Raw genomic sequence first — 263,402 nt, forward strand, 5'->3', positions numbered from 1 at the left:
CAGGGAAGAGGGGGTGTGGCAGAGACTGAGTAGACCGATCAGTGAAGACCAGTAGGAAGACTGGGCACTACCTGTCATGGCCTTGGAAGCCAAGGAGGATTTAGACTGCACCTGAGAGAGGCCTCGGGAAGATGTGGCACTGGGCACGTCCTGGACACTCGGGGATGGTGCAGAGGCAGGTGCAGAGGCCAGACCAGGAGACCGTTCCTGTGGTTTGTTTGGTCATGAACATTTTTTTGACCTGTTTGGAACTGAGGTTGAGATGAACTTTCAGTGGACATCCAGGGGCTGCTTGGCTGTCTTTGTGAACGCCTGCATTGGCCCGTCAGCTCTGGGAAGATTTAGGGTGCCTAATCTGCACCGCTCTGATCTCAAGAACCAGGCCCTCATCCCACAACATTAATCGGACATCTACTACATATGAGGCACCAGGACCCGCGGGCAATAGCACACTCACCCTTGGCACAAAGCTTGCCCCCAATTATGGGATGACCTTTGTTCTGTCCCATTCAGTCCTCACCCTAAACCCTGGTCCTTTAGCCAACTGCACAGTGACCCAAGAACCAGGTGACAAAGCCCCACACGCTCCTCTGTGAGGCCCCTGCAGCTGACCCGTTGTGCCCCAGGCTCCCTGGCTCCAACAAAGGAAGGTGACAGTCAGGGCACTGAGCTCCATAGACCCAGGGTCCAAAGATGAGGGTGCAGCTGGAGCCCCAAAGTCCTGGAACAGAGCCACTGTCAGCCTCCTCTGAGGCCCTATGCGGTGCCCAGAGAGACAGCTCAGGGACAGCAAGCCCAAGTCACACATCTGTGAGATGCCTTTTCTCCAATTTCTGCCACTCTACCTCCTTTCATCTCTACCCCATACCCTGGCTGCTGCTCGGACCTCCTAAATACCCCAGGATAGGGTGAGGCTGCCCCCAATTTCTGCTTCAGTTGAGCTAAGTGGTCCCAAGGATCAGCATTTGGCACAAGGTGAGGCTGCCCAGCACCCACTCTGGCCTCCAGCCTCAGGTCTCACTGCCCGTCTGTTTTTATGGTGACTTGGGAACCCCTCACATGCTTGGAAGTCACGTCCTAGAGTTCCAGGCCACAGCGACCTGATCCAAGGACAGAACATTAGGAATTAGTGTGCCTGCCCTCTGTACCCTTGGACTGTGAAAAGCCCACCATGAGCCCTGCCCCATTCACACAAGGAGTCCAGGCTGTGCTTGGCCAGGCTAGGCTGTGGGTTGGGGCTGACCACATGCCGGAGCAGGCCGGGGGTAGGGAGTGGGGACCTGACCCACAGCCCTGCCTTCTAAAGTGTTGCAGGAGAAGATGCCCATGTCGACCCAGGGTGGTGAGATTACCATCTATCTTTCTGTAGAAAATGTGGGTTGGGGGCACCCTGGTTTAGTCTGGGGTTTGGGGGTTGGATCCTGGCTCTCTGCCCAACCACAGGCCCCAGCTTGGGGCAAGGCTCACCTTGATGCTGAGGAAAGCCAGCTAGGGGACTCGAATGGGCAGCGATGGGCTGAATCCCCAGCCCCCAGAGCTGCCAGAGATTGTCTGGTCCACACCCAGAAGGTGGCCATAAGTGTTGGTCCCCACATGGCCTCCATGAGACCCTAACTGGAGTAAGGGGGCTGGCCACCCTCCAGCCGCTCCGCTGGCCTGGGAGCCTCTGCGGCCGCCACCCCATCGGGGACTGCGGCAGTCCCACCCGGCCAGCAGGGGCGGGGCAGGGACCCGCGCGGCGCGATTGGGGGTGCGCCACGGCCCCCGCCCCTCGTGTGCCCAGGTGGGCACGGACCCGGAGGCAGCTTGCAGCGCCCCCAGGAACAGAACGCCTGCCACACGCGGGGCCCCGCCCGCACAGCCCCAGCCACCTGCTCTGGCCGCCCCCTCCCCACTGGGCATCCCCCCAAAAAAGCGTCCAACGTCCTGGAGGAAGCCTGGCACCCGCCCAAGTGAGAGCAGCCCTGCAAGTGCAGGGACCCCCAGCGCCGCCCAGGCGTCCTCCTCCCCCGCTCGGCGACACTGCGGCAGACGCGCGGGCGGGGCGCACTGAGGGCCGAGCCGGCGGGGGCCGCGGGGCGGGGCGGCGCGGGGCGGGTTGCCATGGCGCCTGGGCGCGCGTAGCCGGACTGCGCGCGGAGCCGGCGCGGCAGACCCGGCGCAGAGGCCGCGGGAGAGCCGGGCGGGGCGGGCAGGGGGCGCCGGCCGGCCGGGAGCACGGGGATAGCGGGGGCCGAGGCCGCGGTGCTACCGGCGCGCTCGCAAGATGCAGGCCATGGACCCGGCCGCAGCGGATTTTTTCGAGGAGGACGGCAAGGACCTAGACTTCTACGACTTCGAGCCGCTCCCCACTTTGCCAGAGGACGAGGTGAGCCCCCAGCCCCACGGCGCGTCCCCCACCTTCCCAGGAGGTGGGGTCCGCGGAGAGCCCCTGGCAAGGATGCCTTCCGCACCTCAGGCCCCTGCCCGTGGGCCAGGTCTTGGCAGTAGGAGGATCCCCAGCTGGTCTTGCTGCCCCCCACCCCCCAATCAGCCTTGAACATTTTCTCCTGGAGGGGGCAGGACCCTGGAACGCCCCGTAGGGCAGACATGGGTGGGCTGGCACTAAAGTTGACACTCTGCGAGGGGTGGGCTCCAATGGTCTGTGCTGGGCATCAGGTGCACATGGGGGGCGCAGGGGGAGTGGTGGAGCACTGTTTCTCTTTGCTGCTGCCCTAGGAGGTCAGCGAGAGGTGCCAGCAAAACCAATCAGATCAGGACTGAGCCGGGGTCAGGGGGTCAGGACTGAGGGCTGTTTCCTGCTGGCAGAGGACAGGGCCCTCACCCAGGTCCCAAGTGAGTCCCCACCCATGGTGCGTGGGGTCTCAGTCACGTGGGATTTCTGGACATGAACCGAGTCAGATGCCTGCAGAGCCAGGCTGCTCCCCACTTGGCTCGGGTTAGTCCCTCTGGTTCTGGCTCCCCCATAGTGTCCCACAGGCTCTGGGCCAAACAGATGAACTCCGTGGTTGTGAACAAGCCAGGCCCCACTGCATGAAGGGGGACCCTAAGGATGCAGCAGCTCCCTGGAAGCCCCTCAGTCTCCCAAGGCTGTGGGGCTTAGGCAAAGGCCCACCCAGTTCTCCAGCAGGCAGACGCCCCAGCCTCTGGGCTTTCCTGCTCCCTGTTGAGGGCCAGCTCCCAGTGGCCCGAAGTATCAGACACCTTCCCTCCACAAGGCTGGTGCTGATAGAGACCCCCCCCCCACGCCCCTCTCTGGGTGAGTCGGACTGGCCAGGCCTCCTGGAGTGGAGAGAGGGTTCATGTTACCACAGCTGCAGTCTCCATGGTCTTCTACCCTCAGCCCCCCCTCCCCAGCCAACCCCCCAGGATCTTGGGCCCACGGGGCTCATTTCTCCCTTCTGGGCAGCAGAGTCTGTCTCAGGAAGCTGCTGTTGGCCAGAGAGACTGCTGAGCCAATGCCCCGGGGTGGTGCTGCCCCCCCCCTCGCCATGGTGACCTGGATTTGGTGAGAGAAGCTGCAGAGAAGAGGGGCGAGGGAATGAGTAAACCTTTGGATGTCTCTGTGACTTTGACGGAAGAAGAAAGGGTGCCCCTGCCCCAGCCTTCACAGCTAGCTCCCTGGAGGACGCATTCCAGTGCATCTGTGGGAACACTCCCCTCCCAAACCCCACAGCAGACACAGAATGAGCCACCCACACTCAGACGGCCTCCTCTGAGCCCAGCACACCGAGCCAGACTGTGGCCAAGTAAACAGGACAAGAGCCAGAATTGGACCCAAAACCGCCACTTGGCCACCGTCTGCCCTCCCACTGCAGCCTGACACTCTCCTGGGAAGTGCCATGGCACAGCTCTGTGCACAATGCCTGGGGTTGGGGGTCCCCACCATCCTGTGACTGAGGCCTCCAGATGAAGTGGGACACCGCTATTGTCTCTCTCTTGAGCATCCAGAAGAAGGTTCAAGGGGTTCTTCCAACTTCTTGCTCCTCTGGAGAGACGGACTGCCTTCGGGTATGCTCACATAGAACAGGAGGCCGGGCCCCGGGGCCCGGGGCCTGGAGCAGACAGTGACCTGTTTCTGAGAGCACACCAGGTCCAGACTTTGCACTCCACACACACTTGGCTGGGTCGGCATGGAAGGTTTTAAATCTACATCAGAGACACGTGACTCTGCCTGCTACAGTGTGATACGTAGTCAGGTGGCACCTGGAAAGCCATCCTGTGCAAGGTGAAAAGGAGCCAGGCTCAGTGTCACCTGGGCAGGCTTGCCAAAGGAGTCTGTCTGGAAATCAGGACGGTGAGGACATGGCCGCCCTGAGGAGGGACAGTGAGCACCAGACACTGGACATATACAAACCTCAGGAGACATAAGAGTTCATCTTTTACAGCACCTGACCGTATGGTGAGGTCAAGAAATAGAGGCCTACAGACCCCCAGGCACCCATGGAATATCCCTCTCCAGGGTCCCACGAGAAAACCCGAATAGCCCATGTTGTTCATGAAAAGATGTGTGACTTCATTCTAACGGGATAGAAAATACTCCGTGAACTCCTCTCCACAAGTGCCAAGCTGGTCAGAGGCCCTCCCTCCTTGATGGGGGCATGAAGGGAACAGTTTGGGGCAAACAACTTGGCATTTGTTGTGAAGCAGAGGATGCCACAGCCTGTGTCATGGCAGTTTCACTCTGATGTGTGCCCCGTGGGTGCAAACGCATGATGGGAGAACTCTGTTGGAAACCCCCGGAGCACATGGTGAGGGGTTAGTGCCACCCCACAAGGCCCTAGAGGTGGCGGTCGGGCCAGCCCCCGGCCACCTGCAGGCAGCACCACGTACACACCACATAGGACCGGGTGTCAGGTTCAGGCATAGCCACCGATCAGGCAGGGTGGTGGGTGGAGGAGAAGAGACACCAGGTGTCGAGAGGCAGGTCGGGCCACTGTCCATCTGGGTCCGTGGGGTGGAAAGTGGACAGGAATTGGACGAAGGCAGGATTGGACAGGAAGATGGCATACCCGTTTTGGCATGGGGAGGAGGGCAGGGTATTTCCTGGTCCCTAGACTGGACTGCCCCGCGTTATAAGGAGCGTTCTATCCTTCCCCAGTTCAGTAAGAGCCTCCCAGCATCTGTGAGCTGAGTACTGGGCTGGCTCAGATGGGACCTTGTCGCTGCCCAGAGTGGCGGTGCCAATGAAGGAGGAACATTCCCACTGTGCCCTGGAGGGTCCGTATGACGTCTATAGGGAATGAGCTCAGAACTACAGGCAGCAGGAGAGCCGAGGAGAGCTTCATGGGGGGGTGCCACTTGGGGGGGACTCTATATGCAAGTAGTAGACCCCCAGCAGGGCACCATGCAGAGCTGCCCAAGCTGGGGGTCTGGTAGCTGGAGGGACCTCTCAGCAGGCCTGGGGACTGTGGACAGACCTTCTCAAGTAGTGACTGGTTTTTGTGTTGGCAGGCCCCATTCCAAGGTTGAAAAATTACTTAGTTATAAGAGAGTACATTTGAAATGTGCAAAATGACCCCTGACTCAGAGTCTGCCTGGGCCGGTGGCCTCTCTGAGGCACAGAAGCCCCTGAATGAGTACTTTGCTGCAGCCGAACAATGGCCCTGGGTGGGAAGCCAGCCCTGCCCAGGGCCCCAGGGACTGGCTGACAAGGGGCTGCCCTGGGGAGTCACCTTCACCTGCCTTCCTTCACCCCCTCCCAGCCAGGATGGGTTGGCTTTGTGTCCGCACAGTTGCAATTGGAGACCACTCTTTCCTGCCCTGCGAAGAACAGGGCTTAGGGGTCCTGGCCTCACCCCTTCGCATGGCCCGCTCAAGCACTGCCTAGTTGAGGGATGGGGAGGGCCAGGGCGCGAGGCCCAGTGAGGTCCAAGTTTCGGGACCCCTCAGTATGTAGGAGACCCCCTCTGGGGGAACTAGCAGCATCTCTGGGCTCTGTCCTGGCCCCTGCTTCAGCTGAATGCCACCTTCCCGTTGCAACAGCCGGGTCTCAGGGGGTCTCAGCCACATGGAAGCAGTGACCAGGCCCTGTAGACGTCGCCTCATAAAATCCCACAGAGAAAGCCTTGATTAGCTGCTCCTACTGTGAATAGGTACAGGGACCCTAGGGCAGGGGCAGGCAGGGCCTGGACCTGAGCAGGAAGTCGAGTGGTAGCCAAGAGATGTCCCTATGGGCACATCTGGCCTAGGTTCCCCCTCAGCAATACACCCAATCACCAGCTACGTGAGCAGGTGTGCCTGCCAGCCATGTGGGCTTACCAGTGGGGGCACGGGGACCCCTCAGGGGGCTGGCACAGGCTCACACCATGGGCTAGCTTCATCTTCTGAAGCACAAACCCACAGACATTTGGTTTGTGTGTCTATGTGTGCCTGTGTGCACATATGTGAGTGTGTGCATGCACGTGTGTGGTGTGTGTGTATGCTCTGTATATGTGCATGTGCTGGTGCATGTGTGGGGGTATGCGTGTGCATGTGTGTTTGCATACATGTGTGCGTGTGCACAGAGCCAGGGCTCCCTTTACCCAGCCTGCAGGCATCACTGAGAGCATTGGGCCCTCCTGAGTCCTGGGGAGGCCCGGGAGAGAGGCTCCACATTCAACCAGATCAGAAGGACCTATTAGCCGTGGTCCTCGGGGACACAACACATAGAGGAGGGAGCTGATTTCTGGGCTCCCCCACGCCCACCGCCCCACGCTGACCCTGTGCTTCTTGTCCTGGTTTCTCTTTTTAAGCCCCAGTCACCCTCCTCACAGGGACACGTTTCTGGACCCAGCTAGGGGCTCTTGGCTCTGGGAGCTGCAGATTCCTGTGGCCACTTCTTGAAGCAGCTTCCCCAAGCTGCCCTTCCCTCACAGAAAGAGCTGGAACGGCCTGCGGAGTGACATCACCGAGCCCCTCCCTGAGCCCAGAAGAGGAGGCAGAGGGTAGCCTGCGCCACAGCCCGGGTGCTGGGCCCGACTCCATCCAGCCCCACTGCCGAACCCGGAGCTTGGCCGGGACGACGCATGGGTCTGCCTGGTTCTCTCTCCTCCTTCCTCAGGTTAAGCCCTTGGTACCCTCTGTGCCTGGTATGGGGTCCTTGCAGAGCAGGAGACGATCTTCAGGCACAGGGGTAGAAAGTGCTCCCTAGGACCCGACCCCTCGTCTGTACTTGAGGGACAGTCGTACAAGCAGAGCAGGGGGCGGGGGTGCACTGAGTCTGTGGAGGGGCCTGGCCTCCCCTCTGCACCGTCCCCCGCCTCTCTCCCACTTCATCCCCCAGCTCAGCCCCTCTCCGTCCTGCTCAGAGGCCATGTGCCCAGGCGCTTTCTGGCCCCACCAGCACAGCTCCTCAGCCAGCTCCCATGTCCACCTGCCCATCCATAGACCAGGTGGTGGACAGACTCAGAGCACATGGATGACCAGGGTGCCAAATGGAAGAGCAGGGAGGCCCTGAGGTCCAAGGTGTCCGCGATGTGTGTGAGACGGAGAGCATGGACTGCTCCCTGTCACTGTGCACGCGTGCTGAGGGGCCCTGCGTACAGATGAGTGTGTTAGTGTGTTAGGTGTGTGTGGGCACATGCTTGTGGGTGACGCACAGCTGAACTCTTGCGGGGTCACAGGAACCCGCTCAGATCTGGAGGGTGACCTGACCGGGGGGGAGGGCCAGGGTCTGGCTGTGTCCTCCATGTGAACAGCCTAGAGCGAGTGTCCAGGCCACTTCACAGCCGGTAGGCCACGTGAGGGTTGTCGCGTGTTCCGTGATTGTGTCTGGGGACCTCGCACATTAGCCTCGTTAATGGCTCGCTGTGCACAGCCGCGTGTCCCTAGGCGCTGACTCCATCCCCAGTTCTGACGTCTCACTCCTCTGCTCACAACCCGAGTCAGCCAGCACCGCTGCACCTCCCGACTGTGTGTGGTGTGCCGTGATCGGTGATGTCTCAGCCTGTGGTGACCTGCCTGTGGGGCTGCAGGAACCAAGGCCCGGCTGCAGGCGTGAACGCCCGCCCGCGATGGCACCTCATCCTCTTACTAAATGCTCTGTGGCTTCTGACATCCAGGAAACAGTGGGATCACTTTCTATTGGTTTAAAAAAAAAAAAAAGCCTCGCCTAAAACCTCTTTCTTGACAAAAATGGATCTGCTTCCCCGGAATGATTCTTGAGGCGGGGGTCCAGGCCTTCCCGGGAAGGAGGCCTGTCCCCACACCTGTGTCAGGGAGGCCTGTTGTTGGCAGGAGAACGTGTCCCTGGCCGACATCCTGTCCCTACGGGACAGCGGCCTCAGCGAGCAGGAAGCCTGGGCCGTGTGCCTGGAATGCTGTCTGTCCATGAGGAGCGTCGTCCACTCGGTCATCTTCCAGACGCTCTGCATCACGCCTGACACCCTAGCCTTCAACACCAGCGGGAACGTGTGCTTCATGGAGCAGCTCAGCGGTGAGGCCCAGGGCGGGCGCAGAGCAGGTGCAGAGCTGACGCAGGGGCCCCTCCCTGAGCCTGGGCAGTCGTGCAGCCCTGGTTGCCGTGGTAACCAGGGGGGACCTCCAGCCCCCAGGGCTGGGCCCTGTTGGTGGGAGCCATCCACCTGGACCCTGACGGCAGTGAGGACCGGCCCAGCGCCTCAGCTGTTCCTGCAGCAAAGGGTCCAGGCCACCCCACCCCAGGGAGGGCCCAGCAGTGGGCCTGGCGCCTTCAACTCTCCAATCTGGGAGGACAGCACCCCTCTGTTGCCCTTTGGGACCCCGTTCCCACACTTGCAGGGAAGGAGGTGCCCTCCCACGGGAGCCAGGACGAGGAGAGGCAGGAGGCGGGATCAGGCCTGGAGAACACAGGGCAGAGGAAGGCACCAGGGGCGGGGTGGCATCTGCTCCTGCTGCAGGGAAGTGTGATCACAGCGTCTCTCTCCCACTTCCCCAGATGACCCCGAGGGCGCCTTTGTCCCCCCAGAATTTGATGTGACCGGAAACACCTTTGAGGTAAGTGACAGCAGGGCAGGGGGTCAGCGGGCTGTGTGCAGGGGAGCCCCCACGCCTCTGCCTTCGGGCACATCCACCCCGTCACTCCCGTGTGGCCCAGGCTCCGTGGCAGCTTGGTGTGTGGACACATGGTTGTCTTTACAGTTGTAAGTGTGTTTGAGAGTGTGAATTTTCTATATTTAACACGTTAAAAGTGCCTCAAATTACGGGTGGTGGCTGCAGGGACTGTCGAGCCTCCGAGCGTCAGCAAATAGTTCATGGTGATCGGCAGCCACACCAACTCATTCTGACGGTTTTATTGGACCTCACGGGTCAGAACCTTCTTCAGGGTCTTCGGTGTGTAGTTCCTATCCCTGGTCCCTGCACAGACTTCTTTTCTTTTTTTTTTTTTTTTTTTTTTTTTTTTTGTATTTTTCTGAAGTCGAAACGGGGAGGCAGTCAGACAGACTCCCGCATGCACCTGACCGGGATCCACCTGGCACGCCCACCAGGGGGCGATGCTCTGCCCATCTGGGGCATCGCTCTGTTGTGACCAGAGCCATTCTAGCGCCTGAGGCAGAGGCCATGGAGCCATCCTCAGCGCCCGGGCCATCTTTGCTCCAATGGAGCCTCGGCTGCAGGAGGGGAAGAGAGAGACAGAGAGGAAGGAGAGAGGGAGGGGTGGAGAAGCAGATGGGCGCTTCTCCTGTGTGCCCTGGCCGGGAATCGAACCCAGGACTCCTGCACGCCAGGCTGACGCTCTACCACTGAGCCAACCAGCCACGACCCAGACTTCTTTATTTTTAATTGCGTTTTCGGTAAGGGAACTGTGCACCAACATGAAGGCCCTGGAAGCAGTTCTGTCCTATGTCCCCCCCACAAACACGCATGCACTCAGTGCCCAGGCTCACAGTGACCAATGTGGACGGCATCCTGCCTCGAGGGACTCAGGGTCTACACAGTCTCCCCCTTGATGTTGGCAGTGGGCTGGGCCCGAGTGGAGGGTGTGGGGCCTGGTGAGGAAATCACAGGGTCCTCATCTGGACCGAAAGGCCGGGAGCCCGCTTGAAGAAAGTGAGGTTGAACTTGACACCTGAAGTATGAGTGGGGTTCACAGGATGGAGACTGGGGGGCTTCTGAGACAGATGGGATGGAATGTGCCACGATGCTGATACTGGTCAGTGTGCAGTGGACAGTGTCATCCAACACACAATGAGACGTATGTTTGCTGAGTTATTTTCAAACTAAAAGATGGACAGACAGATGGATGGGTGGGTGGATAATGGGTAGATGGATGGATGGATAGATGGGTGGACAGGTGGCTGGATAGGTGGACACCACCAGTGTGCCCCGAGGGAAACACGGGACAGCGGACATGGGCAGACACCCTGGCCTTGCTGTGTGTGGTGCAGAATCGGATTTTATTCGGGACCGTGATTTGCCGAGTGCCTCACGGAGGAGCTCACGGCTCAGAGCTCTGGCTGGGTCCTGGGCCCCTCAGGCCCTGCAGGTGGGGCTCTTCCATCCCAAGCATTAGTCTCCCATGGGGCTAATGGCTGGCTGGCTGGGGCAAATAGATGGATGGGCTGGGGGTTCCCAGGTCATCCATGAGAGCCGGGAAGAAGCTTGGGCACAGGGGGAGCGGATGGACGCAGGGGCCATCAACATGGCTCCCCGTGTCCATGGGGGGCTTGAGGAGCAGAGGACACCACTAAGTAGTGTGTGAGGTGGGGACAGGATGGCATTATCAGAGGTGTCGTGTTTGTGAGCCTGACACCTGAGCAGCTTCAGTGGGAAATAAAAGAACTTCAGGGGCTGAAAATAGGATACAGCCCCAAAATAAATAGCTTCTCTCTGTTTGTAACTATGTCAGAGATGGAAAACGTTCCGTTTATAACAGCAGCAACTCAGGAAAGCCCAGAGTAAAGACTGAAGGGGGGGCTGGAAAGGTCAGGTGAGGAGACGGGGCTCAGACCTGAACCCCGGACCTGAGTCCAACCACACACTCCCCAGCTTGACCGACACAGCAGCCCAGCACCCCGTGCGTTTCCAGTGCACAACCACGCTTACACTGCAAACGATTCCCACCAGCCGGGGGTTAATGCCTTGATTTCATCCTCGCTGTTTTCTTGGGTCTTGAGAGTATTTCAGACCCACTGTCTCAGCCACTCTGGGGTATCCAGAGAGACATTATTCACTGTCGTCCCTTGTCCCACCCACAACATGCCAAAAACGGATGCCTCTTGTAACTAGACCTTTGTCCCCTGGACCAACGTCCCCCCACTTCCCACCCCAGCCCCAGGTGGCCTCCCTTCTCCATTGCTCTGATTTTGACTTCTTCAGATCCCACATGGACGGGTGTCACACCGAATCTGTCTTTTTCTGTCTGGCTCACGTCACTTAGCATGATGCCCTCCAGGCCATCCTTCATCCTCAAGGCTGAGTGACGGCCCCTGTGCGCCGATGCCACATGGTCTTTGCCCATTCATCCAAGACTGACACGGAGGTTGTTTCCATGTCTTGGCTACTATGGATAACGCTGCAGTGGACACAGGGGTGCAGATAGCTCTTTGAGGTATAATGATTTCACTTCCTCTGGACACAGACTCAGAAGTGGGATTGCTGGGTCATGTGGCAGTTCAGTTCTGTTCTTAACTTTTGGAGGACTGTCCACACTGTGTTCCACAGTGGCTGCACCAGGCTACATGCCCATCAACAGAGCATGAGGGTTCCCTTTTCCCCAGGTCCTCACCAGCACTTGCTGTTTCTTCTCTTTTTGAAGACAGCATCCTAGTAGGTGTGAGGTGATGTCTCATGTGGTTTGACTTGCATTTCCCGGATGATGAGTGACGTTGAGCATCTTTTCATGTCCCTGGTGGCCATCTGTCTGGTTCTTTGGAAAGATGTCTGTTCAGTTCCTCACTCCATTTTTTCATCAGATTTGGTTTTATTATTATTTTTTTATTTATATTTTAATTTTATTGCTGTTGAGTTGTATGAGTTCTCTATAGTTTTGGGATATTAACCCCCTATGAGATGGGTGGTTGGCAAGTATTTTCTTCCACTCTGTAGGTGGCCTGTTTTGTTGTTTCTCTTGCTGTGCAGATGGCTTTTAGTTTGATGTGGTCCCACTGGTTTGGGTTTTTTTTCTTTTGTTGCTTGTGCCTTTGATGTCTGAAATCGTTGCCAAGACCCATGAAAAGGAGCGTTTCCTGGTGTCTTCTTCTAAACATTTTACAACTCTGGGTCTTTGTTCAAGTCCTGAATCCATTTGTGAGTTCACTTTTGTAAGCTGTATGAGATAGGGTCTAATTTCAGCTTTCCAGCACCATCTATTGAAGAGACTGCCCTTTTCCCATTGTCATTGACTTTCTCGTCAAATACCAGTTTACCTTCGGTGTGTGCTTCCATTACTGGGTTCTCCATTCTGTTCCATCAAGTTCAGTGTCTGTTTTGGGGTTTTTGTTGTTGTTGTTGTTTTGGGGTTTTGTTTTTTTTTTGTATTTTTCTGAAGTTGGAAACGAGGAGGCAGTCAGACAGACTCCTGCATGCGCCCGACCGGGATCCACCCAGCACGCCCACCAGGGGGCGATGCTCTGCCCATCCGGAGCGTTGCTCTGTTGCAACCAGAGCCATTCTAGTGCCTGAGGCAGAGGCCATGGAGCCATCCCCAGCGCCCAGGCCAACTTTGCTCCAATGGAGCCTTGGCTGTGGGAGGGGAAGAGAGAGACAGAGAAGAAGGAGGGGTGGAGAAGCAGATGGGTGCTTCTCCTGTGTGCCCTGGCCGGGAATCGAACCCAGGACTCCTGCACACCAGGCCGACGCTCTACCACTGAGCCAACCGGCCAGGGCCTCAGTGTCTGTTTAGCGCCCACATCACACTGTTTTGAGTACCGCAGCCTTGCAGTATACATTGTATCACACTATTTTGAGTACCGCAACCTTGCAATGTACATTGTATCACACTGTTTTGAGTGCTGCAGCCTTGTAGTATACATTGTAGTTAGAAATAAGGAACGTGGTGGTGCCTCTGGCTTGCTTTGACTATTTAGAGTCGTTTGTGGTTCCCTGTGAATTTTAGGATTTTTTTTCTATTCCTGTGAAAAATGCCATAGGAATTGTGATGGGGGTTGCATTCAATCTGCAGATGGATTTGGGTAGAATGGACATTCTAACAAATTCTGACTCATGAACACAGGATAGCGTACTATTTACCTGTGTCTTCAGTTTCTTTCCTCGCAGTCCTATACTTTTCAGTGGACAGACCGTTCGCCTCCTTGGTTAAATTTATTCCTAGGTATTTTATTGTTTCTGGTGCTTTCTTTGTTTTTCAGTTATTTTATTGTATGCTGATTTTGTTCCCTGAAGTTTTACTGAATTCACTGACTAGTTCTAACAGGTTTCAGTGGTGCCTGAGATTTTCTACATATAAGGTCATGTTGTCTGCGCATACAGACAATTCTACTTCTTCCCTTCTGATTTGGGTCTGTTCTTTTTCTTGCCTAATTTCTCAGCCTAGGACTCCTGAGTGCGAGTGAACTAGGAGGGCGAGCGTGGGCACCTTGCCTTGTTCTGATCATAGACGAAGATCTGTCAGCCTCTCACCTCTGAGGGTGACGTCACAGTCGGGTTTGCTCTCTGCGGACTTTCTCACGTGGAGGTTCGTTCCATTGTTACCCAATTTGCTGAGAGTTTTTCTCGTGAAAGGATGCTGGATATTGTCAGATGCTTTCGTGCATCTACGAGGATGATCGTGTGACTTTTATTTTCATTTTACGTATGTGCTGTGTCACGCTGATTGATTGGCGGATGTTGAACCAGCCTTGTATCCCTGGGGTAAACCCCACTTGACCATGCTATATGATCTTTCTCATGTACTCTCAAATGCGGTTTGTTAATATTTTCTTGAGAATTTCTACATTTATAATCCTCAGGGATATTGGTCTGTTATTTCCTTTTCCTGTAGTGCCGTGTCTGGCTCTGGTGTTGGGGTGATGCTGGCCTCGTCAGTGTTCCTTCCTCCTCCTCTTCCTCCTCCTCCCCCTCCTCCTCCTCCTCCTCTTCTTCTTCTTCTTCTTCTTCTTCTTCTTCTTCTTCTTCTTCTTTTTCTTCTTCTTTGGAAAGAGTTTAAGAAGAGTTAGTATTAATTCCTCTTTAAATAATTGGTAGAATTCACCAAGGAAGCCATCTGGTCCTGGGCTTTTCTTTGTTGAGAGGTTTTGATTACTGATACAGTCCCCTCCCTAGTGCTGGCCTGTTCAGATTGCCTGTGCTCATGGTTCCATCTCACTAGGTTGTACATTTCCAGGAATTTACCTGTTTTTCCTGGGTTGTCTTGTTTGCCATGGTGTCTCCCATGATCCCTTGTATTTCGGCGGTTTCTGTTGTAACATGTCTTCTTTCATTTCTGAGTGTATTTGCCCTCTTTTTTTCCTAGTTAGTCAAGATAAAGGTTCTACAGCCAGAACCAAGGTCTCTCTGCCTCCTACCTGGTGCACAGGTGGGAGAGACTACTGCCAGGTCCCCTGGGGCGGCAGTCGGTCCCACAGCAACCACAAAGGCACTCTGTCCATGGCTGGATGCCACCTCGTTGTCAAAGGGGCTAGGTGCTATCTAGGGACATCCTATTCGACCATCTTGCTAATGTCCTAAGTCTTTTATTTTGTAAGATGTTGGTCCTCCCTAAATTCTGCAACGTTAATGCAGTTAGAATAAAATTGCGACCGTTTTTGGTTTGTTTTTGAATGGGAATGGGGAAAGTGATATATATATATATATATATATATATATATATATATATATATATATATATATATATGTTTTTCATAGGACAAAAGTGAAAATAAAGAGAAACTCTTTGGGAAAAATAAATAAGTGAAGGTTGACTTCTCCTCCCAGTATGAAAATATACTCTGAGCTACTGTAATTAAAATAACATAGTCTGGACGGAGGGAGAGGATACAGACCAGCGCAGCAGCAGGAGGGGGTTATCGGAACCAGGGCCCTGGTGCAGACAGCAACGCGGAGTCTGGGGTGCAGGAAGAGGGGGCCTTTGTTTATGGTGATGGGAGGTCACCCTCCAGGTGCCAAAGTGTCCTGGCACACAGACTTCAAATGGATTACAGCGAGATGGTACAAAGTGTGTGTTACGAGACCCAGAAGAAAGCTGTTCTTACCACCTGAGGGTGAGCAAGGTCCTCCTAGGAGCTGCTAGAGGAAAACATTTTTCTACTTCCCAAATTACACATTAAAGTTTCTGGATGTCAAAAAACAAGTGCAGAGAACATGTGTGACACACAGATGGGGACAGCCCTCTGCTGTGCCTGGAGCAGCCTGAACAGGCAGAGCCCATGAATCCATGAATGGCCGTAAAGAGAGGGAATTAAAATGGGCCACAGAGATCAGACTGGGATGCGGAGGACCAGGTTCGAGACCCCCAAGGTCGCCAGCTTGAGCTCGGGCTCATCTGGTTTGAGCAAAGCTCACCAGTTGGAGCCCAAGGTGATAACTCGGTCTGCTGAAGGCCCGCGGTCAAGGCACATATGAGAAAGCAATCAATGAACACCTAAAGTGTCGCAACGAAAAACTGATGATTGATGCTTCTCATCTCTCTTCATTCCTGTCTGTCTGTCCCTATCTATCCCTCTCTCTGACTCTCTCTCTCTGTCTTTGTAAATAAATAAATAAATAAATAAATAAATAAATAAATAAATAAAATGGGGCGCAGAGATGAACAGGTGTCCTGGTTCCTTCGTGACAGTACAGGTACAGACAACACGAGATAGTAGCCTCCCCTGAGAGACCGCAGTGGGCACGTGCACATGGCCGGCAGGTCCACACCTGCGGATCCTGTCCAGGGAGGGTTATCAGCAGTGAGTCACCAACAGAACCTGGACCCAGCAGTCCCGCAGCTGGGATTGAGCCCCCAGCCACGTGGCATGAGGCATGTGGACCTCCACCAAAGACCCATGAGCATTGGTCACAACAGCAAACGGCACCCTGGGCGTTCAGGGCCCGTGTGGAGGGGATGGAACCCACATTCCTCATTGCTGAGATAGAGAGACAGGTCCAGAGAGCGGGGTCTCGGCCAGGTGACCAGCAAAACCAAACAGTCCTGCAATATCACAGAGAGATGGTCATCCTGGACATGACAGCAGACAGAAAGGTGGGTCTTCAGGGCCTGTGTTGAGGCCGCCCAGGGAGGGGCCCCACCACCAGGACCTCGCCATGTAGTCCTGCTGGGTCTGGCCCCAGAGGGTGTTTGACCATGGACCAGAGTGGGCACCAAGGCTCTGGAGTAGGGTACTAGGCCCAGGAAGGGGGCACTGGGCAGCCAGTGGGGAGCCTGGCCTTTGGTCAGGGCTGGGCCCCCCCTGTGTGTGATATGACCTGCCTCTCAGAGCCACACAGCCCAGGGCCCTCGCCTGCCCCTCCTAGCCTGACTGTGTGGCCCCAGGCAGGTTTCTGTACTTCTCCGAGCTCAGCTTCCTGTTTGTAAAATGGGCACGATAAAGCCCCCACATGCATTGTTCATGCCCAGCCGTGGGGAGACACAGCCACTCTGTGACCCACGGGCCGAGGCCGCCAGTGTGGCTGGTCCTGTGTGTTCTGGCTTCAGAGCACACGTTCTTACATATGCAGAAACTCCCGATTTTCAAAACGAGAGACCTGTCTTTCCTTCTCATGTCCAGTTTCTTAAGACTAGACCAAAAAGGCCCTGGGCAGGTGGCTCAGTTGGTTAGAGCAGCGACCCAATACACCAAGGTTGCAGGTTCGATCCCTAGTCAGGGCACATACAAGAAGCACCCAGTGAATGTGCAATTAGGTGGATTTCTCTCTGTGTGTGTCTATCTCTCCCTTGTTCCCTTCCCCTCTCACTCTTTCTACAATCAATCAATCAGTCAAGAATAGACCTAAAAAAGAAAAAGTGTCTCTGCCCTTTGGAGACAGTATTGTCTGGGAACCCCTGTCTGGTGCCGTGGGGCCAGCACAGGTCCAGACCCGAGAGCCTGGGGCACATGGCTCAGTGCCATGACAGTCACCACAGCAGGGAGGTGGCCGTGAAGAACATGTGTGGTCCCCAAACACACATTCCAGGCCCAGGGAGCAGCCGTGGGGTGACAGGAACACCGGTGCCCCTGGCCCTGACAGCTCCTTGGTGCCGCAGGCTCACATCTACTCCCTGGGGGCCACACTGAAGGCCGCCCTGGAGTATGTGGTGGAGCCCCAGCAGGAGCCCCGCCTGAGCCCTGACCTGGAGGCGCTGCTGGACCAGATGCAGGCAGAGGACCCTGGGGACCGGCCAGACCTTGAGGTAACTCCCGCCGTCCCCTCATCGCACCCCAGAGGCTGAGCCCCGACAGCCTCCATGCGGCCTGACGCCTTGTGGACACGCGCACACTCGCAGATGGACACGCGGGCCTCCTGTCCCCCTGCCCTGCCCCCTGTCCCGCAGGCTCCTCCCTGGGATTTGGTGACATTGTGTGTTGTTTAAATAAGAACTTGGGTTTTTTTACACGTTTTGTGAAGGGGTTTGGCTTGTAGTTCCCGTCTCCTGACTTTGTCATCCCAGACACGTTGCTTTTCTTACAGTTTTATTTTTTCAGTTGACTGTATTGGGGTGACACAGATAACCATCACATGGGCTCCAGGGGCCCAGCCCTGTAGCATAGCTGTACCCCATTGTGTGCTCACCCCCAAGTCACGTTTCCATCCATTGGCATTTATCCCCCCGCCCCCTGGCAGTCAGCACACTGTGGTCCCTGGTGGGAACGCTTTTTTACACTAGCAAATGGGCCTGAGGGTGGGCGGGCTGGCATGTGACACCCAGGTCTGTGCAGAGCATCGTCGCGCTGTGCGAGGAGAAGATGAGGCTGACGTCCTCCTGCCACCTGTGCCGCAGCCTCTCTGCCGTCGGGAGGAGGGTGCTCTCCATCGAGTCCTTCGGCGCCTTCCAAGGTGAGCCTGCCACGCACCCGCGGGCATTCGCATTCGCTCCCGGGCGTGCACATGTTCACACGTGCACACAGTCACGTGCATGCCTGAATGTCCACAAAGGTTAACACTGCTCACACACATGTTCACACGTGCACACGGTCACTCACGTGCATGCATGAATGTCCACAAAGGTTAACACTGCTCACACACATGTTCGCACGTGCACACAGTCACTCACGTGCATGCCTGAATGTCCACAAAGGTTAACACTGCTCACACACATGTTCACACCAGTGCACTCACAAATACACGTGTATGCAAACTCATCATCGCCGGTTTAAACGGCACGCTCATGCACAAGCACCACACACCTGCTCACACACATACACACCATGTACAAAGATGAGCGCACGGACTGTGCAGACAGTGTTGTTAGAGGTGAGAACCGAGGTCAGGCTGAGCAGCCCCTGAGCTCGGGGCTGGGTGCTTGTCGGTCCCGTGAGCGTTTCCGGTCCCCGCTCCACACTGCGTTGGAGGGCACATCCCTTCCCCGCGTAGGAGCCACCGCTGTGGCGTTTGGGTTTCCACGGCTCACGTGGGACCCCCATATCAGGTCACGTTTTGAACAGACGCCAGCACCTGCACTGAGCTGTGCCCGTGGGGGAGGGGCCGTTAGTGCCGCCACCGCGCCAGGCGGCACCGCACAGCTCTGACAGCAGAGGGTCCCCGTGGGAGGGGCTGTGTGTCTACCGTTCCAGGGAGGCGCGTGTGTGGAGGCTGCCCCCAGGGCCAAGGGGCCCCAGCCACAGTTCCTTTCTCCCTGTGGGGCGTCGTCTCACTCATGTCCTCATAATTGGGCATGATGTGCTTTTAGGACGAGATAATTAGACAGGATGCAGGGGCTCCTGTGGGAAGCTGGCCGCCCGGGGAACAGGCAGGCTGTTAATTAGTTGGGATTATGTGATTAACGAGGGTACTCCTGGGCCTGCGCTGAGGGAAGAGGCGGTTGGGAGCCCCGTCCTGGGGGCCCTGTGCTCAGTCTGATGGGTGGGGGCCAGGGTCCTGCAGGAGCCCCTTAGAGGAGGCCATGGGCAGGAGTGTTGCAGGAGTGGCCATCCTGGGCTGGGTCCCTGGCCAGCGGTAGTGACCTGTCCTGTTTTTGCCCAGATATCAGCGAGAGCGCCTGGCGGGGGAGACTTGCTCCAAGATGTGTGGGGCCCAAGAGGCAACCTGGGGACCTCAGCGCTGGCCCAGAGGCTCCACCTGCTCCTCAGGGCCGGCCCCAGACCCCTGCCTATGACCCCATGATCCTACCCTCCAAGCCTCTGCTGTCACCCATGGTGAGAAATGGAGACAGCCACGGCCGGGAGGGGCTGACCCGCCTGACCCTGGACACCCAGGGCCCAGCAGAGAGGGGCCGCCTGAGAAAAGTGCAGACGGTCCCCAGGCTCCTGTCCGAGGGCCCCGAAGCCAGTGCCCTCTGCCTGCCGCTTGCCAGCGTGAAAAACCAGTTGCCCACAGCTGACTTCTCCCCTCCACACCCCAGGAAGGCCCTTCCTGAGGGGAAAAATGGCCTTTCCAGTGTCAAAACCCCACCCATGTCCAGACGGTGCCCAGAGCGGGAAGGGGCTCAAGGTGCAGGTCACAGTGAGGGTGGGGCTGCCAGGGTGCCTGGCCAGGGCCCTGTGGAGGGGCCTCACCTGCCCCATCCTGAGGACTCTCAGGAAGCAGGCCGAGACCCAGGAACCCTGGGGGCCGGTGAGCAGGTGGCAGCAGGAGCTGGGGACCTGGGACGTGCAGCCATGGACCAGGTGGGTGATGCCGTGTTCTGTGTAGCCCATGGGAGGGGTGTCCCAAGCCTGGAACTGCCCACTCATCAGGAGGGAGTGACAGGGGAGTCTGTTAGAACCGTGTTCTGAGAGTTTGGGGTGGACCTGTGGGCACTCTGAGTGGCCCTTTGTGGCCGAGCCCCCTGTCCTGCTTGGCTCCCAGGTGTCTCTCTGAAGCTCTGTGTCCCCATGAGCTCCTGGGGCAAAGCCACCTGGGTGGCCAGTGGCCCAAACCCAGTTATCCCCAGGCCCAGCACCCCACCTGACTGGGTGGCACCAAAACCTTCATTGCCCACAAGGTGTTGCTGACTGAGGACCAGGGGTGCGGTCTGTGGGTTGCATTTTTATTCGTGTCCTGACACACACCCTAGGGTGGCTTATGGGACAGCGTGGTGGCTGTAGACGGAGCCACCTTGCAGGCCCTGTGCTGACACTCTGGGTGTGCACACAGCGCAGCTGCAGTCTTCTTCTGCCAGTTCCCGGGGAGACCCAGGCACCGCGCAGGAAAGCCAGGCGCCTGACCCTCGGCTTACTTGCCTCCCCATCCCGGCCACCCCGCTGAGCAGCGTCCTCTAGTCCATCGTGTGTGGCCAGTGTCAGAACAGACTCGTTTTAGGGCTGAATAACATTCCCTTAGTGGATAGACCATGTTTTCTATGTCCAGCATCCATCCATGGACTCTTCTTCCACCTCTGACCTGTTGTGAGGACGCTGCCATGAACTGGGGTGTGGACACCTGCTCCCACCTGGCTCTCAGGCCTCGGGGTGAACGCCCAGCGTGGGTCTTGGGCCCCGGGGCTGCTCTGTGTGAATGTTTGAGAAGCCCCACACCGCCATCTACCCTGTTCACGGGCCTTGTCCCCACACCCTCCAGCACCTGCTGTCGTGAGGTGCAGACGTCTCCCAGAGGGTGTGACAGCAGTGGGTTATGTGGGAGGCACAGCTGGCCGTGTTTGAAGTGGTTCTCACCCTGTCGCCTCCCCCAGGGCATCTCCCTGCAGGACCTCTTGTCAAAGCTGGGCCGGCCCTTCAAGGAGTACGAGCTGTGGGCCCTGTCCCATGCCTGCCTCAGCGCTCTGCATGCCCACCGCCAGCACCCAGGTGACGCTTGCTCTGAAGTTCCCTGTTCAGCCGTGTGGGCCATTGGGACAGTAGTGTCCACATCATGAGCCGGGGGCACCCCGGGAGGCATCTGCGCTGTACTCAGGACTGAGGGGTCAAGGGACAGTTGCTTAAATGGTGGGCCTTATAGCAGGCAACCTCTCAACAAGGAGACACTGTCCCCAAGGAAGGGCACAATGCCTGAGGGGGATCTGAGATGTTACACTGTAAACATAGAACGTTGTGAGAGGCCCGCAGCTCTCTGTGGTCACAGGGAGGGGCTGCCCTTGAGTCCCGTGGTCCACAGGCCATTGGGGTTCAGTCCGGCCAGGCCCCGAGCCTCTTGCAGGACGCCCACAGGGGCACGGTGTGTGGGCCGTGTCCCCACCACCCTCTTCTTCCTTCAGCTCCTTTTTTCTTTTTCTTCCGGCTTCTTGTGCCCCGGCAGCCACCAGCCAGCCCTGGGGCGGGAGGCGGCTCCAAGGGTCTGTGTGTCCAGCACCCCCTCCCAGCCATCTGCCCAGTGCCTCTGGGAAGGGGAGGAAGCAGAGCCAGCACCCTGGCCCCTTGCTCCATCCAGGAGGGACCGAGTGCCCTGGCGTCACCTGGGTGGCCCAGGGGGCCTTGGAGTGGCGGGTTGCCCAGTCGACAGCACCCTTCCCGGTTTCTGGGGAGCAGGCCCTTGTTGAGCCCTGCCGCCCTGACCTCGCCTTCTGTTGCAGCCTTCTTGTGTCCGGACTCCGTGCTGGTGGCCGAGGACGGGACAGTGCTCTTTGGGCCGCCCCCTGCCGATGGTGCGTACACAGAGTGGGCTCACCCCTCCCCACACTGAGTTCCTGCGTTGACCACGAGGTGGAAAGGAGAGCTCAGCTGGGCTGGGGTTTTCTCTCTTAGGCGCTTCCAACTCATTCTTCCTGGCCCCCGAGGTTGCAGAGCAAAAGCTGGTGACTGAAAAGGTACCCGCCCCCACCCTGTCCCCTCCCGTGGTCTCCTGACTGCCCCACCTTGGTGATGCCACCCACATCTGTCCAGAGAGCCCGAGGGGGAAGGAAGGGACAGGCGTGGGCTCCGGAGGAGGCCCCAACTCCCCCCCCCCCAATGCAGCAGATGCGTCCACGTCCCTGGCTTTGTCTGACCTGGGTAGCCTCCACTGGCAGGAGCCTCCCCAGCTCAGCATGGCTCTGCCGTGTCACCCCATGACGGGACCTCCTGTGGGCACTCCAGGTGATCTGCGCTGGCTGAACTTCCAGGAAATCTGCACTTGTTAAATTGTGCAACGTACAGTTCAATAAACTATATTCAAAACCACAGCAGAGCTCCTGCTTCAGGGAAGGCGGAGGGGATGTCACTCCCTGCTGCCCCAAGGCCACCTAGCGCCCCCAGGCTGTTCCTAAAACAAGCTCTCAGGGGAGGGGAACGAAGCCTCCCTTGGACAGTGCAGCGGGGCAGGCTCTGCACGCTCGTCCCCTCCCCGGGGTGCAGAAATCACCAACAAGAGCCCCAGCTCGTGAGCCGGTGGAGGGAACAGGCTGGCAAAGGCCGGCACACGCCGAGGTGTTTTTCCTCAGAACCTGTGGTCAGCCATTTAGCGGTACAGCCCTGGTTCAGGGAGTTTGTGGCCTCAGATGCCCACGTGGCACCTCCCTTTGTGAGGAGGAGAGAGACAAGAGCCTCCCGTGACACTTGCACGGAAGGCCCAGGACCTGTGGGCACTTGTCAAAGACGCACGTGGGGATGGTGGTGTCGAGGCTCTGCGTGGAGGGGGGGGGCAGCAGAGGCGGCTGTAGCAGATGGAGACCGGCCTGCCAACCACGGCTGGCTCCCTCCTCTCCAGGCCTCCGTGTACTGTGTGGCCGCGGTGCTGTGGACGGCAGCCAAGTTCAGCATCCCCCGAGACCACAAGCTGGCCCTGCCACGCAGGCTCAAGACCCTCCTCCTGGAAATGGCCAGACGCAGTGCCCGGGAGCGGCCGTCTGTGACCGAGGCCATCAAGGTAAGGCCCGGCTGGCACCAGGGCCTGGGCGGGGCCCACAGGGAAGGGGAGCTGGACACAGCTTCTTATTTCCAGGAAAAGTGAGCATTGGGCGGGAGGCACAGGTTTTATTTGTGGAGGGCCCAGCATCCCACACCCTGGTTCCCTTCGCCTCCTCTGAGTCCTCACAGCTCCTCCCTGTCTGGGCTGAGGGCAGGGCTGGGGGCTAGGCCCTGACCCTCTCCTGAGTGCCAAGTGCAAAGGGAGCCCCACTGCTGTGTCCCTGGCAGGGGTCACAGGGCCGTTTAGGAGGAGAAGCCACGTGCAGACAGGGAGGGGTGGCTTTGGGGCTGTGGCCTGGGTGCAAGGCCCTGTCCAGTCTGCTGTGAGAGGGATGGGGCCGGTGGCCACGCCGGCTGCATCTCTGCGTGTCGGACGGGTGGCCTGTCCTTGCTCTCAGGTCTGTGGCAGCCACCTCCTTCAGCGAGGCATGGACAGCAGGAAGATTTTAGCCCATCTAAGGGCATGCACTCATGAGGTGAGATGGTGACTTCCAAGGCTCAGGTGTGAACCCCTTAGCTCGCCCCGGGGTCTCGGGGAGGAGGGTCCCTGTGTCCACTGTTGATTGTATGGATGCAGAGTAGGGAAGGGGTGAATCTGACACTGTTCTTCCTGGCCTTTCCCAGCATCCTGAATGGCTGTCCCACGCCCTGGTCCCTGTCAACCCAGGGAAGGGGTGGGGGCACGCTGGCCCTCTGGGAGCTACATCATTCACATACATTCCTTTGGTGTCCTGGGCAGCTGACCAGGTGGGGCCCCATCAGGGTCCCCCAGACAGCAGACAGGCACCCAGCACCCCCAGGGTCTCAGACAGTGTCTGATCTTCCCATGCCCTAGAAACTACCAAACCTTTCTGTATCAGGACATAAGTGCCCCCTAAGGCTCCTGCTCTGTGAGTCCCTGAGGCTGTAGTGTAGTGTCTACTGTGCGCCCTGGGCCTCCGGGTCACCTTGACCAGGGCCTGTCCTTCTGCCCCAGGTTTACCAGGAGGAAGAGACCATCAGTCTCCAGAACACGTTCTCGGTGGTTGAACTGGCCCCCAGCGCAGCGCCTGCTCCTGGGTCCAGCTTAGGTGGGTCCCCCCAGACCAGCTTGTCCTGCCTCTTGGGCCTGCTGCTGTGCACCAGGGAGTGACGTCACTCCTGGACATCACCAGGAACCCCGGCCGGCCTCTTCCCCTCTCTGCCTCGATCTCTCCTAAACACCCCTTCGCTCGGGCCTCAGCGCCACATTCTCTCCAACGTCACCAGCCGTCAGAGTGGTGACTGCAACCCACCTCCACCCCGCACCCTCCTGCGTCCACAACGCTGACCCCCGGGTTCTTGTCTTGCTCGTGTTGCCTCCACAGAGCCCCCAGGTCCTGCCTGCGGCCAGCCCTCCCTGAGCCGTGCCCCCAGCCCCTTCCCAGCTTCCCTTCTGCTGGGAAGTCCCAGTGTGCTTGGGGACGGGTGGAGGGGTCACCGCACCCCCTCAGGGCTAGAGGGGCCACCTCGGCCTTGACGTGGCGTGGGGTTGTCCCCTAACACCCTATGTCTGTCCCAGGCTTTGTGCAAGTCGCCGACGACACCAGACTCGTAGCCGTGCGGGGTCCCGTGCCCGGCCAGCCCTCCTGCCGCGAGGGGGCCTTGGAGCCGCCCCTGGGCTTCACCTCCCCGGCCACACACTTCACGCCCATCGTCCTCGCACCAGATGCAGGTGCGGCCAGGTGAGTGGCTGGTGTGGCCGGGAGCCGGCAGCGTCCAGGAGCTCCTCCTGATCGCTCTCTCTTGCTCACAGGGACGCACTGGCCGGCTCCACGGGGCCAGCAGGAAACCCAGGGGAGACGAAAGGCAGGCTGGACGGGGACGCTGGTGGGAAGCAGGCACCTGAGGCCCACCCTGCAGCCGCCAGCTCAGAGACACCTGACCAGCTGGCTCCTGGTCCCAGGCCACGGGGCACAGCCCCAGGATCCACCAGAGAGACGGGGCCGGAAGGGTCGGCCCAGGAGATGCCCTGCCCCACAACCCCTACCTCAGCGAAAATACCCCCATCTTCTGCCCCGGCGCCGGCCCCAGACCTGAAGGCACAACAGCCACCCCAGGAACAAGGGCCAGAGGATCGGGTCCCCCCTGGAAACTCGTCCAGAAGCCTCAGACCCCACACCCCAGGGCCCACTGCAGTCCAGCATGGCCCCCGTCACCCGGCCAAGCCCCCAAGGAGCAAGGCCACCAAGGGCCCAGCCCAGGAGCCCCAGAGCCCCACCTCAGTCCCACTCAGCCCCTCCCTGGCTGAGGAGAGTCCAGACAGTCACCCTGAGCGACCCCGGCCGACAGAGCGCAAGCTGTGTCCACCCAGTGTGGACCCCTCACCGATCTCAAAGAGCAGGGCCTGCCCATCTCTGCAGGAGGCCACGCGCCTCATCCAGGAGGAGTTCGCCTTCGACGGCTACCTGGACAATGGGCTGGAGGCTCTGATCATGGGTACCAGGGGCCACCAGGGCTGAGCACTGCCCCAGGACCAGGGAGAGGCGGGGACAGGAGGGAGCCCAGTGCACGGAGCGGGTGGTCGGCATGAGGGGACTTCAGAGTGGGGGCCCCTCTTTGTGGTAACCAAAGTCGCCCTCCTGTCGACCTTCCACAAAGAGCCAGTGGGCAGAGCCGGGCCCCCCCACGGGTCATCTGGCAGTGAAGAGGGTCCCAGAGCCCAGCCACCCTCCCTCCCCATCCCTTGGGACCAGCCTCATTCATGCAGAAAGTGAGGAAACTCCCAAAACTACTCGCCCACATTTTAACTCCCTGATCATTTTTGCAAAACCAGGGGAGTATATTTACGCCCTGAAAGACCTCACCTATGCCACTTTCTGTGGGGCCATATCAGAGAAGTTCTGCGACCTCTACTGGGGGGAGAAGCTGCTGCAGAGCCTTTTCAAAGTGGTGAACGAGAGGACGTCATCCCCCAAGAGGTGAGCTCCCCCTCAGACCCCAGCTCCCCCCGACCTGAGGCAGACGCTCTGTGTCCACTGACCGCTCCCTCCTCCTGCCCGGGCATTCAGTTCCATGACTTCCCCACGGCGGCTGCCCACTGAGGACCCTCTGTGAAGTGGGCGCGTGTCCGGGAGGTGCAGGGCGGGCTGTGGACGGGCTCCCACGTCAGAGCCCCATGCTCACACAGCAGAAGTGCAAGTCGAGGTCTCTAGTAAGAGGGAGGTCTCCCTGGGAAGGCTGTGGCAGAGGGGACCTGCAGTGGGGGGTCTCTGGGAGGGGCACGGAGGCTGCAGGTCCCTGTTCTGCTTGCAGCGTATCGGGGGAGGCTGGGTCACAGTCCGAGGGTGGCGGCCGGGCCAGTGCACCCAGCGGTTGCTCACCGTCCAGCCAACGGCCCCTGCTGCATGGAGCAGGTAGGATGTGAGCAGGGGAGGGGCCCTGTCTATGGCAGGCTCATCCTGACCCTCTCCTTGTGGCTGGGTGATGGCAGGAAAGGGGTCTGTGCTGTGAGGGGTGTTCTCCTTGCCCTGCAGGCAGAGGAGTGGCAAGCAGGAGCGCAGGTGGCCTGGGCGGGGGGGAGGACAGGGGCCCTCACCCCCTCTCACTGCATGCAGACTAGAAATGCCCGAGGGACACGGCACTTGTGCTGACCCGCCCCCACCACCCTGCGGAGGGCCTGGCTCTCTGCAGCATCCGTCTGTGCTCAGACAGTTCAGGTTCCCTCGACTCTCCTGTCTGCTTCGCCCCCACGTGACCACCCTGTTGGTGACTGCCCTGCTGTGAGAGGCCCAGCCCTAGCCCCGGGGCCCCTGGGGCCCCCCTAGAACAGGAGTGGGTGACCAGGCCACCCTGGGGGCTCACATTCCTGAAGGGGGCAGGTAGCCTCTCTGTAAGCAGTTTGCAGAGGGCTGTCAGAATGACCTATGGCTGCTGCCCCCAACTGTTTGTCCTCTGTCCAGGAAAGGACACACTGGCCGCTCACAGCAGCAGAGCCCCCTGCCCGCCCCACTCACTGTCCGACATAGACTCAGACGAGCTGTCCCGTGGCAACTTGGAGGTGGGATTCCGGCCTCAGAAGTCAATCAAAGCCGAGAAGGAGCAGCCAGCTGAGGCCGGAGAGGACCAGCTGCAGGTGGGGGGCCCAGAGCTGGCCGGAGGAACCTCAGATGTGGAGACAGTGGCCCGGCTGGCCAGGCCCGAGGAGGGTGGCCGGGCCGTGAGCCCAGGCCCGGCCGAGTTCCAGAGCTGCAGCCCTGGCTGGAGCAGCGCCTTCTACGAGGCTGACTGCTTCGGCGCCGACGTCCACAACTACGTGAGGGAGCTGGCTGGGCGGAAGGCCGGCAGGGACCCTGACACCTCGAGCCCAGTGAGTGCTGGCTGTCCACTGTAGGGGGGTGGCCAAGCAGGAGTTCTGGGCTCCCAGGTGACAGGGCTGCTCCCTGTGTCCCCCTCCCGGTGCCCAACTCGCCCCCAGGACCCCCACGCAGGCTGGGGCAGCCCGCGCTCGTCTGCACGTGCCCACCACGTTTGGGGAGGCCAGGCCTTCTCTCTCCTTGTCATCGGAGCATGTGGTTGCCAGTCAGTCGGTCAGGTTGGGGCCATGGCTCTGGCCTGGCAGGTGCAGCCGCCAGCCCTCTGGGCCCTCTTTTGTCTCTCAGCATCCCTGTGGGAAACTGCGGTGACAGTGGCTCAGCCTGGGCCCCGGTGACCACCTGGCCTGGACTCCAGGTCTGGGGCCCTGCGTGGTGGACAGGAGAGGACCTTCCTGCTCCTCAGCCCAGTTCAGTCGGCCTCTGCGCGCCGAGTCACAGGAAGTGTGTTTCCACCCCTTAAGCGCCACCCAAGCCTTCCTAGTGTGTCTCTCATCCCCTCTGGCCACTGTTTGAGCCTTGCTTTGTCACTCAGTTTCGGCCAGAATGAGACATGGCCCTGCCTCGGTCCTCACACACGTAGGGTGGGGGCTGTGGTCTTGGGAATCACGCAGTTTCCTCTGGGCTCTGTGGAAGGTGGGACCCCAGCCTGTGCGGACCACTGGGCCAGGAGCCACGCGTGAGGAGGCTCCTGCAGGGCCCTGGTGAGGAGGACGGCCGGGCCCATGTGCACAGTGTCCAGGGCAGGGCAGACGGAGCTCCTGCGACCACACGGAAGCCCAACGTCACTGCGCTGGAGTCTGCAGCCCAGCTGAGGGAGAGGGTGGCTCCCAGCCCCAGACACGGTCTGCTGCCTTCCACTGTGGGGTGGCACGTCCCTGTCCTCGCTGTGCACGTGCACAGAACAGCTTGCTTGGAATGGCTAACATTCTCTCTGGTGGCGGCCTTTCCTGGAAGGAGTGGAAAACAACCAGCTCAGAGCGGCAGAGCCAGCACGGCTGGTGACGCTGTCTCCTTCTGCAGGGGAAGCTGAGGCTGGGGGGGGGGTTGTGGGGCCAAAGTGGGGCGCCTGTGACAGCCGCGGCTCATGACAGCCCAAGACGAGCAGCCTGGGGACCGATGTGGGGCAGGGGCCGACGTCGGAGCATCACAAGGAGTCATGGACAGTGAGCGTGTGCCGTGCGGTAGTGACGAGAGGGGGTGGAGGATAAACCTGTGTGCCTGACTCTGCGTCCACGTGTCCCAGTGCGGTCGGCCGACGGCCCGGGAGCAGCCACGTGCTGGCATCCACCCCTGGCCCAGATCTATCCTCCGACACCGTCCTCCAGCCAGAGGAGCCACGGCTCCAGCTGTGGCCACGGGCCCTGGGTTGCCGCAGGACAAACGCAAGACGCGCTGGAACATGAGACACAGTGATGGGCCCGTCCATCCCAGAGCCACCGAGGAGTTCCCGCGGCCACAGCTGGAGCTGTTCACGCAGCAAATGAAGTGACACGCATTGGATTCTAACCCAGAGCACGAAACAGACATCCAGATGGACACACAGACACAGGTGACCAAGTGGAATCGGGAGAGATAGCCCAGTGACGTTTTACAGCAGGAGAAAAACCCACCCCAGAAAGCAGGTGAGTCCCAGGGACCCCGAGTGACCTAACAGTCATGGAAGAGGACAGAACTTAGAGCTCTCTTCTGATTTGGACGTGCACCACAAAGTTGCTGTCACCACGTTGGAGCGGTGCTGGTGGAGGAGCAGACGTGGACCGCGGGACAGGACAGAGCACCCAAAAAAGAGCCCTCACATCCGTGGCCAAACGACTCCCGACGGGGGCCGAGACCACCCGGTGGGGAAAGGACAGGCTTTGGCAGGTGGAGCCGGGAGAACTGGACGTGCACACTCAGAGGGATGAGGCGGGACCTGTACCTCACACCGTACATGGAAATTAACTAAGAAATCAGAGCCGCAGACGTAAGCTCTGAAACCCTCAGAAGAAAGCACAGGGAAGCTTCCCAACACTAGACGGGCAGAGCGTTCTTGGGTGTGACCACACGCCCAGGCAACAGAAGCAGAAACAAGCAACTCGGACCTCATTGAATTTACAAGCTTTTGGGGACCAAAGGACACTCTATACGGAGTGGAAAGACTCCACAGAGACGTCCGCAAGTCGTCTGCCCACTAAGAGTTTAGAATAGGATATACACCAGCAACTCCTAACACAACAACAACAAAACACACAACCCGGTTAAGAGGAAAGGACGTTTCTCCAAAGAAAACGTACAAACGGCCAAAATGCACATGAAAATGTGCTCTGCTTCAGTCATCAGGGAAAGCAAATTAAAGCCACAAGATACCACTTACTTTCCACAAATTTAAAAAAAAAATTTTTTTTTTTAAGAAAACAAGCCTTGGTGGGGTAGCTTCATTGCTTAGAGCACCGTCTCAATACACCAAAGTCGTGGGTTTGATCCCCGGTCAAGGAACATACAAGAGTCAAAACCACTCAATGCACAACTTAGTGCAAAAAATCAGTGTTTTGGCCCTGACCGTTTAGCTCAGTGGTAGAGCGTTGGCCTGGCGTGCAGAAGTCCCAGGTTCGATTCCCGGCCAGGGCACACAGGAGAAGCGCCCATCTGCTTCTCCACCCCTCCCCCTCTCCTTCCTCTCTGTCTCTCTCTTCCCCTCCCTCAGCCAAGGCCCCATTGGAGCAAAGATGGCCCAGGCGCTGGGGATGGCTCCTTGGCCTCTGCCCCAGGCGCTAGAGTGGCTCTGGTCGCAACAGAGCGACGCCCCGGAGGGGCAGAGCATCGCCCCCTGGTGGGCAGAGCGTCGCCCCCTGGTGGGCATGCCGGGTGGATCCCGGTCAGGCGCATGTGGGAGTCTGTCTGACTGTCTCTCCCCGTTTCCAGCTTCGGAAAAATACACACACACCAAAAAAAATCAGTGTTTCCCTCTCGCTCTCTCCCTCCCTCCATTTTGTCTCTCTCTCTAAAATCAATTAAAAAATAAAATGGAAGGAAACAGTAAGTGCTGGCGAGGACGTGGAGAGACCAGCACCCTGTGCACTGTTTGGGGGGGTGCGTGCCGGGGGTCCCTGAACATGTCTGCCCCCCAGGACACCATGCAGGACCCAACAGAACTGACCGACGGCGGGGACTCAGACCCTTACGCCGCCATGTTCAGAGCAGCGTTATTCACAGCAGCCAACAGCTGCAACAACCCAGGTGCCTCTGTGGGGCGCACAGAGTGTAGTATGTGGTCCATCCGCACACGGACTGCTGTTCAGCCTTCACCTGCTGCAGCCCCTCCAGGTGGGCCTGGAGGATGTTGTTCGGTGACAACAGCAGACACAAGACAAGTTTGTGTGATCCCACTGCCATGAGGTCCCCAGAAGGAGACAGAAGCAGGTGGGGGGGCGCCGGAGCAGGGGAGGGGGTTGTTCAGTGAGGACAGAGTGTTGCTTTGGGAAGAACGTTCTGGGGATGGTGGTGGCGACGGCTACGCAGCCCTGTGCACAACGTGCTGCCTCTGAACTGCATGATGAGACGGGGTCAAAATGGTAAACTTTATGTTTTCTATATTTTATCACAATACAAAAATCTCAAAATAAAAGTATTTTAAATGAGTCGAAGAATAGAAAGTGGGGAGAGAAGCATGACGTGAGACTTGCAGGCGTGGTGCTCATTGAAGCTAAGTACGCAGGCGAGATGGGTCAGATGGTGTCCCAGTGGTCCCCCCGTCCTCCCCTGGGCCCTGAGCCCAGGCGTCCAGCGTCTCCCAGTGTTACCATGCTCTCACGCTGACCCCAACTGGACCAGGAGACAGAAGCCCCGCTGACCTGGGGCCAAATGGTGGGGGCAGGGCTGCCTGCCTCCCTCCCTGACAATTAGGAAGAGGTGGGAAAGGCCAGGTGTGCCCTGCGAGGTCATAGGTCACCATCTGACCTCAGAGGTCCCCTCACTGCAGCAGTCACGTCCTTACGGACAGCTGTGGCAGGTGGTTGAGGGTGCTGCCGTGGGGTCCCTGTGTGGGTGCCTGGTCTGGGCAGATGAGGTCAGTCCTCAACCTGTGTCCTCTTCATGGTGCTGGCCCCTGTGGGGGAACGTGCCCAGTGGTGAGCCTGGGTCACCCCTGCATTTCACATACGTTGTCCTTGAAAGTGGACTGAGGTGAGCTCAGACCGTGCTGGGGCAGCATCTGCTCCCACTGGATCGCGAGCCGGTGGCCGGTCTCCCCTGGGCCTCCTGTCTCTGAAACACCACCCTGGACAAGTCTGCCCCGGGCCCATGCTGGGCCCTGCCATCCCTGCGCTGGTACCTGTGGGGACAGGCTGCAGGGGGGGGCCCAGGGGAACGCTGTGGGGCCGACCAGCACTGACCTCGTTTTTCCCTTTTTCCTGCTCACCTGGGAAGACGTCTCTCCTAGAGCCCGAGTGCAGGCAGGTGAGTGTCCTGGGCCCTCTCGCATCCTGGGGGGTTGGGGGGGGACCGGCCTGTGACCACAGCATCAGGTCCTCCTTGAGAAACTGCATGTCGTCTTCGGGACCTCAGAAAAACCCAAGGAGCACAAAACCAACAGTGGCACATTTCACGTTCGCTGCCCAAAAGCAGGGCTAGGGTGAGACAGGCCCGGGCACTGGGTGGGCAGGGCCTGCAGGCATGCGTTTGCATTACCGACCCAGGCGGCAGCACCTGTCCACCACGCATGCTGACCGGGCCACTGCAGCAGCCGCATCCCTGGTGCCCAGCACTGCGTGCACCTCCCATCCAGCCTGCTCTCAAACAGGCTCTGCCTTCAGAATGTGGGCGAAGGGCCCCACACAGGTCCAGCTCTCTCTCCTTTCTCTGCAATTCCTGTTTCTGCCGACTTCCTTGGCACCCCGATACCCGGCTGCCTCAGGTCCATGAACCGCCCGCGGCTGCAGTGCCTGAACTGGGCCTCGGTCACTTTCATTCAGTTCTCTGACGAAACGATGCTCTTTCTTCTGTGGAAGAGTTCTCCGTCGGTCAGGGAAACACCCGAACTCAGGTGATCTTGTGTTGCACTGGCCAGTTCGCTTGCTGTTCCGTTTCCTGTGCTTCCACCACTGTGGCTGCTAGGGTGATGCCTAGGCCAGTGACTCTTTCTCTGTCATCCCAGGTGCTCTATGCACTTTAATCCTGTAGGTTTATCTTTTTGTGTGTGTGACAGAGATAGAGAGAGGGACAGAGAGAGGGATAGATAGGGACAGACAGGAAGGGAGAGAGATGAGAAACATCAATTCTTTGTTGTGGCTCCTTAGTTGTTCACTGATTGCTTTCTCATATGTACCTTGACCGGGGGGCTACAGCAGACTGAGTGACCCCTTGGTCAAGCCAGCGACCTTGGATTCAAGCTGGTGAGCCTTGCTCAAAACAGATGAGCCCGTGCTCAAGCTGGTGACCTTGGGGTTTTGAACCTCTGCGTCCCAGTCTGATGCTCTATCTGCTGCGCCACCACCTGGTTAGACCTGTAGGTTTATTTTTAAAATCAGTGGAAACAGCCCTTTCCAAAGGCCTGGTCTGCAGTTCAGTAATATGCAAAGTGTTTAAACTTCACACCTAACTTCACCAACTGAGGTTGCAGAGACACCGACCCAGAACAAAACCGCAGGGACTGGTAACCACATCCTAGTGGTCTCTGTGCCCATGGACCCACGCCCGGGGGTGTCCACCTCAGCATCTGGACAGAGGACAAGGGGACGATGAGCTAGACGCACAGGAAGGAGGCGTGTCCTGGAACACAGGGCTCCGGCCATCCTGCTCTGTCCAGGCTGTGGGGACATCAGCCGGGGTCACCAGCACTGTCCTGAGAAAGCTGGAATCACGGACATGTGCATGCCGGATGCTGCAGCCCCTCAGGCCTTGCTCAAGTACCACATGCAGACAGTGAGGACAGGTGAGGACAGGTCCCACTCTGCACACAGCTCCTTGGGGGCACCAGTATTGAGTGGCCTGTGCCATCGGACAGGACTGTCCTCGGTGGAATGTTCCAGATCTGCCAGTCCACAGCATGTCCACTGGCGTGAGTGACTTCTGAGCACTTCAGTGTGGCCCCACGACTGAGGCACAGACATTTTCCTCCGTTCAGCGCTGGAGACGCCACACGTGGCCAGTGGCTTCCACGCTGGAGGTGCAGGCCCTGCACACACAGCCCTCGGGGTTGGCCCCACTGCTGGCACGTGTGCTGGGGGCTGCCAGCTGTCAAGTGGGGGGCCAGACTGGGGCCCAGGCTGAGTGACGTCCCAACCCACACTCTCCTCCAAAACACTGTCCCAGGAAACGAAGTTCCCACGACCCTGAGTGCCCACCTCACGTGGATGTCTCTGTGCAGTCTGTCGCCCTCCGGTGGTTTCCATGGGGATAGACGGCGGCTGTTTCTAGTGTGACAGCCTCCCCCGTGGCCGAGCTGGAGAAGGACCCAGAGTCTCAGGGGACCTGGTCAAACAACGAGATTGGGCAAAGGGACATGGGCACCGTCTGCACCGCCCACCCCCAGATGCCCCGGCCGGGAGGTTCTGACCGACCGCCCAGTGGGGGGCTGTCTACCACCCCATCATTAGAATAGCAAACACGTGAAAGGAGCCGGCCACGGGCAGATAGAACCCCGTCTTCAGTTGGAGGGGACTCTAACATTTAGATGCAAATAGCGCCTGTACCGTGCATTCTGCTGAGTGGGTCAGCGCTGAATTCCATCAACAAAGCAGAGTTGTCACTGGAGGAAGCGGAGGCTGGGAGCTTGCTTGGACTTGAGCTCATTATGTGCCCCAAAGTAAACACTGCGTGCGGCTGCTCTCAGGTGGACACACCTGTCTGGGGTGCGCTCAGGGCCAGCTCGCAGGAGGCAGTTTCCCCAGGAGCCCGAGGGTCCCTGTGCAGGCGCCTCCTGTCCCTCTGTCCTCGCGTCCCAGGGTCCTGCCCCACAGTGTCGGCCACTCCGCCCCATCGTCTTGCAGGAAGGGCTAGACTCACAGTCCCAGCTGAAGACCCACTGGAACTCCAGGGTTTGCTCAACTGGACCCCAGAACCCCTCCCCTCCTTAGTCCTGGGCTCGGAACCCAGAGGCTGTTGGGTGGAGAAGCTGCCCTCTCCCCTTTGAGAGGAGGGTCCGCCTGACCGGGCAGTGGTAAAGTGGATAGAACAGGGGTCGGGAACCTATGGCTTGCGAGCCAGATGTGGCTCTTTTGTTGGCTACATCTGGCTCGCAGACAAATCTTTAATAAAAAAAAGTAGTAACATTAAAAATATAAAACATTCTCATGTATTACAATTCATTCATTTCCTACCACTCATGTTCATGGTTGTGGGTGGCTGGAGCCAATCACAGCTGTCCTCCGGGACGACACCAAATTTTTATTGGATAATGCGTAATGTACACAGGTCGTTGTATGGCTCTCATGGAATTACATTTTAAAATATGTGGCGTTCATGGCTCTCTCAGCCAAAAAGGTTCCCGACCCCTGGGATAGAGCATCGGACTGGGATGTGGAGGACCCAGGTTCGAGACCCCAAGGTCGCCAGCTTGCGCGCGGGCTCATCAGGCTTGAGCAAAAAAAAAAAAAAAAAGCTCACCAGCTTGGACCCAAGGTTGCTGGCTCAAGCAAGGGGTTACTTGGTTCCCGAAGGCCCACGGTCAAGGCACATATGAGAAAGCAATCAATGAACAACTAAGGTGTCGCAACGAAAAACTGATGATTGATGCTTCTCATCTCTCTGCATTCCTGTCTGTCCCTATCGATCCCTCTCTCTGACTCACTCTCTGTCTCTGTAAAAAAAAAAAAAAGAAGAAAAGAGGGTCCGTGTCTGGTTTCTGGCCCTTTCTAAGGCTCCCTGCCCTGAGCTGGGACAGTGGAGACTGGGGGGGGGGGGGATGCCCCTGCCAGGCAATCTTGGGGCTCCTCCCTGGAAGATGGGGACCCTCCTCCTGAAGACAGAATAATTCTCCAGGGAGGAGCCTAGAAGCCGTGACACCTGCAGCCCCCGCTCTGTCCTCGGCTCTCTGGACAGACGCCCCACATGCGCATAGGTGCTCTGGCCCCAGGTCCGCCTTGTGGCGCGTACTCAAGTTTAATGTTAAGGGTGAAGCCACCAGAGTCACACGGGAGGCGCACCTGAGGAAACTGCACTCTCTGCCAGTGGCTGTGCTAAGCGGCTCTAGGAGAGGCGGCCGCGGAGCCGGCAGGGCTGGAAGGAGGGGCGTCTTGTTTCGTGGAGGCAGATTTGCTGGCGAGCAGGGACTCCGAGTGTGGGGTGGGGGCCTTGGTGGGGACTCGCAAGACAGCACATGCCCAGGTGGGGACAGCTGCCACTTGCCGCATGGACCCCTGCCTGTGCCAATCCCTAGGACCTAGGAGGCCTGAAGGAGGCGTGGTCGCAGGGCTCCAATCTCCTCACTATGGATGTGACATTCATAGAACTCTCCAGAAAGTCAGGCCCCCAGAGGATGGGGCAGTTCCCAGGAGGCAAGGACAATTCTGAGCATTGGGAGCTGACCCCACCCCCCTACCCTTGCCATTCTGTCCTGGGGGACTGCAGGGCCTGGAGTGATTAGGGGACAGTTAATAGAGGGTAATAGCCCACCAGCCACCCGATTTCAGGGGCTTCATTCAAGATCAGTGTAACTTCCTTCTTTGCAAAGGCCAATTTACTGCAATAGCCACTCACTCGCTTGTGGGCCTCAGCTCCAGTGTCCCCTGGGGTCACAACAGAGGTAAGCATGTCCAGGGGGCCACACTGGCCCAGCCCTGGGCCCACCAGCTCTACCCCCACCCCTACCCCAGGAACTGGAGCAGCAGCTCATGATGGAGAAGAGAACTTACCGGAAGACCCTCAAGTTCTACCAGAAGCTCTTGCAGAAGGAGAAGCGGAGTAAAGGTGTGGCCGTGGGCGCCCAGGGTCCGTGGTGCCCCATGGCCTGGGGGCCCCAGGCACTGACTTTGCCCTGCCCCCAGGCTCCGAGGTGAAGATGATGCTGTCCAAACTGAAGGGGCAGCTGGAAGAAATGAAGTCCAAGGTGCAGTTCCTCGGACTGGTCAAGAAGTACCTACAGGCGAGTCGCCCTGCATGCCCACGCCCGCTCCCGGTCTGGGTTTCCTAGTTAAAGCCACAAGCTGGGTCACCGCCTGGGGCTCGTGTCCCACACCCCCCTGGTGGCAGCAGGTCTGCCAGACGGCTCTGACCCCCACCCCAGGTCCTATATGCGGAGCGGTGGGGGCTGGAGCCCTGTGCGCTGCCTGTGATCGTGAACATCGCCGCGGCTCCCTGCGACACGCTGGACTTCAGCCCCCTGGATGAGTCCTCATCCCTCATCTTCTACAACGTCAGCAAGCACCCCCGTGGCGGCAGGCAGAGGAAGGCCCGCGTCCTGCAGGCCGGCACACCGCTGGGGCTCATGGCATACCTCTACTCCAGGTGCAGCCGCCATGCCCGGGAGTGGGCTCGTGGGTTCCCCTGGCGCCCCTCAGTCCTCTCAGAGTGAAAGGGAGGGGGACAGATGAGGGGACAGAGGTGGGCAAGTCTCACCTCCCTTGTCTGAGATGGGTTCTCACTGCTTTTATTTAAATAAGATTTTCATTCCCAGCTTGTTGATTGGCGGTAGCTGCCACAGCTCCTTTGCTGAGCTCCTGGGCCGAGTGGCCGTCAGAGCCACCGGCCCCACGAGGCCAAAGTCTGAGGCTCCGAGTATCTGAGTCTCAGGGGTCCCAGCAGGAGCTTTGGAGGAAAGTATGTGATTAACTGCCCAGCGGGCTTTCATGCGGGAGCCTTGGAGACACAGCTGGGTCTTGTCCACATTCTGAGTCAGACACCCCACGACTCCCGTCTGGCCCCCCCGGGACGGCCAGCACGCTGGGCTCGGTGCTCGCAGCAGCATCCGAGCAGCTGCCACTCGGGGAGTCAGTGCCACTCAGACCCACGGTGCTCTCATGACAGCTTGTCCTACAGTGGCTCAGGACCCTCCACCTCTCCATCCCTCTGTCCTAAACGCATTCCATGTCCTGCAAGGGCCCCTCTGTGATACCTGACCCCCAGACACAGGACCTATCGGCAAGTTCTCTTAACCCAATGGCCTGGCCCACACCTAGCAGAAGGCCACCAGTCCAGACAGCGGCAGAGGCCTTGCCCAGGCTTGGCTTGTGGAGGACCATGGGTCCTCTTTGAGCTGGAGGCTGTGGTAACCCTAGAACTGATGGATAGGTGTCTTCAGGGGACTCCAAGGGAGGTTCTCAAGGGAGGACAGCCAGGTGACGGACCACCTGCATCCCCTCCTGCAGCAGCGGGGGAGGCAGCCTTGCCAGGCCCCCTCCCTGTGTTCTCACTCTCAGACTCGGTCACAGACACACATGGTATCACCTGACAGAAGCCTCTTGGGTTGCCCTTGAGGGTGGGGGACACTCACTGGGTGAAGGAGACACCTGCCCAGCTTCACCCCCGTGACGCAGAGCTTTGGGGCACGCGCTATTGCTCTTTCCCAGAGCAGTGATGTCCACCTGGGGGCTGGTGGCCGCGTGCACAGTGTGTGAATTAGCAGGTTCTAGAAGGAGACTAACGGGGGACCTTGAACAGTCATGTGTCCCTCGCAGGCACCCACACTCGCCCTCGCTCACACACACAGTGACCCCAGTAGCAAAGGCTGTGGGAGGAAGGGGGGCACCCCACTTACCTGAAGCACAGGTGAGGTGTGGAGGCCCGTGGGCCAGATCTGACGGACACCTCTGTGCAGCGACGCCTTCCTGGAGGGCTACGTGCAGCAGTTTCTATACACCTTCCGCTACTTCTGCACGCCCCAGGACTTCCTGCACTTCCTCCTCGACCGCATCAGCAGCACCCTGTGCAGGTACGCCCGCTGACGGGCTGCATGCCACAGGGTGGACCCTGGGCCCCCCTCATGGTGCCCCAACGAGGGGGGCTGGAGAAGGTTGAGAAGAGGATGGAGGAGGCGGGGGGGTCACTGCCGAGGAGCCAGCATTGCGAGAGCAGATGGTGGCCCAGCCCCGAGAGCCCACTGGGGGACGGGATAGGAGAAGGCGGAGGGTGAGGACATGGACAGGTGGGAAGTACCAATGGTCCTGCAGCCCACCCACAGCCAAGGGGCTGGGGTGCTGAGGGAAGGGGTGGTGGGCGGTGGGTGGCCGCACTCTGGCTATTCTCTGAGGATAATAGAGCATCGTCTTCACCTCGGAGACTGGGGGCAGGGCAGAGTCAGGGGCCTGGCCAAACAAGCCCCCACCCCACACCCCGTGCACCCTCTCACCAGGCTGGGAGCCCAGCAGCCTCAGCCCATCCTTGTGGGGGAGGGGTTCATGGGACACCTGATCCCCAGCCCAAACCACACGGGGATCCAGGCTCCCACCCTACTGGTTGGTAAGCCCTCTTCCCGTGGCTTCCTGCCCCCTGGCATCCCAGGTGCTGGCTCATGCCCAGGATGGGCACACAGGGTGGGTGCAGGAGAGTCTAGGTCCTGCCCCGTGACGCTGAGACCTGGGCCCCAGTGGTGTGGCAGCTGCTGCCTCTCTCCTGTCCCTGGGTGGGTAGCGTAAGGGCTGAAATACCCCCCTTGAAGGCAGTGCTGCATTCAGACCACACATACACCCCCTTGCTTGGCCGTCTGCCCCCAGAGCCCACCAGGACCCCACCTCGACCTTCACCAAGATCTACAAGCGCAGCCTCTGCCTCCTTCAGGCCTGGGTGGAAGATTGCTACACTGTGGACTTCACCAGGAATGCCAGCCTGCTGGGGAGACTCGAAGACTTCATCTCCTCCAAGGTGACCACTGGGCAGCACTTGGGAGTAGTCGCCACCACCCAGCCCATAGGCACCTGTGACCCCTGTGCTTCTGTCCAGATCCTGCCCCTGGACGGCTCCGCAGAGCACCTGCTGGGCCTCCTGGAGGTGGGAACGGACCGGCGGGCTGAGGGCGCCCCACGTGGCACAGACCTGGAGGACCCCAAGGAGACAGAGGAGGATGCCAGACCCCTCAACGCCCTCTGTAAGAGGCTCTCGGAAGACGGCATCTCCCGCAAGGTGGGGGCCTTTCCCAGGGGAGGGCCTCTCAGGGAAGACGCTGTTCCTGACCCTGAGGACCCAGTGTGCACACAGAGACATGCACACACGTGCGTGCATGCACATGTACACATGCGTGTATGTGCTCGTGTGGGCACTGAGCACACGCATGCCCTGTACATGCACACACGCACACAGGCAGACACAATTGCACACAGGCACATATGCATACATACCCTGTGTGGCCAGACCTGGGACCAGCCCTGTAGGGCTGGCACTTCCTGTCCCCCCTCACTCCAGGCAAGGACAGCAGAGAGGCCTGGCCAAACACTAAGATGACTCACCTTTCTGACCCTTGAGCCCTAGATCCAGGTGGAAGGAAGCGTTGTCAGGAAATACCCTGGGACAAGCATGGGGACTGAGGGACAGCCCCAAACTTCCATGGCTCTGTTCATGGGAACCCACTGAAAAGACCAGGGCGGTGTCCTTGAGCCCACATGATGCAGGTGGGAGGGACGTGTTCTGATTCTAGCTGAGCCAGGCTGAGGGGGCCTGGGCCTGGGCCCTGTCTCCCCCTCTACTCCCGCAGAGCTTCCCCTGGAGGCTGACCCGGGGCAACGGGCTGGCCCTGCCGCACCACAGAGAGCGCCAGTACACCATCGCGTCCGCCCTGCCCAAACCCTGCTTCTTTGAGGACTTCTGCGGCCCCTACACCAAGGCCAGCGAGAAGGGGCCCTACTTCCTGACCGAGTACAGCACCCAGCAACTGTTCACACAGCTGACGCTGCTGCAGCAGGTGAGGACTGGCAGCCTGACGGAGGGCAGGCCCACGCGGCTCACCTGCAGGCTGGGCAGGGTGCTCGGGCACTCACAGGCCCCCGCAGATGTTTGCTGGAGGGACACACAGACACTCAGTGAAGGGAGCTTGGTTGCCAGGTGCACAGGCCAGGGGGAGAGGCCCCCTGACAGGGACCCAGGAGGGGCTTTGGGACACAAGGCCCACTGTGCACCCTCCTGCATCCCAGACACTCCCTCCTCCGGAGAACCAGCAGGCACCCTGTGGACCTCCTGAAGCTGGGCAGATGGAGACCCTTTGTGCCCCCGCACCTGGGGACTCGGGCATCTCTAGGACCCTTTGCTCGGGCCCTGGACTCAGCATCCCCATCCTGGTCCCCCATGTCACTCAGTAGGTGACAGCGACACAGCGCAACCCCAGCAGGGCAGCCTTCGAGTCTCCCAGGGGCTGACCCTACAGCACACAGGGCAGCACCGAGCCTGCCTCAGCAGAGGTGTCCCCAAGCCCCAGGACGGTGCCTCAAGCACGAGGTCCTTGGGGACGGGGCCCTGACCTCCTGTGTCCTTGTCTCCACAGGACTTGTTTCAAAGGTGCCATCCCGTCCACTTCTTAAACTCACGGGCCCTGGGCGTCATGGACACAAGTGCGGCCATCCCAAAGTGAGTGTCCACCCAGGTGTCTGCCGGAGTCCTGGGATGAATGGTTGGTGGGAGCGGCTTCGGGGTCTCACCTAAGTGTCTCTTGGACACTCTTGGCTGAAAGGAGATGCTAGTGTCAGGACTGTCCTCGGAGCGGGACCCTCTGAGTTGCGCTGCTCAGCCCGGCCCCCTGCCCATCCTCGCTGTGACAGTCGACGTGTCTGTTCCAGAGCCAGCTCCTCTGAGTCTCTGTCGGCCAAAACCTGCAGCTTATTTCTGCCCAGTTACGTCCAGGACAAGTACCTGTTACAGCTCTTAAGAAACGCAGATGACGTCAGCACCTGGGTGTCCGCCGAGATCGTGACCAGTCACAACTCCAAGGTTGGTGCCTTCACAGCGCCAAGCCCAGAGCAGGGCAGGGGGTCCAACTGTGGGCAAACAGCCCTCTGTGGGGCTGTCATCATCACCCAGGGTAGAGGGTCCAGAGACCCCACCCCAAGTCACAGCTCTGTCAGCCCTGACCTCAGACATAGTGTCCAGTGGGCACTGCCTATCCCACTCCAGCCTGAATGGTCCTTCACTCTCCTGGGTCGCATATAGGCTCTGGGCCACATGACAAGCATCTGTCCTCCATGGGATCTGCACATGTGTGTCACCCAGACACATGTATGTCTCACACATGCATACACAGTCCTGTACATGCAGTCTACACACAGTCACTGTCACACACACAGTACTCACACACTCAGGGCTCAGAGAATACTACCCTCGGGGCCCCCTCCACAGTCCCGCCTGAGCTGTGGTCTGGGCTGTGAGCTGTGACTCCCCACTGTCCCACTAACCTGACCTCGTCAAGGGTGGGATCGACATGGTCACCATCACATCCTTGCCGGCAGCACATTGTGTGTCCTAAGCCAGCTGTTGGAATCAGTGAAACTCAGGTCCAGCCAAGGTCAGCCTCCCACTTTCCAGGGGCTGGGCCCAGCCTCTGCCTAAGTCCCTGGGGTTGGGCTGGACCAAGAGCATCTCAGCCTGAACTGACCCACCTGCTTCCAGGCCAAGGGGGACAGTCCCCTGCATCGAGGCCCCAGAGACTATCGAGGCCACCGCTGCCCCATCAGATGGCGAAACCAAGATAATGTGCTCACCTGGCATGAACAGCCTCTGCGATCTCTTTTTTCTGAAGCTCCTTTGTGAACCCCCCAAACCCCACAGGGCAACTCCAAGTCCCACTAATAAATTCAGGATTCTGCTTTTTTCACCTGGGGTAGAATTTTCCAGCTTAGAGGTTTGTTAGTGGACAGGCTGACCCACCCTCACTTCTGCCCGGATGTGGGAACAGGGAGCCTGGGCTTCCCAGTCTGTCCTGACCCACAGTGTTGCAAGGTTTATAGCAACACATGCAGCTTTCTCACATCGGGGTCTTTCCTCAGCGGCCTGAGCGGCTGCTCTTTGCAAGGGCCTTCCCAGGGGGTATGAACAAGAAGTCGAGTCCTCGGCCTCCTGGGACATTTCCTAAACCTGAGCCCCCAAAGAAGGCAGAGAGTGTGGGCTCCCCATCCTGCATCAGCAACTGCCTCGCTGACAGGTCAACACAGAGGTCCCGCACCTCTCTGTGTGGTCAGCGTGACAGACCCAGACACACCCAGGCTGTCACCGGCCTGCAAGGGCAGGAACAACATGGACAGGCTCCAACCCTGTCAGCAAAAGACAGAGACAGAGTTGTTCCGAATCGCACTCACCACAACGTGGGGACTGGTGTCGGGTAGAGCCCACAGCATCTCGCCAGGGGACACATTTCTGATGAAACTGTATGTGTGCCTTCAACCAGTGTGCTGGTCACAGCTGACACAGCAGCTGTAATGTCAGCACAACCCAGACTGACATGTGTGGACTCTGATCACAGGAAAGTGTTAGAATTAAAATGTTCAGCCAGAGCATGTAATGAGGTGGTCAGCAAATCTCTCGGGACAACATATTCCGTTCAGATGACAGTCCCGGGGAGTAGGGGTGGAAATACAAGTTCAAGAAGAAACAGGAGCCATGTCAAGTTTCTCATCTTGAGGAAAAGCTTGTCTTTGTGTGTGTGTGTGTGTGTGTGTACCCGAAACAGAGAGAGGGACAGAGAGAAACAGAGAACAGAGAGAGGGACAGAGAGAGGGACAGAGAGAAACAGAGAACAGAGAGAGGGACAGAGAGAAACAGAGAGAGACAGAGAGAAACAGAGAGAGGGACAGAGAGAAACAGAGAGACAGGAAAGGAGAGATGAGAAGCATCAATTCTTTGTTGCAACACCTTAGTTGTTCGGTGATTGCTTTCTCTTATGTGCCTTGACCCGGGGGGCTACAGCAGACCGAGTGACCCCTTGCTCAAACCAGATGAGCCTGCGCTCAAGCTGTGACCTTGAGGTTTCGAACCTGGGTCCTGTGCATCCCAGTCCAACACTCTAGCCACTGCACCACCGCTTGGTCAGGCAACTTGTCTTTTTTAGATGAAAAATGATGAGTTTGAAAGGACAACAGGATTCTTATTTCATAAGTTTGAAGGTTTTGTAACACAGTAGCCGAGGGGGAGAAGTCCACCCGGTCTGTCCTTCCAGCCCAGCTGCCAACACTGTTATGCCTCAGAAAGGGATCAAATCCTGGCACAGGCAACAATGTGGATGAGCCCCGAGGACATGGCGCTGCAGGAAACAGCCAGTCACAAAGGACACCTGCTGCTCCCAGCGTCAGACTCCATGACGATGGCGGGCAAGGGCGGTGCCCTCTGATCGGCGCAGAGTTTTAGCGTCAGAAGCCAGGTCTGGGGCGCAGCCAGGTGAGCAGTTAATTCTACTGAACTGGATTGAAAGTGGTTCAGCGAATACTTTTTATGTTATGTGTTTTGTTAAAAAACAAAGCCAAATGTGATAGGACTGACGTTTGATCTAAGTGTTTGAAATTACACATACTCTGCATCTAAATACACGAAGAAACAAGTGCGATGTCAACTTAGGAAGTGTGAGTGGAGGAATGCTTTTCAAGATCCTTTGGGAGGTGCTCAAGTCAAGCAGCTGGGAGGTCACGATGGTGAATCCATGTGAGTTCCAAATTCCAAGTGCATCAAAATCACCTCAAGGATCAAGCCCAGTGGAAAGGCGTCTGGTTGGGACCTGAAGGTGCTGTGTCCACATGGGGACAGTAGGCAGGGTGAGGCAGCTCTGAACGAGGGGTCTGCTGAACACTCCAGAACCTTCCGGACATCTCTGGAATTGTGAAATGCAAGCGCTGTTCATGGGTCCATGACCTCAGCTCCTCAGGTCTGCTGTGAAACAGTGTGGCCTTAGGAGTGACCTTGCTCATGGGTCTTCCCATCAAATCCAGTGACCTGGCCCTGGCTGGCTAGCTCAGTTGGTCAGAGTTGTCCCCATACCCCAAGGTTGCAGGTTCGATCCTGGTCAGGGCTCATGCAAGAGTCAACCAATGAATGCATCAACCAATGAAAGTGGAACAACAAATGAATGTTTCTCTAAAATCATTAGAGAAATATATTTTAAAAAACAGTGACCTTGCCCCAAGTGGCCATCAAACCACAGAGGAAGCAGTGGGACTGGGTGAGACCACATCTCCGGTCAGGCACTGAACTGCTTGTGCCGTTTGCTCCCAGACGTGGGGCTCCATCTCCCCGGGGTGGCCACCCTTCCTGGTCCTGAAGCTGCATCCCACCCCAAGTCCCACAGGTTTGTCCCAAGTGACGGCACCTGTGAGGCCTGAGGTCAGTGTCCTCGCCCATCTCTGTGCACACTGGACATCAGCCTTTTTTTGTTTGTTTTGTTTTTCAGTCATGCCCATTCTCCTGCCCGGCATCCCTCCCACCACTGGACCTGTGTCCCCTGCTGCCCCGGCACACATAGTGGGCCTGACGCCAGGCCCTGCTCACAGGTCCTAAAACGACCCTTACGCATCCATGGTAACCAGAAGATGCTGACTGCACCTTTTTCCATGTCAGCTGCAGGTGAATCTGCTGTCCAAATTTTTGCTGATTGCAAAATCGTGCTATGAGCAGAGGAACTTTGCAACCGCCATGCAGATCCTGGGTGGCCTGGAGCACCTGGCTGTGAGGCAGTCCCCGGTGAGTCCACGAGGACTGTGGGCCGGGTGGTGCTGACCCCTGCTGTGAGTGCCAGGGGCTGTGGGCTCAGCCCACTGCAGGGTCTTACCTGTGCTCTCATTCTAGGCCTGGAGGATCTTACCCGCAAAGATTGCAGAGGTCATGGAGGAGCTGAAAGCCGTGGAGGTACTCTAGCGTTGCATGAGCTTCTGCCCACCTGGGGCTCCGCCTTAACAGTCCTGTCTGCACAGCTCGGGGGTGGCACCGAGCAGAGCCAGGGTCAGGGCCCAGCACTCACAGCCCCCTCGGAGTCATGCATGGAGCAGCCTGGCTCTGCCCATCGCCCCAGAGAGCCTCTGCCACTAACCTGGGCAAAGGCAGCCAGGAGCTCAGGGCCGCTGGAAGCACGCCTGCTGGGCCAGTGGCACAAGGTACAGGTGCCCAAAGGACCTGAGCCTGGCTGACTGGTTGGCCTCCTTGCTAGCTGGCAAAGTACACAGGCGGCCTCCTGAGATCCTAAAGGAGGGAACGGTGTGGCATTTCCCCCAAACAAGGCAGCAGGAGCAGGTCCCGGGCCAGACTCAGCTCTCTGCAGTGGGAGGGCGGTATGTCCTCGGCTGACACCAGACACAGGGGCATCTGCACTTGGCCAGCCCTAATGGTCGTCTTAGTTGGGCAGTTGGGTCACCTGATTCTTTTCTAGAGCCCATGGGAGAATGAGTTAGGGAAAGAATTTGCCACTCTAGTAGTGAGAGATGTGCAGCTCTCTTGGGGGAGGGTCAGTGTCCATTGGTGGTGTCCAAGAGTAAGACATCTGGACTTTAGACCCTGACTGGGTGGCTCAGTGAGTCAAGCATCGTCCCAGTGCACCCGAGGTGGCAGGTTGACCCCGTCAGGACACATATGCGAAGCAGCCAATGAGTGCACAAATGGAACTAGGTGAAAGGATGAGTTTGTTTCTCTTTCTCAAATCAATGGAAAAATTAAAAAAAAAAAAAACATCTGGACCTTCGATCCCCAATCCAATTATCCAAGGTACATTTGGACAGGTTGTAAGTCCAAGGGCGTTAGTGCCACACTAAGGGGATATGGGTGCAAACCAGATGTGCTGGGCTGAGCCAGCCTCTGGCTGAACGCACGGGACTGACCTCTGGCCTGTCTCCCCCGCCCACACCCCCGGCTGGGCCACCAGGTGTTCCTGAAGAGCGACAGCCTGTGTCTGATGGAAGGGAGGCGCTTCCGGGCCCAACCCACCCTGCCCTCAGCCCGCCTCTTGGCCATGCACATCCAGCAGCTGGAGACTGGGGGCTTCACCATGACCAACGGGGCCCACAGGTGGAGCAAGCTCAGGTGAGGGGCCCACAGGTGGAGAAGCTAGAGAGGGGCCCCAAGGCGCAGCAAGCTCGGGTGAGGGACTTCCTACTCACTCCTGCTTCTCTGAGACCTGGGCCCCCTGATCCTCACTCCACCCTCCCCCAGCCCAGGGTCTCCCCACCCCCACCCCTATGACCTGCAGCCACCTCTTCCACAAACTTAGCCAGCGTGAACCACACTGTGGGCATCCATGGTCTCAAAACATTGCCCCCAGATCACTGCGACTTTCCTGCTGGGAGGTCCAGGCCCACCTCGAACCTCACCTCAGTTGGCACGTGAATGCCCCCCCTGATCAGCAGGTACCACATCTTCCCTCTCTCCCTGCCCCCGCTGTCCCCCTTGGGCCCTGATCCCTAGGGCTGCCTGTGTAGGACCTGTGGTTGGTCCTCAGCCTGCTCCTGCAGTGCCACTGTTCACCTGCCCAGCACAACTGGGGACTCACCTGGGAGGCGCAGAGTGGAGTCTGTTGTAAACACCACCACCAGGACCCCAGCCAAAGAGGACATTGCTCCTTTTTACCTTGATAGAGGCCTTCCAAAGGTCCACCTCCAGCCTCGCCTGCCCTAGAGCTCCAAGACCATGTCTGATGCCACTCTGGACCAGTCTGGTTCCAGGGAGATCTTCACCCCCATGACCTCTGCACCCCGTTCTCTCCCTCTCTTCTCACTGCCCACACAGGCGGGCAGGTGGGGGCTGGTCAGGGCACGCCCCAGCCCCACATCCTCAGGGTCAAGGGTAGATTGCCTGGTTCTGTGAACATGGCCCAGAACCTGGAGCCCAGTGGTTCCAACCCACTATGTGCAAGGCCCCCGTCTAGTCACCGATCTTACAGTAGTGTTTAAGAGACACCACAGTGCACATGTAACGAGATCAGAAAATCCGTGTCAGCAACACGGAGATGAGATGAGACACAGAAGAGGCGGCCACAGTGCAACATGTGGATGTGTGTGCCCGTGATCGTCTCAGCAAGAATGAGGTCATCCTGGACCTGCTGCTCCCTCTCCACCCGCCCCCGGGCATTCCCGCTCCTCAGTGGTGCCCAGGTTGCTGGTCCCTGTTCAGCTGCAGCCCTCTGGGGAAGAACCCTGCTTCATGGCGTGGGCCGTGTCCAGGGTGTGGGCACTCACACAGCGGTGGCTCAGGCTGCCAGCCTTCTGTCATTGGACCCGGCACCGGGGAGTCCTGCGCCTGCACCTCCCCATAACACCCCTTAAGCAACCCCCTTCTACCACCTCCACCCCATTCTCTGACAACAGGTTTTATCCGTGTTGGAATCCTTAGCACCGACCAGGAGACATCATCAATTTTCAGTAAACATCTGTGAAATGAAAAGGGGGTGGACAGACAGATGGATGAATGGACAGGCAACAGGCCTGAGTAATGAATGAGGTTTGGCCTCCTGAGTTTGTATTTGGAGGAGCTCTGGTTCCGAGCATCTAGAAATGCGCTGAGACCGTGCGCCGTGCCACAGAAAGCCACTCCTGTGACCCGTGCAGGCTGACGTCTGTCTGGCTTCTTCCCCCACAGGAACATAGCCAAGGTGGTGAGCCAGGTGCACGCGTTCCAGGAGAACCCCTACACCTTCGCTCCCGACCCCAAGCTACAGTCCTACCTCAAGCAGAGAATCGCCCACTTCAGTGGGGCTGACGTGGCCATCTTAGCCGCGGACAGCCGGGCCAGCTTCCACCAGATTGCCAGTGAGAAGCATTCTCGGAAGATTCAGGACAAGTTACGGAGGATGAAAGCCACGTTCCAGTGAGGGAGGCTCGTGAGTCTGGACGTGAGAGTCCACACCGAGGACAGAGCTGGGGAGAAGGGAGCCCACCAACCTGCTGCCCCAGGCCACACGGCCCTATGGGCACAGCACCCACCCACCGCCTTAGACTAGGGAACCCCAACAGGGCGCCAGGACGGGGGAGTGCAGGGCTCAGACTCTGACCCGGAGTTATTGGGCATCAGTGCAGGTTGGGGTGTTTCTGCTAGAAAATTTAAAAATTAAACCTTAAAATTTTAAATGAAAATAAAATCAGTGAACATCCCAGGATCGGAGAGAAACAGTCCTCACCACTTCTCCAGTGACCCTGCCCACCTCCAAACCCCACACCTACCTGTCCAGACTAAGATTTCAACTCAGTGCCCGCTGAGCTGTTTTCACGGTTCTGGCCTCTGTGTGCCCAGTAACAAAGGACCAAGTCTGACCTCTGACCCCCACGCCAACCGCAGGTTCCAGTGGGTTCTAGACCCTTCCACTGGGGCCTCTGAGGCTTCCTAGTGGCCTGAGCCCCAACCTGTTTCACACTCCCACCCTCCAGAACCACCCCCACTCCCCCAACCACCCTGTCCCAGCAGAGTAGGGTGGGCCAACCCCTCCCAACCAGACCCCCTCTTGCTGGCAAGCACTCACAACTCCGCAGTGGCAGCCCCCCAAGTGCCCACCACCCCCATCACTGAGAACAGCTCCTGGTGGGACAGGCGCGCCCTAGCCAAGGCTCTGCTTCCTCGCAAAGCACAGCACGCAGGACACAACAGCTCCAAAGCAGAGGCAGCCTCAGGGGCCCTGAGCGGTCTCCAATCCATCTGGTGGCCCCTTGGCTATGGCCACTGCTCAACTGCCTCCAGCAGCCATGCATGCCACCCGCCCGCTGCCTCTGGGCTCCCGGCTGAGGCTTTCGGTCACTAGCACTTTGTCTGAACCGACCAGCAGGTGAAGTCTGCTGCCAGACTGGGCTGAGCTCCCCCCAGGGCTGTTTCCACAGGGCAGGTGCAGAGAGCTGCTTGGGAGGGGCAGAGGGGGAGGAGCACCCTCAGGCGGGGCCTGCTGTCACCCCCCCACACACACAGGGAGGCTTCCCCACTGTGGGAGGTCAAACCCTCTGGCACCATCCCAGGCACCCCCGTTCTTATGTTGCAAAATCGCTAGAAGACCCACTATTGCTCTTGAGTTTTAGAGTTAGTGGTTCTTGAGATCCTCCAGCTAGTGGTATTTCTAGGAAAACTATTACTGTGATAAAATGCTGCTTTTTCAGTGTCAAGATGTGTTGTTTTCCCACATAAATTCATTTCGGATACCCAGGTCCTGCTAAAATGGAATACAGGGGACTCAGCACTCCTGGCCATGCAAATGTGGCTTTATTTTATTGGGCTTTTTATTTCTTTAGGCTTTTATATGAGGATTATGTTCTGCCAATCAACTCTTAATATTTTCAGATTTTGAATTTAACAAGATAGTGTTGCAAAGCCTGAATGAAGCAGATCAGTGTCCAGCACAAAATAAACATTCCAATCGTAATGATTTATTCGGGGAACTGATGGGGCTTTTGGCTTACGCACGACGTTTGCATGGCGCCCTCCTGTCGTGTATAGCACAGGTTTCTAAATAAAACCATTTCTACGGAGGCAGCTTCCCTGTGGCTCCTTTCATTTCTCTCCAGAACGGCACCTGCTCTGTGATCGGGGTTGGGGCTCCTCCGTGAGACGATCAGGGTGCTCACAGCCAAGTCCTCCTACAGGGTGGACAAGGACAGGTCAGCCCACTCCTTCCTCACACAGGCCCCACCAGAACGTGCAGGAAACACTTGCCCCTGGAGAAGACTGCAAACCACCCAAAACAGCTGAGTCCCCAACGCCTCCCAGTGCCACCAGCCAAGACTGCTCTGCTACAAACTGCCCAGCCCTGTCCACTCCCACCTGACCAGCCCCATGAGCACACTGTGACCCAGACCGCACCTTAGCTGGCAGGCAGGATAGCGGCTGGTCACTCCCAGAGCACGACCTGGCCAGGACCAGGCTGAACAGAGTCCTGATGGAAGGGTTTAGGACTGAGGGACACCACAAGGAGCGGGGTGGGAAGCCAAGAGATCACAGTGTGGCCTGATCTGTGGTGGCGCAGTGGATAAAGCGTCGACCTGGAAATGCTGAGGTCGCCGGTTCGAAACCCTGGGCTTGCCTGGTCAAGGCACATATGGGAGTTGATGCTTCCAGCTCCTCCCCACCTTCTCTCTGTCTCTCTTCTCTTTCTCCCTCTCTATCTCTCTCTCCTCTCTAAAATTAAAAAAAAAAAAAAAAAAGAGATCACAGTGTTGATGTTGATGTTTTCTGTGAAGAGTTGATGGATCTGTTGGGATATTCCTATATGAATGTCAAAGCTCTCTACCCGATAGGCAGCTCTGGAAGAGTCAAGTTTTGTAAAAGACAACGCCATAGTAAAGTCACATTACTGTGGACAGTAGCTGCCGTGGTTAGGTGGTTTCAGTGCCCATATTATGGGGATTGGTGGTTTGGGTCTTCACCTTTTTTTTTTTTTCAGAGAGAGAGAGAGAGAGTCAGAGAGAGGGATAGACAGACAAGAACGGAGAGAAAAGAGAAGCATCAATCATTAGTTTTTTCACTGCGACACCTTAGTTGTTCATTGATTGCTTTCTCATATGTGCCTTGACCGTGGGGCTACAGCAAATCGAGTAACCCCTTGCTCAAGCTAGCGACCTTGGGTCCAAGCTGGTGAGCTTTGCTCAAACCAGATGAGCCCGCGCTCAATCTGGCGACCTCAGGGTCTCGAACCTGGGTCCTCCACATCCCAGTCCGACGCTCTATCCACTGCACCACCGCCTGGTCAGGCAGGTCTTCACCTTCTTAAAATCACTAAGCTGTGGTCTTTTCCCTCCTGAGACACAAGCAAGGGGCAAGAAAGGTCTCCCTCCACCACACTTATCTAACCAAATCGATGAGAATGAAAGCGACAACCCTGTGGGTCCCCCAGGGAGCCATGCTTCCGGGACACCCAGCAGGTCCCCTCCTGCACTGGAAGGAGCCCAGTCTGTTGCACCCATGCTCTGGAAAAAGCCGCCACCAGACAGATGGTCTGACTGCCCAAGAGGGACCAGCAGACAGGGAGAGCCCAAGGTGGCTGTGGGGGGCTGCATGGAGATGGGGAGATGCCCGGCCAACCAGCCAGCCAGAAGCCACCCAGGCACCAGGACATGCCCCTTGGAGCAGACCAGCGGGACTCTGAATAGCCAGGCCATAGCCTCAGAAACAGTGACCAGGACTGCCAGGCAGGGGCCACCCTCACCTGCCCAGTCACAAGAGAATGAACGAGAGCCCACCTGGCCCTCACCCCCAGCTCTGATCACAGAATCATCAGCATAATCAACCAGTGTGGCCCTCGCCACTGCATGGAGCGGCTGTCACATCTAGTCACTAAAGTTCGAGCTGTGAGGCGCTGACCTATCCCCAGATACGTGGTTCCACTAGAAGAACAAACTCCAGCCGCGACTGGCCAGCTTCCCTTGCAGACCTGTCCTGCTGCGTCCAGATGCTGCTGAGCTGTTTGAAACCAGCGGCTAAGATAAAAGAGAGTGGGAGTCCTGTGGGGTGTGGGACGCTGGGCCTGGAGCCACCACATACCCCAACCTCATCTTCGTCTGCCTCTCTCACCCCTTTGGGGGCTGACCTAAGTAACCACGGGAAAGGTGTTTGCAAGGGAAATGGTCAGGCCAAAGCCAAAAGAGCTGCACGTGGAGACTGCACTCAGTCCATGCATGGCTGCTCACAGGGCCCGAGCTCAGCCAACCCAAAGCTACTCTCCACTCACACAAGGGCTGGCCAACAAGCTGTGGACAGGGAGCCAGGCCTCCCACTGCCAGAGAAAGAAGCTACAGGAAAGTCCGCGAGGAGGTGAGAACGAACCCTGTAGTGCTGTGGCAAGGGGGCCGGCTGGCACAGAGCTACTAACCGGGTGCAGGGACGCGGACAAGCGTACACTCCCAGGCTGTTGCGAGGCTTCTGTTACTGACTGCAGCGTTTGGGTGGATTTCTCCTTGCTGTAGGGCCACCCTGGCACTGTAGGAGGCTTCATAGCACCTTTGGTCTCCATTCATTACATGTCAGCAGCACCTCCCAGGTCCTTACAGCCAACGATGTGGCCAGACATGCCTTGGAGGGGACACCCCCTTAACCCTGAACCACTGGCTTAGAAACAGTGACAACCTTCTACCCAGACCTTGTTTTCCAGATCCCATTCCACAGAAAAAGAACCACAGATATGGTTGAACAGCTGATTGGTGGGGAAAGTGCCCGTGGCCAGCAGCACACTACAGTGTCAGAAGCGAGAAAGTGCTAAAGGCAGTGGGGCATGTCAAAGGACAGAGAACAAGAAGGAAAAAGAGCTGTGAAAAACTCCCAGTGGCCAGTGCTGTGCTACCTGAGCACCTAAACAGTGTCAGACGGTAGGTAACCTAGGTACAAAACAAACGTCCATGAGTCCGCACTGACGTAAACGGGTGCGTGAATGAATAAAACACAGAGTTACAGGAGAACCCCTAACGACACATGCAGACACTCCCTGGATAAAGCCTGGTCACCCCCAAGTATAGGTGGACATGGTGGCTGGCCCCCACTGCAGAGCACAGAAAGGGAGAAAGTGACCTGACAGTGGACAGACCAGGGCACCACTTTAGGGTAATCTGGTAAGCGTCACAAGCCTGCCAATGTCACACCCTGATATTAAGAGCAAGACAAGCACCGAACCAGAAACCCGAACCCAGTCCAACCACCAGACAAACCCAAGCAGAGGGGCATTCCACAAAATACCTAACCAGTGTCCTCAAATTGCCCATGTGGGGACAAGACTGAGGACACACAAGGAAGGTCTCTGGACAGGATGCTGCGGCAGAAAGGGATCCTGGTGAAAACCTGGTATGACCCAAATAAAGTCTGTGGTTTGGTCGATAGGGCTGTGCCAACGTTAAGTTCTCTCTGGCAAACGTACCACAGTGGTGTGCGAAGTTCAAGGCTGAAAAGCTCAGGGACTCCGCGCTGCAAATATAAAATTTTCCCAAACTAAAAGGTTGCAAAAACTATTGTAGCTAGTATATAGAAATTAAGTTGATTTGTGTTTATTGGTCATTCAATGACTTTGCTAAGTTCACTTACTAATTCTGATCATGGTCTTGTACATTATTTTGTAATTTCCACGCACACAATCATACAATCTGCAAATGAAGATGGTTTTACTTGTTCTATTCTAATGTTTCATTTTTCTTGTCTTATTGCTCTGGCTATAATTTCTAGAACAATGTTGAGCAGAAATGGTGATGTTGAGCACCCCGTCTTATTCTTAATTTCAGAGTAATGCTCAAAACTCTATACTGACCATAATTTTAGCCAAAAGTTTTTCTGTGAACTGCATGCGTGTGTGTGTGTGTGTGAATCATAACACTAATTCTGACCGCTGGTCATAGCTCTCCAGCAGCTCCAGCCCACGCCCCGCGATGCGGAAACACTACAGCTGCGAGGGAGGCCGGGCGCAGTGCAGTGACTAGTCCAATCTGCGAACAGCTCGGGGCGCACCAACGGCAGCGAGGAGGGGGGGCGAGGATGCCTTCCGGATAGAACGTTCCAGAGCCGCTCTGCGCAGCGGGGAGAGGACACGCACATGCGTAAGCACCTAACGCGCATCGCTGTGTGAGTTTGCAACTCCATCGGTTTAAAAACTACAACCTCAGTTTTTCGGCGAGTTCCACCTCGTCGGCGGGGCGGAGCTTTGCTCTCGGCACTCGCGGCCTAGGGACCCGGAAAGCTTGTCGGGAAATCGAGGCGCCAAAACAGCCGGGTTGAACTTGGCAAGCGGAGGGGGCGGGGCGGAGCGGGGCGGGGCGGAGGGAGGGCCGCGTAGACTCGGGCCGGCTCCGGCTCCGACGGAGGACGGAAGCGCACAGAGTGCTCAGAGCGCGTGTGGGCGGCCTTGCGGGCTGCGGGCCGGAGCCCAGCGCGTACACCCCCCCCTCCCGGCCCCAAAATGCTGCTCCGGCCCCGGCGGCCACCCCCGCCCGCGCCTCCCGCACCGCTGGCGCAGGCCAGCCCAGACCTCGAGCCGAGGGCAGCGGGGGACGCTCCAGGCACTCCGCCCAGACGGCCCGCCTCGCCTGGCACGCCGATGGTGTCCGAGACCTTTGGGTCGCCAGTGTCCCCAGGATCAGCGCAGCGCACGCCCTGGAGCGTCCATGAGACGGAGCTACTGCTGGGCACACTGCTGCAACCGGCCGTGTGGCGCGCGCTACTGCTGGACCGCCGCCGAGCGCTGCCCATCTACCGGCGCGTGTCGGCCGAGCTGGCCCGCCAGCAGGTGCGGCGCACGCCGGCACAGTGCCGCCGCCGCTACAAGTTCCTCAAAGACAAGCTCCGCGAAGCGCACGACCAGCCGTCGGGACCCTTCGACGCGCAGATCCGCGAGCTCATGGGGCTACTCGGAGACAACGGGCGCAGGCGCGGCCGCCGCCGCTCCCCCGGTCGCCCCCCGCGCGGCCGTCGTCCGGCCCCCGGTTTGCCTGCCGAGCCGGGTAGGTGGAGTGGGGGAGGGGCGCTACGGCGCGGCAATGCTGGGTGGGGAGCCAGAGGACTGGGGGTGGGGGAGCACCAGCGGCCCCCTACCCAACCCCACACCCGCTCCTGCGTTGCAGACACCCCGTCGCTGTCCGCCGCTCGCGATTCCGACGTGGACCCAGCCTGGACGCTAAGATTCAACTCCTCCCCGCCCAAGTCTTCGGAAGCCCCTTGCGCCCCCGGCTCCCCGACGGTGCTTCCCACCTTAACCCCCGCGCCCAGCCGCCCCGAAAACCACGCGCCCCTGCACGTCCCCGGCTCCCCGCCGCCCCTCGATCCCGCCTGGGAAGAGCCCGACTCGCCTCCCGGCAATCCTGAAAACCACGCACCCCCGCAGGCCGCAACCCCATCGCTGAACGCCGCCCTCTTGCAGACCCTGGGGCACCTGGGCGACATTGTGGCCATCTTGGGCCCGTTGCGCGACCAGCTGCTGACCCTGAACCAGCACGTGGAGCAGCTCCGCGGTTCTTTCGACCAGACCGTGTCCCTAGCCGTGGGCTTCATCCTAGGCAGCGCCGCCGCCGAGCGGGGCGTCCTGGGGGACCCACGCCCGTGAGGCCTAGCCTGTGCCGTCCGTTCAGTTGCGCCATGGCCTCCTCGGCCCTGACCCCATCTTACCGCCCTCCCCCCCACTCTTAGGTACGTTCAATAAAGAAGATTGTTTTTCTCGATTTAACCGTGTGAATGCGTGTGGGTGCTGCCTAGGCAGCAAGGGTTTCCTGTAGGTAGGACGAGGTTAAAATGACCTTAGAACCCTAGGGAGGGGCGGGAGGACCCCGGGGACCCTGTGTTGGAGGCGCTGAGCTGAGCTATGATCCGTGGGGATGCCAGTCAGGGCCTTACCTAGGAGACCAGGCTCCGGGGGCGGGGCTGTGGAATCTGAGGTTGGGGTCCTTCAGTTCTCACCAGACTGCCCACCAGCCCGGACCAGCCGTGGCCGGTGAGCACTATCTCCGCCCTCCCTGGGAGTCCTGCTGAGCAGAACAAGGAGAAGGCTGGGCCCTGCCGGGAGAATTGGAAGGAATTGCAAACTAGGCATTCCCAAAGTTCCACCTTCGCGGGGCCAGCCCTGGGCTGCTGGGATGAGCTCTCTGGGAAACGGGAATCCTTAGAGGGACCTGAGACGCAGGAAAGCTGCACACGCCTAGGGAAGGGGCTAGTTTTGACTTGGGGGTCTGAGACTTTTGATATTGGCTAAGGCAGGGACCCCAGCAGTTTTAAGGGTTTTATAAAAAAGTCGCTGGGAGAGTTTTGCAAATTGTAATTAAGAGCCCCACCCTGGACCTGTGGGTCCGGCTGAGGGGACTGGGTGGGGCCAGAGGTACCCCTCCCTGGCGGAGATAGGAAGTAGCCTGAAGCGCCTAGCCAGCATAACAATACGGGGGAGTAGAATGTTGGGAGGGAGGCCTTTCACCAACTTGGGGCTCCTAGGCGACTTGAGCGATTGCCTGGGGCTGCAAAGCTTAAGTGTGGGCTGGGGTTGCAGCCCCTCCCCCAACCCTTTTCAGGAGATACTGGAGAAGAGACCTCAGTTGGTGGGCCCTCAACTAGTAGGGTCCCCTGTTAAGGCAAGCTGAGCTGTGTTGATGGCAGGCCCTGAGAGCTCGGAGGGACCAAACCCACAGAACTGACTCCTAGGGTTACCTCATTTACGACTGGCTGCCTCAGCTCCAGGATGTCCCTGCTGCGGTCCCAAGCATCACCAAGCTGGGGAACCTGTTGTGTGCAGAGTGCTGCTTGCAAACATACCCCCACCCTCCATTCCTGGGAGCTGAATCCCAGCAAACCCACCCACCCCCGGGGTGGAGACCGTGTCATTTGATATGTCTATCACTCAGTGATGATCCTCTCTCTACCCTGGAGAAGAGCTGTTTGAGGCTGATACTAGTTTCAGTTTGGGAAGGTCAAGTTTGGGGGTCGCATGGTGGCACAGCTGCACAATGGTGTGAATGTACTCACTGCTGCTGAACTGCACGCTTGAACATGGATGATGTAGTGAATTGTTTTACCACAATGAAAGAAGGTGTGAACTTGCTAAGAAGCCCCCTTAATGAAATGAAAAGGGGACTTTATGAAGAGTGGCCCTGGGATGCGCTCCCCCAGCCCCTGGGAACCACCATTCCACTTTCTGTCTCTATGCATGTAACTTCTTCTAGGGACCTTGTTTAAGTGGAATCACACAGTATCCTTTTGTGACTGGCTTATTGCACTGAGTATAATGTACTCGAGGTCCATCTGTGTTGTGGCCTGTGTCAGGATTTTCTTCCTTTTTAAGGCAGAATAATACTCCATTGTATGAATGGACCACATTTTTTAAATTGAATTTTATTGAGGTGACACTAGTTCACATAATATTACAGGTTTTAGGTGTCCGATTCTACGGTACATCTCTGTACACTGTGTGTTTACCCCCTAGACCAGTGGTCCCCAACCCCCGAGCTGCAGACCGGTACCAGTGCGTAGGCCATTTGGTACCGGTCCACAGAGTAAGAATAACTAACTTACATTATTTAAGTCTGAACGATGTTTTATTTTTTAAAAATGACCAGATTCCCTCTGTTATATCCGTCTGAGACTCACTCTTGAGGCTTGTCTCGTCGTAAGTTTGACAATTATATTTTAAAATACCACAGTTTTTACGCCGGTCACATAATTTTATTTTGTACATTTATCCATCCCACCCTAAAGGCCGGTCCGTGAAAATATTTTCTGACATTAAACCGGTCCGTGGCCCAAAAAAGGTTGGGGACCACTGCCCTAGACCAGGTTTTCTTTATTCATGCATGGACACTTGGGCGGCTTCTATCTCTTGGCAATTGTGGATAATGCTGCTATGAACATAGGTGCACAAATACCTGTTAAAAACCCTTTCAATTCTTTTGAATATATACCCAGGAGTGGAATTGTTGAATCGTATAGTAGCTGTAGGTGTAACGTTTTGAAAAGACCCCCACTTTTCCACAGCTGCTGACCATTTGAGGTTCCCACCGACAGTGCACAGAGTTACAATCTCTCCACATCCTCATCTTTTTGATAGTGGCCATCCTAGTGGGTGCCATTGGCAGCCTGCTGTGATTCTCACAGTATGTGCAGGTCCAACGCCACATTTGATGACCTGACTCCCATTACTCAATTGCTTGGTGAACCCATCTAGCTAGTGTTTCTTCCAGATGGTGTTGATTCCTAGTGAACTTACCTGCATTCTCTTTCTCTTCTGTGGTGTGCTGAGGTCCCTCAAGTGTGCACATCAACCTGTGTCCCTCACCAGCTCAATGATAAGCAGTGACCATGGGAGGAAGCATCATCAGGGGCTGGCCTTATAAATGTGGCCCGTGAGACTGAGACACTAAATTATTATTTTTGTGTGTGTGACAGAGAGGGACTGACAGGGATAGACAGGAAGGGAAAGAGATGAGAAACATCAATTCTTCATTGCGGCACCTTAGTTGTTCATTGATTGCTTTCTCAATGAACACATTGGTATGTGCCTTGACGAGAGGGGGGGGGTTTGCAGCAGACCGAGTGACCCCTTTCTCAAACCAGAGACCTTGGGCTCAAGCTGGTGAGCCTTGCTCAAACTAGATGAGTGTGCGTCCTCAAGCCGGTGAACTCCGTGTCCCAGTCCGACGCTCCATTCACTGCGCCACCATCTGGGCAGGCTGAGACATTAAATTTTTTTATGAATGTTTATTTATTTTTGTGACAGAGACAGAGAGAGGGACAGATAGGGATAGACAGACAGAAAGGGAGAGAGATGAGAAGCATCAATTCTTCACTGTGGCTCCTTAGTTGTTCATTGACTGCTTTCTCATATGTGCCTTGACTGGGGGGTATAGCAGAGTGAGTAACTCCTTGCTCAAATCAGCGATCTTGGGCTCAAGCTGGTGACCTCGGGGTTTTGAACCTGGATCCTCGAGATCCCAGTCCAACGCTCTGTCCACTGCACCACCGCCTAGTCAGCCTTAAATTTTTAAATGTAAATTTATTTCAATACTGCATATGCCTCAGAGTCCTCACTCAGTCCTTACATAAAATTCTGTTGTTTTGTGTCACCTGTCCTTGGTTTAAGGTCATCTCTTCAGAACACTGCCTTTAAATTTACATTTAATTCAAGTGCCAGATTCCTTTTTCACCAAGGTCAAAGTCCTGGAGCCGGAGACCTTCCAGTTGAGGGTCTGCCTGCGGTGACTACTGTCACCACTGGCCACCTTTGAACGCACGTCGGGCCTTCATCGTTCTATCTCTTCAACACTTTTTAAAATCCCCACATTTCGCCTGACCAGGCGGTGGCGCAGTGGATAGAGCATCAGACTGGGAAGCAGAGGACCCAGGTTCCAGACCCCGAGGTCGCCAGCTTGAGCGCAGGCTCATCTGGTTTGAGCAAAAGCCCACCAGCTTGAACCCAAGATCGCTGGCTCCAGCAAGGGGTTACTCCGTCTGCTGAAGGCCCGCAGTCAAGGCACAATTGAGAAGGCAATCAATGAACAACTAAGGTGCTGCAACGCACAATGAAAAACTAATGATTGATGCTTCTCATCTCTCCGTTCCTATCCCTCTCTCTGACTCACTCTCTGTCTCTGTAAAAAATAAATAAATAAATAAAAATTTAAATCCCACATTTCATTATGGTGTCTTTAACCCACATCATACACACCACTAACTGGTCACTGGCCACGCTGTCATGCTTCTTACCTTCACAGAGGGGCATGTTCTTGGGTGCCTTCTGTGGGTGCAAGGCCAGTGCGGGTCTGAGTGGACGTGCTCACAAGCACTGTGCTGGCAACACCGGCCTGCCTGGGTCCTTCCCACAGCTTTACAGAACACTCATGTGGCTGGGTGGGGGGGGAGGTCAGGTTTGGCCTCCAGCGCCTACCCTGCCTGTGGGAGCGGTGGGTCCCCATCTTTGAGTTTACAGTGGTCCCTTCCCGTTGCACATCTGCCCCGCTTGTCCACCCTCCTGAGAGGGTTAGAGGAAGGAACGACTCACTCCCCACGTGCCCTGCGGCAGCTGCAGAGGAAGCTCTGCCTGGGAGAGGGGCCTGAGAGATCTCCCCCTTGGGCCTGCTAGGAAAAAGGGCCCATCCAAGGACAGGGAGACATAGACAGACAGAAGTGAGCCCGTGCTCCACCGGCAGTTCCTTCCAGCGGAGATGGGGTGGGAGGCTGACTAATCACACCCACCACTTTGGAATCCGGCACCTCCCCACCCCCCACCCCTGGGTGCTCCCTTCCCAGACTCTGACCCAGCTGGGGTGGGCTCCTGCGCACCCCGCCCCCGCACTCACCCCCTTGTTCTTTACACAAAGAGTTGGGGGCCGCAAGGTTAGGGGAGGGGAGGGCTCAGGCAAGGGGCGTGGCGGCGGAGGAGGAGCAGCTGGGCGGGTCCCTGAGCGCGTGGGCGACAACCCGAACAGCCGGACCTCGGACCCGTGCCGGGCGCTGGGCGGAGGCTGCGAGGATGCCCGTAGGGGCGGGGCTGCCAGGCCTCGGAGTGACAGACGGGACTGGGAGCTTGGGGAGCGTGTCGGCCGCAGCTGCGGCGGGGTCACCTGGTCTCTGGAAGGGGGTTCAGGCAGGGAAGCTGTAGGCGAGGGATCCGGGAAAAGGGCACTCTAGGGGGTGCCGATTAGGGAGAAAATCGCCCAGAGTTGAGGGAGGTGCGGGCATGGGGTCAGGAGGCCAAAGTACCCGCCCTAGAAGGTCAGAAACGAGGAAGTGTGACCGCGGCTTTGGGAAGCCGCGGCGCATGCTGACGGCGGACACCTCAGACGAGAGGTTGGGGCCCAGCGCGGTGACTCCCGGCAGGCGTTGCTCTTCTCCAGGGGCCTGTCTGCACATGGGAAGTTATGGGCCGGGGAGGGGGGTTTCCTTTCGCCAGGTTTGTGAGCACCCCCACCCCGACGGTCATGGAGGGTCTCTGCGCACCGCCCGTCGGCTCAGCTGCTGTCCCCAAGCTCCTCGGGGACGCAAGCAAGTGATGCAGACCCTCAGCCTCATCGCATGGACTCTGGTGACCGAACCCGGCCGGTGCAGGGGCCAGAGGAAGCCCTGGGTCAGCGCCGGTCAGTTCCTGCTGTGCGCATGGGGGTCCGGCTCCCACATCCCTGGCCCCTCGCTAACCGGGAGGCGGGGCTGAGGTGTTAATCCCTGGGCGAGCCCCGCGGGCTCTTTGATTCCACTGGCGGGGGTGGGGCGCGGGGTGGTCGTCAGTGCCCGGCCCAGACTGGCGTCGGCGCCCCAGGAGCCCAGGCTGCTGACCCCACAGACGGTCCGAACGGAAGCTCCACCGCTAGCTTGGAGGCCGAACCAGCGGCCGCATTTCATCCCGAGCTCGGGATTGGGGGCTGCGTTCAGGGCCGGAAGGTGGGTTTCTTCTGCCTTGGAAACAAAACACATGCATTTGTCCTGTCACGTGGCGTCCAGGAAACAGGCGCCGTCCGGCCAAGGTAGGGGGACAGGTCCAGGTGAGGTGCAGTCTCCGGACAGAACGTGTGGTCATAGGTGCGACCACTGCGCTAGGGCCACCTTGCTGCATTCGCTGCCTGCCCCAAAGCACCGGCGTCCTGGACGCAGACCTGGCCAGTTCTGGAACGAAGCAACCTTGGGGACAGGGTACTAGTCCCTAAGGCACCTCCTCCCAAAGATCTGGTTCCATAGATCCCCCTAGCCCCAAAAGAGGTAACAGCTGGATCATGACCCTCAGCAGAAGGTGATGACTCTGTTGTCCTTCCTGCTCAGTTCCAGAGGAAGGGGGTGCTCACCCTGAGCCAGTACACCCCTCCTCCTTTGTGTCACCAGAATCCGGAGTCAACTCCTAGGGCACCATACTGAACCCCAGCCGAGGCGTGGGGATGGCTAGGCCCGTTGGGCATCTCTGGACAGCCCCTCCCTGCTCTGTCTGGCCTGCCTTACATTTCTATACAGCCAGACAGCACCCTGTCCTAGAAGCAGGATGCTGCCTCCCCAGACTTGAAGCAACCTCTCTCAATTGCACACCTGTCACCCGCAGCACTGCAGACCCACTGGCACATAGGAGGATGAAACAGGCATAGAGGAGATGGTCTGGCACCCCACAAGACAGGCCCCCAGCAGGGTGGCTGAGGTTGGAGGAGGCCATCCTCTCCTGCAGCCTAGGCCATCCTGGTCGGGGTGAGGAGATGAAAAAATGTAACAAGTCACCATCCCACCCCCTCCCCAGACATCTTGGAGCCAGGAGAGGTGTGAATGGCCTCCTTTGTGCCTCTGAATTGGAGTCAATTAGATGCTACTTATCTAGGGGGGATTTGAGCCATCCATGCAAATCTGCTTCCCACCCACTCTTCCTGAGCTATAAATGCAGCCCAGCCCTGCTAAACCTGAGGCGGCCTTGTGCTCTCAGACAGCCCAGCCGTGCCCTAATTTTGCCTGCTCCACTGTCTCTCCGGAGGATCAGAGTCTGGCCCCCACTGTATGTGGTGCATAGGACCCGCACCCTCTACCCCTCCGCAAATCCTGACTGGCCGCCACTGTCCAGGCGTGCCTCCTTCCTCCAACCTGCGCGGTGGCCAAAAGCCTAACTCCAGCTTTGGCTCTATGGACTGGCTCTCCCAGAGCAGCCTTGAGGGGCCGTTGCACACATCCAGACCTGCTGCCATCTCCAGGGGGAACCTCCCTACCCCAACCAGGATGTCCAGCAGTGAGGAGCTCCATAAGGCCGTGGGCATGGAGGAAGGGAAGCCCTCAGCAGTGTCTCCTCTGCCAGAGACGTCCATTGCTGATAAGTCTCTGGGTATGGGCGGGAGGGGCCCTTCTTTCCCAGACCAGGCTGGGAGCAGAGGATGTTCAAGAGGAGAGAGTGGCCTGACCAGGCGGTGGCGCAGTGGATAGAGCGTTGGAATGGGATGCAGAGGACCCAGGTTCGAGACCCCGAGGTCTCCAGCTTGAGCGCAGGCTCATCTGGTTTGAGCAAAAGCTCACCAGCTTGGACCCAAGGTCGCTGGCTTGAGCAAGGGGTTACTCAGTCTGCTGAGGGCCCGCGGTCAAGGCACATATGAGAAAAGCAATCAATGAACAACTAAGGTCTCGCAATGAAAAACTGATGTTGATGCTTCTCATCTCTCTGTTCCTGTCTGTCTGTCCCTGTCTATCCCTCTCTCTGATTCTCTCTCTGTCCCTGTGTTAAAAAAAGAAAAAAAAAAAAAGGAGAGAGTGTCCAGGTGAGAGGAGAGGCAGCTTTATGGGGGCTGGGGTTCCACCTGAGCCCTCTGGTAAGTGGTCACTTCTCCAAAGCAAAAGCCGATGATGCTCCTCTTCTGCATCTTCCTCCTGGAGGGGCCGGCCCCTGCCTTGTGCACAGGCCTGGCTGCCGGCAGACTGTGTCCAGGAGTCACTATCCATGCCACCACACCATGCTAGCAACTTGATGCATGTGGTTTTCTAGTTGTAATAGTTCTGGACCTACTTCTACAAGAGTCACAGGATCAAAGATAAGTATGTCTTAGAGAGGTGGTCGGCAAACCACGGCTCATGAGCCACATGCAGCTCTTTGGCCCCGTGAGTGTGGCTCTTACACAAAATACCATGTATGGGTGCTACCTCGATAAGGAATGTACCTACCTATATAGTTTTTTTTTTCCTACCTATATAGTTTAAGTTTTAAAAATTTGGCTCTCACCTGACCTGTGGTGGCGCAGTGGATAAAATGTCGACCTGGAAACACTGAGGTCGCCAGTTCGAAACCCTGGGCTTGCCTGGTCATGGTACATATGGGAGTTGATGCTTCCTGCTCCTCCTTTCCGTCTGTCTGTCTGTCTGTCTCTCTCTCTCTAAAATGAATAAATAAAAAATATTTTTAAAAAAAATTGGCTCTCAAAAGAAATTTCAGTTGTTGTACTGTTGATATTTGGCTCTGTTGACTGAGTTTACCGACCATTGTCTTAGAGCAGGGGTCCCCAAACTACAGCCCGCGGGCCGCATGCGGCCCCCTGAGGCCATTTATCCTGCCCGCCGCACTTCTGGAAGGGGCACCTCTTTCATTCATGGTCAGTGAGAGGAGTATAGTTCCCATTGAAATACTGGTCAGTTTGTTGATTTAAATTTACTTGTTCATTATTTTAAATATTGTATTTGTTCCCGTTTTATTTTTTTACTTTAAAATAAGATATGTGAAAAAAAATAAATAAAAATAAATAAATAAAAAATAAAATAAGATATGTGCAGTGTGCATAAGTATTTGTTCATAGTTTTTTTATAGTTGGGCCCTCCAACGGTCTGAGGTACAGTGAACTGGCCCCCTGTGTAAAAAGTTTGGGAACCCCTGTCTTAGAGCATGTGACACTGGCCCAGGTCAGAAGGTGGTTGTGCTCTCTCCCACCCCCAAAGCCAGCCGCCTAGTTTGGCATCTAGACCAGAGGTAGTCAACCTTTTTATACCTACCGCCCACTTTTGTATCTCTGTTAGTAGTAAAATTTTCTAACCACCCACTGGTTCCATAGTAATGGTGATTTATAAAGTGGGGAAGTCACTTTACTTTATAAAATTTATAAAGCAGAGTTACAAGTTAAAGCATATAATAATAATTACTTACCAAGAATCTTTATAAAACAACTTACTATAGTTAAATCTATCTTTTTATTTATACTTTGGGTTGCTCTGCTACCGTCCACCATGAAAGCTGGAATGCCCACTAGGGGGCAGTAGGGACCAGGTTGACTACCACTGCTCTAGACTGTCACTGTTTCCCTGGAACCCTGCAGGTGTGGTTGAGGGGCAGCCTCTCTACTTTGTCACATGTGAGTTCACTGCCTTAGACCCATTCAGCTCGGAGTGGTCGCAGTGGCTCCTGAGCCTTATCTAGGCTTTTGTCATTTGCTAATGACACTTTCTCAGTTTGTCTTTCACTCATTGTGTCTTAGCCATGGCTTCTAGGTTTAAAGCCCTATGTAATTGAAAGTAGAGGTTGATGTTATCTGTAAGTTTTCATTTTTATTTATTTATTTATTTTTACAGAGACAGAGAGAGAGATAGACAGGGACAGACAGGAACAGAGATGAGAAGTATCAATCATTAGTTTTTTGTTGCTCATTGTGACACCTTAGTTGTTCATTGATTGCTTTCTCATATATGCCTTGACTGCGGGCCTTCCGCAGACTGAGTAACCCCTTGCTCAAGCCAGCGACCATGGGGTCATGTCTGTGATCCCGCACTCAAGCTGGCAACCTCGGGGTCTCGAACCTGGGTCCTCAGCATCCCAGTCCAATGCTCTATCCACTGCGCCACCGCCTGGTCAGGCTGTAAGTTTTCTTTTTTTTTTTTTTTTTTTTTTTTTTTTTTTTTTTTTTTTTTTTTTTTCATTTTTCTGAAGCTGGAAACAGGGAGAGACAGTCAGACAGACTCCCGCATGCGCCCGACCGGGATCCACCCGGCACGCCCACCAGGGGCGACGCTCTGCCCACCAGGGGGCGATGCTCTGCCCATCCTGGGCGTCGCCATGTTGCGACCAGAGCCACTCTAGCGCCTGAGGCAGAGGCCACAGAGCCATCCCCAGCGCCCGGGCCATCTTTGCTCCAATGGAGCCTTGGCTGCGGGAGGGGAGGAGAGAGACAGAGAGGAAAGCGCGGCGGAGGGGTGGAGAAGCAAATGGGCGCTTCTCCTGTGTGCCCTGGCCGGAATCGAACCCGGGTCCTCCGCACGCTAGGCCGACGCTCTACCGCTGAGCCAACCGGCCAGGGCAAGTTTTCATTTTTAAAAAAGCTTAATCCTGCCTGACCTGTGGTGGTGCAGTGGATAAAGCGTCGACCTGGAAATGCTGAGGTCGCCAGTTCGAAACCCTGGGCTTGCCTGGTCAAGGCACATATGAAAGTTGATGCTTCCAGCTCCTCCCCCCTTCTCTCTGTCTCTCTCTCCCCTCTCTCCCTCTCTATCTCTTCTCTAAAAATGAATAAAAAATTAAAAAAATAAAATATTTTTTAAAAGTTTAATCCTGCCTGACCAGGCGGTGGCGCAGTGGATAGAGCGTCGGACTGGGATGCGGAAGTACCCAGGTTCGAGACTCCGAGGTCCCGCGCGGGCTCATCTGGCTTGAGCAAAGAGCTCGCCAGCTTGGACCCAAGGTCGCTGGCTCCAGCAAGGGGTTACTCGGTCTGCTGAAGGCCCACGGTCAAGGCACATGTGAGAAAGCAATCAATGAACAACTAAGAAGTCGCAATGCGCAACGAGAAACTGATGATTGATGCTTCTCATCTCTCTCTGTTCCTGTCTGTCTGTCCCTGTCTATCTCTGCCTCTGTGTAAAAAAAAAAAAAAAAAAAAAAAAAGTTTAATCCTTACGGAATAATTTTATACTTTGATGGGGTAAAAATTTTAGTTTATTTTCTACAACCCGTAACCTCCCCCCCCCAAAAAAGACCCATCCAATCACCCTGCAACAGAATTCTTCCTGGCTAATCACACCCTGCACCCCCACTGCTTCTGCAAAGTGCATGTGAGCTCCTCTCGTGGACACTTAAAAAGTGTTCAAACTAATTTTGTAAAATCTGCTTCTCCCAAAACAACCAAATGGCGTATTGGTCAGCCTTGTGTTCAGTGAAGACCATGTGGAGGGAGGAGCTTCACCACACTGGCTAGTCCTACCTCGTCCAGGCTGCTGAGTCCCCCACCTCCTAACTTAGAAGACAGGTTTTCAGACACATCGTTGGTGATGAAAGACAGCCTGGTTCCTAGTGTTGAAGGCTGCTTTCCCGCCCCTCGTATACCTTGATTAAAACGGGCTCCACCCCTCTTTCCTTCTCTCATCTGGTGAACAGGGGTTCCTTTTTTGCAGATGAAAGAAACTGCTTTCTAGAAGAAGGTAGGGCAAGTGGAAGTCGTCCTCTGGAAGGAACTGAGTGCCCTGGAGCAGTGACTGTCAGACTACTCCATCCATAATGAGCTTTCTGCAGTGTCCATGTCCCGTGCTGTCCTGAGCCACAGTCTCCAGACCCTATCGCACACTTGGCTGGGTGGAGGGGTTGTTGCCAACACCAAGTGGAGCAGCGGAACACTGTAGGGTTGTTACAAACAGTGAGGCCGGGGAGGACTGCCTGCCCTTTTTCAGGCCCCAGACGTGTTCATCCCTGTGTTTGCGTCTTCGGCCACAGAGCTTGTGGCACCTGTTGAGTGAGGGGAGTGTGCCCCTTGTGGGCCGATGTCCCTTGTAGCCAAATGGATTCAGTGCACTTCCCATCCTCACCCAGGGTTGAGCAAGGAGGTGGACAGCACGCGGTCTCCCCGTGTCCGGACGGCTTTCACGGAGAAGCAGATCAGCACCTTGGAGAGCTCCTTCCAGCACCGCCGCTACCTGGGTCCGGTGGAGCGCAGGAGACTGGCCCAGAGGATGCACCTGTCCGAGTCACAGGTGAGGCCCAGCCCACCAAGCGGGGCTAGTGTGGTGGCCTGTTCGCCCGTTCTCATCTTCTTTTCCTCACAGATTAAAACCTGGTTTCAGAATCGCCGCATGAAACACAAACGCCAGCTGCAAGATTCACAGCTGAACATCTCCTTCCCTGGAGCTATCTGCACGTCCCTGGCTTTCTGCCCACTGCCCTCTGCCCTGGGCAGCTACCTGCAGCTGCTGCACCCATGGGCATCCCTGCCTGGGCCCTCAGCTCTGGTACAGCCCCTGGCTCCTGGGTCCCCTGCCAAGTGGAACACGCCTCCCTGGCCTTGACGTGGGCCTCGAGCAGCAGACAGCCTCTCGTGTGCTGCCTCCCAGATTCTGGGAACCAGGCACATACGCTGGGCCCAGACTTGTCCAGGGTACCCTGGGGCCTCTGTGTTCCATGGGAGGCTGGGGATACCTTTTGAGGAAGCATAGCAGCCCTGAATCCCACAGCTGGGGCGTGTCAGACACTGAGTCATCCCCCGCACAAGGGGTGTGTACAGAGCATGCCTGGCATCGACCTGGAGGGATGGCCCCATGTCTGTTTATGTCGCACAGATGCCCTGGTATGGGCTGTATGCTGATGCACGGCAGGGGACCCGGACTGTGACCTGCCCAAAATTCTAGAGGGTTTACACTGAAGACAATGTAAAACCGCTCCTTCCCTGGAGGCTGCCAAAGGGTTTGTGATGGCTCAGCCAACAGAACCAGAAGCCAGAGCTGACTTGTTCTGTGCTGGGCTGTTAACATCTGATAAAAGGTCATCTATTTAATCTAAGGTGTTGTAAAAATGGTTTTCCAGTGGAAAAAAAAAAGGTGGGCCCTCTCTCTCCCTGGGCCAGGCACATGTCTCCATCCTCCACCCCCCATCCAGTTTTTGGCACCCAGGCTGTGATGGGGGGGAGGGGGCAGGGAAAGTTGCTTAGCAATGTCAGCCAGTCCAGGCCCCCCATGGACCCCACAAGCCAAGTGGACATGGTGGGCTGGCTGAGCAGGTTCAATTCCTTCGAGTCCTTGGAGTGACCTTGCCCATCCCCAGCTACCATCATTTTTACATTGGACTCTAGGATATTGAACTGTTCTTCCCGATTTCCTAGTAGGAACTCCCGATGCATTTATTTCTCCCTGCCCAGGAAACTGTCGACAAGGACCCCCACCATCTGGGCTGGGATGAGGCATATGACCCACAGGCCGGTCAGGGACCCAGGGGAGTGCTGTGTTTTTCTGGGGCCCAGGAGCCATGCTGCAGCTGGTGTCAGGATAAAATCAGGCAGAGAGCCTTTGGCATCCTGGGTCCAGCCATGGCTGCCAACAGCTGTCTCCACCACAGGGAGCATGGGCATCTGGACCTATGTAGCCAATGCACCAGGTTCTGTAAAAGCGGCTTTCTAATCCTAGGGTCCCGCTGCAGCCTCATGGTCTCCAGCAGACCACAGTCCCAACCCCTGGCAAGGACAACTTGGAAGGAAGGGGGCAGGGTGCTCTGAGCCTAGGGGCTGTGTTCCACCTGACTCCCTGCAGTGCCGGCCTTCCCTCCCCACCCTCCCCCCAGGCCCTGGTCCTTTGAGGGAGGAGCTAGGAGTCCATTCCTATCAGTGAGATTAGGGGAGTGTCCGCCTGGGCAAGGCGCTGGCTGATAAAAACGCTATTTACTCCATTTGCTGGACCGATTGGCATTAGCGATAGAAGCTGACAATTGTGACAATTGCTGGAGTTGAATTCACAGGGCTCCTCTGGCTTTTTCCTCACTGGAAGTTAAGACGCTAGCTTCGGGGTTGGGGGGGGACCAGGCCACAGAGCTGGGGGGTGTCCTCACAGTCAGGTCCCGGCGTTCCGGCCTGCCCATCACCGTCTGCTGCCACCCGTCCCCCGAGAGTGTCCCGCCTCCGGTGACGCTGGTTATCAGGTCATCAGAAGCCATGTCCCCATCTCCCCACCCCTGCCCAGCCATGTGCATGGGAGTCATTTCATTCCTCTAGAGTGTCTTGGATTCCTCCCCCTACAAGACCACTCTTACGTGTGGCCCCCTCCCCCACCAGCACACAAGAGGGAAACACAGCTTTGTTTTAAACTTGTTGAAACAACACACTGAACTGCCCACGACATTAACTTTATTGACATTTCTGGTCAGAACATCAACTCTTGCTCATCACTACAAAAGGGTACTGAAGGTGTAAAGCAGAAACGGCCCAACCAGCCCTGTTGACGGTCATACCACACCCCAGCCCTGGGCAGATTCAGATTCCTCACAGAAGGGCTCTCCGGGGAGCAGAGATCAGGCAGGTCAGGACCTGGACCGTCCTCCCCACACCTCCAGGGCACACAGACGTTTCCCCGGTTCCTGAGGAGAAGGGCAAGGAAGCTCCGTGGGTCCCAGGGCCCCTGGTTCAAGGGAAGTGGAGGCCGGTCAGGACGCAGGAACCGCAGAAGAACCTCGTCGCCCCATTTTCCCATGCCTTACACCTCTTTAGGCCATATCCTCAAAGAAGTATATGCATAGGAAAAAGGAACCATGAGACTGCTCGCAGCTGCTGGGCACCGCGGCACTGTCCTGCAGCGTTGAGGGGGTCCTGTGGGGTCCTACGGGGCGGCTGGAGGATCTGCAGGAGCTTGGCCAGTCCCATGGGTGTGGACTCTTCCAGGCAAGTTGGCAGGGAGGCCGCGAGCCTCCACCTTACCTGGCCAGGCCTCTGATCTCGGGTCCTGGGCAGCCGGCGAGGCGAGCGGAGCCTGGGAGTGCAGGGGAGAGCTGTCTGCTGACCGTGGAGATCTGCAGCTGCCGGCCGCGAGCCCCATTTATGCAAGAGGGAGACCTTGGCGGGGGCTCACAGGGCAGCGGCTGTCACATGTGGTTGCACGACACGCCGGCCAAGGACCTAGCCACCCCCGCACCTGCGAGATCGGGGCACAAAGACCTGCTCTGAGCTGCGTGAGCCCCTGTGGGCTGCTGGCCGGGATCTGGGATGGGGCCAGCTCTGGCCGGCTGCCCTCCTCCGCACTTATCTCCCAATGTGCAGCTGCTTGCGTCAGGGCCGGAAAATGCCCACGGGTGTCCCCCGCCTCCCATCCCGCTTCCAGCTCGAGGACAGCAGCACCCTGCCTCCTGCCTCTTGCCCAGGGCACTGAGCCCCAGGACCGTTCCTCCCCCTAGCCCGCCCAGAGGACCAGGTGGGATCTTCCAGGGACAGCACACCCCTGACCAGTGCTCAGTTCTGTTCCCGGAGCCCCTGGGGGTGTCTGGAGGCCGGGGGCGCTGCAGTCTTGGGAGTGAGCGTTCAGGAGCAGCCTAGGGAGACGGCACCTAGGGGACAGCTGATCAAAGACCCAGCGCTGCCCGCACAGAGAAACCCACAGACACACACCACCCTCTCCCAAGCAGGTGCCCCCGGGGCCTGGGGCGCCAGGCAGGGTAGTTCAGGCCCTGTTCTGTGTGGAAATATAGCTGTGTGTGTGTGTGTGTGTGTGTGTGTGTGTGTGTACAGCAGCCTTTCCAGCTCTTTCCCCACCTGTGGGGAAATTGTATCCATGTTTCCAGTGGGTCTCTGGGTGGACAAAGACAGGCCCCTAGGGTGGAGGCACAGATGGACAAGTGAGAGAAGTCAGGGGTGTCTGGAGAAGTGAGAGTGTTACCATCCATGTCCCATGAACACACTTGGGCCCTCCTGACATGGACCCCATGATGGCCTGGACCCCTGTTTGGGTGTGACTGAAGCTGCAGACCCTGGGCTGAGCGGGACAGCAGGCACTACCCCGCCTGTGCCAGGGGCTTACATGCAGACCATGTCTTCTGGAAGGGACCTGCCTCCCCCAAATGCTGATTGGGACACCAGGCCACTGCACTGTGGTTGATGGGTGTTGGTCAAATAAGTTTGTAAATATGATATATATGTTTGCTCGCTTATAGTTTGCATTGGGTGTGGGGGATAGGCTGTAAGCAGGCAGGGTCGTTATAGCCTAAGGCTTAGTTTTAAGACTAAGCCTTTCCCACCCTTTTAATACTAAGATCTTTTCAAAACTAAGCTTTTCCCCACACCCTTGACTGTTGCATGATGTGGGGTGGTGCACTCTCTTGAGGAATCCCATTATACCTCAGGTAAGTGACTTTATATCAGAGACTTCCTTGTTTGTATATTGGATTAAGAGTTTTGATTTCTACACTATAAAATGGAACAGAGGAGCCTGACCTGTGGTGGCGCAGTGGATAAAGCATCAACCTGGAAATGCTGAGGTCGCCGGTTCGAAACCCTGGGCTTGCCTGGTCAAAGCACATATGGGAGTTGATGCTTCCAGCCTCTCCCCCCTTCTCTCTCTCTGTCTCTCTCTCTCCCTTCTCTAAAAATGAATAAATAAAATTTAAAAAAAAAAAAAAAAAAAAAAAAAAAAAAAAAATGGAACAGAGGAGCCCATGCTGTAAGAGAGCAAAGAAAGGCCACGTGGAGCGGAGGAGAAGCAGCCAAGATGACGGAGTGCTGAAGGAGAAGCCAGTTTGTGCAGAGAGAAGGAGATGGGGAACAGAGATGAGTAAGGCTGGTGAGCTAGAAACCTTTGATTTTAGGAAACTCGGATAAGTCAGTGACTTTGGGAGCCCTGAATGGAAAGGGAAGTGTTTTCCCACTGTGTGTATTTCTTGCCTGCCGGGTGCAAGCTAGGATTAAAGCTAATGGCCCACCAGTTCTTGGCTCCGTTGTTTCATTACCTTCTGTCCAAATCAAATGTGAAACTGCATGGGCCAGGCGGCTGTGATGGTGGCTGTGGCTACTGGCCTTACAATGGGGTAGAAGAGGAGTGAGACTAATGGGTCAGTGAGTCAGAAGCCTCCTGGGCCAGGCAGGACCTCTGGGCTGGATGCCCCCTGAGGCATGGGGATAGGGGACAAAGAGGTGTTCCACATCTTCAGCTGGAGAGGGGCAGGGCCTTGGGGAAGAGCTCAGGCATGCTCACACGTGCTCAGGCACACACTCACACACACTAATACAGTTGTGCAGTCCCACATGCTTGCACACTCACACACTTACATTCCCAGACACTCCTCACACTCACTGAGGCCCTAGATGGGAGGGAGCCATCTACTGAGTCTCAGGCTGATAGTGAAGCCCTCAGTGGGAGGGGGTCAGGCTCCCCTCCTGTCTCCCACTCCACCTCCCTCCTCACAGCTGCCTCAGGGGCTTCTGGAAAAGCATTGTTGCCTTTGGCCTTGGGCGCCTGGGGCCAAAGGTGTGCAGCAGAGACGGCCAGGGGTCCAGAGAATGGCAACAGAGAAAGAGACAGAGAGACAGGGAAGCAGGGGTGGGGGGGATGCTCTGGACTGTCCTGAGACAAAGGTCTCCACATTGTTTTCTCTCTGTTTTGTTTTTGTTTTTTTTTTGTATTTTTCTGAAGCTGGAAATGGGGAGAGACAGTCAGAGAGACTCCCGCATGCCTCAGACCGGGATCCACCCGGCACGCCCACCAGGGGTGATGCTCTGCCCCTCCGGTGCATCGCTCTGTCGTGACCAGAGCCACTCTAGCGCCTGGAGCAGAGGCCATGGAGCCATCCTTAGCACCCAGGGCCAACTTTGCTCCAATGGAGCCTTGGCTGCAGGACGGGAAGAGAGAGACAGAGAGGAAGGAGAGGGGGAGGGGTGGAGAAGCAGATGGACGCTTCTCCTGTGTGCCCTGGCCGGGAATCGAACCCGGGACTTCCGCACGCCAGGCTGACGCTCTACCACTGAGCCAACCGGCCAGGGCCTCCACATTGTTTTCTTAAACTTCTTTTCCTGATTATAAAATCAATGCAGTTGGTTGAAAGTACTTAAAAAAAATTTTTTAAATTTACTTAGAAATTAAATTTAACAGTGTGACATTGATCAATAAGAGTGCATAGGTTTCAGGTGAACATTTCTGTAGCATTTGGACTGTTGACTATGTTGTGTGATAAATCACTTCTAAAATCCTGAGAGGATAAAGACGATGGCAAGCAGTGGAGTCCCCAACCTGCCCTCAAGGGTGTCGCTGCTCCAATCAGGGCCCCTCATTCCTCTGCTGCCTCCTGTCCCTTTGAGGCTGAGGAGCCGAGGGCGTGTCCTGGGGCGAGGTGGCTGGTTCTCCACCAGCGGGGAAAGAGGTCTGGACCCACTGCCTGTGTTTCCTAAGGCCAGACGATGACACGGGAGATGCCGTGTCCAGGAGCCTCCCTCTGGCTGCTGTACAGAGCTGATCAGAGGGAGGAGGTGGCTGTGGGGGACTGGGCACACAGGGAGGGGTTCTAATACCAGCCAGCACCCCGCTGTGGCCCCTGGAGTGACCTCCCCCTCAGGGTCTTTGCTCCCTCACATGCCTGTTTTATGAATCTGGGAGGTGAAGGATGGACTCAGGGGCAGCTTCAGCCCTGGAGAGCTGAAGTCAGGAGGCCTCCAACAGGTGGACGCTGGGGCCACTCACTGCCCCATAAAATACCCCTATATACCTGCCCTACTCCAAGCCCAGTGCTTTGAGTGAAACCCAATGGGGCCACACAGCCTGGCTTCACCTGTCCAGGGACTCAGGCCAGACTATTCCAGGAACAGAGTGGAGCAGGAACGCTGGATAAAGCCCCTTCCCCAAATAATGAGAATGGTCCTGGTGGGTAGACACATGTCAGATTCCAGAAGGCCAGAGGAGGAACAGGACTCTAGTTCACATGAGGTTCTGCCCACCAATCTTGGGGCCTCCAGACAGACCCTCACCCCCAGGAAGCCGGGCCTCTCTGTCTTGGTGCCAGTCACCTGGGGCAGGGGCTCCCTGCTGGATCCATCCAAACCCTGGGCACTGTGGACCCCAAGAGTGGCCCCTGCAATATCAAACATGCCATGCCTGACCCTCCCTTTGCCTATGAGACAGAGTATCCTTGTGGGCCCTGGGAAGACGTGCTTGGCACGGAGCTGCAGTGGACGGGTGATAAGGGGTGGCCTTCAGGACTGCACTCCCTCCCTGCTCCATTCTGGGGGGGGTTACTCCCACAGCCATCCGCTCAGCTCCAGCTGCAGTCACCAGGCCCCCAAGGCAGCCTGCCATTAACCCTTGGTGGATTCTCCAGGCCTATTCCCAGAGTGGCCCACTAGTTTGTGGGACACAGTAACACTAGTTTCTGCACTGGCTCCAGGCTACACCCACTCTGCCCTGCACCCCTGGAGTGCACTGCACCCTGGTTACTGTCCACTGTGCTCTCCACCCCCAGGGGCAGGCCAGGCAGTCACTGGCCAGGCCACAGAGCAGTGGCTGAGGCCTGGATCGGGGCTCAGCAGGGCTGTGCTGTGCAGTCCTCCTCGCCTGGCCTCAGTTTCCCCATCTGTCAACGTAGGTACTGAAAATGGCCAACCTGTTTAGAACCATAAGGTTGAACGTGTGTCTGCCCTGAGACTTGGCAATTCCACCTCAAGTGGAACAGAAGCATTGTCCCCAAACGGACCAGACAGGAAGGTCTTCAGACCAGACAGCTCCCCAAGGCCCACTGTCAGAGGAGTGGATGCCACTCCACCTGGCCGGTTGGTCCCTGTGGTGGAGCACAGCTCAGTGACAAAGAAGACATAGTCATAACAAATTATTATTTATCTGAAATTAGAATTTACATGTCCTGAAAAATTTTTTTTAATTTTATTTATTTATTTTAGAGAGAGGAGACAGGGACAGATAGAGAAGGTAGGGAGGAGCAGGAAGCATCAACTCCCACATGTGCCTTGACCAGGGAAGCCTGGGGTTTCAAACCAGCGACCTCAGTGTTTCGGGTCGACGCTTTTACCCACTGCGCCACCACAGGTCAGGCCGGGTCCTGAATGTTTTTTATTTTATTTTATTTATTTTTTACAGAGACAGAGAGTGAGTCAGAGAGAGGGATAGACAGGGACAGACAGACAGACAGGAACGGAGAGAGATGAAAAGCATCAATCATTAGTTTTTCATTGCATGTTACAACACCTTAGTTGTTCATTGATTGCTTTCTCATATGTGCCTTGACCGTGGGCCCTCAGCAGACCGAGTAACCCTTTGATGGAGCCAGCGACCTTGGGTCAAGCTAGTGGGCTTTTTGCTCAAACCAGATGAGCCTGAGCTCAAGCTGGAGACCTCGGGGTCTTGAACCTGGGTCTTCTGCATCCCAGTCTGATGCTCTATCCACTGCGCCACCGCCTGGTCAGGCTCCTGAATTTTTATTTGCTGAATCTGGAGACAACACAAGCTCAAAAAAGTGAAGTGACAGGAACCAGGTGTGGGCTCAGGACTCAGCTTGTGGGAGGGGACCTGAGGGCAGAGAGAACAGAAAGGTGGCAATCAGACATGCCTGCAGCTCCTGGGTCCACCTGGGCAGGGGGCTTCCTGCGCAAGGGCCTGAGCCGGGGCTGTCTGGGAGGGCAGTGCCACCAGTGTGACGGAGTCAGAGGCTCCTGTGGCCTGAGGTACTCATGGTAAGCTCCTGTGGGTGCTGGGTTCCCCAAGACATATGCTCCAGGTGGGGTTGTTCAGGATGCTGACTGGGCCGGGGCCAGGGCCCAATGGATCTGAGATGCGATGTGATGGGCGTGTGGGAGGTGGGAGGGAAGGCAGAGTTAGGCCTGGGCCCCAGGCAGTCCCTGCCTCTGCGTCAAAGCCTCAAGGCTGGTCTGTGTGACTCCCTGGGAGGGGGGGGGGGGATAATCCTGGCTTCTTGATATTTTCTCTCTCCCTGTCCCTATCAGGAACACTCGCCTGGCCCTGGGAAGTTTCCTCTGCCCTCCAAGGTCGCTGAGCGGACAGCCCTTCCTGGGGCACCCTTGGCCTTTCCAGGAGCCCCCACTTGATGGAAAAATGTAGCCGCTTTGTCTGGGCTACTGACCTGGCAGCCATTCCACACCTGGCCCAGAGTTTGTCACACAGGTGTGCACATCCACTTGCTCACTCCCGTTGGGGCCCAGGCACCAGCCCCCCGCCTTTGCCCCGTGTACCATAGTCCAGGGATCTCTTCCCCATTGAGGAGGGTGGCTGGGCCCCAGATTTGGGGAGGGTCCTGTCACCTACAGCCCCTCATCCCCCAGTACCAGCTGCTGCCTGTGCAGCCCGCCTACAGTCCCTTCGGGTCCTGGGTTGGCTGACCCCCAGGGGATGCTCTCCCTTGGGTCCCCGAGAGTCCCCACAGGTGCTGCAGGCTCTCTGGCCGTGGTCTCAGGAGTCAGCTCAGGATTGGGAATGCCAGAACGAGTTCAGCCTGAGACTGAGAAGCCCTGCCCCCATCAGTGCTGGCTGTGGCCTGTGGGGCCCTGGTCCTCCCTCCCACGCTTTACTGAAGAGGATTCTGGGGCCCAGGTCAGCATGGTGAGCCTAAACTCCCAGGGATAACAGCCAGCCAGGGTCAGAACCAATATCCTCCTGCCTCAAGGGGCCCTTTCTCACTCTCCTAGTCTACAGAGAAACCGCCCGGCCTGGCTGGGCTGGTGGGGGCCACGGGGTGCCGTCTTCCTGGGAAGCCCCAGCCGGGCAGCACACGTGGGCTTGCTGCCACTGATCTGTGTGGGGGATGGGAGGCTGAGTGGACCCAGGATCTAAGGCAGGGGCTGGGCTGGGGCTGCCACCCTGGCTGCCAAGGGCCACGGATAGCACTGAGTCACAGAGAAGAGCATAGGCAGAGCCAGCGCTGGGACAGTGACAGGACGAGAGAGGGTCCTGGGCTGACTGAACACACACGTGTGTATGAGGACCCTTGGGTCTCAAAGGTGGACTTTGAGCTGGGTCCTAAGTGTGGTGGGTGGTAGAGAGGGTACAGGGGCTGTGAGGACTGAGGCTCAGAGGCCGCTGGGCCTAGACTGTGGGTGAGCAGAGTCCCCCTCCTGCCCTCACAGGAGATAGGGTCATTGGGGTGGTGCTGACACTTGTCAAGTCACAAGAGAGGGCTCAGGAGCAGGCAGAGGTCTTGGTCTGATCTGGGTGTGGCTGGGGACCTGGAGGCAGGTGGGTGGAGCCCAGAGAGGGCTCAGCACCCACTGACCATCCTCCTTGCATGGGGTGCACAGAGAGGCAAGGTCACCAGGACTGGGGCTCTGGCGGTAAGGCTGGCGTGCCCGGTGACTGCACTGTGGGGTATCATGCACGCCATAGCCCCTCTCCATCCTGCAGTCCTCACTCACCCTTAACCCCACCCCAGCCTTGCAGCTCCTGCTCTAGAGGGGGTCACGAGAGCCGGTGTCACTTTAACCCACCATGTTGCCTGGGACACTGTGGGGTTAGGGAGGAGACAGAGACCGCTGAGAATGTGGGCTGGTGCCCCCAGTGGTTCTGTTTTTGCCCGGGGGTGTGTGTGTGGTAAAGGTGCCCTGAGGTCGTCGGTCCACACTTGGCCACTTGGTTGATGGCTATCAGAAGTGTTTTCTCTTTTTCACATGAGGGTGTGGGGGCACGTGAGAGGCAGGCACAGCTGACACAGACCAGAGACCAGTGGGGAGGCAGCAGGCTCTCCTGCCCGTGGGAAAGAACGCTTCCTATTTATCCCAATTACAGAAAGCACGTCGCTATTGTGGAAACTGCGAACAATCCAGAGAAGAGATGCCACTTTGCCACCCAAGGGCAGGAACCCTATTACCCATTTTCACTTTCCATCAGCCTGTTTTCCGGCATCCTTCTCCTGACTGTCCACACAGGTGTGTCCTGGCCGCCTCTCCTCTGGGCGCAGGTATGACGCTCCTTGCTGGTCCTCGCCCACCAGGTGCCAAGTGTCTCCCTGCACCCAGGCTGCCTCTGCACGGTTGCCACGATGGCCCTGCTGAGCCTCTCGCTTCCCCAGCACCCTCCAAGGCTCCCGCCCTCCTCCGAGCACCGTCCCCCAACCGTGACCACAACACACACCCACCAGTGAGCCCCCTGACCTCTGGTTCTCTGCCCCAGGCCCTTGGTATTTGTTGTTCCTGTCCAAACCGCCAGCCCCTTATCACAGTCAGTCTTGGGGGACATCCCGGCCCCCCATTTTCCTGCCCCGCTGGGCTCCCCGCCAGGCCACGCTTTCCACTTCTCCATTGTGCCCTTTGCGCTCTCTGCCACTGGAGGGCATGCGCCTCCAGCCAGACTTTATCATTCTGGTCCAGGTGCCGAACCCAGCGAGCAGCAGGGAGGGGGTTCTGTTTCCCTGTCATTGGCTCCACATGGACCGTTTGAAAAGACTTTTCTGCGTCACTGTGTGGTAAGATGCCAGAGAACTGTAAAACTTAGTATTTGGCAACGCCATTTTAAAGAGGAAAAGTCAGGCTTTCTGTCTTGTCCTTTCTTTGGAAAAATGGAGGAAAAAGAATATAGAAGTCTCCTGATTTACAAGGACAACTAGGGTCATTTGGTTTTAAATTCTTTGAAAGGATTAAGATTATCTGAAGAACTCCCTTTCCCTTTCAATAAGAGGCAAAATTTACATACCACCCTACACTGATTTTAGCTCTCCCTCCCTTCCTGGAATCTGAGATTAACAGGTACCTCTAGGCAAAGGAGGAGAGATAGATACTAAAAGGATTTGTGAATGTCTTTGACTGTATTATCTTGAGAGTTTTAACGTTTTCTGTGAATCCCCTAGACAAATATTATAATATTGTTAATGATTGTGTCATGCTGTCATGCCCCCCCAACCTGTATGTAGTCAAAGGTTATATAACCAGCCTCTGAAATATACTTGGTGTGCACGACTTGGGTCTGCAAATGCCCCTTGCCAGCCATATGCAGCAGCATATTTAATAAATCTCCTTTAATAAAACCTTTCAAAATTCAGCTGGACTAGCCTGACCAGGCAGTGGCGCAGTGGATAGAGCATCGGACTGGGATGCCAAGGACCCAGGTTCGAGACCCCGAGGTCACCAGCTTGAGCACAGGCTCATCTGGTTTGAGCAAAGCTCACCAGCTTGGACCCAAGGTTGCTGGCCACTGTCACAGCCACCCGGCCCATGCAGGTTCGCATTGGATTTGGACAGTCGGTAAAGAAACAACGGAGCCAAAAACTGGTGGGCCATCATCTTTAAATTCTAGCTTGCACCCGGCGGGCAAGTAGGGTGCAAGTAAAAACACTGGGCTCCAAAACCCACTCACATTCAGTGCTCACAAAGCTACTGACTTATCCGAGTTTCCTAGAATCAAAGGTTTCTAGCTCACCAGACTTATTCGCCTCTGTTCCTCATCTCCTTCCTTCTCCCTGCACAAACTCTGCACAACCTGCTTCTCACTCAACACTCCGCCATCTTGGCTGCTTCTCCTGGCCTCCTCCACGTGGCCTTTCTCTGCTCTCCTCTCTGCTCTCTCCTCTAATATTAATCACAGGAACCAAGAGAGCAAGCTCCCGTTCTGCCCCCCATTTTATAGTGTATAAATCAAAACCTTTAATCCAATATACAAAATAGAGAAGTCTCTAATACAAAGTCACTTATCAGAGACATGATGGGATTGTACCACCCCACATCAAAAAGGGTGGGAAAGGCTTAATCCCAAAACCAAGCCCCAAGCTACAAGGATTCTGCCTGCCCACAGCCTGCCCCCCAACACACATTAATATCACCTGGGTGACGGCCTCCACGTGGGCAGCACCATCTTTAACAAAGTGAGCATAATATATTTTATCTGCCGAACAGTGTCTTTATGTAACTTTTCAGAATCTGGGGTATAGTACTTTACAACAACTGAAGTCATTGTGCGGGAGTCCCTTGAGGCGGGAGTCCCTTGAGGCGGAAGTCCCTTGAGGCGGAATTCCCTTGAGGCGTGCTCCCAGGACACTGTGCTTGGCCCAGACACTCTGTCGTCACTCAAGAACACATACTGCAAAGTTGAATCAGTTGTTTCAAAATTCATGAAAACCTATGAACTCAGGAGTGGAGTGGAGACCACAAGGGTCCTGTGCTGGTGCCCCCACGCTGGGGCCGCTCCGTCCTCATTCAGGTGGCAGTGGCCTCACAGGTTTGGGCCGAAGTCGAGAAGTGACAGTGGCCAGGCCTCTTGGTTAAAGCTCCAGAGATTGCGTTTTTAAGGTTCAGAAGGTGTGATTTACACACTGGCCACGGGGGGTCACCCGTGGGCCAGCCCATGGTGTGGGTGCGGCCAGGCCCCCCCCTGCCAGGTATTACTAACTGGCCGCCCTGTGGGCACTTTCGCTTCCCCATTACTCAAATGAGGAAGTGGGTTCCAGAGCCCAGAGGCTCCCTTTAGAGCCTGGGTCAGCACAGCGGCCAGGCCACCAGCCGGCACACGCAGCTCATGGGGAGCAGCGGGTTTCTGATCGCCATTCCCGTTCATACTGTGTGCCTCCTAAGGTCCCCTCCAGAATATGTTCACTTGTGAAATATTTTGTTTGGTTTTTTTTTTTTTTTTTTTTTTTTTTTTTCATTTTTCTGAAGCTGGAAACAGGGACAGACAGACTCCCGCATGCGCCCGACCGGGATCCACCCGGCACGCCCACCAGGGGCAACGCTCTGCCCACCAGGGGGCGATGCTCTGCCCATCCTGGGCGTCGCCATATTGCGACCAGAGCCACTCTAGCGCCTGAGGCAGAGGCCACAGAGCCATCCCCAGCGCCCGGGCCATCTTTGCTCCAATGGAGCCTCAGCTGCGGGAGGGGAAGAGAGAGACAGAGAGGAAAGCGCGGCGGAGGGGTGGAGAAGCAAATGGGCGCTTCTCCTATGTGCCCTGGCCGGGAATCGAACCCGGGTCCTCCGCACGCTAGGCCGACGCTCACTTGTGAAATATTTTAACATGTGGAAGGAGACCCGTCCCACAGCTGAAGAAAGACCTTCACTCTCACGCCCATCTGGACTGGGGCTGGGCTTCTCTTCAGCTTCTCAGTTCCCCTCTGCGAGGTTTACAGCAGGAGGAAGTGGGAGTCAGTGATCGGAATCTCTAAAAGGGGAGGGGCTAGTCTGAGCCTGTGGGCAGCAGCTGCATGGGTCTGAGACTCACGTTGCTCAGGGCCTGCCCAGCGGACTTCCTTCCCTACCAGGGGCCCCGGGTGCTGCAGGAGGCGGGGACTCTGTCCAGCAGGTAGACTACTCACAGCTCCACACTCAGACGGAGGCACCCTCACATGTTTGTGCTGCGTTCATCTTTGGACACAGGGACAAAGGTTTTGTCACTGTGGGTCACTTTTGTGGACACTTACTCCATTCTAGCATTTTCCGTGGTACCTACATCACCTAGACTAGAGCAATGGTTTTCAACCGTCAGTTTGTGGGCTGGACCGCCAGAAATTCTGTGCCGGTCCATGAATGAGTTAATCACCCTGATGTATGAAGATTATAGACCCAGTGGTCTTAGCAGGATTTGCTTATGTTTGGGGTGATTTCTGCCTTAGTGATCCTCAAAATAATTCTATTTTCGCTGGTCCCCCAGGGCAAAAATGTTGAAAACCACTGGAATAACAGGGCTCGGCCCTCACTGCCACCCCCTCCGAGGCCGGGGCATGTCTCTGCCTCAACACAGATTCAACATTGAACCAAAGCCTGACTGGGTGGTGCCAGCCCGGGTGATGCCACCCCCTCTGAACAGGACTGGCCTGCTTCCCGATTGTGCACTAAGTTTGCCCTCGAGACCAGGTTCTTTCTAGGGTGATGTGAGAAAGGGCGCTGGCCAGTGACTTGACACGTGACGATAAACACGGTGCCTATTTCACAGTTGCTTCCTCACAGGGGAGTCAGGCTTCTCAGAAGACTGCCAAAACAGGATGTCCCCCTGTGAACGGGACGGCCTGGGCCCAGACTCAATGCCCCCTCCTGGTGGGCTGCCGACCCAGGCTCGGGCTAAGTCCCCGGAAGCTGGCATGGAGCAGGGCGACGGGTGCAGTGCTGCCCGTCCCTGGCCTCCGGGAACCTGTGCTCTGCACCTGCTGCCAGGGCACACTGTCGGCTCCGGCCCCAAACCTGGCCCGGGGACCCAGCGGGCTGGCCCTGCTGGATGGAGGAGGGGACGTGGGAGTCTTCCCCAGGGGCCCTGCTCAGGCAACCCCCCCACTCCCAGCAGCCACCGGGCATTCTGTGCCCTGTCTCAGTTCACCCCTGGAGAGCACACAGCACACATACAATGGCCTCTGCTCAGCCTGTGAGCCCTCCTGCTTCTACATGCATGTGCCTGTGTGTCTATGCATGTCTGGGCCCTGGAGCAGAGGGCAGCAGCCCCTTGAGTTACCATGGAGACTGCAGGGAGGTACAAGCCACTCCTTCCACCTCCTGGCTCTTGGGCTCCCCTAGGCAGGCAGCCAGGTCTGGGGTCTGAAGCTGCCTGGGCCTGTCCTGACTCAGCTCCTGACTCAGCTCCGGGACAGGCACCCCAAGCTATTTCCTGCCCCTCCCCCGGCTGCTAAGACACTGAGCTGTAAGCTGTGGAGCCCCCCTGCTCCCCCGCCCCTGTGCTGGTGCCCCCACGCTGGGGCCGCTCCCTGTCCTCATTCAGGTGGCAGTGACCTCACAGGTTTGGGCTGAAGTGGAGAGGTGACAGTGGCCGGGCTGGGTAGATCCTCCAGTTCCTGAGTCAGGGGCCAGCGGGTGCTGCTGGTGGCCCAGATCTCCAGTCAGCAGGGTCTGGACCCCACCAAGTCCTGTACCCACCCCCTCACTGAGACCAGGTCCATCCCACTGAGGCCCATGGGAGCCTTCCTGACCTGAGTCTCATGGCTAGGCAACAGAACATCTGCCTCCAATCCTCTTACAGAGGGCCTGGCACTCAGTCCTGGGAGCCATGCAGCTCTGACCTGTGCTGTGGGTGCAGGGGCTGCTGTGACTCAAGGAGCACATGGGCTGTGACTCAGCCTGAAACTCAGAGGCTCTGACGGAGCTTGCGGTTCTGAGTCTGACACTGCTTCCTACGACCATGCAGGGGGTCGGAGTGGGTCTCAGCCAAGGAGCATGGGGGCTGGGCAGTAGGGCAGTGGAAGCCACATACAGAACCAGGCCAGCGGTGGCCCCCAGACCCCACTCTGGGTGTAGGAGCAGCAGGGAAGCCTAGATGCCAAGACAGAGAAGCCCCTGCCCGCCCTCCAGCCAACCTCCAGGGTCTGGCAGCATCCAGGGCACACCAACGTACTGCCTGAAGCCCCTATCCCAGGGGTCAGGGGCTGCTTACCTGGCACTTTCCTGCCCACCCTCCAGGTAGGGCCCAGGACAAGCTCCTCTCCAGGCAGCAGGGACACCATGTGGACTTGGAGGGGTCTGTCCTGCAGGTCTAGCTCCACCCTGACCCTCAAAACCCCAGAATAAAGCGGAGTGACCTGTCCATGTCAAGGGATTACAGTGAGGCAATTAGAAGCACTCAGTGAGGGCGGCCAGCAAGCCTGCTGCATTCTACCTACTCTTCACAGCCCCTCAGGCAGAGTGGATCACCAGGGGACACAACTTCCCACGGGCAGGTTCACTCACAGGACTTCAGGTCAGCGGACACAGGACGCTGCCAGCCAGCCAGAGACAATGATAACAAGACCCCTCAAGGCTCACGGCAACCAGACCCAAGTCTTCACCGCCAAGCTGGTTGGGAGTGGGCAGAGCTCAGATGACACAGACAGGAGCCTTTGTGCAGTCCTGAGCGCTCTGGCCTTCACGCTCATGAACTCTGCACTCTGATTCTCCCCAACCCCGGGCCCTTTGTACCAGATGTCCCTCAGCCTGCTGGACAGTGTGTGGCCACATCAGGAAGAACCCTGGCCTGGGAGAGGTCCACATGGGTTCAAGATCAGGGTCTGGTTGATTAGGTCTCTGCGGCCTCTCGGTCACTGTGGCTCATCCCTGCGTCTGGTCAGCTCCCTAATCCACCGGTCCTTCAGCTCCACCAGGTGCTCCAGCCTGACCACCTTCATCTGCAAAACCTTCAGTGAAACACACATCTCTAAAAGACTTCACACCTGGATGCCCTGTCCACCTGCCAGAGTCGGGCCATTTCAGCCCTCAGGCCACAGGGCTGGTGGTCAGACTCAAGGCCATTAAGTGGGACATCCTGGAGAGATATGAACTTGAGGTGTCCATCTCAGGGTGCAGAAAAGGGCCTATTGGACGTGGGTCTGAGGATCGGGGTGATGGCAGAGTACGGTGGCTGCTAGGAAGTCGCTGGCTCTCCTCCCCCTGCTGCCTGTCCCTCTGCAGCCCAGGCAGAGCAGCCGTGTCTGTCACTGCAGCTGGACGGCGTGCCAGCTTCACCGCTAAGGGCAGATGATGCAGTGCAGGACTGCACACTTGAGACCTATATAATTGTTTATTCATTTTAGAGCGGAGAGGGAGAGAGAGAGAGAGAGAGAGAGAGAGAGAGAGAAACGAGGGGAGGAGCTGGAAGCATCAACTCCCATATGTGCCTTGACCAGGCAAACCCAGGGTTTCGAACCGGCAACCTCAGCATTTCCAGGTTGACGCTTTATCCACTGCACCACCACAGGTCAGGAGACCTATATAATTTTATTGGCCAATGTTACCCCAATGAAATCAACTTATTGACTTATTTATTTATTTATTTTTGTATTTTTCTGAAGCTGGAAACCGGGAGGCTGACAGACTCCCGCATGTGCCTGACTGGGATCCACCCGGCATGCCCACCAGGGGGCGATGCTCTGCCCATCTGGGGCGTTGCTCTGTTGTGACCAGAGCCATTCTAGCGCCTGAGGCTGAGGCCACGAAGCCATCCCCAGCGCCCGAGCCATCTCTGCTCCAATGGAGCCTTGGCTGCGGGAGGGGAAGAGAGAGACAGAGGAAGGAGAGGGGGAGGGGTGGAGAAGCAGATGGGCGCTTCTCCTGTGTGCCCTGGTCGGGAATCGAACCCGGGACTTCTGCACGCCAGGCCAACGCTCTACCACTGAGCCAACCGGCCAGGGCCCCAATAAAATCAATTTAAAAAAATCTGCCAATTGATCTAGTTTTCTCAGACAAATGTTTTCATGAAGACTGAGGACCTGCCCTAGCCTCCTCCACCAGGCATGGTGATGTCACGGCCTCCCTTCCTGGATGAACAGACCTGCCACATGCCCACAGGCCAGAGAAGTGAAAGGGGGATCTGAAAAGCTCATCCCCAACACCATGACCAAAGTGAAGTCAACAGCACGGCAGCCCACACTGCAGCTGAGGACTCGCTGCTCCAGGCGCCCAAGGCTGGGAGTCAGTGTCTCAGCACACAGATCCCTGTGAGCCCTGGGCAGCACGGGCCAGCAAGTGCCTGTCCACACCACTTGTATCCTGTCCACACCCCTCCCCAGTGCCCTCTCCAGCAACAAGCCATGGGCTGTCCACTGTGCAGACGCCCGCCTTGCACCCCCCACACACGCCAGGCCCTTGGCTGCTGCCTCAACAACCCCCAGGCCTCTGTCGCGGCACCTGAAATGGCCACACCAGCGACAATCACTAAATGGCAGGTACAGCAGCTTTCCCTCTGGGTGAAACAGTTATAATCCACTCTGTTAGCACATGGCACAAGGGGTTATGACAGACCTACTGAGGCATGTCACATCACTTCCTCTCTGCCCTTCCTCAGCAAAGGCAAACCACACGGTGACATCACTTTCCTGCTTTCTCAAGAAAACAGCTCATCAAGACCACGGCACCTACCCAGGAACCGCTCTGTCATCACAATTCCTACTGACCTCTTCAGCTGAGCTGACCGGTGTGGCCTGCACACCTCCCCTCCCCCACTGTCTCAGGCCAGAAGCTGCAGCCTGTGCTCCCACAAGGTCACCCTTCTCCGGCAGCCAGGAACCTGAGCACTACCTGAACTCAGGACCCCTGTAGACTCTTGGTGAAGGAGCAGAGGGTCAGGCATGTACCCTCAGAACCAGGTGTGCACAAGAGAACCAGGCGTGTGCCCTGCTCTCTGCCTTGGCCCCTACAACCCTGGGTCTGTTGTCCAGCCCATCTGGGTAGTGACATCTGTGACTGTCTGTAGCCCCCGGAACATGGGCCCTGGGGTTTGGTAACTAGGGAGGCCGGCTGGTGTGTTCTTGGAGAGAAGTGCCATACTCTTCTCTGTGCTTCTGGTGTCTTTGGAATAGTCCACAGATGAATTATTTTCTAAATGATCAAACTAAAGGATGTGAGGGCAATCTGGCTGCGATGTCACCCCATTGATCGCCAGGGTAGATTCGGCTGATCTGGCTGGCTAGGCGGGTGTCCCCTTCCTCCCTCACTGTTCCATGTGCATCCCTCCCAAAGCCGTGCGCTCGGTCGAAGAGGACGACCTTCCCCACTAGAGGAGAGGAACGTTTTTCGGTCAAGGGTATACGAGTAGCTGCGCTCCCCTGCTAGAACCTCCAACAACCTTCTCTCTTGTCAGAGACCCCGCCTGCCTCACTTAACGCCATACTCCCCACACGGGGTCTGAGCTGCACAGCACAGAAGGCAGCACCTCCCCACAATGCCTAAAGCCAGGCCCTCTGCTTCCCAGGGGAGTGTGGGCACAGAGAGGCACCCTGGTCCCGTACCTTGACCGTCTCCTGCAGAACAGCCAGTGCCTGCTCCTTTTCCTCTAGCAGCTGCTGCACCCCAGGGTCCGGGTGCACCAGGGCCCACTGCCAGAGCTCCACCTGAAAGGCAAACACTTGGCCCTTCACCTGGCAGCCAGCAGGACAGGATGGCTGGGGTGAAATGAGAGGGTTCAAGAAGAACCCTCTGCACACACAGTGTCCCATCCGAAGGGTCTTCACGCCAGAGGGTACTGGGAACTCGGCAGGCCTGTGAGATAGGCAGACATGCATGGCTCAGGTCCCATCTCAGAGAGGAGCCAGCACACGGAGGGGGCAGAGCCCAGACAGACCATGCTATGTGGGCATGGCCCGACCTAATGCCATCATGAGGTGCAGCCTGGATGCCTCCAAACAGCTTCTGTTTGGAGATGTGTCCATTGAACAACAGCCAGGCCGTGTGGCCCCTGGACAGAAGCCTTGGGCTCCCATGCGGGATGCTGGGGCCCAGGAGGCAATGGAGTCAGGGCACCCTCTTGGGCCCCTTGGAGCAAGGAGCTGCCCTCCTGGAGGCTCGCCAGCCCCAAGGGGCCCTATGTCTTCTGAGCACACCTGCGTTCCCTTGCAGGTGTGTGAACTTGAGGGTACCACACGCCTATCTCTCTGGTGCAGCCCCATACAGGGGCCGTTTCCCACATCAGGGGGTTTAGAGATACTACCAGATTAGGTGGTGGCTGCGAGCCCCACCCACAGTCCATCCACATCAGCACTGGAGACTCCTGGGTCCTGCAAAGATTTCAGAGGTTGGACAGTGAGATGTGGCCCAGCCAGGGCTCACACCTGACCCAGCAGTCAACATGCCTCCCTGCATTTCTCAGTCATGGAGGGGAGGGGTGGGCGGAGGGGGTGGGGCTTGCACCAGTCTGGGAAGGAGCACTGTGACAAGTGAGTTTTCAGGGTCCCAGGCGGCCGGGGGACCAGGGGCTTCATCACCACATATATCTTAGCTTTATTCTCTCATGGCAGATCATGAGACCATGTCCAAACATGACAGACAGTGGGTTCAAGGGCAGTACACATGATTGCACTCACACCGACAGCGGCTCTGGGTGGGTCCTTGTGGGCATTGTCCCCCATCTTTTTCCACAACGTACACAAGATGGGTTCAATGGCCCCGGGTGTGTTGGCCACCACCTTTCGGATATCCGCCTCTGAGACACAGAAACACAGCTTGTGGAAGACTTTCCTGTAAAGGAAGCGGGTTTGAGGGAACAGCCCTCAGAACACTGCACCCTGGCGCTCCTTGGAGGGGAGGCTGGGACAGGGCTCCTGCTTGCCCTGTACCTGGTGGCCATCGCACTTCCAGCAACCCTGTTAAAGTCCTGTTCAGTCAGGCCTGACAATTCCAGCCTGGGTCACCATCTCCCTGATGTGTGTCTCAGGGACACTGCACAGTAGACATCACCTTCCTGCCTGAGCTGCCCTTTGCTCTGAGGAAGTCCTGCTGCTTCACCACCAGTACCCAGAATCTGAGTTCTCACCACCACTGCAGCCGCCGCCCCTGCCTAAACCTCCCCTCACAGCCTCTGAAGTAAGCTTCAACCCTGCAGAGCAGAGCTTCTCAGACCCAGGCTAGGAGTGGGGTCCTCAGCATGGTCTCCAGGGACCCTCAGCAGCTCCAAGTGCCCTCCACAAGCAGCTGTGACCTCTCGGCTCACCACAGGCACTCTGCTCCCCACTGCAGCCCCTGCACACCCACAGGTCACCCCACTTCACTGTTCTGTCACTTACTCAGGAATGCTGCCTCATCCTCCATAGCACTCATCACACCTGACACATCATCCGTTTTCCCTCCAGACTCAGCCCCATGATGAAGGCAGAGGTCATCCACTGCCTGAACCAGAGCCCCACACCCAGAATTATTGCTGAGCAACTGAGAAGGGTGGTCAGCATGGGCTGCACACCATCACGGGCTAGGACTGCTAGTCTCATGAGCGGGCCTCAAGCTGACCAGTGCTGTCCTCAGGTTGATAGTGACATTCTTATGGACAGGAACAGGGACAGTGATGGTGCCAGAGAAGCCTATAGCAAGGAAGCAGCCTGAGAACTTGAGCTGGAGACCAGGTGTGAGGCTGCCTACCCAAAGTAGCTGCCTTTGGGGAGTGAGGAAGAAAAGGAGGGAGGCAGAGAGCCTGCCTGTTGAGAATGCTCCAGTTGCTGAGCTTCTGGTCCATGTTGCAGGTGGGCACATAGTTGTGCAGGTCCACAAGCCGGGGGTGGAAATGTTTCACGATCTCCGCCAGCATCACTGGGTGTGGGGGCGAGGGGAGCACAAGGTGAGCCTGGCCACTGAGCAAGGAACCCCTATTTCCTTCCCAAGGTGAATGAGGAGAGAGCGGAGCCCAGGGGCAGAAGCTGATCGTGGGGGCTATCTGGCCCAGAGGGAAGGTTGTGGGAGTGGGAGGGAACCCCAGGAATATGAGGAGGGAATCGCTGAGTGACCAGGCTTAATGCACAACGTGGCTCTCTCCGCCGCCACCTTCCTCCTCCTGGGGCATCAGTGCCCCCCCCCCTTTTTTTTTTTACAGAGACAGAGAGTCAGAAAGAGAGATAGACAGGGACAGACAGACAGGAACGGAGAGAGATGAGAAGCATTAATTATCAGTTTTTTGTTGCGACACCTTAGTTGTTCATTGCTTTCTCATATATGCCTTGACTGCGGGCCTTCAGGAGACCAAGTAACCCCTTGCTCGAGCCAGTGACCTTGGGTCCAAGCTGGTGAGCTTTATTCAAACCAGATGAGCCCGCACTCAAGCTGGCGACCCCGGGGTCTAGAACCTGGGTCCTCCGCATCCCAGTCCGACGCTCTATCCACTGCGCCACCGCCTGGTCAAGCAGTGTGCTCCCATCTTCCTCCCTCCTTCCGGGGCGCCCCTCATGCCCTGCCCCGGGGACTTGGACGCTTTGCTGGGAGTCCAGGAACTGGGACCCTTCGCGAGACATCGGTCCTTGCACGGCCATCGCGTCTGGCCGGCCACACCCCTGTCCGCCTCGGGCCGCGCCCGGCCTCACCGCCGTCGCTGAAGTCCCGGGCCAGGTGGCGCTTGGGGCGGCTGAGCGGGAGCCCGTCCAGCCAGGAGTAGAGGCGGCGGAGCGCGTCAGGCGACAGCGGCGGGGCAGGGGCTTTCGGACTGACAGAGCCTAGCATCGCTGATGGTTAGGGCGTTGCCAGGAGACGGCGCCGGAAGGGGCGGGTAACAGGGCCGTTGGCGGGAGACGGCACCGGAAGGGGCGGGCTGCAGGGCCATAGCCGGGAGACGGCGCGGAAAGGGGTTGGGTTGTTAGGCGGTAACCGGGAGGAGCCGGAGGACGGACAGAGGCCGTGCGGGTTGAGTGCCACCGCTGGGCAGGGGCACAGGGTTCTGTCCGCTGTGCGGACTGTTCAGTTCAGGGGGCTTATAATGAAGTCTGAGAGCAAAGCAAGTGAAAAGCTGCCGTCCTTTCCAGTGGACATTTTATTTTAACAAGCATTGGACCCTTAAACCTCACAAATTGAATTCCACATTGTTTAGCTTTTGCCAAATTCCATCCAATAAAAATCTTCCCGCACTTAGAAGTCAATCAATAACAGTCGTAAAAACAGGCTTTTCCTGAAATATCAGGGAAGCAGGCTCCGGCGATTGAGGGGCTTGCAGTCTGGGTGCGCTAACCAGAGGTCAGCCACCATCCGCCAGGAGGGCCTGGAGCAGCCAGGGGCGCAGCGGGTGCAGTCGGCCTCCTCAACACGCTGGAGAAGGCCAGTGGCCATTTGGAGACACGCACACACTGGCCACACAGTAGCTGACCCCTCCTCCCCAGCCTGGCATAGTTAAGTGTGGCCATAGTGGGTGACAGGTCAGTAACAGCAGCAGAATCCTGACCGAGAGGTCCTTGTGACCTGGGATGCTGAAACATGACCTTGGCCACAAGGAGGTGGCTCTTTTGCTGGAACTTCTCACAGTGGATCCAGCCAGAGGGACACTGAGGGCTTGGGCAGAGGCTGGCACAGGGCTTTTTCAACATAAACAACAGACAACTTGCAGACAGGTGCACAGATGCCCAGGGCGCTGTGAGCTCTTGCCCATCACCTCCTCTGGACAGGGGGTTTCAGAGCAACCTTTGGGCCAACAACTCCCTTGAAGAAGGAAAAATGAAAGGATAAAACCACTTGCTACAAAAGGACAACTGAATCTTATTTCCTTTTACATTTTTACACATCTTAAAATTTAGATTCTTGGTTCATCCAACAATAAGATGGCCCTATGTGCACACAATACTAACAGTGACAGCTGCAGTGCTCACAGCTGACACTTTATGACAGACTTTCATATTTAGACTAGTAGCTGAAGACAAACTAACAGCCAGTAGAGGCAGCAATTCCTGCAAAGTCCCCTGGCAGAGTATAAAGCAGCGGTTAGAATAAACCTCCAGCTAACAGTTCTTTTTTCAGCTGACAATGTAACCCTCGGGGCAGTGCCCCAGTCAGCTAGCTGTAGGAAGAGAGCTCGCCCCACTCCTCCTGCAAGTGGACACTGCTCTGGTGAGGGGCTCACCTCAGTGGGTCCAGGGTTTGTTCCTCCAGCCCTGGGCTTGACTGGTGGCATCGGGGGTGCACAGGTTGGCTTGACCACCTAGGAAGCAGCAGGCACAGTGACAGTGGATGCCACATAACCGTCCCAGCCAGGGCAGAGCACTGTCTTCCCAGGTGTCTGCTCTGCCCCAGATCAGCCCGTAGGCTTCTCTGCTGAGCTCTCCACAGAAAAATCCCACCCAACACCCTCCCTCTACCCGTGGCCACCTATAGAACGAAACCCAAACCAGTGAGATGTGGTAGCCCAAGGCCCCCACACCACCCCAACTTGACCAATGAAAAGCTTTTTTCTTTTTTTTTTTTTGTATTTTTCTGAAGCTGGAAACGGGGAGAGACAGTCAGACATACTCCCGCATGCGCCCGACCAGGATCCACCCGGCACACCCACCAGGGGCGACGCTCTGCCCACCAGGGGGCGATGCTCTGCTGCGACCAGAGCCACTCTAGCGCCTGGGGCAGAGGCCAAGGAGCCATCCCCAGCACCCAGGCCATCTTTGCTCCAATGGAGCCTTGGCTGCAGGAGGGGAAGAGAGAGACAGAGAGGAAGGAGGGGGGGGTGGAGAAGCAAATGGGTGCTTCTCCTATGTGCCCTGGCAGGGAATCGAACCAGGGTCCCCCACACACCAGGCCGACGCTCTACCGCTGAGCCAACTGGCCAGGGCCTGAAAAGCTTTTAAACTGCCAGAATGTGGGTCTTGAAAGTTCAAAACCAAATATTAACAACTTAAAATTGGCATTTCTTCTCATTTCAGCCTTTCCAGCAGGGGGTTTGGGATGGAGGTGGAAGACTGACCAGGCCTAGCCCAGCCATGGTCAGCCCTGGCTGTATACCTCAGCACCCAGGACACCTAGGTGGGGCCCAGCATTTATAGTTTTCGATAACCCAAAGGCAACCTAATGAGCAGCCAGGCTCCTCAGAGCCTCTTCCTGGCTAACACCTCTTCCTGAGCCAGAAATCTCCCTGCCCCCAATCTGGCTTGTCAAAACCCTTCTTAAGACCATTTCTGCAACTTTCCGTAAGTCTCAAATTAGTTCTAAATAAAAAGGTAAAAAGGAAAGCAATAAAGAATGTCTATTAAGCAAGCACCACAGTAAAACGTTATTGCAGGGCAATCCATGTGGGTCAGTATAAAAAGCAATAGGATTAGCCTCGCCTGTGGTGGCGCAGTGGATAGAATACTGACTTGGGACACTGAGGTCACTGGTTGGAAACCCTGGGTTTGCTGGGTCAAGGCACATACAACAAGCAACCAATGAAAAGCTAGAGTAAAGCAACTACTTCTTGTTTCTAACCCCTGTAAAAAAATCAAGGAATAAAATCTTTACCTATTAAATTTAAAAATAAATAAATGTCAAAGCTCTCCCTGCTTGCCTTGCCTTTAAAAATATCCTTAAAAAAGAAAAAAGTAATAGGAGTCACATCTGGCAAAGTATCTCCAAGAAGCCTCGCATGAGTCAACATCACTGGTGACAGGTGGACACCAGGAGTCTCCACAGGATGCCTGGTGGGCAGAGCCTGCCCCAGGAGGGCAGCCACTAGTTGAGAAAGCCGGGCTCTTTCTGCCGCCCCAGTTTGCCAGAGCAGCTGAGGTAGCTGCTTGCTGGAAGTGTGCTGGTCCAGGGCCGAGGTGGGCCCTGAGCAGGCCCCAGCAATGAGGGGCCCAACAGAGCCAGGCCTTGTGGCCTGCAGAAAGCACTCTAGGGTAAGCCCAAAGTTGGTCAGGCCAGCATGGAGCACCCCACCTCCTCCTGTGGTGTTTGGGTTGTGGGGGAGGTTGGGGGTCCAGCCCAAGAGGAAGGACACAGGCACAGCCAAGGAAGTCTTCTGAGTGGCTGAGTGGCCAGGACCGCTCACCTGTCTGGGCTTCAGCTCTGGTAGGGGCTTGGTGGGAGGAGCAGGTCTGAGCTGGAGGGAGGAGGAACAGTCAGGAGCCCAGACCCCTGGGTTAACGTCCTCCCTGGGCCCGGGTGAACAGCCTTCTGAAAGTTCGGGGTTCCCAGCCTATCAAATCCAGCCTCTGAACCCTCCACCTCCCAGAACCGGATTTTCACCCCTGGATGGCCTGGGTGTGGGCTCCCATTGCCACTCACCTGGGCTGGGGCCTGCTGGGTGTACACAGGAACCGGGAAGGGTGGGCTAGACATGGTGGCCGGAGGCTGCAGGAACAGGGCCGTGAGCCTGGATCACGCCAAGTGGCACCTCCAGGAGCTGTCCCTCCACGGCCCCCCAGCTCAGGACCTGGCATTTCTGCCCCTCCCAGAGGGAGACTGAAGCTCCAGGTGTGTGCATGGGCCAAGCCCAGAGCCTGTATGTGACCTGCACATTCCCTTTCCTTAGCTGTGTGGATGCTGCGTGCTGGGTTGCAGCACAGCGATCTGGACCTCAGAACTGTCCTCATATCTTGCAGAGGCCTCAAGGCTCAGATTCAAGTTCCAATTCTGTCACCAGCTCATGTGGGTCCTCCCACATCCTAAAGCTCCCTTCCTGTCTCTGAACAGGGTGAAGGTGGTGCTGCTCAGGGCCCTGGTGAAGCACCCTGGCTGCAAGGGTGAGGTGCCTGGGGAGCCAAGTGGTGCTTACAGCAGGGGGTGGCCGTTTAGAGGTCACTGTGGAAGCCGTAGGCCTGGGGGGATGGCCATGGTGGATGATATGCACAGCAGGGACCGGCTGTGGGGGGCCCACAGTGGGGGCCGGAGCCGTGCCCTTTGCTACCCTGCTGCCTCCCTCATGGAACACAGGGTTGGAGAGCCCCATGGCCGTCTTGGGTGCCACATTCCTGCTGAGAAAGTAAGATGGGTCAGTGCATCCTGGCCTCAGGATCCAACCCAGAGGACCTCATAGCTGCAGTGCCCACCCCCACCCTCACCCCCACAGTGTGTGCCAGTCACAGCCATTTGAAAAGTAGAGGCAGCCTCATGTGTCTTGTGCTGTGGTTGGCACAGGGTCGAGGTCCTCACAGGGCAGTGGCTGGCAAGCGGGTGGTGTGGGCAGCTTCTCTAAGCCCATGACATTCTGAGTGCTGACACCTATCAAGGTCAGGTGTGCGTGGGGGACAAGGTCCTCCCTTTGGGCTCACCACATCAACAACCTGTCACCAAAACTCATCACCTGTCCCCACCCCAGTCAGAGGCCCCGGGGCCGCAAGTCCTCTTCCTCTAGCAGCAGTGAGGCTGTTTCCCAATAGTGCAAGGGGAGGACATGCTCATTGCAGAGACTGACGTTTTGCAACCCCAGGGCACCCTCACCTCTTTCGGACGCGGCTTCCAGCCTTGCAGTAGATGACCACGCCTGCCAGGATCAGTGCCAGAGCCACCAGGAGCAGCACAGGCACCAGCACCCCTGTCGGAAGGCTCCCGGAGGCTGTGGGGCACAAGAGGCCAGGCGTCAACGGGGTAGTGAGGGCTGGGAGGGTGGCCAGGGGCCTTTCTGGGGCCCCACTCCTGCAGTGAGTGTCCATCTGAGGACCCTTCTCCTATGGGACTGAATAGAATCACAAGCCCCTGTGCAGTGAGAATGCCCAGGACTACAAGTCTGAATCTTTAATGATGTCCCAATGGGGACACATGACTTCCTCCTCACTGCCCAGGTGGTCCTGTTGGACCCTGTCAGGCTGTGCAGTGTGAAGGCCCCGAGGCAGTGTGAAGGACCCTACCTGTGCGCATGTCGGCCACCTGCTCTGTGCAGTGGGGTGGGGCCCAGCCCGGGTTGCAGTGGCACTGCCTCTTGTGGTTGCATACCTGGGGGACAGCCAGGCGTCAGGAATGGGCCCTTAGACCGTCCCTGGGCTGCAGCACCCAGTGCTCACACAGGCATCACCAGGCCCAGCCTAGGCCTGTCAAGGGGTCTGCTATGACCCCTATGACGGACAGGCGGGGCTCATCCATGGGCCTGGCTTCTGCGTCCAGGTGTCCAGGGCTATCACACATGCTGACGGAGCAGCCCCTCACCAAGCCACCAACCCCAGAGGACTTTCTAAGCAGAGCAAGGGCACGGCAGCCACTCTTGCCAGGAGGCTCAGGAGGGTGCTCCAGCCCCTGCTTCAAGCTCTTGGTGGTCGACGTCCCCTCGTCCCTAAATCACAGACACGACACTGCAAGCTGAGCACACTCTCCCGTCTCCGAGCAGGCAGCCCCCGGCCGCACGTCCACAGCACCGTGACCTCCTGCACCAGCTCCTGGTCTCCTCCCTCTGTCCACCTGGGGTCATCCAGGGCACAGCCCACACACCTCCTTCACCCAAAGGCTCACGTACCCCACGGCCATTGCACTTGGCGGAGCAGTTTCTGGATCCATAAACTTGGAGGCTCTGACACTGTCCTTTCCTGCAAACCTGGAAGGCAGGAGGGTCTCATGGGGCAGAGCCTGTCTCAACCCCGGTTCCCCCCATTCTGCCCCAGTAACCAAAGCTGACCCAAAACCTGCAGGTGAGCTTCAAGGGCACAGGCAATGGCCACCACAGCCAGGACTGCCTCATCTGTAGCCCATCTGCTGGCTGGCCAGACCACCACTGCCACCAGGGCCACAGAGGACCAGCCCCAGCCCCACCGTCCTGGTCAACTTGCAGACAGAACGGTCTTCAAACCACGTTAACCGAGAGCAGGCTCTCCAGGTGCCTCCCGTGTGTTGAGTGTCTGTGGACAGGGGTCTATCCACACAGCCCTCCTGTTGCCACTGCCCTGCTTTGGACCACATGAACTTATGTGTGGACACACGTCTGGGAGCTGGGGGTCCAGTGGCCTGACTTCCGCAGGGGCACGCCCAGGTTTGTGTCTGGTTACTCACCCTCTCATCGCCGCACTTGGTGCCTTCGAGCACTTGCTCGTACCCAGAGCCACCATCCAGGAGAAGAGCCTGGCAGGACGCCGAGTAGGAAGTGATGGTGCAGGACTTCCGCTCCGGAGGCTTCTGTCCACCCTCGCAGAACAGGACACCGCACTTGTCCCTGTGGACAGAGGGACGCACCATGGTGCCAGCTCTCCTGCATCTCTTGCTCTGTGCATGCTGTGTGCTTGGGGAAGCCCAGGGAGCGCCAGTGCCCTTGGATGGGCCAGGGGGTCCACTGATGGGGCATCCACACCCCTGGGCACAGTGACCCACCCTCCATGAGGGCAGCATGGTCAGGCCTGGGGATCCTAGAAGGCAGGGTGGACCCCTGTAGACCCCTGGCTCAGGCTGCTACTCCTCTGTGCAGAGGACTTTCTTGGACCACCCTCCTCCCCCATGGGGACATCCCTGGAGTCAGGGGTGTTGGGCTTGGCTGGATGCTCACCCGTCAGAACCCCCATCAGAACCAGAGAGGAAGCGGCTCCTGCAGTCTAGTGTGACGCTGTAGCTATGGCATTTCTCCACGGCAGCCTGTGAGCCTGTAGGCCAGGAGCAGGTCAGCCTCCTGGCTTGGGACCCAAAGCCTCTCTTCAGGCCTGTGGGTCACCCATCACTCATCTCACCTGCCCCCCACAAGTCCTGGCACCTCTGGGCCAGGGTGGGGCAGGCCCCGTTATAGCAGTAGCCTCCATGGCAGGGCGTGCCATTCTCCTGATAGACGTCCTCCGGGCAGGCTGGCTGCTGGCCATCACAGTACTCCTCGAGGTCACAAGCATCCTTCTGGCGGCGGCACAGTTTGCCAGCCGGCAGCACCTGGCCCAGTAGAGCGAAGCTCACTCACATGGAACAGCAGGCCCCAAAAAGGCCCACGTCTGCTGCTTTGTCACTGCCATTCCTGGGGCCTCTTCCCACCCGCTGACCATGGGCCCAGCTGGACTAGGGGCAGGAGGGTGCCCAGGGCCCTAAGCTCACCCTGCAGTCATGGCAGCAGGTGCCATGGGCACACTCGACCCCTTCAGCCAGCTGGCAGGTGGTGGCATTGCAGCAGTGGTTCTGACAGTCCTGGAGATGGGTCAATGCTAAGGATCTGTGCACTGGGCTCCAGAGTGGCCCTGGGGCCCCACCTCCCTGCACGACCACCCTCAGTTGAGCTGGGGCCTTCCCATGGGTCCCTATGGGTGTCAGAGGGCAGGTTCTGATTGTGCCTCTGGGCACACAGGTCACCTGCTGGGTCAGGAATGGACGTCCTAACCTTTGGGATGTAGACCCGGGGCTGGTGCAGGGCAGAGTGTGGCGGCGTTGGGCCCTGTACCTGGGGCTGACCGCAGTCACATTGCTCCCCACGCTCTACAAACCCATTCCCGCACACGGGGCCGCCCACCAGGCGGTCGGGGTCTGGAGTGTTTGCCAGGCAAGTTATACGGGGCTTCCCAACGAACGTCTCCAGGTCGGCCTGGCTGCAGCGGCTGAACAACCTGGGGAATGGGGAGCTGAAAGGAGGGGCGTCTCTCAGAGGGGCAGGCAGCGGGCAGGCCACCTGCACCCCAGGACACCCCACTCTGCAGGCACCCTCAGTCACGCCGCACTGGGGTGGGCCTCACCCAATGCTGGCTGCCATGATGCAGCCGCCACCATCATGTGGCGCAGGACAGAAGCAGCCCGGCACGTCCTCATCGTGGTCCATGCCCAGGTTGTGCCCCATCTCGTGGGCCATGGTGCAAGCCACGCCGATGGGGTTACTGCTATGGTCCTACAGTGACAGGCCATGCTAGCTGGTGCTGCCCACTCAGCCCGGTCACCCTCCTGCCAGCCCTGCTGCCCCAAGCAAAGCAGGCGCCACTTCCTGCTAACTAACACTTCTTAAAACATAAAGCATCACACACGCAACCCCAAGAGGCAGCTGGTCAGGTGTCCATGGGGACAGCTTGGGGGCCAGCAGGCGGACTTGAACCCTGAGTGCCCCCGCATGCGTTCCTACTCAAGCTCCAAGCCTGGCTCCCCACCAAGGCTGGACCCCCTCACCTGGTTCACAGCCCCCGAGTCCAGGGAGCACATGGCGGACACCTTGGCCAGTCCCACGGTAATTCCACTGAAGTCGACCCCACTGGAAGCCAGAGCAGTGTCTGTAGGTGGACAGACTCCCAGGAACAGCCGCGCTCCTGAGGGCCCCCCTTGGCCCCACAGCCCTTCCCAGCGGTGGCTGTTCTCTCTGCCGTCCCCTGCGGCCCACTCACGTGATAAGCTGAGCGTTGTCATGAGGGTACCGCCCCACGAGATGCCGCGCCCTCCAGGCCAGGAAGTTCTCCAGCGTGGTGCTGGCCTGGGGGCTGACCTGAATCCTGTCCTCGTGGTTCCAGATCTCCAGGCCCACCAGGACCACACGGAACTTGAGTTCCTGATAGAGCTGCAGGAAGACAGGAGGGCTTGGGTCCGGCTCCAGGACAGCAAGGCCAGGTGCCTACCCCAGAGAGGGCCAGGCCTGAGCAACAGAGGCATGTCTGCTGAGTGGGACGGGGCTGAGCTGCCTCCTTGCCTGCTGATGGCTCTGCCACCTCACACCTCCCTCTAGGTGCCCCCTCCACCTCGAAAACCAGGGTTTGTCAGGCAGGGTGACACCTGGTCTGGTCTGGGAGGTCCCTGGGGTGAAAATGGGCCCCACCTTGTCCACGTGGTTCACCACCTCCAGCACCCGCCTGCGCACAGCCTCTCTGCTCCCCAGCTTCCGGAACTGTATGACAGCATGCCCCCAGTCAGCAGCCTGTGCAGCCCACCCCCTCCGGCCCACCCGCCTGCCCGTCCTCCCCCCTGCCATGCACCTCTGTGCAGTCAGCAGCCTGTGCAGCCTGCCCCCTCCGGCCCGCCCGCCTGCCCGTCCTCCCCCCTGCCCATGTACCTCTGCACTGTCCGCGACCACGTACAGCTCCACATAGCGGGTCTTCTGGGACACTGGTGAGTTCTGCAAAACAGCAATGAGAACCTGGTCAGTGGCCCCAGCTGCAGCCTTCCTGACCTTGGCCCAGTCTCTATACTGACCATCCCAGGGGGCTCCTGCTCAGCGTTGGGAGGCCCAGACTAAGGATCCATCTCCGCAGCTTCTGGGCAGAGCCAGGCTGACTGGCCATGGACTGCAGGCTGTACCCCCACATTGCTGAGCACACAGAAAGTCTGCAGGGTACACAGGCTGCATGGACAGGGATGAGGCTGGCGGGGCACCCTTACCCGGGGCCTGAAGGCGGCCAAGGTCCGTGGGCCCAGGATACTCTCCAGGCTGGTGTTGCTGACCCCGCAGGTCCCGATCTTCTGCCGCAGGTGCTGTGCTTTGTAGAGTGCGTGCTGTCCCTCCTCACTGCCATCCAGGGGCTCAATCAGGTGGACGGCCGAGCCTGCCCGGAAGAAGCCCCTGTGGGCAGAGTGGAACAGGTGGCTCTAAATCAGTGCCCCACCCTCTGCATGCTGCCCAGATAAGGACATAGCCTGGGAGGACAGGAGGCCCCTGCTCTGCTCTGCTGTGCTCTGGGACGCTCTGGAGACAGTGTCCAGGCCCCCTGGAAGCCTTGCAGGTTGGGAACCCGTAACCTGTAAGATGAGTCCAGACACCCAGGTGCAGAAAGGTGTCTCCAAATATGGCCTCTCTCCTCTCAGCCTCAGTTCACTTCTCTGGACGGTGAGGGTTGTGCTGGGGTCCTGCCATTCTGACCAGCCTTGCCCAGGTCTGGAGCACCTACCTGAGGCCGTCACAGGTGCTGAGGCTGGCGGCAGAGAGCGGGTGCCCCTCCACGTGGCCCTGGTACAAGCAGTGGTCCTGTGGGAGGCAGGCATGAGGCTCTGCAGGGCCTGCTCCCAGAGCCCCCCCGACTCCTGAGAGAGAGCCATCTGGGGCCTACCTGCCTCTGTAGCCGCTCAGTCACCTGGGAGCCATTGGTGGCTGTGTACGTCTCCGTGTAGCCTGAGCCCATCAGGTCCCTAGAAAAGAACAGCTGTGGCACCCACCTCCCCCGTGGAGAAGAAGCTGCCAGGGGACTGGATGCCCGGGACACTGGTGTGTCAGGGGCAGGCCAAAGCCCCTGCTCACCTGTTCTTCCGAAGGTGTAAGGTGAAGGTCTGGCCTCGGGCACTGAGGACGTAACTCACACTCTCTGGGCCCTGAGCCAGGAAAACAGGAGGGGTCCAGGATGAGGGGCCCTGTCCCAGGCAGTGCCCACCTCAAACCTGGGATGGAGCTCAACTGACCAAGCAAACCAAGGCCAGGACCCTCAGCCCAAAAGCCTCTCAGAGGGCCCTGGGAGTAGCTCAGCGTCAGTCCTCAGTTTCTTCATCTGCCCATATGAAGATAATGAAGAGGACACTCCTTCCCCAGGAAGCAAGGGGAGGGGGAATGTAGTCTGACAGGCAGCAAAGGAAGCAGGAGTCTGTGGCCCTTCCAGTCCCAGGTGCCCCCCCCTTCACTCCCCCGTGAAGGCCCCACTCCTCCCTGCCTCTTCTCATGGACAGGATGCACCTTGCCCTCAGGATATAGTGAGGAGCCCTGGATATATATAGAGCCCTGGGGCCCCAGGGCTCTTCTGGACACCAGACACTGAGGTCAGGACAGGGCTGTCCCCCAATACACACGCAGACACATCCATTCACACTGTTACAGTAATATAATGTTATAGTAATTAAATATATAGAAACATATAAAAATATAGAAGATATATAGAAATAAATTAGGATATAATATTAAAAACTATTGAGGCAGGCCTGACCTGTGGTGGCGCAGTGGATAAAGCGTCAACCTGGAAACGCTGAGGTTGCCGGTTCAAAAACCCTGGGCTTGCCTGGTCAAGGCACATATGGGAGTTGATGCTTCCTGCTCCTCCCCCCTTCTCTCTCTCTCTCTCTCCCCTCTCTATAATGAATAAATAAAAAAATCTTAAAAAAAAAATCTCTTAAAAAAAAAAAAACTATTGAGGCAAGTGAATAAGGCTACGCCCTATAAGTGTGTACAGATATGATAGGCAGACTACGCCTTTGTGCAGGGCCCAGTTAGTGTGTGTGTGTGAAGTTATAGATAGATAAAAAGTAGCTTGATGTGACATTTCGGTAGATTAACATAAAAAGGACTCCCTGCGAGGAACTCCCAAAAAGGTGGTTTGAGGTGATCAACCTGTAGACTGAAACCTGTTAGAGGGCAGAGACCAGAAAAGGCACTAAAGTGGAAGGGCCCCCTGCTGCGGTAGTCACCCAGACTCCAACACTGACCGTGAACTGTCTCCTCCACGCCACTCTGAGCTCTGACCAAAGACAGCCGAGAGGAGCACGCCGACGGGGCCCCCTTAAGCTGTGCCCAGGCACGAGAAAGGATCTGTGAGTAATAAACTGCCTGTGTGATTCTTGCAACTAACTTGTGTGTCGGTCGTGTCTTTCCTCTGGTGGCAGTTGGTCTCAGCACTGTTAAGTAAAATCCTCACAGCCACCTCAAGAGTAGTCTCCAAGAGGCTGCCAGCCCTGCTGATAAGCAGGAGTGTCCCACTGCACAGGGAAGTTGAATCAGTGATGCCTGAGGCTCTACTAGGACACACGCGCGCGCGCACACACACACACACACACACACTCTCAATGCACATAACCACGTGGGTTCCAGGAATGACCCCAGGCAGCTCTGGGGAATCCCAGCCAAACCCCAAAACTCTAAGAAAGGTGTGTCACTGCAACTGCACAAGCCTCAGGGAGCCACCCACCTGCTTTAGTCTAAAGAGGAATTTGACTTATCACTGCTGAGTGAAACTGGGGAGTGGCCCAGAGGGGGGGGGCTGCCCACAGGGAGAGGCAGGATGCAGAATGGTGAGGCCCTGTGGAGAAAAGCCAAGCCTGGCTGGAGACATCTCAGGTGGGCAGTGAGTCCCCTCAGGGGCTCACCTGGCTCTCAGCCCCGAGGCTGCCCCCCTGACCCCCTGACAACCGGCTGGGACACATAGGAGCTAAGATCAATCCTTTAACAATTAACCATCGGACTCAGTGTGGCCAGGGAGAAATGAGACCACACCACCACCACCACCTCCACCACCAGGCCAGTTTTGGTCAAGACTCACCAAGCCAGAGGGCAGGGCTCGGCGTACGCGAGGTCCTGGCAGGCGCTGGGGCCACACCACCTCGTACTGCTCTATGTGGGGCAGGAGGGTGCTGGGGGCGACCACTGCAGGAGAGAGGGGCTCAGCAGACATGCAGTGAAGCCACCCTCCTGCCCTGTGAGACGCCTCCCCAGGTGACAGTGTGGTAGCCAGACTGAGATCCGACTTTAAAAGGAGAACAGGACCCCCACCAGGTGGGGTCAGGCAGACCCTGCCCAGAGCTAGCCCTTCCAGGAGCTCACCAGGCTGCTCCCAGACTGTCCCCTCCCCTTGCCCTGGGACTAAGGACACACACAGGCCCTGGGGGGTAGGGTGGGAAGAAGCTGTAGCCCTATCTCAGCTGCCCTGGTAACTGCATCTAGCTGGGGGACTGACTGCCTCCCTGGCCTCTGGAAGCTCCCGTGTCCAATAGCAGACTACGGAGCAGACAGAGCTGGGGTGCCAGAGGTCAGCCACCAGCAGACCCTGGGCTCCTCCTTCAAGGTGTGGGTGAGGCTCTGTGGCCATTATCTTGCAAACCTCTAGGAATGAGAGGCCCTGGGGGGCCAGCCAAGCCCTGCCTGCCCCCCAGTCATTCTTTGGCCACCTCCAGCACAGGACACCTCAGACCCCAGCCCAGGAGGTCCAGAGCGCCAGGGTGGAGCCAGCAGCATATTAGATCCTCCCCAGGCAGGAGGCAGGTCCCCATGCCACTAGAAAGGCCCCCTCAGCTCCAGGCTACTGCTCCTCAGCCCTCCCTTCCCTGCTAGGTTAGAGGTCCCAATAGGAGTGGGCAATCACCCCAAGTCCCGAGGAGGAACTGCTCTGTCCCAAGCCCGACCCTGACTAGGAGCTGGGGACAGCCCAGGCACTGTGTCCCCTCAGCTCCCTTTGCAGGCCTGTTGCCCTCCCGGGGCTCTATCCCCAGTGCCCACCGGGGCCAGCCCGGAGCATGGTGCTCACGCAGGCTGGATGACTGGCCCTGCCAGGACCACAGCTCCCTCTCACCAGGCCAGAGCCCACGCCTAGCACTCACCCTGCAGCCACAGCGCTCCGAGCAGCCAGAGCCCAAGGCAGCTCATGGCCAGGAGGAGATGGTTTGGAGACGTGGAGAGGGGTCTGCGGTTCGAAGACTTGGGGAACAGACGAGGATCTGGGGGTCTGGGATCCGGGGACCTGGGGGTGAATGTGGAGCTGGCAGTCTGGGGTCTGAGGGCACGGATGGGGATCTGGGGACTGGAGGTGTGGGGGGTTAGGAAGCTGGGGAGCTGGGGTCCGAGGGAGCGGTGCGTGCAGGAGTGCGGCTCTATGCTGAGACCAGCCCGCGCTGGACTCCGAGGCTCCCAGTCCCAGCCCCGCCTCGCCCTCACCCACCACCAACCCGCCCTTTGGAAGCTGGAAGGGGCGGGGTCTGGGGCACCTTGGGGAGGGTGCCTGTCCCTCCCTTACATCCTTCCTTCTCGCTGCTCTTTGGTGTTCGGTGGCTAGTTCTGGTCCCCTAGAGGCTGCTGGACTGTGTCCCCTGTCCAGCACATGAAAAGCTTCATAAATCTGGACAGGATTAAGGGAGGTGAACAAACAAATGAGTCCCTCCCTGTGGGGGAAGTGACTGTGGAAGGCTGGGGGGGGTGTCAGCAGGGGTGTATCCCAACTTCCTGGGGAACAGAGAGCTGCAGCACCCTCATCCCACTGGCTCCAGAGGGCTCGCCGAGGAGGGAGCTGCTGAGGTGCCAGTCCACTTCACCTCAGACCCCGTGTGGAGGTCACCTCCCAGGGGGCTTGTCCAGGGTCATCCCAGCCTGGCTCTGGGGGTGCCAACACAGCAGTGGAGGCAGCCTCCCTATTGGCATCTCCCCCTGGTTTCTGCCCTCCCTGTCCTGCTGGGGGGGCCACCCCACTCTGGCCTGACATTAAGGATTCTCCAGATGGGTCCCTCACCTGAGGGTATTGTGGGCTAAGGTGACAGGGAAGCTCTGGCTGCAGCAGCAGTGGGGCAGTGACTGGGCCTGGACCCGGGGGCTGGCTCCCAGGGAGGCTTGTGCTAGCCTGTGGGGCCAGTCCCTGAGCTTACACAAGACTTTGTTATAAAGCCAAGTTAACACCAAGTCCTCTGGCAGTTTTACTCCCATTCCTTAGTCACATGTTCCAAGTTGTTTGACAACAAAAATTCACAAGTTGTACATCTTGTCCAGGCAAAGATAAAAGCCCCATGGCCACACGGCTCCACCATGAGCTGACCAGAGGCCCTGTGCACAGCTCAGCAGCAGAGTTTCATATCAGTAGTCCTCCTACAAAACAGGAACCCCACCCAGCCCAAAGAACAGGTGCTGCTGGACATGTCACCACCTACAGCCTGGAGGTGCAGCTGGGACAGGGACAGGGTGTCTGGGCCTTCGGGCCAGGCAGGAGAGCCCAGCACTGAGAGCCAGAGGGTTCCTCTGCTCAGCCCACATTGCACAACTCCGTGACTAGCAACCTGGGTTGGGAGACAAGTTTGTTTGCTTACAGGTCACACCTGCACAACTGCAGAAGAGGAAGCAGTGTGTGGCTTGCCCAGCCCAGCAAGGCCGCAGCCCAGGCTGAGAGCCACTCACACTGATGCCCTGAGGGGACCCTGCCTGGGAGCCCAGAGGCAGCTTCTAAGTCTCATTCCTTCTTATCTGCCAAGGAGGTCAACTGCAGTAGGTGGTTCAAACTGAATTTCAAAAATAACACCCAAGAGGTACAGCAGTGGCCCAGGGGTATTCACGGCAGTGTCACACCCAGGAGGCAGAAATAGGGAGGGCATATGACTACCAGAGGGGGAGGCCACAGCTCTGGAGTGGACTAGGGGAGGGGCTGCCCCCACCTGAGGGTCATCCTGCTGGGCAGGCCTAAGCGGAAAGAGGCCTCAGCCGCTGCCCCAGGCTGCTGTCCACAGGCATGCCTCCGGACTTGCCTACAAGACAGGGAGCTGCTGCCCCCTAGCGCCAGGAGCAAACCCCAGTGTGCAGGTCTATGGGGTTCTGGTCACCTCCAGGAGCCCAGCCCCGTCCTGCCCCCACCAAACAGCTTGCCAGTTCTCTTGCTATTGCTCAGATGCACTTTGTCTTTATTTGAGGCCAAAAAACAAAACCCCCAAAGCTGCCCTGCTGCACTTGAGTGACCCACAGGTGAGCACAAAGCAGAGATGCCACTTTGGTGGGCGCTGTGGCGAGCCATGCAGGTGACAAGCTGATGCACATGACACTCAGACTCCATACTTGAATGGTGACAGTACATGTGACATTCATATTCCAAGAACATCTGATCAGAAACCTTGAACACATTTATGCACAACAGCACCCCCTGGCCCAGCTGTGGTGGGTGCAGGGCCCCAAGGCCCTCACTGCGCGGTGACGGCAACCCTGGGTGTTGGTGCCGGTGGCCCCCGTGGAAGGGTCACTTGAGGAGCTGCCTTCTGGCTCCTCTCTGCAGACAGGCGCTCCAGGCGCTCCGTGTAGAAGCCATTGAAGTCCAGCCTGTGGAGTGAGAAGGGGACTGGGTTGTTCCTGCAGACGCCAAGGTATGGGGGCACCCACTTTGAGGTGACCATGTGAGACCCCACTTCCTCCCCGTGGGTGAAGGGATGGTTCTGCATCAGGCACAAGGGGTGCTTGAGCCACCAGCACACATGCACACAGACATTCATACATGTGCACACATGCTCGCACATAAGCACACACACTAATACACACATGTGCCCAGCAGCAGTAGCCCATGGGTGCCACAGGCTGGGAACACTTCCAAACCCCTGTGCTCAGGATGCCTGTGGGTGGCACAGGGCAATGAGTGATCCCAACATTCACTGATCCTGAGCCCATCAAACAAGCACCTTCCCAGGACTAGAGCCACTCCCTCCTCAGGGGATGCTGGGAGGTCCCGGGAGCCCAGGACGCTGGCAGACTCTGTGAGGCTGGCAGTCAGGATTCAGAACCTCAAGTCCCAACTGGCTCACAGGCCTACTTCCCCAGTGACCTCCATGCAGGTCTTGCCGCTTCTGAGCGGTCCTCCCTCCCAAGCCCTGCCAGGCCCCATGGCATCCTGCTCGCCCATAGGACCTGCACGCTGGCTGCTCAGAATCACAAGGTGTGCACCCCACACCCTCCAGGGTGCTGATGACATGGGCGGCATGGCAGCCCTAAACACTCAAGCACGGCAGGTGCACTGCATGCTACTGACCCACACTGTTTGCTCCCAGTGACTTCCCAGCAGACACAGTGAAGGCAGGAGCACTGCCAGGGGCACGGCCAAGTACTGGGGGACACACAGCAGAGAACAGGTGTGTGTCATCGCTTCAGAGTGACGCTCAGCAGCAGCATGAGCAGGATAAGAACGAACACCCTCACACCTGGACAGACCTGGCTTCACATTCTTTGTGGAAACCGTGGGCAGGGGAGGGGAGAGAAGGCAGCAGGCAGCCAGTGAGGGAAGCCTGAGCCCCGCAGGCAGGTGGGGACAGGGACGGCAGCCATGCCAGTAGAGTGGCCACACCCACCTGGAGATGACGCTGGCCATGCCGTGCTCACAGTCACTGGTACTGTAAATGCTCAGTCGGGCCAGGAGGTCAAGCAGATGGGCTGAAAAGTTCTTATCAAACTTACTGATGGTGGCCTTGAAGCTGGAGACCAGCTGTGGCGTATCCACATGCTCGGCCAGGTGCTGAAAGACAGAACCCAGTGTGCCTTTACCTTCCTTTTGTATTTTTTCAACAAAAAAGTGGGTTTCAGAAAGTTTTCAAGATAAAAGGTATAGTTAGAGCATCATTAAGCTCCTGAGACCACAGGATGAAGCCGTGATGGGCAGCGGGCACCTCCCCTCCCAGCCACAGGGAGCCAGAGTCCTCGTGCAGCTTAGACCCCAGCCCAGCCCGAGTTTTCTTTGGGCCGCCCCTCAACGAGGGGAACAGACCGGGGGCACTGAGAGCTGGCGCCTGGAGCCACCCCCCACGCCCGCAGGGACACAGCTGCCAGCCCCAGCAGCAGTCTGTCAGTGAGGGTCTCTAACCTGCACCTGCTGCGAACCAGGCCTGGGGGCGTCGCCACAGCTCAGCCTTGAACCACCACCCACTCTGGGCACGAGGCGGCTGGGCTTCAGGCACAGAGTTCAGGGCAGGATGAGATGCCTACGTCCTGTGTTTGGAACCTAGCTTTAAGATGGCTGTCATGTCACCAGAGGAATGCCAGAGATGAAAGCTGGTAGCGGGTATAGTTTTCAGTGTTATAATCCTAACACTCAGATGTCTCGGGAAAACGAAGGGCCCGCTGGACTAGCCCGTGGGGCCACACACCTTCCTGGCGAGCTCCTTCCTCGCCCGCTCCTCCGCCCGCTCGGCCTCGGTGGGCGGCCCCAGCATAGTGCCGTGCTCCAGGGTCAGGCGGCCCAGCTCATCTTCCAGTTTCATGCTCTGTGTGAACCTCTTGGGGGTCAGAAAGAAAACACTTTCGTTACAACCAATTCACTCTCAGTGAAACAGCCCCCTGCAGCCTTGAGGACAGCAGGCATACCCTCAGGGGGCTTGCCCATGTGCCAACATCATTCCCTGTCTGCCTGTCTCAGGGCTCACGTATAATTTTTCTAAAAACACTTGTTTTTTCATGGTGTTTTCTGGTTTGCAAACCAACATGCCTCCCAAATGTATGGGAATCAGATTCACATGCTCCTGCCCCTTTGTTTTCAGCCACCATGTCCTGGGTTGAACCTCTACACTCTTCTGCTGACCACACTGGCTCAGACACCCCCACGCCCTTGAGCCCTGGAGAACCCCCACACCCCCTTCTGCCTCCTGACACTAATTAACTGTACCACAGCTTTGGAGCCACTGCTTGTGACAGGTGCCCAATAAAAACTGAATCAAGTAAGTTTTGACAAAAAAAACACAAGGTGTTCAGAAACAGGTCAGAGACCCTGCAGCCTGTGGTTCCTGCCCAGGGGCAAGCGGGGCTCAGGAGGAACACCCAGTGGCCTTTGCTGGCTGTCAGGAAGACAGAGAGAGGTGGTGTGGGCAGGGCTGCAGCTGGCGCACCTGCATGCAGTTGGTGAACATGACGCACACGGACATGAGCTTGGAGAAGACCTTGAGCAGCTCGGGGTTGGTCAGCATGCAGTCCTTTAGGCAGTTGTCCAGGAAGCTCGTGTGGTACCCCAGCACATCGTCGATGTTGGAGGCCTGCACGGAGTAACCCAGACTGACCACACGTGTGCCCAGCCAGGGCTTCCTGGCATTGCATACTCGTTGTTTCCATTTTAAAAATGATCCTGTGGCCCTGGCCGATTGGCTCAGTGGTGGAGCGTCGGCCTAGCGTACAGAAGTCCCGGGTTCAATTCCCGGTCAGGGCACACAGGAGAAGAGCCCATCTGCCTCTCCACCCCTCCCCCTCTCCTTTCTCTCTGTCTCTCTCTTCCCCTCCTGCAGCCGAGGTTCCATTGGAGCAAAAGATGGCCCAGGCGCTGGGGATGGCTCTTTGGCCTCTGCCCCAGGCGCTAGAGTGGCTCTGGTCGCAACAGAGCGACGCCCCGGAGGGGCAGAGCATTGCCCCCTGGTGGGCAGAGGGTCGCCCCCTGGTGGGCGTGCTGGGTGGATCCCGGTCAGGCGCATGCGGGAGTCTGTCAGACTGTCTCCCCGTTTCCAGCTTCAGAAAAAATACAAAAAAAAAAAAAAAAAAAAAAAAAAAAAAGATCCTGTGATCTATTAGGGGAAAACTACCATGAAAATGAAATAATACTGAACATGCTGTAAAAGGTTCTATTTCCTAAACACAGAAACAGAGAGCAAGAAAACTCTGCCCTTGTCGCTTTCTGCTTCCTGAATTTGGTGACAGTTGAGGTTTCTGGCTGAAAAGCCCAGCATGTGCTGGCGGGGTACTGGGTCAACGCCCAGCCTCGAGGCTCTCAGAGCTCCCACTGAGGGCAAGGTGCCTGTGCGGGAGCAGATACCCACACTACACCACCACCCTTGTCACAAGACAGGACAGTGCGGTGCAGAAGACACAGCTTCTGATGAGGCCGAGAGCAGCTCGCTGATGACTCCCGTCATGCTGACACCCAAAGCAGCACCTTCCTCTCAAAGCCCCTACATTGTGAGACACCTCTGGGTCCTGCAGAGCCTCCTGCACGCTACAGTTCATTACGTCAGAACTCACAGACTTGAGGTTTTTCTCAAGGACGTGCCAGGTGGGCTCCATGACCTCGAACATCATGTAGTACTGAATGTTCTGAACGAAGTTCAGCATCCGCTGTCGCAGGGTGAAGGCGCCGGCAAACCTGCACGAGCAGAGGTCCCAGGAGACGCTGTGGTGCTGGCATCTGCACAGGACCCTCCTGCTCCCCGCCCCCAACCCAGCAGCTGCACCTGCTCTGAGCACCACGCAGGACGCAGTTCCTGAGGCTCAGACACAGGCACAGACCACACCTTGGGCTTAAAAGGGACTGGGTGCCGACCCCACACCATGGCACTGCGTGGGGCACATCCTGGGACACAGACGCACCACTTGGCGGAGTGTAGCGCATGCTGCTTGGCGGCCTTGTTGCTGATCCAGACGCTGCACAGCTGCCGCTCCACGTGCTTGCAGTAGAACATATGCCGGAAAAGCATCTGGTAGCGCGTCAGGGCCTTCCTGCAGAGGGCGAGAGGCCGTGCGGCCCACTGACACCGACATCATAAACCAGACTCCAGCTCCAACCACAGCTGGGCAGTGATGTCACCAACACAGTTCTGCGCCCTGGCCACCAGGCCACACGGCTGCAGAATGAGGTGCTGGGCAGGCACATCTGATCCTCCCCTCTGACCACCTGAAAGCTTCTCTCTGACCTGTGCCCGGAGGACCAATACTCACCTGTTAATGATCAGCGAGAGAGGCCACTTGACCACGTAGTCAAAAGAGAAGGCCTCCAGGCCACTGAGCGAGAGCTCGGTGGGGTCAGCCTGCACCATTGCCTTCTCCTGCTTGGTCTCAATGGCCAGAACCCGCAGAAGCTGCGTGATGAGGTCATGAGGCATCAGGTCGATCTTGGGGAGAGAAATAAAGCAGCATCAAGTGTGGCCCCTCCGTGAAGCGTATTTCCAACCACTGTGCTCTCACCTGAGAGCAGTGTAATACTGCATGGGAGCTGTTCACGAAACAAAGGTCTTAATATGTAAAATACACTATCCTAGAAAAAAGCATCAAGTTGTGACCCCCACTCCACCCCACCGTGCACTTCAGCTAGAAAAGCAAATCCAGGACTGAAGTTCTTCTAAATATGAATTCTAAATCTTGGAGGCTGGCCTAAATAACCAACTACTCAATAAATACTACTTCAAAAATGAAACCACTTTCCATTAAAGTATAAAAAGAAAACTACAAAGGACTTTGTGCAAATGAGGGTTCACAGGGTACATCAGGTAAACCTGAACCCTTGTGCACAGGCACCAGGCCCAGGCAGAGAGGGCACGCCTGGTGAAAGACAACAGTCATTATCATTACAGCAGGACTGTTCCCAACGCCAACTTATTTACTCAAATATTTGTTAAGTGCCAAGCACCTGTCAGGGACAGTGAGAGCTCCCACACACCAACAGAGTGACAGAGAGAAAGAGAAGCACCGGACCTCTCTGGGTCACCCTGCTGCACGGACCAGGCATCCTGCTGTGTCAGCTCTGCAGGCTAACGTATGAGACCCGCCCTGTGCACAAAGGCCTAGCTTTAATCTCGTAACATCACTTAGAGGAGTCTAATCTAAGCACAGAAGCTAACATACACAAAGCAAGAACTGAAGAATTATAAAAGAAACAGTTCTACAATCACAGTGGAGACCTCACTCCCCACTTTCAATAGCGGATGTACCACCTGACAGTAGACCCATGAGACATCTGCGGAACACCCCACACAGCAGTCATTCTTCTCAAGTTCACGCTCAACACTCTCCAGGCGGGCCACAGGTGAGGCCACAAAACAAGCCTTACACTTTACAAAACGGAAGTCACACTAAGCGTTCTCTGATCACAACAGGATCAACAACAGAATGAAACCCAAAAAAGTAACAAATAAGTGAAAAATGAAACCACCATCAAAACAAACAGGTCAAAGAGTTCCCAACAGGATTAGAAAACACAATGAACTGCCTGACCAGATGGTGGCACAGTGGATAGAGTGTTGAGCTGGGACACTGAGGACTCAGGTTCGAAACTCTGAGGTCGCCAGCTTGAGCACGGGGCATCAACATGACCCCATGGTCACTGGCTTAGCTAGAACCCCCCCCTGCACCCCACCCCCAGTCAAGGCATGTATGAGAAGCAATCAATAAACAACTAAAGTGCCGCAACTATGAGTTGATTCTCATCCCTTTCCCTTCCTGTCTGTCCCTCTCTCTTGCTAAAAAAATAAAAAAGAAAACACAATGAACTGAAACACATGACACAGTGAAAGCCGTGTGCAGAAAGCACCCAGAGCGGGAAACACCTGTATTAAAGAAGATGAGAAACATCCCTGGCTGGCTGGCTCATTGGACAGACCATCAGCCTGCTGTGCAGACATCCCAGGTTTGATCCCTGGTCAGGGCACACATGAGAAGTGACCATCTGCTTCTCTTCCCCTCCGTGTCCCCCTTCTCTCTCTCTCTTCACTTCTCGCAGCCAGTGGCTCCATTGAGCATTGGCCCCAGGCGCTGAAGATAGCTTGGTTCATTACAGCATCGGCCCCAGATGGGGGTTGCTGGGTGGATCCCGGTCAGGGTTAATGTGAGAGTCTATCTTGCCTCATCTCACTTAAAAAAGAAGACAAGAGCCTGACCAGGAGGTGGCACAGTGGATAGAACATCAGACTGGGATGCGGAGGACCCAGGTTCAAGACCCCGATGTCACCAGCTTGAGCGCGGGCTCATCTGGCTTGAGCAAAAAGCTCACCAGCTTGGACCCAAGGTCGCTGGCTCAAGGGGTTACTCGGTCTGCTGAAGGCTCACGGTCAAGGCACATATGAGAAAGCAATCAATGAACAACTAAGGTGTTGCAATGAAAAACTGATGATTGATGCTTCTCATCTCTCTCCGTCCCTGTCTGTCTGTCCCTATCTATCCCTCTCTCTGACTCTCTCTCTGTCCCTGTAAAAAATTAAAAAAAAAAAAGACAAGAGATCTCAACTCAATAACCTAAGTTTATGTCTTAAGAAACCAGAAAAAGAATAAACTAAACCCAAACTAACCGAAAAAAGGAAATAAAGACTAGAGCAGAGATAAGAGGGCAATAAAACAATAAAGAAAAGCAATGAAATCAACAGTTGGTTCTTTGAAACATCAACAAAACTGACAAACTTCTGGCCATGTTAACCGAAAGAGCGAGAACCCTCAGGTGAGACAGAGATGAAAGCAGGGAGGTCACTGTCAACCTTCCGGAGAGAGACAGAAGAACTGTGAGAGCTGGTTCTAGTGCCGGTACTAAGCTGCAAACCACCCAATCTGCCTCGAGGAGGAACAGACACTCTGCACTGACCTGGAGCAGTGAGGAGACCAAGATGACTTCACCGGCAAATTCTACCAAATGCTTAAAGAACTGAACACAATCCTCCTTAAACTTCCAGAAACAGAAGGGGAGGGGACACTTTCCAGCTCAACCTCCGGGGCCAGTGTCACCTGGGAACCCGAGCCACAGTCCTCACAGGACACTCCAGGCCAACATTCCCTAAGAACAGGAACACAAAAATCCTCAACACACACCAGCAAACCGCATTCAGCCGCACAGTGAAAGGGGTTAGACACCGAGACCAAGTGGGACTTCCTGAGATGCAAGAACGGGTCAGACACAAAAACCAACCACACACACGACAAGGAAAACGAGGCAGAAAGAACACTTGTCAGGAGCTGGCCTCCTGGGCTGGACTTCGGCTCTCGGGCAGCAGCCCACCTTGAGGTCGTCCTTGAAGGGGTCTGTGTTGGCGGTGCTCATGCGCAGGGCCAGCTCCAGCAGCGCCTCCAGGCGTGTGGGGGTGATGTCGTCCACTGGCTTCTTCAGCTCCTCCTCCGTGAGGTCCATGAAGTGCACAAAGAAGTCCCCCTGGTCCATCAGGAAGTAGCGCTTGATGGACCTTGGGGAGGTGACAGCCAGACATCAGCGAGGCTGCCTGAATTCTGAAGGGTGGCAGGTGACGGGTGAGAAAAAGCCACATGCACACAAAGGGCTCTAGCCACAGTAAATGGCACGACTAGGTCAGCCGACAGTGAGCTGCAGCGACCAGCTCTCTTGGGCAGAGAGAGCTACCAGCAAGGGGTCACTGCAGGGCCGAGGAGGGGCCTGGGAAGCAGGTGTCCACAGGCGTCCGGCAGAAAGGCCCGAGATGACTTGGCCATGTGCCCACTTACAAAATGACAGACGAAGTGCTGGGAGCTCTGGGTCTTGACCAAACCTCCCGCACACCAGCCACCTGCGCTCAGGGGTGAGGGCGCTCCGGGGAAGCCACACCTCAGGTGCGCCACGAGCTCCTGCTCCTCCATCAGGAAGTCCAGCAGGACCCTGCTGGCGTAGTTGAAAGCCTTCTCAATCTGCTCCACATACGCCCGCTCCTTCAACGTGTAGATGACCTCCTTGGCCACTGGGCAGGTGACATCGTGACCACACTCTCTGACCACATTAAGGTATTTACCTGAAAAGAAATGAAGGGTAGATTAAAAGTTCTGTTATATGCCTTACCAGGCGGTGGCGCAATGGATAGAGCATCGGACTGGGATGCTGAGGACTCAGGTTTGAGACCCCGAAGTCGCTAGCTTGAGCACGGGCTCATCTGGTTTGAGCAAAAGCTCACCAGCTTGGACCCAAGGTTGCTGGCTCCAGCAAAGGGTTACTCGGTCTGCTGAAGGCCCGCGGTCAAGGCACATAAGGGAAAGCAATCAATGAACAAGGTGTCGCAATGTGCAATGAAAAACTAATGATTGATGCTTCTCATCTCTCCGTTCCTGTCCCTCTCTGTCTCTTTAAAAAAGACTGTCCCAGACAGTCATCTGACTGTCCCTCTCTCCCTGTCTCTTTAAAAAATAAATAAATAAAAATAAAGTTGTTATACATCCTCACCAGCTGGAGGACTGGACAAAAAAATACACCTGGGAATAGCCATGGTGGAGACACCACAACCACTGACCAAAGTCAGAAGCAGTCACTGCTATGGTTTGCCATGACCACTTAGATCTGATTTCTCTAATCAAGAGTATGAACAATCTCAAGAACTCTTCTGAGAACCAGATTATAAATCATCTTCTAACCCTGTCCCAAATGCTCCACTGTCACCAAAGTGCCGAGATCCTGTCTGCCAACCCATCCTCAAGTATTTGGTTGGGTTTTTACCCATACTGGTTTCTAAATCACATTGCTGATCCCGTGTGTTGACTGAGAACACGGCCGACCTACTGGGCCTCTGTCGCTGATGGTTTTCCCTTTAACAGTTGTGACACTGTGACACAACAAGGTTCACATGTTTGGTTTTCAGCTGCGTTTCCGGCACGGAGCTCCTAAAACCCTTGGAATCTTGTCATTTGGAAGCCCCTCCCCCCACACTTGAGTTCAAGCCCACGAGGTGACCGCTGGCAGCCCCCAGGGAGCCTCAGGACGAGACTGGTGGCCAGAGGGACTGAACAGGGGATGAGATGGACGGAGCTGCCAGGCCCACCCCGACGACAGAGGCTGTGCCTACAGGATGAACCCCCATAAAAACCCTCAATAAAGGGGGTCGAAGAGCTTCCACTTCATGAACAACTCCACGGGGACAGAAGCTCCATGCTGGGGACCCTTCCAGACCTCGCCCCACCGCCCTCCGCACCTGGCTGTCCACCACTCGCCTCACACACACATAAACAAATGGCTAAAATTCTGCGGCACACGGGTTGAAAATTGCTTTGTGACATCTTTATTATATGTGGCTTAAGTGTCTGTCGCCAATAGCTTATTGGTTGCTTGCGTAACTGTACTAGCCAATGGGGTGAAGTTGCCATGGCATTCAAATAGTCCCGCCTTCTGGCATGCCACCTCACAAACTGAGGTTAAAGATTGGAGCAATTATTATGCTGTTAAGAAATCTTAACACCTGAAGGGGTCTTTGCAATGGTACAAGACTAGAGGTTCTCCAATTGAAAAATAATGTCATAATAGCTAAGTCTTTGACTGGCTCCTCTAAAGGTGAAATACATGTCATTCCAAGAAATGATTTCGCTCCATCTCAAACAGGGTTGCTGTTTCAATTGAGACGTAGACAATTTCCTGTAAAACTTGCCTTTGCTATGACCATCAATAAGTCTCAGGGCCAAACGCTTAAGCGTGTTGGCATTTTTTTACCTGAGCCTGCATTTGGACACGGTCAACTTTATGTTGCCTCTTCAAGAGTTCGTGAAAGAACGGACGTAAAATTAAAAATAATTGATGGTACTCTGCAAGGCGAGCTTAAAAATGATGGAAAGATCTACACAAGAAATGTGTACAAAGAGATCTTTGACATGTGATTTATTGAGCTTTATTTATTGAGCTAGCGGTGGCTCTTTTTTTAAATTATTTTTATTTATTTATTCATTTTAGAGGAGAGAGAGAGAGAGAAGGGGGGAGGAGCAGGGAGCTTCAACTCCCATACGTGCCTTGACCGGGCAAGCCCAGGGTTTTGAGCCGGCAACCTCAGCATTCCAGGTCAACGCTTTATCCACTGCGCCACCACCACAGGTCAGGCTTTTTTTTTTTGTTTTTTTTTGTTTTAAAATTTTATTTATTGATTTTTAGAGAGAGAGGAATGAGAGAGAAAGAGAGAGAGAGAGAGAGAGAGAGAGAAGGGGGAGGAGCAGGAAGCATCAACTCCCATATGTGCCTTGACCAGGCAAACCTAAGGTTTCGAACCGGCAACCTCAGTGTTACAGGTCAACGCTTTATCCCACTGCGCCACCACAGGTCAGGCCGTGGTGGTTTTTTTTTTTTTTTTTTCCTGAAGCTGGAAACGGGGAGAGACAAACAGACTCCCACATGCGCCTGACCGGGATCCACCCGGCACGCCCACCAGGGCGCGATGCTCTGCCCCTCCAGGGCGTCGCTCCATTGCGACCAGAGCCACTCTAGCGCTTAGGGCAGAGGCCAAGGAGCCATCCCCAGCGCCCGGGCCATCTTTGCTCCAATGGAGCCTCGGCTGCGGGAGGGGAAAAGAGAGACAGAGAGGAAGGAGAGGGGGCAGGGTGGAGAAGCAGATGGGCGCTTCTCCTGTGTGCCCTGGCCGGGAATCGAACCTGGGACTTCTGCACGCCAGGCCGATGCTCTATCACTGAGCCAACCAGCCAGGGCCCGCGGTGGCTCTTAAGAAATGTACCGCCAGTGGTTTCCTTCATTGCACTCTAAGCAATTAAGCAAGTAGAAGGGGGAAACCCCGTGGGACAGTAAGCAACGGGGCGTCCTCGCCGCCTGCCCTGGGTAATTCAGTTTGAATTAGCAGACACTTTTGCACAAATCATTTTAATTACAATTTTTTTTTTAAATCTTTTTTTTTTCTTTTTTTCTTTATTCATTTTTAGAGAGGAGAGAGAGAGGGAGAGAGAGAGAGACAGAGAGAGAGAAGGGGGGAGGAGCTGGAAGCATCAACTCCCATATGTGCCTTGACCAGGCAAGCCCAGGGTTTCAAACCAGCGACCTCAGCATTTCCAGGCCGACGCTTTATCCACTGCGCCACCACAGGTCAGGCAATTACAATTTATAATATCTAGAACAGCAATCATTTCGTATGACCGCCGGGCTTTCTAGTCCGTTATACTACACCAGTGATCTAGCAAGTGAAGCGTTTCCCTGAGATCTGGGAGACTCGCTAGCAAGTTAAGGAATCTGAGGAGGGTCGTGGGCATTCCTGATTGGTAGTGAACGCAGACAGAAGTGCCGGTGGCCTGGGGACCCGATACTCATGACAGGTATCTGACAGGGTCAGTCTTGAGGGGCTGAGCCTTTAACCTGTGGGGCCTGCACTGCATCCGGTCATTAGTGACAGGACTGAGTTAAAACTGTAGGACGCCCAGCCTCTGTCTGCTGAGAACTAGAAACCTGGGGGTTGATACAGAAATCTATACATCTGACATCAGTGTTGTAAGTACAGTCTTCCTTTAAGTACCAACAACTCCTAAAAATTTAATAATAAAGAGGAAGCAGAGGCACCACGAAGACAATCTCCCAGGGTCAGGGAACAAAATGCAGTCAACTAGCCTGACCAGGTGGTGGTCCAGTGAATGAGCATCTGCCCAGGACACAGGACCCAGGTTCGAAACCCTGAGGTTGCCGGCCTGAGCGTGGAATCATCGACATGATCCCATGGTTGCTGGTTTGAGCCCAAAGGTCACTGGCTTGAGCAAGGGATCACTGGTTCAGCTAGAGTCCCCCAACCCTGTAAAGGCACATGAGAAAGTCATCAATGAGCAACCAAGGTGCCACAATGAAGAACTGATGCTTCTCATCTCTCTCCCCTCCTGTCTGACCCTCTCTCGTGCTTAAAAAAAAAAAGGTCAACCATAGCACAGGGCCCACCCAAGGCCTGCACAGCCTGCTGCCTGCACCCCCCATCAGAGTACTGTACTGTGCACACCCGGGGTCCCCTGGCATCACCTGTGCTGAGCACCTTGCCCGCCATCTTCTGCAGGAAGGAGGGGATCTGCCGCTGCACCACGGTGTAGCGCTGGTCCCAGTACCTGTCGTTGTAGTCCTCCTGGATCTTCTCCTTCCGCAGCTCGTGCTCCTCCACCATGAACTCACTGAAAGCATGAAGGCGCCTCAGCTCACAGCGTGGAGCCAACCTCGGAGGCCAGACTGGTTCACTACCATTAAGTCTCAACTGTGCGTTCATCAAATCTGCAGCCCCACCCAGCGCAGCACAGTGATCTGGGGCCAGAGGGCTGAGGCCATAGTGCTGGACGGAGGCTGCCTGGTCTTCCTGCTGCCTCACACTGGAAGCCAGCACCTCCTTCCGCCCTGCGCCTGAGCAACACAAGGACCCCCGCGACGCACTGCTGTCCACCGTCTCCAATATCACCTCTGTTCCTGGACCTCGAGACCCCATTCCCTACTCAGCCCACCATATCAGCTTGTTAGTTGAGTTGTTAAGGAAACACTAGTCCTAGATCACAAACTTAGTTTTAAAAATTTTTGACAAGTAAATCTTAACATAACAGAACTCTCTGTGAGCCGACATATTTCATCTTGTACACTTAAATCGGTCACACTGAGGAGCCACACAAAAGAGGCTAACAGCCAGACTGAGGGGACCTTCACCTCTGCCAGCCACACAGTGAGGAAGGCTGAAGAGCAGCCCACCCCCATGTCCCCAGCCCCCACCCCCCTGGCCGCACCTGTACGGGTCATTGATGATCCCTCTGTAGATCCACTTCTCCAGAATCTCAAAATAGGGCACGCTGGCGGCCTTGGTGAGGTACAGGCACAGCTCCTGTGCCTGGCTGTCGCCTGTGTAGTTGACGCTCCGGTCATGGAGGAGGCTCAGGGTGGACCCCCCAACACACTCGCCTTTGTCCACTGAGGTGGCTGCAAGGAGAGGAAGTGTGCAGTGCCGACCCCAACGTCCTCGTGAGACGGGTTCCTCTTTAGGGGACACACCCAAAACTGGACTTGCTAATAACGTTTACCAGTAAGAGCTTCCAGTTTCCTCCCACAAATCAGTAAAACACGAAGCAACACAGCTTGTGGCCTCACCAACATGGTGACTATAGGACACAAATGACCAGGACCCTGGCCGAGGTGGTCCCTCCTACAACATTACTCATCTCGTCACACCATACTCCTCTCCATCACAGGATCCGCTTGGGAGCGGCCCTGTCCCCACAGGCTCTCCCGGCCCGGCCCAGCCGTACCGAGGGAGGCCAGGATGTCCACGGTGCGCATGGCTGGCTGCACATAGAACCAGAGCTTCTGCAGCGACAGGAGGCCTTGCCTCTGCAGCTGCTCCAGTTGTGTCACCAGGATCAGGTACTCCTTCACCAGGGTCCTCATGGCAGCTGCCAATGCATGGTTCACCTGCCCGTACTCAAAGGAAGACTTCTCCTCGATGAACCTACAAGGAGAGGAAGCGTCATGCCCTCTGCAGAAGCTGCGAGCCTCAAGGAGCCACAAGGTAGGGCAGACATTCCGCCTCTGAAGCACATGCCCCACTCACGCTCTCGTGCCCAGAGAGCTCCCTGCACCCATCCCAAGGCCCTTCATGCTGTGCCAGCAGTGAAGCTGGGTTGACGTGTGCTCTGTGGCCAGGTGTGTCCAAAGAAGGCCAGTGTCCAGCCTTACCTGGTCACAGTGGAGTAACTGGCAGCCACTGGCAGGATCCTGTTCACCAGCTCCCTGATGGACAGGTCCAGGTTGGGATCCACGAAAAAGGTCCGGCCCTGCCTCCCAGTGAGGGGCTGGGCAGTGATGTACCTGCCATCCACGCCCACCAACACGTAGAGCAGGTCCTCCACGACAGCAGCCTCCTGGGAGGCCAGGGGCAGAGAGCCTGTGGGCCACAGACACTGGCTGGGCCACTCGCCTTGCCTCAGCACGCCCATCCGACTGGCCTTTCCTGACGTAACCCACCTGCTGAAGGTCATACTCCCCCTCGTTCCCACTGGGCAACTCCTCAGATGACCACAGATACGGGAGCTAGCTGTTTATTTGGCTTTGACTGACACCACGGGGGCACCAAAACTGAGATTCCAACCCCCCAGGAGGAAAGGTGCTAACTGCCCAGTGGGCTGGGGAGCCTGGACCGGGCACTGGAGCCTGAAAGACCTTGGCAGGTAGGAACCTCTACACTCAGGTACCTGCTTGATGCAAGGACACAGTTTGGAACCCGAAAAGCACTTCCAATGGGAATAATTTGGCAAGTCTGGACTGCTCTGGGATAAAGAGGTTTTCTTCAAAAGCTTAAAACACTGACAATTTCTATCATAAACACACGGTGTGAGATGGTTGCCTTTTGACCACCCAATGGACTTGAGAATGATCCCAGGAGACCGAGTAGGGCCTCCCCGACACCTGCTGGGACAGAGGGTCACGTGTGGGGAGCCGGAGGCAGCAGCAGGAAAAAGGAGCTCTGAGAATAGCCCCTGCTGCCCACATCCAGGTGACCCAGGGCACCCGAGACCAGGCCAGGCAGCATGATGGTGCCACACTATACTCCGCATGTCTGACAGTGCATGCAGCACACACTGCACACCCACTCATCTGCCTGGGGGTGCACGACGGGCTCCAAGCACAGTGGCACCTTTCCATGGTGCCACCGTGCAGGAGTTAGAAATAAATGCTTCACATACCTATAGGCACAGCCGTGTCCATGCTTAACGCTGAGCCAGTCAGAAAATCCCCAATCAGCGTGGGCCTCTCGTACACCCATGCAGGGAACACGGGGAGGCACTGGCCAGAATTCTTTTTGTTCTGCTTGTCTCGAAGCATCTTTCTTGTAAGCTCCAGAGACTGGTGAAAATATTTTTAAAAACAAAAACAAAGGTACTTTTAGTACAAACTATTACAACTAACATCAATGGCTCTGAAAAAGTCAATCGCTGAGCACATGGGAGTTAAACTCATGTGAAAAGGAATGACTCTGGGCCCATCACAGTGTGAGGGGCTGGGGGCAAAGGAGACAGGGCCCAGATTATCAGGAACACTGGCAGCAGGGGCACCTCCCCAGGGAAAGATGGTTGGAGATAAAGGACCCCATCTAAACCCATGGGACAAGGGACAGATGGAGGGCCACACTGGGAAAGGCCAGTTCTAGGCACATGCATGGAGCAACGGTCTTCCTGAGGGACTGGCCACTAGGACTGCTTGGAGCTGTTGGGTGGCCTGGCTTTCGGAAGCACTGGCTCAGGAGTGTGAGCAGGGCAGGCGTAAGCTCGGTTTCCTCGTGTCATATGGGGTATCAGTGTGAGGGCTTTGTGAGGTGCTGGACACAGGACATACCCCAGTAGTGCTGGCCAGTGGCCTTGTCACAGCCGTTATGCTAAGCTTGGACCCGAACAGGGACAAAGCTCTGTGGGGTTTGAAGGCCAGAGGCAAGGCTATGAGCAGAGAGACATACATCAAGAGAACAGGGCAATACATAGATTCAAAAGCAAGAAAAAGCAGTAGGCATAGGAGAAAAAAAAGTCTGAGTAAAATTATCTATAAACCTTTTTTTTTTTTTTGAGAAGTAGAAACAGAGACAGACAGGAAGGGAGAGAGATAATAAGCATCAATTTATAGTTGTATCACTTTTTAATTGTTCATTGATTGCTTACTCATATGTGCCTTGACCAGGGGGCTCCAGCTGAGCCAGTGGCCCCTTGCTCAAGACAGAGATCTTGGGCTCAACCCAGCAACCATGGAGTCATGCCGATGATTCCATGCTCAAGCTGCTAACCTCAGGAATACGAACCTGGGACCTCAGTAGCCCAGGTCAATGCTCTGTCCACTGCACCACCACTGGTCAGGCAGGTATAATTTTATTTTATTTTTATTTTTTCATGGACAAAGCGAAAGTCAGAAAGAGGAATAAATAGGGACAGACAGGAACGGAGAGAGATGAGAAGCATTAATCATCAGTTTTTCGTTGCAACACCTTAGTTGTTCATTGATTGCTTTCTCATATGTGCCTTGACTGGGGGCCTTCAGCAGACCGAGTAACCCCTTGCTGGAGCCAGTGACCTTGGGTCCAAGCTGGTGAGCTTTGCTCAAACCAGATGAGCCCGTGCTCAAGCTGACGACCTTGGGGTCTCAAACCTGGGTCTCCACATCCCAGTCCGACGCTCTATCCACTGCACCACCGCCTGGTCAGGCCAGGCAGGTATAATTTTAAAGACAAGCTGACAAAAACTAATGGAGGGAGGTGGGGAATTGCAGTTTGTGTTGGCTGAACCCACAACTGCCTTGCAGCAGATGAACCAACTGCTCCAGATCCTTCCCAACACTGGTTGCCCACCCGTGTCCACGATGCTTATCCACACAGCGAGTCTCAACCAGTGTCTTCATGTTCCGATTCATCTTAACAGTGAGACGTGCACCCCCACCAGCACCCCCGCCCTCTGCTGCAATGAGTGGGCCTGTGGGCTGCAGTACCTGCTGCAAAGTGGAGCCCGTGGCCACGCTGCCAAGCTGCTTTCTCAGCTCCTCGAGCTCCTGCATGGAGATCCTGGAGGCTGTGGCAGGGGTGCTGAAGCTGGCAGGACTGCTGGCCGCAGCTGTGGTTGCCAGCTCAGCTCTCACTCTTGCATTCTGCTGTAAGTACTGCAGGGTCTGCACACAGAATGCTGCGTGACACTGGGCCACACGCTGTGGCCTCGGCCCAGTTGGCCACTCCGCCCCTTTCCACCCTCAACGACCACATGGAGAGCAACAGCAGGGCCTCCGGTCAGCCCACGAGCTGTCTGGTCTCCCGATGCTTCCTGCCACAAGCGGCTACACCCTCTATTCACGCGGGGGGAAACCTGGGGCTGCTTCACCAGCCGTTCCCAAACTCCGCTCCCAGGGGCACTGCCTTCTCTCTACACTTGATGGGTCCCCGTCTGTTCCTGGCACTGGAAGTCAGCACCTAACATGTTCCTGTGTGCTTCTGGATGCCACGGTTCCTCTACTTTGACACCTATCATGTACCCAACTTAAAACTAACAGAAACGTCCTGGCCGGTTGGCTCAGCGGTAGAGCGTCGGCCTGGCGTGCGGGGGACCCGGGTTCGATTCCCAGCCAGGGCACATAGGAGAAGCGCCCATTTGCTTCTCCACCCCCACCCCCTCCTTCCTCTCTGTCTCTCTCTTCCCCTCCTGCAGCCAAGGCTCCATTGGAGCAAAGATGGCCCGGGCGCTGGGGATGGCTCCTTGGCCTCTGCCCCAGGCACTAGAGTGGCTCTGGTCGCGGCAGAGCGACACCCCGGAGGGGCAGAGCATCGCCCCTGGTGGGCGTGCCGGGTGGATCCCGGTTGGGCGCATGCAGGAGTCTGTCTGACTGTCTCTCCCGTTTCCAGCTTCAGAAAAAAAACAACAAAAAAAACAGAAACATGGCACAACATATAAAGCCCCCTCCCAGGTAACTACTGTTAGTCCTTCCTGTGTCTACGTTCATCACCAGTAGTTACTGTTATTCTGATGCGACAGGTGGGCAGAGCGACAGGGCAGCACCAGTGCCAGTCGACTTGTGAGGTGTCATCTCTACTGCTCAGACCCATGTGCTGGAAACCACTCCCAATGCAAGCTCCCCTCCATGCAGCTCCCACACCCCACTCCTCTTCCCTGACACGCCCAGTCCCACGGTCAGCAGTTACCTCTTTGTCCTCTGTGAGCTTTGACAACAGGTACACCAATGGGTCAAGGTTTCTTGTGTTTTTAGATTTCAGTTCATCATATTTCTTCAGAAAGTCTTCTGGAGTACGAGAAAATTCTGCTATTTTAACCTCAAAAGCACAAACATAAGTGATTTAGTGACAATAATTAAGAACCTTAAAATAACTTCCTAAACACAAAAACCCAAATAGAGTGAAATCAGGCAGGCTAAATATCATATACTGCCTGACAGCATCACGTGGAATGCAGAGATCGCCAGTTTGAGACCCCAGGCTTGCCAGGTCAAGACATATGAGAAGCAACTGAGTTGATGCTTCCTGATCTTCCACCTCTTTCTCTCTACCTCCTTCTCTAAAAATCAGTATTTATAAAATCTTAACCAAAAAAAACCAAACATGTATTGCTGAAATAAAACTAAGACATCTCACCAAACTTTTTGTAAAACTATTTTCCTCTAAGGTTTCTCATGTTACACTTCCCAAACCTTAGGTTAGACAATAACCACATAAGCTTTTCCTGGTAGTTTATGCATTCATTCTACTCTGTTCTCTCTGGGCACTGGTGCTGCCCTGTCGCTCTGCCCACCTGTCGCAACAGTAACTACTGGTGATGAACGTAGACACAGGAAGGACTAACAGTTACCTGGGAGGGGGCTTTGTATGTTGCTGTGCCGCGTGTCTGTTAGTTTTAAGTTGGGTACATGATAGCTGTTGAAGTAGAGGAGCCGTGGCATCCAGAAGCACACAGGAACATGTTAGGTGCTGACCTCTAGTGCCAGGGACAGACGGGGACCCGTCAAGTGTAGAGAGAAGGCAGCGCCCCTTTACAGGCTCAGTGGTTAAGTCCTTTTTTGGTTGTTTGTGTGTGTGACAGTGAGAGAGACAGAGAGGGACAGATATGGATAGACAGGGAGAGAGATGAGACGCATCAATTCTTTGTTGTGGCACCTTAGTTGTTCATTGATTGCTTTCTCATGTGCCTTGACGGGGGGGGGGGAGGGGGAGGCTACAGCAGACTGAGTGACCTCTTGCTCAAGCCAGTGACCTTGCGTTCAAGCTGGTGAACCTTGCTCAAACCAGATGAGCCCGCGCTCAAGCTGGCGACCTTGGGGTTTCAAACCTGGGTCCTCTGCATCTCAGTCCAACGCTCTATCCACTGTGCCACGACCTGGTCAGGTTCAGGGGTTAAGTTTTCTCACTGATTTTTAATGCTTTCCTTATAACAAATTAAATATAGTATGCTCCTAAATTACTGTGCTCAGAGAATTTTTCTATTCATGCTTATGGTGTTATTAAGCTGTTTAAATAACTGAAGCTTCATGATGTGTTTTGAAAAAGATTTCAAAACTATCTTTTAATACAGATGTATGATTTTGAATTACACTTTTTTTGAGAGAGAGAGAGACACAGGAAGGGAGGCAGAGTGAGAAGCATCAACTTATAGTTCTTCACCTTAATTGAGCATTGACTGCTTCTCATACGTGCCTTGACCAGGATCAGAGCAGGACTTCAGCCCAAGTTGAGCCAGTGATTCTCTGCTCAAGCCGGCAACCTTGGGCTCAAGCCAGTGACCTTGGGATCATGTTGACAATTCCAGACTCAAGTGGGCGACCTTGCAGTTTCAAACCAACAACCTCAGCATTCTGGGTCAACCCTCTGTCCACTGTGCCACTAGTCAGGCTGAATTACACATTTTTTGAATGAAGAAAAATAATCCACTTTACAGGGATTTCAATGTGGTTACTACCAGAAGCCTCCTTTTACATTCAGGAGACTATCTGTGTCACAAGGTGACTATAAATCAGAGAAACTGCTGCATCTTCCGACATGGATATGAAGGACGTGGTGAAGAGCCTGGGTTCCGAGGTCAGGCTGACAGCAAGGGCGCCCCAAGGTTCTGCCCACTCATCTGTCCGGGCCGCAGGGCCATCAGAAGCACTGAGCTGGGTGGAACACTTGGTCCAAGGAAAGCACTTGCCAAGGTTGTCTGACATCATCGGCACTCCTAGGGCCATCCAGCCAGGAAGGTGAACACTGTGGACAGCACAGGGGTGGGCACTCACCTTGGCACTGTGTGCAGACACAGTGGTGGTGATGTACGGGGTCCTGTTCTTCTGCAGAAGGTCAATGTAAACCTCAGCCCCATCCCCTCCATGTACACGCAGCAAACTGAGCAGCTCATTGACATCATGGTGAATCCGAAATTCACTCATCGTTTTGGCTCTGAGATAACATCACAGTATGCTCTCCTAAAGGTAAGAAAAAACTATTTATAAAAACAAAACCCTATTGCCTGACCAGGTGGTGGCGCAGTAGATAGAGCATCAGATTGGGACGCAGAGGACCCAGGTTTGAACCCCCAAGGCCGCTGGCTTGAGCACGAGCTCACCAGTTTGAGTGCGGAGTCGCTGGCTTGAGCATGGGATCATACACATGACCCCATGGTCGCTGGCTTGAGCAAGAGGTCACTTGCTTTGCTGTTGGCCCCCCCCCCCCCCCCCGCGGTCAAGGCACATATGAGAAAGCAATCAATGAACAACCAAGGAGACAAAAGAGCTGCAATGAAGAACTAATGTTTCTCATCTCTCTCCTTTCCTGTGTGTCTGTCCCTGTCTGTCCTTCTCTCTGTCTCTGTCACACACAAAAACAAACAAAACCCTATTAAAAAATTTGTAAAGTAATCAAATTCGGCCAATGGCTCTTTGAGAAACCAAATCATCATGGGGGTCACACGATGCTCCCTGTGGACACCCCATGACCACCTGTGGCTGGCTGTCCACCCTGTAGTGGGGCTTGTTCCTGGAGGCGAGTCTTCCTTTCCCTGCAGGTGGCACTCCCTGGTGTGGCTTGTCACTTCTTACTGGGCAGTCTCCAGCAGACATGCTACCTGTGGAAATTCAAATTCTAGCCAGTTCCAGGCCCAAGCTTCAGCTTGGGAGCCTGCAGGTACATAAAATGTGGACTCGCAGGACTGGGTCATCCTTCATGTCCCTGGGCCAGTGGCTGGCAGACAGTTTTCTCATCCTGGCTGGGAAAACACAGCTGTCCTGGCAGAGGTCCTGGATCTACGCAGGGAGCTCTGCACAGGCTACACCACTGCATCCTCCAGCACGTCTTCAAACCCTGGCTCCAGCCCAGGAGGCCTGCACATGGTTCTCACACCCTGTGTTCAGGGTTATGTTCTCTCTGTACTCTGGTACCTAGGACATTCCCTTCTCTTGTCCAAGCTTGGCAATATATGCAGATGCTATTGGTAAAATTGTTACATTTCCTGTGCATTTGAGTTGAGTAGGGTCCCACTTCAGCTCAGTTTGCCCTGTCGATCAGATGCCCCAGGGTCTCAGGAGTAGATACAGAACTCTCTGGCATCAAAGCCATAACTGAGATGTCCCCAAGGGGACAGTAGTGGTCTGCACAGGGGCTTGTCTTCCAGTTAGCCATTACCATCAACAGTACTGATAGAATGGAGAAAACAGACAAACACTGGCAATCAGCTATAAAGTCAAGAAATAAGTATGAGCAAAATTGACATACTTCACGTAAACCTCTCGATCTATCTACACAAGGTTCTCTGGATCCATCAACAAGAGATCTGTTGGAATCAAAGGCAAAGTCATTTGTGAATTTTCTGACAGAGTCTTTCAGCAGTTTCTTAAAGGCTCTGTGATTCAAAAAAGGTTAGGGACCACTGGGTTGCCAGCTGCAGTGAAGACACCATGTCAAACAAACCACCAAGCAGAGCCAACTCCGCACACACTCCACAGCTCATTACCAACAGCTATTAATGTAACTGTGACCCTGCGAGATAGAAAACAAATTCTCTGGATGTAATTACAGGTCACAGTGTATAAACATCAAACACTGGCCAGAGGCAAGTGTCTCCAAACATGAGGGCAGAAGAGTAAGCACGAGCTGGTCCCTAGGTCGCCGCTCTGGGAGTGAGGGGCGTAAGGTGCACGAGGGGCGGCCGGGCCGGGCTGTGGGCTGGAGGAGCTGTCCTCTCTTAGCTCCCTGAGGGTGAGTAGTAACCCTCCCTCACAGTTGCTGCAGTGATCAAACAGCAGTTCCTGTTAATGCCTGTGCGACTAGACAAGCAGGCCAATCACTGCCACTGTTGCTACAAAAGGCCAGCCAACTGGAAATGGTTCATTTTACCTGAGAAACAGCTGGTTTTACAAGTGAAAACTGGATCTGACTCACTGACAGCCTAGACCACCATCTCACTATCACTCCCAGAGGGCCCTGGACAAGGTGCTGCAAACCACAGACAACAGAAAAGACAACACAGACACGCTTGCTGTTCTCTGTGGATTTGGGAATAATTCCTGCAAGAAACCGGTCTCTCACCTGCAGGCAGCCCCCACCTCCCACCTCTGGTTGCCATGGTGATGGGAAGAGGGACAAGGCAAGAAGCCAGGATGTGCCTGACCAGGCGGTGGCACAGTGAATGGAGTGTCGGACTGGGATGCGGAGGACCCAGGTTCGAGACCCCGAGCTTGCCAGCTTAAGCACGGACTCATCTGGTTTGAGCAAGGCTCACCAGCTTGGACTCAAGGTCGCTGGCTTGAGCAAGGGGTTACTCGGTCTGCTGTAGCCCCACGGTCAAGGCACATATGAGAAGCAATCCATGAACAACTGGGGTGCCACAATGAAAAACTGATGATTGATGCTTCTCGTCTCTCTCCATTCCTGTCTGACTGTCCCTACCTATCCCTCTCTCTGATTCTCTGTCTCTGAAGAAAAAAAAAAAAAAAAAAAAGCCAGGATGCTAACCATCAGCAGCACTAAACACAGCTCAGAGGAACACAACTGCAACAGCTCACTGGACTTCTGTGACGTGCCATCAGTCAGGACAAATGGACAGATGAAGTCTGTACTGGAGAAGTCATCGTGTTGGTGCGCCAAGACGCCTACTTCACACGCTGGTGAACACCCGACTGAACACAGAGGGAGTGACAGAGTCCCTGTTGAGATCTCAAAGCTAGTTGCTCAAATTGGCTTGAAAAACATTTGAAAAGTTATAAAAAAAAAAAAAGTCAAACGCTCTAAAGATTTTAAAGAGAAAAAAAATAAAGTATTAAGAAATAAAAGCCCTGGCTGACCTGTGGTGGCGCAGTGGATAAAAGCGTCGACCTGGAATGCTGAGGTTGCCGGTTCAAAACCCTGGGCTTGCCTGGTCAAGGCACATATGGGAGTTGAAACTTCCTGCTCCTCCCCCCTTCTCTCTCTCTCTCTCTCTCTCCTCTAAAATGAATAAATAAATAAAAATAATTTAAAAAAAAAGAAAAATAGCTTAAAAAAAAAAAAAAAGAAATAAAAGCCCTGATCTGTGGTGTTGCAGTACATAGAGCATCAACCCCCAACGCTGAGGTCACCAGTTCAAAACCCTGGCCTTTCCAGGTCAAGGCACATCGAGAAGCAACAAGCAAGCCATGAACAACTAAGTCAAACAAATATGAGTTGATATTTCTTGCTTCACCCCCCACCCACTGCCCCGACTCTATAAAACAATAAATAAAATACTACTTAAAAAAAAAGAGAGTCTGGGTTTGTCCAGGGCTCTTCTTGGGCACGTGAATGGCTGGCTGAGCACAGAGCCACAAGCACCTTTCACTTCCAGAATGAACTGATCAGACGTTTTTAATCACACTTTTTCAACTACATTTTAAATTAAAGCACCCACTACTTGCCATTGCAACATTCTGAGCCACGAGTCCGTGCGCACCTGGCCCACACTCCATAGTGAGTCTCAAGCGCCCACGGGCCCCTTAGGGGTCACCTATCCCGGTTTAATCAGAGAGCTGCTCGGCCTCCTCCGCTTTCTGCGCCGTGGGCACCTGGCGCGGGGCCCGGGCCGCGGAGGCGCGGAGCGGCCGCGACAAGGACACAGGACGCAGATAGCGAGAAGCCGCCGAAGCACTTGAAGCAAAGAAAACGTCCGAGAAAACCCGAGTTTTCCGAGGACCGCTTTGTGACCGGTTTGGAGCCGATACAAAGGAGGAGCACTGCCGGCGAGGGTACCGCAGCGGCCCGGAGCCTCCGCAGGAGGACCTGAGCACGGGGTTCGGGGGAGAACCCCGATCTCCGCCCAGGAGCTGGGCCGCCGCGGCGCGGCTCCCTCTCTGCATCGGCCTCGCCCGTCTGCGGGTAACCCGCGCGCCCCGTCCCCGAGCTTGAGCCGTACTCACCCGCAGCGCCACACCGCTGCCACAACCCGCCGAAACCAGTCGGCAGCGGAAGTGGCACGTCACATCCGGCCCCACCCCGGCAGCTGGAGGACGGTGGCCGACAGGCTGCGGCTCCGCTGCCGCGCAGCGCGATGCAGCTGCCGCCCGCGCTGCACGCCCGCCTAGCGGCTGGGCCTGGAGCGGCGGAGCCGCTGCCTGTGCAGCGGGACCCCGCGGCCGGGGCCTCGCCCTTCCGCTTTGCGACGCGTCAGGTGCGCTTCCCGCGGGACCACGAGTTCTTCGAGGTGCGTGAGTCGATAGAAAGGACAGTTGTCTTGGGGCGGGTGCGGGGCGGGGCCTACGGTTGTGTGTGGCGGGTGCGGGGCGGGATCTATGGTTGTGTGTGTGGGGGCGGGGGCGGGGCGGGGCCTACGGTTGTGTGTGGCGGGGGCGGGGCGGGATCTATGGTTGTGTGTGTGTGTGTGTGTGTGTGTGTGTGTGTGTGTGTCGGGTGCGGGGCGGGCCCTACGGTTGTGGGTGGGGCGGGGGTGGGGCCGGGCCGGGTCTACGGTTGTAAGTGGGGCGGGGCGGGGCCTACGGTTTGTGGGTGTGGTGGGGCGGGGTCTACGTTTTGAGTGGGGCGGGGCCTACGGTTGTGTGTGGCGGGTGCGGGGCGGAATCTATGGTTGTGTGTGTGTGTGTGTGTGTGTGTGTGTGTGTGTGTGTGTGTGTGCGTGCGCGCGCGCGCGTGCGTGCGGGGCGGGCCCTACGGTTGTGGGTGGGGCGGGGGTGGGGCCGGGCCGGGTCTACGGTTGTAAGTGGGGCGGGGCGGGGCCTACGGTTTGTGGGTGTGGTGGGGCGGGGTCTACGTTTTGAATGGGGCGGGGGTGGGGCGAGGCCTACGGTTGTGGGTGTGGCCCAGGCGGGGCGGAGCCCGGGCGGGTGGGACCTATGGTTGCGTGCTCAGTGCGCACGTGTTCTGCAGGATGGAGACGTGCAGCGGCACCTGTACCTCCAGGATGTGCTCGCGCAGGTGGCTGGGGTCCCCGAAAGGCCCAGGTGAGCTTCTCTTCGCCCAGCGCCTCCCCTCCTGGTCCCTCACCTCGCCCCTTTCTTGGGCACCCTGTGACCTGTCGCATAGTCTTCTGCCAGGACCTACCTCCGAGCCCCGCTTTGTTAGTGTCGCCACCACATAGCTGGTTTGTGAAAACCTAGTTTTTAAAAAAGTAAGATTTGGAATTGCAAAAGAAACATCCAAAACTTTATGGGGCCACTTAAAGGGAAATTATCGATAGACTAACGTTGTCAGCAGCGGTTTCCTTTGCCAGGGTGCCAGAGTTCACTTGTCAGGTGGCGGGCTGCTGCCAGCTATTTGACACCCTGGAGGACTATGAGCACCACTACCACACTCTGCACAGAAACATGTGCTCCTTTTGCAAGCGGGCCTTCCCCTCTGGACACCTGCTGGACATCCACATCCTGGAGTGGCACGACTCCTTGTTCCAGATCTTGTCTGAAAGGCAGGACATGGTGAGTGACCAGTTATCTTGGGAGACTTTAGAGCTGTCTGCCAAAGAGTCAGAGCTCCCAGCCCTCAGTTCCGGGCACATCCAGGGGCACCTTCCCTCCCTTAGCCCCCAGCTCTGTGGATGGAGGGGACACCATTTTTGTTTCAGTATCAGTGCTTGGTGGAAGGTTGCACAGAGAAGTTCAAGACCAGCAAAGACAGGAAGGATCACCTGGTGAGACGTCATCTCTACCCTGCGGACTTCCGCTTTGATAAACCCAAGAAAAGCAGAGGGTATGTGTAGTACTGTGCATGCTCACACTGCAGGATGCAACCACCCCTGGAACGCAAAGAAGCCTTTTGAGTATATAGACATCATCAGTCAGCACCTGTGTCACTTACTGTAACGTTTAGTTGTGGATAATAGAAACCTCGACAAGTCAGAGCTATTGACCGTAGGGGTTAAACAAGTAGAGGCTTGTTTGGTGTACAGCCACCCTGCTGGAGGAAGGGCAGGAGGGGACAGCATGACTTCCCAGCTCTGCAGGGAGTCACTGGGATGCCATTGTGGTTTCTTTCCTGGGGCATTTAGGACATCATCATGTTTGCACCTGACCTGTGCCCGGCATATCAGATCCGCTCACACATTACCTGCCACGTGGGCCTCTGGGAATTGATCCTACCTGTGGGCCCCACCTCATGTGGGGCCTCTGGCTTTTCACTTGTCCTGTTGGTGTGTGGACAGACTTGACAACAGCTGTTCATTACACCTGACAATTTAGGATACAATATGGGGAGATGCCTCCAGTAATAAATCTTATATTCGTATTATATTTGTCTTTTTTTAGTGAGAGGGGATGGTGTACAGACAGACGGAAAGTAAGAAAGATGAGAAGCATTAATTCTTCATTGCGGCACCTTAGTTGTCCATTGATTGCTTTCTCATATGTGCCTAGACTGGGGGGTCTCCAACTGAGTCAGTGACCCTTTGCTCAAGCCAGTGACCTTAGGCTTCAACCCAGTATTGGGCTTAAGACAGCGACCATGGGGTCATGTCTATGATCCCATGCTTAAGCCGGCAACCTCGGGGTCTCGAACCTGGGTCCTCAGCATCCCGGGCCCACGCTCTAGCCACTGCACCACCTCCTGGTCAAGCTGCCTCTTTTTTTTTTTTTTAACTGATTCTCTTAGGTAAACCTTTATAACCATCTAAAAGTTGCATTTTTGAACAAACTTGTTTTCTTCCAGCTGGACTTTGCTGTTTAAAATAATTGTGAGAACTCACTGCAGTAGGGGAGATTTTTATAAAGGCTTTATGAGAATTCTGTAAGAATATGAAAGAACTCCCTTCTTTCCGAAAGGTCATTGTGGGAGAAAAACCCTACAGTGCTGTGTAGAGACGTTGGTATTAGGACTCTCAATGTTGTGTGGTTAATTTAGTAAACTTCTTATTGATTGTAGTGAAAAGACATTTGGCACCCTTCATTGGCATTTACCACATGGCACCATAAAAACACATTTTCTTTTTTTTTTTTTTTTTTTTTTTTTTAAGCTGGAAACGGGGAGAGACAGTCAGACAGACTCCCGCATGCGCCCCACCGGGATCCACCCAGCACGCCCACCAGGGGCGACACTCTGCCCACCAGGGGGCGATGCTCTGCCCCTCTGGGGCATCGCTCTGCCGAGACCAGAGCCACTCTAGCGCCTGGGGCAGAGGCCGAGGAGCCATCCCCAGCGTCCGGGCCATCTTTGCTCCAATGGAGCCTCGCTGCAGGAGGGGAAGAGAGAGACAGAGAGGAAGGAGGGGGGGAGGTGGAGAAGCAAATGGGTGCTTCTCCTATGTGCCCTGGCCGGGAATTGAACCTGGGTCCCCCGCACGCCAGGCCGACGCTCTACCGCTGAGCCAACTTGCCAGGGCAAAACACATTTTCTAAAGGCAAAGTGTAATTGTTACACCTAAATTTGGAAAATGTGGCATTTCCTGTATCAACATTGACCTCCAACCTTACTGTGATTCTTCTCCTTATCCTGTAGCCTGAAAATTACACAATGTCAAATAGTTATATGTCTTCGCAGGAAAAACTAGTTTCTTCCTAGTGAGTTTATTACTGGGGCAGTTGGGGCTGTTCCCAGCATCATGTAGATCTCTGCTCACCCCTCTGCCTTCCACAGCCCAGCCACTCCCACGGCCACCCTGCAGCTGTCGGCAGAAGCCCTGGGGGATGACAGGGGGCAAGCAGACGGGGACACCATGGAAGTCTGCTCTGAACATGCCGCACCACCTCCAGAGCCCATGGGGGACAGGCGGTCATACACCCACAGGTCAGTAGCTGGTCTCTGAGGTTCTGAATATGTGCTTTATGGGGAGCATTCTGGGTTTGACCTTGGGAGAAGCTGACACTGGCTTGAGACTAGACTTTCACAGGAGTTGGAAGCCTGGCTATTATGGCTATTGTGGTAGTGCCTCCTGCTCACTGTGTTTGGAAGCCCTGCAGCCCAGGAATGCAGAGTACCGCCCCCTTTCCTTCTAGATAGAAAGAAGCTTGATTGCAATTACTTAAATTATAACCTGTGAGTTTGTCTTTTTAATATTAATCAATATCTTTATTGGGTTAAACTTGAGTTCAAATCTGATTTTGGGGAAAATGTTGGATAAATGAGTCCAACGATTCCAAATTGACAAGAAGAAGAACTCATGATCCTCAGCTGCCTTCACGTAACTGGACTGGACTTTGGCCAGCGAGTGAATCCAGTTACTAGTGAGTAGTTAGGGTTTCAGCACAGGGTGGGTAACAGGAAGTCAACCCAGGGGAGCTCGGTGGGAGCTGGTCCCCATAAGGAGGCAGGTCAGAGGTGTGGCCAGCTACAAAACAAAGCTGCCCCAGGGCCCGGGAGCAGTCTCTGGGGAGGAAGAGCTGCCCTCCGAAATGTTCCACGAGTGAAGGAGAAGGAACAGGAAGAAAACATGCATGATACTGCTCTTAGGAATTGGGCTGTTTGTTGGCAAAAGATATAATGCTTTAGTGTCAAGATTTTTTATTTTCATTTCAGAATACCTTCTACCATCTGTTTTGGTCAAGGTGCATCACGAGGATTTAAGAGCACCAAGAAAAGAAATAAGCACCAGTGATGACAGACAGGGAGACTTGCGGCCTGTGAGTGGTCCCCGAGGCGTCACAGGCATCCTTGGTTGACGTGTATCAGTGCTGAGCTTTGCCTCTTCTTTCTGGTGTGTCTACCCCAGGACCACGCCTTGGCCACCCTCCATGTCTCAGTCCCTTGGGGAATAGCTAGAAGATGCCTGCAGGCAATATCAGCAATGAGAGACCACAGATTTCAGGAATGACCCTGATGTGTGCTCCGGTCCACCTCCCTATGTACAGATGTCCTTTTTAAAGCAAATACTTTTCATTAATGGCCTCTAGCTGTCATTTCCATATTGTTGAACTAGACAGGGAAATGACTAATAATTAGGTGTGAACATTTTGTTTTCAGTGTTCAGATTTCGGGAAGATTTATGGAGTCTTTGCACCTCTGGTGGGATGAGTGGGCAGGATACCATCATTGAGAACTCATGGCTGTATAAGAGATCTGGGATTATCCTCCTTGAACTCTTGAGCAATAACAACTAGGGTTTGGTGATGGTGGTCAGTGCTGAGACAGGAGCAGAGCACCCACTGGGGCAGCCTTCCCAAGGAAGTACCATGGCAGGTGCCAAATCTTGAGTATCTGGCTGGTAGGTGTCTTCCTGGCAAGAGCAGAGCCCAGAATCTACAGTCCTCTTATCAATGGTCACCAAGTAGCTATGGCGAGAGCGTACCTCAGAGGCGTGCAGGACCACAACAGGAAAAAGCAGGTATAGGCAGGTATGTGGAGCCCAGACCTACTCTGGAGGCAGCATGTGGACAGAAGCAATGGACTAGCTATTTTGGTCAAATAAGGGCTGTTGGACTAGGCCTGGCAGAGTGGGGGCCACCAGCAGGGCCTCCTCCAGGAGCCTCATCCCTAATAGATATACACCTGGGGTGCTTCCAGGCTGGCTCTGCCCACCCAGGACTTCGGTTGGACCAGCAGGAGAAGGATGCCTCTTCCCAGCTCACCTACACCAGTTCTTGTCCTGGGCTCTGGGTTTGGCCAGAAGCAGCTGCTGGTCATTTGTAACTCCTGGGACAAAGGCTGCTTCCCAGCTCTGACAGCCATACCTGAAGCCCTTGGAGACCTGGAGGGAGTCTCAGAGGGTGGGTATCACATTACACAATGGCTGCATGCCCTATAGAGACTCTTGATGGGTTGCCAAGTGATCAAGGAGAAAAGTCAAAACAGGTGTAGGTCCTGGTAGGTTGAGAGATTTTTTTTTTTTTTTGTATTTTTCTGAAGCTGGAAACAAGGAGAGACAGACAGACTCCCGCATGCGCCCCACCGGGATCCACCCGGCACGCCCACCAGGGCGCGATGCTCTGCCCCTCCGGGGCGTTGCTCTGCCGTGACCAGAGCCACTCTAGCGCCTGAGGCAGAGGCCATGGAGCCATCCCCAGCGCCCGGGCCATCTTTGCTCCAATGGAGCCTCACTGCAGGAGGGGAAGAGAGAGACAGAGAGGAAGGAGAGGGGGAGGAGTGGAGAAGCAGATGGGCGCTTCTCCTATGTGCCCTGGCCGGGAATCGAACCCGGGTCCCCCACACGCCAAGCTGACGCTCTACCGCTGAGCCAACCGGCCAGGGCCTAGATTGAGAGATTTAACATTTCTCTGGATGGACAATGGCCAGCCTTGACTGAGGGGGTCATGGCAGGGCTGTGCAGGCTCCTGTCATGAAGAAAGAGGCTAGCCTGACCAGGTGGTGGCGCAGTAGATGGAGAGTCACACTAGGACGTAAAGGACCTGGGTTCAAGACCCCAAGCTTGCCAGCTTGAACGTGGTTTGAGCAGGGCTCACCAGCTTGAGCCCAAGGTCGCTAGCTCAAGTAAGGGGTCACTCGGTCTGCTGTAGCCCCATCAAGGCACATATGGGAGAGCAATCAGTGAACAACTAAGGTGCCACAACAAAGAGTTGATGCTTCTCATCTCTCCCCCTTCCTGTCTGTTGCTATCTGTCCCTTGCTCTGATTCTGTCTCTGTTACAAAAAGAAAAAAGAAAAAGAGGCTAACTGCTTGTTTGTCTCCCTCAGAGACCTTCCTCCCCTAATTTCTGTGCATCCTGTGCAGTGCATGCTGCTAAAATTCTCTTCCGCACATTAGCTGCCACGGGGGACTGTGTTTTGTAGTCTGTGGACTGTCTGTAGTGGGTTGCAAGCTTACCTTCACCCAACCTAGAAAACTACTTATTTTTGTCTCGGGTTTTCTTTTGAAAAACAGGGACTATAAAACTTCAGTGTGAAGAATGTTACTGATGAATAAAAAATGACCACCAACATAATGAGATCTGAGGAGATGCTTATATTTCTGCTGCAAAATCTGGGAACGGTTTTCCAGGTCGCAGTGTTGAGGGAAGACACACATTGAAAGCATTTACAAGGAAGAGGAAAGGAGCTCATCTGCAGATGCACAAGAGCCAGAGCTCAGGACCAGCTGCCAAATGACAACAGCTCTCAGGTCACCAAGTTTGCATTAGTCTGCTTGTGGAAAATGCGATGAACATGCTTGAGTTTTTTTGTGTGTTTTCTTTTTTTTTTTTTTTTTTTTTTTTACAGAGACAGAGAGAGAGTCAGAGAGAGGGATAGATAGGGACAGACAGGAACGGAGAGAGATGAGAAGCATCAATCATCAGTTTTTTGTTGCGACACCTTAGTTCAGTGGTTCTCAACCTTTCTAATGCCGTCACCCTGCAATACAGTTCCTCATGTTGCGGTGACCCCAAACCAAAAAATAATTTTGGTGGCTACTTCATGACTAATTTTGCTACAGTTATGATTCAGAATGTAAATACCTGATATGCATTATGTATTTTCTGATGGTTTTAGGCAACCCCGCTGGGGTCGCGACCCACAGGTTGAGAACCGTTGCCTTAGTTGTTCATTGATTGCTCTCTTATATGTGCCTTGACTGTGGGCCTTCAGCAGACTGAGTAACGTCTTGCTCAAGCCAGCGACCTTGGGTCCAAGTTAGTGAGCTTTTTTGCTCAAACCAGATGAGCCCGCGCTCAAGCCAGCGACCTTAGGGTCTCGAACCTGGGTCCTTCCGCATCCCAGTCTGATGCTCTATCCACTGCGCCACCGCCTGGTCAGGTGAGCACGCTTGAGTTTATATGAAGCACTCAACGTTTTATTATTTGGGTGACCAAGAGCCTGTTGGAGTGACTGTTTTTTTTCTGACTGGTGTGTGAAGTCACATTAGGAGCAAGACATAGCCTCAGTCTTGCTGTCACACAGTGAGGTGTGCCGTTCCAGCACCAGGTCTATGTCCCTCAGAGCCACACTCAGACCTCACGAGTCTGGTTCCTGTTCACCCTCTGAAGCCAGTGGCAGACTTAGTGCCCTTTGTTTTGCCTTTTCTTTGCTCCCTTTTTGTGCCTTATTTTGGATGGAGTGAGTTTTTCTCATTCTGTTACTTTGGAAATTAGATACACTCTAGTTATTATTTCAGCAGTTATTCTAAAATTTTTAGTATAAATTCAGTTTCAGGGTGGTTAATTTGTTTGTGGACTGGCACTGGCCCCCAGACCAGTGGTTTAAAACCACAGGGCTCTAAACGAGGCCTTCCCAGCCTCCTGCCTCTGGGTGTGGCAGTCACCATCTAAGTTGTATAAAATAGGTTCACTGGGGTGAGCTAAGAGTAGTACCCCAGACAGAGTAGGCAAGGCTGGTGTGAGGGCACCTGTGGCTGGTGCAGGTGGCCAGCAGGGGCTCCGAGAGCCAACTGTGCCAGGAAAGGACCCAGGGGCCCAACCTGTTTCTCCCCCAGAAACCAGAGCGCATGAATCCTGCCTCCTTCGCTAAGGTGACACTGATGGAGGACCCTTAGAGTGATTGGTCTAGGGCTCACATGGGATTCTGGTCACCCAAACCAGTGAGGCCTATTTGTTATGCTACTCATTTAATGAGACTGATGAGACACTCAAGCTTGGCAGGTGGGCCACCATCTAGGGTCCTCCATGGTCCTGCCGTCCCCACTTTAGCTCTACCTAGGGTCACTCACGCTGCATACCAGTGCATAACTTGGCCCATTCCTGGTCCCCAGACCAAGCGGCCTATTTACCTATGAAATTGTGGTCTGCCCTGAATTTTTATCTTGTCCTCTCATCGTGGTGGCCTCCCTCTCATCCAGGTGGTCTCCCAAGGGCAAGGCTGGTGTCTCTAAATCCACCAGCAGCAGATGACGACATGGACAGGGAAGGGAAGCCAGGATTCAAATTTAGGGTGCCTGTTCTCTGATGAGGGGTGACAGTCCCTGGGCTGCTGTACAGGGTCCTTATGTGTGAATGGCTTGGGGTTCACAGCAGGCTCAGAGCCTCGGAGACCTTCTGTCTGGCAGGTTGTACAGCCCTGGGGGCTGGCCCATGAGAGCTGAGAATGCGAGTCCTCTGTGAGAGGTAGACAAGCAGTATGCATCCAGGAGGAGGGTAGCCCTTTGGAACATCAGGAGAGTCCTGGTCTTAACAATTTGCTTCAGCCCTCCTTGCCCAGCAACAAGGTTGCTCATATATCTGGACCCTTACTCTTGGGTGGTAGACAAGCTCAGTGAGGGGGCCTGGGCAGGCAGCATCCCCAGGTGGGTGTGTTGGTCAAAAATGGTTGATTCAGCAGATTCCCCTGCCACCCTGGCTGCCCTGTGCTCTAGCACCCCAGGGACAGGAGGGGCCTGCTTGATGGCAGGGCTGTGTGTGTGGACCCTTGCTCCGTGGTGAGACCACGCCCCCAGCGGAGAGCAAGGGAAGTGGGGGGGGGGGTGCTGCACAGTGGGCACCAGGCTCTCCTTTTCCTCCTGTGCTGGTGTCATGGTCACCTTTGCTTGGGATTATCTCATACATCAGGACAATTCTCAAACTTTGCAAGTGAGCATTGTTGTCCTGGTCTAGAATTTTGTCCTGACTTCCCCAGTGGGCGTCTCTAAAGAACCTCAGATGTGAGAAGAGCATCAAGGTACTTAGTTGCCTTAAAAGGCAACAGCTTCCCTGACCAGATAGCTGGGTTGGTCAGAGCTTTGTCCAGATACACAGAGGTCGCCAGTTTGATCCCTGGTCAGGACATATACAGAAACAGAGAGAGACAGAAACATCAATCTGTTTCTATATGTGCCCTGACCAGGGATCAAACCAGCACCTTTGTGCTTCCGGACAAACCTCTAGCCAACTGAGCTATCTGGCCACATCAGTAAATGCATTTTTTAAAAAAAAAACAAAAAAGTAACAGCTGTGCTCTGTGAGGTGCACAGGGCATAGGAGTCAGGGCAGGTTGAGGGTCCTGGCTCTCAGGCCCCCGCAGCCCCTGGCAAGCTCCCTTTGTGCCATGGCCCCACCACCTTCTCTGGTGTATTGACAAGGCAGGTCTGTCTCCTTGAAGACCGTGAGTGGAGTTGGGCTGAGCTTAAACAGCAAAGCTCAGGAGGGCCCATGCGGGCACATCTGGAATGAGTGGGCAGTGTGGGCTCCTTGCTCCTCTTGCCACCAACCTTCACCTCCAGCAACTTGTACTCTAAGAACAGTGTTAGTTTCCATTTAAAATCCGTAGTGAGCCTGACCTGTGGTGGCACAGTGGATAAAGCATCGACCTGGAAATTCTGAGGTCGCCGGTTCGAAACCCTAGGCTTGCCTGGTCAAGGCACATATGGGATTTGAGGCTTCGAGCTCTTCCCCCCCCTTCTCTCTCTCCTCTCTAAAAATGAATAAATAAAATAAAAATAAATAAAATCCGTAGTGAAATCCCACTTTCCGAGGAAACAGGGAGAATGATGGCTAGTAATAGGCAATTTAATGCAATATCATCTTTACTTCTGGGATTTCACAGCTGTTTCCTGTGGGGTGGCACCTCAGCCACCCATGGTGTAAAACCCTGTCCTTTCCCTCCAAGAGGCCTGACCCAGCCAGCACCACCAGCATGTGGCCTCCAGGGACAGAGGGCTTGGAGTCCCCTCCTTGTGGGGCACGTCCAGGGCCTGGCTGCAGCTCAGAGGCAGGGTGAGGGCGGGGAGGAGGCTGCCCATAATGGGGCTCAGGCTGAACAGCCTGCTGTGCAGGCTTCCATCAGCCCCAGGCACCTTGGAACGAAGTTGGAATGGGGAGACAGCCAGGTGAAACATTGGGTAAGGTAGGACTGTGGCTTTCCTCACTCGGGGCTTGGAAATGCCCTTTCCTGAGTTGACAGCATATTGCAAAGAACAGAACAGTAGGACCAGCAGGTCCCTAGCCATTCTAGCCCAGTTAGCCAAGGCCATTTCAACGTACCCTGAGCCCTAGTCTCCTGCAGGCCCTCCAGTAACTTTTCCTCCCCAGATCCACACTGGGTGTGGGGTGTCTCTAAGTGCGGGGTCCTCACAGGAGCCGAAGGTGCATGGCCAACTGTGCGCACCGTGCTCTCCACAATCATCCGCGACTCTGCAGCCACACAGCCTCTCTGCATGGACAGCCCCTCAAACCCTACATTTACACAGACGCACACCCACATACCGCATCTCACCTCAGGTGCCCATACATTCTCTAATATTTCGGTTTTTTAATGTTTATTTTATTGATTTGAGAGCGAGAGAGACAGGAACATTGATCTGTTCTTGTATGTACCCTGCTCAGGAATTGAACCGCAACCTTTGTGCTTCCTGATGATGCTCTAGCCAACCGAGCTGTACTGTCTGGCCAGGGCTCAGACGTTCTTTAATAAAAGAAATAATAATACAGAAGAACTGCCTGACCTGTGGTGGCGCAGTGGATAAAGCGTCGACCTGGAAATGCTGAGGTCGCCAGTTCGAAACCCTGGGCTTGCCTGGTCAAGGCACATATGAGAGTTGATGCTTCCTGCTCCTCCCCCCCCTTCTCTCTCTCTGTCTCTCTCTCCTCTCTCTCCTTTATAAAAATGAATAAATAAAATAAAAAAAAATTAAAAAAAGGGTGGCTATATATTAAGCTACATGTCCAAAAAAAAAAAAAAATACAGAAGAACTTCCCCAAAATAAGCGTGAAAGCTTTCATTCTGCCACAATGGTAACACGTCTACTTAGTGAAAGTAATGCGTGTGTTTCATTTCAGCAGTCCTGGCACCAAACTGTTTTCATTTCTTTGTTCTGTAATCAGTTTCTTGCCGCCGGAGACAGTGTGGTGAATCCTGAGTGGAGGTTACTGGAGCCAGGGCGTCGGAGGGAGCTCCCATAGAGTAAACTTGAGAACAATTTATTGGCTGCCTTGCACAAAATAGGAAGCTCTACACCGGTCCATTTCGAGAACACTGTATGAAACTACGTATGTTCACTGTCTTTCAGGAAAGTTTGCCTAGTATGAACATGATTTTTAAAAAGTTTTAAAATATCTGAAAGATACCCCTAATAGGCTTGACGATGAATTATAACATTGTATCAACAACAAAAACAAAAACACCTGAAAAACAAACAAAAACACCGGCGGGGCACGGGGAGTTTAATCGACGCATCAGTTTCCGCGGGAGGACAGGTGCGCGGCAAGGGCGCGGCTCGCTCGCAGGGCCCAATTCCCCGCCTCGCGCACGCCTTCTACAGAGGACGCCCAGGTCACCACCAGGCAAGGCGTGGGGCGAGGCGCCCTAGGAAAGGTAATACACGCCGTAGGCAGTGACAGGTGCGGCGAGGAGTCCCGACACCTGAGGCAAAGTGCCCGTGGCACACCCATAAGAGCCTGGGGAGCCTTGCAGGTGGGCGCCGAAAGGGAAAGGCAGGGCGAACGCGGGCAGCAGAGGCTTGGCCGCCAGCTTCAACTTCTCCAGCTCTGCCTCCTGCAACCGTTTAGCCTTGGCCCGACGGTTCTGAAACCATATCTTCACTTGCGTCTCGGTGAGGCTCAGGCTGCTGGAGAACTCGGCACGCTCGGCGATGGACAGGTACTGCTTCTGGCGAAACTTGCGCTCCAGCGCCAGCAGCTGCGCGGTGGTGAAGGGCGTCCGTGGCTTGCGGTTGTTCTTATGTTTTCGGAGCGTGCAGGGCGGAGGGCTGGGGGCGCCTGGGAGGAAAGAGAAGCACACATGTGACGCTCAGACACCGGCAGTGCGCTCCCCTTTCCGACACTCCCGGATTCCCTTCCCGGGTCCTTGATCACGTCCTCAGAGGAGATAAGACCCCAGAAGCCACAGGGGTAAGAGAAGCAAGGCCCCGGGAAAACCATGCGGGTAGGGACGGGCCACTGTGGTTCGGACTCTGCTTCCCAAATCCGCATCCCCGCACCCCACGGAGCAGGGGACCTTTGCCCACTTAGAGAAGCGAGAAGCTTGGGCTGGAGGCCGCCGCAAAAACTGAGCGCTGAGCGCAGAAGCGAAATTCACCGTTGCGGGAGACGGACGAGGCGACAGGGGCGCCAAAAACCCGCAGGGCATTGGGGTTCCGACTCCACTCCCCAGGAAGGGCGGAAGCCTGGTTGCATGGGACGCAGGAGCGGCTGCCCAGCTTGTGCGGGCTGTAGGGTTAGGGTGGGTTGGCTTCTTTCTTCGCACCGAGGCCGGACGCTTAGTGGCTGATTACTTTCCGAGCTTACAAACGACAGCGCCCCTCCCGCCCTGGTCCTCCAAGCTTGGGCCAGGAGGGCTCTCTCGCGGCCCGGGACCGTGCGACAGTGCACTTACGTGGGGAGGACGAGCGAGAAGTCGACGGAAACCAGGTCCGGGGCTCCACGGCGCCCCGTGGCCTCTCCTCCCGGGACTCCGCGGGCTCCGGGCCCAGCCGGCGCTGCGCCTCGAGCAGAGACTCAACACTGAAGGGCAACGGGCTGGGCCCTGCGCGGTCCCCGCCACACATCCTGAGCCCAGAGGGGTTCATGACTAGCGACGCCGGGGCCATACGCGAGCCGGCGAGCGAGCACGGGGCTGGCGCTGACCAGGAGACACGACGTGGAAGGAAAGCTCACAGTTCGACTGCCAGGGACTTGAAGGCGACCCCGTTCTCCATCCCCTATAAAAAGGTAGGGTCCCTTTCATGAGCCGCTGTCCAATCGCCGCGGCCGCTGTCGCGTGGATCTAGGCGTCCATTGGCTTTGCTGACCCAGGGGCTGAACAGCTAGGGAGGGGCGGGGCTGTCGCCCGCCAGGCACCCTTGAGTCTATCCCGGGCCGCAGCCGTCTTGGCGCGCCCCTGTCCCTCTCCAAGAGCCCACTGCCCTCTTCCGGATAGCTGTGGGCTCGGCCCGCGCTCCTGCTGTCCAGGAGGCTGCTTGGACACCCGGGGAGCACGCGGAGCTGGCCCTAGCTTCCCCACCCCGGGGAGCCGACGGCGGGCGCGACCTGGCGGAGTCGTGGTCAGAGCACCAGTCCTTGACCTCGCGCGGATCCTGCGCAGCGAAGCGCTACGCGCCGTCAGATTCGCGGCGCCTCCCGCCCCGTCGTCCCTCTGTAGTTAGCCGACTGTTTCCGCTGCGCCCCAACCCTGAGCCGGAACCCTCCGCATCGCCTGTCTCGGCTCACCCACTCTTTCTGAACCCTGGGGGTGGGGGGCGGGCACGTGAAGGAACCCGCACCCGGACTGGAACCTGGACTACCATCTCCTTGAAGTCAGGCCACGGTGCCCTTGACCCTGGTTGGCTTTTCAGGCACCTGTAGCCGCCGAGTGTCCTCCCAGGCAGGGGCCGCCTCTCCCGCTCCCTGGGCGTCCCATGGGCAGGTTCTTGCGCAGCGGCCGGGACCTCGGGGAAGGCGAAAGGGCCCGACCTACCCTCCTCCGACGCAGGGCGGGACGCAGCGAGGCGCCTCGAGTGGCTCCTGGCCAGGAACGCGAAGGTTGTCGCTGGGTGTTAGGTTCACCATAAGTCTCTTCCGCTCCGCACTTGCTCGGAAAATCGGCGTGGGACCCGGGACCTGGGAAAATCCCGCAGGGAGAGCCTTCGGGCAGCACGGACTTCCGACCGACCCTGGCCGGTGGAGCTGCTCTCAGAAGCGCCTTCGTTCCCAGGCCGAGGCAGGCTCCCCACGCCCAGCTCGGAGGAGGAGCCGAGGACCAACAAAGACCTGTGCTTATTCGGATTTTTGTCCCCGAACTGGACCAATCTTTGGTTTAAAATCTTCCTGGGTGCTGCAGACCAGGCGCCACTCCGTTTACTCTCCCTGAGTTTTAGAATAAATCATGAGATTGGTTTGTGGGTAACTACTTAATGTCTTGTTAATATCCCAGAACACAGAAACAACAGCCTAAATCGATTTATATTTATTTTTGAAAAATCAAAGTTGCTTTAATGAAATCCAGCTTTTGGGGACAGTTTAACCGCCCGGCGCAGCCAGAAAATTTTAATTAGAAAGTTTTCTCTCCATGTAAATTTAAAAGCAAGGCTGAAAGGGGCCCTCAGACCGGCTGGTGTCTGCTGCAGGATCAGCTCTCTCTCTCTCTATTCCAAGATGGATTGCCCCTTTCTAATGTAATAAAGATGTTCTGAGTTGATTGAAGATAATTGCATCATTAAAGCATTTTCTTTGAAGGGCTCTCTCCTGGTAGTTTATCTTCAGCAGGCCACTCACCGGAGTGTTTGAAGAAGAATTTTAATAAGGATGACAGCCAGCTGCCCCAGCTTGCCCCACATCCGCTTAGGACTCTAGGAAGGTGGCGTCTGGGTGGATGAGTGGAACGCTGGCTGGCCAGGAGGATGGATGACAACCTTCAGCCAGTCTTGCCTTGCCTTGTGAGTCTCTGAACTAGTGTCTCCCCGTCCCCGCCCCCCCCGCCCCCCCCCCCCCCCCCCCCGCAGCGAGCAAGTCTGGGCTAGTGCTGACCAGGCCCCCTACCTGGCACAGCACCAGCAGGGGGACAGAGAAAGGGGGAAGATGCTGGTGGATCAGAGACCCAGGAGGTTGCCAGAACACAGCTGAAGCTCAGCACTGCCAGAGGAAAGGGGTTATGCCGTCCAGGGTGGGCCTGAGGGGAGTGGGGAGCTGGGAGGGGAGCATGAAGCTCTGCAGATATTTAGAAAATTAACTATTCATTTTATTTTGAGGATTTTCAACTTTTCTTTGAAGATGCTTAAAAAAATGTAAGGATGGAGAGGGAGGAAACAACACCATTCAAAAGAAGACAAGAAGAGTGCCCGATGGTTTTGGAAGCTGGGAGCCAAGCTGCCACTCCAGCGTGGTGCTTCTTAGCAAAATGGCCCTAGAGGGAGCAGCAATCAGGCCCAGGGCTCTAAGTGGCTGGACAGGGGAGAACTGTTGTGTGAAGATGAGCTGGGAATCTGGCCCTGGCTGGTTGGCTCAGTGGTAGAGCGTCGGCCTGGCGTGCAAGGGGTCCCGGGTTCGATTCCCGGCCAGGGCACATAGGAGATTCTCCACCTCTCCCCCTCTCCTTCCTCTCTGTCTCTCTCTTCCCCTTCCGCAGCCGGGGCTCCATTGGAGCGAAGATGGCCCGGGCGCTGGGGATGGCTCCTCCGCCTCGGCCCCAGGCGCTAGAGTGACTCTGGTCACAACAGAGCCACGCCCCAGAGGGGCAGAGCTACGCCCCCTGGTGGGTGTGCCGGGTGGATCCCGGTCGGGCGCATGCAGGAGTCTGTCTGACTGTCTCTCCCCGTTTCCAGCTTCAGAAAAGAAAAAAGCCTGACCTGTGGTGGCGCAGTGGATAAAGCATCAACCTGGAATGCTGAGGTGGCTGGTTCAGGGCCCTGGGCTTGCCTGGTCAAGGCACATATGGGAGTTGAAGCTTCCTGCTTCTCCCCCCTTCTCTCTCTCTCTCTCCCCCCTCTAAAAAAAATGAATAAATAAATAAAAATAATTTAAAAACAAACAAACAAAAAAAAGATGAGCTGGGAATCTAAGAGTCCTCTGGTGCTCACTCTGTGGGCAGCCTGAGGTTTATCAATGTTATTGATCTCACCTAATCAGTGGGGGCACAGTGGATAGAGTGGTTTGAAACCCTGAGGTCACTGGCTTTAGCATGGGCTCATCTGGCTGGAGCACAGGCTCACCAGCCTGAGTGCAAGGTCACCAGCTTAAACGTGGGATCATCAACATGATCTCACGGTTGCTGGCTTGAGCCCAAAAATCACTGGATTGAGCAAGGGGTCACTGACTAAGCTGAAGCCCCTCCCCCTGGTTAAGGTCCATATAAGAAGCAATCAATGAATAACTGAAGTGCCATAACTTTGAGTTGATGCTTCTTCTTCTTCTTTTTTTTTTTTTTTTTTGTATTTTTCTGAAGCTGGAAATGGGGAGAGACAGTCAGACAGACTCCCGCATGCTCCCGACCGGGATCCACCCGGCACGCCCACCAGGGGCGACGCTCTGCCCACCAGGGGGCGATGCTCTGCCCCTCCGGGGCGTCACTCCATCGCGACCAGAGCCACTCCAGCGCCCGGGGCAGAGGCCAAGGAGCCATCCCCAGGGCCCGGGCCATCCTCGCTCCAATGGAGCCTTGGCTGCGGGAGGGGAAGAGAGAGACAGAGAGGAAGGAGAGGGGGAGGGGTGGAGAAGCAGATGGGCGCCTCCCCTGCGTGCCCTGGCCGGGAATCGAACCCAGGACCCCTGCACGCCAGGCCGATGCTCCACCACTGAGCCAACCGGCCAGGGCCTTCTTTTTTTTTTTTTTTTTACAGAGACAGAGAGAGAGAGTCAGAGAGAGGGATAGACAAGGACAGACAGACAGGAATGGAGAGATGAGAAGCATCAATCATTAGTTTTTCGTTGCGCATTGCAACACCTTAGTTGTTCATTGATTGCTTTCTCATATGTGCCTTGACCACGGGCCTATCAGCAGACCGAGTAACCCCTTGCTCGAGCCAGTGACCTTGGGCTGGTGAGCTTTTCTTCAAACCAGATGAGCCCAAGCTCAAGCTGGCCACCTCGGGGTCTCGAACCTGGGTCCTTGGCATCCCAGTTCGATGCTCTATCTACTGCGCCACCGCCTGGTCAGGCTGAGTTGATGCTTCTTATCCCTCTCCCTTCCTCTCTCTTCCTAAAAATATCTTTTAAAAAAGTTATTGATCTCAAGAGACCAGCTCTCAGATTCACTTACAATTGTGTCCTCCTTTCTATTTTACTGATTTCCACTGTGATTTTTTTTGTTTCCCCTTTCTTCTACATGATTTAGGTTCTGCTTGCTTTTCTTTTTCAGGTTTTTTTTCTTTTTCCTTTTTATTTTTTTAAATTAATTAATTTATTTTTTGAGACAGGCAGGAAGGGAGAGAAATGAGAAATCAACTCATAGTTGCGGCAACTTAGTTGTTCATCAATTACTTTTTCTTATATGTGTCTTGACTGGGGGGGGGGCTTCAGCTGAGCCAGTGACCCCTTGCTCAAGTCGTGGCCTTGGGCTCAAGCCAGCAACCTTTGGGCTCAAGTCAGTGACCATAGGGTCATGTCTATGATCCCACGTTCAAACTGATGACTCCACACTCAAGCTGGTGAGCCCGCGCTCAAGCTGGTGAGCCCACGCTCAAGCTGGATGAACCCATGCTCAAGCCAGGGACCTCAGGGTTTCAAACCTGGGTTCTGAGTCCCAGGACAATGCTCTATTCACTGCACCGCCACCAAGTCAGGCTCTTTTTCAGATTTCTTAATGTGGAAGCTGAGTCAAAGATTTCTAAACTTTTCTTTTTTTCTAATATAGCATTTTTAGTACTTTGAATTTTTCTCTAAGTATTGCTCTAGTAGCATCCCACAGTTGTTTTTTTTTTTTTTAAGAATGTATTTTTTTTAATTTTTTTATTTACTCATTTTATTTTTTTTTTATTTTTATTTTTTTTTTTTTTGAGAGGAGAGAGAGAGATAGAAAGAGAGAGAGAGAAGGGGGGAGGAGCTGGAAGCATCAACTCCCATATGTGCCTTGACCAGGCAAGGCCAGGGTTTTGAACCGGCGACCTCAGCATTTCCAGGTCGACGCTTTATCCACTGCGCCACCACAGGTCAGGCTTATTTACTCATTTTAGAGAGGAGAGAGAGAGAGACAGAGACAGAGAGGAGAGAGAGAAGGGGGGAGGAGCTGGAAGCATCAACTCCCATATGTGCCTTGACCAGGCAAGGCCGGGGTTTTGAACCGGCGACCTCAGCATTTCCAGGTTGACGCTTTATCCACTGCACCACCACAGGTCAGGCCCCACAGTTTTGAAATGTTTTCATTTTCACTCAATTTCAAATACTAATCTTCCTTTTCATTTTTTCTTTGACCCTGGATCAAAGTGTGTTGAATTTTTAAGTACTTGGGGATTTTTCACAGACGTTTCTGTATTGATTTTCAGTTTACTTCCATGTCAGAGAACACACTCTGTCTCACTTAAGTTCTTTCATGTTTATTACTTGTGTTATGGCCCCAAATATGGTCTGTCTTGGTCCATGTTCTGTTGTCCTTAAAAAAAAAAAGTGGCCTGACTGACCAGGCGGTGGCACAGTGGATAGAGCATCGGACTGGGATGCAGAAGACCCAGGTTTGAGACCCCGAGGTCGCCAGCTTGAGTGCGGGCTCATCTGGTTTGAGCAAAAGCCCACCAGCTTGAACCCAAGGTCGCTGGCTCCAGCAAGGGGTTACTCGGTCTGCTGAAGGCCCACGGTCAAGGCACGTATGAGAAAGCAATCACTGAACAACTAGGTGTTGCAACGCGCAATGAAAAACTAATGATTGATGCTTCTCATCTCTCTCCTTTCCTGTCTGTCTGTCCCTGTCTATCCCTCTCTCTGATTCACTCTGTCTCTGTAAAAAATAAATAAATAAATAAAATTAAAAAAAAAATGTGGCCTGACCGAGCGGTGGCACAGCAGATAGAGCGTCGGACTGGGATGCAGAGGACCCAGGTTCGAGACCCCGAGGTCACCAGCTTGAGCGTGGCACATATTCAGTAAGTGTCAATTGGGTCAAGTTGGTTTATATGTACCTGTCTACTGTATTATTGCTGATTCTCTGCCTACTGCTTTGATTAATTATCAAGAGAGGGTTATTGAAATCTTTAAAAGTAAGTATGAGTTTGTCTATTTCTTTTTATGCTTCTATCCATTTTTACTTTGTGTATTTTGAACCTGTCTTATTAGGTACATAAATGTTTATGGTTGTGATGTCCTTTTGAAAAGTGTCTCCTTTATCAATACGAAATAACCTTCATTTCTATAATTTCTTTTTTTTTTAAAGAGGCTTTTTTTTTTTTAGAGACAGAGAGAGAGAGAGTCAGAGAGAGGGATAGACAGGGACAGAGAGATGAGAAGCATCAATCATTAGTTTTTTGTTGCGTGTTGCAACACCTTAGTTGTTCATTGATTGCTTTCTCATATGTGCCTTGACCCTGGGCCTTCAGCAGACCAAATAACCCCTTGCTCGAGCCAGCGACCTTGGGCTCAAGCTGGTGGGCTTTTGCTTAAACCAGATGAGCCCGCGCTCAAGCTGGCCACCTCGGGGTCTCGAACCTGGGTTTTCCGCATCCCAGTCCTACGCTCTATCCACTGCGCCACCGCCTGATCAGGCCATTTCTATAATTTCTTGACTGTAAAGTCAACTTTGTCTAGTATTAGTATAGAAACTCTAGCTTCCTCTTAACCATGTTAGTATGGTATATCTTTTCCGTGTTTTTACCTTAAACATAATTGTGTCTTTATCTTTCAAGTGTGCTTCATGTAGGCTGAATGTAGTTGCATCTGGCTCCTTGACATTAATGGCCTCCACCTCATAATTGGGTATCTAGATCATTTATATTTGGTGTACTTACTCATATGGTAAGTTTAAATCTATGACCTTACTAATTATTTTACATATTTTCATCTGTTCTTTGTTCAGTTTTTTTCTTTCTTTTTGATCATTTGAATATTTCATTATTTCAACATACAGTATCTCCTTTGTTGACTTATTTAGCTTTAATTATTTTATTATTATCTTAGTGGCTGCTTTAGGGTTAACAGTATGCATCTCCCATTTATCACAACATACCTGCCTGTGATATCCCACTCTTTGTATAGTACAAGAACTTTACAGTAGTATCTGTTATCTATCTCCATTTCTCCCTCCAGACCCTGGTGCTATTGTCAGACCTTCTACTTCGATGTCTTATAAATCCCACACTGATTGACATCATTAGTTTATTTATTGATTTTTTAATTGATTTTTAGAGAGAGGGGAGAGAGAGAGAAGGGGGAGGAGCAGGAAGCATCAACTCCCCTATGTGCCTTGACCAGGCAAGCCCAGGGTTTTGAACCGGCAACCTCAGTGTTCCAGGTCGACGCTTTATCCCACTGCACCACCACAGGTCAGGCCCGACATCATTAGTTTAAATCAGTGGTAGTCAACCTGGTCCCTACTGCCCACTAGTGGGCGTTCCAGCTTTCATGGTGGGCGGTAGCAGAGCAACCAAAGTATAAATAAAAAGATTTAACTATAGTAAGTTGTTTTATAAAGGTTTACTCTGCCAAATTTAGTGAAAATCCAACATAAAGCACTTGGTAAGTAATTATTATTATATGCTTTAACTTGTTGTAACTCTGCTTTATAAATTTTATAAAGTAAAGTTTACTTCCCTACTTTATAAATCACCATTACTGTGGAACCGGTGAGCGGTTAGAAAATTTTACTACTAACAAAGACACAAAAGTAGGTGGTAGGTATAAAAAGGTTGACTACCCCTGGTTTAAATGGTCACTTATCTTTTACAGAGACTTAAATAATATGAAAAAAACAGTCTGTTATATTTCTCCATATAGTTACAATTTTTGGTGCATCTGTACCACTCAGAGCAGAAACCTCAGGGAGACCAGCAAGGCAGTGCTGCAGGTCCATCCTGGGAGCAAGACATGTTGGGCAGCTTCTGTACAGACCTTGACTTGGGAGGAGAAGTGGGAAAGCTGGGACAGAGAGAAGTGTTGCTGGCAGAGGCCAGGGCCATAGTGCTCAGTGGTGGGGCCATGGAACTCACAGGGGAGGGACCACAATGCTGAGAGTGGGCCAGGTGGAAGCCACGGAAGCTGGAAGTGTCTCCCCAACAGCATCCTCCTGGGAGTTGAAAAGGCCCATGCAGTCTAGGGGGCTAGAGATCATGTGTTGTTCTGGCCCTTTTTGGAAAATGCATTGCACAGGGAAGGTCTCTGGGGAAGAGCTCATTGTTAGGACCCTCTGGCTGAGAAGGGACTGGTGAGAAACAACCCAGAATGGTGAAGACATCAGGCAGCAGGAGGCCCTGTGTTGGATTGTAGGGCATGGGTGGAGGGTGGGAACTGGGATGAGAGAGCGGGTCCTAGGCTGTGTGTTAAGGTTTTATTCTAGAAGCACAGGGAAGGACCAGGGTGCCATGGGGTCCATCTCGCCTGCATGGATAAAGCGTAGACCTGGAAATGCTGAGGTCACCGGTTCGAAATCCTGGGCTTGCCTGATCAAGGCACATATGGGAGTTGATGCTTCCAGCTCCTCCCCCTTCTCTCTCTCTGTCTCTCTTCTCTCTCTCTCTCTTTCTCTCTCTCTCTCTCTCTCCTCTCTAAAAATGAATAAATAAAGTAAAAAAAATAATAATAAAAAAATAGAGGAATTTATAGCCTGGAGCTTAGTTAAGGTCCCAGCCAGGAGTCCTGAGGCAGCTCCCACCCTGGGAAGAGGGAAGGCAGAAGGCAGACTTCACTGGTTTGCAGCCTCACTGTTCTTGGTGCTGTGGGAAGAAGTGACCCAAATCCCCTGCTGCTCACCCCCCCCCCCGGATATGGGTGGGAACAGGCAGCTGCCTCTCTGGAGAGGGCAAGCAGTCATGTGGGCAGTGAAGGCTGCCCTGGCCCACCCTAGGCACCCTTTGGCCACCGCCCCAATCATCTCACTGAACCCCCAAGAATAATGGATGGGAAAAAAAAAATTAAAAAAAAAAATTAAAAAATAAACTGACCTGTGGTGGTGCAGTGGATAAAGCGTCGACCTGGAAATGCTGAGGTCGCCGGTTCGAAACCCTGGGCTTGCCTGGTCAAGGCACATATGGGAGTTGATGCTTCAAGCTCCTCCCCCTTCTCTCTCTCTCTGTCTCTCTCCTCTCTCGCCTTCTCTCTGTACTCTCTAAAAATGAATAAAAAAAAAAATAATAAAATAAAATAAAATAAAAAAAGAATAATGGATGGGATGTGCCATGGGTGAGTGTCAGCTCAGTAGCATGGGTTGGGAAACCAGACACTCCAAACACATCCAAGGAAGAGACGGGGTATTCCTGAGCCACATGCTCCCCTCCCTAAGGCCTCTCAGCCCTGCCTGCAGCACCGCAGCACCTTCACCAGAGAAGTTTGCGTCCAAGTTACTGCCCTAGGCCCAAGGGCCCTTTAATCAGGGTGGGGTATCAACTGAGGGGAGGCAGGATTCTCCCAGGCTTGCCCACAATGCAGAAGGAGTGTTCAAAGGGCCTGAATAAACAGGCAGTACCCTTGGGGACAATGGGCAGCCTGGTCTCCAGGAGGGGAGGGACCTGTGGAATCCAAGTCTGTTGGGGCTTTGGAGTGGAGGAGGCTGGGCTGAGGCCTGGGGACATGGTGCTTTGTGCTCAGGGTTAATGAGCTGGAAAATACAATTGGCCTTTTTGGGCTGTGAAAATCGCTTTGGGGCAGCGATCACTTAGCTGCTGAGAGAACCCGGAATTGATTTCCTTTGTCCCAAGCACCAGCACACCCTTGGCAGAGGCTATGGCTTGGGCTGGGCCTCCTCCTGGAAGACCCCAAACAGCCCAAACTTCATAGGACTCTGACTCAGCCAGGAATCGGAAAGAGCAGACTCTAAAACAAACAAAACAGCAGATGCCTTTCTCCTGCCTCTTCCTTTCCTGCACTCCCCCCAACCCTGCCCCCGCCTTTGTAAACTGGAGTAACATACCCACCCTTCCAGGCCGGGAACGGAGAGGACAGCCTTGAGTCCCTGGATAAGGCCCTGAAGGGCTACTCCTGTTCCAGCCAATGGCCCCTTCACTAGTTTAGCTGGGCCATTCTCATCCAAGTCCCTCAAGAGAAGGGTAGTCACTGGCCACCTTGCCCCTGGGTTGCCCAAACACCGAAGTCACTATATGATGAAGGACTTAGGTCCATGGGATGGGGGAGGTGCTGTTCTGGAGATATCACAGGAAAGGTCCTCAAACTGGGTCACAGAGTCACATACATGTCGGACATGTTGCAGATTTCTGAGCAGAAAGTACCTGACAGATTGTGATTATTTTGTCCTGTCCTACAAGCTAACCCAATGATCCATTTTATGTTTAGGAAGTTTTTGAGGGCCAGCTTCTGTGCATAAACAAGTTTTGGAAAATCGTCTGTCCTTATGACTTGGACAGGGCAGATGGCCTCAGATTTCTCACCACAGACTTGCTGGTGGTCAGGGGAGACTGGGCCAGCCAGGCTGAGCCCTGGGAGGGTGGCTTATGCTGGGCTGTCCACAGGGGCTTCACCTCTTTCTCTGCTGCAGATATGCCAGCACCATGCCACAGTTGATTGGGATCTTCAGGTGGAGTCCAGAAGGCCTGTTGGTCATTTTCTGAGTGGGCCTGGAGTTCAGAGCTGAAACCCTGGATTCCAGAACCTCACACCTGTGATTCCCAGAAGCCCTGAGAAGCTAGAAGTGGTTTGAGGAAGGCCTGTGAATCCCAGGAAAGGGATCTCAGGACAGAGGGGTGTGAAGGGATGCTGGCCTCAGCAGGGCAGGACCTGGAGCAAGACACAGGGTGGCAGAGCCACCCCTCAGAGTTCCATGACTGCGGGAAGAGAAGAAACCCCACAGCCTGAGGACTGACATGGTCCTTGTTGAATTCTCCTTATTGCTAGTACACTGACTTCAAAACCATGTAGTTTCAAAGTAAATACAGCCTCAGCTTTGCCAATTTTCAGTTTCTTCAAGTGTTTTCTGCTTTCTTCTCCCTCCATCTCAAGGGATGGTCTCTTTCCCCCCCAGTAATGAGCAACATCAGACTGTTAGAAGCCTGAGGTTGGGGGAGGTATCTGGGAACCTTGCACAAAGCTGCCCATCTACCTACCTGCCCAGACATTGGGACAAGATGCCTGGTCAGCTGAGTTCCGCACATTGGGACAAGTGGCGGGTCCAGCTGCTGAGACCTGTGGGCATGAGTTGGTATTAGAGAGCATGCTCACATCTCAGACCCTCATCCACCCTGAGCTCCACTCCCCTGCATCGCCCAGCATGTGCTGCCTCTGCTCTCCCCACCCTCCTGGAGCTCAGAGCCAAGGACAATGCCCAGTCTCACATGGGACTCAAATCAGGTGAAAAGTGGGGTCTAGGGTGGGTCATGCAGTCTCCAGACCTGGAGCTCGAGTTGCATTCCTGGCTCTGCTGAGGGGCTGTGACCCCTGACCTGCCATTTTAACCTCTCTGGGCCTCAGTTTCCTGTTCAGTCTCCCCCAGATAAGCAGAAGTAAACTTACAACACAATCCATTTGTCTGGTCACCAAGACCCCTGTCCATTTCCCTCCCACCCCCTCCAGTCAGCCTGGCCCAGAGGCCCTGGGAAGGACAGGTAGCCAGCAACAGACAGCAGCAGGTGGGCTCCTAGAGAAGAAACAAGTGCTACTCTGTCCTGAGTCCTGCTGCTCAGTGGGCAGGAAGGGTGCAGCCATCCCTGTCCTGGGCTTTGTGCCAATGGTGTTGGCTCTGGCTGCCTGGGCCTTGAGTGGAGAAGGTGCTGATGGCTAGCCTCTGGGTCAGCAGACTGACAACAGGCCCTCTGCCCGCTGAGAAGCGGTATTCCCTCAAAAGTGCCCTCCAACCCCCCACCTCCCACCCGCCTTGCAACAGGGACCTCGCCCAGCCAGGACAGGCAGGCAAACAGGCCACTCAAAGAGCTGACTGAGCCTTTGTGGGAGGCTTGTAATCCTGCTTAATCCTGTCAGGCCTCAGGTCCCTGAAAGCGGGAGGGAGACCACACATGTAGCCTCAGCATGATGGAGGCTGGCCATGGTCACAGGCCAAGGCAGTGTCCCTCACTTGACCCGGAGCCCCTTGAGGCCCTGGAGTCTGGGTCCAGGACCTGCACACACAGGCATCAAGCTGACAGGCTGGACCCTGTGGTTCATGCTCAGCCTGAGTGAGGTCCAGGGCTTACAGACACCAGAGTTGGGGCCTCCCCAGACATCTTGGGTGAGCAGGTCAGGACCAGATGGGAGATCTCAGGGACCTTCAAGCTGCCCTGGAGTTCTGTTCACACTGAACATGAATCCTGCCTCGAGAAGTATGTGTAAAGAACAATGGTGTTGGTTCCTGAAAGTGGCAAAGTTGGAGGCAGTAACTTAATATTGGGAGCCAAACAGGCCAGCCCCATAGGGGGCAGCCTCCCCAGGCTTGGTCACGGGGAAGGAGGCTTTGTGCTACTTGGGCCCTGTCCACCCTCCACAGCGGCTGCTGAGTAAGTGCCTCCACCTCTCCAGGGACAGAGTAAATGAGGGCAGGGGTGGGTGGATAGCCACACTCGTGCACTGCCCACACTTGGGGAAACACTAGGGTAGGGGAACTCCAACAGTTCCCCTGAGGAGAGACTCTAATGCCAGGAGGGTTTGTGGGGTCAGGGACCCCACAGGCCACATGTCGGGAGGAGATGAGGCCAGAGGGCAAACGGGAGCACAGGGTCATGAAAACTATGGTTGGGACTTTGAGTTTTGTCCTAAATGTGTGTGTGTTGTACAGAGGTGGGGGTGGGTGGGGAGTCAGTGATCACTCTGGTGCTCAGATCAGAGGGCTGTTATCTGCTCCTGCCTGAGAGATCACTCCAGCAATTGGCTAAGACTTGGCCCAGAGCCCTGTCCCACCCCCTCCCTCAGTGGGTGGGAGGAGGGGGCTGCAATCAAGACTTCTGCAGGGAAGTAGGGGCCAATTAGGGCCTGATGGGGTCCTGGGAATCCCTCTTGATCAAAGAGACCAGGCAGTGGTGTGTGTCTGCAGATGGTTCGTGGCCCAAGCCTTGTTACGTTTGAAAACAATCTAAGATACAGGGACATTTACAGTCGAGTATCTAATTTAATTCTGGTCTAAAAGACCACTTAAGACTGAGCAGTCAGGGAACATTTCAGCCCTGGGTCTGCCTGCCCACTGCTTTTCTTCCTCAGTCCTGGGGCAGGGATGCTGCTGGGTGACTGTGCAGGCAGGAGCTGGGAACAGGCACACTGTGGTACACCCAGACTCCAGTGGGGATGGGGTGACAGGCACTTCATGGGGAGAGCTCACTGCCAGGCAGCATGAAAGGTGGCACCTGTCTGCCAAGAGTGTTTAGGCTCCAGGTGCCATCCCGTCTTCTGGACCCCTGACAGACCCTGTGGTCTCTGTGCAGCTGGCACCCAGCGGCTGGCAGTACCTTTGTGTGTTGGGCCTACTGTGGACTGAGCCTTGTCTAGAGCAGGGGTCCCCAAACTACGGCCCGCGGGCCGCATGTGGCCCCCTGAGGCCATTTATCCGCACTTCCAGAAGGGGCACCTCTTTCATTGCTGATCAGTGAGAGGAGCACAGGATGCTAGAAGTACTGTATGTGGCGGTGCCGCAAAGCCCAGTGTCGCTCACGTACAGTACTACTTCCGGTGACGCGGGACGCACACGTCACAGCTCCGGGAACGCGTCATATCACTTGTTACGGCTAGCAGTGGCAAATATGGAACCGGACATTGACCATCTCATTAGCCAAAAGCAGGCCCATAGTTTCCATTGAAATACTGGTCAGTTTGTTGATTTAAATTTACTTGTTCTTTATTTTAAATATTGTATTTGTTCCCGTTTTGTTTTTTTACTTTAAAATAAGACATGTGCAGTGTGCATAGTGATTTGTTCATAGTATTTTTTATAGTCTGGCCCTCCTACGGTCTGAGGGACAGTGAACTGGCCCCCTGTGTAAAAAGTTTGGGGACCCCTGGTCTAGAGTCTAGGGTCTGAGTCATTCTTCACTCCCTTGGTGGCCAACCCTGAGCTGGGGTCCCATTCCTTGTGCCCCTGTTAAACCGTTGCCCCTGGCCTGGTACCAAGTCACTGGACTAACTCTGGGGCACACCTGAAATCCCCGAGGTGCTCATCCAACTGAAAGCTGGCAGTGAGGAGCCCAGGATGCTGGGGGTTGCAAGGCCAAGGCCAAGGGCTCCCTGTGCTTTGAGGGGGGAAACTTGCTGGGGACCAGGGGCAGGGGCAAGGCCTTCAGCTGAGGTATTTGAGGTTCAAAAAGGGACTGAGGGTTAAGCTGAGGGATGTCCCAAGGCCAAGGCTCTTGCTGCCAAGCATGTCCCACTCACCCTGCCAGGACAGGGCTGGGTGGTCTGCGGTCACCCATGACCCAAGGAAGGACCCAGGTTCTTGTCTGTGAGGCAGGCTGACAACAGGTATGTTGCCAACAGGCAGACAGCCACATGCTCTGCACCTCCATGCTCGTGGGGCACCCCACCTGAGCAGAATATGGTGAATATGGGGGACAGAGAGCCCCAGCTCAGGGAGCAAGCTGAGGCTGGGTCCCAAATCCTGGGGGAGGAGCACAAGCTCAGGTATCCCTCCCCAGGAAGCCCCCTCTCATGTCCCCAGTGAGGATACTTTGGTGAGAAGCATTTCCACTGTCTTGCTCTCCCCAGAGCCCCCAGGCCAGTCCTGGTCCTCCTCCACAGGGCGTGGGGCTAGGAGGCTGTGGTGCTGAGCTGTGGGAGGTAAGCCCCTTCAGGTCCTGCATACCCGGCTCTACTAAGTGTGTTGGGGAGAACGGTTGCTTTCCTGGCCCTCAGGCTCAAGTTGCAGAAAAGCTTCGGCACTTTGGGCCTTGGGAGGCCCAGGACTGACTGGCTTCTGAGGACAGTCAGTTTCAGGAAACAGAAGAACCAGGCTCCCTGCTTCAGGGCACTTGTGGCCACCAACTTCAAATTCTCCTTTGTGATTACTAAACACGCAGTTCTAGTTTGGGCAAAGACTGGGACAGTGACTCTGGAACCGCACTGGCCCGCTGTGGCCCGGGACTGCGCTGCGCCTCTTTTGCCGCTTCCCGAATGGAGGCAGGAGCCCGGAACCGTTGGCTTCCCGGCAGGAGCGCCCTGGAGTGTGGGGATCGGAGAAGCACCCGGACAGGCCCGGGTCATGGCCGGGCACAGGGCCGGGCTCCACCTTGGGATGGACCCGCCACACTTGAGCGCACCGCCGCCAGGCCGGGACTGTTGCCTCACGGCCCGCGCCCGCGGCCCCTTTGTCATGCACATGAGGACGTCGCGGCTGAGAAAGGGTCCCCTTCAAACACTGAGTCACCGATGAAGAGCACTTTTCTTTCCCAGCCTGCGGGCTTGGCACAAGCCTGCTGTTTCCAAGTGGCCTCTCATTCATTGTCCCACTAGGTGCCCCGCCGACAGCCCCTGGCAGCTGCTGCGCTTTCAAAGGCTCTATAGAGCCTCTCTGCAGGTGAGCCCTCCTGCCAGGGCGCGCCCCGTCAAAGGCTCTTTGAGACGTCACCGGGCAGCGGGCTCTGAGCGTGTCGCCGCTCACAGCGCCGGCACAATGGCAGCGCCACTCAACGGGCGTCCCGGCGAGCCCTGGCCGCGCGTGCTTCGGTGGGGAGGGCGGGCAGTCCGGGTGGAGGGCTCTGGGCCTCACCCTCCCCGCGCCCCTGGTCTCGCCCCACCGCGCCCCGCCCACCTCACAGCCCGCGGGGGTAATTGCTACTTTGAAGCCCTTGCCGGCGTCGCGGCGCCCGGAGTGCTCCCACCCTGCGCGCGGGGCTACCGTCAGGCCGCTTGGTTTCAGCTCCTTTTCATCCTTTCCTTTTCAAGTTTATTAAAACCAGTCCAGGCCTGACCTGTGGTGGCGCAGTGGATAAAGCGTCGACCTGGAAATGCTGAGGTTGCCGGTTTGAAACCCTGGACTTGCCTGGTCAAGGCACATATGGGAGTTGATGCTTCCTGCTCCTCCCCCCTTCTCTCTCTCTCTCTTCTCTCTCTCTGTCTCTCCTTTCTAAAATGAATAATAAACAAACAAACAAACAAACAAAAACCAGTCCAGGGTCCGGGGCTGCCGCCCTGCCCAGCTGGGCGCTCGCTGGAGGGGTGGGCGGGGCCGGAGAGGGGACAGGACGCCGGCAGAACCAGTGGCTAGGAGAGGCGGGCCCCTCCTGGCCCCTCCCAGTCCGCGAGTCGGGGCGCGGTCCATGGACTGCAATGTGACCAGATGACCTCCTCTGGACTCACTGTCCAGAAGCAGCGTGAAATCATACTGAAAGAGTCAGAAGGGGAAGGCAAGAGAAAATTCCAAGAGCTTTTGGAGACAATCTCACCAAGACCCCCACCCCAATCGTCCTGGATGGGATCTCAGGCCTCAGAAGCTGTGCTGGACCCACCTGGAGGGGATGGGTGTGAAGGACCCTATAGTTTCTGCCCTTGGGACGTGAGCTGGTGGCTGAAGGGGGGTTACCTCCTATCCCCTCAGCACCCAGCTCTGTCCTCTGGGGAGAGGTCTGGTCACCAGAGACGAGGTGGGGGGAGACGAGGAGGGGTGGCATTTGCTGCTGCACACGTGTTCACACCTGTGTAGCTGGAACAAGTCAGTTCTTCCTGCAAGTGGACCGAGCGTGTAAGTACGTGCTGAAAACCCTGTCTTCCACTCACTCATTAGCCAACAAACTCCTGTGAGACCTCTGCCTGGGTGTGTCCAGGCCCTAGAATGCAGCCCTGGACAAAGGGCTTGGTCCTGGCCCTGGCCCTTGGGGAACCCGGGAATGGCTCTGGACAACAGCAACCCTTTGGGGCTTTGCCCTTGCCTCAGCTGTATGTGAGGTTCTCCTGCCCTGTGGTTTTGGGGTGAGGATCAGTCTTGGGCCTCTGAGAGCTCAGGTGTTACTGTCCAGGGACTGTGTCCCATGGTGAAGACTACTCCCTGCGCCTGAGTGGGCAGCTCAGATGTTGCTGCTGCAAGCCCAGTGGTCACTTGTAAAAAATGCATCCACTTAGTCCTGACCAAATAGCTCTCAGTTGGTTAGAGCATCATCCCAAAGTGTAGAGGTTGCTGGTTCAATTCCTGGTCAGGGCACATACAACAACATGGTCCTGTCTTTCTTCTGCTCTCTTTCTCTCTCTAAAATCAATAAAATAAGCATTTTTAAAAAGGGAGAAGGAAGGCAAAAGGAAGGTTTTGGTGAGCACTGAGCAGATGTGAGCTATCTTGGGGTTCAGACCTGCGTGGAGGCCGGTGAGATGCTTTGGGGCTTTGGACCTGTGCAGCCCAAGCAGGAGTTTCATATAAGACTTAAAATCTCCTGGCTCGGGGAGGAGATGGAGAGCCTGTGGCTGCCGGCTGCAGCAAACACAGCCAGCAAGGAAGGAGGTGCTGGCCTTGGCCACGGGGGTAAGACGGACACACACCTGGCCTTTGGGCTTTTGACCTCCTGAGAGCACATCAGGGACCAAATCTGGGCTAGGGTGCAAGGCAGGTGACCTGGCATAGTGGCGTTCTGCAGGGCCGTTGGCAGAAGCTGTCCCTGGGCAGTGGGTGCATGCAGTCAGTCCCTGGGCGTGGTGGTAGAGGTTATCCCTGCATGGGGGAATGCGCCAGAACCAGGCCCACCCTCATGTCTGGCTGGGCCCCTATCACAGGAGGTGGATGTGCCCTGTCGCTGGCATTGGGAAAGGGGCACTGGGCCTCACCGAGGGCACTGACAAACCCGGTTTTCCACAGGCCCGCATTCCTTGTTTGCAGCAGCTGACGCTCCCCCAGGTGGAGCAGCGTGAATCCCCCCCCCCCCCCAGCAGCCGCTGCAGGCTGGCTCTCGGAGCCGGCCTTTTCTCTTCAGCTTTTCTAATCGTGCTCAGACTCTACATCTTGCTCTGCCACTAACCTGGTAGATATCAACCTGCCCAGCAGTGCGTCAGGACAGTGCTGCAGCCTCTGACAAAGAGCCCTTCACGTCTTTCCTGCCTTCTGACCTCAGGGCCAGGCCTGGCCTGCCCCCACTGGCCCCACACTCAGACACAGGGCCACAGGGGCCCTGGTAGGGCAGTAGATGTCCTTGAAGACTTGGAGCAAATCCTTGGAGAGGCTTCCCCAACAGGAAAGACCAGAGACCAGTGCCAAAAGGGACATCCCAATCATGGACCTCCCACTCTTGCCCAGGGCTCTCCCTTTGCCCCTGTAGCTAGAAAGGACACCCAGCCCCCTGAGTGACCTGATGACCTTGGCCACACTCTACCCACCACTGGAGGAGAGCCCAGTGCCCAACATTCCAGCTTGGTAGAATGCTGACTGGTGCTGCCCTGCAGGAAATGCCAGACCTGGGTTTGGGAGCAGCATCCTGCTGTGCCCTTGAAAACAGGAAATGAGTACCCGACTACCAACAGCGAGAGCTCTTCCAAAGCAGAAAAGTGAGAGGCAGTGCTCTTGGGGGGTGGGGGATGGCCAGGCTGGGCCAGGCCATGCTGGGACCAGACACACAGACACCGTGCACACCTTATGGAGCTCAGCCAGGCAGGGCCAGTGGGCTGGGATGCAGCACCCATGCTGCGGACAGGGTGAAACACTGTGGGACCAAACCCAGAGACTGAACCAGGTATCTGGAAGCAAAAAGAGAAAGGGCAGAGGGAACAGAGGCTTGGCAGAGTGGGTGGACCTGAGGACAGAGAATTTGGTGTGGCTGCCCTGGGAGTGAAGAGTGTGGAGGAGGAGGGGCCACCGGACCCCCGGGAGCCCAGGAGGAGCCAGTTCTGGGTCCTGTAGGCCCACTACTCACCTGCCACGGTGCCCTTGGCTGTCCAGATGCTGGTCAAAAGAGTTTCAGAGAGCAGTGAGCTAAGGTTATCCAGTCCAGCCTTAATGAGCTGGAAGGAAAAGTAACTATACATCTTGGGAGGGCGTGGTCAAGAGAAATTCAAAGCCAGGAGGGAACAGGAGAGACAGGCTGGTAGGTGGCAGGCCAAGCCCGTGGAGTGGTGATTTTTCCTGTCCACAGGGTCAGGGGTGGAGGAGGAGAATTGTGACCCTGCCAGCAACAGAAAAGCCCTAGCCCACCTGAAGTGAAGCCCTCTTGGCTCTGTTTTAAGAAAACATGCAAAGTCCCAGAAGGACCAGCTGGCTGGGCTCCAGCAGATGGTACTTTCTCTCCCTGTATTCTGGAGACATCTGCACGGTCAGCATCTTGGAGGCCCTGCGTGTGACCGGGGTTGGCATTCAAGATACTGATATGCCTTCTTGTTTTATTGGGTTTTTTTTTGGGGGGGGGTTCAGTTGAGATCTAATACACATAAAATTTACTACTTTAAACTACACACTTTAGTGGTTTTGCGTGTATCAGCAAAGCTGTGCTAGTATCACAATGATCTAATTCCACAATTATCTTCTTGTGTCTAGGAAGGAGGGGGCATTCCCCAGTTCTGGGGCCTGGTTCCCCATGCCCCTGCCCTTCCAGCTGCCCCTTGCCTGGCCCCAGCTCCTCGTCTATTGCCTGACTGCTTAGTACCAACCTGATGTGGGCCCCAAGGCTCTTGGATGAGTGTCCAGACCAGTGCCATTTGATAGCAATACAATGCCAACCCTGCAGGTGAGCCTCTTTCTTTTTTTTCTTTACAGAGAGAGAGAGAGAGAGAGAGAGAGAGAGAGATAGGGACAGTCAGGGACAGTCAGACAGGAACAGAGAGAGATGAGAAGCATCAATCATCAGTTTTTCGTTTTGACACCATAGTTGTTCATTGATTACTCTCTCATATGTGCCTTGACTGTGGGCCTTCAGCAGACCGAGTAACCCCTTGCTCAAGCCAGCGACCTTGGGTCCAAGATGGTGAGCTTTGCTCAAATCAGATGAGCCGAGCTTAAGCTGGCGACCTCAAGGTCTCGAACTTGGGTCCTCCACATCCCAGTCCAACGCTCTATCCACTGCGCCACCGTCTGGTCAGGCCAGGTGAGCCTGTTTTAAGGCATGGGGCACCATGCCCTGACCCTGCTCCAGCTTCCAAACCTGCCCCACACAGCACACAGAGCTACAGATAGCTACAGGGGTGCCCACACCACGAACACACACACACACGCCTATACACATGCATGTGCATGTACAAACACTATCTGTCAGTCACCAAGAGAGAGGTACTTGTGAAACTCTGTTCTGATGACAGTGTCCATTTCCCCTTTTAATTCTGTCAGGTGTTGTTTTACCAATTTTGATACTATATTATTAAGCACTGACAAGTTGAGAATTACAATACCCTCCAGGTGAGTTGAATCTTTGTCATTTAGTACTGATCTGTATTGTCCCTAGTACAGCACTGATGTCTATATGGTTTGAGGGTCACACAGCTCTCTTCCTGCTCATAGTATTTGCTCCGTGTTTTCTTTCCCCCACCATTTTACTTCCATCTCTTTTGTCTCTGTTTAAGTTGGGGCTCTCATAAATGGCAGGTGGCTGAATTTTACTTGTCAGCCAATCCAAAAATTATGGTTTTTTAAAGTTTTTTTACAGAGACAGAGAGAGAGTCAGAAAGAGGGATAGATAGGGACAGACAGGAATGGAGAGAGATGAGAAACATCAATCATCAGTTTTTCATTTTGACACCTTAGTTGTTCTTTGATTGCTTTCTCATATGTGCCTTGACTGCAGGCCTTCAGCAGACTGAGTAACCCCTTGCTGGAGCCAGCAACCTTGGGTCCAAGCTGGTGGGCTTTTGCTCAAACCAGATAAGCCCATGCTCAAGCTGGTGACCTTAGGGTCTCGAACCTGGGTCCTCCACATCCCAGTCCGATGCTCTATCCACTGCGCCACCGCCTGGTCAGGCCAAAAATTATGTTTTAACTGATATATCAAATACACTTTATACTTAATATGATTACTGATATATTTGGACATAGTTGTATCATCTTTTCTCTGCTTTCTGTTTGCTCCACCTTGTCTTTGCTTCTTTTCTCTTCTTCGATTTTCTTTTTTTTTTTTTTTACCAACAAAAAGAGAAGGGGAAGGAAACAGACAGGAACAAAGAGACAGGGAGGGAGAGAGATGAGAGGTATTAACTCACAGCTGCAGTACCTTAGTAGTTCATTGATTGCTTCTCATATGTGCCTTGACTGGGGGGCTTCAACTGAGACAGTGACCCTATCCTCAAGCCAGTGACCTTGGGTTTCAAGCCAGTCATCTTTGGGCTCAAGCCAGTGACCATGGGGTCATGTCTATGATCCTAAGCTCAAGCTGCCACCTTGGGTTTTTGAACCTGGGTTCTAAGTGTTAAATAAATAAACAAACACATAGGCCCTGGCTGGTTAGCTCAGTTGGTTAGAGCATCATCCCGAAAGAACAAGGTTGCAGGTTCGATTTTCGGTCAGGACACACATGGGAAGCAACCAAAGAAAGCGCAACTGAGTGGAACAACAACTAAATGCTTTCCGTCCCCCTCCCCCCTCTCTCCCATCTCCTCTCTGACTCTCTAAAAATCAATCAATAAATACAAACAAAAAAAAAATTAAGCCTCGGTTGGATAGCTCAGTTGGTTGGAGCTTCGTCCAGAAGCTCAGAGGTTGCAGGATCAGTTCCTGGTGAGGGCACAGACAAGAACAGCTTGATATTCCCCTCTCTCTAATAAATAAATAAATAAATAAATACCTAGAACAAATGATAAAACAGGCTAGTTATCTGTTTGAATGTTGGAGTGACCGGTGCACAATGCCACCTGCAGATGATGTTTTTTTGAGTTGTATACTTGAAACCAGCACCCCAATAAATTCCATTTAAAAAGAAATTAATTTAAAAAACTGTCCCAGTATTTAATTTTAAATAAATATATTTTCTTTATTGCTAAAAATTCTGTTTTAGTCTTTTTTTTCAAATTTGCCTGTTTGTTCTTTGAATGCATTTGAATCCCACCCCACTCTCAGGCACAGGTAACAGGAGCAAAGAGCAGTGCCTCCTTTCCCAGATGAACCCTCCCCTCACACCTGGCCTTCTTCCTGGCCTTCTTCCTTGGGTGCCTGCTGGTGTAAACCACCCCTGACCCCCATCAGCCCTTGCTGAGCAGATGAAGGAGGACATGGAGGCAGGACCCAGAGGGACATCACAGCCAGTCCCTTGGGTTACTAAGCAGAATTGGTGAAGGGGCCAGCTCCAAGCTGTGGGTGGGATTGGGAGAGCCACTGGGCGGCGCATAGATCCCAGGCTGCTGTTGGCCCTTGGCCCAAGGGGGTAGGAACCCAGGGTGTGGCTGTTTGGGGAGGGTTACCCAGCAGCCAGGATCTTACCTTAGAGGACGCAGCCAGCCTGGGGGAAACCCAGGGTGACCCCCACCCCATCCCAGGTGGACCTGATCTCAAAGCAGTCCTTTCTGTGGCTTCTCCCGGTCAGGCCCCGCCCCTCGCTGTCCTGCCGCCGCCCTCTCACCGGTGGTCCAGTTCCTGCTTTCACTTTCCATTCCTTAATTTCCTCTAGGAAGTGACTCAAAAACAGCTTTCAGTCTGGGGATAGCTCTGGGGCAGGGTCTCTGGCTTCCCCCCAGCCACTCTGAGGATGAGGTGACAGATGGCCAGTGCTGCTGCCTGAGAGCCTGTGACATTTCGGCACTTGGTGCCAGACTGTGCCCGGTCTGGCGAGAAGACACCGTGGCAGCAGGATTCCTGCATGGAGAGCTGGGACAAGGCAAAGGAGCACCCGCCCTTCCCCACTCGGAGGGCGCGGTAAGAACGGCAAGAGAGAGCTTTCCCGTGTTCCTAGGAGCCTTGCTCACCTGAAGCTCACCTGCCACCTCCTGCAAGGGACAGGGTGGAAGTCAGGGGAGTGGCGCTTGAGGCCGGTGGGCTCACTGGGCCGGAAGGGTGGGCATGGTGGCCTCTTACAAAGACTCTTCTTGTTGGGCTGTGCTGAGTGAGCTAAGGGAATGAGCTTCTCCTCATCACCACCCTTGTAGGCACCTTCCTCACAGCTGTCAGGTAAAATAAGTGGGGATCCAGGACCCTGTGAAGGCAGAATGGGCAGAAGGCTTCCTCTGCCTTTACTTCCCAGAGCTGGTCATGGGAGTCATGAGGGAGCAGAGTGGCTAGGGGGCATGGGACCTTGCAGGGCTAGCTGACCACTACTCACGACCCACTGCTGCTCACCCAAGTGGGGAGGGTTCTCAGTTGAGGGCCACCAGGAAGAGTGATGTCACAGCCTGCTTTGTGCCTGCAGAGCTGGCCCTGAAGCCAGGGCCACTTGTTGGGTCCAGCATAGCTGGTCATGGGCACGTAAGAAGCTCCCAGCCATGAGTCCTAGGCAGACAGACAGATCCACGGTGGCAGCTCACGTACAACCTTCTGCTCACAGGGTTTGAGCAGCAGGATCTCACTTGAGGGTCTTGAGCTGTGCAGAGAAAGTTTTAGTGCTTTCTGGAAGGTATGACTGTTCTTGCCAGAGCAAACGTTATGAAGGAAGACCTGTCTTGGTCCCTTGAGCTCCTTAACAACCACAGTCTGGGCAGTTTAAGCAACACACATTCATTTCTCACAGTTCTGGAAAGTGGAGGTCTGAGATCAGGGTGCCTGCATGGCTGGGTTGTCAAGATGTCTGCTTCCTGGTTTCTAGTCCTGGCTGTGTCTTAATGCGGGGGGGAGGGGGGGATTTTCAGAGAGCTCTCTGGGACTTCTTTTACAAGGACATTAACTCTATCATGAGGGCCTCACCCCAAGACCTAATAAACTCCCAAAGCCCATCTCTCACTGCCATTACATCAGGGGGTAGGATTTCAACATACAAATTTTGGAGGACACAAATAGTCTGTCTAACACAATCCCTATGACCACATGAGCCACATCTGAAGAAAAAGGAAAAAAACTGGAAAATGTAGACTCTGTGTGCCTCAGCCCTTTCAAAGTCAAATGTCCGGTGGGCATGATCAAAGCAGGTGAGGACAGCAAAGGCTGACTCCTTAAGAGCTGCTGTGGCAGGAGTCCCCTCCCCTGTCACTGGGTTCAGCAGGGACCCAACAGCAAGGAGGGAAGTAGGAAACTTCATGGTGGAAAGCGGGCTTCAGGTATACCCTGATGGAGGCTGGGGGCCCTGGGTGGCTGGGGCTCAGGAAGTCTGGTCAGGGAACTTCAAAATAGGTCAGGGGAGCATTTTTGCTTTCTCTGGTGGGTCCTGTGCAGTCACTAGGGGAGCTGGCAGTCATTTACTGGTCCTGGGGGGCTTGGGCCAGCTATTAGATCATTATAGGAGTATTTTGTGGCTTCCTGGGCTGGTTGCTGCTGATTCTGGCCTTGGTTCCACCTTTATGGTTGGTCTGCCTTGCCTGTCTGCATAGCCAGTCTGTCTGTCCTATTCTCTTACAGCCTGAGGGTGGTTTTCTCTGCGGGAGACCAGAAGCAGCGCCCCCATGGATTCTAGCTCCTGTGAGGAAGGGGCAGCCCCAGCCATCCCCACACTGAGGCCCAGTGAGAAGTTCCACTTGTTTGTCAGTTACAGCAGCATGGATGCCACGTGGACGCATGGGCTTATCAGCCGCCTGGAAGCTGAGCACGCGGGGCTAAGGGTCTGTCTGCATGAGCGGGACTTCACCCCGGGCAGGAATGTCCTGGAGAACATGGCCGAGTGCATCTATCAGAGCCAGAAGGTGCTGCTGGTGCTGAGCCAGGACTTTGTGCAGAGCAGGTGGTGCCTCCTTGAGGCCGACCTGTCCCTCTTTGGCTACTGCCTAGAGAGGAAGCCAGTCATCCCCATCCTGCTGAGGCCCTGCCAGGTCCCGCTGCACCTCAGCCACCTGACCTACTTGGAGGCCACAGACAGCCGCTTCTACAGCAAGGTGGTGCAGCTCCTGTGCACCCCCAGCCACCGCATGGCACGCTCCCTACCCGGCCTGCGCCCGGTCCCTTCGCTCTATAGCGGGAAGACCCTCCTGACTCTGAACTGCATCAACAGGGACAGCCTGCCCTCATGGAAGGCAGGGACCTTCAGCACCCTGGGGGTCCCAGACCCCTTGAAGGGGGTGTTGGAGGACCCTGAAGTGTACAGACATGCTGTGGGCATCCTGAATGGTGTGCAGTCTCCCAGGTCCTGCCTCCGGTACCTGGGCTGCAGGGTCACACTTGGTATCTTCTTCCTTTTACTCTTTTCGTTCTCAATCTTCTTTCTGGTGATAGATTATATCACCGTTGACACACCACCGGTTTCAAAGGTCCCGCGATTCATCGCCACTATGTTTTTAAGCCTCCTCCTCTTCGTCTTAGCAGTGAACAGCCTGTGCTGGTTCAGAAGGTTTTCCAGGAGGAAGATGAAGGAGCTAGCCCTCAGGGTCGGGGAGGCCAACCTGTTGCTGGCGCCGCACTCGGTGCTGATGGGCTGTGAGACCCTGAACCAGCTGTCCTTTACGTTTGTGCAGCTGGAGGACTGCAGGCGGGTCTTCCTCGAGGCCCCTGATGGTGAGGCTCTGTTCCAGGAGGCCCTGCTGCATTTCTCCTGCACCTACGCCTGCTGCCTGGTCCAGGCACACTTCCCCTCTTGCGGGGACACAGCGGGAGCTCTGGGCCACTTGGAGCCTGGCTTGTGTTTCTGCCAGTACATCTCTGCGCAGCTGGAGGGACCTAGAGGCACTCAGAGTTAGCCCCATTTGATAGTCGGAAGGCCCCGGGGCAGTGCCTTGTGGTGGACACCCACCCACCCTCAGCTGGTGTTGTGGACATGGTGACTCCAGACAGATGTGCTCTGTCTGCTCTGCTCTGGCCCCAGGTGCTGAAATGAAGACCTCCCCTTCTGGGGGTGGTTGTGCCGTGGGCTGCAGCACCACCTCCTGGAGCTGAGGATGAGTGTGGTGGTGCCAGTATCTTTGTTCTCACTGCTGACACCAATCAAAGGAACAGGGCATCCCCGGGAGGTGACCAAGAACTGGTTCTGGACTCTGGGGAGAGAGCAGGGAGCAGCAGCAGGCTGAGCTGTCCCTAAATTGCAGTAGAAGTAAGAAAATGTTCATGCATTTGCTTATTTTTGCAAAAAAACATGGAGAAGGCTGAACTAGAAACTGATGAGATGATTTACTTTAGGGTGTGGGAGGGGTGACTTCTCTAAGACACCTTTTGTATAATGTTTTGCCTTTTGGAACCAATGTTAATGTTTTACATAGTAAAACACTAGAATAAACTCAACAGCAATGGAGGAAAGACCCTGAACTGGAGTGCAAGGAGCAATGTGACTGCATTATATTCCAGAGGAAGGACATACTAACATTGAGATGAAAAGAGGCCCAGACCCGGGTAACTCTGAGCTTAGCATGTGCCTATGTAGCCTCAGATTGAAGCCATCTCTACACAAACACCAGCTAGTTGTGGGCTTGCTTTGTGGTGCGATGGGTTATCAGTTCTGAAATGAATTCCAGTGAATCCTAAGACTGAGCAAATAAATACATCGAAGATAAAAGGAACCAGGCTTTTTTTTTTTTTTTTGTATTTCTTCGAAGCTGGAAACGGGGAGAGACAGTCAGACAGACTCCCGCATGCGCCTGACCAGGATCCACCCGGCACGCCCACCAGGGGGCGATGCTCTGCCCACCAGGGGGCGATGTTCTGCCCCTCCGGGGCGTAGCTCTGTTGAGACCAGAGCCACTCTAGCACTCTAGCGCCTGGGGCAGAGGCCAAGGAGCCATCCCCAGCACCTGGGCCATCTTTGCTTCAATGGAGCCTCGGCTGCGGAAGGGGAAGAGAGAGACAGAGAGGAAGGAGAGGGGGAGGAGTGGAGAAGCAGATGGGCTCTTCTCCTGTGTGCCCTGGCCGGGAATCGAACCCGGGACCCCTTGCACGCCAGGCCGATGCTCTACCACTGAGCCAACCGGCCAGGGCCAGAACCAGGCTTTTCCTCTTAGGAGAAGATGGTTATCAATATGAGATGGGGGAATTAGAATAAAGCCTGAGGTTTGGGTTGGGACTGGTGGAGATCATGTATATTGAATGTGCATATAGTGTACGTATAGATATTGTGTGGATACACTATAGATTTATGTACATGGTGTCTACTAATTGTGTGTGCACACACAAATATATACTTCAAAGAGGAGGAAGATGCAGGCTGTGTGTGTATGAGTGTGTATATATTCCCTTCCCAGCTCTATTCACTGAGAGCGCCTAAGAGCAGCAAGCACCCAACTGGTACCCGGACCTGGGCAGCACAAGATGACCTGGAGCATCATTATCTAAGGGGACAGACAGTGGACATATTCCCAATATGCTAAACGTACACTCTATCTTGTGGAACTGTCGGAGTATTTTATTTCTCAGGCACAAGGATGCCAGCTGAACTGCTTCCCTAGCCTGGATAGTAGGCCTTGAAAACCAGATCAAACGCAGCAGTCCTTGGACAGCATGCTTGGACCCAATCCAAATCCTTGAGAAAAGTAACAAGGCCAGAAACCTTATCTCCAAGGATGGTGAGCATGCTGAGGCCTAAGGAAGAATAGGATCCGGACCTGAGAAAGCACATGGCACACTAACTCTATCCCTTCCCTGTTCCCTCCCTGGCTAGCCCTGACTTCCCTATAACAGAGGACCACACACTGTGGGTGTGAAGGCCAGCTTCAGAGCCGAAGCCCCTGCCTTAGAGTTGCTGGCAGCTCAATTACAGACATTTCTATTCACTTCAGTCCTCATCTCTGGGAATTGGCTTTATAGCAACAAGCAGCATGAGCTTAGGCTTTGCCCAGTAACACTTGTGCCAGAGATGTAGGAAGCACTCAGGGGGCAGGGACATGTCAGAAGGATGACTCTCACAGCCAGATATGCAATAAGGTTAACATAAAAATAAGTGACAATAATAATAGATGTCAACCCACCGAATAAAAGGAATCCATGGGTCACACCGGTATAAATAAGTGACTAAATAAATAAAGGAGGAGAAAGGAAAGCTTTTCCTCACAGTCAACTAACACAGTATCAACCAGTAAGTGTAGAGAAAATGACAAACATAGTGTCACCACTTGGAAAACAGTGCTAGTGTTTCAGACAAGAATTAGCAGTAGATAAGAAGCTAGGTGGGGCATGTGTGGTGATGAATTAGATACTTCTATAGTCTCAAGGCACCTTCCCACCAAATGTGTATTAATTTACAAAGGAAAAATGATAACTTTCCAGGGAAAAACCTCTCTCAGACGTTACCTCAGCCAATTGAGCCAAGTTAACCTCTCTAGTGGTGGACAGCAGCACTTCCAGGATGCAAACCTTATAACACAACCTCTCCAGTGGATCATGACAGCGCACTGCACAGGTCAAGGCCAGTCTACAGAGTATCTGCACGCTTTAGCACTGCCCAGGTCCATGACAGCCTGAGCTGTTCCTGGTGAGAGGGGCTGGGAGGCAATGCAGCATGGGTCCTGGGTTGGATCCTGGGTCAGATTTTTTTTTTTTTTTTTTGCTACAAAGGACCTTATTGAAGTAATTAGTAAAGTATTAATGAGTTATGTATATTAGATAATCGTAGTGTATTGACATTAAATTCCTGACTTTGAAAATTGCATGGAGTGATGTAAGAAAATGCGGGTTTTTTTTTTTGTTTTTTTTTTACAGAGACCAAGAGAGAGTCAGAGAGAGGGACAGATAGAGACAGACAGACAGGAACACAGAAAGATGAGAAGCATCAATCATCAGTTTTTTGTTGCGACATCTTAGTTGTTCATTGATTGCTTTCTCATATGTTCCTTGACCGGGGGCTACAGCAGACCGAGTAACCCCTTGCTTAAGCCAGCGATCTTGGGTCCAAGCTGGTGAGCTTTGCTCAAACCAGATGAGCCTGTGCACAAGCTGGCACCTCAGGGTCTCAAACCTAGGTCCTTCGCATCCCAGTTCAACGCTCTATCCACTGCGCCACTGCCTGGTCAGGCAAAAATGCCCTTGTTTTTAGGAAACCCACCTTGAGGTATTTAAGGGTAAAGAGAGTTTTTTTTAAAGAGAGCCTCTCAACTGGCTCAGAAAAAACTTTAGATGGACGATAGCTAGAAAAATGATACAGGATAGATAGGTGATAGATAGATAAATAGATGATAGATAGATGAATGGATAGATGGATAGTAGAGGAATAGATAAATGATAATTATTGACAGACCAAGGGATGGCTGGCTGGCTGGCTGGATAGGAGCCCAGCGATGAAGGACTCTGTGCATGGCCAAGCTTCCTTGACTCCCCAGCCCCAGCCTCCCCCTCACACCCCCAAGTTTGCTCCCACCCTAATGCCTACCTTGCCCCCATTGTGCCCACAGTTTCCCTCACACACCCACTTCCTGGGCACTTCCACTGCTCCTAAGCTTTCCAGACCCCCACCTTCTCACCCAGGTCTGGAGGCTGTTCCCCTACCCAGACCCTGGTAACCCCCCAGACTCAGTGCCCAGCTCCAGGTCAGACTTTTGACACCGGCTCTGAATGGGTCCCTAGACACAACTCAGACCATTTTGGGCTCTCATCCAAGTCATGGGGCTCCACACTAGGCCTGAGGGAGGCCTCCCAGAAACCCTGACCTATGTGTGGTGTGCTCACCTGCACTGTTGGGGACTGGCAGGCACATTTCACTACACAGTGCAGGGAGCGCAGGCCTGTCCTGCCCCCTGCCCCCTCCTCTGGCTGTGTGTGCTCCCCAGGCTCTGTCACCCCCACCCCCAAACCCAGCTGTTAGGCCCAAGGCCTCAGCTCACTCCTGCCAGGTGGCATGTTTGGGCCCAGGTCTGGCTCACCCAGAGGGGGGCATACCTAGGAACTCCCACAGCCAGGGACAGTGGGGTGGGGGCTGTGTTTCCGGAGCTGCTGGGTGAGAGCTGCCTGGCTAGGTGAGGACATTCCTGACAGCTCTGGGAGTTCATGGGCCCCTCAGACCTCCCACCTCCCCTCTGAGGCCATGGGAGAGGAAGGTGCTGGGGCAGCGTGGGGCCCTCCCAGGCCCCAGGGATGGGTCTCCCCTCCAGGGGGCCCCACTGAGTCCCTCAGATCCTTATTCACTCCTCTCCTCTTTTAGTCACTCATGCCTGTGGCCACCAGGCTGGGGAATAGCTTGGGGTGGAATCTGCGGGTGCTACTCAGAACCAGGGCACTCAGATGCTCCTGTCAGGTGGGGAAGGGACCAGGCCCAGGACAGAGATGGACACAGTTCCACTGGGCATGGGGTTTGGGCACTGTTAGGGGTGGACCCCAGACTCAGAGGCTTTCCTGGATGCAGGTGAAGTTATTTTACTGTAGCCACTGAGAGAGAAATGACAAGGCCTGTCTATGCCAAGGTGGCCCTGGCCCCCAGGCTGACCTCGAGGGAGTAGGGGAGCCCTTCCTGCAGCCTGTGAACCAGCGTGTCAAGGGCCCAGCTCACTGCCCCTGTTGCCCCCCCTTCTTTAAGGGTCCCTCAGGCGGTGGAAATAGGAGGTGGGGATCACCCACATTGCGGTTTGGGGGACAGGGAAAGGCCAACAGACAGAGGATGTTCTGGAGAAATGGGAGACCAGGTGGATGTGAATCTTTACTTAGAGAAAAGCAACAGAGCTAGAGGCTCCAGGCAGCAGGTATCAGCGAGGTCCTGGGGACAGGGGCACGATCACTTGGCAGGACAGCGTGGGTCACGGCGTCATCACAGGTGCAGAGGGCGGGAGCGCTGTGGGGGGCTGGAGCGCTGTGGGGGGCTGGAGCGCTGCAGGTACCTAAAAGGGCCAAGGGGTGAGACTACCCACCTGCACGGGAAACCCCGCTCTCCAACCACTTGTTCATCTGACCCTGCCGCGCCAGCCCAGGGTGCTCTGACAGGTTCACAGCTGCTGCGTGGGGAGACAGCTCCCCTGGGTAAGGCTGGCAGGCAGGGTGGGTCCCCGAGGAGGGTATGTGTGCAGAAGGAGGAGGGTCCCTGACTTTGGGTGGTGGCCAGGGCCAGAATCCCCATCTAGGGGCTTGTCTGGGGGCTCATCTAGGGCCTCACCTACTGGGTTGCTGGCGCAGAGGCCATCACTGCGGGGGCCGGGGGCGGTGCGCTCCCTTCCGCCTTCAGCACCGCCTTCTCTCCATGCGCAGTGGGTTTCCCAGGGGGCTCGGTGGTTGTCGCAGCGCCCGCCTGGGTGGACACCTTGGGCCCCTCCTTGACGGCATGGTGGCCCTGCTTCCAGGCCAACGGCGGCTCGGTGCCCTGCTTGCGGCTCAGTGGGTAGGCTCCGATGGCCGCCAGGATGCTGCGGTGGCGCTCGGGGTCCATCTCGGTGTAGTACATCTCCAGGGTCAACGGGGTGCACATCTTGTGCTGCGGGAGGGGCGGGTCAGGGCGGGTGCGGGCCAGAGGGGCGGGGCGGGGCGGGGCGGGTCTGGCAGCACTGCCCCTGGGCTCAGGTGTACAAAAGGGATGAGCTCTCCTTAATGACATTGACCCCTAGCGGGAGCCACACTAGTGTACCACACGAGGGAAGGGCTATCACCTCTAGGACTTCCTGTTCCTTCTGCTTTTAAGCAGTTCTGCAATACTGCACACAATGACCCTAAATACATTTGTTTCTGCACTAATTTCAAGTCGTCAAAGGCGGGGCCCTGGCCGGTTGGCTCAGCGGTAGAGCGTTGGCCTGGCGTGCGGGGGACCCGGGTTCGATTTCCGGCCAGGGCACATAGGAGAAGCGCCCATTTGCTTCTCCACCCCCCCCCTTCCTCTCTGTCTCTCTCTTCCCCTCCCGCAGCCAAGGCTCCATTGGAGCAAAGATGGCCCGGGCGCTGGGGATAGTTCCTTGGCCTCTGCCCCAGGCGCTAGAAGGGCTCTGGTCACGGCAGAGCAACAACCCAGAGGGGCAGAGCATGGCCCCTGGTGGGCTTGCCGGGTGGATCCTGGTTGGGCGCATGCGGGAGTCTGTCTGACTGTCTCTCCCCATTTCCAGCTTAACAAAAATACAAAAAAAAAAAACACAAAAAAAACAAAAAAAACCCAAGTCGTCAAAGGCGGGCCTCCAAATGAGAAGTGGGGGCTCCACCCTCTCAGAACGAGGGTGGTCGCTCCTCCTCAGGTGTGAAAGGGAGGGGCTCCGCGAAGCACCCCAACCCATGTTCCACCCTGAGGACACCTGGGGGACTCCCAGGGAGTGGTGTGCTCTAACAGAGGGCGGGGAACCCCTGGGAAACACAGCAAGGCCTTCCAGCCCCTTATGGAGGCAGTGCTTCCATCTTAGAGTCGCTGGGCTTAGGGTGAAAGGAGATCTCACTATTGAAAAATTAGAGGCTTTAGAAAAACACATGAAAAGTTATTAAAATCCTTATTAAAATTAAGAGAGAAAAAAGAGAAGGAAGAAAATGTTTTCCAACTACAGGGAAAATGTTATGCTGTATTATACAGAAGCCCCCGCACAGGGCAGTGAGGAAGGTACCAGGGTTCGCCGGGGAACAAAGCAGGTGCTGGCTGGAAGGGCTGGCCATCTAGCTCGCCTCTGTCCATTGCACCTCCTACCTTAGGTCCTACTCACTTCTAAATTACAGGAAAATAAAACCTCTTGCTGAAACACTTTTCCTTTTCATCTTTCCCAAGAGGATCTGAGTATGCTCTGGGAAGGTAACGGGAACACAAGGAGCTTTGGAGACCCCGTTCTCGTAGGAGCAGGACATGCCCTGAGCTCCCCTGGAGGCACCCATCCCCATGCTTCCACAGAGGATTCCCCTGGCACTCTGCTGGGGGTCCCTCTCCAGCCCAGAGCCAAACTCTTCTGCCTTACCCGCACCAAGAAGCCGTCGGGGCAGGTGAACTGGTCATACCAGATGGCCTTGTACATGATCAGGACACAGCCCATGAGTGCCATGACAAAGGCGATCATTCGTGCCGTGGGGACCTGCGGGGGGGGAGAGGAGAGGGACTCCGAATCTGTGTGTGTGTAGGGGGCAGCCTCAGGGCGGGCAGTGCACATAGTTGAGCCTCTCCCCTCACCCTGCTGGCTTCTGGCAGAGGGCACTTTCTTTGCAGAAACAATAGGGAAAAGGGGCAGATTTTACTACTAAAAGATGAAAGGCTTTAGAAATAGTACAGGAAAAATGGAAAAAATCATTGTTACTAAAGTTAATAGTTAATAAAAAAAGATGGGAGAAAATATTTTCTAGAGAATATAGCAAGATAAGTGGCTTTCCATAGTATGTAGAAAAACAATAAGTCACTAGAGACAAATGACCTGCTGGGAAGACGCATGCACAGTGCTGGAGCAAGCACCACTCACCCACAGTGGCTGTCACCCTCTGTACAGCAGGACAGAGGCTGCGGGTCCCACTGGACACAGGTCAGCCTGGAGCTACCCAGCTGCAAGTCCCTCAGCACTTCCACCCCTAAGAACTGTCCTTAGTCCCCACTCCACCCTGCCTACGAATGGGTGCTTCCCTGTCCAACTTTCCTGACAGCAGGAGCCTGAGCAAGGGAGACCAACCAGCCTGGCTGCCTCAACACCTGGACCCTGATCTGAGTCCCCATAGGATTGACCCCAGCAGCACTGGATGAGGAAGGGTTAGTTACCCCACGTCCATCTTCTGGGTTGGTGCAGGTCAGCTTCTGGGCTTCCAGGTCCGGGAACTTCTTCAGCTGGTCCATGGAGGACAGCTCATATTCTGTCTGTGTCTTGATGACTACCTGTTCAAAGAGATGACTCAGAAGGACCCTGAACTGGAGGGCAAAGAAGGCAGGGGCCCAGGGCTCAATTGCCCAGCAGTGGGTGCTAACCAATTGCCAGGACTGACTAGTGGCTGGGTTCCAGGGGCTACAAGCTGAGGCCAAGGGAAGGTAGATGCTGCAAGTCTGCATGGCAGCCACGAAACCTGGCCAGACCAGGGATGGAGCCCTCCATCTACTGACAACCTTCAGCTCTGAGGGTGCCAACTCTCCCTGCCAGGAGCTTCCCCTCCAGCAGCCTTATAGCTTGGCCCCCTTTTCCAGGAAGTTGGCCCTGACTTCTCTTCTAGTTCCAAGTCTTGAGGGCCCTTCCACAGGGGCACAGGCAGGTGTGGTCCAGTGCTCTGTGTGCTTCCCAGGGGCAAGGACTAAGCCTTCCAAGGGTGTCCACTGAGAACCAGGTCCAAAATTTTAGTGAAGCAGTGGAAGCCCAGGTCACTGGAGAAATGCCCTCAGCCAATGTCTGAGAGGCCCCATGTCCTCATGGTCCTCAGCCAATAACTGATGGACATTGGTACAGATGGCCACCCTTTTGTCTGCAGCTAGGACAAGTGTTGATGCCACTCATACACTAGAGCTCACATGGCACCCAGCAGGGCTATGCTGAGCTCTGCTTCTCATGGATGCTTGCTGATAGCTTCCTCTCCACCAGCCACTTGCCCTAGGACCCCGTCTCAGGCTTGACGAAAGACACAGTGTGCCCAGCAGAGGATAGTGGGAATTTTATTTGCTGAGCCCCTGCTAGGCAGCAGCATGGTTGGATGCTGTCTTTGAGATAGTGCATAAATGCTCAGTTACCTGTGGCCAGGTCACCCCGTTTACAGATGAGGAAAGGGTGACTCGGGGTGATGAGGGGGTAGATTGCATGTGGACCAGGGGTTTCTGCCCAGTGGGCCCTTCCACCTCCTGCTGTCCTGCACCTTAGAGGAGGCTACATCTAAATAAAAACCTCACTCTGTATCCCTTTGTTCCCAGGACAGGCTGAGAAGGATCCCCCAACCCGGGGCCAGGCCCCTCACCTGGTCAGAGAATGGTGGCTGGAGCTGGCTGACATCCAGGGGGCTGATCAGAGGGACGCTGTCCATAGTAACCCCGTCCTCATAGACCAGGTCTTTGCCCGATTTCCCATAGAAGTTGCAGCCCAGCCTCACCATGGTGGATGGTGGTCCTTGTCCTGTCCAGAGTCAGACACAGGGTCATTGCTCACTGACCACCTATGAGATATCCCCTCTAGCTGGCTTTGGACAGAGACGGTCCAGAGAGGGTTGGTCCCAATGTTCCTCATGCTAGAGCTGGGATGGGCCATGGGTGGCCAGGCTAAATTCCTTAGGACAAAGCCTGCCCAGCTACAGGCTTATAGTCCCTTCCTGGCCCACGGGTTCCTCTGGGCCCCACCGCTGTGCAGAGGATGACACCTCAGAGCAGTGACATACAACAGTGACAGAGTCCTCCACTGGCCGACCTGCTAGAGGACATTCTAAGGGCAGCAATTCCAGTCAACAGAAAACAATCCCCGATAGAAGCCTGAGAGCAGGGTGGCCAGACCTAGCAAATAAAAATACAAGACACCTGGTTAAATATGAAGTTCAATCAAAAAGGATTTCTTTTCTTTTCTTTTGTTTTTTTAGTATAAGTATGTCCCATGCAATTTGCAGTACAGAATATACTGATTCTAAAATGTTATTTGTTATCTATTTGAAATTCAAATCTGACTGTGTTTTAGCTGGCAACATTCCTGGAGATGCAGGAAATATTAGGAGCTGCAGAAGAAGTCAGCAAGAACACCCAAATGCTAGCTGGACAGAACACGGGAGCAATGGTGTGCACAGGGCTGGGCCTCCTGGACCGTGGACATCATCCCCGACAAGAGCCAAGAGCCAGGAGGAGGAGTGGGAGATGGTGGAGGGGCCTGCATGGCATGGAGGAGGTGAAGCTTTTCCTAACACTGGGGAGGTCGTGACGATTTCACCTCTGGGCCAACTGCTAAGAGAAAGGGAACAAGCAAATGACTTTCACACTGAAAAAGTAGAAAAACAAAATATAAAATATAGTTAATCAAAAGTAAATAAATAAAAATAATAAAGGTCCAACTCCCACTAAGAACTTAACTCTGTTGTGAACCCCCTCCCCCCTTTTTTTTGTATTTTTCCAAAGTGAGAAGCAGGGAGACAGACTCCCACATGTGCCCGGGCCAACTTCGCTCCAAGGGAGCCTCGGCTGCGGGAGGGGAAGAGAGAGACAGAGAGGAAGGAGAGGGGGAGGGGTGGAGAAGCAGATGGGTGCTTCTCCTGTGTGCCCTGACTGGGAATCAAACCTGGGACTTCCACCGCCGAGCTGATGCTCTACTGCTGAGCCAGTCAGCCAGGGCCTGTTGTGAAACCTTTCAACAAAAAATTCCAGGCCTAGATAGCATTGCCTCTGAATTCTATCAATCATGTAAGGAGAAAATAGTGCAAATTTAATATGAAACTCTTCCAGAAAGAGAATGAAGGAACAGCTCATGAGGCCAACATAACTTTGATCTCAAACTTGGCAAGGACAACATGGAGAGGACATGGCAGCAATTCCTCCCATGGACATCAGTGCGAAGGCCCCCCATGAAATGCAAGCAAATGGAATCCAGTAAAATATAAAAAGATAACATCATGAAAGGTGGGGTGTACTTTGGAAATGAAACTTAGTTTAATATCTGAAAAGTAATTAGTATTTTACACCATATGAACTGAATAAAAAAGACAAATCATCTCATCAATTTCAGGAGTAGCTGAATAACTATTTGATAAAGTTCAACATTTGTTCACAGGTTGTTTTTTTTTGTTTTTTTTTCAGAGACAGAGAGAGGGATAGATAGGGACAGACAGACAGGAACAGAGAGAGATGAGAGAGATGAGAAGCATCAATCATTAGTTTTTCATTGCAACACCTTAGTTGTTCATTGATTGCTTTTTCATATGTGCCTTGACCGTGGGGCTACAGCAGACCGAGTAACCCCTTGCTCTAGCCAGATACCTTGGGTCCAAGCTGGTGAGCTTTGCTCAAATCAGATGAGCCCGCACTCAAGCTGGTGACCTTGGGGACTCAAACCTGGGTCCTCCGCATCCCAGTCCAACGCTCTATCCACCGCGCCACTGCCTAGTCAGGCTGTTCACTGTTTTAAAATCTATTAGCACACAGAAGACAAGGTCCTTAACCTGAAAAAGATCATCCACAGAAACCCCTGCACCACCCCTTCCTGAATAGGAATAATGAAAGCTTTGCCTTTAAGATCAGGACAGAGACAAAAAACACCTTTACTACAGTTCTGTAAATCATGGTGCTAGAGAGCTGAGCCACTCTGAGGGGGAGGGAAAAGAAAGTTGAGGAGAGGCCTGGGTGAGGGAAGGTCATGCATGCATTATTCGCAGATAAAAGTCTTCTGTGTCTAGAAAATCCAAGAGAGTCTACGGGCAAATTATGAAGATTGAAAAGTGGGTACAACAAGTTGATGGATTTATGGTATCCATAAGTCAATTGTACATCTATCAGTGACAAAAAATTAGAAAATAGGCTCTGGCCGCTTGGCTCAGTGGTAGAGCGTCGGCCTGGCGTGCAGAAGTCCTGGGTTCAATACCCGGCCAGGGCACACAGGAGAAGCGCCCATCTGCTTCTCCACCCCTCCCCTCTCCTTCCTCTCTGTCGCTCTCTTCCCCTCCCGCAGCGAGGCTCCATTGGAGCAAAGATGGCCCGGGCACTAGGGATGGCTCCTTGGCCTCTGCCCCAGGCGCTGGAGTGGCTCTGGTCGCAACAGAGCGACGCCCCCTGGTGGGCGTGCCGGGTGGATCTGGTCGGGCACATGCAGGAGTCTGTCTGACTGTCTCTCCCTGTTTCCAGCTTCAGGAAAATACAAAAAAAAAAAAAAGAAAAAAAAATTAGAAAATACTTTTTTTTTTGAAAGATTCCATTTAAACAGTATCAGAAATAGCAATAGGTCTAACAAGAGATAAGAAGGGCCTCCATGTGGAAAACTCAGTCAAAATATTATTGACTAAGGCCACATAAAGTCTGAAGTCCTTAAGTAAATGGGAAAGATACAGTCATGGATTTTGGAAGGTTCCATGTTTTAAAATATTATTTCCCCTTAAAATGTATCGGTGGAGCTTGACCTGTGGTGGCGCAGTGGATAAAGCGTTGACCTGGAAATGCTGAGGTCGCCGTTTCGAAACCCTGGGCTTGCCTGGTCAAGGCACATATGGGAGTTGATGCTTCCAGCTCCTCCCCCCCTTCTCTCTCTCTCTCTCTCCTCTCTAAAATGAATAAATAAAATTTATCAGTGGAATCAATAAATCCCAATCAAAACTCCAACAGGATCTTTATGTGTGACCTTGACAAGCACTATAATCTTAAATGGAAGTCATCGGAACAAGAACACACCCGACATCTTGAGGACAAGGGGTATTCATGCCAGGTGTCAGTTCATTAAACATGGAGTAAGCCGTGTGGTTTTGATGCAGTAGACAAAGACCCAGGTGACATCTTTTTTTTTTTCTTCTTCTTTTTTTCATAGAGAGAAAGAGAGTCAGAGAGAGCTATAGAGAGGGACAGACAGACAGGAACGCACAGAGAGATGAGAAGCATCAATCATCAGTTTTTCGCTGCGACACCTTAGTTGTTCATTGATTGCTTTCTCATATGTGCCTTGACCATGGGGCTACAGCAGACCAAGTAACCCCTTGCTCAAGCCAGCGACCTTGGGTCCAAGCTGGTGAGCTTTTTGCTCAAACCAGATGAGCCTGCACTCAAGCTGGCGACCTCGGGGTCTCGAACCTGGGTCTTCCTCATCCCAGTCTGATGCTCTATCCACTACGCCACCACCTGGTCAGGCGACCCAGGTGACACCTTATACATACAGACTATGGATTTGTGATAGAGATGTCACTTCAAAGGAAGGGGGACAGCCAACTTTTGATGAACACACACTCATGTGGAAAACAGTGAGGCCGATCTGCATACTGCACACAGAAGCCTACTTGGTAAGTTAACCTAAATTGGAAAAGTGTCTTGAAGATAATACAGAATATCTCCCTGGTCTCAGGCAGGAAACGAGTTCTTCAGTATGATAAATAAGCACTAACCATAAGGAAATGTTGATAAAAGAACTACATTAAAATTATGAACCTCTGCTCATCAAAACATAGCTTTCAAAGAATGGGAACAGAAACCAAGAAAGTATTTGCGACCAGAAAACGACAAAGGGCTTGTTTTGGGTTCAACAAGCTCTTTCCACGTCTGGAGCTCTGGCACCTGTGAATGAGGACTTATTTGGAAATAAGGTCTCTGCAGATTTGGCCAAGTTAAGCCGAGGTCGCACTGGATTACTGTGGGCCCTGATCCAGTGACTGGTGTCTTTACAAGAAGGGAGAAATTTGGATACAGACAGACAGGGAGGAGGCCATGTGAAGACTGAGTCAGGCTGAGAGTGATGCAGTCACAAGACAAGGGACACGGGGGCCACCAGAAGCAGAAAGAGGTAGGCAGGGGTTTCCTCCGGAGCCTTAAAGAGCACTGTTCTGCTGACACCTTGATTTACAACTTCTGGGCTCCAGATCCCTGAAAAAATTAATGTCTGTTGTTTCAAGACATCCAGTTGTGGTCATTTGTTCCTGCAGTCCAAGGATGCCAATGGCCTCTGAACATGGCCTTTCCCTTGCCACTGCCTGCACCCCCTACAAAGACTGCTGTGTTTCTCAACCCCCAATGCTCTCCCTGTAACAGCCCACCAGCACTGGAAACCCACCAGACCCTCAGGTGACCACTCTCTTAGGACCCGACCCAACGGGTTCCAGATGTGGGCAGGTGGAGTGGGAACAGAGGATGCCTGCCTAGGCAGAGACAAATAGGTGTGGGCAGTGTGGCAGGTGCAGGACAGGGAGGTCAGGGCTGTGCGTGCGTGTGTGTGTGTGTGTGTGTGTGTGTGTGTGTCGGTGTCAGGAACAGCCACGGCAATGTGGGCTAGAAGCAGCGAGCTGGACAGAAAGAAGGGAAGGGCCGCCCCCATCATGGACTTCCGGCGCTCCAGGGAGGAGGGTCCTCCTAGAGCCCTGAGTTGGGCCCTTTATAGATGTGTGTACCTGGCCCCCGGCCCCACAGGCCCGGGGTAGGGGGGACCGCCCCTCATTTCCACCCCCAGATAGGGCGGGCCCGGCCGGCCGAGGCATAGCCTGGGAAGGCGCGCGGGGGCGGGCACCTCCGCACCCGGCCCCGACAGACCCACAGACCCGCAATCTTCCGTCGGGTCGTGGGAACGACGCTCAGGCTCAGTGAGGCAGAGGTGGTCACGGAGCCACCAGAATATGAATAGAAAGAGGTCGGGCATCCCGTGCGGGAAGAAAATGGAGCTCCCGCTGCCGAGCAGGGGATGGGGAGGAGGGACCGAGGGGACCCTGAAGAAGGTGTGGTGGAAGGGGGGGGAAGCAAGTACCCAGGACGTTAGGGGAGGCGGAGGTGTCTCCAGTCCGGTTCCCCAGCTAGGCGAAAGGACTTGGAGGCTTCATGGAGCGGACGCCCCGTGGCTCAAAAACCTGGCCTGTTTTAGAGAATTGAGCGCGGTCAATCTCAGGTTGTTGGCCATGCTTGCTGGAAGGCTGAAGGTTTCCCCCCATCCCCATAAAGAGCTCCGCTTCCGGGGTCGGTCCCTTTTGAGCCAAACGTAAGGCCGAACTCTTCTGACAGAGCATAACCTCTATATTTCATCGTTGCGGGTTTCCATGACAACGGAGATGGGCCAGCGATGACTCCTCTTTATAAAGAAAATTAGCCTGACCTGTGGTGGCGCAGTGGATCAAGCCTGGACCTGAAACGCTGAGATCGCCGGTTCAAAATCCTGGGCTTGCCTGACCTGTGATGGCGCAGTGGGATAAAGCATAGATTTGGAACACTGAGGTCGCCGGTTCAAAACCCCAGGCTTGCCTGGTCAAGGCACATATGGGAGTTGATGCTTCCTGCTCTTCCCCCTTCTCTCTGACTCTCTTCCTCTTTCCCTCTCCTCTCTGAAAATTGAATAAAGTCTTAAAAAAAAAAAAAAAAAAAAGAAATTATCAAAACCCTGGGCTTGCCCGGGCAAGGCACATATGGGAGTTGATGCTTCTTGCTCCTCCCCCCTTCTCTCTCTCTCTCTCACCTCTAAAATGAATAAATAAAAATAATTTTAAAAAAAATTTTAAAAAAATTAGCTATTGGGGCCCTCTGGGCCCTCCGCGTCCGGTTCCAGGCCCTGTGCCCAGGGCAGAATGCTGGGAGAGGGGCTGGGCTGTATGTGGGGACTCCCCCTCCCAACATGCCTTTTCTTCGCTGAATCACGGGATCCACCGGGAAGGCTGGCTGAGTTAATGCACACGACAGGAACAGAACTCCATGGAATGAGTGGGGGTCGTCCCTACCCCTTCCATCTACCCCTCTCCCTCCGCGTTGCGCTGTAATTATGTCTTTTCCAGCGGTTCACTTGCTCCCCACCCGCTGTTGGTTCCTGGTTCGGGGACGGTTCAGGTTTGGGGAGGAGGCACAGGATGAGAGGCAAGTCTGTGCTGATGGATAGTGGCGGAGGGGGGGGCACGGACCCTTAGGTGAGAGACCATGATGCTCGCTGTTGGTCACGTCACCGGCTCGCTTTCGCACGCTCCCGCCCCGGGAGGATGCTGTGTCAGGAGAGGTGCGCGCCAGTGCGCGGGCACGAGCATCCTGAGAGCGTCGGGCACGTGTATGACTGCAGAACGCAGGGGGCTTGCAAGATTTGCTGAAACCCAGGAGACCCCCCCCAACCCCCACCGTGGTGCCCTCCTGCTCTCGCCCTGTAGGCCGGGCGTGGGTTTGACCCCTGTTTCAAGGGCAGGTGGACTGCGGGCTGGCAATCCAGCCCTGAGAGGCCCAGAAGAGGGGGGGGGGCGGGGGAGGCCCAGGGTTGCACCCGGCTTCGGCTTCCCACATATCAGTCACCTGTGGGCCCACATCCAGAGCCTGCGTGCGGCAGGTGGTTCTGAGAAAGGCCCCTCTCCCTGTTCCTGGCCGTCTCCAGCCTTCCACACAGCCACCCCCACGCCCCCCCTCCGGATGCCCGCAACGTTTCTCGGTGCTATGGTATATTCGACACCTGTTCTACCAACCCCCTTCTCCCCTCACCCTGCTTCCCCAAACACAGAGCTGGGGTCCTGGAACTGGCACCCACTCCCCATCTCAGCATGCCCAACTCCCACTGGTTCTCTTAGATCTGCAGAGGTGGAGCCGGCTCACCGGTAGGGGCTGCGGTTACCAAAGAGGCTGATGTCCAGCAGCCCTAACCCCACCCGAGCTTCACCACTATGTTGAAGACGGTGGATGTGTGCAATGCTGGACACCGCGGCCCTTCTGGAAGGTCCAGACAGCAGCTTGCCCCTCAGGGTCAGCGGAGACCCCAAGGGCGGACTGTGGCTCGCCCTGCCCGTCCCCGGAAGGTCCAGTCGCAGTGCCCCCTCATACACTCTACCACCCCTGCACATTCACATACACCCCCCCCCCAACACACACACCCGGTTCCACAGGGAGAAATGTGGAAATGGCTCACGCGAGGCTCCCACGGGCTGCGGCGGCAGGATTCAGTCTCCAGACCAGGATGCGGTTCCAGACGCTTCGCAGCCGCAGCTGGGGCGGGGCGGGGGAGGGGCCGAGCCCCAGACCGAGGCTGCTGTTGCCTGGGAGACGCAGGCTGGGGGAGGGTAGCCGGGCGCCTGACCCCCACCGGAGCTGCACCCGAGTTTCACAGCCTCACACCCCATCAGATGCTCACACACATCCCCCACCGCAGGGTACAATCACTTTGGCCGGCTGAGCCCCAGCTGCTCCTTGGCCTGGGTATATCGGGCGCTCAGGCTTCCAGTCCCCTCCCCTTCGGTGAGCTGGGTTGAGGTACATCTGGGTTTGGCCCCCAACCACTCCAGAGGAGGGCCTCCTCGCGTTTGTGTCGAAAGCTCCTGGGCTGTCAGCTTACCTTGGACAAACCTGTCATTCGCGGTCACTGTTGGACCCCAGCACCTGGTCAGTGGGCAGAGAAGGCACTCAGCAGGTGTTTGCTGTCATGGCAGACGTGCCCGCCCCCCAGGGCTCTCAGCCTGGCTCCCAGCTGGAGGACAGCAATGGCAGCAGCTGTAACACAGCCCCAACCCTTCTACTGTTGAACGGCGTCCCATGGCCGGATGTGCCTCCATTTTACCTATGCGTCCACACAGGCCTCTGGACTGTTGCTGGTTTTGTCTGTTAGCATTGCTGTGGGCACTCTTGCAGCCCTTGTGTGAACACAGCCTTTCATTCCTCTCGGGTAGGTACCTAGGAGTGGTGTTGCTAGGTCAGATGGCAGTTCACATTTCACTTTTTAAGAAAATGCTATACATCTTTCTTTTAAAGATTTTATTTATTGCCTGACCTGTGGTGGCGCAGTGGATAAAGCGTCGACCTGGAAATGCTGAGGTTGCCGGTTCAAAACCCTGGGCTTGCCTGGTCAAGGCACATATGGGAGTTGATGCTTCCTGCTCCTCCTCCACTTCTCTCTCTCTGTCTCTCCTCTCTCTCTCTCTCCCTCCACTCTAAAATGAAATAAAAAATAAATAAAAATTAAAAAAAATTTTTATTTATTGATTTTAGAGAGAAAGAGGGAATGGGGGGGGGATCATCTACTGGCAGTTGCTTCTGGATAGGCAAGCCTGAGGTGTTGAATCAGTGATCGCCGCCAAAGTCAGGCAAAAATGCTAAATGTTTCCAATGTGGCTGTACCCCGATACAGTCCCGCCAGCAGCGTAAGAGGCTTCAGTTTCTCTACACCTTCATCAGCACTTGAAACTGTTTTTAAAAATCTGTATGTTTGCCAGTCCCACCCCCATTATGGCCATGGATTTAATCACTCATGCCCAAGTAATGAAGCCTCCATAAAAACCCCAAAAGGACAGAGTTCAGAGAGCTTCCGGGTTGGTGAGCACATGGAGATTTGGGGGGAGAGGAGCTCCCAGAGAAGACACGGCAGTGCTGTGCCCTTTCCCCAGACCTCGCTCATGCGTCTCTCCCACCTGCTTGTCCTGCACATCCTTTTATAGTCAACCTGTGAGCTAGCGAGTAAAACGTTTCTGAGTTCTCTGAACCACTGTGAAACTTAGTAGAACCCGAGGAGGGGGTCATGGGAGCCTCCAACCTACAGCAGGTGGGTCAGAAGCCCAGATGACAACCTGGACTTGTGATTGGAGTCTGAAGGTGAGGCTGGGTGGCAGTCTTGTGGGACTGAGTCTGTGGGTTCTGAGGCATCTCCAGGTAGATGGTGTCAGAGTTGAGTTGAAGCGGGGACACCCAGCTGGTGTCGCAGAATTGCCTGTGGTGTGAGGACCCCCCCTACTTTGTTATTGGTGACCAGATTCATTGAAGGCTCTGGTGCCAATACTAAACAGGCAAGAGACTGAGTATTGATGTCACCAAAGAAAATAGATGGAAGGCAAACAAGCCCATGAGAAGATGCTCCACATCAGTAATCACCAGGGAACGCTAATCAGAGTCGGAGGCAACAGCACCACACACACACTCACCAGCAGCAGATGGGAAAGACCAGCACCCAGAGCTACCAGAACCAGGAGGAGTCAGAATCTCACTCCCTGTGCTGGCGATGTCAGCTAGGACAGTGACTTTGGAAAAGTTTGGAAGTTTCCTAAAAGGTTACACATCATGTGACCCAGCCATTCCACTCCAGGCTCCTGTCTGTCCGCAGACTTGGGCATGCACACTCACAACAAGTGTATCTCATAGCCACACACCGACACAACCCAGCTTGTGTGTGCACTTGATGGGGAACCCTTCACTCAGCAGCAGAAGGGGGTTATAGATACAACACAGTCTCATGACACTAGAGTGAAAGAAGCCAGCCAACAGAGCACATACTGTCCCATTTGTGCGACATTCCAGAACACGGAAACCAACCTGTTCTGACAGAAAGCAGTGTGGGGGGAAGCATGGGGTGACAATGGTGCTGCATGGCTCTCTTGAGTGTAGACAATTTCCAAACATATTTAACTGTACACTTGAAATGTGTCAAGTTAATCATATGTCAATTAAACCTCAATAAAGCTGTTTAAAGAAAGGCCCTGTGTGGCTAGTAGTAGCCATGGGGTCTGAGGGTAAACCCTGGCAGTGATGGGCCCAGAACAGGGTCCCTTACCCAGGCTGAGGCCCAGATCTTCACCTAGTGGGCTCCTGACTGAGATGTTAGTACACTAGCCCTCACAAAGGAGCAGCCTCCCCCTGGCCCCGAGGGACAGGGACCTGGAAGCCCACAGTCATCCAGCTCCCACATCCACGTGACGATAGAAAGATCTGGAGGAAGAGGGACCTTAGGGGGAGATCCTGGAGTCCAGGACAGTGGTTGGTGAGAATTTCTTCCAGCCTAAGACCCAATCTGAGCACCATGCTGGAAACCACTGCAGCCTCACAGGCACCCCTTTCAGCCTAGCCCTCTGCCTGGGCAGCACCCCCCCCCCACACACACACACACATCTTCCTTTCTCAGGACACCTCAGGCTTCTGTGTATTAGTAGGCACCAACCACTGGGCTGAGGGAACACAGGTATGGGGTTCAGCCAGCACCTCAGGTAGCTCATGCCCTCCAGCAGGGGCCGCTCCACCATCTCACTAGCACCCCAACACATGACCACCTCCCAGAGCCTCCAGACCAGCCCTTGCCACCTGTTCTGTCTTTGGGACTGAAGGAACAGCCTTGGTCCCCTCTGTAAGGGTCACCCCAGCGTCTGCAGTCCAAGGGACTGATACAGAAGCGCCCACCCCACTCAGGGTCACCTAAGGAGCTGCTGCACCCACCTGTCCGGCATCTTGTGGTATGCTGAGTCACCACAGCCCCACCTGTAGGCCTTTTGTGGTATGCTGAGTCACCACAACCCCCACCTGCAGGCCTCTTGTGGTATGCTGAGTCACCACAGCCCCCACCTGCAGGCCTCTTGTATGCTGAGTCACCACAGCCCCCACCTGCAGGCATCTTGTGGTATGCTCAGTCACCACAGCCCCCCCCCCCCCCCGGGGCCCCTGCTCAGGTCCCTAGATCCTTAGGCTGCAGCCTGCATGAGGTTGTCTCCATGTGTGGGCCCTTGTCTCAAATCCAGGGGCTTGCTAAGCAAGGTTACTTTCCACCTAGGGGTCCATCTCGGGCCAGTGGGGGCTGTGCTCTGGGAAGCCAGCAGCAGCCTCCCTGAGCTCAGCACAAACAAGCCTTTGTGAGTGAAAATGGCGTTGTTGTCTCAAACTTTGGACTGAACCGTGACAAGTCATTATACTTTTCTATCATTTTTCAGATTGGGAGAATCCCAGACCTTCAGCAGCTCCTTCAAGCCCTGCTGATGGTGTTGTCGGGTTCAGGCGTCCTGACTCTTCACCTAGACCAGAGCTTCAGGGGCCAGCACCCCCTTCTTCAGGATGAGGTTTCCGTACAGGGCCGTCTCCCTGCACAAGGAACTGAGTTGAGCCCTGAGCTGGGCCAGGGCACCCAGATCCCTGCTCTGTATCACCCACTGGACAGCTCAGGTCCTCCATTCCCTGGAGGATATCTGTCTCAGTGGGCAGGGGCTGAATGGAGGGTGGGGGACCTTTGGAATAGGGAAGGAGGCCCATATTCAGCCCAGACCCAGTTGGATCCAACTAACCCATCAGGATCCATTAGGACCCATCAGGACCCAGTGAACGCAGCAAGAACTCACCCAGTTGCTACAACAGCAAAAGCCTTCTTGGCCTCCTCATAAAACTCAAACCTCTCTATCTTTGTCAGGCGGCTCTGGAAGACAAACCAGGATGGTTGAAGGACCCTGCCCAGAAATCCTCACGGGCCCAGCAGGGCCATAGGAAGCATGGTCTCTCTGAGCTTCATTTCTCTGGTTCTTCCAGGCATGCTTTGCCTCCTACCTGCAAGGACTAGGGACCCATGGGGTTGTGAAGAGTGAGGTGCCTGCTGCACTTGGTGGCCACCTGCCCGGAGTCCCAGAGTCCCTCTGATTTGCCCTGGGGCAGGGATAGGGGAGCCACTGTCCAGGACAGGAGCCCCATGTGTCCTTTCCTTGGGTAGGTTTTGCCCAAGATCTTCCTATGTGGGTGGTCCCAGGAGGACAGGCTGCTCTCCTTGCCTGGGGTAGGGGGTGGGGAGATGGGGAGTGACACACAGAATGAGGCTAGGCCCTGCTTGCCCCTGGCTCCACTTGGACAGGCTGGGATGGGTGAGGGCCCCCAGGCAGACAGGTCAGACTCTAGGGGGAGGTGGGAGGCTGGGGGCAGGGTGTGAGCACCCCCCAGGGTCTTCTACTGCCAGTGAGTTGGTGCTCAGACAACCGTGGGGCATAGTGTGGGGTCCATCTTTTCTTCCTCCCAGACTTTTAAGGAGGTTCAGAGGGTTCCAACTCCATTCTCAGTGTGGGCCACAGGCTCACCAAGCAGCCAGCCTCCCAGAGGATGGACTGATAGCTTCTCCACACTGGAGTCTGGAGGCCCTTCTCCTTGTCTCTGGACACCAGCTCCATGACAACAGCCTGAGGACAGAGGGGTCAGCTCTGTAGTCCACCCACCCAACTTCCTTGGGTGCCTTCAAGCCCCCCTTGTTGGGTGATGGTTAGGGCTCCTCTGATCGGGATGAGAATCCTTTGGGGACACATGCTACCCCCAAGGCAGGTGGACCCTTTGAGGTCTGGTAAAGGGGCCTCACCGGGTTCTCCACATAGGTGTCCAGTGGCAGCAGCTTCAGAATGGCCTCCAGGAGCTGTGGGATGCCCAGACCTGAGGGCAGAGTGCTTGCCTCAGACTCAGGCTCTCTTGCCCAGCTGCCCACAGTGCCACCTGACCACCGGGCCTGGCCTCACCTTTCACACTGGGCCACACTAAATTAGCAGGGACAGACCTGGGCTAAGAACAGAGGGGCCACAGGCAACTGCCACCCACTTGGTGACACTTATCAAGGTCACACTGGTGTCTCCTTACTCTGGTTGCTGCATCTGCCACTGTCCTGGCACTGGGCCAACTCTGCCCATCTCCTGCCCTCTGCACCTTGCAGGTTGTTGGTTGTGACCTCAAACTGCCATCCACCAGGTGGGGCACTTGGCCATGAACAGTGGGGTCTGGGAAGAGGCCTCTGTGCCCAAGGTGTACTCAAACCTGTCCCACTTGGCTTCCAGGGCCCTGCTCTCCCTTAAAGTGCGTTTCTGATTGTTAAAGTAACACCTGCTCATGGTACAAGACTGGGAAAGACAGAAACCTATGAAAAGAAAGACCTGTCTGTGACCACGTAAAGGAAACCCTGCCACCTTCTAAATGCATTTTCTCCTGCCCTTTTTGTTTCTACCTGATTAGGCTTTTCTGCATGTTTGACCCTGAATCCTAATTGTTCTCCACTAATGAGTTCAGTGTGAGTGTTGCTTTAGTGGCTGCACCGTGATTTACTTGGACACTCCTCATCTTTTAACATTCTGGCTTTTCCTACGGCCCACCTTGTGCCACCCTCCCTGGGGAGGAGAGCACCCGGGGTCACCTGGCCCAGAGTCTAATGAAGGCACGGCTGGTTCAGCTGAGTGGGGCATGGTTGCTAAGGCTGCTGGGTCAGGAGCAAGTGACCACTGGCCTCCTCTGTCCAGAGGGACTGGGTTTACCCTGAATTTCATTTCTGTGACACAGTGGCCTTGTCTCTGCAGGGAGAGCCTGGTTTCTGCCTCATAGTATCTCAAGGCAAGAAATGAGAGTGGATGGGGAGTGTGGGGGGCAGGCACGGTCAGAGCCTGGCACCAGCCCAGCTACGGGGCAGTCTGGGGCCCCACGGTCCCATCACTCTCAGTACTCTGCTCCTACATCACCTCTGGGACCTGGCTCAAAGCTCCTCCTGACCTCACTTCCCATCCACTCTAAGGATCAGGGGGTCTCTGAGCATGTGGACACCTGGAGCCTTTGAGGCCAGTACTGGGATTTTTACATCAGGTAAAGGCTGAACACCTGACCTGACCGGGGAGAGGAGGGGGACACCCCTGCTCAGTCAGCCAACAAGGTGCCTAGCTTCTGTTTCCCCACTTTACGGAAGTCATCAAGTGGTGTCTGAAATGGAGTAGGAGGTCCGGGTCACCTCTGGGGGCTGTGGACTGCAGTGAGCACCTTGAGGGTTCTGGCACATGGGTCGCTGATGTGGCTTGGGGAATGGGTGGAGGTGGCCACAGAGCTGTAGCCCCTGGGGAGCAGAGCCAGGACCTCCGCACTTTTCCCAGCCCGGTCTGCCAGGGGTAGAGCGGGCATGCTCACCATCCGCGCGGATCTCCTCCGGGCCACACTTGCAGATGGAGGCGGTGGGGAAGTTCACGTCTGCAAGAACTGAACGGCTAGCTAGATTAGACATCCTGGGGGTTCGCATGGGTGGACGCAGACAGTGGGTCACCTATGGAACGTTTGACCACGCTGGCTGCCCTCCACAAGCCCTCCCGACAGGGAGAGAGGGAGGGGTAGGAAACCCACGGCCTGGGAGGTGAGGCAGTTACCAGGTGCTGGAGAAAATGCAGGGATTACCAGAACGAGGGCGGAGCTCCAGCCACAGCCTCCACACTGAGTCCCGCCCATGGCCGGAAAAAGGAGAAACAGCCCCAGACACAGGCGGATGTGACCCCCTCAAGGGCCATCTGAAAGGGGTCTGAAGTATGAGCAGAACACAGGGCCCGAGGCCGGAGAGGGGATCTTGCTCCTCAGGTACCCTCTTCTATCCCCTTCACTCTCCTGCCACGCGAAGTCCAACCCGAGCCGAGGGCCACGCGTCCTCGTGACCGCCTGAGGCCAACCAAGGCCCGGGCTGGAGCCTAGGCTTGCCGGGAGTGGGTGGAGACCTACTCTGAGGAGGGGCCCTGTCCCCACCTCAGGACAGCTTGGGCCATGACCCCTGCGGGAAGCCCCCCCCCCCCCCGCCTCTCCCGACGTCTGCCCCGAGGGTGGGGGTTCCTGAGGCTCTGTCCCAGTCGGCTCACCAATCGTGTCCCCGTGCCCCGTCCGCGCAAGGGTGTAAAGCAGCTCTGGGGACAGCAACGCTGGGACACCCTTCAGCACCACCATGCTTGCGGGAGAAGGGGGGCGGAGCAGCAGGGCGGGGCCGCCGGAGGTGGGGCGGTGCTAGGTGTGGTGTGGGAGGTGGGGCAACACCGGGTCCAGCCCCCATGGCACCCTTCAGAGCCTGCATCCCTCTCCAGGTTCAAGACCCGGACACCCACGTGTTTCTGGTCAGAGCTCCCTAACCCCTCCCCACTTACGCCCCTAGCCCGCGGGATCCCTGGGGAGACGAGGTAGTGGACTTACTCCCTGGGCCTGCCCTGGAGGGGACTGGGAAGGTTAGCAGGTGGGGCACCAGGATGTGTGGGGGGAACACCTGAATGGGATTCTCTCCAGCACCGACCACCAGAGAGTGGTGGGTCAGGAGCTTCCAACTGAGACCCACTGTGGTGTATCTGGACTCCTGAACCACATAGACTGTCAGAAATAACTAATGATTGCTGTATTAAGCCCCTAAATTTAGGAATCATTTGTTATGCAGCAATAGCTGACTAATGCTGATGGCTCTTGTGCCTTACAGACACTGCCCTTGGCATCCAGCCCTTTGTATGCTCTCTCCCAAACCCCTCTCCCCACTCAGGCTGGGGGGCAGACACCAGTGCAGGTGCTTGTGAGTGTGCTGGCTTAGTCATACCCTCGCTTTGAACCCACCACCAAACTCACTGCCCAGCCTGTAGATGGGCTCTGGCTCATCGCCAGTGAGTCCTTGACCCTCCGAGCTCTGGCTCCTCAAGCCTCACCCTGCAGGGCTGCTCACTTGCCCAGCTACCTGAGTACTTACTGCTGCCTGCCCAGCAGGAGACTGCCCAACCCAGAGCCTAGACAGGCCAGCCCAGGCCAGGCTGTCTCCCTCCAGAGCCCACCATTGTCCACTTCGTTTCCAAATACACACCGAGCTGTGTGGCCAGAGCTGTGGCCAAAGCGCTCAACCCTGAGGTGACATAACATATTCAGAGGCCTGGCAACTCCTGGGAAAGTTCTGTACATGAAAGTCAACAAAGCCACCGCAAAAAATCAGAAGAAAACAATGAAGAAAACAATGACGTCTCCACGTTTTACAACTTGGCCCCTGGGAGCCTCAGTTGCTTGAGGGAGTCAGGTTGTAAACACAGCCTGTTGTCCAGCAGTGCCCTGAACACACAGCGCTGGCTGGGCCATGCTGGACAGAGTGGAGTCAAGAGCAGGCTGGGGGAGGCCAGTCAGCAGGGCCAGCACCCGGGCCACCGAAGCAGCCGACTGCACCCAGGGTGAGGGTTGTGCCAGAGCAGTTTCCACTCTAAGATTTAAGTGAAGGCTCACAGTTAACATTCTCCAAAGCTTTGTGTTTTTAGTACAAGTATATGAGGGGAAAGCCAGTTCTACATAGATGAGAACGAGAGGTTTCAGCTTCAAATACAAATTAAACTCCCAAGACAATATGGGGCCAGAGGTCAATGAACTCAAGAGGGGGGTGGCTTACTCTGGGGTTTGTGGTCCCCAGACAGACCCATTTGGGGTTTGTCAGCAAAGTCATCAGTCACAGAAAAGCACATGGTCACACTCTACAGTCTCCTGACAACTGAGGTCCCCCAATACCCTCAAGCTCTGGGACTAGCATGATACCTGAGAGGTCCCATTCTATCAGGCCGAGGGGCATGGGCTCCTGCCCCTGCAAGTTCTGGAATCCAAATAATGCTGTGGTTACAGACCTCTGAGATGCAGAGATTTCATGCTGGGTGTGGTGTGAACCATTCTTGGCTTCTGGCTGAGCACAGCTGCTAAGACAAGGGTGTAAAATCTCAATAGGATCCTAGAACTGGACCCACTCAACTCCGGGCACCTGCTGCTCAAAATGAAAGTACCAAGGCCGTTCACTGCCCAATGCATTAAAAAGTAGACCAGTGAACAGCTTTCTCGATTTATGGCTTCCTCCCTGGGTCCTCCGCACATCCACTTGAATCTAGGGCAGGTGGCATGCCATGAAGCAGATCCCTGGTCCCACATTCAGCTTCAGTAATTGCAGAACGCCTGGTCTCTCCGCTCCATGGGGACGGCCCAATCCAAGCAGTCAGCCTGAATCCAGTTCCCTTTGTACCTACTTCTGTAATATGTACATGCCAAACAGAAAAGATCCTGAGGCTTATCTGAAAATAATGTCACCATACCAGTGTTCAGGATGGCCCCAACAGCACTGTCTCTGCTCTTGGCACTGGGGTATGTGGCTGATTTCTCAAACTGCCCCCTTCTGAAGCCTGATCTGGATGACGACACAATGAAGCTAATACCTGCAGGCAAACTGCCTGCAGTGTGTCACTCACATTGGCCAGGGCCTCACTTTGCTGCATGAATATAACCAAAGCACAATGGCACATGACCTTGGGTGTTCAGACAGCCAGAGCTTTGAAGTCATTTTATTTCAAGGTGGGTTTCTCCTTGGTGTTCAGCTCAGGTCCAGGCAGGGAGTGTACATACTTCTGGCCCCACCCCAACCCAAGGCCATAACCACACATAGAAATGACCTCAGCCATGTTCCACTCATTGGACTATTTGTCCATACCTAGCGGCAGGCACGATGGAGGAAGCACCCACATCAGGTGCTCTCAGTTCTTCACTGAGCTGGAGGGACAGTGGGCTCCCGGGGTGAAGAGCCCTGAGGTTCAGCTCCCGGAAAAGGCCAGGTGCATGTCTTACTATGCAGTCTTTGCTTTGGCAGAGTTCTGCCCTGGGTTTAGAGGTGGTATGAGAGGTGGGTCCATCTTCACAGTGCAAGACTGATGTGTAACACTGGGGGGTCATGTGGCAGCCTGCAAGGGCTTTATCCCCCTTGCCTGGGCCTGTTAAGTGGCTTTGCTGTGTGCACCAGTGTAGAAAGCCAGTGGAGTCCCTCACTTTGGAGAGTCTGAGGGTGTTCTGAGGCCTGGGGGCTGTGACCTGAAGCAGTAATTGGATGCAGTCTAAATAAATCCTCAACACCCGGGAAAACGTCAATTACAATATACCAGTATCATAAAACATTGCAGGGCCATTTAAAAGAATGCTAGTAGGAACACTGTTTAGCAATGAAAAGAAACTATTACACGTTTCTACCTTGAAAACATGTACTAAATTCAGAGACAGGAGGGAAGTAGTGCAGATGGTGCCAGGGGGGGGTGATGGGGGAGAGAAGCGAGAGTTAACGGGGACACATGGGGACAGTCTGGGTTGATGAGACAGTTTGGGGGTGGATGGCAGTGACAGCTGCAGGACTCTGCAGATACAATGCCGCTTCAGCGTATATTTAAAAACTGTTAAAATAGTCAATTTCTTATCATACACATTTTGCCATAATTAAAAAGACTTCTAGTCAAACGAGAGAGGGTGCACTGGTGTGACAGACGTAGAAAGATAACCAGTGCACTTTGCAGGTGAACATGGAACCCCCTTTCTGTAAAATGAACTATACCTGTGTGTGTGGATGCATGTAGACATGTGTGGGTACAGAAAGATCTCTAGAAAGCTACATGCCTGTTAACAGTGGTTACCCTGGGAGTATGCCAGGGGTAACTGACTTTAAGGACTTCTGTGCGAGTCTCACGACCCTGCACAGCTGAAGAGAAAGAACACGTCACATACACTGCCCTTTGACAAACAGGGTTTATTGGCTTCTAAATCTGTGTCTCCTTTCAGTGGAGTTTTTAAGGCTGAGGCGGCAGGTCTCACTGGTCTTTGAAGTTGGCCTTTCTCTTCTCCACAAATGCTGTCATCCCTTCTCTCCGGTCTTCCTGTTGGGAAAGGGAATAAAGCAGAGCTGGATGTCACATGTCCTAGTGGGTCAGGCACAGGGCTTCCCCACTCACAGGTGGGGAGAGGGGAGGGGTCTGCGGTGGGACCACCTGGAAACCTGGGAATGGGTATTTCTACCCATATTCCCCTTTGTGCCCCCCACCAGGTGATGTTCATTCAGGAACCAAACGTGTGTGTTAAATAATCTACAGAGACCCTCAGATGCACATTATTTGAGTCATTCACCAAATTGTCCCCTTAATTCAGAAGCTCCCTAGGTGTCATAGGCAGGAATCCAGACTCATTCTGCATCCTTTTCTGTATGTATACACGTGTGTAGGCAAACATGTGTGCACATGCATGCATATACACATCTTTGCTTCCTCAAGAATCAAAGCCATTTTTTACCTTTCTTTTATAAAAGACCCAGATGTAATCTGATAATAAAAGACATGCATCTGAATGACTATTAGAAGAACCACTTACTTTAAGTCACTGTCCGAAATCCTAGAAAAAACATTGCTCTAAACCCCACTTCAAGTGACTGCAGTGACAAGATACTTTAAACAAACTGCATTTAAGAGCCAACTTGGAAGACCTCTCATGACAGGACATGGCCCTTTTCCGTCCGTCTTTTTGAACTTCTACTCACTGATGGACCCCTAACCCAGCTATGGGATGCTAGCAGCTCTGACCAAAGGGGAGTGGGCTTTGATGATAATATCTACCAGGAAATTCCCAGCAGCTTTTATTGTTGGAACATGTGTGATTTGTTTTTTTATTTGAGAGGGAAAAGGAGAGAGAGAGGGAGGAAGGAAGTGAGAAGCACCAATTCATTATTCTACTTAGTTATGCACTGACTGATTGCTTCTCCTATGTGCCCTGATTGGGGTTTACACCGGCAGCCCTGGTATGGAGCTGGCACCCAAGCCAGAGACCCCATGATCGAGCCAGGAACCTGGGCACTCTGGACGACACGCTATCCATCGTGCCACCGGCAAGGGCCAGGTGTGATTCTTCATTTGAATGTTGTTTACTTACGGTCGCAAAAGTTAAATAGAAGAGCTTCTTCTCCAACTTATTTCCTTCTGCTAATGTCATTTCGAAAGCTAGGAAAGAAAACCCTGGTGTTATGAACTGGGCAGCTGTAGCTGGGAGCACTTCTCTGTGGTGACAGGAAAGTCTCCACAGCTCTATGCACTCGCACCTGATTTAAAATGTGGCCTGGGATGGCCCAGCCCCCCAGCACAGGTCCCTGCCCAGAAAGAGGGGCAAGAGAGTGCGTGAAAGGTGGGATGCACACTCTGTCCAATCCCAGAGGATCTGAGGTAGCCCATGAAACTGTATTTTAATTAAAAATTTCTTTCCCATTTAATTTTTCCATTGATTTGAGAGTGAGAGAGGCATCAGTCATTCCACTTAGTTGTTCCATTGAGTTGTGCACTAATTGATTGCTTCCCCTCTGTGCCCTGACCAGGACAGAACCCGCGACCTTGGCATGCTGGGAGGAAAGCTCTATCCACTGATCCATCAGGTCAGGATCGAAACCATATTTTAACAGTATTAAAAAACAATTAGCGCCCTGGCTGGTTGGCTCAGCGGTAGAGCGTCGGCCTGGCGTGCGGGGGACCTGGGTTCGATTCCCGGCCAGGGCACGTAGGAGAAGCGCCCATTTGCTTCTCCACCCCCACCCCTTCCTTCCTCTCTGTCTCTCTCTTCCCCTCCCGCAGCCAAGGCTCCATTGGAGCAAAGATGGCCCGGGCGCTGGGGATGGCTCCTTGGCCTCTGCCCCAGGCGCTAGAGTGGCTCTGGTCGTGGCAGAGCAACCCCCCCCCCCCCCCCGCCGAGGGGCAAAGCATTGCTCCCCTGGTGGGCAGAGCATCTCCCCTGGTGGGCGTGCCCGGTAGATCCCGGTAGGGCGCATGCGGGAGTCTGTCTGACTGTCTCTCCCCGTTTCCAGCTTTGGAAAAATACAAAAAAAACCAAAACCAAAAACAAAAACAAAAAAACAATTAGCCCTGGCCGGTTGGCTCAGCGGTAGAGCATCAGCCTGGCGTGCGGGGGACCCGGGTTCGATTCCCGGCCAGGGCACATAGGAGAAGCGCCCATTTGCTTCTCCACCCCCCCCTCCTTCCTCTCTGTCTCTCTCTTCCCCTCCTGCAGCCAAGGCTCCATTGGAGCAAAGATGGCCCGGGCGCTGGGGATGGTTCCTTGGCCTCTGCCCCAGGCGCTAGAGTGGCTCTGGTCGCGGCAGAGTGACACCCCGGAGGGGCAGAGCGTCGCCCCCTGGTGGGCGTGCCGGGTGGATCCCGGTCGGGCGCATGCAGGAGTCTGTCTGACTGTCTCTCCAGCTTCAGAAAAATACAAAAAACAAAACAAAACAATTAAGTATGAAAAGCATACGGATCCAGCAATAATAATCGCAGTGGCCCTGGGCTGTCTTTTCTTTGGTGCCACCTGGAGCCACAGGTCTTCTGGGGAGGGTGGAGCCAGAGCAGGCCCCTTGACGGGCCTCACCAACACACACACACACAGCCACACTTCCTAAGTGATGCTCTGTGTGGTTCCTGTGCTGAGGCCTCAACTAGCCCGGAGGCTGGCCGGCCGGCTTTCTTGTGTATGAACACAGACTCAGAGGGCACGTGTCTGTCACAGGCTCCTGTCTTCTCAACAGGCAATGCTGAGAATAAGTGGCCATGCTAAAACACTGGCCATTTTGAGTCGGAGCTGCTGTGTTGGCAGAGAATGGAGAACAGGGTGACAGTGAGCTGTGGGGTCTAGGGAGCCTATGCCCTTTGGGCCAACCCACTAGCCATTTGCAAAGCCCCTGACCAGCTGCAGAGTCTCTTTACCCAGGCTCCAGAGGGGAACTGAGTTTCTCAGGAGCCAACTTGTTTCATGTCAGGAACCATCTGGACCTCCTCCCTGCACACCAGCCTGTCCCAGTATGTCCCCCCCGATGACGGATTCTCAGATCCAGTACCAATGGGAGCTCAGAACATTTCAACAGAATTTATGAGCGTGCAACTAGAAACTAGAAATCTACAAAGAGCCAAATTTGAAATACTGAGTCCTAATAATTTTTACCCAGGATGGGTACTTCATTTGGGGCCAAACCCCTGAAGCCGCACAAGTCCTGGCAGCCTTCCCCTTCCTCCCCACGCAGCCATACCTGCATTCACAGATTCTTTGGCTACCGCTGTTATAAATTTAGAATTTCTGGCAATTTTTTCTGCACAGTGGATGGCTTCTTCGACCAGTTTCTCAACAGGAAAAACTTTGCTTACGAGACCTGACATGGGAAAAGGTGATTGTGAGAAATAGCACTGGTTATATTTTCCTTTGAGTGATGACGACCCTGTGAGAGCAGAGGTCTTTGTCTTTCAGGTGTGAACGAGGGGCTGCAACACAGAGTAGGTTCCACCTCGTCCCCAAGAGGGGGCGATGCTCTCGGCTATATTCCACGGTCACTCGACTCTGACAGATACAAGTCACCAAGCCATGGGTCAGGGTGTGCCTGCTCGTTCTCAGAGAATTCCCACTGCTTATGTTAAGCTTTGGGGAATGACATGGTTTAGTATTATTCTGTAACCTGAGCATATGTTTTAGCTACTCTTTTTACATCTAGGACATCAAACACGGGCAGGGGTCCCCTGGGTGGTCCCCTGGGTTGGCAGGACCCCTGGAAGCACTGTGCTGACTGCCTGCAGGAGCCCCTGGAGACCACCCCCCCTCTTCACTGTCCAAGACGGGCTCCAGGGGGCACCCCCTGCCCATACCTGCTTCCTTGGCCTCCTGGGCTGAGATCCTGTCACCAGTGAGGACCATCTCCATAGCCAGAGACTTGCCGACAGCACGGGTCAGCCTCTGGGTGCCCCCCATACCTGCAGGGGCAGAAGGCAGTGGGTCACAGCTGGCTCTGTGGCCAGTATAAGCCAAGATGCACAGACACTGCTGGCAAGTTCTGAGGGGCCGAAGATGGGCCTCTCAGGTAAGGCAACCAGCAGGAGGACTGGGCAGGAGACAGGAGAAACCCTTGGGGGACCTCCTTTCTATGCTCAGTCCCTGCACCTGCAGCTCAGTCCCTGACATCAGTACCTCTAGTACGGGAGTCATACTCTGGACAGGTGTGCACAGAGCTCATGCTTCTAGCCTCAGACCTGGCTATGGGGGTGGCCTCAGACCTGACCTGTTCCCTTCAGGATCTAGGCCAAAGACAGAGTGCTCTGCCTCCTGGAACTCTCTGAATGTGCCCTTCTCTTCCAGCACTCTGTGGCTACCCAGCATACAATGTTCCCCTCCACGTGCCCATGCTCCCTTCCACGAGCTGGAAAGAGAACAGTTTACCTAGTCATCTGCCCCATGGCACCAGGGTGAGTTAAAGAGACCACCCGAGGGAGACACCCACAGTGCAGCAGACTTAGGCACTGTCTCAATGAAGTAGAGACCTTAGACACTGGGACAGGAAGAACCCAGTGATCAGTGGAGCTCAGGCAGGGCTGCCCTTGCCCTCAGCCAACGGGACACACTCGCCTGCTCACCCAGCTGGCTCAGGAGATGCCCTGGGCTCTAGGCTCTACATGCAGGGCAGAGACCTTGTGAGGACATAAGCCCAGAATCTTGATCAAGTGGACCCCAGGGGCAGAAGCCATACTGTTTGCTCATTGCTTGTGTTGACCTCCATATGTGGGATTCTGATCTCCTGCTCTGCTGACCTTGGATGAGGCCATAACTTGCTCTGGTCACTTGAATATGAAGAGATGTGACATGTTACCTCCAGACACAAACTCTCAGGGCTGGTCCTGTTACCATGTTTTGAGCTTCTCACCTAAAAGGACCCTAAGCCAGTGTGTGGTCAGCCATTCCTAACAGCATCTGACATGGGATCTAGCTGTCACACAAGAAGCTGGCATAGCTCAGTGGCCCGTGGCCATTTCTGAGTCTGTTGTAACCACTCATTCTTAGTGTGCTGGGAGGCAGAGGGAGCAGTGAGCATAGCTGGTGGCTACCTGTCCAGTGCTCACAGGACTACCCAAAGCCTCTTGTCTCATGTAAGCGGCATGTTTCTGTCTGTTCCTGGAAAAGCCCACAAGGTCCTAATAGGTGGGCAGATTCTAGGGAGTGACCTGAAGAGCTTCTGTTGGAGATATCACCCCTCTTTACCTGGGATGGTTCCTAGTAAGATTTCTGGCTGTGCAAACTGGGCTTTCTCTCCAGCATAAATGATGTCACACATCATAGCAAGTTCACAGCCACCACCAAGCTGCAAAACATGAGATATCACTAGGGAAACCTTATTCATTTATTTAAATCACTCTATATTTAATGAAACAGTATAGCAAAGTTTAACATAGCAGTGCAAAGTTTAGTTAAGTGTTCCCATGAATTACCTACAAATGGCTGATCTGCCCAACTGTTTTCGTAAAGGGCCAGACAGCAAACACTTTCGGCTCTGTGGCTTGTAAGGTCTCTGCTGTGGGGGCTCGAAGGAGGCCACACGGAGTGAACAAACCAATGGGCATGCTTGTTCCAATAATTTTACTCACTGACCCTGGCTTATCCCAAGGGACCTTTGTTATTAGTCACAAACGGAAACTCTCATCCCTTCTCTCCAGGCTCTGCCCAGCCCAGCACCTCTGAGCAGTCTACATGCCTGCAGGAGACCCCAGTGCACCAAGACAGGACACAGAACTTTCCATGGTAACTAAAGAGGTTAGTTTACAGGTGCTGCGTGAGTCGGAAAGTCACTCAAGTTGCACAAAAAGCCAACACGTGCCCCCTTTACACAGGAGAGGGGAGAGACATTCTGGAGCAATACAGGGGTCACCATGAACACTGGGGGGGGGAGGGTTACACTGACAAAATCAGATGCTGAAACACCTCCTCTCTCTACAGTCCTTGGCTCTTTAACATCGAGTTCAGGCTGATCTGAACACTAGACTTAGGCCTTTTCACAATAAACGTCGGTTATACGTCACACTCACAAGTCCAGTCCGTAAAGAAGTCTGAGAGGGAGACTCGGGCTGACACTCACAGCGAAACCGTTGACAGCAGCTATGATTGGCTTCTTGACCTGGCAGACTTTATCCCAGTTGCTCAAGAACTGCCCGGTGTAACAGTTCTGGAATGTTCGATTCTGCATCTCCTTGATATCTGCTCCAGCTAGTGGAAATGAGGCCCCAGTTACCGGAGTGCAGAGATCCCAATAACAGCTATTAGATGTCCACCATGAGCAGACACTGGGCTACTGGGGATACCTGGCTTGTGCGGTGATGGACACTGGCAATATGCTGAGATTCGTGTTCACAGCGGTGACATGGAAGGACCACGGGACAAGAAATGGACTGGAGTTGGACTTGGAGAAGGCTGGGCTTATTCATTAGTTACCTGAGCCTTCAATGCACAGCACCTGATTGTGGAGGACCTGAGTCACTTTGAACTTACTTTGTTTGCAGGGAACACCAAGATGTAAACACACACTGCAGCTTACCCAAGCAGTCTCCCTGACCCTTTCCACTCTGTGTGTAAATAAACCCCAAGCCCTACGAGCTTTTCTGATGCAGCCTCGGAGGTGTAAGTCTGAGCGCAAGGTCACATGGGTGTGATCACGGTCAGACTGCCCCTTGCACACTTGGGTGACCTGCCACTATGCTGCCCACCACACCTGCAAACGCCTTCTCCCCGCCAGTGAGGACAATGGCCTTCACGGCTGGGTCCTTCTCGAAGTTCTCCAGCGCCTGATTGAGCTCCATGAGCAGGCCGTCACAGAGTGCGTTGAGTGCTTTGGGGCGGTTCAGTTGGATCAACCCCACATTGCTGTCCTTCCCCTTCTTTTCTGTGATGATGTACTCAAAGTGAGCCCCTGGGGCAAGAGAAAACAGGCATCAAATTGGGGGATCCTCCGTCAGTGGACATAGTGACCTGGACATACTTAAGGAACCCCTGTCCAGTTCCCAGTGGCTGCAGCAGGCAACTCTCAGTCACGTGGGTGACCTCTGTGCCACTCTCCGCTTTTCTTTTTTTTTTTGTATTTTTCTGAAGCTGGAAACGGGGAGACAGACAGACTCCTGCATGCGCCCAACCAGGATCCACCCAGCACGCCCACCAGGGGCAAGGCTCTGCCCACCAGGGGGCGATGCTCTGTCCCTCTCGGGGACCAGAGCCACTCTAGCGCCTGGGGCAGAGGCCAAGGAGCCATCCCCAGCGCCCGGGCCATCTTTGCTCCAATGGAGCCTTGGCTGCGGGAGGGGAAGAGAGAGACAGAGAGGAAGGAGAGGGGGAGGGGTGGAGAAGCAGATGGGCGCTTCTCCTGTGTGCCCTGGCCAGGAATTGAACCCGGGTCCCCCGCACGCCAGGCCGACGCTCTACCGCTGAGCCAACCGGCCAGGGCCGCCACTCTCCACTTTGGCGGATGTTTGAACCTATCCTTAAGTTTAAAAAAACAAAAACAGCTATGAGCAGCAGAACATGGCAGCCTTCCTTCTGAATGCCTCTGTCAGAGAGACAACCTGTGATTCCACAGAAACAAGGGAGGGAGCGATTCAACAAATTCTTTCAACCAATGCCAGCTAGGGGAGCGGAATGAAGTTGTGAACAGAACAGAGTTCTGGCTTTGCCAGGTGGACGGTCGGGGGAGAGGGGGCACACACAAACTCAGGTGGCTTCCACCGCCCCGAGGGCAGCCCGCGCAGGCGTGGGATCAGCAGCGACCTAGAGAGAAAGAATGTCCGCACGTGGAGTGGCTGCCTGCCCCGCGGGCTTGCCGGGGAGTGCCTGGAATAACACAGTCGAGTCGAGCGGCAAGTGCCTGTCAGGAGATCCGGAACCGACCGCTGATTGCAGCCTGGGTGCAGCAGCGAAGGGTCGGAGAGAACAGGATGACACCGACACGACTGGGAACTAGACACAGAGGTGAAGGAACAGGATGGGGCAGGGCGCGGGGAGCGGCGCGGGCTGGCAGCGCAGAAGGCGGCGCAGGGCAGAGCGGCGGCCACCTGTAACCTGAGTGGCCCCACAAAGTCCTGTAAACCCACCGGAATTTGCCAGCCAGCCCCCCACGCGCCGTGGCCGGGGGTTTGCTCGCTCAGCTCCGACAGAGTCCCGGGGCGCGGCCCACCCGCACTCACCAGAGGCGAAGGGGCGCCGCGCCGCGCAGCCGAGCCGGGGCAGCACGAGGCCGCGGGCCCGCGGCAGCAGGACGCGCAGTGCGGCCATGGCGCTCAGAGGACACCTCGCCCGGACCCCCGCGACGCCGGCCTCGGCTGCCGCGACGCCTCGCGAGATCAGCCTGGGAGGCGGAAGGGGCGTGACGAGACTGGGGCGGGACCACGAGTCCCGGAGGAGGGGACGAGGGTCCCGGGAGAGCAGGTGGAGTTCTGCGGGCTGCGGGTAGACCTACTGGAGTGGTAGGAAGCAGACCTGAGGCTATGAGCGCGGACCTCTCGTGACCCGTTGTACCGTGGGGGTCGGTCCGCGCGTGGACCCCACGCCATCTGCCCAGGGCCGCCCGCGCGCCCGAGCCCGGCGAGGTCGGAGCGCCCGCGGGAACCCTCGGCGACTCCGGTGGGACCGAGCCGGAGGGACCCCAGGAGGAACCCCGCAAGGCGCGCAGGCCCGCGGCCTCCGGCCGGCGTCGTCACTCCCTTTCTTCGCCTGACCAGTGGTGGGCGTGAGCTTGGCCTTCGGTCCTTGCCCCACCGCGTTCCCGGGAGTCTGCTGGGCAGGCACGCTCCTCCCACCCCCCTCTGACAGCCTCCAGCCACACCTGGGTTCCCTCGAGGCCCGGACTCAGCTACCCACAGGCTGCCGGGCACACAGATCCGAACCCTGGGGAACGACTGGGCCCTGGAGCTCCCCTAGTGCTGGCGGGACACACCAGGGACCCTGAGATCCGCTGTCGGCCGACAGCTCATGCCCCGCACCTCCCTGCGCCCTACATGAAAAGCGGCTTTTGCGGGGAGTTGAGTGCTTAGACAAAGAGAAGACAACTTTTCCTTGTTCCTCTGCCTGCCTGTCTCCTGCTCCGGAGGTGCTCGAGAGGCCTGCGCCATTCGAAGCAGGGGCACAGGTGACTGAGGGACACTGAGAAGTCATGCTACTCTGAGGATTTTGTATTCATACCTCTAAACGGAACACGCGTGAAGCACAATGATATTTTTTTAGAGAGAGAAGGTGGAGGAGCAGGAAGCATCAACTCCCATATGTGCTTTGACCCTGGAAGTCCCAGGTTTCGAACCTGCGACCTCAGCATTCCAGGTTGACTCTTTATCCACTGTGCCACCACAGCTCAGGCAGCACAGTACTGATTCTTCACATTGGCAACTAGGTAGCTATTGAATATTAGGTTATGAATAGTTTTATTTCTATAAAAATTAAAATTTAACAATTAATGAAAATTTTATTTAAATTATTTTCATGTGTAACTTTTACATGTTTAGACACGTATTATCAGGGCTCCATTTGTATTCTTGCCCAGATTCTGCAAATGCCCAGGTGAAGGTAAAAGACATCACCTACAAATGAACACCAAAATGGATGTTCTCCAGTAAACAGTAATAAAGTTCAAACCAGAATTTAATGTTCAGCAAGGTTTATTTCAAAGCTGAGGATAAAATAAGGACATTTTCATGCAAAAAGAAACATCACCAACAAACCCTTCCTAAAGGAGGTTCTGTGTTCACAGTGAAGTGTCTCCAACATAAAGGATTTTTCTAACACCTCAGGGCTCATGTTGAAGTCGCTCGGCTGCTGTCCTCCCTGAAGTAATTTAGGAACAAAAACGTGACAAAACAAAATTATATAAATTGGACTTCACTAAAATTAAAAACTTCTGGCCTGACCTGTGGTGGCGCAGTGGATAGAGCATCGACCTGGAAATGCTGAGGTCGCCGGTTCGAAACCCTGGGCTTACCTGGTCAAGGCACATATGGGAGTAAGATGCTTCCAGCTCCTCCCCCTTCTCTCTCTCTGTATCTCTTTCTCCCTCTCTCTCTCCTCTCTAAAAATGAATTTAAAAAAACAAAAAAAAACCTTCTGTTTCAAAGGACACAATGAAGAGAGTGAAGATAACCCACAAGAAGAGAGAAAATGTTTGCAAATTGCGTATCTGATAAGGCTCTTGTGGCTAGAATATGTAAATACTTTGAACTGAATATGAAAAAGATATATGAATTAGAAAATGGGCAAAGGGCTTTGCTAGGTGGCTCACTGGATAAAGCATCAACCCAGCATGCCAGATGTGGGTTTGATCCTGGTCAGGGCACATGTGAGAAGCAATCAATGGTGAACAAGTAAGTGGAACAACTAAATGAAATGAGTTGATGCTTCATTCTCTCCCCCCCCCCAAATCAATGGAAAAAGTTTTTTTAAATGGGCAAGCAGAAATTTTTTTATTTTATTTTATTTTATTTTTTGTATTTTTCTGAAGCTGGAAACGGGAGGCAGTCAGACAGACTCCCGCATGCGCCCGACCGGGATCCACCCCGCACGCCCACCAGGGGGCGATGCTCTGCCCATCCGGGTCGTCGCTCTGTCGCGACCAGAGCCACTCTAGCGCCTGGGGCAGAGGCCAAGGAGCCATCCCCAGCGCCCGGGCCATCTTTTGCTCCAATGGAGCTTTGGCTGCGGGAGGGGAAGAGAGAGACAGAGAGGAAAGAGAGGGGAAGGGGTGGAGAAGCAGATGGGCGCCTCTCCTGTGTGCCCTGGCCGGGAATCGAACCCGGGACTTCCGCACGCCAGGCCGACGCTCTACCACTGAGCCAACCGGCCAGGGCCAGAAATATTTTTTTAAATGGCAAAAGATTGGAAAGACATTTCTCAAATAAAGGCTAATAAGCACACAAAGGAATGCTCAACATCATTAGTCATTAGGGAAGTGCAAGTCAAAACCATAATGAGATATCACTTCATACCTACCAGCATGGCTGTAATAAAAAAGACAGACAATGCGCTAAGTGTTGGTTAGGGTGTGGAGAAACTGGAATCTTTATACACTCCTGGTGGGAAGGTAAAATGATGCAGACATTTTGCAAAACAGTGTGGCAGTTCCTCAAAAGTTTTACATAGAATTATTGATGACCTAGCAATTCCATCCCTAGTTGTATATACCTAAGAGAAGCAAATACTTATGTCTACATAAAAATTTGTACATGGGCCTGACCTGTGGTGGTGCAGTGGATAAAGCGTCCACCTGGAAATGCTGAGGTCCCCGGTTCGAAACCCTTTGCCTGCCTGGTCAAGGCACATATGGGAGTTGATACTTCCAGCTCCTCCCCCTTCTCTCTCTCTGTCTCTCTCCTCTCTAAAAAAAAAAAAAAAAGAATAAATAAAGAATCTCCCTCTTTAAAAAAAAAATTGTACATGAATGTTCATAGCGCCATTATTCGTAATAGCCACAAAATGGGGGAGGATTGTCCATCAGCTTATGAATGGATAAAATGTGAGATTCCCATACAATGGGTGCATGAGAATATATAATGGAAAATATATAATAAAAAAAGTTTGATTGCCTAAATGACCAGGTACAGAAACTGCTCAGTGTCAGCTTTAAGTCTCTGGGCATTCTGCAGGAATTTTCAGACTGCTTCAGGAATGTGGACAGACAGACAGGAAGGGAAAGAGATAAGCAGCATCAATTCTTACTTGGGACTACAGCAGACCAAGTGACCTCTTGCTCAAGCCAGAGACCTTGGCTCAAGCTGGTGAGTGTTGATCAAACTAGCGAGGCCCCGCTCACGCTGGCGACCTCCAGGTTTCGAACCTGGGTCCTACGCATCCTAGTCCTAGGCTCTATCCACTGCGCCCCGCCTGGTTAGGCTCTCATTATTCTTTGAAAGCTCACACATCCCTTGTATGCACATTTCACTGGAGAAAACTACCATATATTTATTTATGTCTATTTTCTGCCTATCCCCGATGACTTCCATGAAGGCTGGACTTCCAAGAGTCCTCAGAACTGAATTATTTGAATAGGTACCTTATTCTCAGGCTTAATAAGTTGTTGAATTCGTAGGCCCACGTCCACTTCCAACCGGGACGCTTCCGCCCCGCCCTTGGCCCGCCCTGCCCCGCCCCCGCCGAACTTGGCTTCTCGGGCCTGCCTCGGGTCTCCCCGCGATCTGCACCTTCTAACAGCGCGATGGAGTTGGGTGGCGGCAACATGGAGGCCCCAGGCCGCGGGCCGCGGGTGCTGGTGGTGGGCGGCGGCATCGCCGGGTTGGGCGCGGCGCAGAGGCTCTGCAGCCACCCGGCCTTCCGGCACCTGCGGGTCCTGGAGGCCACGGCGCGCGCGGGAGGCCGCATCTGCTCGGAGCGCAGCTTCGGTAACGACCTCTCCCGAAACTCCCTCCCGAAGCTCATTCCCGGATCCCAACCAGTGCCGCCTCCTGGCCCGGCCTGCGCCAAGGGTTAACCGACCCGGAAGCCTTATCTGGCCCCTGAGTGAATCCCACCGCGTCCCAATTCCTCACCTGACGTTCGCTGTTCACTCTTCCCCGAAACTCGGCTGCCCATAGTGGGCAGTGCCGACCCTTGCGGGGAGGTGACCTATGACTGTACCCATAGCTGGCTCCAGGCCAGGCTTCTGCTCCCAGGACATCCCTCCAGTGTCCTCCCCAGGCAGGTGCAGGCCAGCACCCCCCCCCCAATCAGGTGTCCCCCTTAAACTAAGCCTAATCAGATCCTTCTGTGAGGGACTGTTCCTCAGGGACCTGTGGCCCTTGGACTGGTTTTCAGAGCATATTCCGGCAGGGCAGAGTTGGCTGTTGTCCAGGAGAAGAGCTCAGAGGTCACCTTTGTGGGGACAGAAACTCAAGGTGGCACATCTGTTCCCTCTCAGGTGGTGTGGTGGAGATAGGCGCTCACTGGATCCATGGGCCCTCCCAGGGCAACCCCGTCTTTCAGCTGGCTGCCAAGTACGGGCTGCTGGGGGACAAGGAACTGTCAGAGGAAAACCAGCTGATTGAGACCGGAGGTCACGTGGGCCTGCCCTCTGTGTCCTACACCAGCTCTGGGGGCACTGTGAGCCTTGAGCTGGTGGTGGAGATGGGCAAACTGTTCTACAGTATCATAGACCAGACCCGGGAGTTCCTGCGTGGGACCGAAGCCCCCGTGCCCAGTGTTGGGGAGTACCTCAAAAAGGAGATCAGTCGGCACATGGCCAGCTGGACAGAGGGTGAAGAGGCCAAAAAGCTCAAACTGGCCATTTTAAACAACTTCTTCAATGTGGAATGCTGTGTGAGTGGCACCCACAGCATGGACCTGGTGGCCCTTGCACCCTTTGGAGAGTACACCGTGCTGCCAGGGCTGGACTGTACCTTTCCTGGGTATGTATATGCTGCACCCACCCAGTCAGCCTCCTACTCGCCCCAGGACCCCTCCATGTACCCCAGGCCCCTGTTTACCTCAGGTGGAGCTTCAAGAGGCAGGGGAGCAACAGGAAGGACAAGGGGGCCTTTTGTCTTCCCTTTTTAGAGTTGGTCATTTTGTTTCTCTAGTTTTGCTCATTTAAGGAAAAGTGATTAAAAGAGGGAAACAATTGTGTAATGGTTTCTTCCTCCCATGTTTACGAGGCCCCTTGTGTGCTAAGCACTGTGTGAGGGGCCCTTCCCTGTGGCCTGGTGGCTGTACCCCTACTGGGCATTTGCGACACACTTCCAGGACTATCCTGCTGGGCTCTCCCAGGTGTCCCCCCAGGCTTCTGCACAGGGGAGGGCCTTTGTGATTCTGAATACTTATAACCAGTGCACTGGGCAGGCAGACAGGAGGGACCCTTGTTCACTACCTTGGGATCTTTGAGTCCATTGCCCATTTAATCCTCCCATTAGCCATGAGGCGGGTATTAACATTCCTGTGGTGGATCAGAAACCACAGGATGGAGCCTCACAGGAGCCTGTCCACCCTTGCTCTCCCTGTCCTCTTCCTAGCCTCCTCCTTCTGAGCCATGCAGTCCAGGACAAAGCTGCTGTAACTCCTTGGGGGGCTGTTCCAGTGTCTTACCTCCAGCTGGTCTTCTAAACAACCCAACACCCTGTCTCTCCCAGGGGCTACCAAGGACTCACAAACCACATACTTGCCTCCTTGCCCCAGGATGTGATGATTTTTAACAAGCCTGTGAAGATGATTCACTGGAATGGGTCCTTCCAGGAAGCTGGGTCTCCTGGGGAGACGTTTCCAGTGTTGGTGGAATGTGAGGATGGAGGCTGCTTCCTAGCACATCATGTGGTCCTCACAGTGCCTCTAGGTAAGGACACTTTCCACATCAGGTTTTTCTCCCTTCCCTGTCCCAGGTGCCTTTGCCTCTGGCTGTCTCCCACCCTAGTTGGCTCTGGGGCTTCCTTGACTACTAAGTTCACATTTTCTTTTTTTTTAATTTTTACTTACTTATTTATTTATTTTACAGGGACAGAGAGAGAGTTAGAGAGAGGGATATACAGGGACAGACAGACAAGAACAGAGAGAGATGAGAAGCATCAATTATCAGTTTTTCCTTGGGACACCTTAGTTGTTCATTGATTGCTTTCTCATTTGTGCCTTGACTGCGGGCCTTCAGCAGACCGAGTAAGCCCTTGCTCGAGCCAGCGACCTTGGGTTCAAGCTGGTGAGCTTTTTGCTCAAACCAGATGAGCCCGCGCTCAAGCTGGCGACCTTGGGGTCTTGAACTTGGGTCCTCTGCATAGCAGTCCAATACTCTATCTACTGCACCATCGCCTGGTCAGGCTAAGTTCACATTTTCATTATAAGTTTTGGCTAGGATTACTCTATTGTGTGTTGTAGGAATCATATGCTTTGCAAATAGGAGTTTCACAGAGAAAAGGTAAGTCTGCTCCTTTAGGGGTAATTTACGGAAAGGTTAGGAGGTTAGGAGGTTTCAGATGGCGGTTCCCCTGAGAGGCAGTGTTAGAGCCACACCTCACCCTTAGGTCCCAGCAGTCATCAAGGAAGGAGTCAAGTACATGATCTAGTTAATTCTAGATTAAATGGATCTGATGCTTTAGATAGAGGCTTTGAGTAGGAGTTGGAAGTTTAATAAAAGGTGGAGATGGTCAAAATCAAAGTTGTGCCCGTGTTATCTCATTCACTCCCCGGGCAGCCTGAGGACTTACCTGGCCCCATCCCCTATTTGACAAATGTCAACAGAGATAAGTCACTGAATTGCCCAAATTCATAAAGCTGGCAGGTGCCAGAGGTGTCATGAGATGAAGAGTCTCCCCTGCATCCCACAAGTGGAATCATCCAGACACATCATTGACATGTTCTGCTGCTCCATTCGCCTTTTCTTTCTTTTTTTGGCTTAATAAATTTTTTGTCCATTGTTTCCACATCAGCACACACAGATCTATCAGTCTTTTTTTTTTTTTTTTTTTTTTTAACCCCAATGTCTTTGTTCATTCATAGTTGCTGGTGCTTTCTGAGCCCCTGCTGTCATCAGTAGGTGCATTGTTATGACTTTCCTATATGGTCACAGGGAGCCAGGTCCCTTGTCACACTTGTTCTTTATAGCCACATAGAATTTTCTTGTATATAGGTGTCATTACTTAATATTACTCAATATGGATGGAAATGTAGGTTGCTTTTATTTTTTGTTTCACGCAGTGTTTTACATGTGCATTAAGAATGCTTATACGGCTATGTCTGTAGGATAAATTCCAGTAGCTGGACCTGAGTGGAAGATCTGGACTGTGGAGGGCATGCTAACCCCTTCTGGGTTCTCACAACGCCACGCCTCACTTCCTGTGGGCTGTCCATCCTTTTCTCACTGACGTGCGTCTTGAGAAATTGGCTTGTGCTGTGAATATTTCTTCTAAGTTTTGTTTGACTTTGGGCTAAAATAATTTCTTTGCCAGGCAGGTTAGTTTTTATGTAGGCTCTGGTAAGGCCTATGCCTGTCACCTCTTTTCCCCACAGATGGTTTCCAGGGGTTGAGAGGCAGAAAGATCAGACATCCCTACAGAGCATTTGGGATGGGGTATGTGAACTGTCTCTGTTTGGTCAGGTGACCATGGGGTTTTTCATGTCCTTTCACTGTTGTGCTGGCCACATGAGGCTGAGTCCCGATGGCTAGTCTCTCATGGGTCCCTAGTGGTAAGTTGGTGGTGTGTTGAGAGGCACTCCTCTGATGGGGTCAGGGTGGGTTCCTGTGGTTGTTGGTCCAGTTTTGGAGATTTATGTGGTGTTAAGTCGAGTCCAATTATGAATTCTAGGTTTTCTTAAAGAACATTTGGACACCTTCTTTGAGCCACCATTGCCCACTGAGAAGGCAGAAGCAATCAGGAAAATTGGCTTTGGGACCAACAATAAGGTGTTCCTGGAGTTTGAGGAGCCCTTCTGGGAGCCAGGCTGCCAGCACATCCAGGTCGTGTGGGAGGACACGTCACCCCTGGAGACCGTCACCTCTGCGCTGCAGGATGCCTGGGTCAAGAAACTGATTGGCTTTATCGTCCTGCCTTCCTTTGAGTATGTGTGCTCCGTTTTCTCTGAGGGACCCTCAAGCGTGAGCGCTGAGACAGGCTGGCTCGTCGACCTTGGTTTGGTTGAGGACCCTGCAGGTGTCACTTCACTGTGAGGTGTCTGGAGGTTTTAATGGTGGGGATCTCTGGGGTACCCCAAAGTGATGATGATAGACAGACAGATGGGTGCCCACTGTGTGCAGCTCATCAGCATATCCCTGGGGCCCAGAATGTGCTGGTGGACAGGAAGGCATGTCCAGTCAGTAAGAAAGTATTTGCTGAAACTCAGGAAGCTGGGGCTGGTACATGGGAAACCTGAAACATGGGAAGCTGTACTTAAACCCGATGCAATACTGAACAAAGCATCCTGGTGAGTCATGGGATCATAGACCCACAAGTGGATCTATGTTGTGTGGCCTAGACATGCAGCGTAAATAAAGCAGTGCATGTGGGCTTTGTGCTCACTCAGAAATAAGAAATCATTAAGGCCCTGGCTTTTGGCTCAGTAGTAGAGTGCCCCCCCCTCATCCCCCCGCCCTGGGTGTGTGATGTCCTGGGTTCAATTCCTGGTCCGGGTACACAGAAGAAGTAACCATCTGTTTCTCCATTCCTGTCCCTCCTCCTTTTCTCTTTCTCTCTCTTCCTCTCCTGCAGCCGTGGCTTGATTGGTTTGAGCCATTTGGCCCTGGAAGCTAAGGATGGCTCCCTGGCCTCAGGTACTAAATAAATGGCTCGGTTGCTGAGCAACAGAACAGTGCTCCAGATGGGCAGAGCATCGCCCCCCAGTGGACCTGCTGGGTGGATCTCATGGGGGAGCATGCAGGAGTCTGTCTCAGATACCCCTCCTCTCATTAAAAAAAAAAAATCATTAGGGAGGGAGGGTCTGATTTTTTTTTTTTTTTTACAGAGACAAGAGAGAGAGTCAGAGAGAGACAGACAGACAGACAGGAATAGAGAGAGATGAGAAGCATCAATCATTATTTTTCATTTTCAATACCTTAGTTATTCATTGATTGCTTTCTTTTTTTTTTTTTTTTTTTTTATTTCAGAGACAGGGCGAGAGTCAGAGAGAGGAATAGATAGGGACAGACAGAAAGGAACGGAAAGAGATGAGAAGCATCAATCATCAGTTTTTCGTTGCAACACCTTAGTTGTTCGTTGATTGCTTTCTCATATGTGCCTTGACCGTGGGTCTTCAGCAGACCGAGCAACCCCTTGCTCGAGTCAGCAACCTTGGGTCCAAGCTGGTGAGCTTTTTCTCACACCAGATGAGCCCACACTCAAGCTGGCAACCTCGGGGTCTCGAACCTGGGTCCTTCTGCATCCCAGTCCAACGCTCTATCCACTGTGCCACCGCCTGGTCAGGCATTGATTGCTTTCTTATATGTGCCTTGACCGTGGGTTTCAGCAGACCGAGTAACCCCTTGCTCAAGCCAGCGACCTTGGGTCCAAGCTGGTGAGCTTTACTCAAACCAGATGAGCCTGCGCTCAAGCTGGAGACCTCAGGGTCTCAAACCTGGGTCCTCTGCATCCCAGTCTGATGCTCTATCCACTGCGCCACCACTTGGTCAGGCAGGGAGGGTCTGATTTTTATGTCAAACTGGTGGGTGGTTAGAAAATTTTACTTCTAACAGAGATACAAAAGTGGGCGGTAGGTATAAAAAGGTTGACTACCCCTGCTCAAAATGACTAAACTATCTGGCTAGGGCCTGAAGCACTCAAGCTGACGACCTCGGATTTTGAACTGGCAACCTTGGTGTTCCAGGTCAATGTTCTATGCACTGTGCCACCACCTATCAGGCCAAAATATTTATTCTTCACAATGACAGTAAACCTATTCCATGTTGGCATAAATCTTTTTTTAATGAAAAATACCTCTATTACTAAAACAAAACAATGAGAAGAGGACCACTGCTCTGCTTTGCAGCTGGCTTCAGGTCTCTGGTGCAGTCCATTCTGGTTCAAGTTGTGAGGAGGGTCTGGACTTGCACAGTCCTATGGGGAGGGTGTGATGTTTAAATGTCTTTAGGTAATTGTGAGTGTTCTTGGACATGGCACCAAAACTCAGCAGGTGTTTTTTTTTTTTTCTTTCTTTCTTTCTTTCTTTCTTTCTTTCTTTCTTTCTTTCTTTCTTTCTTTCTTTCTTTTTTTTTACAGATACAGAGAGAGAGGGACAGATAGGGAAAGACAGGAACAGAGAGAGATGAGAAGCATCAATTATCAGTTTTTCGTTGTGGCACCTTAGTTGTTCATTGATTGTTTTCTCATATGTGCCTTGACCGTGGGGCTACAGTAGACCGAGTAACCCCTTGCTCAAGCCAGCGACCTTGGGTCCAAGCTGGTGAGTTTTGCTCAAACCAGATGAGCCCGCACTCAAGCTGGTGACCTCAGGGTCTTAAACCTTGGTCCTCCGCATCCCAGTCCGGCGCTCTATCCACTGCACCACCGCCTGGTCAGGCAGCAATTGTTTCTTGAAGTTTGGCCATGGTGTGGGATCTGAAGCCACATCAGTGGATTTTTCTGTTCCACCAAAATTCAGTTGTCTGTCTCACACTTACTTGAATGGATCTCTTACCTGTCCGTGCTTTGGGTCATTCAGAAGAGATGGTCATGGGGTCTTGACGAATCAGTGCATTTCACTTTACAATATCAAAAAATTAATGTCACCACTGACCTCAAAAAAGTCTTAATATTGGGACCCTATCTAGCTGTTGGCAGATGTAGTTTTTCTAAAAACTAATTTTTTCATGAAAGCTTAAATTTTGTCATCCACAGTAAATACTTGTAGTTGTTTTCTGGGTGACAGACACACTTTCCTCATTTTTGAGCAAAATGTCTTCCCCATACCTAAGCCCGAATACCACAGTTTGTCAGTCAGTTGTTCTAACACAGTGTCCACGTGGTCCTCCAGCAGGATGGCCGTCACACTTCCTATGCAGAAGAAGTGCTTTATGCTGTTTCCCATTTCATGATGGGGAACATTAGAGTCAAGATTTCATACAACTAATAACTTTTACTGCTGGATCAGGGACTTTGGCATTTTTATACAGCATATGTGTGTGTGGTGGAAAACACGACTCGTACCAGCTGTTGTGGCCTTGGCACTGGTTCAGCAGTGTTCCCACAGCTGCTCTCACATGTGGGCACAGCAAGTGGCGTCCAGTGTGATGAAGGACCCCCAGGAATTTGTGACCTGAGGAAAGCCCCCTGAGGGACACTGAGTGGTTGCTGTTGGGTCCTTGCTAAGAGACCCCTGACAGACGGAGGCTGGGCCCAACGTGGGTTGTCTCAGTGGTGTGTTCTCCACGCAGGTCTGCCCATGTGCTGTGCGGGTTCATCGCCGGACTTGAGTCTGAGTTCATGGAGACGCTGTCGGATGAGGAGGTGCTTCTGTCTCTGACCCGTGTGCTTCGCCAGGTAACAGGTACTGAGCATGCACAACTGAGGCTCTTCCTTGTGCTACCTGTTGGCTGATCTCTAAACAGGAACCAAGCTTCCTCACAGTGAAGAGCTGAGTCTGCCCTTGAACCCCATGGACAATCTTTCCTTGTATCACTGGGGTCAGTTATCTGAGTTCTTGTTCCAGAGGAACTGAAATGGCTTTATAAACACTTTCAACTTCTTTTTTCTAAAATATGCCACCAAAACAAATACAGCTGTCCTGAATCAGGGCTTTACAGATGAGGACATGGAGGCTCAGACTGAGTACAGTGGCCATCACAGTCACACAGGGTGAGGATGTGGCCGCTGAATGGTGGTGGCCTCCCGAGATGGGCAGAGTAGATAAGGAGAGTCTCTACAGACAGACAGGGGTCTCGAACAGGGAGGCCTTATTCATACACTCTGTGGCTTGGTTTTCTTCCCCGGTAGTTTCTTTCATTTTAAACTGTTCAGTGTTGAAAACGAAGACCCAGTCTCAGATGTATGGGCAGGAGTTCTGGGCTCACGTATGGCATCTTTGTGGTTCAGGGAATCCACAGCTTCCTGCACCAAAGAGGGTGCTGAGGTCTTGCTGGCACAGTGCCCCGTACACCAGGGGCTCCTACAGCTATGTGGCCGTGGGCAGCACCGGGGACGACGTTGACCTGCTGGCTCAGCCCCTCCCTGCGGATAAAGAGAAAGCCCAGGTAGTATGTGACCCGTGGGAGGCCCATGTCCCCAGGATCTGCTGGAACACAAGGGAGTGCGGGTGGGGCTGGGGCGCCTGAGATCCAGAACCCCTTTTCTTTTTGAAATTGAGAATAATTCAAAGATGTGTTATTTTCATCAGAATTATACACACACAATAGCTGAAAGCATCAAAGAATTCTAGAGCCACCTAACATAGTATCACAGTTTAAGAAGCTGGTGGAGGGGATCGCTAAACTTATCATATCTAAAGAACAGATTTCTGCCACCACTTTTTATAAAACATTTAACTGTGGAGAACTTCAAAGGTAGACAGAAGTAGCCTAGCCTTCGGGTTCTTGGCATGTGGTTCCCTTTCCCTGCCCATGCCTCTGTTCAGATTGTCCACAGGTGACATTTTATTTGCATATACGTCATCTCCAGAAGGTAAAGGGCAGCCGCTTAAAATACGTAACTAAAACACTGTTTTCATACTTAAATTAATTAATTAAAATGAACACATTACCCAACACCCAGTGTTGAGTTTTCCAGGGGCTGTGTTACCTCTTTTCAGTGTGCCCGACTGAGGGTACCACTTCCGGCATTTTCAGGTCTGGTGTTACTGACTGGCTTCTCACACTGGCATGTAAGGTTTTAGGTGTCTTCCACCCTCTGCCCTTTGGTGCTCTGATGGGTGCTCTGAGACCACCACTCATGGTTCACATTTTCTTGTTTGCTTAGGTGCTGCCCACACCTGAGCTGCCACAGGGTGGCTTCCCTCCCTGCCCGCTTGTGGAAGTGTGTGCATGTGTCTGTGAGCAAGTGTGCAGATGTGTGTATGTACAAGTGAGACAAGTAAGTGTGAATATGCACGTGTGTGTGCATGTGGAGCGTGTGTGAGTGTGAGCACGTGTACGTGCGAGTGTGTAGATGTGAATGTGTGAGCAAGTGTGTGTGGGGCTCACTTTTCTGTGTACTTCTTTGCTTGGGCTCTACCAGCTGTCTGCATCATCTCTCCCTTCCTTCGCTGGCCCTGGTCATGGTCAGCTTCAGCTCCTGAGGCACAGACAGAGCCTGTTTCCTCCTGCCCCACACCCTGCCTGCCCCTGCTCCTGCCTCACCTTCCCTGAAAACCCTGTCTACCCCATGCCCTCTGCCCACCTGGGACTCGCCCAGACACCCTCTTCTACCACCCTCACCTGGTGCTCCTTGTGCCTCTCCTGTTCTGGACTCCTTTTCCCGTGTTCTGTGTCAGCTCTTGTTTTGCTCCTTTGCTTTGTTGGAGCTTTTATTCCAGTAACTTCCTGAGAAAGGGATGCATGAGAGGTAAATTTTTAGAGAAGGTTTGCCTGTGTGAAAATATCTTTTTTCTACCCTCACACTTCAGGTAGTCTATTCCTGATCACGATGTAGCAAACCAGTCCCAAACCCAGTGGTGGGAACAACAGATTCCATAGGTGGGCACTGTGGAGTGGCTTTTTTCTGCCACTCAGTATCTGTATTTCAGTGGGAAGACCTAAGCCCCTGGGGGCGACTCTGGGCAGGTCTGGAGTCATCTGAGGCTTCTGTGGCTGCCTTGGACTGGGCTGGCTTGAAGGCTGAGCTTTTCCTAGGGCCTTGAGTGGAGTACCTGGCTATAGCCTCTCTTTGTGGCTTGGGCTTCCTTGCAGTATGGTGGCCCCAGGGCACTTGCTCACATGGCTTCCCAGGGCTCCAGCACAGGGGTCCCAGTGGAGCAGGCAGCCTGCATCACCTCCTGTGACCATGCGTGGAAGTCAGAAGGCTCCACCCTGCCCAGGGGCAGGACACAGACCCCACCTTTCTGTGAGAGAAGTCTCCCAAGAACTTACAGCCTCATAAAAGCCCACTTTGTGCATAAAATCCTAGTTTGAGGGTCATGCCCCTCAGGGTTTGGAGCATCTTCCAGGCTGCTGTTGGGAAGTTCAAAGTCATTTGGACTCCTTTCTTCCTTATGTCCCATGTTCCAAACTCTCAGTAAGCTTGGAAGAGCATTGGGCTCCCACACCCACTGAGCCCCGGGGCACGACACCCTCAGCATGTCCACTCACCTCACAGGGCTCACGTTGTGCCCCTCTGTCAGCTGGAAAGTTCTTGGGAACTATCTCATCTTCTCTCTGCTTTCTTTTTTTTTCTTTTTCTGAGATTTCTGTTGTTTGGACGTTGGACTTCTGAACTGGTCCTTAAATATTCTTATCATTTTCTCTCCTAATTTCTATCTTTGTTTTTTTGACCTGCATGTTGGGGGATGTTTTCAACGTTGTCTCCTAGACCTGTGCTCTGTTTCTGTTTCGTGGTCATGTTTAATCCCGAGTGCTTGCCGTCTGAGGCTGGTTTCTGTCAGTAATGCCTGCTGTTGTTTTGTGGACACATCAGGATATGAGATTAGGTGAAGAACAAAGCCATAACCTCACTCTTAGCTCTGTAGCCACAAGTGGAAGGTGTGTGGTGGCTTGCAGCCCAACCCCGGGCAACCGCATTCTAACTCTGCCCTTCTCTGCAGCTCCAGCTACTATTTGCGGGAGAAGCTACACATCGGACATTTTACTCCACCACACATGGGGCTTTGCTCTCTGGCTGGAGAGAGGCTGACCGGCTCATCGCTCTGCAGGACCCCCAGGCACAGCGGCCCGGGCCCAAGCTTTGAGCTGGCCCACTCCTCCCATGCGAGGCTGCCACCACTCTTTCCTGTGTTCAGCCTGGCTGGAGACTGGGGATGTATTGTAACGGGGATCAACACTCTCATTTTTCACAACTGTTGCTGGGTCTGGCCAGCCCTGAGCTATAGCTGAGTGGGAAGTCTTCCTGGAGCAGTGAGACACAGATACATCCACTGATGCTGGTGGCTCACACATAAAGCCTGTTGAAGCCTCTGTGTCCAGAGTCATCCTTAAGCCTCAAAGCTGCAGCACCTGTGGCTTCTGTCTTCAAGTTGTTCCAAGCCCAGGTCATTGCAGGGCCCTGAGCCCCTGGAACAAGGCCCACCTGCCCCCTTGTCCTGTGGTCTCTGGGTGCTGTGGTTGCACCTTGTCTGGGCACCTTCAGGTGTTTCCGAATTCTTATTGCTAGTGGCTTGGACATTAACGTAGCCAACAGAAGTCCCTGACAGCTGCTTTGTCAAGCACCTGCTGCAAGGGGCAGTGAGTGGGAGACGGGGTGGGGGGCAGGGGACACCCATCCTGAAGATTTCTGGAGGAAGTGAATAATGAGGCCTCAATAATGCAGAGGAACAGGGTATCTAGGTGTGTCAGGGTGATCATGGAGTGTGTTTGGGGAGTGATGGGCAGTGTTGGGGTGAGTGTGTTGGCAGAGTGCCTCATCCTTCCTGTCTTTGGTCAAATCGCCCACCCTAAGGGGTTATATGTGTGTCTACTGCCTGTGTTACTGGAATGGTTTTACCTGGACACCTGCTCATCAGATACCTGAGAGGAATCCAGAATTCAACAGGGTTTTGTTGGTTTTATAGTCCTAGGCCTATGAAACAATGCAGCTCCCATCAGATGCACAGATCCGTATTGTTGACACCCATGGTTTCATCAAGCTATGTGTCTTGGGGAGACACATCTGCATCCCAACAGGCAAAGGCAGAACCCAGGCTGCCCTCTGGGGAAGGGAGGCTCAGAGAGGAGGGGCTGGGGCTGGGTCCTCACTGGTATCTGACTCATCAGGAGGCTACATGGTCTCACTGAGCCAGGAAGCCACCTGGCTGGGCTTGTCTCCAGTGGTGGGCACTTGTCTGAGCCCCAGGAATGTTTAGTGTATAACTGATATCGGCTCTGATATCAGTTGTGATGTTGGTTGATGTGAGGCTTGTGTATGATGTCATATAAAAAGCATTTCTAACATCCGTACTTGGAGATGCTTAGGTTTTTGCAGTAGGGTTTATTTGGAGTTGAAATAGAAGTTGGAGTTGATTATCTGAGTTCACAGATATTCAATGTCTCATTTCCCTTTGTCTCTCCAAGCAGAAAGTCCAGTCTTTTTATCATTAAGTCCAGTATAAAATCCAAAGTCCAGAATTCTGCACCATGGTTAGCCCATATCAAAGCTTATTCCAGTCAAGGTGGTGCTCAAAACCTGTACTTGGGAAATCCTCTGGCTGCCTGCTCACATGCATGGCTGCTAGGGCGGCAGCACGGTTCTCTCAGCCGGAAGGCAGAGAGGAGGACTGAACGGGGCTGGAAAGGACTAGCTTCCTTAAGCTAACCAATCAGTTCCTTTAAATATCCTGGGTTTACATTGCTTCCTCCCACAAACCAAGCCCATACTTCTTCTAGGCTGGACTGACAAGCCTTTAGGGTTGCCACTCTGGCTTCCACTGCGCATGCCTCAAGTGCAAACTCAGAAACACCTTCCCCATGGTCTGTATGAATTGAGTTTTCACGGAGGGAAGGTGGAGCTAGAAAGAAAACCATTGTTAATCGCTCAGGGTCCAAAGGCTCAATGGCTCAATGCACTCTAAGGTCATAATGGGCTAATTAGCCTGTAATGTTTTAGCCTTCTAGCAAATTAAGCTAAATGGGATGTTGCAGTTTCTTACCAAAGAAGGCTATCCAAGAATAAAGCTTTAATATTTTAACTTCTGGCTTTTTCTCCCTTAATCACTAATGATCTGCCTATGTTAACATAATAACTGCAGTTAGTGTTTGCTACATTAAAACCTGGAATACTTGAAAAAGAAAGTGAGGATAATACATTTATGCGGTAAATTTAAAATATTTGAAAATTTCAACCAAGTTTGTAAAAAGGAACCCAACTGCACCGCTCGAGTCCCGGGATCGGCTCGTAGCCCCGCCCCTGGCTCACAGCCCCGCCCCTCCTCAGCCTCGGGTACCGCCCCCTGAGCTCCGTCCGCCGTCTGAAGTAGCGCTGTGCGCACGCGCGAGTCTTGCCGGAACTTTGGAGTGCGGAACCTTCGGCTGGGGTCGCTGTCCCGGTGGAGAGTTCCGACGCTGAGCGGCCCCCGAGCTGCGCTGCGCTGCGCTGCGCTGCGCTGCGCGGCGCCCGGGACGGCGGCGCCATGAGACCGAGCTTCCGCGCCCTATGCAGCGCCGTCCGCGCCGCCTGGCGGGAGAGCTTCCCTTTGGACGGTCGCGACGTGGCGCGCTGGTTCCCGGGCCACATGGCCAAAGGTGAGGTCCGGGCGGGAGGGCACCCGGCTCCTCTGAGGTCGCCCGGGAGCGCGTCGAGTGGCGGCGGCGGCGTGACCCGCAGTGACCTGACCCTGATTCCGAGCAAAGCCTCAGTTCCCACATATATGTTTTAAAAAATTATATTCCTAGATATTATTTTGAAAGAAGCAGGGGTGGGAAGTCGCTTTCCAAGTTGTGTCCAGTTGTCACCACTGCAGAACCTTGGACTGCAGTCCTCGCGTGTCCTAGGCCGGGCAGCTCTGCGGTTCTCAGAATCCGGCCCCAAGAGGCGTCTCAGGCCGGCCCGGCCCTTCTCTGTGTCGGGGTCCCCGGGAGCCACTGTCCTGCCGCAGCCCTCGGGGTCGCCGGCCGTCACCGCTCATGGTGACCCGGGGCCCGCCGTGCAGCTGGGCTCCTGCCAGAGCGGGGTCCCGCGGGGTGCGCGCGGGAGGGCCGAGCCGGCGGCGGTGTCCCCGTCTCTGCGCGGGACCCTGCGGGGGGCGAGCTTGGTCCCCTCGGCCATGTGCTCCTGTGAGCGGGGAATCCGGCCTGAGCGGCGCAGGTCGGTCCTGACAGCGGCAGCACCCGGGCACAGTATCCACCCGGGCCCGGGGAGCCAGTGAGGTGGCTTTATCTGCTTTATAGCCCAGACTGAGACCCATGGAGGTTAAGTCTATGGCTCGGAGTCGCCAGAGCCCCAGGTGGTGGAGACAGGGTCCGGCTACCCCTTAGGCACCGGTGTTGAAGGAGAGGTCCTGCCAACGGTTATCAGTTGGTACACTTAGAGCCTGTTACTCAGATCGGTTCTTTATAGGGTGTTTGTGGTGCTGTGTCGTCCCCCCCCCTTTTTTAGAGAGGGGGGAGCAGGAAGCATTAACTTGTAGTGGTTGCTTCTTGTATGTACCATGACCAGGCAAGCCCCAGGTTTGAAACAGGCGACCTCAGCATTCCAGGTGGACGCTTTATCCAGGGCGCCAGGACAGGTGAGGCTGGTGTGTCACTCTTGACCAATCAGCTTAACTGTTGCAGCGCTCTTGAGAGGCCATGGACCCCTTGCCTGAAGTGTGGTGTTTTCCAGGGCTCAAGAAGATGCAGAGCAGCCTAAAGCTGGTGGACTGTGTCATCGAGGTCCATGATGCCCGGATATCCTTTGCTGGTTGTGATTTTGTGATTTATTTATTTATTTATTTATTTATTTATTTATTTATATATTTTTTATCTTTCTGAAGCTGGAAACGGGGAGAGACAGTCAGACAGACTCCCGCATGCGCCTGACCGGGATCCACCCGGCATACCCACCAGGGGCAACGCTCTGCCCACCAGGGGGCGATGCTCTGCCCCTCCGGGGCGTCGCTCTGCTGCGACCAGAGCCACTCTAGTGCCTGGAGCAGAGGCCAAGGAGCCATCCCCAGCACCCGGGCCATCTTTGCTCCAATGGAGCCTTGGCTGCCGGAGGGGAAGAGAGAGACAGAGAGGAAGGGGGGGTGTGGAGAAGCAAATGGGCGCCTCTCCCGTGTGCCCTGGCCGGGAATCGAACCCGGATCCCCAGCACGCCAGGCCGACGCTCTACCGCTGAGCCAACCGGCCAGGGCCTTTGTGATTTATTTATATATAAAAAAAAAATCCATATTTGGTCATTGTCCCAGTTTCTGACATGAACTCCTAAAACCCTTGGGATTTCCTCTGTGATGAGAGACATAAAGGTGTCTTTTGTTATGTTAATAAATAGACTTTTGAAAAGCCCTTCAGGTTGGGGCTGGTGCTAGGGGAACCCCTCTGATCTGGGAGGGTCACTACTTTCAGACCTTACTCCCTGACCTCCAGGAGGGAAGAGAGGCTGAAGGTTGAATTGGTCTCCAATGGCCAATGATTTCATCCATCTTCTCTGTGTAATGAAGTTTCCATAAAACCTCCAGAGGACCCCCCTCCGGGGTTCAGAGAGCTTCCGGGCTGGTGAGCACATGGAGATTTGGGGGGAGAGGGGCTCCCAGAGAGGACATGGCAGTGCTGTGCCCTTTCCCCAGACCTTGCCCATGCGTCTCTCCCACCTGGTTGTCCTGCACATCTTTTTATAGTCAGCCTGTGAGCTAGTGAGTAAAACGTTTCTCTTGTTCCAGCAAATTAATTGAATCTAAGGACCTCCAGTTTATAGCAGATCAGTCAGAAACCCAAGTGACAACCTGAACTTGACTGGAGTCTGAAGTGCGGTTCAGAGACAGTCTTTTGAGACTGAGTCCCTAACCTGTGGGGTCTGAGCCACCTCCAGGTCAGTGCTGTCAGAGTTGGGTTAGGTTGTGGGACACCCAGCTGGTGTTGGAGAATTGCTTGTGGTGTCGGGACCCCCCCCCCCCCCCCCACTGGAATTGGTTGCAGAATTGTACTGGTGTAGGGGAGGCCCTTCTTCCTGTGCTTAAGGCTGCAGGAAGCATTCCTGGCATGTCACCTTGTTTCCACCCAGCTCTTCTGCCTGGTCCCTATTCTGGTCTAGTCATCTACCACAGGGGCCTGTTGTAGATTTTGGCATTTAAAGCAGTGGTTCTCATCCCTCGTTACACATTACAATTTCCCCCAGGAGGCTTTTTTTTTTTTTTTTGTATTTTTCTGAAGCTGGAAACGGGGAGAGACAGTCAGACAGACTCCTGCATGCGCCCGACCGGGATCCACCCAGCATGCCCACCAGGGGCCACGCTCTGCCCACCAGGGGGCGATGTTCTGCCCCTCCGGGGCGTCGCTCTGCCACGACCAGAGCCACTCTAGTGCCTGGGGCAGAGGCCAAGGAGCCATCCCCAGCGCCCGGGCCATCTTTGCTCTAATGGAGCCTCGGCTGCGGGAGGGGAAGAGAGAGACAGAGAGGAAGAAGGGGGGGGGGTGGAGAAGCAAATGGGCGCTTCTCCTATGTGCCCTGGCTGGGAATCGAACCCGGGTCCCCCACACGCCAGGCCGATGCTCTACTGCTGAGCCAACCGGCCAGGGCCCCCCAGGAGGCTTTTTTTTTTTTTAAATTAATTTATTTTTTACAGAGAGAGAGACAGGGACAGACAGGAACGGAGAGAGATGAGAAGCATCAATCATTAGTTTTTCGTTGCGTGTTGCAACACCTTAGTTGTTCATTGATTGCCCTCTCATATGTGCCTTGATTGCACGTCTTCAGCAGACCAAGTAACCCCTTGCTAGCGCCAGCGATCTTGGGTTCAAGCTGGTGGGCTTTTGCTCAAACCAGATGAGCCCGCGTTCAGGTTGGTGACCTCAGGGTCTTGAACCCGGGTCCTCTGCATCCCAGTCTGACGCTCTATCCACTGCACCACTGCCTGGTCAGGCCCCAGGAGGCTTTTTAGAGATATTGATCTGAGCCCCTTCCTAGACCGGTTAATTGGAACCTCTGTTGTCAGGTCAGCCGTGTGTTTTCTGAAGCTCCCCGTTGATACACAACATCATTTGTCTCAGGCCTCTGCCTGTCTTGCCCAAGCCTAGTGTTTTGTAGATGGGATACGGAACCATGATTTCCACCTGTGCCTGAGGCATGAATCAGCAAGATGTTAGGATCTTGTTCACGAATGAATTTACTTTCCAGACCCTGTTGAACCATGTTTAGATTCTCTTATATGATGAAGGTTTTGGTTTGAGAGTTGTTACCATTTCTAGATTGGAAGATGAGGGACCATTTTCAGCATTTCAAAGGCTTGTTGGAACTTCTGTAATAAAGTATGAAGTTTCTTTATTGTGAGTAAAGGAATTATTTCATACAGTATCTCATGCCAGTCAAGTGTTTGCTGGCAGTTGACCACCTGATTATAATAAAAGCCTGTAGTTATTACTCACACTGTGGTGGGAAGACAGCCTTGGTCTTGTAGACTCTGCCTTCTTGTAGGATAGGCAAGAAGCACTAACTCCCATGGTACTGTGAAGAGTCTGGGGGCCTCTGGTGTTCTAAGTACAGAACTGGTTAGGCCTCTTTGTTGTATGGGTGAAGACACGGTGGCTAGCTGGGTGTCTAGACCCCGGACGTGCCTCACTTGGCCAGAGATAAAGCAGCAGGAAGGGCCTGAGTGCTCAGAAGAGAAAGATGAAGGCCTCCTGTCTTGCCTGTGTTAATGACACACAAAGTGGGACACTGCAGTGAGCGCACAGGCCCCTGGCTGAGAGAAAGATCTTGCAGTGGTAGTAAAGAGGTGGAACCTTCAGTGATAGTGTCCATGGGGGGCCCTGTCTTCTTCGTGGTCACCAGGGGGCAGTGGTGGTCTGAGACACACTAGTTGGGACTTCGTGGGTGGCACTTTTTTGAGTGATCAGCTCATTCATTTTGAACTTTCGTACCTTGGCAGCCAAACAATGATCTAGTTAAAAGCCTCCTACTGTAATTTGTGTTTTGTTTTTGTCACCGTTGTTCCCCCTTGAGAAGCCCTGTGAGACCACTGCCCTGGCTGTGGCCTCATCTGCAGGAGGCAGCGTCAGTGGCTCTGTGGCCCTGTGGCCCTGAGGGGAGGGCAGCACAGGGGTTGGTGTCACAGGTCCAGGAGCAGGAGGTTGGCTGTGCGCTCACCCTGTGACTGGTCACCAGTTCCTTCTAAAGATTTCCTTTTCAGGGGTTACAATTTGGGCAACAAGACAAAATAAATAAGCTGGTTGGTAAAAGCTCTGAGGGATTTTTGCCTTAATTGTACCACATCCCACTTTCAGGCCGCAACCCTCTGTTTCAGGAAACCCTGGGGATTAAACCTCACTTGCTTGTCCTCAACAAAATGGACCTGGCGGATCTGAAGGAGCAGCAGGTGAGGCCTCCGTCAGCCCTGTCAGCACAGTGACTGCTGAGACGGACTTGCATTCACTTGCCAGGAAGGCTGGGTCAGGCTTTCACCCTTTGTCTGCTCGCTTCCTCCGATGCTTAGTTGATGGTGCCAGTCATCCAGATGTGTGTCTCCCAGGGAGGGTGGCAGGATGTGCTGGAACCCAGCGCCCCACCTTGTGGTCTCTGCTTCATGTAACTCTGAGCACTTGGACTGTGGCTCCTGCGGCTGCGAAATTGACTTTCACATTTTATTTTGTTTCAATTAGTTTAAGTTTCAGTGGTCGCATGAAGCTGTTGGCCACAGGCATGGACAGCACTGGCCTGGAGGTCACTTGTGATGGTTGTTTTTTCTGCAGGTGTCCACACCCACCAATTTCATGGCCTTCCAGGTCCCTGGCCTGGCCTGTAGGCTGCCTTCTGTCCACTGTGTGATCTGGAAGTTGAGGGCAGCCCAGGGTAGTGAATGGATTTCTCCAGAGCCAGGCAGGGCCAGGGGACACAAGTAACTGAGTGCAGAACATTTCCCGTGGGCCCAGCGATTCTGGAATCTGTTTGTGAATGTTTTTAGTCACTTTTTTTTTTTTTTTGCATTTTTCTGAAGCTGGAAACAGGGAGAGACAGTCAGACAGACTCCCGCATGCGCCCAACCGGGATCCACCCGGCACGCCCACCATGGGGCGACGCTCTGCCCACCAGGGGGCGATGCTCTGCCCATCCTGGGCATCGCCATGTTGCAACCAGAGCCACTCTAGCGCCTGAGGCAGAGGCCACAGAGCCATCCCCAGCGCCCGGGCCATCTTTGCTCCAATGGAGCCTTGGCTGCGGGAGGGGAAGAGAGAGACATAGAGGAAAGCGCGGCGGAGGGGTGGAGAAGCAAATGGGCGCTTCTCCTGTGTGCCCTGGCCGGGAATCGAACCCAGGTCCTCCGCACGCTAGGCCGACGCTCTACCGCTGAGCCAACCGGCCAGGGCTTTAGTCACTTTTTTGCTCTGTTGTCAAATCCTTTGCAAAGAGTATGTGTTAGAATCTTCTGAATTCCCTGTTTTTCCAAGTTGGTGCAGTTTTTCCTTTTACTGCGGCAGCAGGAATGCATTTCAGGTTTCTTGGTAAGTTTGAGTTATTTAAACCCAAACCACAGCCTCTACCACAGGTTTCCAAGGAAACATCACTTGCTGAACCACAAGAAGCCTTCGTTCATTGAGAATTCCATGCCGCCCTGGCCGGTTGGCTCAGCGGTAGAGCGTCGGCCTAGCGTGCGGAGGACCTGGGTTCGATTCCCGGCCAGGGCACACAGGAGAAGCGCCCATTTGCTTCTCCACCCCTCCGCCGCGCTTTCCTCTCTGTCTCTCTCTTCCCCTCCCGCAGCCAAGGCTCCATTGGAGCAAAGATGGCCCGGGCGCTGGGGATGGCTCTGTGGCCTCTGCCTCAGGCGCTAGAGTGGCTCTGGTCGCAACATGGCGACGCCCAGGATGGGCAGAGCATCACCCCCTGGTGGGCAGAGCGTCGCCCCTGGTGGGCGTGCCGGGTGGATCCCGGTCGGGCGCATGCGGGAGTCTGTCTGACTGTCTCTCCCTGTTTCCAGCTTCAGAAAAATGAAAAAAAAAAAAAAAAAGAGAATTCCATGCCGGCTCCTTGCCCACTTTGGCCCACCTCTGGTTCAGTCCTTCCTGCTCTGTGAAACTAATGGCTTCACAAGCTGTCCATGGCTTTATCAGTTGAGCTTGAGTCTTATCAGTGACTGCTTCTGCCCTTTGATGCTAATTTATTTTATTTTATTTATTTTTTATTTATTTATTCATTTTAGAGAGGAGAGGGAGAGACAGAGAGGAGAGACAGAGAGAGAGAAGGAGGGGGAGGAGCTGGAAGCATCAACTCCCATATGTGCCTTGACCAGGCAAGCCCAGGTTTTCGAACCGGCGACCTCAGCATTTTCAGGTCGACGCTTTATCCACTGCGCCACCACAGGTCAGGCCTGATGCTAATTTTTGTAGAGTGCTTGGTGCACTAAGGGTACCTAACACCGGACACAGTGGTGTCTCACCTGATAGGGAGGCAGAGGGAATGTTTGGTCTCAGGTGCTGCTGCCCTGAAGTCTTAGAGGGGATCACAGAGGCGAGGCTCCCAGTGGTAGCTCTTTGTACAGTGGCTGGGGACATCCTTGTGAATTTATACACTTGAAAGTGTGGCTTCAAATACGTTTGTTTTAGCCTGTATCTTAATCTGTGTTATTATAATGAGTAACTGAAATGCATAATGAAAATTAACTGATTTAGGTCACTGTTCATTTAAGTATCAGTCATGTTTAGGTCAGTAGCTGATCAAACAGTACAGTGCTGGTTTTAACAAATATGACTCATAGGCTGATTTCACTTCATGTTAAGACCAGTAAACTCATATTGGCCTTAGTTTACTTTTAAACTATTCCATGTACTTTGTAATCCGATTGGGTTCAAACCTTAGAATGAAGTTTCATTTTGTGAAAGCTCGTCAGAATTCAGTACATAGGAGTGATGAGAAGGCTGAAGACAAAACCATGTAATTAAGTGCTGGATGTGGCTTCAGAATAACCTAGTTTAGCCTCATTTTATAAAAAGGTCCTTGCCTGACCTGTGGTGGCACAGTGGATAAAGCGTCTACCTGGAATGCTGAGGTTGCCAGTTTGAAGCCCTGGGCTTGCCCGGTCAGGGCACATACAGGAAGTAATGAGTTGGTGCTTCCTGCTCCTCCCCACCCCCACTTCTGTCTTTACTCTGTCTAAAAATCAATAATAAAATCTTTTATAAAAAAAGAAGAAGGGGGTCCTGGAGTCCCATGAGGGTGGGCCATGTATGCTGAGCACTCACCCTGTGGCCCAGAGCCTTTTGACAGAAACCAGGGCTCTTCCCTCCTGTCCTCACATGTAGCCACTGGTGGGGCCAGGTCACCTTCTGGAGCAGCGGTTCTCAACCTGTGGGTCACGACCCTGGCGGGGGTCGAACGACCAAAACACAGGGGTTGCCTAAAGCCATTGGTGCCGGGGTCGCGACCCACAGGTTGAGAACTGCTGCTCTGGAGTATCTTTACACTGCACCCGGCGCCCTGCGGCCCATACCTGGTGTCTGCCCTGTATCCGCCCTGCATCTGCCCCATTTGGGCCTGATTCTCCTGATGTCCCCTCCTTGTGTGCCCAGCTGCAGTGGCTCTGACCCTGAGGGCATGCCTGGAAGTCTCAGATCCCTGGGCTTTAATTTTTTTTATAAAGATTTTATTTATTCGTTATAGAGAAGGGAGAGAGAGAGAGAGAAGAAGGGAGGAGCAGAAAGCATCAACTCCCATATGTGCCTTGACCAGGCAAGCCCAGGGTTTTGAACCAGCAACCTCAGTGTTTCCAGGTTGACATTTTATCCGCTGCACCACCACAGGTCACGCGATCCCTGGACTTTAGTGTGGTGCACCATCCCTACTTTTATTTGGTATTTAAGACGGAAATGTCTCTTTCAGAAAATTATACAACACTTGGAAGGAGAAGGCCTCAAAAATATCATTTTTACCAATTGTATCAAGGATGAAAACATCAAGCAGGTGGGATTTTCTGTTTTACACTTGAATGCTTCTGCTGAAGGTTGTCCGGCAAACTGCAGATTCTGTATGCTCATAGGAGGCAGAGTTTGGAGATGATCCATGGATTTTCTGGGGTTCCTGAGGCACACTCGTCTTGTAATGTCCAGAGCAAATGGGCCTGGATGGTTCAGTGGCCTGAGGAGCAGAGTCAGGCTGTAAAATATGCTCTGGGTTATAAGTGGGAACGACCTTTGGAGAATCTGGGACCTTCCTGTTGCCAGTTGTGTGTGGAGAGTTTCACTGGCTGTCATGCCAGTGACATGTCTTTGTTAGAAGGGGCTGTCATCCTCCTGGAGGAATGTCCTGCTCATTCATGTTGGAGGGACGGGAGAGGACAGGGCACAGGCGGTCCCCTGCTGTAGTGCAGTCTAACTCTGTGATGTGGGAAGAACCTGAGTGTCCACCTCCAAACCAGTGGAGAGCTGGTTTCCCCAGGAAGTGCCTGTGTGGTTTGTTGCAGATCATCCCAGTGGTCACAGAATTGGTTGGAAGCAGCTACCGCTATCACCGAGGAGAGGTTGGTTGGTGGGCCCAGGACTGACCCTGGACAGTCCCTCTTGCTGAGGACCCCAAGGCTCACCTGCTAAACATGGTGGGCTAGACCAAGCCCTTGGCACAAACAGCCTCTCTCCTTGGTGCTCCTGCTTTGCTGCAGGAAGGGTGAGGGTCGTCATTGTGGGCGGGGCCTTGGCAGTGACCTTCCTTCTCCCTCAGCTGGCCTGGGCTCCTAGGTCCTATCTGGGCTGTTGGGGGTCCTGGTGGGGAGTCTGGCTGTGCCCCTGATGGCTGCTCTTTTGCCTCTATAGAATGTGGAGTTCTGCATCATGGTGATCGGTGTCCCCAATGTGGGCAAATCCTCACTTATCAACTCCCTGAGGAGACAGCACCTCAGGAAAGGTACCCCCTGCCATGCCTGCTGATGCCTGTCTTTCCTGCAGAGCAGCGCTCTTGTCCTGGGACGACATCAGCCCGAGTCCCCGGCACAGTCCCGGGGCATAGTGTCCCGACACAGTCCTCAGGCACAGTCACAGTCTCTGGGCTTGTCTCTTTCACCAGAAGGACCCAGTTCACAGCCTGATGTGTGGTTACACGGCGAGACAGAGTCCTTGCTGTAACATTTTATATTTAATTTGTTTCCACTGTTTAATCTGTGGATGACTTTTCTAAACTTTGGTGATTTTGTCTTTTCATTTATTTAAGGTTTTTGCTCCATTGTACTCAAAGTGTGATACAATGGATGGGGTTTGATGTCAAGGAGGAGTTGTCCTTTCTGTCAGGAGTGGTTGCATCTGGGAGCCCTGGGCTGTAGCCTTGCTTCATGCTGGTTCTGTGATTTTGAGGCATACAGGAGTGTCCACAGTACTCTAACTGTGCCTTTCCCCTTTTTTCTTAAGTATGTTCAAGTTTAAACCCCACCTGCTTTGGCATCACCCCCACATCAGCATAGTCTTTATTGACACACTGCTCCCAGTCATGGCCCAGAGGCTGAAAACCCTGCTGAATTGTGACTGACAGGTGGCGATTCTGGTGCTAGTTAGAGTGTGGTTACAGTCATCTGTTTTTTAAAGTTTATTTTTCTTCACTTGTGACTTTAAAATAACAGTGGTATTAAGTTGTAACTAACATTCCCCGCTTCCCCAGCCCAGGGAACCTGGAATCTCCTGTCTGTCTCTGGACCCATGAATGTAGCACTTCCTCGGAGTGGAATCACATGTATCTGTCCTTCTGTGACTGGCTGATGTCACTGCACTTAATGTCCTCCAGGCCCACCCAGGTTGTGACAGGTGTCAGAACTCCCTGTCAGGCCGAGTGATGCTGCGTTGTGTGGATGGCCCACACTGCACACCATCCGCCAGTTGGCACACCTGTCCCTCTCTGCTCCGGTTGATTTGATTGATTTGGCAGAGGACGCAGTCTGCCTCAGCCAACAACCGGAGCTGGGCCCCAGAGCTGCCCGTGTCAGAGCACAAGCAGGCCCTCGGTCAGGTCAGCCCCATGGATGGGCCTGCACTGGGCGGTGCTGTGGGGCATTTTTCAGGGTGCAGACTTGGCTTGGGGGTGCAGGGTCAAGTCTAGGAGGGAGGGAGGTAACTGCTGAGAGGAGCAGCTATGGTCTGACCTTCGCAGGGAGGCCCTGGCCTGTCTTTTCCTCAGCAGGTTTCGGAATACTTTCCCAGGCACGGGGGGAGGCAAGTGCGGGAACCTGATCAAAGGGGTTGCTGCTGTGAGCTGGTTTGGGGCTGAACTCAACACGTTTCCATGTGCTTCATTGCTTTTCCGTAAACAGATGTGCCAGGGGTGTTTCATGTATATTTGACGGCCTCTTTTTGCCCTGCAGGAAAAGCCACCAGGGTGGGCAGTGAGCCTGGAATCACTAGAGCTGTGATGTCCAGAATTCAGGTAGGGGCCTCGGCTGCAGGGCCCAGATCTCCACACAGACGCCAGCACCTCCTGAGGGCTTGTGAGGTGGTGTGCCCATCTCTGTCCTTGTCCTCGGGCTCCGTTCCCACTGAGCACCTGCCACATACCAGACTCTGCACCAGCCTCACACAAGACTTATGGGGAGGGCACGCTTGTTCCCTTTTACAGATGAGCAAACTGAGGCACAGAGGAGTTGTACCACAGCTTTCAGGCCAGAGCCAAGTTGTGCTCCTCTCAGCCACGTGTCCATGTCCGCAGTCCCCTCCTCCTTGGAGGAGGTGGGGCGATGGGGACTGTGCTGCTATCTCCAAGTGAAATGGGAGTGGATTCCTGTGGGGAAGCCTATAGTTTGTGAAAATGCCCCGACCCATTGGGTCAGGTTCATGGGGTTCTGCTGCTTAAGGGGCCATCCAGCAGAAGGGCTGGTGGGAGGGGCTGCTTGAGGCTTCCTGAATGCTGAGCCGACTACCTTCTGTACCTGCAGGTGTGTGAGCGGCCGCTGATGTTTCTGCTGGACACTCCTGGGGTGCTGGCTCCTCGGATTGAGAGCGTAGAGACGGGCCTAAAGCTGGCCCTGTGTGGTGAGGCACCCTCTGGGTTGTGCCATTCTAACCCTCAGTGCAGAGCGGTCAGGTCTGGGGCATGGCCTCCTTGCAGCCTCTGGCTGAGACCAAGGGTGTCCACTCACCCCTGGTGCCTGTTTCCAGGAACTGTGTTGGACCACCTGGTGGGGGAGGAGACCCTGGCGGACTACCTTCTCTATACCCTCAACAGGCACCAGCTCTTTGGGTAAGTGTGGATGGGGGCAGCAGGTCCATCTCTCCTGCCTAAGCTTAGTGTGAAAATGGCACCCTTAGGCTATTGGAGACAAACAACAGCGAGTCGTTTAAAGTGTATAGTTTGATATAGGTTTTGACACACGGATACATCTGTGAAGCTGCTTTTTTTTTTTTTTTAAACATTTTTTTTTTTTTTATTTATTCATTTTTTCAGAGAGGAGAGGGAGAGACAGGAAGAGAGAAAGGAGAGACAGAGAGAGAAGGGGAGGAGGAGCTAGAAGCATCAACTCCCATATGTGCCTTGACCAGGCAAGTCCAGGGTTTCGAACCGGCGACCTCAGCATTTCCAGGTCGACGCTTTATCCACTGCGCCACCACAGGTCAGGCCTGTGAAGCTGCTTTTTGGTCCCTCTTGTGCCTATCCCGCACCCCGGGGACCATCTGCTCTCTGTCCTTTTCTAGAATTTCTTATGAATGGCTCATACATTGTGTCGACTGTTTCCGACTGGCCTGTGTTATAGCGTCTGTGAGTCTCCCCTGGTTCTTTTGGTTTCAGTGACTTTGTTGCCTTCTGTTTTTTGTTTCATTGATTCCCGTTCAATCTTTGTTATTTCCTTATTTCCTCTTTGCTGGTGTTGTATATTTGTTACCAGTTACGAGGGGGTCCTGATCTCTGACCACAGTGTGTCTCCTTTGCTTTGTGTATTTCAAAGCTCCTTTGGTGCAGAAACATGTCGTGAAGTCCTCTCAGTGACTCAGTGCCTGTGTCACTGATGTCACTTTTTCTGCCCTTCATAGTGTTCTCTGCCCTGACAGCTGCTTGTCTGAAACCAGCAGCATCACCACCCTGCTGGGACCAGTGCGGGGACTCACTTGTGCACATTTGTGTTTGTATTTTAGTTCCCTGTGTCTCCCTTTCACACCCCTCTCTGTCTCTGTTGGTCTCTTTGGCTTTTTTTTTTTTTTTTTTTTTTTTTTTTTTGCATTTTTCTGAAGCTGGAAACAGGGAGAGACAGTCAGACAGACTCCCGCATGCGCCCGACCGGGATCCACCCGGTACACCCACCAGGGGGCGATGCTTTGCCCATCCTGGCCGTCGCCATGTTGCGACCCTTCTGGGTGTCGCCATGTTGCGACCAGAGCCACTCTAGCGCCTGGGGCAGAGGCCACAGAGCCATCCCCAGCGCCCGGGCCATCTTTGCTCCAGTGGAGCCTCGGCTGCGGGAGGGGAAGAGAGAGACAGAGAGGAAGGCGCGGCGGAGGGGTGGAGAAGCAAATGGGCGCTTCTCCTATGTGCCCTGGCTGGGAATCGAACCCGGGTCCTCCGCACGCTAGGCCGACGCTCTACCGCTGAGCCAACCGGCCAGGGCCTTCTTTGGCTGTTTTTTAGATTAACCGGACACTTTATGATTCCACTTTGTTTGGAGCGGGTGCCTTGTAGTTCACAGACCTTCTCTGAGTGATGTCATAACATGTCACCCACGGCGTGAACACCTCACTAGAGTCTGTTTCCCTGTTTTTGTCCTGACCTTTGGGGCATTGTCCTATGTCTGTCTTTTGTGTATTTTATAAACCCCAGGCCCACTGACCGTTACTGTTTACACAGAGATTTAAAGTGTAAGAAATACACGAGCTATTTGTGCATTGCTTTCTGTCTGTGGCCTCCTCATGCTGCTGTGTGGATGTAGGTTTCTACCTGGTCTAACTTTTGCCAGAGGATCTCCTTTGACGTTGTTAGTCATGCTGGGGAGGAATTCTCGGAACTTGGTTGTCTGAAGGTGACTTTGTTTTACCTTCATTGGCAGATGTGTGCCCTGGATGTGGAGTTGCAGAGCGACGTCTTCTGGGGGATACAGCCCCCACTTCTCACCTGTGTTGCTGAGGAGGGGTCAGCTGTCATGTTTGGCTGCTGTCAGGTTTCTCGTGGTCACACTCTTGAGCCATTCAAACCGTGGTTCTGGTGCACTTTTCTTTCTTTTTTTTTTTTTAATTCATTTTAGAGAGGAGAGGGAGAGACAGAGAGAGAGAAGTGGGGGAGGAGCTGGAAGCATCAACTCCCATATGTGCCTTGACCAGGCAAGCCCAGGGTTTCGAACCGGCGACCTCAGCATTTCCAGGTCAACACTTTATCCACTGCACCACCACAGGTCAGGCCTGGTGCACTTTTCTTTAGCTTCTCGCATTCCTGGATCTGTCTGTGGCTTTGTGGTTTTCATCCTATGTGGGTAATTTGCAGCTATCGATTTTCCCGTTGTCTGTCTCCTCAGGACAGCAGTGACCAGGTGCTGGTGCAGGCCTGTGCCCCACCCAGCAGTGCTCGGTGGGTCCCTCCCAGCGTGTTCCGTAGCATGTTCCATAGCACTCACCCTACAAGTTCGATGCGCGTCACCTGCATTCGCTGTGTCTCCATGTCGTTAGCTGTGCACGGTGGTCATAGCAACCAATTTCAATGTCTTTGTCAGCTGATCCTGACACCTGATTGATTTCCTCATGGCGTGTCTGTTTTCCTGTTTTGCAAGCCGATCATTTTTGCCTGGATGGTAGGCATTTTGAAGTTTACTTTTCTGGTGATGGCTGTCTTTATATTCTTGTTTGGAAACAGTGTGGTCCTTTGAGGCCTGTGGGTCCAGAGTGGTGCCCCGACTGAGGCTGGGCCGTCCCCTCTGCAGCGCCTGTGGGTCCCAAGTTCTCTGTGTCTCTGCCTCTGGTCATGGGAATTTCTCTCCTCTGCTGAAAGTTTGCTGTGGCTTCTGCAGATTTCTGGAATTCTCTCTCTGGTTCTCTTGTGTGACCTTTAACCACCTTGGTCCCCCAACACCATCTTCTTCTCGGGCTCTTCAGGGTCTCAAAGGTCTCAAGTACTGAGCTGGGCTGTTTGTGGGTCTGCTGACATTCTTCACGGACTAACGTCGGGTGCCTTGAAACCAGTGGTTTGTATATTTTTGGTGGTTCCTTCCCTTTTGGTTATTTCAGATGGGGGTTATTCCAGTCTCTTTATTTTTCATGGAATTGGAATTTCAAATTAACTTTTTTTGCTTTATTTTTGTGAAAGTCAGTTTGGACTCTGCAGCTCTGCAGTGTTTCTGGGAATTGTAGCAGCTGAATTCCTGCAGGTGGTGGGTCTCAAGTATGCGGCAGTGGCACCCTCCTCAGAGCTTGTTGTCCTCCGGGGACGTGGTCTCAGAATTGTGGGACAGGAACTGTGGGGTTGCTGTTCTTGGGAACTTGCTGGGCGCCTGCCTCGGGCTCCGTCAGGGCCTGTGCGCCTCTGGGCCGTGTCATGCGTCACCGCGCAGTTCTTGTAGTGCTGGTTGCACGTTGGTCGTGCGCCTGGGGCTCCAGAGGATGCTAGACAGCTGGCAGGAGAAAGTGCAGGGGACATTGTCCTGATCTTGTGTGGTTGCTGCAGCCACGCATGCAGCCTGAGCGAGTCTGGAGCGGCCTGCCCAGGGTGGAGTGGACGACACCCATGAATAGCAAGTGCTATTCTCTGATGGGGGAGCTGGCCATGGCTACTCAGGACAGATGTGACTCTTCAGTGGGTCCTCATGAGGTCTGGCCCCCATGCCCACACCACAACTAGTCACACTCACACTGTGGTCACCACACCACAGTCACCCACCCCAGGATGGGTCACTAGAGCCGGGCGTGACCTCACAGGCGGCCCTGGCTCCTGCTGGCGGTCACTCTCTACAGGTATGTGCAGCACTATGACCTGGGCGAGGCCTGCGATGATGTGGAGAGTGTGCTGAAGCGCGTGGCTGTGCGGCTGGGAAAGACACAGAAGGTGAAGGTGCTCACAGGCACAGGTGAGACATGGGGCTTAGGGACTAGCCCATCGAGCAGGCCTGGCAGTCTGGGGGGGGACATCCTGGGGACATGCGTCTGCCCTGGGAGCAAAGGGTCCGGAGAGGGAGGGGCTCTTGTCCAGCCTCCTTGCTGTGGTCCCTGTGGTGCTGGGTACACTCTGTCTACTCCTCTGTAGCCTCGGAGGCTCACTCTGTTTTCTTTCTGAGCAGGCGTGATGCTTGATCTCCACAGGTCCACCTGAGAGCCCACGTCCCTGGGGGCAAGCAGGAGGGGTCTAGGCCTGCCCTGTGGGGAGGCTCCTTCCTCACCAGACCCTCCCGTCCTCCCAGGTGATGTGAACGTGATGCAGCCCAGCTACCCCGCAGCAGCCCGTGACTTCCTCCGGACCTTCCGCAGCGGGTTGCTGGGCCCTGTCATGCTGGACCGGGATGCCCTGCAGCGCTCCCCCCCAGCAGACCCCTACCAGGCCCTCAGCCCCAGAGATGTGTAGTGTCCCACACCCTCTCATCTGGTTCTTACGCTCAGGGCTCCCTCTCCAGTGGCTCTCTGCGGACGCTGGACACTGAGGTCTGCTCCCTTTCCAGTGGCTCTCTGCCGGACACTGGACACTGAGGTCTGCTCCAGGGAGAGTTGCCCTCCTGCCTCTCCGTAGCCAGGCCAGCTCCTCATCCCCGGGGCTGTGCCTACGTGCGGGCGTCAGGGCACTGACACCTCTGAGCAGTCCTGCAGGCCCAGCCCTGCTCGGACACTCAACGCTCACTTCTCGTATGGAGACTCTGACCTTTCCTGGGACAGGTGAAGCTGTAACTTAAACGTTTTCAACTAAAGCCTCGTCTCTGCTGTTAGCTCCCACTGCGCACCTGCGGCACCTGGGCCGTATGTCAGGGCCCTGTCACCGGGAGCAGTGGGCTAGGGACTTTGGGCGGCTGAGGGCTGTCGTCTGACGCAGTGTGCTGGGTCCTGGAATGAGGAGTCATTGCCGGCAGAGTGTTTTATTTCACAAGGCTACTGAAATGCACACAAATGTGAACAGAAGGTTCCATGACCAATAGCAGAACCCATGCCTTGGCCTGTCCCCTCGGTACCATATGCCGGCCAGGAGAATCTCTGGTGTGGTCCACAGGGACCCAAGGCTCCCACTGCTTCTGAGCATCTTCCAGCTAATGGGACAGTGCCAATTCCAAAGGCACCTCCCAGCACTTATCGCAACTGAAGTGGTCCAAGGGGCAAGAAGAGGCCTGAGGAGGGCAGGGGTGGGGGGGATAGTTTTTCCTGGTCAGTGGCCCTGGTTGTTCTGTGCCTGGGGGTGGTCTCACCTTCCTAGAGCTGTCAGGGACCTCCGTTCCTATAGGTGCCCCTCGGTTCCACTACCTGTGGGGCCCCGCGAACACTGACTAACCCTTCCTGAGATGACCCACCTTGAGCACCCTCTGCCTCCTGCCAGGGCCCTAAACAGAAGAGAGAGTCAAAGATTTGGGGCACATCAAATGCCAGATACACTCTCAGAATCTTGTCCTGATTATGGCTCTGTGTCTGGGGGTCACCTGATATCCAAGGCAGGCCAGTACCTCATGGTACCACACAGCCTGTCATCTGGGTGGGTATCTGAATGGCTGAGTGCAGCCAGCTGGGTCCACATACCTGGGTCCTTGGGTGGAACAGCTCAACCCAGAAGCTGGAGGGGCCACCCTTACAGGTCTCCCTGTGCAAGACTCTACTTCCCTGCCACCTGTATGTAGAGTAGCAGGACAGTCACACTGCTTCTAAGGCCCTGGTGGGGTTGGGCCACGGCTCACTGGTCTTTGGTAGCATCAAGATTGGTCTGGAGTAGACGGAGGATCTGGGCTTGCTGTGCCCCAAGAAGACTGGCAGTGTGGACACGAGGCCATTGGGAGCTACATCCCTTAGCTTCACACTCCTCTCTGGAGAAAAGCACTTGGTCCAGAGTCCTGGCGAATGCCTGGAGACCCTCCCCTGACCCGAGCCAGCTGTGGGAGGGCAGAGGTGCAGGGCTCTCCTTGAGGGCCTGGTCTTGGCACTGCTGTCCATCAGTACAAGGGCCCTGTGGTCCAGGGGCGAAAGTGCATTCTGGGCAGCTCCTGCTGAGCACCAAGGACGGTGAAGTCCTGAGGAGCAAGGCCTGAGAAGCTGTGCTCCCACGGCTGTGGACATGGTGGTGTTATCTGGAAGATGCAGCAGAGTCAGGCCCCAGGGCTGAGCTCAGATGGGCTGGTGGCTTGAGGGAAATGGGCATTGGGTGCCCAGGAGGCTATGGGCCAGCCTTATACATAGGGGTGTTGAGTGCTATAGGCAAACCCTGTGTTTCCCTAGAAGCTCCTTGGTGTCAGCTCTGTCCTCAGAATTGTGTGGGGTGTGCAGACCCCTCCACCCCACCTCCCCCCGGATCGTAGAGAGGAGCTCTGCCTCCTGGGTACCTCCTTCAGCTGAGTGAGGTGCACTTTCTGGGTGCTGGGGCCCAACTACCTCCACCTTTCTCCAGTTACCTGCCAATGACCAGCGGGTCCTGGGTCTGACTAGAGCTGGCCTCTTCCATTCTCACCACAGCCTCAGTTGCTAGGGATTGCTGCCACCTGCTACCTGTCGTCCAGCCTACAGCTGGCTGGGCCAGGGAAGGCGCTTTGGTGGGATTGGCAGTTGCAGTCTCTGAAGGAGGCCAGGTCTCGGCCCAGAATGTGAACTGGGGTTCAAAGGGAATGGAAAGCTCTTGAAGTTTAAACAATGTTTTTTCCAAAGTAGGTCTCAAGAGTTCGGTGTCTTGCTTCAAGTCAGCACAGTGGCTCCACGGGAGTCCCTGGCAGTGGGTCTCAGAGTGTCTGTGAAGACACTTGGCCATGGGCTGGCAGGCAGGGTAGTTCTAGAACCATCCATAGAACCATGATTGGACATGCCTGGGTTTTGAAATCCACAGATGTCAGCACCTGACATTCTCTAAGCATCAGCCTGTGAGCAAGACCTCTCCTCCCCCCCCAAATCCTCAATTCCTTCATCCATTCCAGCAGCTTCTGCAGGAAGGCCACCACAGTCTTCTGTGTGCGCCTCTCTGCCTGGTGGTCAGCACTGGCCACACCCTCTGTGTCCAGGGTGGGTTCAGAGGAGATGGAAGGGGCTGAACAGTCTGGTCTTGGCACCTGTCTTTGGGGCAGCTCTGGAGAGAGATGGTAGGCAGTTGGTCAAGATGGTACAGGAACCTCAGAACCATTTCTGGCTGGGCAGGACCCTGACCTGTAAATGGGGGTGAGCCCCTGATCCCCTGGTAGGGCAGCATTGGGGAGGCTCAGGGGGAGCTTGGGTGGGATGGTGAATAGGAGGTGGCACCTGGGTCACAGGTAAGAGAGGCTGCAGCTGCTGGGACTGGCAGGGATCACCCAGGCAGCCTCTGGGCTGGTTGATCCTGGGCAGTGGCCTGTGGGGAGGGCGTGGGCTGGGGGCCAATGTGGCCCCGAGCCCAGCCAGGCCTATGGCTGTAGCCGCCCCAGGGCACTGAGGGCACTGCCAAGCAGCAGACAGAGGCGCAGGCTGCACGTGGGCTCCGAGGCTGACGTCCACGCCCGGTAGCCAGACACGCTGGTCCCATTGCCACCGCGTGCAGCGTCCTCGTCTTCCAGGCCACTCTCCCAGGGCCCCAGGACCCTCCTCCGACCAGAGCCCGCCATTGCCGCCACGCGCAGGGAAGAGCTCGAGTAGCGGGGCACCGGCCTCACGCGCGCCCTGGCCCCGCGCAGCCCTCCGCGGGCGCTGCCGCGAGCCCCTCCACGGCCACCCTTGGTCTCGCCAATGTCGCAGAGGAGGGTGGCGGCTAGCAGCAGAGCCCAGCATGTCGCTGCTCTCCAGTTCATCTTCGGGGGCAAAACCTGTGGGAAGGCAGAGAGGACCTCAGCTACTGAGGCCCAGGGGGCTCTGTGCCTCGGGACGGGTCAAGGGGCTCATCAGCCTTTTAGAGGACTACCTCTCAGGATTGGGATAGGCTGGGATGAAGGATTTGAGTACCTGAGGATTAGGGACTCAGGCTTGGAGAGGTGCTGGGGGTCTTGTTCAGTAAATGGGAAGAGGAGTGTTGGGGGTGGGAAGGATCAGCACCTGGGAGTTATTTGGTGCCTGGGAGTGGAGCAGGACGAAGCTTTGGGGTAGTGAGCACCCTGCAGTGGAGGTCGCGATGCAGGGAGGGGGCTCCGGATCCTGGGCTGCTCTGAAAAGACCCATCCAGGCCTGCGCTGGGGTGGAGGATGTGTTTGGAGGCCGCAGTCTCAGAGACCTCAAGGACCCATATTGGGGTCTGGATGACCTCTCCCGGACCCTTCTGGGCGGCGCGCGTCTGGTGTGGGGCCTGAATCATGGAGAACGCGAGGCTGGTGACATGGTGCAAACTCTGCCCCTGCAGGCCGGGATCCAGGGGACGGTCCCCCCACCCCGGCCCCGCGCTCCACTCCTCCCTTGACCGCCTGGCCCGGCAGCTGGGACACGGACCAGGTTTCTAGCGCACTGATCAGGGCGGCGACTCGACCCTCCTCCTGGGCCCACTGGGCCCCTAGCGATGCCTTCATCTCCGGCCCCGCGGGTCCCCGCCCCAGCCTCGGTCCCGCGTCCGGATCCCTCCGGTCGGCCTTACCCTCCACTGGCCTCGGTCGGAACCGCTGGACGGTGTGGCCGCTCCAGGGGTTGCAGCCGAGCGGAAAGATGCGCGTTCTGGCGGAGACCCTCCGCCGGATGGCGAAGTGGTGGAGTCTGGATCCTGTGAGAGGCCTCCGCCCTAGGATTGGGGGCGGGCAGACGCAGAGGCTCGTCCCTAGGGAGACGGGAAGGGAGGAGATAAAGGCAGGTTTCAGGCGCACACAACCCCTCTCCCTTCCCAGCACGACCACCCTCGCTGCACCCGTTCTCTTTCCCACCCACACCTGCCTCCTTCAGCAGTCCCCATCTATCCCACGTCCCCACATCGGTCCATCTCCACTCCCCCACCCCCCGCACTGCGCCCTCATCTGTGTTCACTTCGCCCCCCCCTCCACATTTCCACTCTGCTCCCCATTTCCACCCACCCCACATTCCTCATCTTCATCTCTGCCTCAGGTGAATGACCCAGACCCAGGGACCACAGAAGGCTATGACACACCCTGAGCTCCAGGTGCCCGTGTCCAGAACCCAGCAGTGTCTGCCATGCCGGACAGCAGGCTCTCCCGGTGGCTCAGGAGCAAGCGCAGGGACCTCCTCGGGCACACGACACACGATCGTTTGTGTCAAGCATCTCTCAGCTCCATCAGATCCTCATGAGCCCAAAGGCTTAGAACCACCCGCTCTACACGAGCTCCTGGGCAATCTCGCTTCCCCTGTTTTTTTTTTTTTTTTTTTTTTGGTGGTATTTTTCTGAAGCTGGAAATGGGGAGAGACAGTCAGACAGACTCCCGCATGCGCCCGACCGGGATCCACCCGGCACGCCCACCAGGGGCGAAGCTCTGCCCACCAGGGGGCAATGCTCTGCCCCTCCGGGGCGTCGCTCTGCCGCGACCAGAGCCACTCTAGCACCTGGGGCAGAGGCCAAGGAGCCATCCCCAGCGCCTGGGCCATCTTTGCTCCAATGGAGCCTTGGCTGCGGGAGGGGAAGAGAGAGACAGAGAGGAAGGGGGGAGGATGGAGAAGCAAATGGGCGCTTCTCCTATGTGCCCTGGCCGGGAATCGAACCCGGGTCCCCCGCACGCCAGGCTGATGCTCTACCTCTGAGCCAACCAGCCAGGGCCCCCCTGGGTTTTTCAAATGCTCTCTGGGCCAGAGGCACCTCCTGGCCAGACACCTCTGCTGTCCCCCAGGGTCAGTCGGCGCTCAGCTACTGAGAGCCCTGTGAGCTCTCAGCTAAGAGCACTTGGCCAGGAGAGCAGGGCTGCTCAGGACTCCTGTTTTCCCAGAACTTATTTGCTAGAAGTGCCCAGCAAATATTTGATGAATAGGTGAATCATTATTCATGAATAATAAATGTTTTCTAACTTTCTGGGTAATTTAGAAGAAAATATTATGGGAATAAGAACCAAGCTGATTCTTTTAAATTGTCACTGCTGTTAAGGATTGGTGAGGGCACTCCTTGTATTTTAGCCTTTCTGGGTAAGGCGGGGCAACCATGTTGTTTGAACCCCAGACATGTAAGGGCTGTGAAAACAATTCTGCCAGCATAGGTCCCCACAGCGCCCTCTCTTCTGAGACCTGATGGGAGCCGCGGTAAAGAAACTAGCAAGGCGAACAGATTTTCATCCACTTTGGGGGTAGAAGGCAGGAGGAGGGCCACTGGCCCATCAGCACAGGGGGTGCCCACTGGGCAGCGTGCGTCAGGGATGAGCCCATGGCATCTGCTGTGACTGTACCATGCGGTTCTTCCTGTGCAGTCTGAGCTGCAGGGAGAGAGGCCATGTCCTTCCTGTGACAATGAGGCGTGGGCTGAGTGTAGAGCCAGCATGGGTGTGGGACTGGCCCTGGGAGGAATCCTGTAGGACCGGCTGGTCTAAGGGGTGGGGGAGCCTGGCCGCTTTGAACTCTTGGATCAGGCTGTGCCAGAGCTGACCTCTTGGACCTTATTTAGAAGTGAGCGTTTGGTCTCCTGCCATTGGAAGGCTCAACAACCCAATGGTGGGTTCCCTGCTGAACCCAGATAATGCCAGGCAGCCACAGTCAGACATTCATGGGAAGCTGTCACGCAACAGAGAAAGACCAAGGTAAAGAAACAGAAATGGATTTAAGGAGTCGGAGGAAAACCTAAAAAACATTTAAATAACCCATTTCATAGACATATAAAGGTGGCAGGGTGGAGGGAGATGTTATATCTACATAAGAACAGGATGCTATGGAAAAAGAACAGATTCTAAGGAAGAACTTTGGAGTAAGCATGATGGTGAAAAACAAAAACCAACAGTAGAGCCCGACCTGTGCTGGCGCAGTGGATAAAGCGTCGACCTGGGCCCTGGCCGATTGGCTCAGCGGTAGAGTGTCGGCCTGGCGTGCGGGGGACCCGGGTTCGATTCCCGGCCAGGGCACATAGGAGAAGCGCCCATTTGCTTCTCCACCCCCCCCCCTTCCTCTCTGTCTTTCTCTTCCCCTCCCGCAGCCGAGGCTCCATTGGAGCAAAGATGGCCCGGGCGCTGGGGATGGCTCCTTGGCTTCTGCCCCAGGCGCTAGAGTGGCTCTGGTCGTGGCAGAGCGACGCCTCGGAGGGGCAGAGCATCGCCCCCTGGTGGGCAGAGCGTTGCCCCTGGTGGGCGCGCCGGGTGGATCCCGGTCGGGCGCATGCGGGAGTCTGTCTGACTGTCTCTCCCCGTTTCCAGCTTCAGAAAAATACAAAAAAAAAAAAAATGAAAAAAAAAAAGCGTCGACCTGGAAATGCTGAGGTCGCTAGTTTGAAACCCTGGGCTTGCCTGGTCAAGGCACATATGGGAGTTGATGCTTCCTGCTCCTCCCCCCCTTCTCTCTCTCTCCTTTCTAAAAAATGAATAAATAAATTAAAAAATTTAAAAAAAAGTTAAAAAAAACCAACAGTAGAATCGCTCACAAAAATTAGGGGATATTTATAGCTTTATATTTATTTTTAAATATCCCCTAATTTTTGTGAGCAGTATAAATGTATTTCTTTAAAATTATGAGCAAGAGCAGGTCACCTACTCTCAGCACGGTGGTGTCACAGAAGCTGGCAGAGAGCAGACAATGAGGGAACAGCGCTGAACAGTGACTGAGGGCGGGCACCCGGTGCTGTGGACTCGATCCCGCAGGCAGGGCCAGTAAAACCGCATGCACAGTGCGCAGGGGAAGAGTTTCCGCCCCGCTGAAGGGAGGGGCTGTGTGTGCTCTTGGTTTCCCCTTTCCCAGTGTGGACTGTGTACTTGAGCCAAGTGACCGCTGAATACACAGGCCGAGGATGGGGCGGAGGATGGGTTCCCAACACACAGGCTAGCCCACGGCCCCTGCACAGCTGATTGCCTGACCTCTCGTCTCTGTTTACAACTGCTACCTGGCTATTCTGTGACTTGTGTATCTTCGACTTGATAAAACAAGGCTTCTCTACTGGAACAAGAAATGACTGGAAAATATAAAATAAGATGCCATTCACTGTAGCAGCCAACACTGTGAATAGCCATCCAAAAGGCAAAAGATCTCTATGGTAAAGATAAACCATTTATTTTATTTTATTAAAAAAAATTTTTTTTTATGTGCCTTGACTGCGGGCCTTCAGCAGATCAAGTAACCCCTTGTTTGAGCCAGCGACGCTGGGCTCAACCAGATGAGCCCTTGCTCAAGCTGGCGACCTCGGGGTCTCGAACCTGGGTCTTCCACATCCCAGTCCGACGCTCTATCCACTGCGCCACCGCCTGGTCAGGTGGTGCAGTAAAAAAACTATTTATTACAGAAGGTAAGAGGTATGTATAAGTGGAGGCATAAATAGGCCAGCGCACCTTTATATCATGACAGTGACCATTCACCACAATTAATTCACAAATTCAATGAAATTTTCATAAATAACTTAGCAGAACTTTTAGAGGAATCCTGTACTCTTTATGGGATGAATTGTGTCTCTTTCTTCCACCCCACCTGTGCCTGCCCTTGAAGTTCAGACCCCAGCACCTCAGTATGTGACTGTGTTCGGGGACAAGTCTTTACAGAGGTTATTAAGGTAACTTGCAATCGTTAGGGTGGCCTCTAATCTAATCCATGCTGTTATAAGAAGAGATTAAGACATAGAGAGACAGAGGGAAGACCATGTAATGACAGGGAGAAGGTGACGTCTGTAAGCCAAGCAGAGAGGCCTCAGAAGGGACTCACCCTGCCCACACCTCAACTGCGAGAAGACCGAGTTCTAGTGTTACAGCTGCCCGGCCTGGGTGCTTCGTTATGGCAGCTTGAACAAACACATACAGAACCAAAGGGTTTCTAAAGTCCACATGGAAAAACGAAGGCTCTAATTAATTTTGGAAAAGAAGATCAAGGAAGAGGGACTCACCCATCAGAGAAGATGTCGAAAGCCACGGTAATAAAACAACCCAGTATTGTTAAGTTCAAGGAACAAAGAGACCAGAACAAATGAACATGGGAATCACCAACAGACTCATGCAGGGACGTGTACGTGTCTACAGGAATAAAACAAGATTGAGAATTTTAATAGAGAATAGGAAAATATAAGAAAAACCAAATGGAAGTTTTAGAACTTAAAAAAAAACTACACTTAAACGACACAGGTTTGCCTGACCTGTGGTGGCACAGTGGATAAAGCGTCAACCTGGAACGCTGAGGTCGCCGGTTCAAAACCCTGGGCTTGCCTGGTCAAGGCACATATGGGAGTTGATGCTTCCTGCTCCTCCCTCCCCCTTTCTCTCTCTCTCCTCTCTAAAAATTAATAAAAGAAAAAAAAAAGACACAGTTTAGCTATGACCAGATGGAATCAGTAACCTGGAAGATTAGAAAAAAGCACAGAGAAAAAAAGGTACAGCTAGTCTGCGCACCACAGGGGCACGCTGCCGGCGTCCACTGCCTGCACTGGAAAAAAGCAAGAACAAACCTGAAATTTTTCAAAAACTGACGAGAAGAAGCAAACCACAAATCTCGGAAGCACTGCAGACTCCAGGCATGACAGGTACAAAGGAGAAGAGACCCTGGAAGCCAAACACAAGAAAATCTTAAAAACTTTCAGAAATGGAAGAAACCCAGTTTTCTAAAAAAGAGTAAAAGAGCTGACTTCTCAACTGGGACAGGTAGCAGCTGGCAAAGCAGAAACACAGTTTGTAGAATTCAGCTCCACTGTTACAGAACTGACAGTAGAAGGTTAGAAGCCAAGAGGCAATGAATTAACAACAGATGCAGAAAAAAATGTACCTCATGTAAATGGTACTAATGGAAAGGGTGCTGATGTAGCCATATTACCATCAAAGCAGGGTACAAAACTTATGGATTAATGCAGAAAGCATTACTGGAGACAATGTAACACTTCTTAATGATCATCTACCAAGATGATCAAAGAATTCTAAATTCATGCACCTAATGACAACCTCAAAAGATATAAAGCAAAATATCAATAGCAAGAAAGAGAAGATTGACATTGCAAAGTCACTTACATGAATTTATTTAAAAAATTTGTTGTGACAGCGACAGAGAGAGGGACAGACAGACAGGAAAGGAGAGAGATGAGAAGCATCAATTCTTTGTTGTAGCTCCTTAGTTGTTCACTGATTGTTTTCTCATATGTGCCTTGATGGGGGGTGGGGGCTACAGCAGAGAGAGTGACCCCTTGCTCAAGCCAGCAACCTAGGGCTCAAGCCAGCGACCTTGGGCTTCAAGCCAGCGACCTTTGGGCTCAAGCCATGGACCATGGGGTAATGTCTATGATCCCGCGCTCAAGCTGGCGACCTTGGGGTTTTGAACCTGGGTCCTCTGCGTCCCAGTCCGATGCTCCATCCACTGCGCCACCACCTGGCCAGGCACTAAACATGAATTTAAAACTGTCACACACAAAGCAGAGTGTTACACTGTGGACAGTGTGTGCGATCTCCAAGAACATAGACACAGCATATTACATGGGGCTGTGGTCAGCCAAATCAAGGGACAGGCCCTCACCCCACCAACATGATGACCCAATGAGAGGAAAATGCTGGATTAACCCAAATTCTGTCCCCAAGTCACAGAGAAGAAAGAAAGGCAGAAAAGTCAGGTATGGGTATTCACTAGATCCATCAAGTTTAAAACAAAATGACATTCTTCTTTCTGGGAAGGATGGTAAGTGTGTGGCTGATGGTGCTGCCTGGATTTCCCAGGACCCTTAGTCCACCATCCAACCGACAGGTTGGTCACAGGGTCTGAGGACACCACCCAGCTGGGCTCAGGGGTGGAGCATGCAGGGGCTGGGAGAGCCACAGGGGCTGGCTGCCACAGAAGCTGGCCAGATTCCAGGTGGTCAGGTCATAATGGTGGAGGGTGACCTTCTTGTGAGTTGGGGACTGAGCTTCCCCGTGGCTAAGGAGCTGTCCCCTGCTGGGGTGCTGGTACTCTCTGGAGATGTGGCTGGAGGACATGGCATTTCCACAGCTTGCACTGTGCTCTGGTCACTCCGTCTCAGGGTGAGGCAGGGAAAAAAGAACTGGCCAGCTGTCTGGGGTAAGGCTGTGGGTAGGTGGGAGAAGAGGGATTTGAAGTTCTTCCTCCTGCAGCTGGTGCTCAGGAGGGCCTGAAGGCCGGGAGGAGTTTGACCAGGGCCTCTCTGATATCGTGGTTCCGCAGACAGTAGATGATGGGGTTGAGCAGTGGGGTCACCACTGAGTACAACACAGACACCAGCTTGCTGAGGTTGAAGGGGCTGACGGCATGAGGCTGGGCATACATGAAGATCGTGGTGGTGTAGAAGATGGTCACCACCACCAGGTGGGAGGCACAGGTGGAGAAGGCCTTCCGGCTGCTGGCCCTTCCTGGGATCCTCAGCACTGTGGCCAAGATGTGGGCATAGGAGATCATGGTCACCAGCAGGGAGGTCCGGAGCAGAGCCAGGGCTGCCACGAAGTCCAGCACTCCAATGGTGTTGATGTCAGAGTAGGACAGCTGCAGGAGCGGTGAGATGTCACAGAAGAAGTGGTTGAGGACGTTGGGGCCACAGAACCTGAGGCGGAAGATGAGAGCCATGGACACAAAGCAGGCCAAGAAGCCATCCATCCAGGCACCCATGGCCAGGTACAGACAGAGCCTTGAGTCCATGATGGCCAGGTAGTGCAGAGGGTGACAGATGGCCAGGTAGCGGTCACAGGCCATGGTGGCCAGGAGGAAGCACTCGGAGGAGCCGAGCGAGTGGAAAAGGAACAGCTGGGTGAGGCAGCCGGAGAAGGAGATGGTCCTGGCCTGTGCCAGGAGGTCAGCCAGCAGCTTTGGGACAGTGACTGATGTGTAGAGGATCTCCAGAACCGACAGGTTGGCCAGGAAGAAGTACATGGGTGTGTGCAGTTGACAGCTGGCTCGAATGGTCACCATGATGACCAGGTTCTCCAGGACGGTCATCACATAGATGGCAAGGAATGTCCTGAACAGCAGCCCTCGGAGGTGGTGCAACTCTGGGAAACCCAGCAAGATGAACTCTGTCACTAAGGTCTGAGTTGAGTTGCTCATGGCCCTCCCTGAAGGGGAGGTCACTTCTGAGCACCCTGGCACAGCAGAGAAACACAGGTGTGACGTGTGTTGGACCTGGCCCTCTGCTTCCCTGAGCAGGGGGCTGGGTCCTGACAGCTGTGGGGTGCATGTAACCTCTTGAAGGATCTCAAAGTGCTATGGTACTTACCTGCTTTCTCCCACCTCTCAGTCCAATGTGCAGTTATCTAGACCAGCGGTCCCCAAACTACGGCCCCCTGAGGCCATTTATCTGGCCCCTCCGCACTTCCGGAAGGGGCACCTCTTTCATTGGTGGTCAGTGAGAGGAGCAAAGTGCGGTGTTGCTCACGTACAGTACTACTTTTGGTAACAGGGCACACACGCATCACAGCTCCGGAAGCGCGTCGTATCACTAGTTAGGGCTAGCAATGACAAATATGGAACCGGACACGGACCATCTCAGCCAAAAGCTCCCATTGAAATACTGGTCAGTTTGTTGATTTAAATTTACTTGTTCTTTATTTTAAATACTGTATTTGTTCCCGTTTTGTTTTTTTACTTTAAAATAAGATTTGTGCAGTGTGCATAGGGATTTGTTCATAGTATTTTTTTATAGTCCCGCCCTCCAACGGTCTGAGGGATAGTGAACTGGCCCCCTGTGTAAAAAGTTTGGGGACCCCTGATCTAGACAAACGCCTGGCAAAGGGGCCTTGAAGCTTGCACCCAGCAGTATGTGCAGAACACCCCTCTTACTTCCACACTCACGGAGACTTACTCCCACACTCAGGTACATGGCCAGGGGTGTGTGTGCACACCCCTCCACACACCCAGGTGCATTTGTGCACACCCCTCCACAAGTGCACACATACTAGTAGAACTTGCACACACACACAGGTGCACAGCTGTAGGTGTGCACCTACACAGACCCTCTCCCGGGTGCTTGCACACAGATAGCAGGAGGAAAGATCCGTTTTGCCTGGAAAACTTCCCTGGTCTCATCCATACTAACCCCTAGGGAACTGCGTTTTCATGCTGCTCTCTGCCCAGGTCCCTCACGCCTGGGGAGAGACACCACTTCCACCAGGTGGAAGAGTTTCAACTCTCCAGGGTGAGCAAAGCCTCCAAGGGGTTTGCAGAGGGGAGGGATTTTGCTGTCCGCAAGCGGACGGGGCCTTGCGCCAGCCGACATAGTTATCCCGTGTTTTCTCAGCGGCAAAATGGCGTTTGGGGATGGGGGAAAGCGGTCCCCAAGAGCCTATAAGGGGCCCTACGGTTTGTGCCGGGACGTTCTGGAGCTGGTGTCTGAAGGAGGGGCTGATCTCGATGGGGAATGGGCCTGCCCGGAGCAGCTGGAGTCTCGGGTCCCGGCCTCACACTCACCCTGGGCGTCTGTCTGGGAGCCCAGCCAGGGGTCGCGCTGAGGACGGAGGGAGGTTCGCGTGGACAAGCGTAATTCTCTGGCGACTCTCAGAGGGTTCTGTCCACGCAGTGCCCTCATCCTTGGCGCCAGGGCCGCGCAGATCGAGAGCCCGCGGGGAGGCGGCTGCCCGGGGCTCTGCGCGCGGAGCTCAGAGCTGGGGGGCGCACAGTTGCGGAGAGGACTGAGCCCTGTCGGCGCTGCATACGGACCGCGGCCCAGAGGGCGGGATCTTGGTCCAGGGCTCAGTGCATCGGGCCCGGGCTCCAGCAGCCGGGGCCCTGCCGTTGGTGCCGCCCAGCCTGGCAGGGACACTGGGACACCCGAAAGGGGCCAGTTGCCTCAAGACCGAGGTCACCACGAGACTCCTCTACCGTCGCAGAAGGTGCGGGGCCTCGCCGGGCTCTGCGTGTCTGCGCGGGAGGGTCTGTGACTTAGACGCGCCGTATCTCCTGTCCCCGCGGCCTCTGGATCCGTAGCTTTTATCAGACTCATGGGTGGCCTCGCCCCGCCTCCCGCGGCGAGTCTGGAGGGCTCTAGTGCTCACCCCCGGGACACTGCGGGGTCCATCCACTGCCTCCCGGCGGGCACGTGGCACTTTGCGCGGTGCCTGCCCGCTAGGGGCCCGGACTGCGGGGAGCCCGTCCTGAGACCCTTGAGGTTCTGGGAGCAGGCATGCTGCCCAGAAGCTTCCAGAACACCGCTTCATTTTATTCACTCTCATGCACGGCATTTATTTATTTACAATAAATAATGTAACGTCAGGACTTGTAAACCTGCTCTCAAACAGACCCAGACACTCCTAATGAAGGACCTCTGCTCCCTTTTCCCACGATTACCTTCAGCGCCTCGTTTCCTTAGGGGTGTTTTGGGGTGGGTATACTTTCACCCCGTCGTCTTCCCACGTGACACCTCTCCTCTTGGTGCGCAGGGACCGTCACAGCCGGAAGCCCTTCTCATTCCGCGTCTGTGCTCTGGTCATCATGCATTTTACTTTCTCATGTTAAAGACCCCACAACACAGTTATTCTTTTTGTTTGTACTGATCATTATCTTTTAAACAGACCTAAATAATGAGGACTATATTGTGTATTTATCCATGAACTTGCCGTGTGCCCTGTGCTCTTTATTGCTCTGTGTAGACCGGGTTTCCTCCCTGCAGGAGTCCTTTAATATCTCACATCGTGCTGGTCTGCTAGCGCTGGACTCTCTCAGCTTTGCTGTGTACCCAGGAGCCTTTGTTTTGCTTTTGTTTTAAAAGATATTTTCCCCATAAAGGATTCTAGATAGACAGCATTTTTTTTTTTTCAGTGCTGAGAAGGTTTCCTCACCTACATTGTTTCTGATGAGACATCTGTGGTCATATTTATCTTTGTTTTTTTTCTCTGGCTAAGTCAACATTTTCTCTTCATCGTTGAATCTGAGTAAATTGAGTATGATGTGCCCTGGTCTCTAAAGGAACTAAAGAGCCAAAACTATTTTGAAAAACAAGAACAAAATCAGAGGACTGACACTACCTGTTTTCAAGATCTTGAAAGCTGTGATGTGGTTGTCAGAGAAAGGGTAACTGTGGAGATAAATGAAACAAAACAGAGATCCAGGAATGGGCCCACGCATGAATCATTTTGACAAAGATAAAAAGGCAACTCAATTTTCAACAAATACTGCGAGACAAATCCAATACCCCTATGCAAAAAATGGATTTCAACCTATAGCTCATACCTTATACAAAATTAACTCATAGTGGATCACAGACCTTGTGATTTTTATGCAAAAATTCTGCTGGAATTTTTATTGAAATAGTATTGAATCTATAGATCAGTTTGCAATATTGAATCTTCCATCCACAAACATGGTATATCCATCTATTTAGGTAATCTATGATTTCTTTAATCAATGTTTTGTAATTTTAACATGTTATGCAAATAACTTTTCCCAATCTATAGCTTCTCTTTCTCAGTTCCTTTAAAAAAATTATTTGTTGATTTTAGAGACAGAGGAAAGGAAAGAGAGAAACATCAATCTGTTTCTGTATATGCCCTGACTAGGGATTGAACCTGCAACCTTTTTTTATCAGGACGATGCTCTAACCAGCTGAGCTATCTGGCAAGGCATCTTTCTCATTTCTTTAAGATGGCTTTTGAGGAACAGAGGCTTTTCTTTTTTTTCCCTAAAATAATTTTTAAACAGTTTTACATTTATGGAATATTTGCAAAGGTAGCTCCATCCCCTGACTCCCCTAGTGCTATTTGTTATAATTCACGAACCAATATTGGTACATTATGATCAACTAAAGTCTATACTTTATTTAGATTTCCTTAGTTTTTATTCAATGTCCTTTTTCCATCCCAGGACCCCATCCAGAATCCCATATGACGTCTAGTTGTTGTGGTTCCTTAGGCTCCCCTTGGTTAGGACAGTTTCTCAGACTTTTCTTTTTCTATGACCTTGACAGTTTGGAGGAGTTCAGGCAATCTTTTGTAGAATGTCCCTCAATTAGGATTTATCTCATGTTTTTGTCATAATTAGACTTAGGTGGTAGGTTTTGAGAAGATGATCACAGAGAAAGTGCCTTTTTTGTCACATCATAGTGAGGGGTCCAAACTGTGACATGGCTTGTGATTGTTGATGTTGACCTTGATCACTTGGCTGAGGAAGTGCCTGTCAGGTTTCTACACAGCAAGACCCTCCCACCCCTTACTTGGATTTAGTCTAGGTAGCCTCATGTGGAATTCTAGCCCACGTATAAGATAATACATTTGTGTTCATTAGGCCACTGTGTGGGGTAACTTGTTCCAGTAGCCACAGGAGACTTATGGGCTGTTTGATTTCTTCCTCTCCTACTCGGGGGCTATAATAATAGCCTCTGGCATTGGGGGTCAGGCAGGGTGGAGGGGAGGGCAGGAGCCAGCCTGCTGGTCATGACAGTGAGTTTTACACCAGGGGGCCTGGCAGTGGGGTACTCATGGCCCCCTCCTCCCAGGCTCTCTTGGCTAAAGGAACCATTATCAGCAGACCCTGACTCTCCCATGTCTGCACAAAGTCTCCCCTTGGCTGTCTCTTAACTTCTACCCACCCCCACCTGGTGACAGGCTCAACTCCAGTCTTGGTTCTCTGACACCATCTAGAAATGGGTATTTTTCTGCTGTCTCATTTGGCATCTGGTTTCTGTCACCTCAGCATCTCAGATGGAACGGTGTCAGGAGAAGTCTCATTTAACAGCATGTGCATGTTTTCATTCTGCTTTTTGAAAACAAAATGTTGCTGCAAGAGCGCTTGTCTCTATTACTGCAGGTTGCAAGAGTAAAACCCCTCAAGTCATGAGCCCTCTGCACAGCATTGTCCCCTGTCCTGGGGCAGGACTGTCTCCCATTATGGAGAAAGATGACATCTGAGAGAGGGTAGCAGCCCCCAGGGGAACCAGACCTGCAGAGGACCTGGGTGATGCTCAGTTCACTGTCCTGCTCTGCCCCCTGGGTCTTGTCACATCTTGAATGGTCTTGTTGGTGGGAAATGATGGATTAGGATCTCTCTGTCCATTCATCCATCCATCCATCCATCCATCCATCCATTCATCCACCATCCACATACCCATCTGCCCACCCACTACTGGTGGTGTCTCAAGGTGAGTGGAAAGGACTCATGGACACCTCACCTGGGAGCCAGGAAGTAGGGAGAACCTGCAGGCTCACCTCGCACTTGATGGGAGTGCTCAGTAAGGAGGGCGTGCTCAACACTGTGAGAGCAAGAGGAGATGACGCTGGCATGACCTCTTGTCTGGTGACAGCAGCCATCAGATGAGGCCCTCTGTGGGGCATCCTGGAGTGACTCCAGCCCAGATTTGAGGGTAGGATGTTTGAGACTTTGGACTAGTTTAGTGATTCCTCAAGGGTCAGGAGAATTGTGGGGATGGACTGCATCAGCAGACACGACATTCCCGTGCTCACCCCAGAGGGACTCGGAGTGCTGGGCTCACCTGGGTCTCTGCCTGTGATCATTTTCCTGAAGTGTGTCACTGAGAGTCCTGACAGGAGCCTCTAGGCAGCAGTTTCCACCTGCACAGAGCTGAGGTCCGGTGGTGGGTCTGCTCGGCTGGGCTGATCTCCAGCCTAGCCCAGCTCCTCCTGCCCCACACCAGGGCCGTGTGCCCCATCCTCTGCCTCTTCCCTGACCCACTTCACCCCAGGGAGCATCTTTTATTCTGAGCTCTGTTTCTGAGAGAAAAATTTGTGTTTCAGGCAATTGGGAATGCTCATAAACCTCTTGGTGCCCAATCAAATGTACAGTTTGCGAAGATTCCAGTCAACTTTGATGGGAGAAGTTTTAAGAGCTGGGCCGAGGGTGTGTGCCTTCCCTGCGGCGTCATTAAAAAGAAGGCAGGTGGGGCTGCGGGAGGCTGGCGGCCTTGTGGGAGAGGCGCCTTGCTTGGCCCCACGGGGAGTGGGGCACAGGGATTCTCCACGGTGTCCTCATGAGGATAGTGAGAAAAATCCCAATTAACAAGGACATCAATTCACTACAGAGTTCAGCTCAAAGGAATCAGTTAATTTGAAACAAAACAATTAGGTATCGGGGGACAGGCCCTCTGCCCTCTGAGATCCGGGTGTCAGTCAGGAGGAGGGATGAAGGAGTCTCCCTCTGGTGCCTGGTTTTTTCTTCCCCAAATCTGACCAGGGCAGGGGCTGTGGGAGGTGAGACCTCAGCAGACATGTAATTTCTTGCAAAGAGCAGGACTTCTCTTGTATTCTGAGTTTGCTGAGAGCTTCTTCAGGAATAAGGTTAGATTTTGTCAAATGGTTTTCTGCATCTTCTAAAATGATCACATGGTTTGTCTTTAAAAGTCATGCTATGGTGAATTACACCAACTAATTTTCACATATTAAGTCGACTTGCGTTCCTGGTATAAACCACACTTGGCCGTGACGTGTTATGCTTTATAGACATGATTGGATTTTATAATCCATCAATTTGTTTAGAACATCTGCATGTATATTCACAAGAAATATGGTCTGTAGCTTTCTTTTTAAAAATAACACTGGGGAACAATTTTTTTTCATTTTCTGTTGTATGAGGTTTTAAAACTGTTACTATATGTTTCTGTATCGCTGATTCCAAATCTGAAATCCGTTTTTTGGTGCATGCTCTAGCTTTTATGCAATTTTAATTTCTTTTTGTTACAGTTAATGGCATGCATTGGTTTTTAAATTAGAGTTAAAGGGCAACAACTCTTGGATTGAACATAACCATAAGGCAATTAATGTTTTACAAACATCACTTTTACATAATTTTAGTTGTTTTTTTTTGTTTTGTTTGTTTTTTTTTGAAGTTGGAAACGGGGAGGCAGTCAGACAGACTCCCGCATTGCGCCCGACCGGGACCCACCCGGTATGCCCACCAGGGGCGATACTCTGCCCATCTTGGGGCATCGCTCTGCCGCAATCAGAGCCATTCTAGCACCTGAGGCAGAGGCCACAGAGCCATCCTCAGTGCCTGGGCAAACTTTGCTCCAATGGAGCCTTGGCTGCGGGAGGGGAAGAGAGAGACAGAGAGGAAGGAGAGGGGGAGGGGTGGAGAAGCAGATGGGTGCTTCTCCTGTGTGCCCTGGCCGGGAATCGAACCCGGGACTCCTGCACGCCAGGCCGATGCTCTACCACTGAGCCAACCAGCCAGGGCCAATTGTAGTTGTTTTTAAATGTAAAAAATTATTATTTGATAAAAACACTCTCTTATTTTGTTTTAAGATTGAATCATGGCTTCTTTGAGTAGGCGTAAATGTAAGAATAGTCCTGACACCTTCTGTTATATATGTGGCTGTTACACACTTCAATGTCAAAGGTGTAATATTTCATCATTTGTGACATGTGCATATATTGCCTATTTTCAGCAATTCCAATTGGTTATTCAACTCATCTGCGAGAAGATTATGACATAAAAATTGTCCTCGACTTTCTGAAGTATAAGGAGCATAACTGGATCATTTGTGTGGATCTTAAAATGGTAAATTTCCTGCTAGGACAACAGAGGTTCCACAAAGTATCCTTGCTTTCTGTGTTTGTGGGACAGCCGAGCTCGGGAGAAACACTGGACACAGAAGGAGTGGCCGAAACGTGAAGCTCTTGAAGTAGGGATGCAAAATATTGTGAATGAAGCTGTAATTAATCAAGACAGGATCATTTTTCCCCCACTTCACATCAAATTTGGCTTAATGAAGCAGTTTGTTCAGGCTTTGAATAGAGAAAGTAAATGCTTTCACATATTATTTCTGCTTTTCCTGCCTTGTCTTTTGAGAAGATAAAAGCAGGTGTATTCGATGGACCTCAAATTCAAACCCTCATACGTGACAAAGAATTTTCCAGGAAGATGAATAAGGAGGAGAAAGCAGCATGGCAGTCTTTTGTGGCAGTTACAAAGAACTTCCTTGGCAACAAAAAAGCAGAAAACTATGAACTTCTGGTTCAACAGATGCTGTTGGCTTTCTGTGACATTGGATGTAACATGAGCATTAAGATTCACTTCCTGAACAGTCACCTTGATAAGTTTCCTGAAAATCTGTTAGTGATGAGCAGACTATTGCTGGAGCATCAAACGAGATTGCCCTCAACAAGTACACAAACGCAAGAGCTACAAATGCAAATTTTTGCCTGAATAAAATTTAAATAAGTTTTGCTCAGCCTGACCAGGTGGTGGCACAGTGGATAGAGCGTTGGACTGGGATGCGGAAGGACCCAGGTTCGAGACCCTGAGGTCACCGGCTTGAGCGCGGGCTCATCTGGTTTGAGCAAAAAATCTCACTATCTTGGACTCAAGGTCGCTGCTTGAGCAAGAGGTTACTCAGTCTGCTGAAGGCCCGCAGTCAAGGCACATATGAGAAAGCAATCAATGAACAACTAAGAAGTTGCAACACGCAACGGAAACTAATGATTAATGCTTCTCATCTCTCTCTCCGTTCCTGTCTGTCTATGTCTACCTCTGCCTATGTAAAAAAAAAAAAAGTTTTGCACAAATTTTATGATTAAAATAAGTGTTTTAATATGTTCTATTTCAAAATTGTAGACAAATTCTGATGCAATCATATCTTTTAGTGTATTAGTGTATTTACTGCATTATATAAATTATAAATTATTATATTTTCACAAAGATGATGCCCAAGAAGATATTCTACTTCATTATGTTAAACTAAATGTTGAAAATGTTATAAGATAAAAACTTAAAATCTTGAATTGCAAAAACTGTAGCTTACAGAGAAAAACTAATGTCAGATTTGAAATCAGCACACTCAAATTAGGTAAGAGCAAGTGTTAATCTGCCACTTTTGGAGTGAGAGTGATGCTGGCCTTGTAGGATGAGTTGTGAAGTGTTCCATTCGCTTCAGTTTTGTGATATTCACCAGTGAGACCATCTCTCCAGACCTTTTTTTTATGTGGGGGGCAAGGGGGAAGTTTTTATTTACAAATTTAATAGATATAGGTTATTTTGGTTATCTATTTCTTTTTGAGTGATCTTTGGCAGTCTGTGTCTTTCAAGCAATTTTTCTATTTAACCTAAGCTGTCAAATTTATTGGCATAAAGTTGTTCATGGTATTTCTTATTATCCTTTTAAGATTTATTGAATCTAAAGTGGTATCATCCCTTTAATTCTTGATATTTGTAATTTCTGTCTTACTTTTTCCTGATCAGCTCGACTAAAGATATATCAATTTCATTGATACTCTCTCAAAAAAAAAGAAAGAAAACCAGTTTTTTGTTTCATTGATTGCTTTATTTTTTTCCTGTGTTCTATTTTATTGATTTTTGTTCCATTCTTTATTATTTCTTTTATTCTGCTTATTTTGTGGTTCATTTGTTGTTATGTTAGCTTTTTTCCTGTTTCTTTTTCTTTTTTTATTACTTTTTAATTGAATTTATTGTGGTGACATTGATTAATAAAATTATTTAGGTTTCAGATATACAATTCCATAATACATTATCTGTATATTGTATTGTGTTAACCACCCCAAGTCAAGTCTCCCATCACCATTTATCCACCCTGTAACTTTTTCTGTCTCCCTCACCCCCTTTCTCTCTGGTAATCACCCTGCTATTTTTTGTGTCAATGAGGTTTACCTTATTTGTGTTTTTTTTACTTAATCCCTTCACCTTTTCCACCCAGTCCTGCAATGCCCCTCCTTTTTTGTTTCTACTTTTCTTTTTTTTTTTTTTTTTTGTATTTTTCTGAAGCTGGAAACGGGAAGAGACAGACAGACTCCCGCATGCACCCAACCGGGATCCACCTGGCACGCCCACCAGGGGGCGACGCTCTGCCCACCAGTGGGCGATGCTTTGCCCCTCCGGGGCATCACTGCCGGAGGGGAAGAGAGAGACAGAGAGGAAGGAGAGGGGGAGGGGTGGAGAAGCAGATGGGCGCTTCTCCTGTGTGCCCTGGCTGGGAATCGAACCCGGGACTTCTGCACGCCAGGCCGACGCTCTACCACTGAGCCAACCTGCCAGGGCTGTTTCTACTTTTTTAATTTGGAGGCTGATGTAATTGATTTTAAGGCTATAATTTTTTCTCTAAGTACTGCTTTAGTGGCATCCACTATTTTTGACACACTGTGTTTTCATATTCACTTAAAAACATTTTCTTATTTCTTTTCTTTTCTTTTTTTTTCATTTTTCTGAAGCTGGAAACAGGGAGAGACAGTCAGACAGACTCCCGCATGCGCCCGACCAGGATCCACCCGGCATGCCCACCAGGGGCGACGCTCTGCCCACCAGGGGGCGATGCTCTGCCCATCCTGGGCGTCGCCATGTTGCGACCAGAGCCACTCTAGCACCTGAGGCAGAGGCCAGAGCCATCCCCAGCGCCCGGGCCATCTTTGCTCCAATGGAGCCTTGGCTGCGGGAGGGGAAGAGAGAGACAGAGAGGAAAGCGCAGCGGAGGGGTGGAGAAGCAAATGGGCGCTTCTCCTGTGTGCCCTGGCCGGGAATCGAACCCGGGTCCTCCGCACGCTAGGCCGACGCTCTACCACTGAGCCAACCAGCCAGGGCCATTTTCTTATTTCTGTTCTGATTTTTTATCTAACTAATAAGTTATTTAGATGCACATAGTTTAAAAATATTTGGAGATTTTCCAGATATATTTTTTTTTAGAGAGAGAGAGGGACAGACAGGAAGGGAGAGAGATGAGAAGCATCAATTCTTCATTGTGGCACCTTGGTTGTTCATCGACTGCTTCCTCATATGTGCCTTGACTGGTATGGGGGTGGGGCTACAGCAGAGCAAGTGACCCCTTGCTTAAGCCAGTGATCTTGGGCTCAAGCTAGCAACTATGGCGTCATGTCTATGATCCCATGCTCAAGCCAGCAACCCCACGCTCAAGCCGGCGACCTTGGGATTTCGAACCTGGGTCCTCCACGTCCCAGTCCGACACTCTATCCACTGTGCCACTGCCTGGTCAGGGGAGAACCATCAATTCTTTATTGCAGCATCTTAGTTGTTCATTGAATAGAGATCTTAATCTTTTATTGGTTTCTATTTTAAATCAGTTATGGTCAGCATACATACTGTGTATTATTTTTTAAAAAATATTTTGTTATTATTATTTTTTTTAGATAGAGGAGAAAAAGAGAGAAAGAGTGGGAGAAGCAGGAAGCATCAACTCATAGTAGTTCCTTCCCATATGTGCCTTGACCGGGCAAGCTCAGGGTTTTGAACAGGCGACCTCAGCATTCCAGGTTGCTGCTTTATTCACTGCACCGCCACAGGTCAGGCACCGTTATATTACTTTTAATTCTTTTGATTTGGAGACTGATTTTATGACCTAGAATATGGGTCTCTCTGTCCCATGTAATCCCCTGTGCTGGTACAGTGCCAGTCAGTCCAGTGACTGTTTGTACCCTCCCAGCTTTTTACTTGTTTTATTTTCCTGGGATTGTACATTTACTTGTTTTCGTGTTTGTCCCTGTGAAGTCCCACATCTGTGCTACCCTGACCTTTAATTTCTTCATGTGCCTGCTCATCTGTGACTGTGTACTAGTATTGTACCAGAATTACATGACGGAATGACTGCAGCATCCTCCAGAAGGTACTTTTTGTTTGTTTTTACATCTTCCAGACACATGGTGGTGCTAGTTGTTAGACTCACAGTCTCAGAGAGGGTGGAGTTAAGGCGAGAAGGACCTGGACAGAGTGTAGTGAGCCCCTGGGTGGGGCTCACTACAGATCTGAAGAGTCTGGTAGGGAGAATCTCACCAGGGTCGCCGTATCACCAGAGTGTCGTGGCCTCAACAAGAGCCCTTTGAGGGCTGGGCCACTGCTTGGAAGCCAACTTCCTTCCCAGCTGAGGTGTCTGGCGTGTTCCCTGCATCTCATTCCCGCCTAAATTAGGGTCTGGTGGCCCCTCTGTCCCTTTCATCTCAAATCCTCCCCTTTCCAAGTCCTTTCTGGTCAGCACGTAAGTGGACAAGTTCCAGTGAGGCCATCTTAACAGAAGGAGGAACCAGCCGTCTGCCCTCCTCATCCCACACCACCTCCTCCACACCCATTTGGCCCAGACACTGCAGTCCCCACATGGGTGTCTGGCCCGTCTGTTGACAAATCCAGAGGAAACGTTCAGTCCTCATTTCTCCTGGTTCTCGCCGGACTCTGCCCAGTGCCCTTCTGGGCCCTGTCCCCACCCTGCACTCTCTGTGCTCTTTTCTGCTGGATGCTTCTCTGGCCCCTGTCCTTGCAGTTATCCCCCTTCCCTGCCAGCCTCACTCATGCTCTTGACTTCATTTGCTTTCTGTGTGCTGAACCCAAAAGATTGATTTCCAGCCCTTTTTCTCTCTGGAGCCCCAGGTCTAGGCATTGGACATTTATAAAACAAACTCAGTATCTTCTTCCCCAAACCTGCCGTCTGGGTGGGTGACACCCACCCTCACAGGATGAGGTGCTCCCCTTTTCTTCCCTGACCTCAGCACTGAGATCTTGGGCTCTAATTCTGAGTCTCCCTAACCCTGTGCAGAAGATACCCAGGCTTCTGCTCTCGCTGTTGAGCTCCTGGGTCCCACGCCCACTCCAAAGCCAGAGCAGTCTTTCAGAAACTTAAATACAATTCCATGCCTGCCATGCTCAAAGCCCTTCAGGGGATTCTTGTTACTCTAAGTTCATGAACCCCCATCCTGGCCTTGGAGGCCCCTCATCAGAACTCTGCTGTTTCCCACCCCATTTTTGTCCATCTGTAGCTGTCTTCCTGTCTTCAGTTTGGGCCATAACTGTGAGACCCTACCGTGTGGCAGAAACTGATGCCAGCTGCACCTGCTTCTTCCAGGTCTCAGGTCAGGCTGTGAGTCACCTACCCACCCGGTCTCTGCTGGGCAGAGCAGCACCAATGTCAGTAATTAAATGGAAATCAAGGAGCCAGCATTTTCACTCTGTCTTTTAAAAATAATTCATTTACAGAAGTTGATTTGGAATTACATTTTCTGATTTAAAGGCCCCTGTCATAGAACATTTCTCCTATCATAGCTGCTGCCATGGCAGCTGGGTGGCCTATCTTGGGATTCTTGGGGCCTGGTTGGCCAGGTCTGTCCAGCAGGAGGCCCCTTGGATGAGCTCTGCCTATGGTCCTGGCCCTGCAGCACTGAGACTCTGCTCCCACGTGTCCTTGCTTCAGGAGGGAGACCCTCCAGCTGCCCAGCACTACTTCCCACTGCTGTAGACGGGCCTCTTTGGCTTGGAGGGTGCTGCCCACACCATATGAGTTCTTGTCCTGGGTAATGCCCTCTCGAGGGTGGGGCCCAGTCTCCCAGGCTTTGTGTCATCGGTCAGCATGGGGCCCATCTGACCCGCTGAGCCCAATGTGTGGATGCTGCATGAATAGCCCTGAAAGAGAAGCTCAGATCCTGACTGTGCGTTGACAGGATGAATGTTCTCGGTTGTGCGGGCATGGTTGATGGTTATCTCCTGCAAAGGCCTTGTTTGTCTCTGACCCAAATGCAGGCTGCTCTGCAGCAGGGCGGGGCTGGACCCATGTGACTCTGGGAGCAACACAGATGTCTCAGCATGATCGCGTTACATGCTGGCTCAGGCCCCTGCATATCTGAAGGTGGCTTTCTCCAGGGGAGACTGAAGCTCCTGGGTCAGCTCCTGGGAGCTGGGCTTCTGGTGGGTGTGGACACCTCCATCCTCATCTCCTGTAGTGATATGTGGGGGGGCCATGACCAGGAAAGTCTCTCTCTCTCTCTCTCTCTTTTTTTTTTTTTTAGAGAGAGAGAGAGTCAGAGAGAGGGATAAATAGGGACAGACAGACAGGAACGGAGAGATGAGAAGCATCAATCATCAGTTTTTCGTTGCACGTTGCAACACCTTAATTGTTCATTGATTACTTTCTCATATGTGCCTTGACCACGGGCCTTCAGTACACCGAGTAACCTCTTGCTGGAGCCAGTGACCTTGGGCTTGAGCTGGTGAGCTTTCTGCTCAAACCAGATGAGCCCTCGCTCAAGATGGCGACTTCGGGGTCTTGAACCTGAGTTTTCCGCATCCCAGTCTGATGTTCTATCCACTGCGCCACCGCCCGGTCAGGTCAGGAAAGTCTCTTGTGTCACATCCACAATGCAGTGAGGCCCTGCTGTGTCTGCAGCAGGACCCCCACAGCCGGCCACCTTCCCCGCAGCCTTCCTAAACTACACTCCCTTCTCAGAAAACAAGCCAGGGCAGGGGCACCGCTTCCCGCCTTTTCTGCAGAGA

At 54.4% G+C, this 263,402-nt stretch overlaps 14 protein-coding genes and 1 pseudogene across 37 annotated transcripts; 6 read left to right on the forward strand and 9 right to left on the reverse strand.

Annotated features, from left to right (window-relative positions):
* Window positions 1-2,233: 2,233 nt before the first annotated feature.
* KNDC1 (kinase non-catalytic C-lobe domain containing 1) lies at window positions 2,234-48,437 on the forward strand. 3 transcript variants are annotated; one of them, XM_066239240.1, is made up of 31 exons: window positions 2,234-2,368; window positions 8,218-8,416; window positions 8,897-8,955; window positions 17,102-17,248; window positions 17,775-17,892; window positions 19,039-19,682; window positions 20,687-20,801; window positions 21,524-21,595; window positions 21,696-21,757; window positions 22,636-22,794; window positions 23,234-23,311; window positions 23,812-23,905; window positions 24,376-24,538; window positions 24,610-25,292; window positions 25,630-25,774; window positions 26,109-26,209; window positions 26,756-27,162; window positions 31,574-31,603; window positions 35,959-36,052; window positions 36,130-36,227; window positions 36,369-36,589; window positions 37,899-38,012; window positions 38,794-38,941; window positions 39,020-39,199; window positions 39,768-39,974; window positions 40,551-40,633; window positions 40,843-40,993; window positions 44,606-44,722; window positions 44,828-44,887; window positions 45,894-46,051; window positions 47,603-48,437. In XM_066239240.1, the coding sequence occupies exons 1-31, from the start codon at window positions 2,267-2,269 to the stop codon at window positions 47,832-47,834; spliced, it is 5,241 nt and encodes a 1,746-aa protein (XP_066095337.1). In that variant the 5' UTR covers window positions 2,234-2,266; the 3' UTR covers window positions 47,835-48,437. The 3 variants fall into 3 exon arrangements, with proteins under 3 accessions (XP_066095337.1, XP_066095336.1, XP_066095338.1); XM_066239239.1 differs by having other exon boundaries at window positions 44,600-44,722; window positions 47,603-48,436; XM_066239241.1 differs by lacking the exons at window positions 40,551-40,633; window positions 40,843-40,993; window positions 44,606-44,722; ... (1 more) ...; window positions 45,894-46,051; window positions 47,603-48,437 and having other exon boundaries at window positions 38,858-38,941; window positions 39,768-39,881.
* Window positions 48,438-53,870: 5,433 nt separating this feature from the next.
* On the forward strand, window positions 53,871-55,010 carry UTF1 (undifferentiated embryonic cell transcription factor 1). Its single transcript, XM_066240400.1, has 2 exons — window positions 53,871-54,411; window positions 54,532-55,010. Exons 1-2 carry the CDS (start codon window positions 53,871-53,873, stop codon window positions 55,008-55,010), a joined length of 1,020 nt encoding a protein of 339 aa, XP_066096497.1.
* A 28,530-nt stretch (window positions 55,011-83,540) lies between these two features.
* LOC136311189 (sperm flagellar protein 1-like) lies at window positions 83,541-89,412 on the reverse strand (annotated as a pseudogene).
* A 290-nt stretch (window positions 89,413-89,702) lies between these two features.
* ADAM8 (ADAM metallopeptidase domain 8) lies at window positions 89,703-103,378 on the reverse strand. 3 transcript variants are annotated; one of them, XM_066239714.1, is made up of 25 exons: window positions 103,197-103,378; window positions 102,784-102,923; window positions 101,730-101,833; window positions 99,731-99,801; window positions 99,543-99,621; window positions 99,384-99,460; window positions 98,878-99,058; window positions 98,552-98,614; window positions 98,318-98,386; window positions 97,893-98,062; window positions 97,681-97,762; window positions 97,260-97,408; window positions 96,971-97,148; window positions 96,631-96,720; window positions 96,282-96,471; window positions 96,104-96,197; window positions 95,617-95,776; window positions 95,087-95,164; window positions 94,488-94,572; window positions 94,081-94,195; window positions 93,416-93,614; window positions 92,926-92,991; window positions 92,690-92,740; window positions 90,797-90,874; window positions 89,703-90,378 (listed from the first exon to the last, which is right to left on the reverse strand). In XM_066239714.1, coding segments are annotated over exons 1-25 (2,622 nt in total). In that variant the 5' UTR covers window positions 103,199-103,378; the 3' UTR covers window positions 89,703-90,327. The 3 variants fall into 3 exon arrangements, with proteins under 3 accessions (XP_066095811.1, XP_066095812.1, XP_066095813.1); XM_066239715.1 differs by having other exon boundaries at window positions 93,416-93,611; window positions 103,197-103,377; XM_066239716.1 differs by lacking the exon at window positions 103,197-103,378 and having other exon boundaries at window positions 102,784-103,067.
* A 1,443-nt stretch (window positions 103,379-104,821) lies between these two features.
* TUBGCP2 (tubulin gamma complex component 2) lies at window positions 104,822-129,339 on the reverse strand. Of its 4 annotated transcripts, XM_066239057.1 has the most exons (19): window positions 129,213-129,339; window positions 125,787-125,911; window positions 125,088-125,273; window positions 123,007-123,135; window positions 121,809-121,985; window positions 120,026-120,185; window positions 119,019-119,226; window positions 118,592-118,791; window positions 118,076-118,265; window positions 117,336-117,481; window positions 113,196-113,376; window positions 112,641-112,821; window positions 109,601-109,773; window positions 109,253-109,381; window positions 108,908-109,028; window positions 107,791-107,934; window positions 107,056-107,184; window positions 106,264-106,427; window positions 104,822-105,247 (listed from the first exon to the last, which is right to left on the reverse strand). In XM_066239057.1, exons 3-19 carry the CDS (start codon window positions 125,235-125,237, stop codon window positions 105,112-105,114), a joined length of 2,718 nt encoding a protein of 905 aa, XP_066095154.1. In that variant the 5' UTR covers window positions 125,238-125,273; window positions 125,787-125,911; window positions 129,213-129,339; the 3' UTR covers window positions 104,822-105,111. The 4 variants fall into 4 exon arrangements, with proteins under 4 accessions (XP_066095154.1, XP_066095153.1, XP_066095155.1 ...); XM_066239056.1 differs by lacking the exon at window positions 125,787-125,911; XM_066239058.1 differs by lacking the exons at window positions 125,787-125,911; window positions 129,213-129,339 and adding an exon at window positions 128,127-128,229.
* On the forward strand, window positions 129,314-140,643 carry ZNF511 (zinc finger protein 511). 4 transcript variants are annotated; one of them, XR_010726566.1, is made up of 7 exons: window positions 129,314-129,496; window positions 130,177-130,250; window positions 130,520-130,721; window positions 130,868-130,992; window positions 132,871-133,020; window positions 133,750-135,037; window positions 135,423-136,028. XR_010726566.1 is itself a non-coding variant. In XM_066239062.1 (7 exons), exons 1-6 carry the CDS (start codon window positions 129,344-129,346, stop codon window positions 133,826-133,828), a joined length of 783 nt encoding a protein of 260 aa, XP_066095159.1. In that variant the 5' UTR covers window positions 129,314-129,343; the 3' UTR covers window positions 133,829-133,853; window positions 136,049-140,643. The 4 variants fall into 4 exon arrangements, 3 of the variants coding, with proteins under 3 accessions (XP_066095159.1, XP_066095158.1, XP_066095157.1); XM_066239062.1 differs by lacking the exon at window positions 135,423-136,028 and adding an exon at window positions 136,049-140,643 and having other exon boundaries at window positions 133,750-133,853; XM_066239061.1 differs by having other exon boundaries at window positions 133,750-133,853; window positions 134,734-136,028.
* VENTX (VENT homeobox) lies at window positions 140,641-144,184 on the reverse strand. The gene is made up of 3 exons (XM_066239064.1): window positions 143,503-144,184; window positions 142,423-142,747; window positions 140,641-141,806 (listed from the first exon to the last, which is right to left on the reverse strand). Exons 2-3 carry the CDS (start codon window positions 142,634-142,636, stop codon window positions 141,394-141,396), a joined length of 627 nt encoding a protein of 208 aa, XP_066095161.1. The 5' UTR covers window positions 142,637-142,747; window positions 143,503-144,184; the 3' UTR covers window positions 140,641-141,393.
* A 20,595-nt stretch (window positions 144,185-164,779) lies between these two features.
* On the forward strand, window positions 164,780-169,436 carry LOC136310961 (uncharacterized). Its single transcript, XM_066240045.1, has 2 exons — window positions 164,780-165,321; window positions 166,951-169,436. Exon 2 carries the CDS (start codon window positions 166,995-166,997, stop codon window positions 168,216-168,218), a length of 1,224 nt encoding a protein of 407 aa, XP_066096142.1. The 5' UTR covers window positions 164,780-165,321; window positions 166,951-166,994; the 3' UTR covers window positions 168,219-169,436.
* A 3,640-nt stretch (window positions 169,437-173,076) lies between these two features.
* Window positions 173,077-184,911, reverse strand: CALY (calcyon neuron specific vesicular protein). 3 transcript variants are annotated; one of them, XM_066240146.1, is made up of 6 exons: window positions 184,771-184,911; window positions 177,253-177,407; window positions 176,081-176,194; window positions 175,299-175,412; window positions 173,540-173,854; window positions 173,077-173,267 (listed from the first exon to the last, which is right to left on the reverse strand). In XM_066240146.1, exons 2-5 carry the CDS (start codon window positions 177,385-177,387, stop codon window positions 173,540-173,542), a joined length of 678 nt encoding a protein of 225 aa, XP_066096243.1. In that variant the 5' UTR covers window positions 177,388-177,407; window positions 184,771-184,911; the 3' UTR covers window positions 173,077-173,267. The 3 variants fall into 3 exon arrangements, with proteins under 3 accessions (XP_066096243.1, XP_066096244.1, XP_066096245.1); XM_066240147.1 differs by having other exon boundaries at window positions 184,806-184,884; XM_066240148.1 differs by lacking the exon at window positions 184,771-184,911 and adding an exon at window positions 183,662-183,800.
* Window positions 184,912-185,877: 966 nt separating this feature from the next.
* Window positions 185,878-192,351, reverse strand: FUOM (fucose mutarotase). Of its 5 annotated transcripts, none has more exons than XM_066238321.1 (6): window positions 192,253-192,351; window positions 191,543-191,611; window positions 189,969-190,039; window positions 189,697-189,795; window positions 188,977-189,050; window positions 185,878-188,722 (listed from the first exon to the last, which is right to left on the reverse strand). In XM_066238321.1, the coding sequence occupies exons 1-6, from the start codon at window positions 192,335-192,337 to the stop codon at window positions 188,656-188,658; spliced, it is 465 nt and encodes a 154-aa protein (XP_066094418.1). In that variant the 5' UTR covers window positions 192,338-192,351; the 3' UTR covers window positions 185,878-188,655. The 5 variants fall into 5 exon arrangements, with proteins under 5 accessions (XP_066094418.1, XP_066094419.1, XP_066094417.1 ...); XM_066238322.1 differs by having other exon boundaries at window positions 191,543-191,675; XM_066238320.1 differs by lacking the exon at window positions 192,253-192,351 and adding an exon at window positions 191,804-192,035 and having other exon boundaries at window positions 191,543-191,675.
* Window positions 192,352-195,924: 3,573 nt separating this feature from the next.
* Window positions 195,925-204,358, reverse strand: ECHS1 (enoyl-CoA hydratase, short chain 1). The gene is made up of 8 exons (XM_066238319.1): window positions 204,199-204,358; window positions 202,737-202,934; window positions 202,107-202,234; window positions 201,236-201,335; window positions 199,852-199,956; window positions 199,245-199,364; window positions 197,114-197,181; window positions 195,925-196,071 (listed from the first exon to the last, which is right to left on the reverse strand). Exons 1-8 carry the CDS (start codon window positions 204,284-204,286, stop codon window positions 196,006-196,008), a joined length of 873 nt encoding a protein of 290 aa, XP_066094416.1. The 5' UTR covers window positions 204,287-204,358; the 3' UTR covers window positions 195,925-196,005.
* Window positions 204,359-208,136: 3,778 nt separating this feature from the next.
* On the forward strand, window positions 208,137-219,515 carry PAOX (polyamine oxidase). 2 transcript variants are annotated; one of them, XM_066239335.1, is made up of 7 exons: window positions 208,137-208,392; window positions 208,908-209,394; window positions 210,112-210,311; window positions 212,272-212,524; window positions 215,829-215,941; window positions 216,487-216,644; window positions 219,146-219,515. In XM_066239335.1, exons 1-7 carry the CDS (start codon window positions 208,209-208,211, stop codon window positions 219,287-219,289), a joined length of 1,539 nt encoding a protein of 512 aa, XP_066095432.1. In that variant the 5' UTR covers window positions 208,137-208,208; the 3' UTR covers window positions 219,290-219,515. The 2 variants fall into 2 exon arrangements, with proteins under 2 accessions (XP_066095432.1, XP_066095433.1); XM_066239336.1 differs by lacking the exons at window positions 212,272-212,524; window positions 216,487-216,644; window positions 219,146-219,515 and having other exon boundaries at window positions 215,829-215,936.
* Window positions 219,516-221,538: 2,023 nt separating this feature from the next.
* MTG1 (mitochondrial ribosome associated GTPase 1) lies at window positions 221,539-237,682 on the forward strand. Of its 5 annotated transcripts, none has more exons than XM_066238494.1 (11): window positions 221,539-221,774; window positions 222,853-222,930; window positions 226,452-226,543; window positions 230,041-230,121; window positions 230,621-230,677; window positions 230,967-231,057; window positions 232,499-232,560; window positions 233,066-233,162; window positions 233,289-233,370; window positions 237,021-237,169; window positions 237,500-237,682. In XM_066238494.1, the coding sequence occupies exons 1-11, from the start codon at window positions 221,663-221,665 to the stop codon at window positions 237,658-237,660; spliced, it is 1,062 nt and encodes a 353-aa protein (XP_066094591.1). In that variant the 5' UTR covers window positions 221,539-221,662; the 3' UTR covers window positions 237,661-237,682. The 5 variants fall into 5 exon arrangements, with proteins under 5 accessions (XP_066094591.1, XP_066094592.1, XP_066094594.1 ...); XM_066238495.1 differs by having other exon boundaries at window positions 237,057-237,169; XM_066238497.1 differs by having other exon boundaries at window positions 237,402-237,533.
* A 464-nt stretch (window positions 237,683-238,146) lies between these two features.
* SPRN (shadow of prion protein) lies at window positions 238,147-242,502 on the reverse strand. Of its 3 annotated transcripts, XM_066238500.1 has the most exons (4): window positions 242,299-242,502; window positions 241,798-241,974; window positions 241,269-241,515; window positions 238,147-241,042 (listed from the first exon to the last, which is right to left on the reverse strand). In XM_066238500.1, exons 3-4 carry the CDS (start codon window positions 241,389-241,391, stop codon window positions 240,647-240,649), a joined length of 519 nt encoding a protein of 172 aa, XP_066094597.1. In that variant the 5' UTR covers window positions 241,392-241,515; window positions 241,798-241,974; window positions 242,299-242,502; the 3' UTR covers window positions 238,147-240,646. The 3 variants fall into 3 exon arrangements, with proteins under 3 accessions (XP_066094597.1, XP_066094599.1, XP_066094598.1); XM_066238502.1 differs by lacking the exon at window positions 241,269-241,515; XM_066238501.1 differs by lacking the exon at window positions 242,299-242,502 and having other exon boundaries at window positions 241,798-241,988.
* Window positions 242,503-248,191: 5,689 nt separating this feature from the next.
* LOC136311074 (olfactory receptor 226-like) lies at window positions 248,192-249,296 on the reverse strand. Its single transcript, XM_066240234.1, has one exon. The coding sequence runs from the start codon at window positions 249,294-249,296 to the stop codon at window positions 248,361-248,363; it is 936 nt and encodes a 311-aa protein (XP_066096331.1). The 3' UTR covers window positions 248,192-248,360.
* Between the last annotated feature and the right edge of the window lie 14,106 nt (window positions 249,297-263,402).

The sequence above is a fragment of the Saccopteryx bilineata genome, chromosome 7 (genome assembly GCF_036850765.1).
Source record: "Saccopteryx bilineata isolate mSacBil1 chromosome 7, mSacBil1_pri_phased_curated, whole genome shotgun sequence".
Lineage (NCBI taxonomy): Eukaryota > Metazoa > Chordata > Mammalia > Chiroptera > Emballonuridae > Saccopteryx > Saccopteryx bilineata.

Excerpts from the sequence above, each read along its gene's own strand:
- KNDC1 (XM_066239239.1), top strand. The coding sequence starts at position 2,267 with ATGCAGGCCATGGACCCGGCCGCAGCGGATTTTTTCGAGGAGGACGGC. Across the intron at positions 8,956-17,101 it reads TGACCGGAAACACCTTTGAG|GCTCACATCTACTCCCTGGG; the intron begins GTAAGTGACAGC and ends TTGGTGCCGCAG. Across the intron at positions 44,888-45,893 it reads AGGAGCTGAAAGCCGTGGAG|GTGTTCCTGAAGAGCGACAG; the intron begins GTACTCTAGCGT and ends CTGGGCCACCAG.
- UTF1 (XM_066240400.1), top strand. The coding sequence starts at position 53,871 with ATGCTGCTCCGGCCCCGGCGGCCACCCCCGCCCGCGCCTCCCGCACCG. Across the intron at positions 54,412-54,531 it reads CGGTTTGCCTGCCGAGCCGG|ACACCCCGTCGCTGTCCGCC; the intron begins GTAGGTGGAGTG and ends CCTGCGTTGCAG.
- ADAM8 (XM_066239714.1), bottom strand. Across the intron at positions 97,149-97,259 it reads ATCATGGCAGCCAGCATTGG|CTCCCCATTCCCCAGGTTGT; the intron begins GTGAGGCCCACC and ends CCCTCCTTTCAG. Across the intron at positions 92,992-93,415 it reads CTAAACGGCCACCCCCTGCT|CCTCCGGCCACCATGTCTAG; the intron begins GTAAGCACCACT and ends CTGTTCCTGCAG.
- TUBGCP2 (XM_066239056.1), bottom strand. The coding sequence starts at position 125,237 with ATGAGTGAATTTCGGATTCACCATGATGTCAATGAGCTGCTCAGTTTG. Across the intron at positions 118,792-119,018 it reads AGTTACTCCACTGTGACCAG|GTTCATCGAGGAGAAGTCTT; the intron begins GTAAGGCTGGAC and ends CTCTCCTTGTAG. Across the intron at positions 106,428-107,055 it reads GGAAGGAGCTCGCCAGGAAG|CACCTGGCCGAGCATGTGGA; the intron begins GTGTGTGGCCCC and ends TCTGTCTTTCAG.
- ZNF511 (XM_066239062.1), top strand. The coding sequence starts at position 129,344 with ATGCAGCTGCCGCCCGCGCTGCACGCCCGCCTAGCGGCTGGGCCTGGA. Across the intron at positions 130,251-130,519 it reads GGGGTCCCCGAAAGGCCCAG|GGTGCCAGAGTTCACTTGTC; the intron begins GTGAGCTTCTCT and ends TTCCTTTGCCAG. Across the intron at positions 133,021-133,749 it reads AGGCGGTCATACACCCACAG|AATACCTTCTACCATCTGTT; the intron begins GTCAGTAGCTGG and ends TTTTCATTTCAG.
- VENTX (XM_066239064.1), bottom strand. The coding sequence starts at position 142,636 with ATGGCCCCGGCGTCGCTAGTCATGAACCCCTCTGGGCTCAGGATGTGT. Across the intron at positions 141,807-142,422 it reads TTCTCGCTCGTCCTCCCCAC|GCGCCCCCAGCCCTCCGCCC; the intron begins GTAAGTGCACTG and ends CTTTCCTCCCAG.
- LOC136310961 (XM_066240045.1), top strand. The coding sequence starts at position 166,995 with ATGGATTCTAGCTCCTGTGAGGAAGGGGCAGCCCCAGCCATCCCCACA.
- CALY (XM_066240146.1), bottom strand. The coding sequence starts at position 177,387 with ATGGTGAGGCTGGGCTGCAACTTCTATGGGAAATCGGGCAAAGACCTG. Across the intron at positions 176,195-177,252 it reads AGCCACCATTCTCTGACCAG|GTAGTCATCAAGACACAGAC; the intron begins GTGAGGGGCCTG and ends CTCTTTGAACAG. Across the intron at positions 173,855-175,298 it reads CCGACGGCTTCTTGGTGCGG|CACAAGATGTGCACCCCGTT; the intron begins GTAAGGCAGAAG and ends CCCCTCCCGCAG.
- FUOM (XM_066238320.1), bottom strand. The coding sequence starts at position 191,854 with ATGGGCGGGACTCAGTGTGGAGGCTGTGGCTGGAGCTCCGCCCTCGTT. Across the intron at positions 189,796-189,968 it reads ACACCTATGTGGAGAACCCG|GCTGTTGTCATGGAGCTGGT; the intron begins GTGAGGCCCCTT and ends CTCTGTCCTCAG. Across the intron at positions 188,723-188,976 it reads TTTGCTGTTGTAGCAACTGG|GGAGACGGCCCTGTACGGAA; the intron begins GTGAGTTCTTGC and ends TTCCTTGTGCAG.
- ECHS1 (XM_066238319.1), bottom strand. The coding sequence starts at position 204,286 with ATGGCCGCACTGCGCGTCCTGCTGCCGCGGGCCCGCGGCCTCGTGCTG. Across the intron at positions 202,235-202,736 it reads CGGGGAGAAGGCGTTTGCAG|CTGGAGCAGATATCAAGGAG; the intron begins GTGTGGTGGGCA and ends CATTTCCACTAG. Across the intron at positions 196,072-197,113 it reads TCTATTTAACTTTTGCGACC|GAAGACCGGAGAGAAGGGAT; the intron begins GTAAGTAAACAA and ends CTTTCCCAACAG.
- PAOX (XM_066239335.1), top strand. The coding sequence starts at position 208,209 with ATGGAGTTGGGTGGCGGCAACATGGAGGCCCCAGGCCGCGGGCCGCGG. Across the intron at positions 208,393-208,907 it reads CTGCTCGGAGCGCAGCTTCG|GTGGTGTGGTGGAGATAGGC; the intron begins GTAACGACCTCT and ends GTTCCCTCTCAG. Across the intron at positions 210,312-212,271 it reads GGTCCTCACAGTGCCTCTAG|GTTTTCTTAAAGAACATTTG; the intron begins GTAAGGACACTT and ends TATGAATTCTAG.
- MTG1 (XM_066238494.1), top strand. The coding sequence starts at position 221,663 with ATGAGACCGAGCTTCCGCGCCCTATGCAGCGCCGTCCGCGCCGCCTGG. Across the intron at positions 230,122-230,620 it reads AGGATGAAAACATCAAGCAG|ATCATCCCAGTGGTCACAGA; the intron begins GTGGGATTTTCT and ends GGTTTGTTGCAG. Across the intron at positions 230,678-230,966 it reads ACCGCTATCACCGAGGAGAG|AATGTGGAGTTCTGCATCAT; the intron begins GTTGGTTGGTGG and ends TTGCCTCTATAG.
- SPRN (XM_066238500.1), bottom strand. The coding sequence starts at position 241,391 with ATGGGTCTTTTCAGAGCAGCCCAGGATCCGGAGCCCCCTCCCTGCATC. Across the intron at positions 241,043-241,268 it reads AGGCACCAAATAACTCCCAG|GTTTTGCCCCCGAAGATGAA; the intron begins GTGCTGATCCTT and ends GCCTTCCCACAG.
- LOC136311074 (XM_066240234.1), bottom strand. The coding sequence starts at position 249,296 with ATGAGCAACTCAACTCAGACCTTAGTGACAGAGTTCATCTTGCTGGGT.